The 288,358-nt window shown below is 38.9% G+C and overlaps 5 protein-coding genes across 8 annotated transcripts; 4 read left to right on the forward strand and 1 right to left on the reverse strand.

Annotated features, from left to right (window-relative positions):
• The first annotated feature begins 74,092 nt into the window (after window positions 1-74,092).
• lamc3 (laminin, gamma 3) lies at window positions 74,093-150,118 on the forward strand. The gene is made up of 28 exons (XM_084113854.1): window positions 74,093-74,901; window positions 81,269-81,573; window positions 90,742-90,872; window positions 91,592-91,758; window positions 95,383-95,571; window positions 96,612-96,729; window positions 99,155-99,253; window positions 105,876-106,012; window positions 107,124-107,240; window positions 113,970-114,168; window positions 115,049-115,152; window positions 121,082-121,315; window positions 132,288-132,476; window positions 132,696-132,947; window positions 133,498-133,651; window positions 133,831-133,973; window positions 134,705-134,883; window positions 135,257-135,443; window positions 136,782-137,023; window positions 137,133-137,209; window positions 137,459-137,593; window positions 137,708-137,960; window positions 138,744-138,887; window positions 139,125-139,227; window positions 140,094-140,296; window positions 141,763-141,906; window positions 148,350-148,449; window positions 149,132-150,118. Exons 1-28 carry the CDS (start codon window positions 74,532-74,534, stop codon window positions 149,380-149,382), a joined length of 4,926 nt encoding a protein of 1,641 aa, XP_083969980.1. The 5' UTR covers window positions 74,093-74,531; the 3' UTR covers window positions 149,383-150,118.
• Window positions 150,119-151,416: 1,298 nt separating this feature from the next.
• aif1l (allograft inflammatory factor 1-like) lies at window positions 151,417-170,665 on the forward strand. The gene is made up of 6 exons (XM_084113980.1): window positions 151,417-151,572; window positions 151,765-151,826; window positions 160,469-160,535; window positions 162,963-163,004; window positions 164,479-164,641; window positions 169,082-170,665. The coding sequence occupies exons 1-6, from the start codon at window positions 151,548-151,550 to the stop codon at window positions 169,167-169,169; spliced, it is 447 nt and encodes a 148-aa protein (XP_083970106.1). The 5' UTR covers window positions 151,417-151,547; the 3' UTR covers window positions 169,170-170,665.
• Window positions 170,666-173,815: 3,150 nt separating this feature from the next.
• Window positions 173,816-186,702, forward strand: gfm2 (GTP dependent ribosome recycling factor mitochondrial 2). 3 transcript variants are annotated; one of them, XM_084114065.1, is made up of 20 exons: window positions 173,816-174,161; window positions 174,442-174,523; window positions 174,625-174,670; window positions 175,008-175,105; window positions 177,899-178,024; window positions 178,498-178,586; window positions 178,740-178,828; window positions 178,982-179,042; window positions 179,122-179,307; window positions 179,942-180,022; window positions 180,132-180,280; window positions 180,376-180,516; window positions 180,899-180,998; window positions 181,330-181,519; window positions 181,614-181,690; window positions 183,403-183,541; window positions 184,586-184,768; window positions 185,437-185,552; window positions 185,634-185,816; window positions 186,008-186,702. In XM_084114065.1, the coding sequence occupies exons 1-20, from the start codon at window positions 174,126-174,128 to the stop codon at window positions 186,134-186,136; spliced, it is 2,301 nt and encodes a 766-aa protein (XP_083970191.1). In that variant the 5' UTR covers window positions 173,816-174,125; the 3' UTR covers window positions 186,137-186,702. The 3 variants fall into 3 exon arrangements, with proteins under 3 accessions (XP_083970191.1, XP_083970192.1, XP_083970193.1); XM_084114066.1 differs by having other exon boundaries at window positions 175,022-175,105; XM_084114067.1 differs by lacking the exons at window positions 173,816-174,161; window positions 174,442-174,523 and adding an exon at window positions 175,841-175,908 and having other exon boundaries at window positions 174,627-174,670; window positions 175,022-175,105.
• hexb (hexosaminidase B (beta polypeptide)) lies at window positions 186,385-202,081 on the reverse strand. 2 transcript variants are annotated; one of them, XM_084114068.1, is made up of 14 exons: window positions 201,760-202,081; window positions 201,432-201,580; window positions 200,828-200,893; window positions 200,378-200,424; window positions 200,139-200,249; window positions 197,465-197,566; window positions 196,805-196,937; window positions 196,526-196,706; window positions 196,326-196,412; window positions 196,038-196,110; window positions 188,267-188,444; window positions 187,332-187,422; window positions 187,033-187,137; window positions 186,385-186,688 (listed from the first exon to the last, which is right to left on the reverse strand). In XM_084114068.1, exons 1-14 carry the CDS (start codon window positions 201,999-202,001, stop codon window positions 186,625-186,627), a joined length of 1,629 nt encoding a protein of 542 aa, XP_083970194.1. In that variant the 5' UTR covers window positions 202,002-202,081; the 3' UTR covers window positions 186,385-186,624. The 2 variants fall into 2 exon arrangements, with proteins under 2 accessions (XP_083970194.1, XP_083970195.1); XM_084114069.1 differs by lacking the exon at window positions 188,267-188,444 and adding an exon at window positions 195,471-195,645 and having other exon boundaries at window positions 201,760-202,078.
• An 8,489-nt stretch (window positions 202,082-210,570) lies between these two features.
• Window positions 210,571-223,411, forward strand: enc1 (ectodermal-neural cortex 1). Its single transcript, XM_084113892.1, has 5 exons — window positions 210,571-211,278; window positions 211,453-211,551; window positions 212,710-213,009; window positions 213,705-215,229; window positions 219,805-223,411. Exons 1-4 carry the CDS (start codon window positions 211,261-211,263, stop codon window positions 215,184-215,186), a joined length of 1,899 nt encoding a protein of 632 aa, XP_083970018.1. The 5' UTR covers window positions 210,571-211,260; the 3' UTR covers window positions 215,187-215,229; window positions 219,805-223,411.
• The last annotated feature ends 64,947 nt before the right edge of the window (window positions 223,412-288,358 follow it).

Raw genomic sequence — 288,358 nt, forward strand, 5'->3', positions numbered from 1 at the left:
CAGGAACTCCAGAACTGTACCAATTGGGCAGTTGACTGGATCCAACCGACGGTCACTACACAAAGAGGTGAATACTCTCCAGTTCAGCATAAAGTTTCCTCGTGGAGGGAGCTCTGGACTGTAGAATGGTCTCAACAACCTCAGTTGAGAGACCTGACTCTATGAGCTGGGCCCCCTCAGAGGCCAAGCCCACAGGTTCCACAGTTCTGGGCGGGGGTGAAATATCGAGCCCTCCGCCTGGGACAGAAGGTCCCTCCTGACGGGTAGCTCCAGAGGAGGCCCGTCGAGGAGCGACACAAGATCGGGAAACCATACTCTGCCCGGCCAGCGCGGGGCTATAAGAAGCAGGCAAACCCGGTCCCTGCGAACTCTCTCCAGAACTCCCGGGAGCAGAGCAACTGGGGGAAAAGCGTACAGACGTAGCCTCGGCCACGTCTGCACCATAGCATCCAGTCCAAAGGAGCTGGATGCGTGAGGGAGAACCAAAGTGGACAGTGAGACGTCTCTCGAGACGCAAACAGACCCACTTATAATTTCCATATCAGCTCCACCACCTCGGGGGTGGAGCCACCATTCCCCGGGCCTCGGCCCCTGTCTCGACAGAGTGTCTGCTCCTATATTCTGGACCCCGGGGATGTAGGCTGCCTTGAGTGACAGCAACTTCCCCTGGGACCACAAGAGGATATGGCGTGTCAGCGCAAACCCCCTTGATATAGGCGACTACCGACGTGTTGTCCGTATGTACTACACATGGTGTCCCCTGAGACCTGTGATAAAGCTCCTCAGAGCCCGGAAGACAGCTAACATCTCTAGGCTATAGAATGCCAGGAACGATGATGGTCTTCCCACAGACCTTGAGATGAGCGACCCTCAGGATCGCTCCCCAACCCGTGAGGGAAGCATCCGTCGTTAGCAGTTTGCGACGACAAGGAGCTCCCAGCACTGGGCCCTGGGACAGGAACCAAGGTTTCTTCCACATAACCAAGGCACGTAGGCATCACCGCGTGACCTTGATTGTGCGAAATGGGTTGCCCCTCGGGGAAAAACCCTCTGGTCCTGAGCCACCACTGCAGGGGCCTCATGTGCAGCAGTCCAAAAGGTATCCCGTTGGAAGCTGCTGCCATGAGACCCAACAGTCTCTGGAACTGTTTGACAGTGAGTAGCTGGCCTAGCTTTACACTTCTCACAGCTGCCAGGATCGAAGCGTGGCGATGACAGGCGCGCCTGCATCGACACTGAATCCCAAACCACGCCTAAAAAAGTGGTCCTCTAAAATAGAGAAGCACACTTTTCTTGGCGTTCAGCCGTAACCCCAACTCTTTCATATGGGCGAGAACAACATCTCGATGTTGAACCGCCATCTAATGCGACTGAGCTAAAATCAACCAATCGTCGATGTAGTTCGTGATGCGAATACCCCGGAGGCGCAGAGGCGCCAGAGCTGCATCCACGCATTTGGTGAAAGTGCGGGGTGATAAAGCCAGGCCGAATGGAAGAACTCGATATTGGTATGCTTTGCCCCCGAAAGCAAACCTCAGGAACTTCCAATGACACGGACGGATGGAAATATGCGTCCTTGAGGTCTATCGTGACAAACCAGTCCTCGGACTAATCTGTGGCACGATTGTCTCAATGTTAACATTTTGAACTTGAGCTGCATGACAACTCGAAGACCTAAAATGGGACGCAATCCCCCGTCCTACTTTGGAACTATGAAGTACCGGCTGAAAACCCGGTTTCCCTGTTGGAGGGAGGTACATATTCTATGGCCCCTTTCTCTAACAGAGTGTTTACTTCCTGTTCCGTAACCAGAACCTGCTCGGGGCCCACCATTGTGGGCAGGACCCCCATAAACCGCGGTGGGCATTACTAGAATTGTATCTAATACCCTTTTTCCACGGTCTGCAGGACCCAACGAGAAACATTTGACAGTAGCTTCCACGCTGTCAAAGATTCTACTAGAGGTACCAGTCTCTCGAGACTGGTTTCTGGATTTTGTTGCTGTTGAGTAGTCGGTTCGTCGCCCTGTAACGGCGCACCGGCAGGGAACGACCAAACAGACTGCTCTAGCACCCTCCTCAGAGGGGGCGGGCATCCCGAGGCCACTACGTTTCCGGGTGGACCTTGAGATATGTGCTCGCCGGAGACCGCTGCGCCCTGTAACGCCGGAGGCGGCAGGGTTGGCAGAACGGTCCCCTGAGGGCACCGAAGAGAGACGGCACCGTATTTTTCTCCTGCTGTTGAGCAGTCGGTTCGTCGCCCTGTAACGGCGCACCGGCAGGGAACGACCAAACAGACTGCTCTAGCACCCTCCTCAGAGGGGGCGGGCATCCCGAGGCCACTACGTTTCCGGGTGGACCTTGAGATATGTGCTCGCCGGAGACCGCTGCGCCCTGTAACGCCGGAGGCGGCAGGGTTGGCAGAACGGTCCCCTGAGGGCACCGAAGAGAGACGGGCACCGTGAAAAGAGGTGTTAACCGCTCTGCTTCGGGGGGACTACCCTCATTTGTCCTGAGCCCTCAGACATCAGGACTTTTTCCCAGCAGCCTTCTTGGCGGTAATAACGGTCCGCAGATCCGTTTTACCCCTCGAAGACTGCTGGGTTTGAGAGCGCCCTCCGTGTCCCCGAGATTTTTGTGGGGGAGCACGGGAGGAAACGCTCTGTTTCTGAGTGGCGCGGTGCTCAGCGCTCTTTCTAGAGGAGTGAGGCTGCTCCCGCTCAGCAGCCTCATAGAAAGAACGGCGGGGGAGAAGTTTCTGGAGAGCAGCAGCTTGCTTAGCGGCTTCTTGTGATTTTGCTACCGCAACACTAACTGCATCACCAAACAGACCAACAGTGGAGACCGGAGCATCTAAGAGAACATGCTTTTCTTTATCCTTGATATCACTTAGATTGAGCCACAGATGCCTCTCAGTGGCCACCAGGGCTGCCATAGACCGCCCGATAGATTTAGCGGTCTCCTTGGTGGCCCTGAGAGACAAATCTGTGGCTCTGCGAAGTTCGGCCACAGTGTCAGGTCCAATTCCCCCGCCCTCCTCCAAATCCCCCAATAATTCAGCCTGATAGGCTTGTAAAATGGACATCGTATGCAGACACGCTGCAGCTTGACCAGCGGCTGCATACGATTTATGAACCAGGGAAGATGTTACTTTAACTGGCTTAGAGGGAAGTGTAGGAGCTTTCAGAGAAGATGCCGTTGCTGGAGAGAGATAGCCCGCAAGCGTCTCTTCCACCTTCGGCATCTCCCCATAACCATACTCTTTATATTTAGATATTGAGGAGTAGTGAGATGTTTGTGGTGTATAAACTCTGTGAGACACTGGTTTCGCCCACGATCTCGACACCTCGGTGTGGAGATCGGGGAAAAACGGCAGGCTCCTGCGCTGGGGCTGCGCACGAGATGGCAGGAAGCGTTCGTCGAGCTTACTTTTCGAACGAACGTCCTGCCTATCTTCTGGCCACTCAATAGACAGTCTGTCAACAGCTCTAGTAATGACATCGAGCAGTTCCTCAAACGCATGAGACTGAGGTGGCGAATCCTCAGACTCAGCTTCAATACTCACAACATCCAACTCCTCAGAGCTGGATAGTTGCAGTACTGGTGCCTCTATCGGGGGGGAAGAAACCGCCGCGCGTGCTTCCACACCCTGATGAGAGGCACTGGATCTGTCAGTAAGAGGCTGAGATAAGGCAGAGCCCGTCTCAACATCCACTGACAGATCCATTTGCGAACCCCAGGTCTGAGATCGCCGCCGAGCCTCAGCCGCGGCGGGACCCGAGCCCTGGGGAACGTGGTCGGGATTGAACCGAGCCAAGCGGGATCGGAGCGTCCGCAATGGAAGCGCACAGCAATGCACACAGTCACCACCCTCGAGTGCTGACTGGGCATGCTCCTCTCCCAAACAAACAACACAAAGAGTGTGTGTGTCACCTCCCGTTAAATAACGCGGGCAGGGATGGACACACACTCTAAACTGCTGCTCGCTCGCCATACTGAATATATATATATATGATATAGACAGACAACACCAAATATACAGACAGATTTCACACAGAGCGCAACTGAAGACTCAGAAAGCTTTCGTTTTCTGTTTCGGGCCGGCTTTTATAGCTTCCTGGTACGTGACGTCACCCGCCTCTGACGTTCCGCCACACCATTGGACTGATTTTACATGTGCTTCAAGACGTCATCACGCAAAGCGTTCCCATAGCGTCAAACTCGACGCAACGCGAGTTCCCTTGAAAGGGAACTCCAACGCGTTGGAGTTTTTTAGTGGGTTAATGTGACCAAGCCATAATAATAAAGGCTTTTTAACTTTTGCAATTGAGAGTGCCTTGGAGTTCCTTTTTCTTTCTTGATTTTTGGCATTTAGTTTCCCATCCAAAGAGCACCTCGATTTTAACCAAACTTTGGAGTCCAGGAAGCGCTCCTCTACCATTCCTTTTTTCATTGAATTAGATAATGTTAATTTCAACATTTACTAATACATTATTGAAATCAAAGTTGTATTTTGTTAGCATTAGTTAATGCACTGTGAAGTAACATGAACAAACAATGAACGACTGTATTTTTAACTAACATTAACAAAGATTAATAAATAATGTAACAAATGTATTGCTCAATGTTATTTTCTGTTTTTTAATACATTAATAATGTTAACAAATGAGACCTTCTTGTAAAGTGTTACCGTGTAATTTTAATATTTTTGTTATGTGCTTTTGTCAATTAATTAGACTTTTTTTTAAAAAATTATTTAGCTTTTTTTTTTATTTCAGTTTTAATTTTTAGTAATTCATATTATTTTTCAATTTTAATCAAATATTTATATTTTATTTCAGCTTTACTTCAGTTACCGAATTTTTTTTTTAATAGTTTTAATAGTTTTATCATTAGTTTTAGCATTCTCTCAGATAGAGAGACTAATTTGTTGATTGCTCTTTTCTTCTTCTGTTTTTATGCCATTTTATGACATGGGTTTCTGGAATACTTCATTCTGATTGATAAATTGCAGCTATTTATGTTATTTTATTTTTGGTAAGTTATTTTTAACGTAATGTGCAGTTGCTCTTTGCAAACCAAACACTTTGACCTGACAAATGTTCACATTTCAAAAAGATAAGAACATAGAAAGAGAAACAGTCTGAAAAGCAGACAGTGAACATGAGCATTATTCTGTGTGTGAGAAGAAGGCTCAGAGTGTGAATGCATTACTGTAAGAGAGCAGAAGAGATGCAAATGTCCACCTGAGAAGGGGTTAAAGACTGGCAGGAGAGACATGTGGACCAGTGTGTGAAGAACAGCTCCTTCAGACTGTCTTATCACAGAGAACGGGCTCTCTCTGATTGACTGACTAATCTCCACTTCTGACAGCAGAACACCAGTGTGTGCGTGTTTGTGTGTGCGGCAGAGAAATACATACAAAGGGCACAAAAGGGCAAACTGATGAATAAATGCACAATTGCCCAAGGCACCTTGCCTCAGGGAGCGAGAAAGAGCGAGAGAAAGTGAGAGTGAGAGAAGTGTATGGAAAGAAGTGAGGAGAATGAATTCTGACAGCTCCTGAAGAGGAAGACACAGAGCTAAAACATGGATTACAGAAGTCTGAGGAAAGATAAACACAAATGCAAGCAAACACACTGTGAGCAGATAAATAACGCAATGATTGTCCTGAGGTAAGACAAGGGGCCAGCGTAAGTTTTGCCTGTTGCGAAAGGCCAGGTTTTCTTTCCCCTGAAACTTCCATTAACCCAATTGTCATTATAAGAGGTTTTCCTACTATACCATACACATTTATGACCCCATTAGATGAAATATTTAACTAACATTTTTTTGGGGTAAAGGGCATGAGGCTTCAGTATTTTACATATTGCTAATGGATAAAGTGGGTTAAAGTTTCCATGCTCTTAAAAAAGTCTGGAGCAAGGATTTGAATCTTTCAATTAGTGATGAAGATTGTATCAGAATATGTAAAAATTGTATTGGACCACAAGCAGGCTATTTAGGCTCGGTCTGAAGGACTCTACACGAATGCTGGCGGTGTGAGAGGGAGGATGGAGACCTGATGCATGGCCTGTGGTTCTGCTCTAAAATACAGGAATTTTGGTTCATAAATTTATTCAAATGAAAGGTTCATTTGTTTATTCAAATGATATCAGAATGTTGCTTTCCATTCTGATCAAGTTTTTATGTGCTTGGAGACCCATCTTTTCTAAGATCTGATGCAGAGATGAGCGAATGGATTCAAATAAGTATTATGATTGGACGACAAATTATTATGAGAGGTTGGTGGTCACCAGGTTCGCCATCTTTCCAAAAATGGGTTACAGAATTGGAGTAAGTTGCAGCATATGAAAAAAATGTCATACCGACAACTTGTAAAATGGAGGTGTAACAGTTGGGCATTCATGCAGGCAAAGGAAACAGGCAGAGAAGATGATTTAAGTTAGGGTTTAATAATACAAAAGAGAAACTAGGAAACTCAGAACCAGAGCATAAACCGCAAACAACGACTGACAAAACACAAGTGAACCACAAGCACTATTGTAGTACTTGTTTGTGGCTGTTCTCGGGGCATTAATCCAAAGATAACTTTAGGAATATAGCAATAAAACCCTCGGGCACAGACAAGTTCTTCTTTAGCCTCTTTTCTCTCTGTATTAACTCTTTCTCTTCCTCTCTCCTCTCTGTACCCCCGTCATAATAAAAGTCCTCACAACAACATCCACTTTAACACAATATATACTGCTGAATTAACATTGAAATATTCAAATATAACATCAGCATTCATATTTTAATATTGTGTGCTACACTTTTAACTCTTACATTATACACAAGCAGACAAGCTTTACAAGATAACAAGGGGTGTGGAGAAACACCTGGGGAGACTAATCGGCATGTAAAACTACAACAAAATACAAAACATGGTGCAAGACAGGAAATAACATAAGAGTCCACTGTTTTGTCAATTCGACGGAACAAAATAAAATAAAATAAAAAACAGTTTTTAAAGATGGAAATCACATTAATTAGTTTTATTTTATCACAGTATCAGTGATTCATGCCGGGGACACAGTTAGCTGAAACATTTTAAGACTGAACTGAACACACTTACAGACTGTTTCCAACAACTGGAGCAGATTTTAAACACCGACTGTGAACACCGACTGAACGCAACTGTCTCTGACTCTGCGTGTTTGGGCCTTACAGCCATTAAGTGTGTCCCTGGCTTAAGTGAACACATTTAATTTCACTATTTAGCCATTTTTACTATGTGCATTTCTGAAATGAAAAATATATATATATATAAAAAAATATTATTTATCTTATAAAACATATTTTGCTAATATTGTTGTTTTAATTACTAATTATATATATATATATATATATATATATATATATATATATATATATATATATATATATATATATTTATTTTTTTTTATTTTATTTTTTTTTTATTTATTTTTTTTTTACTGTTTCCATCATTCTACAGGAAGTGAGTTTTTTGGTTTCACTTTATTTCGATGGTCCCTGTAAAAATTTCTGTTGATTATAAGTAACATCGCACCTACATGTCTACTAAAGGCCAATTTATACTTCTGCGTCGGGTGCACGCAGTAGGTACGGCGTAGCATATGTATAGGCGTGTACCATACGCCGTACCCTGACGCGCACCTCCTCAAAAATGTAACTACACGTCGTGACGACGTGGACCACAAGTTCCCTTTCAAGGGAACTCGCGTTGCGTCGAGAATGACGCTATGGGGAACGCTTTGCGTGATGACGTCTTGAAGCACATGTAAAATCAGTCCAATGGTGTGGCGGAACGTCAGAGGCGGGTGACGTCACGTACCAGGAAGCTATAAAAGCCGGCCTGAAACAGAAAACGAAAGCTTTCTGAGTCTTCAGTCGCGCTCTGTGTTGAAATCTGTCCTTGTTATTTGGTGTTGTCTGTCTATATATATATATATTCAGTATGGCGAGCAAGCAGCAGTTTAGAGTGTGTGTTCATCCTTGCCCGCGTTATATAACGGGAGGTGATACTCACACTCTTTGTGTTGTTTGTTTGGGAGAGGAGCATGCCCAGTCAGCACTCGAGGGTGGTGACTGTGTGCATTGCTGTGCGCTTCCATTGCGTACGCTCCGATCCCGCTTGGCTCGGTTCAATCCCGACCACGCTCCCCAGGGCTCGGGTCCCGCCGCTGCCGAGGCACGGCGTCGATCTCAGACCTGGGGTTCACAGATGGATTTATCAGTGGATGTTGAGACGGGCTCTGCCTTATCTCAGCATCCGTCTGATAGATCCAGTGCCTCTTATCAGGGTGTGGAAGCACGCGCTGCGGTTTCTTCCCCCCCGATAGAGGTACCAGTACTGCAACTATCCAGCTCTGAGGAGTTGGATGTTGTGAGTATTGAAGCTGAGTCTGAGGATTCGCCACCTCAGTCTCATGCGTTTGAGGAACTGCTCGATGTCATTACTAGAGCTGTTGACAGACTGTCTATTGAGTGGCCAGAAGATAGGCAGGACGTTCGTTCGAAAAGTAAGCTCGACGAACGCTTCCTGCCATCTCGTGCGCAGCCCCAGCGCAGGAGCCTGCCGTTTTTCCCCGATCTCCACACCGAGGTGTCGAGATCGTGGGCGAAACCAGTGTCTCACAGAGTTTTTACACCACAAACATCTCACTACTCCTCAATATCTAAATATAAAGAGTATGGTTATGGGGAGATGCCGAAGGTGGAAGAGACGCTTGCGGGCTATCTCTCTCCAGCAACGGCATCTTCTCTGAAAGCTCCTACACTTCCCTCTAAGCCAGTTAAAGTAACATCTTCCCTGGTTCATAAGTCGTATGCAGCCGCTGGTCAAGCTGCAGCGTGTCTGCATACGATGTCCATTTTACAAGCCTATCAGGCTGAATTATTGGGGGATTTGGAGGAGGGCGGGGGAATTGGTCCTGACACTGTGGCCGAACTTCGCAGAGCCACAGATTTGTCTCTCAGGGCCACCAAGGAGACCGCTAAATCTATCGGGCGGTCTATGGCAGCCCTGGTGGCCACTGAGAGGCATCTGTGGCTCAATCTAAGTGATATCAAGGATAAAGAAAAGCATGTTCTCTTAGATGCTCCGGTCTCCACTGTTGGTTTGTTTGGTGATGCAGTTAGTGTTGCGGTAGCAAAATCACAAGAAGCCGCTAAGCAAGCTGCTGCTCTCCAGAAACTTCTCCCCCGCCGTTCTTTCTATGAGGCTGCTGAGCGGGAGCAGCCTCACTCCTCTAAAAAGAGCGCTGAGCACCGTGCCACTCAGAAACAGAGCGTGTCCTCCCGTGCTCCCCCACAAAAATCTCGGGGACACGGAGGGCGCGCTCAAACCCAGCAGTCCTCGAGGGGTAAAGCGGATCTGCGGACCGTTATTACCGCCAAGAAGGCTGCTGGGAAGAAATCCTGACGTCCGAGGGCTCAGGACTAATGAGGGTAGTCCCCCCCGAAGCAGAGTGGTTAACACCTCTTTTTACGGTGCCCGTCTCTCTTCGGTACCCTCAGGGGACCGTTCTGCTAACCCTGCCGCCTCCGGTGTTACAGGGCGCAGCGGTCTCCGGCGAGCACATATCTCAAGGACCACCCGGAAACGTAGTGGCCTCGGGATGCCCGCCCCCTCCGAGGAGGGTGTTAGAGCAGTCTGTTCGATCGTTCCCTGCCGGTGCGCCGTTACAGGGCGACGAATTGACTGCTCAACAACAACAAAATCCAGAAACCAGTCTCGAGAGGCTGGTACCTCTAGTAGAATCTTTGACAGCGTGGAAGCTACTGTCAAATGTTTCTCGTTGGGTCCTGCAGACCGTGGAAAAAGGGTATCAGATACAATTCAAAAAACGCCCACCTCGGTTTATGGGGGTCCTGCCCACAGTGGTGGGCCCCGAGCAGGTTCTGGTCATGGAACAGGAAGTGAACACTCTGTTAGAGAAAGGGGCCATAGAATATGTACCTCCCTCCGACAGGGAAACCGGGTTTTACAGCCGGTACTTCATTGTTCCGAAAAAGGACGGGGGATTGCGTCCCATTTTAGATCTTCGAGTTCTGAACGATTCAGTCATGCAGCTCAAGTTCAAAATGTTAACATTGAGACAGATCGTGCCACAGATCAGGTCCGAGGACTGGTTTGTCACGATAGATCTCAAGGACGCATATTTCCATATTTCCATCCGTCCGTGTCATTGGAAGTTCCTGAGGTTTGCTTTCGGGGGCAAAGCATACCAATATCGTGTTCTTCCATTCGGCCTAGCTTTATCACCCCGCACTTTCACCAAATGCATGGATGCAGCTCTGGCGCCGCTGCGCCTCCAGGGTATTCGCATCATGAACTACATCGACGATTGGTTGATTTTAGCTCAGTCGCATCAGTTGGCGGTTCAACATCGAGATGTTGTTCTCGCCCACATGAAAGAGCTGGGGTTACGGCTGAACGCCAAGAAGAGTGTGCTTTCTCCACTCCAGAGGACCACTTTTTTAGGCGTGGTTTGGGACTCAGTGTCGATGCAGGCGCGCCTGTCACCGCCATGTATAGAGTCCATCCTTGCAGCTGTGAAAAGTGTAAAGCTAGGCCAGCTACTCACTGTCAAACAGTTCCAGAGGCTGTTGGGTCTCATGGCAGCAGCTTCCAACGTGATACCTTTTGGACTGCTGCACATGAGGCCCCTGCAGTGGTGGCTCAGGACCAGGGGGTTTTCCCCGAGGGGCAACCCATTTCGCACAATCAAGGTCACGCGGCGATGCTTACGTGCCCTGGTTATGTGGAAGAAACCTTGGTTCCTGTCCCAGGGCCCAGTGTTGGGAGCTCCTTGTCGTCGCAAACTGCTAACGACGGATGCTTCCCTCACGGGTTGGGGAGCGATCCTGGAGGGTCGCTCATCTCAAGGTCTGTGGGAAGACCATCATCATTCCTGGCATATCAATCGCCTAGAGATGTTAGCTGTCTTCCGGGCTCTGAGGAGCTTTATCACAGATCTCAGGGGACACCATGTGTTAGTACACACGGACAACACGTCGGTAGTCGCCTATATCAACCACCAAGGGGGTTTGCGCTCGCGCCCGTTATCCAACTTGGCACGCCATATCCTCTTGTGGTCCCAGGGGAAGTTACTGTCACTCAGGGCAGCTTACATCCCCGGGGTCCAGAATATTGGAGCAGACACTCTGTCGAGACAGGGGCCGAGGCCCGGGGAATGGAGGCTCCACCCCGAGGTGGTGGAGCTAATATGGAGGGAGTTTGGCCAAGCTCAAGTGGATCTGTTTGCGTCTCGAGAGACGTCTCACTGTCCACTTTGGTTCTCCCTCACGCATCCAGCTCCTCTGGGACTGGATGCTATGGTGCAGACGTGGCCGAGGCTACGTCTGTACGCTTTTCCCCCAGTTGCTCTGCTCCCGGGAGTTCCTGAGAGAGTTCGCAGGGACCGGGTTTGCCTGCTTCTTATAGCCCCGCGCTGGCCGGGCAGAGTATGGTTTCCCGATCTTGTGTCGCTCCTCGACGGGCCTCCTCTGGAGCTACCCGTCAGGAGGGACCTTCTGTCCCAGGCGGAGGGCTCGATATTTCACCCCCGCCCAGAACTGTGGAACCTGTGGGCTTGGCCTCTGAGGGGGCCCAGCTCATAGAGTCAGGTCTCTCAACTGAGGTTGTGGAGACCATTCTACAGTCCAGAGCTCCCTCCACGAGGAAACTTTATGCCCTGAAGTGGAGAGTCTTCACTTCTTGGTGTAGTGACCGTCGGTTGGATCCAGTCAACTGCCCAATTGGTACAGTTCTGGAGTTCCTGCAGGACCGGTTCACTGCAGGTCTGACCCCGTCCACTTTAAAGGTTTATGTGGCGGCCATAGGTGCTTACCACATTCCTTTGGGTGGAATGTCTGTGGGGAAGGACCCTCTGGTATCTCGTTTCCTTCGTGGCACCTGGAGGCTGAGGCCTGCAGTTCGCTCTAGGGTGCCACCATGGGACTTGTCCATTGCACTTCAAGGCCTGTCCCTGGCCCCCTTTGAGCCCATTGAGGAGGTTCCTGAGAAGTTTCTAACTTTGAAAGCTCTTTTTCTTCTGGCTATCTCTTCTCTCAAGAGAATTGGGGATCTTCAAGCATTGTCGGTTGCTCCGTCATGCTTAGAGTTTGCTCCGGGTATGGTGAAAGCTTTTCTACATCCCAGACCGGGTTATATCCCCAAGGTCCCCACTAATGTGGCCAGACCTATTGTTCTGCAGGCCTTTTGTCCTCCTCCTTTTCAGAATGCGGACCAGGAGGCTAATAATTTGCTTTGCCCAGTTCGGGCGTTAGACGCCTATGTCCACAGAGCTGCCCTGTGGCGTAAAAGTGATCAGTTATTTGTATGCTTTGGCTCCCCTAACAAGGGAGGTCCGGTGTCTAAGCAAAGAATGAGCAAGTGGGTGGTCGAGGCTATCTCACTTGCTTATGAGGCGGCTGGGCAGCCTTCTCCTTTGGCTGTCCGGTCGCACTCTACGAGGAGTATGGCGGCCTCTAAGGCCCTTATATCAGGAGTTTCGTTACAGGACGTCTGTGATGCGGCAGGCTGGTCCTCACCGCACACTTTCGTCAGGTTCTACTCTCTGGATCTAGACTCTGCTCCAGGGTCTCATGTTTGTCTTCCTAGTGCTGCTCACCAGATTTCACACGGGACAGACACTTGTAGCTATGGAGGCGTTGGTATAGACGTTCCCCATAGCGTCATTCTCGACGCAACGCGAGTTCCCTTGAAAGGGAACGCCTCGGTTACGACTGTAACCTCGGTTCCCTGAAGAGGGAACGAGCGTTGCGTCGCCCTGCCATATCTCCTTCATGCCTGTCAGCCCGACTTCAGACTATACGAAGCTTTCGTTTTCTGTTTCAGGCCGGCTTTTATAGCTTCCTGGTACGTGACGTCACCCGCCTCTGACGTTCCGCCACACCATTGGACTGATTTTACATGTGCTTCAAGACGTCATCACGCAAAGCGTTCCCCATAGCGTCATTCTCGACGCAACGCTCGTTCCCTCTTCAGGGAACCGAGGTTACAGTCGTAACCGAGGCGATTTGTGATTGGTCGGCTTGGTAGCATCGCGTTTCCTCCTACGCATTTCCGGCGTTATCTTCAGCACCGCCCACCATTTTTAAATTCAGAAGTTCAGTGAAAGTTCAGTGAAGAACATGGCAATGGACCAAGTGACCAAGTAATTGGTTGAAGAGGTGTGGAAATACAGCCATCTTTATGACTCGACTTCAGCAGAATACAAAGACTGCCACATGGCAGCGAATTTGTTTCCTCCAACTTTCCCCAAAAACAGCCGCGAGGTATCTAAACACAGTGGAACATTAAAACCCGCCCCCGCCAACTAGCGTTTCGGCAGTGTTACGTTCCACGTGTATTTTGTATTTTGTTCTTTCTCTCCTGTGTTTGTAAACTCTTTTGTTAGGTTGCAATCATTGGATCATTTGGCTGTCCATCATACCCTCATATTTGTAGGAAAAGAACAGTGTTATGGAAGGTACAGAAAGGAAGAAGTAATGATCTCTATGTAATGAACTCTTGCAATAATGGGGAAGCATGAAAATGGTATGTGTGATGAATGTGATGTTTTAGAGCATTTATTTTTTAAATGTAATAAATATGACGATCAACGAAGTAGTTTATTCAATAATATAAAGGATAGACCAGTCAATTTCACGGACCTCTTGGGAAAGGGATTGAGAGATTCTCAGATATATGGGGCTGTTAAACCTTTTTAAAGAATACAGGATTAGAGCATAGGATATAATGTATGGGGATTGTGATGCTTCTGCCCACCTTGAAGGTTGAGGAGCCCAGGGCTGACGTTGGAGGAGCTGAACACGCAGAGCCAGCAGAAGGTGGGTGAGGCATTACATCCACAAATAAAAGGAGAGAGCGGGGAAGGAATGTATATAAAATAAATGGAATATACAGATGCATCACCCATCTAGGCTTTACAGTAGGTGGCGGTAATACTCCTAAGAAGTAGTGAGGGATCAGCGTCAGACCTCACTCAACACCTGTGTCCCTAATCGAGCCGAACAGCCAGTTTACAACCTTAATGATTTGTTTGATGTGGTTGTGTTGTTGTGATGATTCAGGGGTGTGTAGTATTCTTGTATTACACGCTGATAGTCAAAGGAAAACACACGGCGTTGTAACAAACCACTCGGTAGGAAGTTCTATAACTTAATTTGTATGTTTCTGTTTGGTACAAAAACCTACATGTTGTTGATACAATTGTAAGTAGCTTCATTGTTGAAATGCAGCTGTCTGTAAGCCATTTGACTGATTGATCTGAGAGCCTTTGTAACATCGGTATAGGTTTTTTCTGTGTTAGTTAGTTGGAGAGTGATCGCCATTAATTGTATTTTTGTTTTAATCAGCGTACTTTACGCTGAAGAATTCTGTTTTGTTTCTGCATTTTTCTTTTGTTAGATAGTTTAGAGGTTGGGTTAATAGTTATGGGAATTTGGTTTTTGATTATTTTATTAATTTGGTGACACTCTTGTCTTGTTTCTTTTTCTATTTCTAATATATTTTTTTCTTTGCTGTAACCTTTTTCGTCCTCACAAATAAACATAACTTAATTGTTACCTCTGTGTTGCTCTTGGTTGTTTCTGCCACTTATACATAGCAACAATTACACCTCACATAAATGTTGCGTTATCATCCCATTTAAACATCTTTAAGCACGTAACAAGCGGTGTAACTGCAGACTCAGAGCAACACAGACATAACGCAGAAGTATAAATGCTCATGACGGCGTCGCCTACGTGCGTAGCCTACGGCGTACACTACGGCGAACACTAGACGCAGAAGTATAAATTGGCCTTAACTCTCATTAGAGTGTTAGTAGAGCATTAGTAGACTGGTAGGGTTAGGTTTAGATTAAGTTGACATGTAGTTGCAAAGAGACTTATAGTCAGTAGAATGTCTGTTGGGAAATCATCAAAATAAAGTGTTAGTGTTTTTTTTTTATTTGTTTTTTTTGTGAGGGGGCACAAATAAGCGTAGGCAACTGATGATTTCTGTAATGTTTTGTGGTGTGTTTGACTTTTAAAATATTCCATCATGACAGAGATGGTATGGGAGGCCTATTAGGGACTTTAAGCAACAGCCTCTGATGGAACGGCAATGGCGTTCTGGCATTCTATTTCGAATACGCGACTACTGGTGAATAGCTGATTTGCCATATGATACATGACTAGATAAGTAAATATTACTTTTTATGGTTATGTGGCATTTTAATAGTAGCCTATCTTTATCATTTAATGCCAAAAGCAACCCTTCTCTTGCTTTTTTAAAATTATTATTTTATTTTTTTTTGTACTTTGTCAAAGGATTAACTGATCCTCTTTTTTGTTGCTTAGTGATTCTTGTGTTCATTGGCTATGACAATGAACAGTTTAATTTCCGGTTGCTATTACCCTTCAGTCAGCAGCTGTTGCTTAAAGTCCCTATTATTAAAATTTCAAAACATCAAATGAATCAAATAAATCACATGAACACTAAAGCTGGGCTCAGACTATAATCGATCCTAATCGATTAGAAAATCTGGTTGCATCAAGCACATAAGAAGAATCTTTACAGATTGTCTTCTCTCAAATCTCAGATATGCACTCACTACAAGATTTGAAAATTGTGATGCATCACACACTAAGATATCTTTACAGTTATCAAGCACCTTATGTAATCTAATCCGGAAGCAAATATTTTATGTTCATCAGTAGAGCTGGAGGTGAGATTTTAACTGGCCATTTTAATATCTGTTAACAGTAGTATGTATGTATGCTATTGCTAGCTAACATTAGCCTCAATGGCTAAAATGTTTACTGTCGCTTAGCAACACCGTTAGCACAGTAGCTTATCCACCTTATTTTTCAATGAGGAAGCTATTTTCTTTGAATGTGTGAAACTTCCGATGCATTAGCCGCTAGAGGGAAATAATGAGAATTATAACAAAGTGGTGTAATTGGTAAAACTATTTGCACTACAAACCAGTCCAGGGGTCCTGCCATATGTTTATTCCACCCATGAACTAAGCCAGCTGATTTCACTAATTAGTTATATCTCCTGGCTGAAAAACTGTGCTAATTAGCAAATCCAGGTGATTGGAACAAAATACTTTTACTTTCTTAACCTGGACTTTACACCTCTGTAATTACGACAATACATTAAAATAATAGGGTATGAAATACCAGTTTGCAATATCAAGCAGCATAACAAGATTTGTTGTACAGCTAAAAATAACTGGAAGCGAATGACACCAGAAGCCAGACACATTAAATTCACAAATGGCCGCAACCACTCCAACGTGAAAAATAAAGTGGACAGCGCTAGCAGCTTTTTAGACTCACTTGGTACGTTCAAAACTGAGGCGATTTCTCCCCAGCTTTTCGCTTTGTCCATACCATGGTAGGTTTTCGAAGATAGGCTACATCATGTAGGCTGACAGTCGTGTTGTTGCCACACTTCCACAAGCGGTTCCTCCATCTTCGCTGTCCAATATAACCATACATTAGCTTGTTTCGAGGGCGCTGTTTCAAAACTTCTCTTTGTAGACTTGTCTCTAACTGGCTATTGTGAAAGAACTGATAGTTAACTGATAACTGATAATCATCCCAATTTAAAATCCTAAATATTAAACATATGTGTCTGCGAGCAGGATAGGAAGGTTTTGGATTGGATCTGTAAACGCCTCACTTTACCAGATAATCTGGGCCGAACATCGTAAAAATCTGTCATCATTTCACCCTCAATATGTTCCAAACCTGTATGAATTTTATTGTTCTGCTGAACACAAAATAAGATATTTTGAAGAATATGGGTAACCAAACAGTTGTGGGGCACCATTGACTTCCATAGTATGGAAATTTCAAACATTCTTCAAAATATCTTCTTTTGTGTTCAGCAGAACAAAGAAATGTATACAGGTTTGGAACAACTTGAGGGTGAGTAAAAGATGACAGAATTTTTCAATTTTGGGTAACTATCCCTTTAAATTAACAGCCTCATGTGAACTACAGTAACTCTCAGTACCTTTCTGAGCAAAGACTAAATTCAACTCTTTATTTACGTCCTGGTGTCCCATCTATGGTGTTATATTTCTCATCATCTCTCCATCATGTGACAGAACATTTTTCTGAAAGTGTGGTTTTCCCTAGAATATTTAGAAACATTGAACACAGACATATTCCTTTTTTTCATATTCATTTAAAAGACAGCAAAATGCACTCCATAGCAAGAATAATCCAGTAAACCACCTTACCACACCACTTTTTCCAAGTCACTTGTGCTCTCTCTAACTTGTCGCTTTATGCTGATGACATTGATTTTTTTACTACTTGAACATCCACAAATTAATTATCGGGTTAATACAATGCAGTGCTATTAATTATTCATTTAATTGCAATGCACTAATGCGTAGCAGCAAACTGTCCCTATTTCTATGGAATTTCAATTGTGGTTGGTTAAGGTACAGTCATTACAGCACAGTTAATTTACCGGGAAGAACACAGGAGTAGCACAGAGAGCCAGACAAAAGATGATTTTAGCAGCAGTGCATGTATTATTCACTTAGAAGGTTGTTGTTAATTGTATAACGGTGATATTAGCCAAGATTGAGGTATGATGTTATAGTAAAATGAGTAATCATTGAAGCAGACACTTACTTACCAAAGAAACTTATAATAACGTGCCTAATATCACATTAGAGGAAATTAACAAACCCAGAAGGCAAGAAGGTCAGTACTCCAGACTGGGGAGAAATAAGGAACTAGGGAACCATTGGCCAAATTACTTTTTTAGTTGATAAATTACAGTTTAGCTTGTTCAGAAGCAGTTTAGTTCCCATTTCTAGCTGTCAGTCATCTTAGAGTTTTACTTGTAAACTGAGAAATTATTTTTGTTTCAGTGAGGAAGTCAGTTGTAAACTCAGTAACGGCTCTGAACAGTTCACTGACTGAGTAAATCTAATTCAAGCCACTAATTGACATGCAAGTTTGAATCCTTTTGACTGATTCATTTATAAGAGTAATTTGTTAATGAAATGGACTTGCTCATTGTTGTGCACAGGAAACAGTGACATGCATTCTCACAGCATAATATCTGAATTGGGTGGATGCACACAATTTTTGGTGACATATGTGATTATTTAATCACAGTCTGGAGACCTGAATCTACTATATTTTCTGGAGTATAAGTCACATTTTTGTTATCATATGAAACATGTTGTACCTTATATTCCAAAGCGACTTACAAATTGTGGCTAATGTCAAGCAGGCAAAACACACATTTGGATTAACGCCGATTGAGAGAGGTAGGCTACGTGAGCTCAAGTTTACTTGTATAGCACCTTTCCCGTTGGCCCGTAGTTTCAGGTTTGATTGTAATAGATTTATTTAGACTAGGCATTTGTTATAAATGATAGTGTTGCTGGGTAACGATTAATCGCAATTAATTGCATCCAAAATCAAAGTTTGTGTTTACATAACATATGAGTGTGTACTGTGTATAATTATTTTGTATATATATATGTATATATGCATGTATATATTTAAGAAACTTTTGCATGTATGTGCATATATATATATATATATATATATATATATATATATATATATATATATATATATATATATATATATATATTTATATATAATTTATATTATATATAAATATTTTATATATAAATAAAAAAAAATCTTAAATATATGCATGCATGTGTATTTATATATACAAAATAATTATACACAGTACACACACATTATTTTGGATGCAATTAATTGCGATTATTTTTTGCCCAGCACTTAATGCTCTTTTTGCACCCTTGAAGGGCACTTTAGGAAGGGGCAACCGTTTGTAAGTGCACTCCAAACTAAATTGAACAACTGAATCCTTTCATGAACCTTCCGCAAATCTGTTAGTGAGGGGAACATGTAATGGTTACTTCAAAAAAGGAATTTTATTGTGTATGGTCATGTGACCCAGAGTGACGAGTTCAAGCACGCTTGTGGGAAAGTTTGACTTAATGTATAAACAGAATAATTCAGGTTGTTTTGTTGTGATATATTACACACATTTTTGTCATGCAATTCATTTAAAGTTTCATGGGTAAGAAATACATTTAATAGTAGATAGTTTTATAAAGTTGAGAGCACACACATATATAAAGCGTGTTTAAAACATAAACTATTTTAACCCCAATATTAAGAAATTCCTTTTGTAAGAACAGCTAATGAGGTGATGGATGCTGTCCTGCATTGTCATGGTAACATTCCAGGTGAAGATAATAGGGAAACTACAATTGCCCTGCTTCCTCAAAAGTCCCCACTTCAAGGGCTCTGCCCTTCAAATCCCAGTTGGAATTCGGTCTTATATAGTCAGGTACGACTTATTTTCCGGTAAATACGATATAAGAAACAGAATGACATTCACAAGTAAGTGTGAGCAGGTGAATCTTAAAGAGATGTCTTGAGACTCGTAATTTTTTGGTGGCAATCAGCCTGCTGATGTAATTTGTCTCATCTGGCTATGTATGTCTTTTGAGATGACCATGTGTAAATGTATAAATTTAGTCTTGACGTCCTCATGCAATTAGGTAAGTATTGGACTTACTCTCAGGGGTGGCGACAGACAAGATCACCAAAGCATAAAAATGCACATTGTCGTGGTGATTTGAATATTCAAAATAGTCAGACATTTCATTAGCATGTATTGTGAATATCCAACTGCACATACACGTGTGAGATGGGGTCCAGAGTGTCTCTTGAGGCATGTGAAAAATCAGTTTCAAAATTAAGGATGACAGCTATAAACCAAATTCCACTAGAGATGTGCATGTTTGTAATTTACAAAAATCAAATCAGTCAAAATCACTTTTTTTAGTCTAAATCTGTCATTCATTGCTTTGTTTTTTCCTGTCTATCATTCTCCCCCTTTCACAGCCGTTTTCCGGTCTTTTTGTTTTTCCCTCCCATTTTCTCTCTCTTTCATCTGTGGGGTACAAGGTTGATGCTATGGCTTCCTGCTGGGTCTTTTACTTCGTTTGAAAAATAGCCCTGTATGGAGAGAAGACAGATGAAGAGAAAAGGGAGAAATAGGGGGATGATGGTTCCCACCTCTCACTCCACAGAGACAGTCTGGTCAAGACAAACAATAATGACCTTTTGGATTTTGGAAAGGTCACACACACACACACACACACACACACACACACCCTGAATCTAATACAAAATTAAGCATAGCATCAGTTCTGGCAGGTCACGTTAGTCAAGCTCTCATCAGCTGATACACGTCTACCTATAGGAATATGATGCCCATCACTGTATACATATATAAGCTCCTTTGGTATTATCAGTAGCTATCGTGTTTCTCAGGAGCTAATTAAATGGCGAAATTCGGCAGGCAAACCGCATAATCTCACAAGGAAGCGTGCAATCAAGAATTTAACGGGAGGAATTAGTTCCCCACAAGGATTTCACCTCAGATTAATTCAGGTTTGTGAACTTGAACACGAGATTCGCCTCATTGATCATAAGCTGCCTGATTTGGAAGTGACCTCAGTCTGCATTGCTGCTCGCATTGCTGCATTTTTGACACAGGACTTGATGTGATTCACTCTCCATTCAACTCTGAAAGTCTTCATGAAGCTAAGCTAAGTTCCTTTTTAATGCTCATTGCTAAAAGCTATCAGGGTATTGGCAACATGCTTGTTGCTAATGCTATCCGTGTTGTAGCATACTGTACTAAGCGACATGCTGTGGTAATCACAGTGTTGTTTTAGCCTTATCTGGTTGCATAGAATAAAGAATTAGCATTTTTTCAATCCGATTATTGCAACATTCTGTGTTAAAGTTAGCACATGCTTGTGGTTAAAGCTTATCTAGATTTTTGGTAACATGTCGTGCAAATACAAATTAGGTATGTTCACCGCAGAGGTCTGTCATTCAACACTAACAACATCGTAGCTTGATGATCCCGTGAATGAGTGTAGAATCATGGGAGTCGTCATCTTCACCTCCACAACCAATGGAATTCAGTACGACGGGAGCAGAAATCGTTTTCATGAATGAGGAAGCACACTGTACTTCATTGCTTAGCGGTGCACTGCATATGACTCAGAGCTACAGGGTGTATGCTTCATTGATCTAGTCCTATGGTTCTATAACATGCTTCTTGTATCAGATTTTGTTGCCGCTAGTCGGAGCCATTGCTGTAGGGTGTATGCTTCCCCTGCCAAACAACACTAGTTTTAGCAATAGTTTTGTGATTATACAACATGCTTGCTGTATCGGATTTTGCTGCCACTAATCAGAGCTATTGCTCAAGGGTGTATGCTTCCCCTGCCAAACTACACTAGTTTTAGCAATAGTTCTGTGATATACAACATGCTTGTTGTATCAGATTTTGCTGCTGTTAGGGATGTAAGCTTCCCCCAATAGATCCCATACACCTGTTAAATTGGCTACTGCAACACGCTTGTTGCAATGTGTCCTTGCTTGCTCCAACTTGGGGTGATGCTTCCCACATAAGATTGGATATATAGTCCTCAACATATGCCACTAAGATCAGGATGTATTAACCATTCTATCAGCATCAGTTGTGTTGCGAGTAGTGTGTTAAAGCTGCAGTAGGGAGCTTTTAGAAAACGTTGACTTAGCCTGAAAATTCGAACAAGCACAGCTTACAGGTCACTCCCCCTCGCTCTCTGCTGCTCTACAGCCCTCCCTCCACAACTCCTCCCCCACAACGGAGCCTGCCGTGAACGCGCAGGCTAGTAAACATGCAGGGCCACTGATGACGGCGGATAAACAGTTATCGCACATTCACTGGTAGGGATGAAACATCAACAATATGCTTTACATTGACTATGGCCTGCCCATACTTTGACTACAAACTTGGTCCTCAAATCATTACGTATTTTGCAATACATGTAATGTAACTTAATAACGTTGCACTCTTTCTATAAGTTATAAATAGCTAGCAAGATAATATAATGGTAACGTTACAGTATCTAAGTAATTATTCTAGCGATGTGTAATGCTAAATAAGGTTTGCTAGTACATTATTTCAGCAACATGACAAGCCAGTGAATTAGCAGGTTTCTATTGTTGCTTTGCACAGTGCGTGACATTATCTGTATGCTATGTGGCTAGAGTTTTGACACTGAGTCAATGGGCTCCAACGGGCTTGTTTATCGTCATCGGTCTTTTTCCGTTTACCTGTCTTTGTTGCATGAGCTGGTGCCACTCGAGAAATTGGCAGTTTTGGTTGTTTGTCCGAGGCCATTAGCACAGCTGCGCGGCACACCGGCTATCTTGATTTTGAACGACGGTGCGTGCTGTGCCGTGCGAGAGAGGGGGGTGATCAGCACGTACACAAGCATGATTGACACTGCTAAGACACTCCTCCTGGCTCTGATTGGTTGTTTCTTACCGGGAGCGGTGTATTTCTGCAAATGGCAATAGGACCACTGGGAGGAGTCTGGGGAGCTTGATTTTTTCACAGATTATCTGTCTCATATTCTACTGTCAGGACATAATGACAGTTTTAACAAATATGTAAAAAATACATTTTTACAGAAGTTACCTACTGCAGCTTTAAAAAAAAAAAAAAAAAAAAAAAAAAAAAAATTAAAGCAAATGTTAACCCAACTGAGGTAAACCAAAGTATTTATAAAGAGGAAAAAAAGAAAGAAAAAAAAGTCACTGCATTTGCCTCTCAAACAATTCAAACAGAGGTCAAGGGACTACATGGACCTGTTATCTCACAGAACACAACTAACTCATACAGAAACAGAATCAAACAGAAACAAATTTATACATTGGTGGCCAGCACCAACACAAAAAGGGGGATATGTAGACACATGGCCATTACACAAAATAAACAATATGAAAACATCAAATATACACAAACAAACACTTAAGAATCAAATGACTTCACTTTATAAATGTACTTCCTCTAGATAAGTAAAAGAAAAGGAATCGAAATTGTCCCTGCAGTCCCCCGGGGCAGAAACCGAATTGGAAACGTATATACACTGCTCAAAAAAATGAAAGGAACACTTTGAAAACACATCAGATCTCAATGGGGAAAAATATCATGCTGGATATCTATACTAATATGGACTGGGTAATGTGTTATGAACGAAAGGATGCCACATCGTTTGATGGAAATGAAAATAATCAACCTACAGAGGATTGAATTCAAAGACACCCCGGAAATCTAAGTGAAAAAATGATGCAGCAGGCTTGTCAATTTTGCTGAAATTTCATTGCAGCAACTCAAAATGGTTCTCAGTAGTTTGTATGGCCCCCACGTGCTTGTATGCATGCCTGACAACGTCGGGACATGCTCCTACTGAGACGACGGATGGTGTCCTGGGGTATTTCCTCCCAGATCTGGACCAGCGCATCACTGAGCTCCTGGACAGTCTGAGGTGCAACCAGGTGATGTCAGATGGACCGAAACACAATGTCCCAGAGGTGTTCTATTGGATGTAGGTCAGGTGAGCGTGGTGGCCCTTCAATGGTATCATTCCTTCATCTTCCAGGAACTGCCTGCATGCTCTCGCCACATGAGGCCGGGCATTGTTGTGCACCAGGAGGAACCCAGGACCCACTGCACCAGCATAGGGTCTGACAATGGATCCAAGGATTTCATCCCGATACCTATTGGCAGTCAGGGTGCCATTGTCTAGCCTGCAGAGGTCTGTGCGTCCCTCCATGGATATGCCTCCCCAGACCCTCACTGACCCACCACCAAACCGGTCATGCTGAACGATGTTACAGGCAGCATAACATTCTCCACGGCTTCTCCAGACCCTTTCCTGTCTGTCACGTGCTCAGGGTGAACCTGCTCTCATTTGTGAAAACCACAGGGCACCAGTGGCGGACCTGCCAATTCTGGTGTTCAATAGGAAATGCCAATCGAGCTCCCTGGTGCTGGGCCCTCAGGCCACCCTCATGAAGTCTGTTTCTGATTGTTTGGTCAGAGACATTCACACCAGTGGCCTGCTGGAGGTCATTTTGTAGGGTTCTGGCAGTGCTCATCATGTTCCTCCTCGCACAAAGGAGCAGATACCGGTCCTGCTGATGGGTTAAGGACCTTCTACGGCCCTGTCCAGCTCTCCTAGAGTCTTCCTGGAATCTCCTCCATGCTCTTGAGACTGTGCTGGGAGACACAGCAAACCTTCTGGCAATGGCACGTATTGATGAGCCATCCTGAAGGAGCTGGACTGCCTGCGCAACCTCTGTAGGGTCCAGGTATCGCCTCATGCTACCAGTAGTGACACTGACCCTAGCCAAATGCAAAACTGGTGAAAAACAGCCTGAAAAGATGAGTAGGGAAAAAATGTCAGTGGCCTCCACCTGTAAAACCATTCCTGTTTTGGGGGTTGTCTCACTGTTGCCCATCTAGTGCACCTGCTGTTAATTTCATTAACACTAAAGCAGTTGAAACTGATTACCAACCCCCTCTGTTACTTAACTGACCAGATCAATATCCCAGGAGTTTAACTGACTTGATGCTATTCTCTGATTAAAAAGTGTTCCCTTTATTTTTTTGAGCAGTATATATATATGTCCGAAGTTTCCACCCGAACCCCTTTTGACGGTGCACCAGCTCACAGAACTCAGACGTAACAAACAAGCAAACAAAAAGAACGGTAAGAATAAACTCAGCAAACTAAACGTTAAAGAGTGTGCGCACTTAAAGTCCGCGTGAACCGGAAGTTGCAAACGACTTTTCTCCAGTGTTGTGACGTATTTCCCAGTGAAAAGGAATATTGAACAGAGGGCAGGGTTTTACTCTAGCGGTCCTCCTCTCCATCTCTCGCTCATAACAGACTAACGGTTTGAGGGGAGTGGTTAAGCGTTTCCCAACCCAAGTCCTCAAACCTACGTCATCAGGGAAGGTCCTCCAATGCAGAGGGGAGGGGCATTTTCAGATTTTGATTAAAGATTACGAAGCCAAAAAATTTTTTTGTGTGGATTGACTTGCATGGATGAATTGTTCACCACAAAACGATCAGTTTAGGCAAACAAAGTAAATATGGTCAATTTTGATTTCATGTGGACTTTAACTCCAAACGAAAGTTTAAATAAAGTTTATTAAACCAAAATAATGTTGTTGTGCATTCTTGTACTGTAAACAAACTGACCCGACCCAGGCTCACCAACATCTGCCACACACACTTTGCAGCCTATGAATTTAAAAACCTTGAGTTAGAAGTTTGTTATATTATATTATATTATATTATATTATATTATATTATATTTATAAAAATAAACAGAAATGTCCTTAAAATCCAGTTTGACTTGGCACACAAACATTAAGCATCCAAAACTAAAGATGCAGAAAGCATAAACGTTATACCTTTACACGTTGTATGTTTGTTTATTTGTTTAGCATTTTTAGTAGCCTATTTAACATTGTTTTCCCCTGTATGTCTGTGACCCTATCAGAACAGACCTGCTCCCTATTTTTGGGTCACGACCCATCAGTTGAGAATCACTTATAGACTTGTCTTAAATATATTTTTCACACACACATCCAACACACATGCAGACGTTCGTTAGTCTTTGAAAGAGACATGAACATCTTTCCTATTGAGAGAAGACACTGAGCTCTGAGTCAGCGAGCCTTTTTTTGAAACACTGTGAATTGAAAACCCATGCAGCTATGCTACCAGAAACCCATGCTAACAGAAATTAGTCAGAATGACAAAAGTGTGCATGTGTGTGAGCATCTATCTTAAGGATTCATTATGTATATGGGTACTTTAGGATAAGTTCATTAATTAGCTAAATTAATCATCTTTTAGATGATTTATGGCAAATGGAGCCAGAAGTCAGTGAAAATTTCAGGGGGGGGGGGGGGGGGGGGTGTTCTTATTTTTTTTTATTGGTCTTATTGGTTTTATTGATGTTATAGGGAAACCATGAGCCTCTACATGAAACATATTCAGCAGAATATTCACTGGGTTAAAGGAAGTGCATTTGACATTTTTGTATGTGATAAGCTGGTTTTGAACCTGTATCACAAATGATTAAATTAAAATCAATGATAAAAAGTTTTTCATTCAACGTCCTTAGTCGTCAACCTCTCTCTGAAAGTACAATAGTTTATTCCTCCATCAAGATATACTGGAATTTGTTCTTCACCAGGCATGACGTGTTCCCTTCCTAGAATTAATTTGAAAATGAATTTGCAAGTCACTCTCATGTGTATTGTCCTTTGAATAACTCTGTAGTATTAAGTATGCATTTTAAGATAATATGGTCAGAGACTGACTGAAATAGAAGACCTACAACTCCAAAGCAGCCCTTTCTTGTGCAGTCTGAAGATAAGCAGGAGGAAAAGTAAAAGCACTCCTGTTTTATTAGTGCCACTGCTCTTAATTTTGGGTCTAATGGCAAAGCAGCCATGACATTTATTTTCCACAGCATTCTCAATTTGACCTTTACAGATGCTTATCACTGACCGCAATCTGCTCTGCTCCCTCTGTCTTTTCAAGTCTTTTTCACTGTCTCTTTCTTTTTCTGTTTTTGTTTATCTTTCTCTTATTCTTTTTCTCTTTCTATCCATCTCTATTGCTCTATCTCTCTTGCTTTCTCTTACCTTTTCAGTTCAGTTTTGTTCAGTTTTATTGGTATGACAATAGTACATATTGTCTCTTTCTGGCACTTTTTGTCAATTCAATTTAATTCAGTTTTATTGGCATTGTTATTGCAGTATACTATTGATATTATTGAATTATTTATATGCAGTTTTTAATATGATACAATGCAATTTGTCTGTCCATCTATGTACAGTATGCATGTATCTGTCTGCAGTCTGTCTATTTATGCATGCATGTATCTGTCTGTCTGCAGTATCTGTATATACTGTATGTATGCATATATTTGTCTGTCTGCAGTATCTGTCTGTCTACTGTGTATATGTACAGTGTGTATTTAAGTATGTATGTATATGTCTGTTTGCAGTATCCATCCATCCATCCATGGCTATATTGCTTAAATGATGTACTCTCCTTGTCACTTTCCAGTTCAATTTTAGTAGTAAACTATCGTTTGCTAAATGCTGAGATAATCACAAATGCAATATATGTACTTTCTTTATGGTTAGATAACCTTGCCAGTTTAATTTGTTCTCATTTAATTGTAAATTGTTTTATCACAAAACGCATTTTGTTCTTTATCTATGCGTGAATGCATTTGAATGTGCGTCCATTTGTGAGCTGGGCATCATTTGAGTTTGCTCTCTTTTCTCCCAACCACAGTTCATTTACTCTATATGAAATGTGCTCAAACTATAATCAAAACAGATGAGAATGAAACCATCTTTGGGTTTAAATAGAGTTGCACAATGGAGTGGATTTGTGCTGTGGTGCAGGATGCTTTAAGGGCTGTATTGAATGTGGTCTATAGCTGCATTCTCTTTGTGTTTTCAGTCACTATTATATACACTCAAGGTTCATTAGGGTTCTATGGAATGTTTTCATGTAAGGGTCTAGAGATGCACAGCGTGATGGAGTGGTCTCATCTTTTCTATATCTGGTCCTCTCTACTACCCCCATCCCTCCATTATTGTATTTTTTCATCTTTATAGTCCACCTTCTGTGCATCCACCCACCTTTCCCTCTTCCACCACCTAATTGTCTTATGTCTTATTCTCATCATCTCTTCACACTTCAAATTCAAATTTGTCTGTGCCCTCTTTCTCAGTCTCATTTGCCAAAAACTTCCTTGGCCTTGTTTGAGCATCTCTTTCCATAATGTGACAGTCCAATGTACAATTAAAGCCCCCTGCAGTGCCGCACATCATGGACACACATACACTCTGTCTTTCTTTCATCTAGATTAGTTCTTTTTCTGTTCACCTTCTGTAATTCTTAAATTGGCAGGAAAAAATCCATAAATCACAAACTTGCTCTCACTGTCTGTGTGTGCTGGTGACTGGCTGAGCACCATGCTGAGGTGCTCATGGCTCATTTCCTCTTAATAATTTCACTTCATTTTTTAAACACACATTTAGGCTGGCCATTCATCTAAAAGCAAATCAGCTCCAAAAGATGGTATTGTCCTTAATAGGGCTCGCATTTCTTATACATAGGCAACCTGCATTGTGCATGTGTGCAAATGAAGCATATATCTGGGCCATTATATATTAATTATGCATTATAGAAAGGAAAGGAAGTTTTCAACTCCCATTTGAACAGAAAATCAATACCGTATGCACAACCAGATCAGCTTTCTTAAATTATAGGCTACAGCAGTTTGTTTATATGACTTTACCCACCCCAGTATCTTTGATAATAAAACAAACAAATGCATAACCAAAGAAATAATTGAATACATAAAAATACAAAAGATATATATAAAAATATGAATAAGTCATATCTTACTATTAGAAAAAATAAGGCTCCAGTATCCCCATGACCCCGTAGAGGATAAATCGGTTTGGATGATGGATAAATATAATACATTGTATACATTTGTCACACTCTCAGATGGATCATAAACAATCAACACAGTTTATTTGCAGGATGTAATATATACAGGATGATATATATATATACGGATCGTAGAAATGGTAGGCAGTTCAATCAGTTTGCGTGAATGGGACTTGTGCTGGTGATGGTGGAAGGGATCGAGCTGGTGAGGATAGTGGACAGTGCTGGTTGAAGATGAAGGAGGAAAATGAACAGCAGACTGGACAGAGACAGGAACAGATGAGGATCCAGATAACAGGACAGACAAAAACAGGATACTCCGATGAACAATACTAGACGAGCAGGTAGTTGAACACTCTGTGATTATCAACAGGTCTGTGAACCAGTCAAAGACAAGACCAGACAATGAGGGAACAGAAGGTGAGTGTATTTAACCAGTGGGGATGATGAAGTTCAGGTGCGGGTGATTAAAACTCGGGTGAGAGTGAACGAGTGTGTGGAGTCAGTGTGATGATTGGGTGATTGAGGGAGTGCCGGTGTGGCTGAGTCCGTGACAACTTTATTGATATACAAGTTACCTTCACTATTTGATTGACATCAACAAGAGCACCAGTCTGATTTATAAATTTCATCAATGGGATAATAACATCAGAATTTTTAGTAACCCCAAATTGTCCATGTCATAATGTCATTTCATGGAAAAAGCCATCTTAAAGTATGCAAAATTACATTCAAAGACAAGGAACAGAAAAACTTCTACATGGTTGTATATACAGTGTGTATATATATATATATATATATATATATATATATATATACATATACATATATACACACACACACACACACACACACACATGTTAGTCCAGCATGGAGCAATGAAAAAGAGAAACATCATATTGAAGGCTTTTATAATGACTATTCCCTGACTCCAGCAGACAGAGATGAAGGAAGGTGAAAAGACAAAGGATAGAGAAAGAGAGGAAATGTATGTACAGACCCATGGACTCTACCAGCAAACACAGAACGTTGGTACAATGTACCCAACCTTCTAACAATGTTTTAATAACATGGCCAAAAGGTTGCTATAACTACGTTGTGTGCTGAAGGTTGTTACAGCGTTGACACAATGTTGACATTAAACCACCGTTCAGGGCCATTGCTTAAGGTTGTGCCTAGGGTGTCTGGACAACCACTGGACTACATACTCGTCACTGCCCTGAAGTGCGAAAATCAGCATTTGAAAGTTCTACCGCCCCTTGGGCTCATTGTGTGTTGTCTCATTCTTCTTCGAGCAAGGATACGTGAGTATTGCGTTCAATTTACCTCAGCTAATAAGAAAGGTAATTATTCAAACACAACCAACTTCATTTTCTAATGTGACTAATGTAGCCTCACTTGCACTGATTCGTTTTTCATTTGATTTGTCTACTATTTAGTCTCATTTCTTTGCTCCTCTGGATTTGTTGATGTTTCCTGGACTGATTCCGTTTACCGACCTTTATTGCCCGGCTTTCGACTATGCTCCCGTCTGCCATGTACAGAACCCGGTTTTGTTCATTAAATGTTCTGATCTTTGCTTTTTATGTTTTATTTATACAGAATAGAAATTTGTATATTCGTTTATTTAGTTTTTTTCTTTTTTTTCACAAATGTATGACTTTTGGAAGTGCAATTTGATTACCATATGCCTATGCAGTTTTAATAAAGTTGAATTAACGTAACCTTCTGTAATTTTTACTCTTCAAAGTTTACACTTGCAGGTGTTGATTATAATTAGGCTAATTTACTGATAGCCCCATTAAATAATAAGGATAAACAATATTTAAAAAGTATAATTATCTAACATATGACTAATTAAAAATTAACCTCAAAACATAAAATGCTAAATGGGGGATATCTATCTAGCATAAAAAAAATTACAAAAAAAATGTCGTCTCTCAGTTACTGAATGTCGCACAACAACGTTGCTTACAGCCCTATCGCGTCTTACAATTCTACGTTGTTACAATGGTGCGAGCACGTAGACAGCGATGTTGCCATAGCAGAAATGCAACATGCCACAGACGTTGCCACACGTTGTCTCTTGTCTTCTCAAGACTTATCTCCTTCTCTGAGGACACTTTAGATAAAAGCGTCTGATAAATGAATAAATGTGCATGTAACCTGTATGTCCATAAGACCTTTACCTGTTAAAACACTTCGTAAAAAGAGAGATTTTGTGTAGCAAATGATGAATGAATATCTGGTCCCCTACCCTTGCACCTTTATATCCCCCAAATGTTTAGTAGGTTCTCTGAGTGAAGTGTGCTCATTCATCTTGGTTAAAAAAAAAAATGTAAAAAAAAAAAAAAAATGGTGGGCTGTTTTTACAGCAGGTATGGCTCTGAGGAGCTGCCTGGTGGCATAGTGCTATAAAGCCACTAAATTGCACCCCTGCATACTATTTGAGACAAAGACGATTAGATTTCTTTTTACCAGTACAGTTTCAAATGTAGACATAAATATATGGGAGAGAATTTAGAAATTTAGGAAATGCAGTCATTACATAGAAACAACGTAAAACTCAATACACTCATGTTTGCATTTGCGACCTGCATATTGCAACCTAATATTATGCTATAATGAAAAGCAAAAATGTCATTATTTATTTTTACAGCCACTTATCTCTTCAATAAAATGTATGGTGATTTGCTTTTTAGACAATAAAATGCAGAAATTCCTGTTGGAATGAAAAACATTCACACCTTGAAATATAATCCACTTATCCAGCTGTATTGCAAGTGTGACTCTTTACTCTTGGCAAGTTAAATATGAGACACATCATTGCATATGCCTGAATGATGCTGCCGTATGCATTGCAGTCTTAACAGAGTAGAAAGTGTGCCACAACAAAATTGAATTACTGTCCAATCACAGTTCTGTCAATGAAAAGCAATGTCATGAGTGGGTTGCATTTATTCCTCATGTTCCTTTGTAATGATTGCATTTCTGTGTGGTGAGAATTCTCCTTACTATAAAAGGTTTCCAGAAAGGAAAATCAATCACTCTATTCTTTTTACTCCATGCTGTGTCTGTCAAACAAATGATTATGTTGTTGCTTGAGATTACCTTGACTTAATGAGTGCACACAATCAAATTACATTCAACTCGACTGAAATCAATAGTTATATTGTCATTTATCACAAACACTGAAAGACCGTCAATTCGTTGATGAATGAATATGGAAGTAAAATAATGGCAAATGTTTTTGAAACAAAAAAGCCTGTTGAATTGCACTACTTGAAGAAAATATGCATTGCATTAGCCATGCTTGCATTTTAATGCATTATATTTTTAGGGCTTGCATTTTTATGGGCTGAAATTCAACATGGTTGAATATTTAAGCTGTGAATATTTCAATTCAAAACATTTCAAACCCATTTGCATGAATAGAAATTCAATAATCCAAAACATTTCAAAAACATTTTCATTAATAGAAATTCAATAATCCATATTCACCTTTCATATTTCACTTCCAAAATATTCAAACTGTTTAAAAATACAACCTATAATATTCAACAGGCAATTTTCGGTCCATTTTATTTCGCTTTACATATTTGCTTCCACAAATTCAGTGGTTCAAATTCGACAGTAAATTCAACATCAACATCCAGGAATTGCAGGAAAAGCAGATTACCGAGCTGTAGTCGACCTCACCAGCAGGTGGTGCAAGCGTGTGTTGTTGACGAAGACCAGAGCAAAAGTTAGAGCAAGCCATTCATTCATAAAAACTGATTTATACAAATGTAAGTGTATTTGTGATTATGATGAGGGCTGTTTTTATGTTTAATTCAGTGTCTTCACGGTCCCTGTGTAGCCTACATGCACTGTTGCGGCGATCTGCCGGGAGGTGTGTCTGCGTGCGGGTGCATGTGACAGCGGCCTTGCTTCAAGCCGAGCCATCCATGTCGAACTGGCAAGCACGCTAACAACAGAGAGCTTTCTACTTGCTTACCAGAGGTTCACTTCTGTCTGAGGCCATCCTCAGAAGATCTGGTCCGATCCAGGTACGAATTTTATTGGAGCAAAACTTGTCCTAGAAGAGATGTACACTTACCTGAGACAACAAAGCAAAGAGTCACTTGAAGAATATGCTGCCAAGAATGGGACTTACTGGACATGGAAAATCCTTCCAGCCAACTCACCTCACCGAAATGGCGCTGCCGAAGCTGCTGTCAAGATCACTAAAAGAGCTCTCCAAAGTCTTGGTAAAGGAGGAGGCCTTACCTTCGGCAAATTCCTGACGGTGCTCAAGCTAGCTGCCAACCTTGCCAATTAAAGGCCTATCGACGCCAGGGTCCAGAGCCGTGAAGAACGCATCCAATACATCAGTCCGAACACCCTGTTGCTTGGTCGAGCCACACAGAGTGGAGATTTCAAAGCATTCGACTACACTACTTACCCCTTCAAAAGGCTGCAAGAGATGCAAACTCAAGTTAACTACTTTTGGAAGTCCTGGAGCCAGCTTGCAGGTCTAAACCTGTTCATCCGTAGCAAGTGGCATACTGCCGAAAGAAACGTTGCCATTGGAGACATAGTTTGGCTCTGCGACCAAAATGCACTAAGGGGGCAGTTCAAGCTAGCAAGAGTCATCAGTGTGAATGCAGATTCCAAAGGAATCGTCCGGGATGTCCACGTGAAAGTATCTCCGAGCGGGTGTGTTCAGACGAAGACTCCAAAACCTTTTGCCAAAGAGTCCGGGTCTAAGGAGAATGATTTCCAGGGTACCATACTGCATCGGGACGTGTGGCGCCTCATCGTCCTCGTCCCAGCAGAGGATCAATTCGACGGGGACAAGCTCGCCTGAGAGGTGCGATCTTTCCGGTCGCACTGCGCAAAGATCGAGTGGGAGGTGTTGCGGCGATCTGCCGGGAGATGTGTCTGCGTGCGGGTGCATGTGACAGCGGCCTTGCTTCTACATGCGCGTAACAGCGAGCGTGCAGCTCTGCAGCGCGCCTCAGCAGGTGAGCGAAATTAGATTAATTAGCAGCACACGCCAGAAACCTTCAGACAATAGAAGCGGCGCGAGTTTGTTCAGGTTTGCAACACAGCTAAGAACAGCAGAAGAAAGAAGTCGCTAAAGAATCACGGAATTAAAACTCATGGGAAAAGGAAAAGATCAAAAAGGGCTACCGGTAATCTCACATCTCTTTACTGGACTCTGAAGATTGTTTAAATGTGATCGCTGGCTACGTAGTAGTCTGTATGGGCAAGTGAAATGTATGGTCTGTTGATAGAGATGCATTGTTAATTGCACTATTAATAGATTGAAGCTAAAACATTTCTGTACATTGGGTAAATGTTTAGCTTTGTACAAAGAGACTTAACCATTTCTGAACAGAAGTAATCTTATGCAAATCTATAGTATTTGGAATGCTTGATTTCATTTAGGTTGAAATTATGAATGCAATATGTCATATATAAATTCTGTGTAGAATGATCTAGGTTAAACAAAGAATAACAGGTTAATTTAAAAGTAAATGGGTCTAAAAGTAGAGCTGGCTTTCTGGTTATTCAATGCCTGATTTACACTGTTTACCTGGGTTGAGAAATATTGAAGTAATGGTTAATCTATGTGTAAAATATACTTACCCTTTGCCTGATGTACTTTGTTGTGCTTTATTGTATTTGATGGGAAATATTTATCTTTATTTAATTTGTTTTATTTGTTGTATGTTTAAAGGTTTTTCACCTTCCTTGTTTACTGGTCAAATAAATTGAAGAACGAGTGAAATCCTGAGTCTGATCAAGTTTTAAATACACTTGACATGCATCTTTCTCTACCGTGAACGAGATTATAATGTTATTCCCCTGGTGCTGTACAGATCAAATGTTACATTTGGGGTAGACATATATTTCTCTTGGTTGTTTAGTTGCCTTAACTTCATCGCCTTAACAGCGGCGATGTGCTGCAGTACTAGGGTTTCCCTCAATACTTCAGTACCTTGTATAGCCCACCCCAAAAAAATGTTTAAGCGACGGGTCCTTCTCCACGTCGCCCACGGCAAAGGGGGATCCGCTTAGCTGAAGCGCTCGCTCTGCAAACTCACTAAATGTTTCTTGAGGACCAACACAGGAAAGTTGAGTTCTGAGGGGTTAATTGAGACCAGAACGATAAAACGTGTATTGTCTGGGAAGTGGGTTTAAAAAGCCAAGTCCAAAAACGCATAGGTGTGGTCCTCAAGAGAATGAGGAGAAGAATTAAACGAACTCCTGCTAGATCCATAGCGGGTCATTCAATCTGTAACATGAGCAGGCAAAGGCGAGGATCTAAGGGGCCGTTTACACAATACTGTTTTCAATTAAAAACGGAAAACATTTTGCACATTTTGGCCGTTCATTTACATAACTACATAACAGCGTTTTGGGGGCCTTTCCAATGAATACAATGTCTCTTGCTTCTGATATTCTTTGTGAAGGCTTCTTGAGATTTTTTTTAATGACAAAATCTCTAATTTAAGACACAATGTAAGCTCTTCTCATATTGAACCTCCCATCCCCTTGGCTGCATCCTGCCTTCTGGAATCTTTTTGAACCTATCTGGCTATAGGTATAGGGATGGGAATTGATAAGAATTTAACGATTCCGATTCCATTATCGATATTGCTTATCGATCCGATTCCTTATCGATTCTCTTATCGATTCTTATTGGGTGAGGGAATAAGTACAAATTTGTTTGTATTAACTTGCTTTAATATCTGATCAGAAGACACAGCACAGAGTATACACAAATTATGTGTAGCAACCTCAGAACAAACCTTAAAGTAGGTGAGCTACTTCTCAAAGTAAAGTCCAGGGACCTATAGCCTAGGGCAGTGTTTCTCAACCAGTGTGCCACAGCACACTAGTGTGTGCCTTGAAAGATTATCAAGAAGAGTGCCTTAGGATTAGGAAATTGATAATTTTCACATTCATTGGTCCGGACAAAAAAAAACAAAAAACTGCCATTTATGTGCCATAAAAACTAAAAACACAGACTGAAAACAGTTAAGGAAGAGCTTGTGCCTTTTGGAATATTAACAGTGCTCATTTGGATTAGGCTATTGAGTTACTAAACCAATCTTTGTCAAATAATACACGTGTTTTCTTCACATTTTTAACGTTTTTGTTTCCATTTGTTTAATTTCAAGATCTGATGTGACTTATCCATTGTTGTTTTTACAGCTACAAAGCTGGGAGCACTAAATGATATTCAGGCACATTATACACTCTTTTAACATTAAATAAAGCACAAAAATAGTACCTGATATTATCATTGCCACACTTTGAGATTGTTGTTCCAGCCCGACGTCGCAGTAAAATAGGATCCGTTTCAAATAGAATTGTCGCGTGTCGCGGCTGGTTAAACTTTGATTAACATGGAAAATTATACTTTTTATCGCGTGTCGCGCCGTCGCGTCGCATGTAGTTAGGACGTGGTCAGAGCGCTTCTGCCTTGATGCCATGTTTGCTCATAGTGTTTGCTACATTCTGAACCAAAACAACGCAGCACGTGTGTGACGTCGTGTCACATTTGAACGAGCGGAACCGATAAGCGGAATCGTTAAGCAGGCATGCTAACGGTTCCAAGGAATCGATTCACTGGGCACCGGTTCTGAAGAAGAACCGGTTCTCGGTTCCCATCCCTATATAGGTATATTAAAACTAGCCTGACTACGTCAGACTTCCTACTTCCGCTCAATTTCATTTCGCTTCTGTATTCAGTCTGAGAAAGCGTAATAGCTTTCCGTTTTCCCCCGGCCTGAAAACAGCCGGCCAATCAACGAACAGAGGGCGGGCTGAGAGCCGTGACGTAGACGCTGAGTGTACTGTGGATGCGTAGATTTACTTCACATAATCTGCAAAAGTCGTTCACAGCCATGTTCACTCCGGTATTTCGCTCGATGGTTTTGTTTTCGCATCATACATGTGTTTACAGCGCAAGTTAGATGCGGCTGAGCATGCGCATAACACACGCCATAACCAAACGTTATGTGATTGGCTTACGGGTAACCAATGATTTTAAATCTCCGACAAGCGCCCCCCCGCGAGAAAGAAAACGCTTTTCAGTTATGATATGCCAGACTATGTCTACGAAGCAAAGCGAAGTAGCAGAGTTTGGTATTACCAGGCTATATTAAAACACCATCGCTACTCTTAAACCCACCTTTTGCTCTTATGACATCTTACACCTTAGATTTTTTTAATTAATTGTTGACTCTATTGAGCTGGGTTTGATGTCTTTTCTTAAGTGTCTTTCTACCGGCTCTGTTCCTGATAATCTCAAAGTGGCTACTGTTACTCCCTTGCTCAAGAAGCCTTCAATGGATCCTTCTGTGTTGAACAATTTTCGCCCAATCTCTGTTTTACCATTTATCTCTAAGGTTTTGGAAAAAAATTGTGTTTGAGCAACTTCAGTCCTTTCTAAATTGTAATTGTATCTCTGAGATTTTCCTGTCTGGTTTAAATCTGCTCATAGCACAGAATCGGCCCTTTTGCGAGTGCTAAATTAAAAAAATATAAATACTGACTCTGGTGACTCCATGGTCCTTGTTCTTTTAGATTTAACGGCAGCATTTGATATTGTTGACCACTCCACATTAATTTCTAGGTTAGAGTCATGTGTGGGGATAAAAGGTACTGTCCTCAAGTGGTTTCAGTCTTATTTACTGAACAGAACATTTTTGGTCAAGATAAGTACCCAAGTGGAAAAAAAAGTATGCTTTATTGTATTAGAAATATATTCCCTTTTACAATAGTACATTGGGAATATACTAACAAAAATGTTACTATCTTTAAATATATTAAAAGTATATTAGCATCATGCTTTTAACTATTTTCACAATACAACTTTTAACACACTTTTAAAATAATTGTACTTAAGTATATTTTCTAAAAAGTGTAGAAATATTTTTTTAAAAGTGTTTATTTTCACTTTATTAAAATATATTTTAGGTATATTTTTAATTGTGTGCTGGAAATGATCAATGTAACAATGCATTGAAAGCATACTTTCAAAATGCATTATAGTATACAATAGTATTTTGTACAAAGTATAGCTAAGTATTATTTGTCTATAAATGTGCATTTGTTATTAAAGACAAAGTGTGCAATTTGTAGTATACGCTTATGGTCGGCGCCGGTAGCCTCATGGGCAAGTCCGCCGACATGTAGCCGTTGTGCTTCGTGAGACCCGAGTTCGAGTACCGGCTTGTGAACCTTTCCCTCTCTCTCCCACCTCACTTATTGTCCTATCCTAACAAATGGCAAAAATAAAACTATATATAAATACACTTATGGTATATTGCTTGTATCTTTCGGAAACACTTGTAATGTACTTGTATTTTAATATCACTAATCAAGCATCTAATTAGTCCCTACACAGGCATATACTTAAAGTATACTAAGTTACTTGAAGTCGTTCGAATTTAGTACACTAAATACACTTAAAGTTATGCTTTACTACAATTTAATTACAACTAAAATACACTTAGTACAAAAAAGTTGTTTCAAAATAGCACACTTCAAGTTAACTAATCATTGAGACACTTGAAGTATACTGAATTACTCTGGCTGCAAGTATCCTTAGCATATTTTCTTTTCCCGCATATTTCTCCTCTTCTGTCGCTCACCTCTCCTGTGGCCTCCCACAAGGCTCGATCTTGGCCCCTTCCCTTTTCTCGATGTACATGCTACCCTTGGGTTCTATTTTAATAAGACATGGTGTTTCCTTCCATTTTTATGCTGACGACACCCACATATATTTAACTATCAAGAGAATTAACATCTGCATTAACTTCTCTTTTATTGTGCTTAGACGAGGTTAAATCTTGTCTTGTTTAAAACTTTTTATCTTTAAATTAAGATAAAACTGAGGTGATTAGTTTTCGGCCCCACTGATAATTTTAAGACCACAAGCATCGATTTGAGGAGCTTATCTGCCTTTAGATCTACGCATGTGCAGAGTTTGGGTGTCCTTTTAGATACAGGGCTCTCAAGTGTCACGCATTGAGCGTGATAGTCACTCATTTCGGTCTTTTGTCACGCACTCCCGCCACACATTGTATTTCTCACAAGGAAAAACTATTTATAATATATTTAATATGCCGCAGCGCCCAAAATTTATCTGGCCGTGCTGCTCCCACTATGGAACTCAAACACGGAAATTGAAAAAATACATTGTATTTGGTATTTGAGCAATTATTAATAACAACAGCAAAAACACTAATAACACTCCTTCTAGTCCCACACTCACGACTCAAAGAGGGGATTGAGCATTTCCTGTGGTTGGCCCATGGTTACAACCTGCCCTTAGAGATCAGAGTGGCACCTTCCCAGACAATTTTTAAGTCTCTTTTAAAAATGGATTTGTTTTCTCTGGCGTATTGATTGTTTGTTTTGAGTTTTTGTGTTTTTTTTACACATTTTTCTTAAATGTGTATATTATATTTGTGTGTATTACCTTAAGTGTGTATATTTAGGATTTGTATATAGATGTGTTGTACAGTAGATTGGTCAGTCTTGTGGCTGTTTTTAAATGTACTTGAAACTTTTGAAAATGTTTTTTACATTATGCAAATGCCCTGCTAGAACACAGAGATCCGTAAAAATTTCCCTCCACAAGCTTAAGTACGATTGGCTCACTGACCCCTAGGAGGAGAGGCCATCCTCAGAGGTTAAAAGCCTCAACACAAGTTGCTTCTCTCTCTTCCTGTTTCTGCTGGTTGCTGTGCATGTGTATGACCGGACACACATCAAGCCATGTGCAACTTCCTCGGCCATGACGGAGTCGAACTAACATGCAAGTTCATCATATCTTCTTCAACCAACACAGAATAAATCGATTGCAACTTCAACACCATCGACTCACAGAACCATCAAATCAGGAACTTTGACCAAAACTGCTTCAACTGCAACGGCAATGCAAGTATCGTACAATTAACTGACTAAACGGAGGTTTAGTAATGAGCTGTGAACCCTTCTACAAGGCTTTGTTAATGTTAAATGAATCTTTTCCATAGTTTCATTCCCTGTTTCATTTTTCGGTTTCATTGTCACTTACGATTTTACCCATGTATATGTGATTGTGTGTATTTCGTTTGTTTAGATTAGTTGTATTCATGATTTAGTTAATAAAAGTTGTGCATAATACAAATTTGGTTCTGAGTCTCTGCTTGCAGCAAAGTCAATTTAACGATTTAACGCTCTAAGCGCTGTACATGCTAAGAAATAATTATTTTTCTGTGGCCTTTTCTTAGAATTAATTAATAATCAAAAGTCTAGTGTTCGCTGGACAAACTGATTAATTGATTGTAATATGAATTTAGCTACATTAAGTTAATCAGATTAACTGATCCAAATATTCATAATCATAAGTTATGTTATGGCTTTTGGCACAACCCAAAAGCTGCTATGCTTGAGTTGTGTTGTTAGTTGGCATTGTTCTCTTAGCAACGCATAACACCAGAATGTGTGAGCAGGCAATAGCGTCTTATAACGCTGTTGCACTTCGGGCGAACCGAGTTCAAGTCCTGGCTCATGAACTTTTACTGATCCTGTCCTCCCTCTCTCTCCCACTTCGCTTCCTGTCTACTTACTGTCCTATAATTTTAAAATGCAAAAAAAATATATATATATCTTTAAACTAATGCTGTTTAAGCTTTATCCAAACACAGAGTAGAATCAGCATCTTTAAAGCCACTACATAAACAGTGATGATGTGCTTTGGGAGACCTGAGTTTGAGTCCCGGTCTGTGTCCTTTTCCTGATCCCGTCCCCCCTCTCTCTCCCACTTCGCTTCCATGCTACATACTGTCCTATCATGATAAAACGCAAAACTTAAATATTTAAACTAATGCTAGTTAAAGGGATACTCCACTTTTTTCGGAAATATGCTCATTTTACAACTCCCCCAGAGTTAAACAGTTGAGTTTTACCGTTTTAGAATCCATTCAGCCGAACTCCGGGTCTGACGGTACCACTTTTAGCATAGCTTAGCATAGATCATTGATTCTGACGAGCCCAGTAGCATTTCTTTCAAAAACCAAAGAGTTTCAATATTTTTCCTATTTAAAACTTGACTCTTCTGTAGTTAAACCGTGTACTAAGATCGACGGATTTTCTAAGCCTATATGGCTAGGAACTACTCTCATTCCTGCGTAATAATCAAGGAACTGTGCGGCTGTACCATGGGTGCAGCAGGTGTAGTGATATGACGAAGCACTTACCGTCAACAAACCAACGTGACAACCTGCTTGCACAGGGAGCGTGTGCCTTGTAGCATGGAGACATTTGTGAGAGACGATTTAGATGACATTTACTTTGGTGCTGATCCCGAACTGTATTTATTTGAACCGGAATACACTCAAAATGAGCTTTTGGAACGTGAAAGGCAAGAAAGTATGGCTGAACAGACTGGGGAAGAAGGGAGGAAGAGAGCATTCGAAATGGTGGTGCAAGTGTGGGTCTTGCCAACCTATGCCAACCGAAAGTGAGTGCCTGTGTTGTAACGAGTGGGACCAGGTCTTACCATCGATGACAAGGGTCGATCTACCTGATGAGGAAGTGACGTGTCGCAACATCCGAGGACTTCTTAGTGATGCTGCATCCTGCAGTGGTCGATTTTTTTTTTTTTTTTTTTGACAAAAAAAACTGGAAAAAACGTCCCGTGCCGAGCGGACCTGACGGCCAGCTATCGTTAGAGTAAGTGATTCCTGCAATCATTACAATGCATGAGTCAACTTTTTAGAATGCATCCTGTCAGCATGCATTTTCACGTTTATATTTATGATGTGCTATCTTCTCAGTCAATACAGGTTGGTGTCGTACCGCATTATTATGGAGTGGGCCCTGAAGTGAGAGACTTTGGGAAGAGGCAACCGAAAACCATTGCCATCGTGTGTGATTGGTGCCATTCGCCAAAAATATCCATCAGAATCAGGATTTTATGTAGGATTTCAAGAAGCAGAAGATGCAATAAATATATTATAGTACTGTTACAGTTCTGTAGGCCTACATTCCAAGTGCTCAGATTTTATGGCTTCTTACAGTCCAAAGACATTTTTGCAATCTGGTGGACTATAAAGATTATATTCTGTTCTATATTGTACAAGCTTTCAGTGTGAAACATTTGGGTTATGTTATCAGTGATTACATTAGTCTGACGATCAGACTTTCCCATATTATTAACTCAAAGATGTGAGTTGTCATAATTTAATTGGTCTAAATAAAGCTTTGCCTTCATGTACCTAGAAAAATGTGAAGCCTTGTTATTTTTTTTACATGATCTACCAACTTATAGAAATATAGTAGAGCAACATATATTTGGTTTTGTTTACAACATGATATCTAACATCTTTTACTTGTAAAATACATATGCCTAGCTGATATTTTCAAACAAAAGGGTAATCACAAATTGAGAATGCAATCATTTATTTAACTGTACGATAAAACAACAAATTAAACATTTACATACAGTGAGGAAAATAAGTATTTGAACACCCTGCTATTTTGCAAGTTCTACCAGAAAGACTCGGGATAATTATTCCAACAAATCGTACATTTATTGAAAGCTCAGCAAGCTGATAATCTACAAAGTCATTTGGCGTAGGCCCCGTCCATAGTGCATAATCCGAGAGTATCGGATCTGCAAATCCTGCCTAAAGATGATGGCAGGGGCGCAGCCGACCCCCCCGGGGGGTATGGACAGGACCATCCTGGTGGTGGTGGGGAGGATGGGGGTAATCGTCGCTTCAGTATCTGCGAACTCAAACATGTGTAAGTACCGAGCTTTTATACAGTGAGCATAAGAATATGATTGGATAGAAGGTTGACGTAGTAATTGAGTCTTCCCGGCAGAACTTATGCTAAAGCTTTCATTTCTACCAGAACGACTCGGGAGAATTATTCCAACAAATCGTACATTTATTGAAAGCTCAGCAAGCTGATAATCTACAAAGTCATTTGGCGTAGGCCCCGTCCATAGTGCATAATCCGAGAGTATCGGATCTGCAAATCCTGCCTAAAGATGAAGGCAGGGGCGCCTCCGACCCCCAAAAATAGGTGGAGTATAAATACACCGGGACGGGGCCCGCCAACCCCCAAAAGATGGTAACTGAGTATACCCACCAGTCTAGAGTCCTGGGGTTCCTGAAAAATAGAGAAGGAAGATACAAATGGTAGATTAGATGTGAAAAATACAGCGTGCCTAAAGTTTAATAGGAAAGAAGGACAATTAATTCTAATATAACTATGTTTTTATTTATTTATTTATTTATTTTTTTATTTATTTTTTTTTAAAATAAAATTGCCAGTTCACTCCTAGGAAAACACAGAGACAGGCCTCATAGGACCAGCAATGCCGCTTTTGGCTTGCATAGACAAGGCCACATGGACCACGCAGACAGCCGCCTTGGCAAAAATAATAAAACAGGCCTCATTGGACCACATATAGCAGCCGCCTGGGGCTGAGCATAACACAGACTCTGGCCTCATTGGACCACACAGCCTTTATAGACCACAGAGACAAGGCTTTAATGAGCCACACGGCCAAGATAGACCACAGAGACAAGGCTTCTATGAGCCACAACGGCCGCTAATGCCACAAAGAGACGAGGTAAGACTGGACAACACATAAGGTTTTTTTTTTTTTTTTTTTTTTTTTTTTTAAACAAAAGACAAGATACAACGGGCCTTTAAGACCACGCAAACCTATGCCCCGGGGGGCGACTGGCCACCATTGCATCTTTTAAGGACAAGACCAAGCCACTAGAGCCACATGAAGACAAACCACACAAGACTATGGCATCTAAGCCACATTAAACCTATGCCTCAAAGGGGCCACTGGCCGTTCAGGCATCTTTTAAAAGGACAAGGCAAACATATGCCACAAGGCGCCAAGCCCCACATGTACACAAGGCCCACGAGGCCACAAGGCCACTAATGCCACACGTAGACAGACATACTTGAGTACAAGGCCACTAGGCCACATTTAACCATGCCATGAAGGCCACAAGACCACGAGACAAGGCCACATTAGGCTACACGGTCACAGTAGACCACACAGAACATAAAGAGTTCCAAACCATAAACCCACACTTAGACGAGACGTACAGACAACGGCCACTAAGCCACACAGAACAAGGCCATAAGGGCCACAGCCTTGAAGGCCGAACATAGGACATGGCAACATGGTACCACGAAGCCATGAGACCGACACAGAGATGAGGCCCACCGGGCCACAAGGCTGCTAAGCCACACTGAACGAGGCCAACAAGACAGAGCCACTAGGCCACACAGAACCTGCCATATTTAACCCTCACGGTACGTTCACACGGGGCGTCAGCGTCAACGCTTCCCATTGACTTTGAATGGGTGACGTCAAGCGTTGCCGAAAAGAATTGTGGATCCGTCGGCGGCGCTTCACTGGCGTTGCTCGCGGCAGAAGTTGAGAATTTTTCAACTTCTGCCGCGAGCAACGCCAGTGAAGCGCCGCCGACGGAAGCGTCAGCCAATCAGATCGCTCTATGCAAATACAGTAGCCAGGCGGCAGCCAATCACGTTCATCCTGTTCAAGAGCAGCAAACTGAGGATAAATTTTAAAATGGAGGAGAAACTAATTATTGCGGTGGGCAATCACCCGGTCCTTTATGACCATTGAATGACAATGAAGCTTGTTGTTGAGTTCCTGTCTAATTTCATTGGCTGACGCTGCTATGACCATGGCGTCAGTGCCAAACTTCAGCCATGCCTTCTGTCAAGCGTTGACGCTGACGACCCGTGTGAACGTACCGTTAGAGGTCGGCAATCACGCCGGCGTGATCTGATCGCTTTTTTCCTTATCAGTGCAAAAAGTAATCAAAATTCTAATATTAATTTTTATTTTATATGCTTGTGTTATACATCAATCGATCCTGTTAAATGTGTATTATTTTTGTGTATACTCACAATAAAAACAAACTGTTGTGCTTTTTGCCAAATAAAGAAAAATAAACACGAGGCGAGTTCTGCCTTCTCTCTGCCAGTGTAGTCCATTCTGAAACGCGTCCGAAAATGAATCATAACTCAGCGAATACTTCTCACACAGGCACGTGAGATATGTCTCTATGAAGTTTGAAATCTCTTGTTTTTTATATAAATTACTTCATTTAAAAGAAATGTTTTCAACTCATGTAATCCGTTTGAAAGCAAGGAGAGGTACCGTTTTTCCTTCTGCCTCATTATCTCTAAATGAGCTGAGGCCGCCCCGCCCCCCGGCGCGATTCACATGTAAATAGTTAGGTGATCTAGTATGCATCGCATACGCCCCCCGATCAATGCCTCAGACGACGAACGGCAGCATTTTGAAGAGTGAATTCCGCCGAGGACACAATTTCGGAGTAAGTTTTACTTAAAAGTCTTTTGTCTTTTATTTTTCGTGTTCGCATTTATGAGGAAAAAACAATATTACGTGACAGTTCTCCATTATGGACGCGAGCGCTCTAAAAAAAGCACTAAAAGACTTTCAAACTTTCACAGAGACCTCAAAACAGAAAGTACAAATCCTTTCTTTAAAATGAATTTCGTTTTGTATCAATTGTATCTTAATTTTAATATTTTTTTCATTAACAAATTTCCTGGATTTAAAGTAAATATAGGCTAGCAATCACAACATAAGGTGCTTGAACTGGAGATCATCATGAACCAGACCGTAGCCTACTCGCCTCACACGTCTAAAAAATGTGAAATATATTTACAGAAAGCTGGTTCTAAACAAAACCATCCAAAACAAAAAACTATGTAGCCTAATAAATGTGCATTTCTCCGGTGCGTTCACTAGCCTACTGCGAAGATCGCGAGTCAATAGCCTATCGTCAACTTCATCTTTGCCAGAAGTTATATTTAAATCGCGTGTGTGAATGAATGATGATGTTTTAGCAAACTGTATTGCTATACTGAGATGAGTAAAAAATCGACTGAAATATGTTGAAATAAAATGTAGGCTATTTGTATAAGCAACGTATTAAACTGCAAATTAACATTTATATGCCCTAATATTTCATGAAAACAACGTTACAGTCAGGCGAAATATGAAAGACAACATCTTGTTGACTAGATTTGGGTACAGTTTTTACTGTAGAATATACTGCCACATCAAATAAGCTTTTGTTTAGCAATTCCTAAAGTCAAAAATAAAGTCATCAACTAAGATGTTAGCTGTTCCAATGTTGACTATATTCAAACTAATGAATACATAGATAAAATGTAGGCCTATAATCATTTTTTTTTTTACAAAGAAAGAGTACACTTGAAATATTGTTGAAATTGTAATTATTGTTGTAATTGTAACCATTTTAATAAAATAGCAAAACATATTTACAAGATAGATGTAAGCAAAATCTTAAATGGTCAATATAAGTCTTCTTCTAAATATATCTTTTGTCCTTGCATTGTGGCTCAGTCAGTGTCACACCTGAATGAATGGCTCATTATGCAGAGTGGGTGGGACATTGTATTCTAAGGTGTAAACCACTCCTCGTTCACGCCCCCCTCGCATATTGGCTTTCCAAGCAAAACCTGTTTTACATCAATTTAAATCAATGTATGGTTTTATGTGAACGATAAAGCAAGACTATTTTCACATAATTTTGAAGAAAAAACTCTAGGCGAGGACATCCATTAGTCTTATTGACACATATTTACTATGTGTTTTGTGGCCTTGTTTCAGAAATTTTAGTTTTTAGTTTTTTCAATAACCATGCATAAACATTCTCTCAAAAATGAAAACATGTACATACACGTGGCTCACATATTATGGTAGCCCTGTTTGTGCTTTATAGAGTGAATTTACACCTTTGCCATTAATATGTTTATAAGCAACTGAAAAAAGCACAAATGTCAGGGCATGTCAGAACATCTCAAGGGCCCCAAAAACAGCCCAGACCCCAGAGGGTTAATGGCCACAAGACCACGGGACAGCCACATTAGGCTACACGGTCACAGTAGACCACATAGAACATGAATATCGCATAAAATAGCCGTTTTTTTATTATTTATTTTTAATTTTTTAAATTTTTTATTAATCAATTGACGAACATGTAACGAAGGCACAACGGCTGCTACAGCCACATGGAGACGAGGCCACACTGAACAGAGCCGCTAGGCCACACATAATAGATGGCTAGGTAGCCAATGAGGAGTGCTGGCTAAAATAATAACGGGATGAAGGAACTAGGATTATACACCACCACCAGTAGTTGCATTAAGTAATTACCTTATGGTTACTGTAGAGCTTGCTGGGCTTGAAGAATGGTTTTAGAATCTGGTCTTATGTATGATTCGAAGGCCGAGGAAGACCATCTGCCCAAGATCTTGATAGCCGACGTGGAGATTCCTCGATCAGCTGCTGTAGTAGCTGCCCCAATTCTGAATGAGTGGCCGGTATAGAGAGAGGGGGATAGACTGCAGCTTTTGACGACAGAGTTTAATTGGGCTCGAAACCAGCCTTTTGAAAGAGGTGCACCGTTAGGTAAGATGAATAGAGGGGCATAATTAGAAGTTTTAGGGCGGATTTTAAGAAATTTAACCATAGATGTGAATGGACAAAAATTGTTGTTGATTTTGGGGAAAGATAAGGTGACGCCGGAGGCTTTAGCGTCATTTTTTGAATGTTTAAGAATTCGAGTGAAGCTATTAGATGAGAAACAAATATCAGAAGAGGAAATACCACGGGTAGGATCGAATTTATTAGTATCTGAGGAGAATTCACCTGGACGCATGAAGCCGTAAAAAGCAGCTAGAAACACTGCTTCTAACAGAATATTGATGTAAAAGGAAAAGACACCGTTCCGGATGGAACTGATGAATTTATGCAACAACGGCAGAGTAATGGGCAGACGTTTATCGATTTGTTTACTAGAGGATTTAGCAAAACCTTTAAGAAGTAAATGAATGGAAGTTTCAGAAAAAAGACTAGGAAAATTAGGATTATGGATTTTTGCATAGAATTGAATGCCAGCGAGGAGTCGACGGATGGAAGAGATTTTTTGGTTTCTATTTTCGAAATTAAAGACGAGAAAGGAACAAACGGTTGAAATTAAAATGGGAAATACTGGAATTTGGAAGGCGAAGCAGAACATAGAAAAAGCTGACCATGCGGACGTGTAAGCTTTGAAAGTTGAGGGAGCGACACCTTTAGAAATATAATTTCTAGCCGATGTAAACAGATCGTTTAATTTAATATTATAGCTGCTAGGGGAGGACAGGGTGCTGGATCCTGGTTGGCTAACGGGCAGAGCCGTCTGAAGGTCTGAAATCGAAACCGAGAGAGTGCGTCAGCAATAACATTGCAATGGCCAGGGATATGTTCAGCTTTAATGATAAAATTAGAAACAACGGATTGCCAGATTAACCGTCTCACGAAAGGCATGATTGTAAGGCATGATGATCTGCCTTTGTTAATGATGGCAACTGTGGCTTCGTTGTCGCAGAACATCAAGATGCGTTTACGAGACCATGCGTGTCCCCAGATCATGCTAGCGACGGCTATGGGGTAAATCTCGTAGAGCGCGGATGAAACTGAACCAGAAAGAGTTTTAGGAAAATCGTTTGGCCATTTTTCGGCAAACCATTCCCCTTGGAAGAAGCCCCCGAACCCGATAGAAGGGGCAGCGTCAGTGAATAATTGTAATTCGATCGACGATTCGAAAATGTCGTGGTAGAAAAAAGAGATACCGTTCCATTCACTTAACAAGTGCTTCCAAAAATTTAAATCAGACAGGCACCCTTCATCGAGAAGAATTTGGTCGCTTAGTTTTTCTACAGAATGGGCCAAGGTAAGCAATCGTGAAATGAAAGCTCTGCCTTGAGGAATGATGCTCATAGCGCTTAGAGACAGTTTGAAGAGAAGAAAAAGATTCGAGGAAAGATCTAATTCTTACGAGCTTTTCGGAGGGAAGAGAAGCTTGCATTAAAACTGTGTCGAGGGAAATCCCTAGGAATTCTAACGAAGTAGAGGGACCCATGGTTTTTTTCAGCGGAGAGGGGAATGCCGACGTCGCTGAAAATCTGTTTGAGTATGTCAAGAATTGAAGATTGTTGAGACGGAAAATCGATCAGCAGGAAATCATCAAGTAGGTGTAAAACGAATGGAAGCTTGCAGACGTTCAGCAGGATCCAGCACAATGCTTCAGAGAGGCTATTAAAGATGTGAGGGCTACTTCTACAACCGAATGTGAGCCGTACTGCAAAATAAAATTTTGAATTCCATTTGACGCCGAAAAGTGGCCAGTCGGAAGGGTGTCAGCTTTAGCCAACCAAGCTCCTTGACCGGCAATCTTGATTAAATGGATAGCGTTGTCTGCTGAGGCATAATGTAAGGAAAATGGTGTTAGAGGTATACATTCGTTAACGCTCGCTGTGGAGGCAGAATGAGGAGATGACATGTCGAAAATTAAACGTTTTTTGCCGGAGTATTTCCGAGTTGCAACGCCGATGGAATTGATCCGGAAGGTCGAGAAAGGAGGGGAAGCGAAAGGGCCTATAACGTATCCTTTATTGACCTCTTTTTCTAGCAGGTTAGATACCACTTCTGGTTCAGTAATAGCTGACTGTAAGTTCTTGGCTATGAAAGAAGTGGTGAGATGGGAGAGGATACCCACCCGAAACCCCTGTGACAAACCTGTGATTAAGTAATCGACAAAAGTCGGGTCAGGGTGAGAAGAAAGGTAGTTAGAGAGATTAGAAATATTAATGGGGGTTGAAGGGTGCTTTCTCAGAATTTTCTCCCTCTCCCTCTGATTGGAGGTTTGTACCGGCGAGGGCAGACCGATTTCGGGTGAGGATCCTTGCAAAAGCTGCAGATGTGTTCATATTTACATTGAGAAAAAGCACAAACAGATTCATTGAAATTAACACAGGGAAAAACACTTCTAACAGGCGCGTAGCATTTCCTGCTCTTTTGTGGAAACCTTACATTTTCAGAACCCTGGACAGCACCCGGCGCTTGACTAGCGAATGCTTTCGGGCAGAATGAAGCCGAATGTCCATGAGCGCTACAAATGGGACATGTCAGCATTTTTTGACCCCCGAAGTGGCGAACAAGCAATTCCGTGTCAGTGACGGACCAGTCTAGTCTGGAGTTGTAGAGCGAGATGAAAGAAGCAGATTTGGCTGAAAAAGACTTGTGGTATTCGTAAAATAAGGTTCCCCCGTACCTTTGGTTAAAGTCAGCCATTAAAGCTAGATACAGATCTAACTCTTCCCTCCGATCAGGAAAAACCTGGCACAAAATATCTCTGTAAAGGCTGAATGCGATGACGAATTCGCCGAATGAAAGATTCCGGTTTAATCTGGGATCGGATGTTTTGAGGAGGACTGCCACGTCACCACAGTCTACCATTTTTCTGTCAACGGCAGGCGAGGGAAGCAGGAGTGAAGCCAAGTTAATATCCTTACCTTGGACAATGTTCGCTCTAATAAGAGGAGACACTGTAGCTGCAGCTGGAGAGACGAACCGCCTACCAAAAGACTGAGCTGGTACGGCTGAAGAAAGGTTGAAGGAGGAAGTTTCGGGTGTGGCAGAGGCGTCCTGAAATGTTGACTCTATCGGCTGAAGAAAAGTTGGCAGGGCTGAAGTAGATGGCACATTCGATGTATCGCTTAATCCGATGGCTGAGGGAGGAAGCTGGGACATTGCAGAGACGTTAATAGCTGGAACCGAGCTATTGGAATTATTGAGTGAGTGTTCAAACTTTGACATCTTTGACTCCAAGACGGTTTTAGAGAGGCTTTGGACGGCTTGGAGAATTTGAGAGTTAACTGCAGCGGGCTCGGATGGATCCAGCGAAGTAGAAGCTTGAGAATGCTGCGTAGATCTTTTTGCTGGGTGTGGTGACGAGGATTTTGCGGTTCTCTTCCTGCTGGCTTGTTTCGTCTGGCCAGGTGCAGGAGTGGTTGCTGGGCTGTGAGGAGCAGGTTCTGGTGGATTGCCCAGAGTATTGAAGGCCAAGTGCAGTAATTCCTCTCTGGATAAACCTCGGCTGATGGGAATACCGGCGGCCTCCACAGCAATAATTATGTCCTCCGAAGGCCAGCTCGCCCATGGCTACGACGTGTTGGAAGAGGAGAAGGCGGAATGAATTCATCGTCGGATTCTGAGTAATCGCAGACAACAGGTGCGTCAGTAGACATGGTGGTTTTAGCAGGTGAGCAAGACGTAATCGTCGCTTCAGTATCTGCGAACTCAAACATGTGTAAGTACCGAGCTTTTATACAGTGAGCATAAGAATATGATTGGATAGAAGGTTGACGTAGTAATTGAGTCTTCCCAGCAGAACTTATGCTAAAGCTTTCATTTCTCCCACTTAGAAATCATGGAGGGGTCTGAAATTGTCATCGTAGGTGCATGTCCACTGTGAGAGACATAATCTATAAAAAAAAATCCAGGAATCACAATGTCTGATTTTTTAACTATTTATTTGTATGATACAGCTGCAAATAAGTATTTGAACACCTGAGAAAATCAATGTTAATATTTGGTACAGTAGCCTTTGTTTGCAATTACAGAGGTCAAACATTTCCTGTAGTTTTTCACCAGGTTTGCACACACTGCAGGAAGGATTTTGGCCCACTCCTCCACACAGATCTTCTCTAGATCAGTCAGGTTTCTGGGCTGTCGTTGAGAAACACGGAGTTTGAGCTCCCTCCAAAGATTCTCTATTGGGTTTAGGTCTGGAGACTGGCTAGGCCACGCCAGAACCTTGATATGCTTCTTACAGAGCCACTCCTTGGTTATCCTGGCTGTGTGCTTCGGGTCATTGTCATGTTGGAAGACCCAGCCTCGACCCATCTTCAATGCTCTAACTGAGGGAAGGAGGTTGTTCCCCAAAATCTCGCAATACATGGCCCCGGTCATCCTCTCCTTAATACAGTGCAGTCTGGGCTGATTTCTCACCTTTCTTAGGATCATTGAGACCCCATGAGGTGAGATCTTGCATGGAGCCCCAGTCCGAGGGAGATTGACAGTCATGTTTAGCTTCTTCCATTTTCTAATGATTGCTCCAACAGTGGACCTTTTTTCACCAAGCTACTTGGCAATTTCCCCATAGCCCTTTCCAGCCTTGTGGAGGTGTACAATTTTGTCTCTAGTGTCTTTGGACAGATCTTTGGTCTTGGCCATGTTAGTAGTTGGATTCTTACTGATTGTATGGGGTGGACAGGTGTCTTTATGCAGCTAACGACCTCAAACAGGTGCATCTAATTTAGGATAATAAATGGAGTGGAGGTGGACATTTTAAAAGCAGACTTTGAGGGTCAGAATTCTAGTTGATAGACAGGTGTTCAAATACTTATTTGCAGCTGTATCATACAAATAAAATGGTTCATATATTGTGATTTCTGGATTTTTTTTTTTAGATTATGTCTCTCACAGTGGACATGCACCTACGATGACAATTTCAGACCCCTCCATGATTTCCAAGTGGGAGAACTTGCAAAATAGCAGGGTGTTCAAATACTTATTTTCCTCACTGTATATGATGTGAAGTCCCAGTGTATTCTGAACATACAAGGTCTATGGGGAGTTGGTGTGTTTGTGTTCATTCTGAGTTACAGATGACAATCACAGCTTCTCTGATGGACCTTTGAACCTTGATGTGTACGCTCTTAGGACATCTTCCTTGCTGGGTTTTGGCTGTAAGGCGATGTTAGCTGCCAGACGAGGTCTTCTGACATGGGATGACGAATCTTTGAATTTGACAGTGGGATCCAATCGTCTTTCAATCACTCCTTCCATGAGACCATTTGTGAATGTTTGTGTTGTCTTCGTATAGATGGGTCTGGCAATCCACTGCTTAGATTGTCTTTGAAAGACAACATTGTGTCTTGGGAGGCCTGAAATTATACACACAGGAAGGTATTGTGAGTTAGTCTGTAATGGTTATGATATTTATGACATATTTAGAGGCCTTTTATATCAGCCCATTTTTTGTTTTACTAAAAATTAATTTGTTCAGTCAAACGGTATGTCTAAGCCAGAGATTTTGTATCGATCATGTGCTGACATCTCTATGATTGACATCTCAAACATGTCTGGTAAAAAACTGTATAGTAATAGGAGAGCATTTCATTTTGTAATATTTTTAGGTCTTACCAGCTGCTGTTCTTGCCTGTTCACGCTGTGTAGTGTGGTTTTCATTGTGGTCCATAATGGCCAACATTGTGCGTGCCTGCATCGATGAATAATGAAAGTGTAGATGCTTTGGACAGTATTTCAACAGGGCATTATGAAAGACCTCGAGTTGTCCTGGCAAAACAGGGAAACAAATTTGCCAAATTAAACAATAACCAGTATGAAATGATGTGTTCATGATCTGTACAGGACTGACATTGTGTCTGGACTGGGGTCAATCCAATATTTGTGTTTTTTTAAAGTAATTCAAATGACCATAACACTTATACATTTTATATCACTTTCACAGACACTTCACACTAAAAGTAAATTTAGTTGGCCATTACACTACCTGCACATTAAACTTTTTCATAAACATACCTGTGTGTTTGAATAGCGTCATGTGCTCCAGGTCTTTCAGTAGATGTGTATCTACTACTATTTCAAACAGGGCTTTGTAGGCAGGGGAGTCCACAGACAACCATTTCTTTGTCATTTGCTGGTCTCTTGTCAGCTCTTTATGGTAGCATTTGTACTCCATGCCATTTTCCTCCCAGCGATGAACCCCTGTGATATGGTGCAATATTGATATCCACCGTCTGCGCAATTCCTGACAATAACATAAGAGCCCAGACAGAAAATTCCTTTAGTAATAGCATTCATTCAAAGTATCTGGAGAATGTTTTATTTATTTGCATGCCATCAAGTTATTGTGCAAATTTTGTGATAACCAGCAATGTCACTATGCATTACACCGCTTTATAGCATGCATATGAGCAATCAATTATAGTTTCATTTTGTGAGGAGTTGTGTGTGTATGACTGTGTACCATTGCATCTCCCTTGGATGAGCAACAGCTCCACCACATGTGGTTGCTCACACTCCTCACCCAAGGAGCAAGTTCTTTGCAACACCTCCGATTGGAAGCAGAAACCAGCTTCTTCTTTATACCTGAATTACAAGGGTACATTATTATACTGCAAGTCAACTTCAGATAATGTTCACACAAAAGGCTACTTTCCTAAAAGTTAGGATTAGGAATCGGTAATCAGGTAAAGTAGAAATGAGAATAGACCCTTCAGACTGTGATGATACGCTTTAACAAACATAAATATCGTAAATCCTGCAAAGTTTTTAATTACATTTTTATCAAATAAAAACAATTTTGTTAAAACTGCTGTGAGGGTGTTTCTAATACAGCGGCTATGGGAGTGAAGGCTAAAAATTACATCATTCTCTCTTCTGACTGCCATTATCAATTACTCTGTTTTTTCCCTGTTTTTGAAAGTTATGAAAACACTACTATGGAGTATTTATTTTGCTATTTGAGCAAATGGGAACACAAAATATACATTTAATGTATTCTCTCATTCACCGATATAGATGACAACTTCCACTTCTGAGAAACCTGGAAATGTGAAAAGGATCCATCGAATCCTTCAATCTACTGAAATATGCGTCTGACCTTGATTATCCCATCAATGCTTGCATTTTTTTTTTTAAATGGGCATTGATATGGGCAACTGGTCGGTTTTGAAAGTAAATTGAAATAGACAACACAGTAATAATTTTTTACCTTATTCGAATATGCCATTATGGCCATCGTAGTAACATAGGCTATATTATAGGTTCATTTGTTGTTACTGAAAACCTGTGTAGACTAGCTTCTCTAACGAAAGGATAAGAAAATTGATATAGAATCAGACCGATAAAGCAGGATTGACAATGGCATCAATATTGTTAAAATCCAATCAATTCACAAAATCCAATCAATTCACATAATAAGTATCAACAGGTTGTGCTCTACTGCCCAATAGACTAACCTTTTGCCACATGCCATGGATCAAACTGATGTATGATGTTAGGATACTCTTCTCATCAATTTTCTGATGGATGGATGTCTATCCGTTGTAACCACTTTGATGTCAATGCCTTCATCCAAGAGCCTCTCCAGTCCTTTCCAAGCCCATTGGTTCCATTGCTACGGAACTTGTGGCCTGGGACACCTAGAGGAAACAAGTGTCGTGAGGCCTGGAGTAAAATATGAGGAGGACTCAAATGCAGTGAGGAGAAGAGAAAAGTTTATTAGAAAACTTTGTGAACAACATAATAAATTCCGTGACACAGTGAGTAATCATGAAGCCTCCCCAATTTGCGGCTCCAGAGAGAACAGGCCGCAATCCTTCGGACGTGAAGAGAAGCAGAGACCAACGTGACAGAGAGAACCCAGGAATGTCCAGCAATAGACGAGGACAGGAACCAGCAGGTGAACAGTCCTGCACCGATCCTCACGTCTAGGAATCCTGAACACAGATCACTGGTAAGTAGCACAGTTAACACCAACAGACCAGAAGCACACACGCGACAAAACAATCCACTGACAAACACTGGTAGACACAGCTGGGGATATAAAGGGTAGAGGAAACGAGCGACAGGTGGGGAAGATCAGCTCGTGATTGTGCTAATTGCCACCCTCACGAGCTGCAAAAATGACAGGACCAAAACAAACAACAGAGAGGGACCGGTGACACACCCTGACCCGTGACAACACGTTTACAGATTATGACATTTTAGACATCATTTTTTAGTAAATTTATTTCTAGTGTTGTGTCCATTTGTTTACCTGAACCAGATCAAAAACAACTATCTGATTGGAGGAGTCATCCATGAAGGAATAGGTTGTATATTTGCATGAATGGCCTGGGCTGTCACTCCTCCCATCTCCGCAAAGCTGCACTCCCTGACCATCCTGAGTTTGGCAGATTAGTTGCGCTTTTATGATGTTTTCCTGCTTCTTGTATGCTGCTTCAATCACCGGAATGAGGTAGCTTGCCTGTATGTTGTAGTATGTTGTTTTTTGGGGCAGCTGCAAGTTCAAGAGCCCAGCCCACTCAGCAATGTCTGTAAACGTTGCACCAGTGAAGAGAGTGGCAGCTGCTGCTAGTAGATTGTTTTCCGGCTTTCCACGTGTGTTTGGACATGATTCCCACTGTCCAGTATGTCCGTTGTTGCATTTCCAGCTCACGTTGATTCTGCAACCAATTGTTGATATGGTCTGGTCTGTCTGGGAGATCAGAGCTCCACAAGTGGAGCATTTCTGGAAGAGCTCCATGAGTTTTGACTCATTCACAATCCACTTTCTCTCCTTCCATCCTCTGGAATGTTCAGAGCTGCTTGAAGTGCTTCCTGTGGAAGAGGTCGAGGGGCTTGTGAATGGATCAAAACTGGCATCAGCAGGATCGGCAGCAGGCTCTGAACACATGCTGATGTCCAAGGCTGATGCTGAACTGATATCCATTACAGATGGGGTGTGTTTTTCCTGTTATTGACAATTCAACATCGAAATGTTTAGTTTCTCTTCCAGTATTTGTCTACTCGCATAGAAATGATTTGAATAAACAATTATCTGACTGTTCTATGATTGCATTTCATATGCTATAGATAAGTGTCAAAAGAATGGTGAAAAAATGAATAATATTTTCATTATGGATTATATATAGCAGACATATAACATGGACACTCACATCATAGATTAAACTTTTCCTTGGACTGGACACAGCCATGACACTGGACGAAGATGCGGTGTCCTATAAAATACAGAGATTTTAAATATTTTTAGGAGTTTATTCATAACACAGTACAAAAAACTAAAACATGGGGAAAAGTTTAATTTTCCTACCAGTTGTGTCCATGTGGGTGCCAGGGCAGCAAATGGCTTTGTGCACTTCACTGTCTGTGCTGGACTTGTCGGCTGCAACAGTAACAGAATTTTGAACTCCGCTGCATGTTCTTTTGAAGGTCTGGATTTCTGAGGGGTTGACTGTGGTACACCAGCAAAAAGGCTGAACAAATGCTCATGTTCAGGTAGATCCTGCTGTACATCAAGCTCATCCTGATTGATAAGTAAAAGAAAAAAAGGTTATTCCACGGAGTCAATGGCAATATCTTTGAGATGCAAGCTAAAAAAATCCAACACACCTCTCTTTCAACAGCATAGGTCAGGGGTTCCCAAACTTTTCCATGCCAAGGCCCCCCAAATACCACTAGGTTCTGGCCAAGGCCCCCCTTACGGCACATGTAGAAATAAATAAATAAAACATCTAGGTGAACATCAGATTATGTGATGGTGTTTGATACCAGCCAATCAGAAAGATTATAGAGATGCACCGATTACAATTTTCAAGGCAGATTCCGATTTTTCATTTAGTTTGACCTGTCGATACAGATTTTAGCCGATTCTGATTTCATTTTCTATATATATATATATATATATATATAGAAAATAAATGTTATATATATATATAAAAAGTTTGGAAACATTACTATTTTTAATGTTTTTGAAAGAAGTCTCTTATGCTCATCAAACCTGCAGTTAAAAAAACAAAAAAACAAAAAACAGTAATATTATGAAATATTATTACAATTTAAAATAATGGTTCTCTTTTTTAATATACTTTAAAATGTAATTTATTTTTGTGATGCAAAGCTGAATTTTCATCAGCAAGTACTCCAGTCTTTGGTGTCTTATGATCCTTCAGAAATCATTCTAATATGCTGATTTATGATCAATGTTGGAAACAGTTGTGCTGCTTAATATTTTTTTTTATAACCTGAAATACTTTTTTCAGGATTATTTGATGAATAAAAAGTTAAAAAGAACTGTATTTATTTAGAATAGAAATCTTTTGTAACAATATACACTACCGTTCAAAAGTTTGGGAACAATAACTATTTTTTTTTAAAATAAATTAGTACTTTAATTCAACAAGGATGTGTTAAATTGATAAAAGGTGATGGTAATGATTTATATTGTTAGAAATGTTTTTATTTTGAATAAATGCTGTTTTTATGAATAAATGCTGTTAAAGTTTTACTCATCAATGAATCCTGAAAAAAGTATTCCAAAAAAATATATTAAACAGCACAACTGTTTCCATCATTGATAATAACTGAGTATCAAATCATCATATTAGAATGATTTCTGAAGGATCATAAGACACCAAAGACTGGAGTACTTGCTGATGAAAATTCAGCTTTGCATCACAAAAATAAATTACATTTTAAAATATATTAAAAAAGAGAACCATTATTTTAAATTGTAATAATATTTCATAATATTACTGTTTTTTTGTTTTTTTTTTAACTGCAGGCTTGATGAGCATAAGAGACTTCTTTCAAAAACATTAAAAATAGTAATGTTTCCAAACTTTTGACTGGTACTGTGTATATATATATATATATATATATATATATATATATATATATATATATATATATATATATATATATATATATAAATAACACCAAAAACAAGTTTAAATTGGTAAATTTTCTTTACCAATATTTTTGTCTTCATTTTCTTTTCTGACATAGCCTACTCCAGTGCTTGTTAAAACACACTATACATGCATATTATGTGCATTTTAGGTACTTTTTGTGTGAAATCATATTTATTTTGTCCATCAAAGTGTGCTTTCACTTTAATTGAGAGTAAGCAGCGCAGCAAAAATAGACTCGGCGCCGAAACCCTCCGCTTCACTGCTGCTCACGCGACGCTCCTGCTTGACGCTCACGCGCTGCTCCTGCTCGCGGTGTGAATGCACTCACTGAACATGCACGCCGGAAAAAATTCGTGCTGCTCACGCGCCGCTCGTGGTCTGAAACGACCGTAATTCACAAGGTTTCCTACATGTGCGTTCTGTGTGCATGTGTGATGCTGATGTCCCGCGATGTTATTAATGCGGCGCCAGAGTGCATTTGACAGTGCATATGTCAGACTGAAAATCACGTGAAAATCGGCCAATTCTGGTCACTAGCCGATCAATCAGTTCATCTCTAAAAGATTAGCATTAAAAGTATAATGTTCAGATAGGCTATGCAACAAATTATTATAATGTTATTTCATAACAATACTCATATTAACAAATATTTATTTTTTTAACGTTTTTTAACTTTTTATTCCGCTTTTTTTTCCAACTTGCTGCGGCCCCCCTGGCGCCCCCTGGCGGCCCCCACTTTGAAAACCCCTGGCATAGGTAATATGATATTACATACAATTCAATTTTTTTAAAAGGCTGCTTGCAAGGCTGAATCTGAAACCAGGGTCAGAGCACAGATTCAAGGGGTCTTCCCCCCTTCTATGTAGCATATACTGTAACATAACGGTGTAATAAACGTATTGGCTTGAAATGAATGGGGCTATCCAATGTGTCAAGTCTTTGCACGTAATAGACAGGAGGGGCAATATTATTAGTCTAGAAATGGAAAGTGGCAGAGTTAAAAAGGGTAGAGGACTGTTAAATTACAAGATTATAACCGCTTCCTGAACTAGTCAGGCCAAGCGAGATTTCGGACGTCATCAATGAGATGATTTTTCGACACACGCTCCAAAGCTTCAGCAGATAACGTGACATCACTAGTATTTTGTACCATAGAAAATGTAGATAAACAATACCGAAAATTCCACAAGTTTCCTTTAATTAAACTATACGCTACCTCACCAGAACTCTACAACAAAACTTACTAACGTTATATACTGTACAAGACGAATGGTCGAGAAAACCTAGCACTCATTGATTGCATTTCACAGGAAGATAACAACGGCAGTGCTTTTACAAAAAGTAAAATTGTTATACTTACAGCCATGGGTGATGATGATACACTTGGACCTGTCTGTACATTGAAGATTGTTAGGATGGCTGTATCCTTTAGACGCTGTACCGTACTGTCCGTGTTTTCTTTATAGTCATCTGGTCCAAAATGCTTTGAGCAAACACGGCATTTCTTGATCGATTCTACCGGTGTTTTGAGATCAATGTTCAGAGCAGTCAACCATTGATTTTTTAGTTTCTTTTTATTCGTTGGTATCCGGTGTAACATGACGGTAGAATATACCCTTGACTTACTATCACAGCCCTTTACTACGCACAGAACCATGGCTAATCGCACAGGAAAATCCACTCACTTTACCTCGGTAATTTGCCGCCTAAAAAACTACACAAACTTAGTCCCGGTCATGTTGGAAGTTACCGAGCTGGGGACTATTTTCAGGTGCTGCGTCATATCACTACGCCTGCTGCACCCATGGTACGGCCGCACAGTTCCTTGATTATTACGCCGGAATGAGAGTAGTTTCTAGCCATATAGGCTTAGAAAATCGCAACTTTTCATTTTCCGTCAATCTTAGTACACGGTTTAACTACAGAAGAGTCAAGTTTTAAATAGGAAAAATATTGAAACTCTTTGGTCATTTTGAAAGAAATGCTACTGGGCTCGTCAGAATCAATGATCTATGCTAAGCTATGCTAAAAGTGGTACCGTCAGACCCGGAGTTCGGCTGAATGGATTCTAAAACGGTAAAACTCAATTGTTTAACTCTGGGGGAGTTGTAAAATGAGCATATTTCCGAAAAAAGTGGAGTATCCCTTTAAGTTTTATCCACACACCGAGTAGAATCAGCATCTTTAAAGCCACTACATAAACATCTCTCATCATATGGGTGGGGGAACGGATTCCAACAGCTGGATTGTTTACCGTCAGATTCTGTTCCCCGCATGTTTCTTACACAGTGAGGTTATAATATTTATCAGATTGATATTAAAGGTCCCGTATTATGCCCCTTTTCACAAGATGTAAAATAAGTCTCTGATGTCCCCAAAGTGTGTATGTGAAGTTTCAGCTCAAAATACCCAACAGATCATTTTTTACAGCATGTTTAAATTGTCATTTTTTGGGGCACAGAAAAACGCGCTGTTTTAGTGTGTGCCCTTTAAATGCAAATAAGCTGCTGCTGGACGACCCAGGGGGCGGAGCTTCATGAGCTCGTGCTCAGTCTGTCAGGACAATTTCATCTCATGGAATGATGATAATATCAGAAACTCTCAGTAACGGTGTTCATTTCGAGTCGGACAATAATGCCTACAGAGTCAGAGTGCTGTATAGAGATGAAACAGGTATAGTTTAGTAGTTTAATTACGGTTATTATAACGTATTTGTCATCTGCTTGTATGTATCCATTATTTATTAATAGCCTACAAGTCTGCTGTCTGAATGATGATCAAACATATACTGATGAGTTTAATAAAGTTTATTGTACATCACACAAAAAATGAAGCGTCAGTTTTACTTCAGAAAATCACCGTAAGAGCTGAGTAAACACAGTAAGTTAAGAAGTGTGCAAGTACATAAACGAATTTCGGTAGAGTTGAGGGAGCATTCCTGTGGGCGGAGGTTAGTCAAAAAACGGTTCTAGTGACGTCATTAAAGAAGGAAGTAGAGGGATGTAGTCCAAACGGGCCGTTCGATGTAGGCGACTTCTGTTAAATAAAATATCTCGCTTGGCATTGAACTTTGAGCTTTATAATTTTACAGATATTATTTATGCTCTGACAGCAACATTACACACTAACTAAAGTTTGAAACATGGGATCACGAAGAACGGGACCTTTAAATAATTGCCCCTGATAGCCAAGTGGTCAGTGTACTGATATTTAGTACTGTAGGACTTTGAGCAACCCGAGATCAAGTCCCAGCTTGTGGATTTTTTTTATCCCATACTGTCCTATTTAAAAGGCAAAAACTCCCAAAAAATATTCTTTAAACTGATGCCAGTTAAGCTCCATCCACACACAAAATAGAATCAGCCTTTTTTTAAGACACTACATCAACACCTCTCATAATGGGAGTGGGGAAACGAATTACGACAGCTGGGTTGTTTGTCGTCGGATTCTGTTCCCCCTATTTCTTACACAAAGAGGCTCTAATATGTATCAAACTGATGCTGCTTAAGATCCATCCATGCACAGAATAGAATAAACTTCCATTAAGCCACTACGTCAACACCTTTCATAATGGGAGTAGGGGAATAGATTTCGTCAGCTGGATTGTTTGCCATCAGATTCTGTTCCCCCCATGTCCCCCCAGCTCCATCCACACCAAAATAGAATGAGACTTTCTTTTTTTTTTAAGCCACTACATCAACACGTCTCATAATGGGAGTAGGTTGCCGTCGGAGTTGCCGTCGGGAGTAGGTATTCCGACAGCTGGATTGTTTGCCATCGGATTCTGTTCCCTGTACGTTTCTTAAAAAATGAGGTTCTATTATTTGTCAAACTGATGGTGGCTTGTTGTTGCCAATGGCATCTTGGTCAGTGCACCATCATACAGTTCTATTGTGCTTTGGGAGACCTGAGTTCAAGTCCCAGTCTGTGACTTAATCCCATCCCCACTTTGCTTCCCGTCTACATACTGTCCTATAATGAAAAATAAAAAATATTTAAACTAATGATGGTTAAGCTTTATCCACACACAGATTAGAATCAGCATATTTAAAGCAACTACTTAAACACCTCATCGTATGGGTCTAAAATTCACAAAACTGATGATGGGTAGGTGGTGCCAATTGCCTAGCGGGTAGTGCACTCTCATATAGTACTGTTGTGCTTCAAGAGACCTGAGTTCAAGTACCGTTCTGATCCCACGGCCCGCCCCCACTTTGCTTCCTGTCTACATACTCTCTTATATTGGTAAAAGTATCCACACACAGAGTAGAATCAGCATCTTTTAAGCCACTACATCAACATCTCTCATCTTGGGGGTGGGGGAACGGATTCTGACAGCTGTTTGTTTGCCATCGGATTCTGTTCCTCCCATGTTTCTTACACAATTAGGTTCTAATATTTATAAAACTGATGCTGGTTAAGGGCTGGTATGACAGTGGGCAGGGCACTGTCATACAGTTCTGCTGTGTTTTGGGAGTCCCAATTTGTGCCCCTATCCCATCCCCCCTCTCTCTCCACTTAGCTTCCTGTCTACATACTGCCCTGTAATGATAAAATGCAAAAACAAATATTTTAACTAATGCTTGTTAAGCTTTATCCACACACAGAGTAGAATCAGCATCTTTTCTAACAAGCAGTCCTTTTTCCTTTTCCTCCTCTTCTTCACTTCATCAAGCCTGTTGTGAGCCATCAGTAAGTTCAAAGAAATAATTTGGCCATAAGAACCATCTTCAGTCATCTATTAAATCTTGGCTTATGCCCTTTTCAGAAAATATTCTCAGAACCACACAAATCTTAGCATCCTAGCATCCACAGCTAAGATAATCAGGATACAAGACTCACTTCACTAGCTAGCTACACATGAAACACATAGCTGTATGCTTTATACCTAGCTAAACTACTAAACCTTTAGCTCTGAACCCTTTATGGTCGTGCATTAGCATATTGCCCTTCCTCTCATCACGAATGTGCCAAATGTTCCACCCAGGGCGGCTTACAACCCACAGAACCAAAGTCAAACACAACTGGACAATGAGAGAAAAGGACTAATGACACACGACCCCAGCCAGGGGTAAAGCCACACAGAGTTGACCAAGGTTATCATCTCCTTAATCCCTGTCTCATGGATCTGAAACAGATCAGAACGGTAAAGGTAAGCAACCTCACAGAGTCCCACTAGGAGCGGACGTGTGCTTAAAGCCTCACAGACCAGCTAGAGACTGAGGCTCAAACCAGAATCAAAAGACATCAAAAAGCTCAGACAGCTGCTGAACAATGAGAGCAGCTGGACAGAGCAAGCACAGGACCAGCGTAGAACTGTCACCATGGCAACAGTCCAGGTACCAGCCAAGCAATGGAAGACAGCACCCTCAACCTGCAAGCACCACAGGATGACCAACAGCAGTCGACAACAACATCCTCCTTCACATCCTTCTCACAGGTGTCAGTCGGAGGTTGCACAAGTACAGCCGGTCACACCTGTCTCAGTTTTACAGCAGCTGCTGGCACTGCGAAGGACAAGCTTCTGACTCCTTGCCCAATACAGCTCAAGCAAGCTCAAGTCGGCACCTGAGTTATGACTGAGAGGCTAACAACCACCTGCTGCCCTCCTGCCACCAGCACTAGGTCAGTCTAAAACCCTCTTCATTATTCACAGATCCCTAACCACTTCATGCAACCACAAGCATACACCTGCCCCAAACTCACTGACTTCAGGATGACAGGTGAAACTATGAAGGCAACTGCTGCCTCGAGACCTGCTGCACAAGCCCAGAGACCTGAACTTGGCTACTGTCTACATCATCCGCCATGGAACAAACACCACTCCAGGAGACACAAACAAACAGAGCCCACCATGGCCTTCTAGCTTTGTATGTCAGAGGTGTGTCTGATCTTTCTGCACCTTCAACGTCGCTCGCTGTTGTCCATATGGGACAACAACGATCGAAAGGGGGGATCATGTAACAACTGAGACAAATCAAACACAAGTATTTGTTATATTTAACAAATAATCTTTAAAATCCCTCACCAACCACAAAAAAGGGGGCCATGACAACCCTCAAACTAATAAGACTAAGACTTTCCTGCATTAATTTATAGACAAACTTATCTATAAATGAACGTGCATACCAGGTTATTGTGTGTATGATTATTATTGCTTGGTGAAATATTGGTGATCGATTGCTCCTGTCTGCCTTACTGCTGGTTTGCGTCTGTAAGCTCTGTATAGCTTTCTGTTTTGAATCTCTATTTACTATCATTCCTTGTTGTTTATATTGCTAAATATAACTTACTCGTCAACAATAGTCCCAATTTGTGCCCCTATCCCATCCCCCCTCTCTCTCCACTTAGCTTCCTGTCTAGAATAGAATAGAATAGAATAGAATAGAATCGGGCATTTATATAGCGCTTTCATGTGTACTACTGTACACCCAAAGCGCTTTACAATCATGTCAGGGGATCTCTCCTCAACCACCACCAGTGTGCAGCATCCACTTGGATGATGCGACGGCAGCCACAGTACAACGGCGCCAGTGCGCTCACCACACACCGGATATAGGTGGAGAGAGGAGAGAGAGTGATAGAGCCAATTCAATGTAAGGGGATTATTAGGAGGCCATGATTGGTAAGGGCCAATGGTGTGTGGCCATGACACCGGGGTTACACCCCTACTCTTTACGAGAAATGCCATGGGATTTTTAATGACCACAGAGAGTCAGGACCTCGGTTTAACGTCTCATCCGAAGGACGGTGCTCTTTGACAGTATAGTGTCCCCGTCACTATACTGGGGCATTAGGACCCACATAGACCACAGGGTGAGCACCCCCTGCTGGCCTCACTAACACCTCTTCCACATACTGCCCTGTAATGATAAAATGCAAAAACAAATATTTTAACTAATGCTTGTTAAGCTTTATCCACACACAGAGTAGAATCAGCATCTTTTCTAACAAGCAGTCCTTTTTCCTTTTCCTCCTCTTCTTCACTTCATCAAGCCTGTTGTGAGCCATCAGTAAGTTCAAAGAAATAATTTGGCCATAAGAACCATCTTCAGTCATCTATTAAATCTTGGCTTATGCCCTTTTCAGAAAATATTCTCAGAACCACACAAATCTTAGCATCCTAGCATCCACAGCTAAGATAATCAGGATACAAGACTCACTTCACTAGCTAGCTACACATGAAACACATAGCTGTATGCTTTATACCTAGCTAAACTACTAAACCTTTAGCTCTGAACCCTTTATGGTCGTGCATTAGCATATTGCCCTTCCTCTCATCACGAATGTGCCAAATGTTCCACCCAGGGCGGCTTACAACCCACAGAACCAAAGTCAAACACAACTGGACAATGAGAGAAAAGGACTAATGACACACGACCCCAGCCAGGGGTAAAGCCACACAGAGTTGACCAAGGTTATCATCTCCTTAATCCCTGTCTCATGGATCTGAAACAGATCAGAACGGTAAAGGTAAGCAACCTCACAGAGTCCCACTAGGAGCGGACGTGTGCTTAAAGCCTCACAGACCAGCTAGAGACTGAGGCTCAAACCAGAATCAAAAGACATCAAAAAGCTCAGACAGCTGCTGAACAATGAGAGCAGCTGGACAGAGCAAGCACAGGACCAGCGTAGAACTGTCACCATGGCAACAGTCCAGGTACCAGCCAAGCAATGGAAGACAGCACCCTCAACCTGCAAGCACCACAGGATGACCAACAGCAGTCGACAACAACATCCTCCTTCACATCCTTCTCACAGGTGTCAGTCGGAGGTTGCACAAGTACAGCCGGTCACACCTGTCTCAGTTTTACAGCAGCTGCTGGCACTGCGAAGGACAAGCTTCTGACTCCTTGCCCAATACAGCTCAAGCAAGCTCAAGTCGGCACCTGAGTTATGACTGAGAGGCTAACAACCACCTGCTGCCCTCCTGCCACCAGCACTAGGTCAGTCTAAAACCCTCTTCATTATTCACAGATCCCTAACCACTTCATGCAACCACAAGCATACACCTGCCCCAAACTCACTGACTTCAGGATGACAGGTGAAACTATGAAGGCAACTGCTGCCTCGAGACCTGCTGCACAAGCCCAGAGACCTGAACTTGGCTACTGTCTACATCATCCGCCATGGAACAAACACCACTCCAGGAGACACAAACAAACAGAGCCCACCATGGCCTTCTAGCTTTGTATGTCAGAGGTGTGTCTGATCTTTCTGCACCTTCAACGTCGCTCGCTGTTGTCCATATGGGACAACAACGATCGAAAGGGGGGATCATGTAACAACTGAGACAAATCAAACACAAGTATTTGTTATATTTAACAAATAATCTTTAAAATCCCTCACCAACCACAAAAAAGGGGGCCATGACAACCCTCAAACTAATAAGACTAAGACTTTCCTGCATTAATTTATAGACAAACTTATCTATAAATGAACGTGCATACCAGGTTATTGTGTGTATGATTATTATTGCTTGGTGAAATATTGGTGATCGATTGCTCCTGTCTGCCTTACTGCTGGTTTGCGTCTGTAAGCTCTGTATAGCTTTCTGTTTTGAATCTCTATTTACTATCATTCCTTGTTGTTTATATTGCTAAATATAACTTACTCGTCAACATATATTAGATATTGTCTAATATTGCCTATCACATTAATCTGACTTCGCTAGCTTGTATCTAAATCATTATCGCTAACACAACATTGCTATCCTGTTAACCTGCCATCTGGGCTTGCCATCTTTTTTTCTCTCGTGCCTTCTACGGGTCTATCAAACAACTGCGGTGAGTAGGATCAGTCAACTAACACGGTAAGTCATGTCTTCTCCTGTTATTGTCACTTGCACTTCGTGTCACATGTATAGTAGCATTCTCTGTCAGCACCGAGGGCTTCACATGTGATAAATGCAGGGAGATGGTCAGGCTGACGGAGAAGATTTCAGAACTAGAGACACACATCCAAACTTTAATCAAGGATAGTAAGTATGCAAGGGCTTTAGATACTGCTTTGGATGCGACTAGCTTAGTGAACTCTGTACATTGTTCAGTTCCGGCTGTAAAGCCCGTGCAGTAGGGCAATTGGGTGATCGTGAGACGCTATAGTCACGGAACAAAACACCGCTCTTCCATTCCAATTACAACATCAAACAGGTTCTCCCCACTCAGTGAAGCACCCACTGTGAATCCTGTTGAATGTGCCCTAGTTATTGGCGTTTCTATTACACGGAACGTGAAAATAGAGACACCAGCCACCATGGTCACATGTTTGCCAGGAACCAGAGCGCTTGACGTCAAAGCAAATTTAAAACTGCTGGCTAATGCTAATCGTAAATTCTCTAGGATTATTATTCACGTCGGCACTAAAAATGTCACTAAAAATTAACGTTAAAGAGGTGTGTGAACTCGCAAGTAAGATGTCAGACACTGTAATTTGCTCTGGCCCCCTTCCTGTTCAGTGATGAGATACTTAGTAGACTGTCCTCACTCAATGGCTGGCTGACTAAGTGGTGTCCGCAAAATAATATAGGGTTCATAGACAATTGGAAAAGTTTTTGGGAAGGACCTGACCTGTTGAAAAGAGAGGGTATTCATCCCTCCTGGGATGGTGCTGCTCTTCTCTCTGATAATAGGGCGCATAGTCTTATAGTCTTATATTGGCTATTGCCACAAATATACCTGTGCGACTTGTGACTGGTTTTGTGATCCAGGGTCACGAATTTTTAAGTCCAGACAAGTAATTTGGTGAGGTCAATTTGTAAAGAAAGACTACACGCCTGCGCACATATATATTCAAACGCGCATACCTATAGACTAGAAACGTAGTACGCATGTGCATGCCGTCAGCGTTTTTACGGATTGAAGTTTGCGCAGAGATGATAACGCTTTTCAAAAATGTTCAACACTTGCACCTTGGAACCTATTTCAAGGTTTGCGTTCTCGAGCCACCAGGCACTGTTGTTGTGCAGATGTCTGTTGTCGGAGCACATTAAGGGTTTTCTATTAGAACTGTGTCGTGTAAGCCTAAGTTAATAACTAATGATCTTTGCAACGGAAGTGAATCAATCAAAACTAACTTTAGCTGGACAATAACTTTTTTCTAGAGCTGCTGTAAAGCCAAAACAATCTCTATTACTTTAATTTCCTATTATCACTGTAAAGCTGCTTTGAAACAATCTATATTGTTAAAAGTGTTATACAAATGAAGGTGTCTTGACTTGACTTGACTGTCTGGTATGGTGTCTCTTGTATTGTATTTTGTTCTATGCATGCCTCATGATAGAATTATTAGATAATGTACCCTATTTCTACTCAGTCGAACAATCACTCGAGACATGTACAATCATGCATCCCATTTTCCTAAGTGGTCACACATTTTTATAGTGTTTTTGCCTTTGTATCAATCCTGTAATGAATGTGTTATTATTATTCAATTAATTAAGATCGCATATATATATAATTCTGGGTATCTACGAATGTGTTTGGATGACCTGCATGATCGTGTTTTACGATACAACATATTAGTATTGAAATGAAGAGGTTCGAAGTTTGGCTAATTTAGATGTGTGCGAAACGCAGCAGGCAGTCGGTTAGAACTGTGTGAGTTGACTCTTAGTTGAAGAGATACACCAAGCAGGGTCTAAGTTCTCACTTTGTTTACTGAAGAGCTGTTTGAGTATACATGTGTGGTTCTGTAACAAATTATACAAGAGAAATAAACATTCATATTGTAACAGACACTGCCTGTTATATGTTTTATAGTATTAAATTGTTAGTGTTATGTTCATCCCGGCCACTAGGGTACACCTAGTAACACACCTCTAATTTGAATAAAAGAGGAAGTAGAAGAGTAAGAAGTAAGTTCAGTTTGAATTACCACATGGTAGCTTCTGTTCTTTGTGATCCTGGCTTGAGAAATCTTGGTTTCTGCTCAACCATGAGTTTGTTACTTTATATTCCATCTTTTGTCCATGCTTTTGTGAAGAGTTTGTGAAGTGTATTGTTTGGGAAAGAATACTTATTTGATTGTTTTGTGTGCTAGATTTGTTTGGTTTCTAAAAGGTTAATGAGTTGTTATGTTTTGTAGAGGATTTTATGGTACACATAAAACTACACTGCCTGGTTGAGTGTTGAGCTTTGGAGCTTGCTTGGGTGCAGTACTGCAACTGCCCAAGGACTTGATTCAAAGGATTCCAGACCTATACCAACATGGACATCTACTACATTTCATCATTTCATCTATCCTACCATCAACAGATAAGACTGCTCATTTTAGTGACTGCTCTCTTTACAAAACAAAATCATTCATCTGTATCTTTATTGGACATTTCATACTCATACGCTCACACCATTATTTTGGACATTGATTATTTTTTTGTGATTATTTTATATGATGGGAGTTTTGTTTATGGTGAATTATATGGTGTAAATGATTCAATATATGCTGGGAAAAGATTTTTGTTGCCATTTGTTTATTCATGCATTCACAATCCAACCTTGAACATAATATCCATAAGGGTATGTTGCAAAATTGATTCCCCCTCATTTTCCTGTAGCAGGCCTGGTTTAAATTAGCTGGGAGAGTTATAGATTGGCACCCAAACAGGAATGATTTGCAAAACGATTGTTCAAGGTCTATGGTTTTGTGTTTGTTTATTACTTGTTGTATGTTGTGTTTCAGTCATGTCGGTGGCATCACACTGTGCAGAGGATGAGTACGAACCCAATCCTAGTTTCATTGCCGGTCCTTTTGTTACCAGAAGAGATCCAAAACCTGAGCAAGAACTCATCCATAATTTCAGTGAATTAAATCTCAACTCTGATGAAGATAATGATTCCAACATTCCTCTTGATGTTCCTCTTCCTCTACCACCTCCTCCTGATGAAGCAGTTCCTGAAATTCACCCTTCAACACAGTTTATGGATTCATTGACCAACCGCATAACCGCTCTGGAAGGTAAAGTTCAAGCCTGCACCTAAAACGTGAGTCAATGTTGTTCACACTCTGAGCTTATGGACCAATGTTGGTTGATAGAAGAAAAGTTGTACTACAAGATTGAAAGGGAGTGCGAGAGAGTTAAAAATGTTATTGAGCTGAGTATAAGTGACTTAAGCCATATGCTCATGTCATGTCTGTCCCTGTTTCCCTTCCTTTGATCACCCCTGCCTTGCCAAAAAAACTCCAATAGATCACAGACTTAGCAACTACATCGCCATAGTCCCAACATACCTGATACTACAACGAATGCCCCATATCACCCTCCGGTAAGGGTTGAATTCCCACAAGTTGGTTCAGACGAAGACAATGATCCTATTTTGTTTGTTGAACGTTGTGAAGAATATTTCGCTCTCAGATCGCTCACTGACTCAGAAATACTGGCATCTCTCACTTCAGTGTTAAAGGGGACAGCTAAAGACTGGTGGTTGGTGGAGAGAAGACATATTTTCACTTGGGACCAGTTCAAACAATATTTCCTGCAAGCTTTCTTGACTGACGATTATGAAGCTGAAGCTGCCAAATGTCTGCTGGAGAGAAAACAAGGTCCAAAAGAATCCATTCGTGACTTTGCATACCATTATTGCGCCTTGTGTTTAAGACGGAAGAAGGAGATGTCTGAGAATGAGATTGTACAATCTATTTTGAGAAACTGCAACCCTCGACTTGGAATTTTGTTAAGGGGCTCTGTAATAGAGGTGAGTGAATTTGAGAGAGATTTGGAAGAATCCAAGAAGTACTGGAGGCCAATGCAGAGATACTGAAGCGGAGAAACCATACTGACTGAGACACCCATCCCAAGTCCAATCCCTCACACAGACATATTCTACAGTCTGATCCTAATGCCAATCTCTTCAATTTGAAGATTCTCACCCTACCAATGTTGATCTGTGGGAGATATTTTCAAGCCATGATTGATACAGGTAGTTCACTGACTCTAATACAGGAATCCTGTTGGAGACAGTTGAGACACAAAGAACAGCTGAGTTCCAGTCGTGGTCAGACCTACAAGAAAGCTAATGGCCAAGTGCTATCTGCTTTGGGTGTGTGGAACTGCGAATGTGAAGTGCAAGGAAGAAGGTATGATTTGACATTGAATGTTATGAAAGATGAGGATCTCACAGTACCTATCATCCTGGGTATGGACTTTCTGATGTTTACAGGAATCAGTTTGGATTTTCATAAAGCGCAGTATACCTTGCCTGCCTCAAACACCTGCCAAGAAGAACCATTCTCATTCCTGCATTTCAATTCTCGCAGTGCATTGCTGTCTTTCTACCTTGCTTTACCCGTACCAGAAGAGTCACCTGAAACGCAAGCATTTATCCATCAACTGGTCACCAATGCAGACACATCTCCAGAATGCCAGTTGCAACTCAAGCATCAGATGAGAGAATGGTCCACCGTTTGCACCAATGAAATAGGAGGCACAGATGTAGTCAAACACTGCATCATTACAACCAGTGAAGTACCCATCCGTAAGAAACCATACCGAGTATCACCTGAGAAACAACAATACATCGAACAAGAAATCAAGGTAATGCTATGCAAAAAGATAATCAGACCCTCACTTTCTCCATGGGCTGCACCTGTGGTACTGGTACCGAAGAAGGGAGGTGGTCAACGATTTTGTGTCGATTTTAGAGGTTTGAATTCAAAGACTCAAAACTCTGCTAAGACTCATAGATGTTTGCTACTGGCCTATTCTGTGCTCAGACGTGTGGAAACATTGCAAGGAGTGTCAGGTATGTCAGCAACACAAACTATCCATTTCAAAACTAGCTGGCCATATGCAGTCTACGCTAGTAGTGGAACCCGGACATATGCTGGGAGTTGACCTCATGGGACCATTTCCCAAAAGTCCAAAACAGAATGAACATCTTTTAGTAATTGTGGACTACTGCTAAAAATGGGTGGAGTTGTTTCCTTTGCGTGTTGCAAAAGGTCCACAGATTGCACACAACCTGATGGAAGAAATCTTCACCAGATGGGGTACCCCGATGTATCTGGTCTCTGACAGAGGAACCAGATACAAGCTTGCTGAATAATGGAAGGGTCCTGCTAAAGTGATCAAATGTCTTGGTCCTGTGAATTACTCTGTATCTTTTGTAGAGGATTCTGATTGCAACGTTCAAGGTATGTTACAAAATTGATTCCCCCTCATTTTCCTGTAGCAGGCCTGGTTTAAATTGGCTGGGACAGTTATAATATATATACATATATTCCACAAACATAAATATTTAAATGATTAAACAGTGTTCAGTCTGTGTACAAGAATGTCATTAATAAAGGATTATGGACACTCAACTGGGCATGATATGCATGTGATTAGCAGCTGAAATAGTGTGTGCATCCAATAATAACAGTGTCCAATACATAAACATCTCACATCAAAATAGAACACAGAAAAACTCGGTGGTATACTAAACAGAAAGAGCAATACAGTCAGAATAATGCTAATCGGCTACTGTTTAAATAGGAAAATAAACTGCGCATTTCTCAGTAACAACAGGAAATATATAGACAATATTCACTTACTTTCCTCGTACGCACACAGCAACTCAATATAGACTTCAACTGAATAGAAATCGAGCATCGATGGATGTATAGATGAGGATGAGAGGCCATCCTCAGAGGTTAAAAGCCTCACACAAGTTCCTTCTCTCTCTTCCTGTTTCTGCTGGTTGCTGTGCATGTGCGGGTCGGCAGGCCCAACACATACAGTAAAGCCATGTGCAACTTCCTCGAACATGACGGAGTTAAACTATAACTGTGTAAGTTCATCATATCTTCTTCATTCAACACAGAAGAAATCAATTGCAACTTCAATGCCATAGATGGACTCATAGACCATCAAATCAGGAACCTTATGAAACTGCTTCAACTGCAACGGCAATGCAAGTATCGTACAATTAAGGTTTAGTAATGAGCTGTGAACCCTTCTACAAGGCTTTGAAAGTAATAAGCTGATGGTTCTTTTCATAGTTAAATTAATCTTTTCCATAGCTTCATTCCCTGTTTCCGTTTCCAGCTTCATTCTATCACTTACCATTTTACCCATGTATGTGTGTTTAGATTAGTTTTGTTCGTGATTTAATTAATAGAACTTGTGCACATTTGGTTCTTTGCTTGCAGCAAAGTCAATTTAAGTCTAATTTTTTTTCGTGACGTAACCCTACAACTCAAACTAGTGCACAACCTCAACGTCATCGTTCTCAGCCACTCCCTCTGTTCGCTGATTGGGCCGCCAAAAAATTGGCCAGAGAAAACCCAAGAATATACCGCAAACCCAGACGGAGTACTGAAGAAAAATTAAAATTGAGCGGAAGTACGTAGGAGGGCAGAGCCAGGCTAATGAAAAATACCCTTTTCTAAGAATTAATGAATAATCAAAAGTGTTCGCTGGACAAACTCAATTTATTAATTTATTAATTTATTGTACAAGTTATAACAAGTTATGATTAATTATTAATATTTAGTCTTTGAGCAAATTTGTTACAGGCTATATTCATATACACAGGACCCAACAAGCTTAACAAGAGAAACAATACACACCTGGGTAGACTAATCGAGCAGAAAAACTACAAAGAAACATGGCACACAAAACAGGAAATATAACAAAATTCCTAAAACACGCACAGGGACTAGATGAGTATAACTAATTTTGTTAATTTGTTAAATGATAATTTCAATAACTGAATAATGGCAGACATAAATGATACATTCTATGAATTATTATTCTATATATTATATACATGCCTGAATTGTAAATGAAGGGATTCAGTTTAAAAGGTTTTAATCTTCCCCAAAAATACTATATTTTTTAAATAAAAAAAATAAAAAAAAAATACATATATTCTATATACTATAAGTTTGTATGTACTCAAATCAAGGTTTTTTTTTCTTTTTTTTTTCTGTGTGTTGTAGTTATGGACATCAACCAGCAGGGGCTATTGGGGTCATGCTAACCAGCTAAACTTTGATCCCTCAGTTATTTAATGAAATACATATGCTAACAGCAGTTCCTATCTCTTCTTACAAAATAGGGTGTCTCTCTTCCAAACTTTCTCTCTCCTCTTTATACTTTTTTTATCCATTCTCTCATGTAGCCCCTCCCTCTATTTATCTAATTATTGGTCAACCCCAGTCAACTCCCCTCCAACCTTTCTCTTCCTTCTACTCTGTCTGTCTGCGAATCTCTACGAGAGAGAAGGAGAGTCTGTGTCCTCGGCTTCTTAGAGTGGAAACACATGCTGATAGAAAGAAAAATGCACTGAGGAAAAAGACTGAGGATGGAAGAATATTCCAGTATCTTTACACCTTTCCTGCTTATCTGAATGTATGTGTTCGTGCAACTTGTATATTATATGAAACTTTATTGCTGCATGCAAACTCAGAGAATTGTTTCTGCATCACACAAAATGTGTGTATCTGCATGTGTGTTTGCTATATCACATACTTCATTATGCTTGCCTTTGAACACTGAACTGTTGAACTTCCCTTGAAGTTTTTCCCTGTAGCATGTGGCTCTGATTTGGATTATTTGCTAGACTTGTTTTCGAGCTCTCTGCTCTTTTGAAGTCGTTTCTGTTATAGGCCGTTGTGCAGAAGGATGGATTCCTCTGCACTTCACTCTCTTTTACTTCTGCTTTTCACCACCTTCTCCCGTGTTCTTGCTGGAATGGACTCTTGTTATGATGAGGAGGGCGTCCCGAGCCGCTGTTTGCCTAACTTCGAAAATGCGGCCTTCAATCGTTCCGTTATCGTTTCAAATGTGTGTGGTATCCCACCAGAGGACTATTGCATGCAGACAGGGTCCACACGCTCATGTCACCACTGTGATGCCTTGGACTTGGAACTGAATCGCAATGCCACTTACCTGACTGACTTCCACACGGATGAAGAGCCCACCTGGTGGCAGAGCCAATCCATGTTCTATGGAGTTCAGTATCCTAATTCAGTCAACATCACACTGCATCTAGGTAAGTCACCATTATTGTGCATTAATATCGATGAAAGTGGGAAACAATGTGCAAAAACACAAAATGTGTACTGAAATTTGTAGAAACAGGGTTAACTAAAACTGATCAAAATTGTTTTCGGTAATTGAAATAAATCTCAAATAAAATAAAATAGGAATATTAGATGGAAAATGTAAACTTAAAAAATGTCCTTGTTTTTTAATATATTAAACACTCAACCCAGTATTCTGTGCTCTGTAAACTGTATGCTAACTAAACAGCAACCAAGAGCAGTCTCAATCTGCTAATGTGAATTTGATGTAAACACCTGAGAAATCTAATGTCATTTTGGTGGCCTATCAGATTGGATGACTCTGATATCTCAGCTGGTTTAGTTCTATTACATTATTGCCCTGCAGACTTTACGCTACAGTGTTTTCAATCATAAGCATTCCCATATGTCTGTAAGAATGTAACTATTTTGAAACTATTTTGTTATTTGTATTCTGTGAAATTTTGCTCTTTTCTTTCTTCTTTAACCCTCAGAGACCCAATGTAGCAGAATTTAAGCACTTGAACAAAGCATTTGTAAAAATAACAAACGTTCACTAAATATGGGTAAAGACTACACATAACAGTAGCTGGCACTCAGCTGACACACCAACAGCTTTGATTATTAGCATATTAACTGCCACAGCTTGCTAAAAGAACTCAAAATGATGGCAGCCAACAACTGTTAGTTTTATTATTATTATTATTCCCAAATGGGAGTCAATGGCAGCCCCATGAACCAGTAGGAGTAGGAAAATTATGAAAATTGTCTCACTTGATGGTAATGAATAGTAATCTGACTATTCGGGGTCTCTAGGGCAAACTTAATAGCGCTGAAACCAGTTAAAAATTGTACTTTTCAAATGGTTATAGCATATGGTTAACTGTTATGATTTTTCTAGAAAAATAAAACTTAGAAGACCTGATTCCTCTCCTCATGCTCCACATTCAACATCTTACATCAAGACTCCATCCATTAAAGTAGAGGTCATTTTGAAAAGTATAGAATTCCATTTTTTCACTACACTGCTCCTTCAGATGATATTTGGACCGAGCCACACAGAAATAACTGAACAATTTTTTTTATTCATCTTTGTTCAAAAGTTATGATGTTGCAAACTTAACGATGTTTATGCAGAATTGGTTCAGAGGCTGTATCTCGGCAAATCTTTGATCCATCGAAACGAAACTGAAACCATGATCTGAGGGTCCATGACAAATTTGGGAGCAGCGCCACCTACAGGTCATGAGATCTGAAAAAAATGCTATTTTTGCACATAAATCAAAAGCTGTGGATTCCTTGTGTCATTCTGATTCTGTGGATACTGATTTTGCCAGGATCAGATGAACCATCAGTCTGCCATTTTAAAACTCGTCATGAAATTGCAATAGCTATCGGCACAAAATTAGGTAGGGATCATCGATAGCATGTCTTGAAGGTACCTGATAAATTTGATAAACTCAGCGGTGATTTAAAAATTTTAATATTTTATTTATAATATGCTATGATATGAATGCTTACTACAGTACTTAAATTAGGTTTTTATTAGAGCCCGACCGATTTGGATTTTTGGATATCGATATATTGGCGGATATTCTTTACGTGTTTGTTATAGTACAGTACCAGTCAAAAAGTTGGACACACTTTCCCATCCGCCCTATATAAAGTGTTATAATTATATAAATTATTGGAATATTGTGAGATGTTGTAACGTTGCGTTATAGGCAGAATAAGCTAATACCATGTCTACACCGGACGCGACCGCTGTCACTCGCGTCGCAACATTTTTTCTTTGTGTCAGTACGTCATAAATAGAACAAGGCATCAGTTTACTGTCTGAGATTTGTTGCTCACGTCGCACCGCATCCAGTGTAGACAACATTGCTGATTATAATGGGTTCTTCTGTCTTTGCACCTTTTTCTTGTCATTCCAAAGAGCTGTCAATACCAAAACAGTTGATTCATAATTTCATAACACAAACAGACATCTTTCTTTCTGATTCTTTTCTTAATCAAATTCACTGCTGGCTGACTTGCACCTTGTGGTTATTAACAGCTTTAAATTTCTGCACATCAAAAGTGTAAATATGATTTGAAGATATTCTTGGAAGCACAGTTTGTGAAAGAGAAAAAATGGGAGATGAAATGGCATTAAAATGGTTTCAATAGACTAACCAGGCACAAAACAGAAAGTGTATGTTCTTGTGTTTGCTCTGATTCAAAGATCCCTTGCAGTTGGATGTCTGTGAAAGGCCTTCTCACATTTCCAAACCAAACAGAATACATCCTAGGGAGGCCTACACACACACACACACACACACACACACACACACACACACACACACACACACAGACAGACAGCAGAGCGAGTGATGGGGGTGGTACAGAAAACACTACAAAGAATAAGACAAACACAGAAAGCAGCAGAGGTCCAGTGGCAGGTCAGGTCTTTCCTATACACACATGTAAACATACACAAACACACACATGCAGACTTCTAAGGAATGTTTCCACATCTGGTTTCCATTGTGGTTTTCATTCAAAGATGTTCAAAGGACCAATATGTGATATAGACTTTGCTGTAAAATACTGAACCCAACATTAAAGATCATTGAATGCAAATCATACTGTTTTAACAAACCTTGTTTAGACCAAGTGCAAACACAGAAATATCACATATGTAGACACATGTAACAGTTCATAACTAAACAGTTTTCAGTTGGTCTGTAAACTCTATGCTTTAAGTTCAAGTCATTAATTTTGTTGTACATTCATTTTATAGTGTTTACAAACTTGTTTTATTCCCAAATCTTAATAAAAGAAAAAAAAAAAATGTTCCAGTTTACCCAACGCTATCTCACGACCAATTAGTACGAATTCGTACGAATGATAAAAAGATGGCTAAGTCGTACGAATTCGTACGACCTCACTCGTACGAATTTGTACGATTTGTCTAAACCCACGTGATGGGTAGGTTTAGGGGCGGGGTCAGGGGTAGGTTATTCGTATGAATTCATACGAATTGGGCAATTCGTAAAATATGTACGATTTTGCAAAAATCGTACGAATTCGTACGAGTGAGGTCGTATGAATTCGTACGAATTAGCCACCTCGTAGAATTTGTACGTTTTCCCGTGAGATCGGGTTGGTTTACCATACACAGACATGATTACATGCAGCTCTTTATAGTTTATAAATATTGAGTCTGGTCAGGTTCAGTTGAGTTCAGACACAAACTCACCCACACAGATAAGTTTAGTCTACTCATTCTTTCCAGGATAACAGCTGTGTCTTTCTGTAAAGGTACAGTATGAACATACTGTATGAACACATTAAACCTGTGGGAGACAAACACATGATATATAGCTTACTGTATATTCAAATTCAGGTCCCGCAGAGTGATTAATTGTTTTGACAGTTCCAGTCATCAAGATCAGAGCTGGAGACCAAATCCAGCCAATATTTTCTTCTTACATGCTGAGGTGAAATTAAAGGCTCACTGAAGTGCCTTGAAACTTGCAGTGTTATCCAGTGTGTTGACGCAATATCCACTGAAACAGTGTAATAGATTCCCCTTTTAGATTTAATATGAAACTGTTACTAAAGCAAAACAGTGAACATAATCATGCTGAGAATGTGTAGTTTGAAAAGTGTGTAATTTATATTGCTGCATGGCACTGGTGTTATCTCTTACTCGTCAGGGCTGTTTCTAACACTGAGTCTGTCTAACCGTTTCTCCTCCTAATCTCCTCAATATTACTTTAAAATATAGCATTCTGTATCGACTTCAAATGGATCCAATACATTTTGTGGTCTGCTCCGACTTGTCCGACTTGTGCATATGATCCGCTCTGTGCTATCGTCTCTAGACCGGAGCAGTCTGTGCGCGCTGCGGCGGTTCTCGTGACATTAAATTGGAACCAGACTTCACTCTCCCCAATGGAAAGCATACACTGTCTGAATCGTTCCCTACCCCCTATATAGTGCATTATGGGCCATTAAAGTAATCCATGTGACTCCAGTGGTTTAACCACAAATCGCCCTATATAAAGTGTTATAATTATATAAATTATTTGGAATATTGCTTGATGTTGTAACGTTGTGTTATAGGCAGAATGAGCATTTTTTCCTTTGTGTCAGTACGTCATAAATAGAACAAGGCATCAGTTTACTGTCTGAGATTTGTCGCTCGCGTCGCACCGCATCCAGTGTAGACAACATCACTGATTATAATGGGTTCTTCTGTCTTTGCACCTTTTTCTTGTCATTCCAAAGAGCTGTCAATACCAAAACAGTTGATTCATAATTTCATAACACAAACAGACATCTGTCTTTCTGATTCTTTTCTTAATCAAACTCGCTGCTGGCTGACTTGTACCTTGTGGTTATTAACAGCTTTCAATTTCTGCACATCAAAAGTGAATCCTTGTGTTAAAGTAATCCATGTGACTCCAGTGGTTTAACCTCAAATTTAGTGGTGCTAAATGAAGTGACGCGAGTGTTTTGTTTGAGCAAAAAAACACAATTTACCACTTACAAAATATTTATCTGCAATGTGAGAGCACCACAATGCATGTGTGTTGTGTTGATGCCAGAGCAGACCAGACTCCAGAGATGGTCTTATTATTTGGGAGATACGAGGGTCCGTGGCTCTACCATTGGAACAAGCGTAACGGCTTACTTGGATCACGTGTGCCTTGATAACCAATCACATTATGCCTTGACATCATTCAATTTTGTTCAGAGTTGTGCGACGGAACTGTAACAAAACTGGCGATGGAAATGTAAGACAGAAGTATTAATACAGTGTTCAAATGGTATGTCCAAAGATTTTCCTGTGCAACAGCCCAGCAAACACAGAACTTTGGCACGATTAACGTTTGAGAATTTGAACTTGAAAAACTGATGTCTTTACGGGGTTAAAACAACATTCCTTCTTATGTTCATTCATGTGTATTTGATGCTATAAATTAACTAAGGAAGAGATGATCGGTTCACGAGCAGCTTTAACTGAGACTCTACAGCGATCTGTCAGACACATTAAAGAGCCACAAAACGGTATTTATTGTTTAAATTTCTTTTAAAAATGACCAAATTTGAAAGTTGATTTGCCGGATTGCCGGATGTAGTAAATCATCCACTTTTGTAAGTACTGTGAATTCAAAAATGCTTGTCACATACTGTTTTTCGCCTACTATAGGCTATAGTGGGAAAGTTTGCTATTTTGGATGGATGCACTGAGTGAATCCTTGAATCATTCAATCAACTGATTTGTTAAAAAATACTGATTCACACACCTGTGCTCAAAGATGCACAATTGTTGAGACTGCTTTGACTTTATCTGGACATATTTTCACTGGCGGGGCAAAAAAAAAAAAAGAGAGAAAATAACTGGTAATATTGTGCCTGAAACATAAGTTACTCAAGATTAAATTCATGTTTATTGAATTGTTGTGAACAATATCACACTGCAATCAAGCTGTTCATCTGTATCAGTACGGTCATGTGATTATTGCTTATTTTGACCTCATACAGGCATTTTAACATCTAACATCTGTGGGAATTATTAGTGGATGACGACTCAGTGATCTTTTGGCAGCAACACTGGTAATAATTAAATTAGTTTTACAGAGATGGTAGCAATTTAGCAAACCTCAAAACACGGCAGAACAACAATAATCTGACTAAATTTAAAAAGGTTTAAATTAAATAGCTGTGTGTTATCAGTCAGTTATCTCTTCCAGTGCACTGGCTGCAGGAAGAGTCCCTATGGAGCAACCCAGGGTTAAAGAACTCTCCAGTTAAATTGGACAATAAGATTTGAGTAGTAATTAAACTGACAAAGTACCACCAAGTATGCCATTTTCTCAAGGCACAAACTCCACGTATTCTCTACAGACACAAGAAAACTGCCTTCCACTCTAAATTGGATAAAGTGTCCTCGTCCTTTTTTCCTTTTTCATCCTTGATTTTCTTTTGGCTTGATCTAACACCTGCACATTCTTGATGTGGCTCGATATAGATATAGGACGTACAAGTGGTAAACTGCAAATATCACCTAAAGACCTATTCTACCTTATTATTTTCAAATTAATTTTGTTGCATTGAATAACATTTGAATATGGATAAAACCAGTTAATTTAGATGTTATAATTTTTTTTCAATGTAGATACAAATCTTACATTAACTCAGTTTACAGGTCAGTTTAATTCTGTCCTGGGCTTTATTAACTAAATACTACATTAGTATTTAGCCTACATTAACTCAGGAAGGTACTGAATTTTGTGGGATCTGTCCAGATTAACATGACATTAATATTGTTGTTGTTTTTCCAAGGCAAGGCCTTTGAAATCACATATGTACGTTTGAAGTTCTACACCAGCCGACCAGAGAGCTTTGCCATCTACAAGCGTACGGAGGAGAATGGACCATGGCAGCCATATCAATATTACAGTGCTTCTTGTCGCAAGACGTACAGGAGGGACAGTAAGGGCTTCATACGTCCAGGCGAGAAGGAAAGGATGGCACTCTGCACGGATGAGTTTAGTGACATCTCTCCACTTACCGGCGGAAATGTGGCCTTCTCCACATTGGAAGGACGACCCAGTGCCTACAACTTCGACCAGAGTGTTGTGTTACAGGTACGTCATGTTATTTTACAATGAGATTTTGTCTGTCATGTAATGCAGTAGTATGATTTTTATATTCAGCCCATCTGGATACATATTTTAGAATGCCAAATATAAACATGAATCATTTCTAATGTTATCCCAAGGGATTTACAGTGTATGCGTAAATATTTACCTTCATGGCTTGTTGACAATAACTTGCTGTTTTAGTCAGCAGCTCATCTCCTCGGCCTATAGATATGTAGATGGTTGTGCTTTGTTGTTCCAGAGGAAAGCTTTGAGGGAAATATACCTCACTGTCAAGCTTCTCTAACTCTCAGACTTTCAGAGCAGAATCTCACGGCTAAACATGAGTGTGCTCAGCATGCCGTGCTACAAAATACAGCCTGCAAGTTTTTCCAAAGATTTCTAGGGAGCTTCTTCCACACAGAGATGCAGTCACAGCCATCAGATGAAGTTCAGAAAATCAAAGGTGACAGGCAGCTGCCAGAGCTCACCTAACTGTTTAATACAGTAGGTGAATATATATATACAGTATGGGTGTTTCTGACTGCAACTATGGACATTTTGGTCCTGTAGACCTTCAGAAAATACACTTGATTCACACTCTCACTAGTTTATGTGCCTACTAACAACTTCCAATTGTGTATATACATACATGACAGAAAAATTATTTTATTTGTATCAGTCATGAACATTTCCACTGCAGTGTCACTTCCAAAACACATGGGGGGAAAAATCATATTATGAAGAAATCATATTTCTCCAAAACACATTGTCAATTATAAACACATTGTCAATTATTGGCCCCCTTTTATTAAATACTTTTTGCAACCTCCTTTTTCCAAGATACTGTAACAGCTCTGAGTCTTCTCCTATAATGCCTGATGAGTTTGGAGAACACCTGACAAGAGATCAGAGACCATTCCTCCATACAGAATCTCTCCAGATCCTTCAGATTCCCAGATCCATGTTGGCACTTCTTCTCTTCAGTTCAGCACACTCATTTTCTATAGGGTTCAGGTCTGGGGACTGGGATGACAATTGCAGATGCTTGGTTTTGTGCTCAGTGACCAATTTTTGTTTTGATTTTGATGTTTGTTTTTGGGTCACTGTCCTGTTGGAAGATCCAAACATGGCCCGTTATAAGATTTCTAGCAGAGGCTGTCAGGTTTTGATTTTGTATCTCTTGGTATTTGATCGAATCCATGATGTCATGTATCTGAACAAGATGTCCACGACCTCTGGCAGAAAATTAGGCACACAGCATTACAGATACAGCAGAGTATTTTAGCATTTTACACATGGGGTACTTTTTTATCCCTGTATGAACCAAACCCATATTAAAGCGACAATATGTACGATTTTTGTAATAAAAATCCAAAATCACTTGCACAGTGTGATATATTTCCTGCAGTTGTGTACTTACAATATTACAAAAGTTCCCAAAGATTTTTAATTTCAGAGAAATTCCAATTTTAAATAATGGCTCGTCCATGTACACCTGTCGCCTGTCAATGACGTAATATCCACGTTATCCCTGGTTTCCGCTCATACTGCCATAGAAACCATGGCGATAGACGTGGACAACTGCGTTACGTCTAGTGGCACGCTCACGCTGTTGTTGTTTCGTTCAAACATTATGGACCATGGCAAGCAGACTTTGGGACAAAAGGAGAACTAAAACACGGATCAATATCAGCGTGGCATTTTCGAGATGCCGAGAGCTCCACGTCCACGACTAACTTCAACTTGACAGAGATGCCACTCTTGCATGTACTTTATTAGACAGGTGAGCAAAATGTACATAAAACTAATTATATAGCTCAACATGATGAAATGTTAGAATATGATCAGTATGTTATTCTAATGTTGATCTAGCTTACTGCTAGTCTCATACAGCCAACAAACTAACACATAGAATAACATTATAACTTTCAACTCACTCAAATGCAGTTTAGTATGATAGTGTAGACCAGGGATGGGCAACTTCGGTCCTGGAGGGCCACTGTCCTACAGAGTTTAGCTCCAACCATGAAAAAATCACCTGCCTGTAATTGTCTAGTAATCCTGAGGACCTTGATTAGCTTGTTCAGGTGTGTTTGATTAGGGTTGAAGCTAAACTCTGTAGGACAGTGGCCCTCCAGGACCGAAGTTGTCCATCCCTGGTGTAGACCAAGTGAAACAGCGCTGTGTTACCTCACAAGTTTCATTCATCTAATAATCTGACCCGTGTGAGTAATTCAGCACTTGCATGTAGTTTGGTAGAATGAAATGTCCTTATTCCTTTATATCCGCGGGACTCGCGTGTGGTACTGATATCTGTCTTTCATTAGGAATCGTGCCCTGCTTCATTCCACAGTCATGTTAAAAACATCAATGTATTCACTCATCCATAAACATTATTAGATCCACCAGCATGACAACAAGATCCATGATTCCGATTATGCGTCATCAATCTACGCCTTTGTTATTGTAAGAGGTTAGTGACCCCTAGTGGCGAAAAAAAAAAACATATTGTAGCTTTAAGTGTTTTCTGCCAAAAAGCTCTTTTTTTTGGTTTGTTTCATCTGTCCATAGAACGTTTGCAAAGTAACTGACACTACTGGAACTCCAAACGGGACGGGTTCTATGGTCAGATGAAAAAAAAAAAAGCTTTTTTGGCAGCAAACACTTAAGATGGGTTTGGTGCATACAGGGATAAAAAAGAACCCCATGTGTAAAATGAAATACTCTGCTGTATCTTTAATGCTGTGGGCCTAATTTTCTGCCAGAGGTCCTGGACATCTTGTTCAGATACATGGCATCATGGATTTGATCAAATACCAAGAGATAAAAATTCCAAACCTGATAACCTCTGCTAGAAATCTTATAACGGGCCATGTTTGGATCTTCCAACAGGACAGTGACCCAAAAACAAACATCAAAATCAAAACAAAAATGGGTCACTGAGCACAAAACCAAGCATCTGCAATGGCCATCCCAGTCCCCAGACCTGAAACCTACAGAAAATGAGTGTGCTGAACTGAAAAGAAGAAGCGCAAACATGTATCTGGGAATCTGAAGGATCTGGAGAGATTCTGTATGGAGGAATGGTCTCTGATCTCTTGTCAGGTGTTCTCCAAACTCATCAGGCATTATAGGAGAAGACTCAAAATTCAAAAGAAATACTATTCATACCCTGCTAAAAATGTTTAACAAAATCAATTAAAAATTAGAGAGCTATGATACAATTTTTGTCAGATGATTTTTGTCATTTCCTGCTGTGTTCTCATTTTTCCAAAATATCTAAATTAGCTTTCTTACTGGCCCACACTCAGCATAGCCATAATATTGGAAGTCTAACCAGACTGACCAAAACCCCTGAAACGGTTGTTCTCTGTCCACTTCCAAACAAACATGCAGTTCTACTGAGATATGAACACAACATGGAAAGACATCTAAACGCACCAAAAACAGGACGTAGGCCTAATGTCACAAGATGCCACCTTTTAAAAGGACAGAATGCTCAATCATACCTGTTTTTTCTTGTCATAGTCGTTGTATATTACAGGTGCTGTTTTGATTCCATTGCACATTTTCTTAACTCTTTGTGAGTTTTCAGCTGGAAAAAAATATCATCATATGTACGCACATACAACGAGTGCATTAAGCCCAGCCCAGCACACAACACTGTTTTGGATGTTTAAGTTCTGTTGCAAAATATACATCATAAAAGCCTTATTATAAAATATTGTAAGATTAATTACATAAAAAAAGAGGCACACCCTGACACATGGTTGACCCATTCTGTCTCCTCTGCAAAACCATATTTCATAAGCTTTGATGCCAACAGACAGCATCCTGCTTTTAATATAGCATTTAATCCTAGTGTTTCTCCTACTGTGATTTGTGTTGATAGAATTTAACTTTTCCACTCTTAAATCTCTCAGAAGAAAAAAATGACAGAAAAGGAAGGAAGTTTGAACTTCAAATCAGATGACAGAGCAAGAGGCCCCCTGGGTTGTATTTCAATCTGAGAATAATTTGAGAGAAGAAAAAAGCTCAAAGAGGGGAAAACAGCACTCGGATCAACTGCAGTATGCTCTATGCAGTCATGTCTGCTATACTAAACCTTTTTTTATGAAGGTTGTATAAAATCTTTAAAGTTCGGTGTTCTGTGATCTTTTTAATTTGTTTTTAATTTGGTTTTTAATTTGGGACAATTTGATGACTAGCACTTATTTTTAAGTAATGGTTTGTTTTGTTTGTTTATTTATTTATTTTTATAAACTACTATTCAGAATTTTATATCTTTAAGATTTTTTTTTAAGATATAAATTAATAATTGTATTTAAAATGATGCGTTAAATTGATCACTCAATTCAACGTCACTAAAGACTTTTACATTGTTACACAAATTTTAAATAAATGCTTTCTACTTTTTTCAAAGAATACTAAAAAAAATGTATCATAGTTTCCAAAAGAATATTAAGCAGCACAACTGTTTTCAACATTGATAATAAAAATATTTTTTTCTTGAGCACCAAATCAGCATATTAGAATGATTTCTGAAGGATCTTTTGACACTGAAGTCTGCAGTAATGATGCTGAAAATTCAGTTTTGCAATCACAGGTATAAATGACATTTTAAAAATATTAAAATAGACAACACTTTAAAAAAAATAATACATTTACCACATTAAATTTAATACATTTGTATACCAAATAAATGCAGCATTGGTGACCAACAACGTTTCTACAACGTAAATTACAATGACCCATACCGAAAAACACGAATTTTGAAGCAGTTATGTTTATTTTTGAAAACGTATGTTTCTAGATAATACAGATTAGGATGTTGTCACATGTATGTTCAGTTTCTGTCTTGTCTGTATTAGTTCTCATAGTCACTGTGGTTTCTAATTAGTTAAGTCTTGTCAGCTGTTCCTGTTTAGTTACATCATTTGCCTTGTGTACTTAATACTCCCTGTTATGTTCAGTCCCTCGTCGGTTATTTTTTGTGTGTGTGTATCACACGCTGTTACTGTCTATCACTTGTCTGTGGATTAAACCTCGTCTTTGTTGATCTGCCTTCGTCTTTCTTCATCGTGTGATAGGTGTGGGTGTGTGCAGTTCACGTTGTTGAACAAAAAGTCTAAGTATTGCCAAGTTATGTTTACCACAGGCTTTAGTTTACTTATAAAATTGAAAAACCCTATAAAACCCCATGGTGAAATCTCAAAGGAACCAGTGACAAATTAGACTTCCGGGTTCTGATGTCATCCCTGCACTGCACCGCTTTCTGCACTTATTCAGACATTGTTTAGGGAGAGGAGTCTGATGTTAAACCATTAATGTATGCAGGCTTTTCCTTTTTCATAATTATTAAACAATTTGGCTGGTTACAAGGTGAAAACACACCTTGTAACCAGATACTTGATGGTTTGCTGCAAAGTAATGGATTACTTCAAAGGGGGATATTTGTTTTTTTTTAGTCTGAAAGGCATCATTATATATTTTTTCCCACACCAACAAAATCCATGCTGAAGATGAAAGTTGTCTTGCGAATTCAAATTTAATTTGTTCAGTCATCCATTAAATTGGCATGCATGCTCTCTCTCTCTCTCTCTCTCTCTCTCTCTCTCTCTCTCTCTCTCTCTCTCTCTCTCTCTCTCTCTCTCTCTCTCTCTCTCTCTCTCTCTCTCTCTCTCTGGTTGAGGCTGAGAGCTGGGTTTTAAAATGGAACACCAGCTTTGAATGAGAATGAGAGATAGAGCACATAAAACGAGTAGCACAGTGAACTTAAGCAATCAAATAAAAAAATGTTATTCAGTTTGAAATAAGGGACAAGCCTCTTCCTGATGCATTCTAATCATGAAGACCCTCCTGGCTACGACCCATATAAGAGGGGAGGAGACTTTAGATGGCAGGAGGATGGAGAGAGCACGTAGAAAGTGTGACTCTAAACTCTTCAAAGAAGAAAAATAAATTAACACAGACAAGAGATTGAGAACAGAGACACTATTTCTCAATTTTCACTTAAATGCTTTGTCCTTTAGTCAGCAGTTTTTCTGAACTCATCAGCCAAACTGGTCGAAGCAAATGGAGACTAATTAAGTGCTTGCTGCCGTTTGTGCAAAGAACCACCAATAAACTATCTAATAATTAACCTCTCAAATAATACTTCCATCCTGCCATGTAAGTAATATTTCAAAGAGCAGCTCACTCGAGACAATTAGCCATAGTTCAACTGGGATGCTAGCCATAGTTCAGCCATAGTTCAGAACGAACTATTTTTTTTTTCCATTACAATCTGCATTACTTTAAATGTCACTGCCATTGATAACTGGATAATTTGTGTTAGAATAGTAACCCTTTGAACTCTTTTAATGGAAATTTGAATGCTTGTTCAATAGGAAGTTATTTTTTAATCTGTCTCTCAGTTTTTCAAATTAACTTTATTTGTAGGCATATCCTGGTGCCATATTTACAGTTATGGATTAGCAACCCTTTTGATAGCCTAGTTGCCTCATGGCATTTCATGTGCTTTTAATACTAACCCAGGGGACTTTCTTTCTTGCCACAGGGTTTGAGCCTGTAAGCTGAGATGTGAAGTGGCAAAATGATTAATCATGGCAAATATGCAGTGAGATGACAAAACAGTTACAATCCTGACTGAGGCACATAAACCGGGCATAAAGAAAGCTAAGCATCTCTTTGCTTTTCTGTTGGCTCATACAAGCCCACCTTTGATACCTGATCACTATCCTCAATTAATTAGTCATCAGCTTATTTAAATAAGCCAGTCTAGTTGTCAGTCACATTATCCTTCGGAAATCATTCTAATATGCTGATTTGCTGCTCAAGAAACATTTCTGATTATTATCAATGTTGAAATCATTTGTGCTGCTTAATGTGAAACAGGGTTCTTGCGGATCCTTAAAAAGTCTTAAATTTGATTTTTTAAATTTAAGGCCATAAAAAGTCTTAAGTATTATTTTTACTTATGAAAGGTCTTAAATTTTGTAGCACTTATTAATCTTAATTTTAATTTCATTATTAAAATCAAATGAGAATAGGACTGAACAATACGTCTACAGCATTTATTAATGTCAGTTAATGTTAATAGACATTTATTAGTACATATTTAAAAACAAAACATTTATTTGTTAACATTAATGCACTGTGAACTAACATGAACAAGCAATGAACAGCTGGATTTTTATTAACTAACATTAACAAAGATTAATAAATACTGTAAAAAAAAATATTGCTCATGGTTAGTTCATGTTAGTTAATACAATGTTAACAAATGAAACCTTATTGTAAAGTGCTACAGTCGATTTTTGAATTATTTATTACTTCAGTTTTAATACTTTTAATATGGTTTTAAGTATTGAATGAGTTTATACAATATATTTGGAAACACTTTACAGTGTCCTTGTTACGTGTTACATGTAGTATGCCCTACATACAACTGACCCTAAACCAAAACCAAACCATAATCCTAACCCTATAGTAAGTACGTTTAGTTAATTATTATTACTTAGTACTTAAATGTATAATTACACTGCAACAGAGACGCCTTAAAATAAAGTCTAACCGTATATTTTATATTACATTTTATTATATTATATTTTTTATAATTTTTTTATGCATTATATATTTAAATATCTTGTACATCTTGGAGTTTGTTGTAGTGTGTGATAGAATTGCCACCACTGTAAGGGATAAATGCAGTGGTGCCAGTAATTTGCTAAAAGAAGACATCTTAGAAGGCAGCATAATTAAGTTGTCTACCTTTTGGCACAGCTTTCACGTCGGCAGCGCATCCACAATGACTTAAAATACTGCCTACAGAGGTAACTCATTAGATTGTAGAACACAGCTTGTATCTCTCTCTCTCTCTATAGCTTCCTCTCACTCTGTAGTATTGGAGCTGTTATTGTTTATGATTCATTGCACATTGTTTTGCCCCCAAAATAAGACCTTTTCTACATGATGCACAAGAACTGCAAAAACAAAAACAAGAGAGGCACAGGAGAGAGAGAGTTGAAAAAGTAAAGTAGGCATTAAAAAACTGTGGAGAGCTAAGGATGGGTGAGAGAAAAGAGAGACACTCTGAGGAGAAGATAGAGAATATTGTACACAGAGAAGTGGAAGCAGAAGAACAGAGCGACATGTATAGTAAAAACAGAAGCAGAGTCAGATGAGCGTCGTTAGAAAGACAAAGAGACATGTAGGGGTTATTTGTTTCTTTCTTTTGTTTACTCAACTGCTCTAAAAAGGAATAAACTTTACCATCCCTCCGAGAGGCAGGGACGTGCTGGCCAGCTCCGCTCCTTTTTTATCTTGTTCCCCCAGAATGAAAGATGTGTGCTCTCACCTACACGCGCCAGGCTGTCACACTGGGCTCAAAACCCATTAACACGGACAGAACAGGGGTCAACAAGCCAGTCACTGATAAGGATGACCAAACTCTATTGCTTTCACACTAACACACACATGATCAAACCAAAACACACACTTGACCAGACACACAGCTGCACACATACACAATAAAAATGAGGAAGGCTCTATTTCTTTCTACCATCTCATTCTTTATGCTTTGGTCTGTATCACATACACATGAATACACAGAGGTGCTAGCTTTGTTTTCCTTGAAGTTCACTTCAACACAAGAATTATGAAAAATGTTATGGTATGTAATTGTACTCTATTTTCCATGACCTCAGAACAACCTCTCACCTTAACTACATCTGTTTTTGAACTTACTTCTAAACTGTTAATAAAGTGCATTCTGAAATTTAACACCTTTACTGAATTAAAGCTGTTCTAAAGATTCTGAGCTCAATCATAATTATTTTGTTTTACACAACCCATAGTTTTAAGCAATAAGTTGTCAACCTAATATGAAGTAAATATTCTTCAAATAATATTTTAATTTATTTTAATACATTGATACATTTGGTGCTCAAGAAACATTTCTGATTAGTAATGTTGAAAAAAGTTGTGCTTTTGCTGCTTCATTTTTGTGGAAACCATTACGTATTTTTCAGGATTCTTTAAACTAAGTATAGAGAGTTCAAAAGAACACCATTTATTTGAAATGGAAATGGAAAATTCTCTACTGTCACTTTTGTTCAGTTTAATGCATTTTCTCTCTCATTTTACTTTCCTCTCTCTTCCTCTCTGTAGGACTGGGTGACGGCTACAGATATTCTCATCTCTCTGGACAGATTAAACACTTTTGGAGACGAGTTCTTCAAAGATGCCAAAGTGCTTCGCTCATATTTTTATGCCATATCTGATTTCTCCGTGGGGGGCAGGTGAATAAACACACAACTATGTAATGTTGCATGTGTTTTAGCTGCCACCGATGTTTCATTGGCAGATGTTTACTGACCAAGAGAAATTAGAGAAAGGGAGCAAATGATGGAAAATGTCAAGTGAGTGATGTCATACCAAGAGGAGCTGTGCTTCATTAAGAGAGAGAGAGAGTTTTGCCAGCCATTTGATCTGTGTTCTACATCTTAAGTGTATTAGTAGTATAAACAGGATGTGGAAGAGACAGTGTTTGTGTATTTGTGTGTTTGTTCGCCATCTGTATATAGTTTGTGCATGTCTGCTTTTGTTTTTTCATTATCAGCTCATATTGTATATCAAAGTGGTGTTTCTTCATAATAAAGTGCACAAATGTTAATGCTATTATCAGTGCAAGTTGGTGAAAATACACAACACTTGCTAAGCTCTGTAATGTAATTTCTGCCAAACAAATGGCAAACGTTGTGGTCAGAATGTGTTTCTACGTAGTATTTTTGACATATTGATCAACTCTGCCAATTCATATTCTCTGTTAAGGTCCCTGTAGCATATCAAATTTTGCTTTGTGTTTTGATGTAATTTGGTTTTAAATTCAACCATCTGGCTCATTTGTAAATCTTGTCTCAGAATGCCACATCCTGAGCTTGATTTTTTTTTATGAGTGTCCACAGAAAACAATGAGCCTTGAAAGAATGCTAATAATGCGCTCTCAACTCTCTTGCAGATGCAAGTGTAACGGCCATGCCAGTGACTGCATAACCAATGAGGATGGAGGTTTGGAGTGTGCTTGTGAGCACAACACTGCAGGGGTCGACTGCCAGCACTGTGCTCTCTTCTACCAGGACCGGCCATGGGCACGGGCCACCGCTGATTCAGCCAACCAGTGTGTGAGTGAGTACGGCCTGATTATTTGTCTATTTGGAGTAGATCCATCACAAACCTGAAAATCCTACACTCAGATGTGATGTATAATGTATAATATATATATATATATATATATATATATATATATATATATATATATATATATATATATATATCCCCATGATCTGCTATATGGCCTAAAACCACATATATATATACACATACAGACTCTTATTTTGATATTCCGTTCAGTTTTGGTTACTGATTATCTCCTCGTTTGTTTCTATGGTTACGTATGATTATCAACTGTCAGTCATTTGGTTCATCTTGTATTTAAACTCCCTGTTTTGTTCAGTCCCTTTTAAATGAATGGATCTTGTAATGTGTATTTTTCCTGTGTTTATGATTAAAGTAAAAAAAAAAAAAATAATTATATATTCCTATTTTCGTGTGTGTACTGCTACACAACTATATATATTGTATCAAAACATTTATTCTACACATGGTTTCTTTTTATGATCTTATAAAAAGCTTGAAGTTAATCCTGCAAGTTTCATCACCTGGTTAATTAATTTAGTGACACTGTAATCCATTGAGATTTTAATCAAGAAAAAGTGCTTTTGGCCCCAAGTAAATTATACATTACATTTTCCATTTTAACAATGTTTTTCATTTGACTAATTAATAATAAATGGTTTTCATCAGTTTTCTCAGTTTCAAACTAACATGTAAATTTAAATCAATCAAGAAACTGAAGTTTTAGCTGAGGGCCCATCTGTGCGTTGTCTTTAAAGTAGCCTATCTGAGAAATTTAGCATCTATTTAAGTCTCCACATCAGCATCATATTTTTTAAATGTTTTAAAGTTCATTAAACATGAAATTCAGTTAGAGCTAACAGAGTTTTACCTTCTCAAATCAATGTTCAAATGAAGTTGTTTAAAAAGTTAATTTGTTGCGTTTTGAACATTGGTTGTGATTGAATTTTTTTCACTTTACTGTGTGTGTTTTTATTGCTGTTTGGGCCCGAAAAACAAGATTTGAACTTTTTTTTACACATATTTTACAAATATATTTTCAGATGACCAATTGAGTGGGCAGTATGCGTTTTGTTTTTAACTGAAGCAACATTGTATTAAACATAATATAGTAATCACACAGTAATACTGAATGAAATGATATAAAATCATGTGAAAACAACTATAAAATATATACCAAAAAAAAAAAAAAACAGCTTCAATCATTGCAAACGCAATTGAGTTTGGTCCTGTTTGACCAGCAGACAGAGAAGAACCTAGTTTGAAGAAAACAAAAAATCCACATACAAAGCTCATTCCTTGCTTGCATACCTCTGTTGAATGTGCGGCACCTTCGAGTCCTCAGATGGCATTGCATGAGAAACCGTTATACTGTGTTAAAAATAGCCACATGGGCTCAGAAGTACTTTGGAAAACCCTTGTCACTTAACATAGTCTGCTACACAGGAAAAAAAGGACAGTTGAGCAGCTGTCTTGTGTATTGCGAGATTGGGCAAAAATTCCACCTGCAAAACTGCAACTATTACTATCCTCAATTCCCAAACAGTTAAAAAGTCTAATTAAAAGCAAAGGTGATGTGACACAGTGGTAAACATGCCTCTGTCCCAACTTTTTTGGAGTGTGTTGCAGCCATCAAAATACAAATTTGTTTATATTTACAAAATACAATTAAGTTGGTCAGTGAAATAAATTTAAATAAATTGAATAAATTTAAAAAGAGTTAACAAATCACAGATTCTTGATTTTATTGCATTTTACAAAATGTCCTTTTCTGGAAATGGGGTTGTAGATGCTCACATCAGTCAGTAATTCAATCAAACAACGCATCGGTTAGCCTTTTAGCACAGTAACTAGGAAAGTTTCACTTGTGTAATGTGTTGTATGTTTGTGCTGTCATGCGTCTCTGGTAAATACTTTAGGGAAATGCTGTAATTGGCAATTCTGACAAGCCCATAAGCCGAAAAAAGCCATGTTAATTATTTTCCTTCTGTATTCCACTAAGCTCCACGTTCCTTTAATTAACTTTCAGTGGTCAACAGATGGGTTTCTGTTGGTAATTGTTGTCCCTTCCCATAAAAGTGAATTTAATGAATAAACAAGTTTTTGGTTTCAAAAGCAGCCCTATCTGTTGGTGAGGAGGTGGAATCAACTGCAGATGCATTCATGCATGGTTGTTTTACAAAGTTCTTCATCACATACTGTGCCAAGTTTATCATTTGCATGGCAGACTCGCAGAGCTGCCACCATATGCCTCTCTCGTAATGCTTCAAACAGATAAGTTAATTGACTAAGGACGACTTTTTTACCCTCTAGTTTGAAAGTGGAGAGAAACCATGAGATAAAAGATGAAAATCTAGCTTGCAGGAAAAAAAAAAAAATGCTTGTTTGTTCTCAGCCATTTTTGACGGATTGTTACTATTCTTATTGTTACTATTCTATACTATGCTATTCTTTGCATGGCTGCATCCATCAAAAAAAATTTTAGTAATTAGGACAACCTAGAAATATTTATTCATCACATCCACACATCTCTTTAACAAGCATATTTACTAAAATATTTATAAGTACATGTTGCAACTACATGAAACCCACCACTTTTTAACTAACCAGAAAATATATTTTTTTCTTAGGTTTGTTCCCAGTTCTTTTGTTTTGGCTGGGTGTTGCTGTCATTGAACACAATCTTTTTACAGTAATACATTTTATTTAAAGGTGAAGATGTTTTCAAACAGGTTTCCTGAACACTTCATGTTCAACAAACACGTGGTCCTGCTCACGTTCACGTTGTTGGTTAAATCAATAAGTACGTTGCACAGTTATAATGGAGCTCCAGCAGGATTTTGGGTAGTTGATCTACAGTCTAGTCTTCATTCTTCTATATATGTATGACACAATGTGTAATCGAGTATTTTAAGTATTAAATACACATTGCATGTCATCTTTCTTTTGAATCATGCGCTTAATGCAGAGGCCAATTGTAGTCCAATAAACAAGTTTACACAATGGACGAAGCCGAGCTACAATCACTTTAGATCTGTTAGTCCCAAAAACAGCTGCATTTACATTAATAAAAACTTTTTTTTTTAAACCAAACTACTGTTTTATTTAAATTAAAATCAACATTTCATGAATTTCATTCACAAGTCATGTATTGTACGCGCACATAATGTTGCTGTGTTTGGCCGGGTTTTCAAAAAAACAGTGTTTCCGTGCCTGAGCCATGGACGTAGAAAGTATTTTAATGTCAAAAAATTAAATTGTACATTTCCTTTAAAGCATTTTTCCCTATCTGTTGTATGTCTCTTCTAGTATAATGGTGTGTAATCCTTTCTTCAGTGGCAGCTCAAGAAACTGTATCCCATTAGAGAGTGATAATGTGATGTTATTGCAGTCAATAGACTGACGGAACTGTAATAAAACGAGTCATGTCCCACAAGACAGAAGGGGCCTGTGGCAAGGGAGCTTATTAGGGTGTGTGTGTTCTAAGGCCTAATGAAACTGAACAAGCTGGTTTAAATGAATGTCCATTGCTATTTCTAAGCAGTTTGGTCTTTTTGTATCTTTTGTTTTGTTTCATCCATATCTTTTCCTCCACTTGTTTCTGTTACTTCTCAGAGTGTAACTGCAGTGGTCTTGCTGATGAATGCGTGTTTGATGCTGAGCAGTACCGCAGCACAGGAAGTGGGGGGCGCTGTGTTGGCTGCAGGGAAAACACAGCTGGCCCTCACTGTGAGCGATGCAGAGAGAACTTCTTTAGATCATTACCGCAACAGCCCTGCCAAGACTGCAACTGTAATGCAATGGGTGAGTTACACGCACACACACTCAGCAAAGCAAGTGTGCATTAGTCACACTCATGCACACTTTCACTAGTATCTGTTAACCCATAATCGGACTTAAATGCTCTCTATCTCATACACTACAAATGTACATACAGTATACCTACAAATGTACATATATACATACAAATATACTAGCCTACAGCTCTGAAGTAACTACAGTGGGAAAATAAGTCACACAAACACACATACACAGAAATTAAAACAGATTTTCTACAATAGTAGCACTAGCAATAGTTATGTTTCCATCCAAAGTTGTGCAAAATTATTCTGATGGCATGCTTTGGCTCAGGCATTTCAGAATGATCTAACCAACATTTGAGGTGCTCTGAATTGAAACTGGTCTGCTTGTTAGTCCAGTTATCCAGTCACATCCGCAGTTGAGGCAAAGTCACGTGAGTTTTTTTGTTGCGCATGGAGGGATTTATTCGGTAAATGTGTTTCCATCATAGTTTAACTTCTTATCGGATAAAAAATGTATCCGCCTCAATTGAGCGCATACGTTGTTTATACACATTTTTAGAATTTATGTGCATCTTATTTCAATCCAGCTTTTTTTATGCGATATCCCAAAATGCACATAAAAAAGGTGGATCTTGGAAAAAGCTAATGTGCAAGACGGGTGATAAATATGGGGTAAAATGTTTCATTTTTTTTAAACAACTTCATATATGATTTTAATATTAATGTACATTTAGATATTGCAATATTAATTATTTTAAATTCCCAGAATGCAAGGAGGAAAAAATTTGCACTTTTAAAATGATTTGTCACTGTTTAATTACATGTTAATCGTGTTCGTCTTGTATCTGAAATATCTGATTTTGCTTCAGGTGGCAAAATGTGTGTATAAAATATGTTAAAATTTGCATTTATTAACCTTTATTGGAAGAATTATTTGACGAGGAAATGATTATTTAATGCAACTGAAACTATCCATGTACTCATTAAAAAACCCAAAGGCCAATGTCTGGAAAAACCTGTCTTCTCTCTGTCTCTCTCCAGGCTCTGTGAGTTTGCAGTGTGATGCAGAGGGAGTGTGTGTGTGTCGGCCAGGTGTGTCTGGTGTAAAGTGTGACATTTGCAAGTCCGGCTTCCATTCTCTCGGCCCTGATGGATGCAGGTAAAGATAGCTAGAGTATCTCTACCAAGAATTCATCAAATGAGGAAAAACATTTGATTCTTGGATGCAGAATTCTGCAAACATGTCTAACTAGTAAATTGGAAACCCTCAAATAAGTAATGCAGTGCAGAATTCGGCCAATATAAATTAATTATAAAGGTACTACAAACAAACTAGAAGCTCCATTTACAGTACATCACATTAATCTTTGGAACAGAACAATACAGCAAAACTAATTTGATTTAATTCAAATTACACCACAAATGAAACATAATTATATCACCTTTACAGAAACCTTTTTAAGGATAAAACACTGCACCTTTGCTGACTATTTGTGTTTCAAAAATGGAGAACAACCTTGACAAGATGTATAACCAGAAGACGCAGGAAAACATGGCCTCCACAAGAGGAAAGACTGTGTCTGAATAATAATCTTAAAAAATTGTTCTATGATAACATATTAACAGATAGATAGATAGATAGATAGATAGATAGATAGATAGATAGATAGATTGATTGATTGATTGATTGATTGATAATGCCACAGTACTTGTTTATAAAAGTATGAGGAATATTGATTTCACTTGTATCTGCACTTGTATCTAACACTGAACTTATGTTTATTATTGCTGATTCTTGTTGTCTTTAGTCTTTAGTTTTCTCACTTTATTTTATCTTTCATATTTGACCTCAATCTCAATTGTTTTAATTATTGTGCACTACCAATCAAAATCAAAGTCTCTTATGCTCACCAAGGCTGCTTTTATTTGATAAAAAATATAGTTAAATAATATTATAATATTAATATTAATGCAATTGAGAAATATTATTACAATTTAAAATAACTTTTCTATTTTAATATATTTCTCAATGTAATTTATTCCTGTGATGGCAAAGCTGGATTTTGAGCTGCCATTTCTTCAGTATTAAGTGTCACATGATCCTTCAGAAATAATTCTAATATGCTGATTTGATGATTAAATACCATTTCTTATTGTCAATGTTTAAAACAGTGCTGCTTAATATATTTGTGGAAACCGCAATACCTTTTTTTTAGAATACTTTTATGAATAGAAAGTTTAAAAGAACATAATTTATTTGAAATAGAAATCTTTTGTAACGTTTTAAATGTCTTTAACTGTCATTTTCTTATCAGTGTAATGCATCCTTGCTGAATAAAAGTATTAATTTATTTTAGAAAAAAATCTTACTTTTGAACGGTAGTGTGTATTTAAATTTTGTAATTTTTATAATATTTTTTATAAGAAAGAAAGAAAGAAAGAAAGAAAGATTATATCCACCTGAGGAGATTTGCACATTGCATATGTACACTCAATGATGCAAATAATGGCGTATTACAAAAGAAAACACAGGAGAAAGGCAGACGTCAAACAAAAATTGTATACCCCACTGCACTTTCATGTGGCCCATTTGGGTCAGTGTTTTTGGATAAAAATTAGATGGTTCATTGGAGCAAAACGTGAAAGAAATGAGAGAAAGAGAGGAGAGAGGTTACTTGTGAGGTAGGAGAATTATGGGTAATTGCAAGCCAGGTAAAACTGATTTTAGGCCAAATAGCAGATCATGTGTATATACAGTGCAATGCATAAGTGAATACACCCATGCTAAAGTTGACTAAAAAGAGGAATAAAAAAATCATATTTTGGAAATTGAACTTAATGCCTTAATTTAAAAAATTAGGAAAAATCCAACCTTTAAGGACACCAATTTTCTTTGTGAATGAATAATGTATCGTAAATAAATAAATGTTCTTCCTTAAAATACATGGTGCATAAGTGAGTACACCCCTATGTTAAATTCCCATAGATTCCCATGCATCCTGATAAAGTTCCCTTGGCCTTTGGAATTAAAATAGCCCCACATCATCACATAGCCTTCACCATACCTAGAGATTGGCATGGGGTACTTTCCATAAGATCATCTGTGATGAATGCTATGTGATGATGTGGGGCTATTTTAATTCCAAAGGCCAAGGGAACTTTATCAGGATGCATAGTATCCTAAAAAAAAAATAAAAAAAATACTTAAAAATAAAAATCTGCCTGCCTCTATGGGAATTTAACATAGGGGTGTACTCACTTATGCACCATGTATTTTAAGGAAGAACATTTATTTATTTACGATACATTATTCATTCACAAAGAAAATTGGTGTCCTTAAAGGTTGGATTTTTCCTAATTTTTTTAATTAAGGCATTAAGTTCAATTTCCAAAATATGATTTTTTATTCCTCTTTTTAGTCAACTTTAGCATGGGTGTATTCACTTATGCATTGCACTGTATATATATATATATATATATATATATATAAAGTTTACACCCGACAGAGAAACTCTGACCTGAGGCCGTCAGTGGTGGCTCATTCATCTGTTTATATCTTTGTTTGTGCATGTGTGTTCAAACAGGTTGTGCAAGTGTGATGACAGGGGCAGTGAAGGAGTGTGTTCAGCTGAAGATGGGCACTGCTATTGCAAGACTAATGTTGAGGGCCAGTCCTGCAACAGGTGACCTTCTATTCCTCACCCTGGCACACCATCTCTCTCTCTGTCTTAATGTTACGAACCCGTTTTGTTAAAATGCTCGTTTGGAAAGGGTTCAGCAACATAAAAGGAGACGCAAGACAGAAAGCAGTTTAAAACATTTATTAAGACTAATAAATGACTGCACAAACTCACGTCTCTCAATTTTTCTCTTGTCACATGTAAACACACATTTACTCTACACTAAAGTCAACACAGACATAACGAACACTAACAGAATGAAACAAAATAGTAGCACAAAAGACAAAGAACACAGCTTGCGTTGATCAGCGGCTAGGCATCATGACGCGCACGGAGTCACCGTCGCGTGTCTCACCCTCCTTCACACTCCACTTATATGCTCAGCACGAGCCATCAGAGCAACGGGCCACAGGTGCGCAAGGGCGGAGCCTACACTCAAAAAGAAACCCCAATTAGAAAACAAAACAAACACACGAATACACACACAGGCAACACCCATAAGGCTGAGGCCGTAACACTTCTCCCCCTAAAGGAAGAATCAGATTTTTTCTTTTCTTTCCTTCCTTAGAAGAGAAAAGAAAACTGATTCTGCATGAAATCACGCAGAAAGCTTAAACTAATCCGCGAGACAACGCGTCTGCGACCACGTTGTCAGATCCTCTTTTATGATGAATCTCTAAATTATATGGTTGAACCATTAAAGCCCAACGCATCAATCGTTGATTATGGTTGTACATTTTGCTCAGAAAAACCAGCGGATTATGATCCGTGTAAACAACGACAGGAGAAGAACTAGACCCCACATAAACGTTAAAATGTTGTAATGCCAACAACATAGCCAAAGTTTCTTTTTCAATCGTTGAATAGTTCAACTGATGACGGTTAAACTTAGCTGAAAAGTACGATACTGGGTGGCCTATTTCGTCAGCACCCTCCTGCAGCAGGACAGCTCCCACTCCAACCGCACTAGCGTCTACTTCAAGCTGGAATGGACGAGTCACATCTGGAGCAGACAGTACAGGTGCACTGCAAAGGAGAGATTTTGCAGAGAGAAATGCCTGCTGGCACTCATTAGTCCAGTTAAAACAAACTTTAGGACTACACAACTTCGTTAAAGAGGCAACAACACTCGAGAAATTTTTACAAAAGCACCGGTAGTACCCAACCATTCCCAGGAATCTACGTAGTTCTCTCCTCGTAGTAGGTACTGGGTAGCTGAGGACAGCAGCCACTTTTCCGTCCACTGGCCGTACCTGACCGTTTCCCACCTGCTTCCCTAAATAGGTGACAGAAGCCTTCACAAATTCACATTTCTTTAGGTTTAACGTTAAGGAAGCAGAGTCTAATCGGCGAAACACGTCATGTAGAGTCAACGTGTGTTCAGCCCACGTAGACGAATAAATTACCACATCGTCCAAGTAGATATTGCAGTTAGGAACCTCGCCTAACACGATAGACATTAAACGTTGAAACGTTGCTGGTGCGTTTCGCAAACCGAAGGCCATACGCGTGTACTGCAGAAAAGCATCAGGGGTGACGAACGCAGAGATCTTAGAAGCGCGCTCGGTTAAAGGCACCTGCCAATAACCTTTCAAAAGGTCTAACTTAGTGATGTATTTCGCACCCCCAAGACTGTCAATGCAATCGTCCATTCGCGGTAACGGAAAAGCATCAGCCACAGTGACGGAATTTACCTTTCTAAAGTCAGTACAAAAACGTAAAGACCCATCAGCCTTTGGTACGAGAACGCACGGCGAGCTCCATGGACTATTACTCGGGACAGCGAAACCATTCTGCAATAAATACTTAACCTCACTTTTCATCGCTTCTCTCTTACTTATTGGGCAACGATAAGCATGTTGCTTGATTGGTGATGCACTACCGACCTCGATGTCATGCTGGATGATATTAGTACCGGGAGGAACGTCGTTGAACAAACTCGGGAAACTGTCTATCAGCTTCATTACGTCTTCTCGCTGTTCAGGCGAAAGATAAGACAGTTGAGAGGGAAGCGAAGATAAAACTTCAGAGTTCTCAAAACATCCTCCTTTTGAAGCGTCCATAGATACATTCAACCCATCATCCTCGGTGTCGGTAGGCAAAGCATAAGTTAGCAGTGAAACATGCTCAGTGGTTAACTCAGTCACCGGTTCACAGACCAAATTCTCAGTGTTCGCTTTTAATTCAACACGACATAAATATGGTTTCAACATATTCACGTGACATAAACGGGTTTTTCGCCTCCGTTCTGGAGTGTGTAAGATGTAGTCAGTTTCACTCAACTTACTTTTTATCACGTAAGGACCGGAGAAACGCGCAGAGAGAGAGGATCCAGGAATGGGAAACAGCACTAGAACTTTCTCTCCTGGAAGAAAATTACGCACAACTGCTTTCCTATCGAAATTTCTCTTCATTTTCTTTTGTGACAGAGAAAGTGCTTCCTTCGCCACAGTACACGCATTGTGCAAACGTTCACGAGTACGTGATACGAAATCAAGGACGTTGGGCTTCGCAGACGAATCATTACAGAGAAATTCCTCCTTTAACATTTTCAAAGGACCACGGACATTATGTCCGAACACAAGCTCTGACGGGCTAAACCCAAGCGAGTCCTGTCGCGCCTCACGCACCGCAAACAAAACCAATGGGACTCCATCATCCCACTCATTCCCAGTCTCTATACAATACTTCCGCAGCGCAGATTTTAATGTTTGGTGCCACCTCTCCAAAGCTCCTTGCGACTCAGGGTGATATGCACTTGATACGACGTGAGACACCCCAAGAGCCTTTAATGATGCACGAAAAACGCGCGACACGAAATTTGAGCCCTGATCCGTTTGGACAGTTTTCGGTAGCCCAAAAGTTGTAAAGAACTTCGTTAAAGCCTTAGTTACAGTTTTAGCCGTTATATTCCGTAACGGAATGGCCTCTGGGAAACGTGTAGCTACGCACATGATTGTCAACAAATATTGACAACCAGACTTAGCCCGAGGGAGTGGACCCACACAATCAACTAGAACGCGCTCAAATGGTTCGCCGACTGCAGGAATAGGACATAGAGGAGCAGGCGGTACCATCTGATTAGGTTTTCCACTGACCTGACAAATATGACATGTTTTACAGTACCTCACGACATCAGATTTTAACCCTGGCCAAAAAAAATGCTGGAGCACCCGGTTATAGGTCTTAGTTATCCCTAGGTGTCCAGACCAAGGATGGTCATGAGCCAAACTCAAAACATGCGGTCGATATTTTAAAGGTACCACAATTTGATGCACCGCATTCCAATCTTCCCGCTGCTCAGGATTTAACGATCTACTCCATTTACGCATGAGCACATTATCGTTCCAGTAAAACTGATGGTTACGCAGCGACATTTTGTCATTTTCAGCACTCGCACGACATTTGTCTAATGATAGATCATTTCGCTGAGCTTCAAACAGAGTCTCACGCGAGACAGACAAGTCAGCGGTAAGATCAAAGCAAACAGATGACCTTGAAGTCGTCTTAGACGAGTCTGGAGAGTCAGGAAGAACATCAGTTTTCAAAATATTTGAAAAGACAGAATCGCCAAGAGCATCACTTTCCTGAATGTCACGATTCGCTTGTGCTCGCGTCACCACCGCACTAAACACACTTGGCAAATTCTTACCAAGTGCATCAGCCTGCGAATCATTACACGGGACATCAACCACTTGCACTACCGGCATTACCTTACCTCCAGCTATGTCATTCCCCATGATGAAGTCAACACCTTTCACAGGTAAAGAGGGACGAACTGCAACCTCAAAACAACCAGATGCTAAATCAGAAGAAACATAGACACGATGAAGTGGAACAGGCACAAAACCCATTTCAATACCCTGCACAATCGCGCTTGTATTACACGCCGAGTCAGCACAAAAATCCAGAATATCTGATAGTATAAAGGACTGAGACCCTCCGGTGTCACGGAGAATTCTTACAGGTTTTCGGCTTTCGACCTTCTCATTTAACGACACAAATCCATCGAACACGAAAGGTTGAAAACAGCTATCAGGGGTCGCAGGAGAAATAGAGCTGAATGACGGAGACAAAGTTTTCACCAAAACAGAACCTCGAGGCTGAAAAGATGAAGACTCTTGTCGCTCTTGTTTCCGTTTTAGAGTACGACACTCAGCCATCATGTGTCCCATTTTGTGACAATAACCGCACTCTCTATTGGACTTCGGACTGGTAGGAACCCATTTATTTTTTGAATCAGAAAGATTTTCATTTTCTTTTAGTGAGGGACCCCCAGAATCAGACGAACGCTTAAAGAACACCGTTTTGTGCATTAATGCGTACTCGTCAGCTAACACAGCAGCCTGTTGTACCGTGCTGACTTTTTGTTCGTTTAAATACAACGCAGTACGTTCCGGAACACAGTTTTTAAACTCTTCGATCAGCAACAACTCTCGCAATGAATTAAAATCAGTTACCTTGCACGCTTTGATCCACCGATCAAATAAAATGCCCTTTTCGCGAACGAATTCGACATAAGTTTGAGACGTACCTTTTTTCGTGGTACGAAATCGTTGTCGATAGTGCTCAGGAACTAATTCATATGCCCGTAAAATTGCATTTTTCACGGCATCATACTGCACGCTGTCCTCTAACGAGAGAGATGCACACACCTCTTGTGCCTTACCTGATAGTTTACATTGTAACATTAGTGCCCAAACCTCGGTTGGCCATCTTAATGCACCCGCAACTCTTTCAAACGCCTGAAAATACGCTTCAACTTCCTTCTCACGGAAGGGTGGAACGATAGCGATATTTTTAGCCACATCAAAATGTGTCGAAAACGGCGCTACTATAGACTCAGATGCAGTACCAGCCGAGACAGAATTAATACTCGAATTTGATGGACCAGCCGGTGTCTCAGAATTACCCTTCACAGATGTTTTAGAAGTAGATTTTTTAGGGACTTCTGGAACAGCCTGCAACTCCAACTCTCGCAGTCGCACTTTTGTATCTGCATCAATTCGATACATTTCGATCTGACGCTTCAAATCATCTTGTCTCGCCTGAGCTCTATCTTGAGTCTCTAATTGTAACCGTGCTAAACGTATCTTTAAACGTGAATCTAAATGCAAACCTGGTGATGCCTCGGTGGAAAGTGAAAGAGGTTCAAATTTAGGCAATGAAAAGGACGGACCTACCTCCGCGCCAGCCACAGTCACTGGAGTCACTGGAATACCACTCAATACACGTAAGGGCGAACTTCCTGCAGCTGGTGCCGTCGACTCCGCTGCTGGAACAATCTCAGAAGGAAATACCCCCTTAGTAATCAAACTAGCCACTAAACAAGCTTTTAACTCTTCTTTACGTAGTGTTCTAGAGATAGAAATCTCATAATGTTGAGCAATAAGAAACAAATCATTTTTCCGACATGTCTCTAATATTTCAACACTAGGCTGATCTATAAATTGCTTTAACTCAAACGTTGCCATCTTTAAAGAAAAGAAAACGCAAAACAATCAGAATGATCCAACACTCTCTGGACCTACCTACCTAACCATCAATCTAACTATACCCTACCTAATCTTCAGAGGGTACCGATTAAGAGATCGCTCTCTCCCCCGGAATACCTCCAAAAACAACAAACTAAAATAACAAAGAAAAACAATAAACAGTAAACCGTCGTCAGGACTGGCGCTAAGCACAGCCCCGCTGGTTTACTCTTTCTAACCAGAGAATATGGATCACCTGAATCAAATTAGATCAATCAAATTGCTACTACTCGGACACAAATCCTGGACAAAATACGGACGACAAAATGCGGACGAGCCCCCATTTATGTTACGAACCCGTTTTGTTAAAATGCTCGTTTGGAAAGGGTTCAGCAACATAAAAGGAGACGCAAGACAGAAAGCAGTTTAAAACATTTATTAAGACTAATAAATGACTGCACAAACTCACGTCTCTCAATTTTTCTCTTGTCACATGTAAACACACATTTACTCTACACTAAAGTCAACACAGACATAACGAACACTAACAGAATGAAACAAAATAGTAGCACAAAAGACAAAGAACACAGCTTGCGTTGATCAGCGGCTAGGCATCATGACGCGCACGGAGTCACCGTCGCGTGTCTCACCCTCCTTCACACTCCACTTATATGCTCAGCACGAGCCATCAGAGCAACGGGCCACAGGTGCGCAAGGGCGGAGCCTACACTCAAAAAGAAACCCCAATTAGAAAACAAAACAAACACACGAATACACACACAGGCAACACCCATAAGGCTGAGGCCGTAACACTTAAAATTACATGTCTTTTCTCTTTATTTCTCATCTGCAACCTTTTGCATGCATTTCACCATTGGCATGTGCGCAATTAGAGCAAGAGACATTAATATTATTATATTTAGCACAGAGCAGATCAGTGACACAAATCAATTTGTGGCCTCCTAGTATGTCCACATCATACACAAATCAGTGGAGAAATGCTCATATCCTTTCCTCTCTGCGCATAACTCAATAAATAAGCACCACATTTTCCAAATGTTTACATAAATTATTTTGATAAATTTGAGGAAAACTGAACACTCTCTACCAGTACTTTATATCTGCTTTATGTGTATGTGTGTGTATTATAGGTGTAAACCAGGTTCCTTCAATCTCCAGCTGGATAACCCAGATGGCTGTAAGAAATGTTTTTGCTTTGGACACTCCCTTGCCTGTTCATCCTCCAATCGGTACATGGCTATGAATATTACTTCAGACTTCCTAGAAGGTAATTTATCAATTACACTTTTTTACATGATTTTCATAATGAATATCAGTGTTCACAATTCTCGCTTCCCACTGCAATCACACACATTTCACTTTTCAAGAAATCAAGTAAATATAAAATAAAATAAAAAGATATCTACAAATACTTTTATGTGATTTTTATGTAACTAACATGTTTTAAGCATAGGCGTAATTTGCGGGTGGGACATGTCATGCGGATTAGAACCCAGAACCTCTGACACGCTTGGCAAAAGTTCTGCCACTGGACCATTTAAATACACGTTTGAAATATCGGATCTGTGAATTTATTCATGTGAAAATTAACATATATTAGAACAACATATATTAGACCTCATTAAACGACAAATTAAACCCAATGTACTATTTAAATTGATTGCTGGACATCGTAATGTTATTGTACATGCATCTGATTTATGATTTCTAAATGCAAATGCTAACAATTAGCAACAATGCAATGCACTTCTCCTTTACTGAGATGATCCATCCACCTCACAGGTGTGGCATATCAAGATGCTGATTAGACAGTATGATTATTGCACAGGTGTGCCTTAGGCTGGCCACAATAAAAGGCCACTCTAAAATGTGCAGTTTTACTGCCCTCATGAAAAATGGGGGCAAAAACAAAAGTGTTGTGTTTATGATTTTGCTCAGTGTATTTAATATCCCATTTCAACAAAGGTTTGGAATTTTCAACATTTTAAATCAAAGATAAAACTGTGATGTCAGATTGATTACAGCCATTTCAGATTTCACACATATTTCATATCATTCAAATTGAGTTATCAAATTTGTGACATTAATCATGCGACTGCACAGTCGATCAGATGGTCTTGCTTCCATTGAAACACAAGACACTCTTTGGATCATCTAAAAACACTTTGGAGAACATGACCATCAGGCTTTACATCAGCTCAAGTGCTGCTGCCATTAAAGCAGATGAGAGACAAACCAACTTACACATTCTGAAATGTATAGAAATGTTTACAATTTGTTATGCTGATCGTTCAATTTGTAAAGAACATTTTTATATTACATAAAATAATCATTTTCATCAGGAATCTCAGACTTTGTTGTGTGTGCTCTGTGTTCAGATCCAGATGGCTGGAAGGGTGTGTTCTCCGAAGGGCACGAACAATCCCTCATCTGGAAGGAGGGGGAAGTCTATCTATTGCCCTACAGAGAGGAGAATGGCTTCTACAAAGCACCTGGTAGGACAGCATCTAGGCTATACACTTCCCCTTAGAACAAGTGTTGGTTGGAATTGGCCTGCCTTGAAACTACTCTAGGCTAAGTAAAGTCCCCCTGTTGTGAAAATCAAGTTTTTAATGTTGTTTATATGTCTGTGTGGTGTTTTTAATATGCTTTAAGAAAAAACATGTGCAAATTCATAAGTCAACACCATTGTTGAGTATTTTCTCTTTAAAACTGCAGTGATCTATAGACAATCTTAAAAATGCAGTTTGAAATTGCTGGCGTTTCTTACGTCACAAACTACCTTGTAGGTACTACCTGAGGTGGCAAACGGGAACATGGTCTGTGTAACATTAGCAACACATTATTAGCTGTTTGATAACATAGTCAAGCAAAAGGCTAATCATATTTATTACCGTTATGTGTCCAACGTTGTAAAGAGCGATACCATTGTTCAGCGTTTTCCTCAGGCCGAGTGGATCTCTGAGCTGGCGTGAGTGGAGGCGGGGCTAATAAGCATATTCATGGGTCCACATACACTAAATGAAGCAAGGGTGTAGAGTTACATTCAAGCTATTTTAAGGCATGATGACTCTGTCATGGTGGTTTAGTTGTTATATAGTTATGCTACCAATTAGAGACATTTTAGGACAGTTAATATCCTAATATCCTATCCAATATCTACAAGTTAGACCAACACAATTGATTTATATTATTTACATTGTTTAAGTCTGTTCTCTTCAGAGCAACTGTACAAAGAAGAAATGTAGCTTAGTTTGACTTTGTGTGGTAGTGTCATATAACATAAGCTTTCTTTATTTTGCAAAAGCAAACAAATGATAAACAGGGGGCTAGAATTAGCATGCTTGGCCATAAATAGTATTTCATAGAGCATCCTCTGAAAATAAACCAGCTGTACAGGCCAGTCCAGAGGCTAGATTTAGTCCAGTTCCCCTGAGTGTAGTAGACAGGCTGAGGGGTTTTACTCTTGTCTACACAGCAATTTACCGCCACGGGAGACACTTAGCCAGACCAACTTGGCCGCTCACTCTGGGAAAAATCCTGTTAACATCACGTTTTCGTGTCTCACACATTTTCTCATGGGCTGCATGTAGACAAATATACACCAACACAATGTTTTGGGACTGATTACCCTTAAAATACATGAATGTGTCTTTTTTTGTGATGCATTGTGATTAATAGTAAGGTTTCTTATGTATCCATAATGCCCTAATGTGCATGTTTAGTCTCATCCATCTTTGTTTTCCTACCATTGACTGGCTGCGGAGATGCAGCAGTGCCCTTTTTGCTGCTCTTTGGAGCACTTGGTGCCGTTTCTCTTATCGCTGCAGCGCAGGGCTTTTTTATGCCGTTCTGGCCGCTCGGCTAAAATGCGCAGAGATCTATTGCTCCCTCGATGCTTTTAACAATCTCATTTGCTTTCCTTCCCTCCCTGTTTCCCCGTTTGCTTGCGTCTCCTCATCCACGTGCATTTAGAGTACAGTCACCCTGACAACTCCAACAGCACTCAAGGACTTTTTTAGATTATCCTTTTTATAAACTTCGTTCTCTGATTTGCGCTGTGCGCTTTATTTTGATCTTTAATGCTTTCCACACATCACCAGTCTCAGCAGAGAGGAAATTGTTATGTGAAGGAGGAATGTTTCCCTGATTAAGTCTGTACTGAGTATTGGAAGGAGTTTTATAGATGATATGAGTGTGTGTGTGTTTGTGTGCGAATAATTCTTCACTTGAACAGCTCATCTAGCTGGGCACAGCTTTGGGCTTTTGACACCACTGAAGCTGCCATGTCAACAGAGGGGTGACAAGATACCATAGCCAAGCAGCCAAGCCAAGAGTTTAGCTGGCTGACTGAGCCAGACTGTGTGTGTGTGTTTGTTGTGTGATCTCCCCAGAGGTACATCTGCTCCATGGTGAGAGGACAGAGTGGAACATTTATCATAGCTTTGAGGAGAAAACAACATGTCACATACACACACACACACACACACACAAACACACACACACACACAAACACACATGCACACCTCCCAAAAGCTGGTTGCAAGCTGTCTCGGAGTCACAAACACAGATGGAGAGAAACGGAGGTCGCCGAGAGAGTAGAGTTTGAGATGGATGGGGGTTGGTGGGAGATCTAAACGTCCCCGTCCTCAGAGAGTCGTGTCCAGGTACCACATTGTGTCCATGAGCAACTTGGCCAGTGCACCCTGACAGCCAACCATATGCCTGGAATAAATCTCTCCGGCAATCATGGCTCCTGTCGAGACGTATCAGATGTGATCAACTGAGACAAGTGGCACAAATTATGCTCAATCCTTTAATCACTGAGATTGATGTTTAAAGCTGGGGTTTAATCGTAATGTCTCTACCAACTTCTCCTCTCGTATGTAAAATTGTGCTGATTGTAAAATGCAGAAATGTCAATAGAACTGCAGCAGTAAGGCCAATTACATTCATGATGAGACACCACTATTAAAATGCCTGATATATGCCGCATTGATGATGCTACAGGGTTTTTTACTGTGTTTGCAATGAGAAGCTCAGAGGTAAATACTGAATAAATACCTGATATATAAGCCTGTCCACCCTCACTGACTGATCTGCCTCGCTTCTGTTTAACAGAACTGGATCTTTGTCGTTTTTTTGTTGCTTTAAATTCACCTAAAAATGAAAATTCTGTCATTGTTTACTCGTTGTTTCAAACCTGTATGACTTTCTTTCTTCAATCTGTGGAACAAAAAAAGAAGATATTTTGAAGAATGCTGGTAACCAAACAGTTTTGGTGAATTCCATTTTATGCCCCCCCCCCCCCCGCCAACTGTCCATTTAATAGAGCTTTCGGAAAGACAAATCAAGACTTAGTATTTGCAGATGTTAATACAGAAACCTATTTATCAGTTTATTTCTCCTCTCAGTCACAGACCTAGCATTAGACCCTACTAAAATATAAATAAACTATGACATAAATGTACGTCAACACATTCAATAATACTGTGTGTTTCAATACACTTTAGTGGCCTTTAAAGAGATAGGCCACCCAAAACTGAAAATTACCCTTGTGATATTTTTTTCCCCTTTGGAACATAAAATAGGTTATTTTGAGAAATGTCTGGTTTGTTTTGGTGTTTATTTTGTTATGGTTTATTGCAGATGTTTACACATTGAATGTTAAATTTAAAATGTTTAATTTCCGTTACTTTAAAAATTATTTCTTTAGATTCTGCCCATTAAAGTACAAACTCAAAACTCCAGAAAGATGTAGAAAATGTATTTCAGCAGGCCTCACCTTATAAAAACGACGAGATGCTCAATCCATCCCCTCAGAGGGAATGTTTGAGTGAAGCTGAGGAAATTTAATTGAGGCTCAGTGGGTTTAATTGAGTCAGGGAAAAGTTAAAGCCTGGATTGATTAAGTTTGATGGCGGCTCGCTAAATGTCACCAGGCTTTTCCGTCGTGGTGACGATTTATTTTTTTTGTCTGAGAGAGGGTTAACACCTCCATTTGATCAAATCTGATCTTGAAGAGATGGGAGTTAAACAGGCAGTGCTGGAAGCTACAAGGGATACTGTATTCTTTTGCACCGCTTGACTATATTTTCTCATTTACAGCTTCAATTTTTCCACCAGATACAGATTGTCAAGTGTCTCTGGAGAGTCTGTGTCGGGTGTTGGAAGAAAAACACCCACTGTAGATATTTTATTGTATTTTATTTTTTCACCTCAGCATCACTATGGGTACTGGAATTTGTGAATAAGCTCTCATAGGGAAGGTTTCAGCATGCTGTCAGACCTGAAAACAACAGGAATCCAACAGTTACAGAACATTTTAGCCTCCTTTTGTTGAAGTTGACTCATACTTGTCTCTGCATGTGGAACGGCAGGTGGGCAGAGAAGAAAACACACTCCCGCTAAGTATCTAACAAGCTTTCAGGTTGTCGGGGCTTAGAATGTTTTACAGCTCTTTGTTTCAGGTGAAGCATGTGGCGCTGTGCATGTATTTCAGGGCTCAGTTCGATGGTGAAGAGATGATGGGAACAAGAAACTTATAGGGGTGCCAGCCAGGTAATGGTCCAATGAGAGATTTTAACCCACAGAGTGGCTAATGCTTTAGATAACAGGAAGAACTATAATTTTCCTATGATTTGTTTGTGAACTTGCCACAGTATACCAAGAATTTGAGCCACCACATATTCCATTACAGCTGCAGAACTAGATAAATGGTTTGAATGCCTGCATTTGAAACGCTGTAACCTCTAATATTTGCTACAACTTTACACATATTAAATCACATATTTTTGATATGAGTAAAGGGCCATTCAAATGAATGCATTTTTGAGTTTAAAAACATGATGGGAAGTGGAATAAAAAAATAAATAAAAAAAACTCGAGTTTGAACTTGTCATCTGCGAGATACTGCAAAAGATACAAGAGGCAAGCGCAGTGGTCAAGCACGTCTGTCTAGCTCATGTTTACATCGAAAAACCATGGAGAAGTAGTCCTGTGGAATGCAAAAATGAGTTCTGTGTAAACTGCCCTTAAGTTAGAAGTATTGAGAGACAAAGAAAAGGAAGGGTTGACATCATTGAACCACTATAGTAGCACAAAAACTATCCTTAAGCAGAGCATCTAATCATCGCCAGCAGGTGTAGGCATTTCTTTCAAATCCCCAATACAATAAAACAATTTTACTGTAACCACTGGCTATTCTATGTCTGGACACATTTTGTACAGTCTGTCTTTCCCTTAGCTCACCCTCTCCATCCTATTCTATCACATTTTTCACAGGTATTACTTTCACTTTATGTCCTCAGTGTAACTCATCTCTGGAAAATGTTCTGAAGCTAGCATTACCTTCTGTGAGGAGTTAAATCTATCTAACCCCCTACAGATACAGTGGCCCCAAGAACGAATTATGGTCCTGCGAGGCCCCGGGGCACTAGCTGCTTGAGGCGTCCCATCAAAAACAAATAATTACACACACACCTTGTAAGGAATAGGCTTACAAGAAAAGTGCAAGCTTTGTTTAAAAGGGTATACAGTATGATAACCTACAAACTACAAGAATTTAGTTGCCCATTTTCACATAAGAATTAAATAGGATAAAACAAGATGTTATGGTATGTTTTATGGACAGATTTCCATTCTGCGGTTGAGACATTTTGCCTCAATCATATTTGTAACTTTATATATCAGAATTTCTTTTCATAATTGCAGTTTTACTACTTTTACCCCCAAACTCTTAATATATTTCAAGGCTTCTTGTCTACGTATAATAGAACAGGATGGCCTAACTCTTGTAATACTCAAACAAATGAAGCAATGTTTTAAGTCATACAAATTAATTAGCAATGCACTGAAAAAATGATTTGCATACAGTATCTGTAGATAAACATACTACAAGAACACCAACCTTGTGCTTTAGAAGTTAGAAATGAGATTCAATAACACATACTGCTGCATTCTCCACCGATATTGCAAATACTGCTGCAACAAAAGCAGTGTAATAGAGCTAATGGCAAGCTTCACTGCGGCTTCGATTTAACCCTTAAATGCATGAATGTTTCGCCAATCATTATTACATATTTGGGTCTTTAGCGATTCTACAGAATTGGTTCAAAGTCAGAGTTGGAAACGTCTTGAAAAAAAGGTGTCTTTTTCCACAAATTTTGTATGTGTGTAAATTGTATAATATCCAAGGTACACATTTCTAGTAATTGTGCAGTTAATTATCCTATTGTGGCATTTCATTGCCATTGGCTCGTTTTATATACTCGAAGATGACAGGCTTTCTAAGCGAAACCCCATTCGTCGTCATCCGACGTAACTCGGAGTGACAACGAAAGGGAATGATTGTTATATTGTTTATAATGAATTGATTGAAGAATACTAAGAAGGTTGATGTCTAACTTTAAAAAATGAATAAGGAGGAGGGTAGTGAATGACGTCCCAGGTCACTATAGACCCGAGGTATGCATTTAAGGGTTCAAATGTGCCAGCTACTTAACATCCAGTCTGGCTTTTTTTACAATACAGATTTATTCAATGGAGATGACTTTGGAGATGACTATGAGTTTCAAAAGTTTAGGGATTAATGCCTAACAGTAGCAGAAATTTCATAATTTCTCTCTCTGTATATATATATATATATATATATATATATATATATATATATATATATATATATATATATATATATATATATATATATATATATATATATATATATATATATAGCTATATATATATATAGCTCAGCATGTGGTTCTTTGAAGTCTTATTAAAGATCTTTAATGAGGCAGGAGGATATGAGTGGAAATTAAGATCGTCCTCTTACACTCTTGCATATAGAGATGTGCAGACACCATGAGATCAGTGAGATCCAACCTTCTTATTTTCTCTAAACCAGAAAAACAATCAACTTCCTTATGTGAACAGAACATTTTGCCCTCCTATTATATTTTTAGAGTTGTCATCTGTCACGGTGTTTATCTTTGGTAATCGGGTTGTTTCAGCTCAGTAGCTGGTGTAATGTGCTGGTAATCTGTAGGTTGTGAGTTTGTGTTCCAGAAAATTCTGTGCTGCCCTTGAGCAAACCACTTAACACAATCCACAGCCCATTTTGCTACCAGATAGATCTTACACTCATGTTTGCTTAATCACACCATGGTCATATACAAATTGGAATATGCATTGGAATTTTTAAATGTTTTATCTTTATGTTGCAGATAAATATCTGGGGAACATGTTGTTAAGTTATGGACGGACCCTTAGCGTGACATTTACGGCTGAGCTGGAGGAACTCTTGCCCAGAAGTGTGACCGTGTTGCTGGAGGGCTCTGGAATATTGGTTTCTACTGATTTGTACTCTAAACAGGATCCTTATTCCCCACTGGAGAAGACACCCATCAACACCTTCACTCTCAGGTGTGTGTGTGTGTGTGTGTGTGTGTGTTGTGTGTGTTATTCCCCACTATTCACTTACATGTGGCCAGATTATTAGTATTCAAACTGAAATGTTTTCAAGTTTTAGCTGTAATTTTAGGCACAAAATGAAGAAACTATGTATTTATCATTGATTTGTCACAGGACTGCACTACATGTTTAGATATATAATATATAGAAATATATATGTGGTTGTTCTCATGGAAGTGTAAGACGCACCTTCACTGCTAAAAGCTAGATATTACAGCGTTTTCCACCGTTTCCATTTACTGTAGCACTGACAACTTGTGAATTGATCACCAAAAAAAGCACCTTAATACCAGGTGGAAACAGGGCTATGCTATAGGGATTGCTTAAAATAGGTGTTCTTTTGTGTTTTCCGAGGAAGGTATTTTAGTTTCCATGGCAGACTGTAACATTTTTTCCATTGAGACCACATGGCTTATTATCAAGTATTTTTTTATAATTCTAATTGTGTGAATAACATGAATAAACATTACAAAACAAATTGTGGTTTCAGTCTCGAAATCTGTTGTGTGTTTCAGCATATGACACTTTTACTTGGAAGGCTTACTTGAAGGTTTTTTGTTCATGGCAGCTTTTTCATTTGCATTTAATGTTTTGACAGGTACTGTCCTACCAGAGTGACAAGAAAATGGATAAAAAATGTCCCACGATTCATTCATTCATACAGAGACATTCCTAATTGCATTGACTTAAATTGACTAGACCTAGTGTGCCTTAATGAAGAGCCTTGGTTTTACGTAAAATAAAGTCTAAGGGACAATGTTTTCTCTAGAAAAACACTAGTTATCGTAGCAGACACAGTCACGTTTCTAACTATTATGTTTCTGCTTTCCAGGTTAACAGAGAAGGACGTAATTCCATCTATAGCCCCATTTGAATTTCTCAGAATGCTTTACAATCTAACTGCTCTACACATCAGCAATGCAGGGGGCCAGAACTGTAAGTCATTGTTTATATGTGTGCACATTTATGCAAATATGTAAGGAAAAGACTGGCACTGAAATGCAATCAATTGCAGGCTAAGAGAAATTTATTTAAAACAGTGAAAGCAACAAGCATTTTAAACTTGGTAGAATGGACTGTACTGTATTCAGTGATTGATTAGAAGTCTAGAGGAGCCTTTAACTGCCAAGTAGAAAGCATCACATAGTGGAATACACAGTATAGCTGAGTGAATTATAGGTGTGAATGTTCTTCATTGTGGCATGAATTCATCCTTTTATTTTTCAAAATGTAAATTACCATATGTTGTTTTGAGCAGATCAAAAGATTGACATAGAAATAATAATGTAATGATGGGTTTGCTTTTCATTCTGGAAAATTTACAAAGGATTTAACATTTACATTGCTAACAAGGATTGCACTTAACATTGCTCCTGTGTAATGATTGTGATTGTGATAAGGACTTATTAAATGTAATTCTAAATGAATTAATGAAATAATTTATATATAATATAAAATAATTATAAATATCAATATAGTGCCTACATTTTTAACTTCTATAGATTTAATAAATAAATATCACATAAAAAAGTAAAATAGACAATAAAACTCTTATTTTAACCCTCTGGGGACCACAAACGCGCCCGCGCGTTTTGCTCGTTTTTTTTTTTTTAGCAATGAAAATAAACACTAAATGCTCTGTTAATTTTGATCTTTCATTTTCGTGTAATACATCAATCGATCCTGTTCAGTTTCTATTTTTTTTTCTGTATACTCACAATAAAAATAAAGTGTTTTGCTTTTTGACAAATAAAGAAAAATTAACATGATGCGATTTCTGCCTTCTTTCTGTCAGTAAACTCCCATTTGAAACGCGTTCGAAAATGATCTATAACTCCGCGAAAATTCAGTCAAACAGGCAAACAGACCCACGGGCATAAAGCTTGAGATCGCATCTTTTAAATGAAGTCATTTATATAAAAAACAAATATTCTCAGCTTCTGTAATCTGTATAAAAAGAGAGCGACTCCTGTCGAGCTCATTAGGAGCTCATTCACAGTAATGTGACCACTCCCCGGAGAGCGCGTGCTATTCAAACGCAAATTCTGAGAACTATTTCAGAGCTGTGAAACGCCCACATCAGCTGTAAACAAAGCGCGTCGCGACTCCTCGTGAGTGAGACATTATAGCCTACCTTATGGAGAAAATATTCCTCAGAACAGTGCTGATGAGGAGCAATATCTCCTGAAATGAGGAGCAGATTCCGCTGAGGAGTGAGGTAGGCTGTTTTCTTTTCTCACGTGTGGAATAACGTTATGGAATAATGTTAGTGTAGGCCTATGTAAACCGCAAAAAGATGAATCGCATTTCTATAATATGAGTCATATTATGAGCCTTTCTGTGAGATGAATGAAGGGAACATATTTGTAAAGACTGTTTAGCCTAAATATGAATCGCGCGTCTGTGTGTGAAAGAATAAACTGCTTTGCTATAGCCTACTGAGATGAGTAAAAATCGACTGGAATATGTTGAAATAAAATGTATTTGTATAAGCAACGTATTAAACTGCAAAAAAAATACTATTTTTGTCAAAAATAAATTCATAGACTAAGATGTTAGATGTTCCAATGTTGGCTATATTCAAACTAATGAATACATATGATAAAATGTAGGCCTTTTTTTACAAAGAAAGAGTACACTTGAACTATTGTTGAAATTGTAATTATTGTTGTAATTGTAACATTTTGAATAAAATAGCAAAACATATTTACAAGAGAGATGTAAGCGAAATCTTAAATGATCAATATAAGTCTTCTTTTAAATACATCTTTTGTCCTTGCATTGTGGCTCAGTCAGTTCCACACCTGAGTGAATGGCTCATTATACAGAGTGGGTGGGACATTCATAATCTAAGGTGTAAACTACTCCTCCCCCTCGCTGGCTTTCCAAGCAAAACCTGTTTTACACCATTTAAATCAATGTATTTTTTTTTGTGAACGATAAAGCAAGACTATTTTTACATCATTTTGAAGCTAGAACTCAAAGGGACAACATCAATTAGTCAAAAGTCTTGTGGACACATATTTAATATGTGTTTTGTGGTCTTAATTCAGCAACTTTCATTTTAATTTTTTTCAATAACCACGCATAAACATTATTCTCTTAAAAATACAAACATCTACATACACGTTGCTCGCATATTATGGTAGCCCTGTTTGTGCTATATAGAGTGAATTTACACCTTTGCCATTAACATGTTTATAAATAACTGAAAAAAGCACAAATGTCAAGGCATGTCAGAACATCTCAAGGACCCCAAAAACAGCTTGGTCCCCAGAGGGTTAAATAAATAAGTTAAACATTTTGAAGTCCAATTTTTAGACTGGAGCAGAACAGAAAGCAGCAGACATCTTCACTCAAAAAAAAAAAAAAAAAAAAAAAAAAAAAAATACATTAAGAATGAATACTGCAATATTTGAGTCTGAGACAAACAGTTTGATATACGGAGGAACACTGTGAATATATTTTCTCACACTCTCTGTGTCTCTCTCTCGTCTGTTTTCTTCATCAAAAGAAGTAAATTACAGCCTACCAAAGAGCATAATTATTCCTCTACCACATCCTTCACTGGCAGGTCCTCTTACTGATTCTTGGAAACTAGTGTGCTGAAATATGTGCATGTGTTTGAACTGCTCTCCCTTTCTTCTACAATGTACACATGATAATCAGTTTGTCTATTTGAACACACAAATACAACTGCCGGTATCTCTCAAAAGCACACATAAACATTGTTCTTTCTGGCCATGTCCTGATATGAAAGTTGAGATGATAGGACTCTGAGAACCTGGGAAGGAGAGAGTTGAGGTGAGAGAATCTTGAACTGTGTACAGCCTCCCTCTATCACTATTTATTAGGCGGTATGGATCCCTGAGAGAAACAAAGACCCACTCACCTTCACCATATTCCACCTCTCCCCACTCAGCCCTTATTGATTAATTCATTCCTTGTTCATTTATTTATACAGTGATCAAAGATTCTATCTGCTTGCACCCAGTGGTCCTGATGTCTGTCTGTGTGTAAGCAAAGGTGAGAGAGAGGCAGAGGGGAGCTTTAGTAGGCAAGCTATGCAAGCTACATCGTGAGGGCAATTACAAGTGGACAGGACACTGTGATTTCACATTCAGTGTAGCTCCATTGTGCAATGCTCTTTCCAAATCCATCAGATCGGCTAAAACCTTCTTTACCTTCAGAGAAAAAAAACACAACTCTTCCATGAGCACTTTACTTATTGGGCCCTATCTTGCACCCAGCGCAATTGACTATACACCGACACATGTATCATTCCTATTTTGCAAATTTATTTTTAAATTAGGGAATGAACTTGCGCTCCTGGGGGCGGTTCAGTGAAAAGAGAAGGCGTGTTCCGGCGCAAACGTTTCCTGGTGCTATTTTGCAGTTCCAGAAAACAATTCCGCCACAGACCAGGAAAAACCTAGTCTAAAGTCAGTGACGCGTTATTCAGATGCTATTTTAAGGGCGCATGCTTGGCCATAATGTAGCGTGTGCACAACGCGCTAACACTTTGCTTCTCTCATCTACACAAACATACATAATTACAAGGAAAAATATTCCACATGAGGGAAATCATTAACATGGCAGAAAAAATTGGCATAAATCTAGCTTACACATTTAGCCAAATTATTATACGCCTGTTTAACCGAAGCTAATTTGGGTTGGTTTCTCCCATCCCCATACAATGTCACTTCTCTGTCTTTTACGGCCCTGACGAGAATGTCGGTCTCCTCGGCTGTGAACCGCTCCTGGCGTGTGCCTGGCAAATCCGACGTTATAATAGCAACCCGCCATGGAACAAGCGCACCTGCTTTTATAGGGAATGTGAGATGACACTCTCATTTATTTCACGTTACGCCCAAACCACACCTATGAGTAATGTAGCAACTTCAGACCAACCCATTTTAGATCCAAGATCCGCCCACAAAGGTACTTGCGTTTCGCGTTTGATACTTGCATTTCAGATCGTTAAAATAGGGCCCATAAAGTCTTTCTGTCACACAGTGCCTCAATACATTTTACTGTTATGGCACTTCTTTGTGCCCAAAGGATTAGAAGCATGATTATTTAATTTAATTTAATTTAATTTAATTTAATTTAATTTAATTTAATTTAATTTAATTTAATTTAATTTAATTTAATTTAATTTAATTTAATTTAATTTAATTTAATTTAATTTAATTTAATTTAATTTAATTTAATTTATTTACACTAATGTTTAACCATTTGGGGTAAGATTTGTTATATTTTTGAAAGACTTTAAAATTACAGCAAAGCATATAATGTTATTGTCAGGGTTATGTTTGTTTTTAGTTTGGTTTCCCTGTTCTGTTCATGTCTGAGTATGTTATCTTTTAATCAGTTAATTAGTTCAGGTGTGTCTTGTTAATCAGTCTTGTTAGCTCCCCTTGTTTTCCATGTATAGAAGCCCTCAGTTTCTGTCTGTTCTTTGTCAAGCTTTTGTTAACCTTACGGGTATGTGGTATGTTTCTCCTTGTTGATTCTCCTGTTTGTTTGGATTGTTCTATTAAATTTCTTCTGAAGATAACTCCTTCCTCATCAGCTTTAATACAGCCACAGCTTGTGACAGCTATATTGATAATTTAATATTAATAATGAAATATTTATATTAATAATAAAAATATTGTTTATAAATATATATATATATATATATATATATATATATATATATATATATATATATATATATATATATATATATATATATATATATTACAATGAAATTTATTCTTGTGATGGAAAAGTTGAATTTTCAGCATCATTACTCCAGTCTTCCTTCAACAGAGGTGGACAAAGTACACAACTTCCTTACTTGAGTGAAAGTACAGATACTGCTGGTCAAATATTACTCTTGTTACAAGTATAAGTTGTAAGGACCCATTTTTACTTACTAAAAGTACAGAAGTACTCGTTTTTAAAAGTACTTAAGTATCAAAAGTAAAAAGTAAATGTCAATGCATTGTTTTGTTATTGTTGCATTGTTGTATGTAATAGTTATAGTACCTTATGCCTCTGAATCTATGCCAGCCTACCTACCCTCATTTCAATATCAAATTTGTTTCTAGAACACAGTTTCAGTAGTGGGATTGAATGTGAGATTGAATAAGTGCACTCATTGAAGTCAGAACCCCACGTCAGATTGACAAAATACAACGTCTGTCCGACATTGACGTCAATCTGACATCGGGTTCCGACGTGGGGTTCTGACTTCAATCCAACGTGGGGTTCTGACTCAATCCGACTTTCATTTCCAACCAAAATGCAACCCCTTGCAAGTTTGGAACCAAAATCATCCCCTGACTGACATTACTACTTTCTACTCAAGGACCTTGACAGAAATGTAGTGGAGTAAAAAGTGCAATATTTGTCTTTCAAATGTAGTGAAGTTAAAGTAAAAAGTTTCCAGAAAAAAAATATACTCAAGTAAAGTACTGATAGTCAAAAAGTGTACTTAAGTAAATGTACTTTGTTACTGTCTTCAGTGTCACATGATCCTTCAGAAATCATTCTGATATGATCTGATTTGGTGTTGATTTGAAAAAAAAAACATTTTTATTATTAACAATGTTGAAAACAGTTGTGCTGTTTAATATTTTAGCAAAAACCATGTTACATTGCTTCAGGAATCTTTGATGAATAGAAAGTTCAAAAGAACAACAATTATTTCAATTAAAAAAAAAAAATTAGTCTCTTTTGATCATTTTAATGAGTCCTTGCTGAATAAATGACTCAATTTCTTTACAAAAATATTTCTGACCCCAAATTTTTGTGTATTTATTTATTAGTAGGTTGTACAAATATTGTAGGTAATGTATTTTTTTCTTGTTTTCAGACACCTCTCAACTCTCCAGGGTAACCCTTGAATCTGCAGACCAGACAACCTACCAGCCTGATGTGGTTCCACATGCTCCATGGGTGGAGGTGTGTACTTGTCCCACAGGATTCACAGGGCTGTTCTGTGAACTCTGTGCTCCTGGATTCACCAGGGAGACTCCTAATGGTGGACCCTTCTCCCCATGTATACCTTGCAACTGCAATCAACATGGGACCTGCCATCCTGAGACAGGTGGGTAGTGTGTTTGTTTATTAGCATGCAGTCTGTACACAGCTTCCATGCATGATGTCTTTAAATTATACATCATATACTGTTTCCCCACCATAACAATGTTCCTTGAAGCCAAGTCGGTTGTGGCAGCCAGCTTGGTATCACCTCTGAGCAGATATTTCCTATGTAGATCCCAGTAGCTCATTACCACTTAAAATAGTCTAGAAAATCTGAAAATATTTTGTTGCAGAATGCTGAACACATTTACAATTTATTATTGATTCAATTTATACAAAAGTATGGGTAACACTATAGTTTAGGGTCCAATTATCACTATTAACTAGTCGGTTATTAGCTAGGACATTAGCAGTTTATTAGTTCATTACATATTAATGACTTATTCTGCATGACCATATTCTACATCCCTTAATCCTTCCTTATTCCTACTCAATACCTAAATTTAACTACCACCTAACTAACTATTAAAAAGCAGTAATTAGGAGTTTATTGAGGGAAAAGTTTGTTAGTTATAGTGAGAATTGGACCCTAATCTAAAGTGTTAGCGAAGTATGTTTTGGATGAATATTTTGGTGGGGCTCTGTCCCACCTGCCCTTAAGGTGATGATACACAGGGCAACTTTTTGAGGAATGTTGCTGGGCAATGTTGCCATCAACGGGCAACCAGATGAGACACAGGGCCCACGACCAATCTAAATTATCCAGATAGAAATTTACTGAACATTTTCAATGGGAAAGTGCCCAAGCAACAATCGCTCGGCAAGATTGCCCAGCAACATTGCTCAAAAAGTTGCCCTGTGTATCATCACCTTTACAGATGAGCTGCGGCTGGTAGATACACTAACATTCAGAAGTTTGAAACACTAAGACATTTTTTGAAAGGAACTGGCACTTACAGTATTCATCCAGGATAATAATTTCTAATCATTTATCATGCAAGTGTCAGATGTGGCTTTTTCTTTTAGCTCTTCCTAAAGGCCAGCAGCATCTTCTTTTGACTGTGGCAGATAAAGCTGGTGTTAGTGTGTGCTCTTCAATGAAGCTTCAAGCACCAGGGGGCTTTTTCTCAAACTACAAACTCTCATGTACACTTCTGTCACTGTGCTGGTTAGATCGTGTTTGCTTTGTTCTTGTATACGGAATAGCCTTCATCTCTCATAAAAACAATATAATGACGTGAGAAAAATGTGTTTGTGTTGGGCCATTTATTAACCGAAATTTCATTTGAAAATGTACAGTGACTTACAAGAAATGCATGTGTATTTACTACTTTAACAAGTAAAAAGGACAGTTCTAAAAAGTTCTGCTGTTTCCACAGTTCATTAAGCAGCACAACCATTTTCAAATGTGCTAATAATAAGAAAAGACTCTTGAATACCAAATCAGCACATTAGAAGGATTTCTATAACACAAGCATCAACAAAAAAAACAGGTAATCCATCTATCAAAAATATGATTTGCTCTTTTATCTTAAAGATATAACTTCTATTCCTACAGCCACCATATAGACCGCTGCAGTTTCTCCAAATTTATTTAAGTCATGGTCTGCTTATACTGTGTCTGACTTCCAAACACATTTTTATACCTCCAGCACAATAACTCAAATGTTCCTCTCACAATCCTCTTCTTGTTCCTGTCATTTTCTGTATTGCTTCCCCTTGTTCCTCTCTCACTTTTTCATTCCTCCTCTTGTTCTTTCCGTGACCCTATTAGCAGAATGGCAGGCTGTCTTTCTGTACAGGGTAGATAGTTCACGCTCGCTACTCTTTCCTCTATTAGACCTGCGAGCCAACCACCGACTAATTAATTGTAATGTCGATTGCACAACAAACAGTGTTTATTTGTGCCTGTCTCCTTTCAGCGACGACTCCTGGCATGGATTTGAACGTTTGTCCTCCCATCTTTCTCTCTCTCTCTCTCTCTCTCTCTCTCTCTCTCTCTCTCTCTCTCTCTCTCTCTCTCTCTCTGTCTCTCTTTCACACTGATGAGTAATTTCACTCTCTTAATATGCGGCAAATTAAACCTCCATCGTTCTTATTATGAGCGTAATGTGTGATTAGTTTGGTACAAGTCTTTAACATTACAAATTAATGTCAGACATGACTTTATCTACCACTCGAGGTAGGCAAAAGGTTGAAGCAGAGTGAGAGTGTGCGAGAAAAAGGGAGGGAATGGAAGGAAGAAGGAACTAGGGGATTCAAAGCAATAGGAGATCAAGGGGGGCAAAAGATCGAACGAAAGTATGCACAGGAAATCTCCAACTCCCAGGAGAAAAGGAGGAGCCCACTCCTTTTATTTATTTATGAACCTGTTTAACTTCAAAGCAGATTTTGCCCAAGTCACAGCGGGTGCTGTTCATTGTCATTTAGCTGCTTAAATATTTTCCAGGTTCGTAAATAGAACTAGGCCTGCAAGGTCCCTGCTGAAAACACCACGCTTATCATTAGCATATGCATACGTCACTCCTTTTTTTTTGTGCATCAAAAACTCAGTGTGTTTCAATCTCATTTCCTATTCGTAAGCCTAATTATGTTTTGTTAGTCCTTTGATGCGCATTGATTTGATCTCATTCCCGCTTAAGGAATGGTTAGTTCGCTGACAGGCCACGCCCCTTTGATTTATTATTTCCAAGTGAGAGGGTGTTTCTCACGGTAATTGTAATTGGCTGTTAATTGGTTATTAGTCTTGTCACTTAGCACAGGTGTTGTTTGTTTGGTCAGAGATAAGAGAGGAGGGAAGCTCGCCTCTTCGGGCTGAAACCAGTGGTGCTTCGTAATTGTGATATATTTAAAGTCTACCCGTTTGTGTCATTTCTATTTTCCTGCGAGCAATACAACAGATTGGAAAATGTTAATATTTGTGGCGGAAAAATGGAACTGTGGCACAGTGTTGTGCTGGAGGGCTAATGAAGTCAAGCATATGTCCTTCGGATGCACATATTTTGCGTGCGTGTGTGTTTTCTAGTCTCTTTCTTGAGTGCTTTTCCTGACCGTGTTAATTTAAGGGATCCCATCCATAAAATTAGGTGGAGAGAGCTTGTATTTGTCTTGGAAGAATGAGGGAAAGAACAGAGAGAGCAGCAGAAAAAGAGTGGCTTTCTGAGAATGGGGTTTTCATATAAATGTATTCTGTATACATTAACTGGAACGGTCACAGAGAGTGTGATAGCATTCATATCTCACCCTGGTCCATTGTGTCTTTTTAATTCTCTCTTGCTCTCACTTTCTTTCTCTCCGCATCCTTTGCGAAGTAGATGTGCGTTTGTTTTAGATCAGTAGCAAAAACAATGAATTACTTTATACTGCATAAACCACCACATACAAATAACATCCATCTATTTTTCCTAGCAAAGGATGTTTGTCTGAAAATGTACTTAATTAAAACCAGCAAACAAAGAAGAAAAAAACGCACCCACGCTTGTACAAAGAGAGTTGAATGGTCACCTCAGACTTAAATATATTCTTAGATCCACGTGTTATATGATGTCCAGTGTTCAAATGGGTTTTAAAATGTGTTTTATAAGGGTGAGTCATACATTTAAAAGGCTGGGTTTTTTTTTTTTTTTTTTTTGTATGTTCTATTCTGATTTTTTCTCTCTCTGTTCCTACTGTCATTGTTCCTATAGTGAAGCAGGCCTTATAAAAGGAGGTGAAAAAAATATAATGAAAGGACAAGGGAAAATAACTGGAAGATATTCTGTAGTGAAAAGACAACTGCGTGTGAGAAAAGACAACTGCGTGTGTAATAGAAAATTTGCAGTCTATTTTTCAGAATAGTGAGCACACCTCTTCAAGTGAAAGATTGAAGAAAGAAAGTTCAGAAGAACAGCATTTGCTTGAAATAGAATCTTTTGTAACCTTATAAATGTCTCTAATGACACTTTTCGGTCAATTTAATGTTTCCTTGCTGAATAAAAGAATTAATTAAAAAGAATTTAAAACAAAAAAATGTACTGACCCCAAATTTTTGAACGGTAGTCTATATGCTGAAAGATTGCTCAAGACAAAAGAGTAAATGGTAAAAAAAAAAAAAAAAAAAAAAAAAAACCATGAAGACATACAAACTCTTAAATAAAGGATAACTGTCGCCAAAATGCAACCTAGGGTCTTTTTGTTAATCTACCCGAGGCAAACTTTCGTTTAAAAGTATAATTACCGTATAGTTTGACCGTATTTTCGTATTCGGTCAAATTGCCTTTTGAATGGGAGTGCTTGGGGCACTTCTATGATAGCATCAAAAATCTATTTTTAAAACACTAGAAGGCTCGACACAACATGAAACTTTGCTCAAAGTATCACCAGGGGCTTTTTTACAGTCAAAAATAGTCGATGTGAATGAACTGACTGAATTTTAGTATTGCTTCTTATATGAGCATCCTTTTTCAAATACAAGGTCAATACTGATTTTCACTAACGACAAAACAACAAATGATCTGTTTTATTCCATCTTTACTCTCCTCCCTGTTACGTTGCGAGTTGTTCAAAATCTTTCTTTTTAGTAAACTCTGTGTACACAAACAATATTCTCAATGCTCGAGTTCATGTGTAGAGCCCCTGCCTGGTGATACTTCGAGCAAAGTTTCATGTTGTGTCGAGCCTTCTTAGTGTTTTAAAAATAGAAAAAAAAAATTTTTTTGATGCTATCATAGAAGTGCCCCAAGCACTCCCACTCAAAAAGCAATTTGACCGAAAAAGAAAATACGGTCAAACTATATGGTAATTATACTTTTAAACGAAAGTTTGCCTCGGGTAGATAAACAAAAAGACCCTAGGTTGCAATTTTATCCTTTAAATAAATATTTTTAAGCAACAAAAAAAAGTATTTGGCTAACCATCTGGAGCCTCCTAAATGAAAATGCTACAGTCTTATTAGCTCTATAAAGTATTGTAGACCAAACTGTACTGAATATTCTAAAGAGCTCGACCGCGTTATGACTAATGTAGTCCGACGTCTAGAGCGCCCTTTTCCCAAAGGACAGCTGCAGGGATGGATCCTTTTCATGCCTCTGTTTTTGGAAAGAGAGGGACGCCTTATTTTTACTCTCATTCTTTCACCCCTCTCAAAGAGCCAGGAAGGGCCCATGTGGAGGTTCTGACATTTAGCCACCCTGAAGAAGTGAATAATTCAGAAAGAAGAAAGGTACAAATGTCAGGTGCTGGGAATAAACTTGCCTGAAGAAATGCAAGATTTCAAATAAAGACATTGATATGATAATCCCAGCATACCTCTGGCCATGGATATCATCCTGTTTTGCATAGCACAGATGAGTCTGTACACATTTAGGATTCTGATTTGAATATAAAATTAACCTGGCCACTTTTGTGACCATTAATTGGACATAATGTAACATCAACTTGATTAATCATGATTGATAAGCCAATAAATATGGACTCTCTGTGAGAGAATGTTAAACTGATATCACTGTCAGTCGTGACGCAGTTTAAGGGAATAAGGAGACTTTTGGTTCAAAATGAAAATGAATGCAATTTCCAAGCCAGCAGCTTTTGATCTGTGCACAGGGAAGTGGTTGTTTCTCTCTCTCTCTCTCTGTGTGTGGTGTGTGTGTGTGTGTGTGTGTGTGTGTGTGTGTGTGTGTGTGTGTGTGTGTGTGTGTGTGTGTGTGTGTGTGTGTGTGTGTGTGTGTGTGTGTGTGAACCCTACATTATGGGGACAAAATGTCTGCCAGTCAATAGCTGCCACATCTGTCTCATATTACCATAAGGGCAACTTTAACATCCGCCGAGGCCGACAGACAGATGGTAGCAAGCATTTCTTTTACACTCAAACAGAATTAAATGTAACCTCTCTCACCTTCCCATTCTCCCTCCTGTCTCTCTCTTTATACGACCAGGTGTAACTGGCTCTCTGTGCTGAAAAATGTCATGTGATTAATCATTGCAGCTGTATTGCACACATTCTCATCACAGTTGCAATGCTGACAGGAATGTCATGTCATATGGGGTTAGAATTGTTGCATTATTCCAAATATATTTTTCAGCATCGCAAGATTTTTAATTGCAGCATCCAACCCCAGTACACGCTGATGCTGAGGCTCGTACTGTTACATCGCGGGTGGTCATTTTGGCATATATTTGGTATTCTACATGACATTTATTTATGTCCTATAGATATTTGTCACCGCGATTGTGCTTTAAAAGGCAAAATCATATGTTCTGTAATTTCTTACATCGTGTCTACCCCGTGCGAGGCTATCTACACTGGGCAAAGCGAATGTGCAAATCATTTGTCCTCGTGTAATCGCATGTATATGCAGACAGTTCATATCTGCAGCTAAGAAAACAGACGTCACATAGGGAAAAATGTGTTAACATTTCAAACATGCTAGTTTTACATTATTTGAAACTGCTACAGCAGCAGTGAAAAGATAATGGGGCACTATTTGCTTTTGACGCGCTGTGTCGCGTAGAGAGGGTGTTACTGATCATGATGCTCGGGATCTGTGATGATCATAATTCCCTGAGTTTATCCTGATGGAAATATAAAGAGGCCTTAAACTCCAGCAAGCGCCAAAAGATTATTACTGCTCCTTTCAAGGGTGCAAGAATCCACTTATTTGGAGTCCACTATTTGTGGATTTGTCTGCACGTCGACGCTAGAACTGTTTCAAAATCCACAGATGCGTGTGGGGATTTACAAATGCTCAAGAAGCTATTCACAAATATGCGCAGCGATTTACAGATGCACAGAAAGCGGTACACAAAAAAATGCCAGGCAGAGTTGTAAAGAAATTTGTAAATATATTTGTAAATACATTTTTATTTCTTTGTGAATTTTATACATTTTGTGAAACTCTTTACATTTATATGTGAATCTTAATCTATTTATTTGTGAATTTGATAAATTTTTGTGAATCTGTTTACATTTATTTGTGAATCTTAATCTATTTATTTGGAATAATGCAACAATTCTAACCCCATAATGTCATCTTGAAGCGTTCAGTTATGATTTGAATGAATGAATCTGGTCTAAAATTTTCCATCAACCTGTTTCCTTTGGATTGCAACATGACTGGGGTGACAATACAACTGAAATGTGAATTTTGTCACACACACACACAAAAAAAATCTTTAATGTTGTCTCAGTTAATAAGTTTGAATCTAGTGTTTGAAAAGCTTACATTTAGTTCACTCAAAAAGAAAGATCATTTCTCATCCTCACATTCTTTCCTCCATAAAACCATAAAAAACACACGTTTTCCATGCAATTAAAATAAATGAAGACTGAAACTTTCAAATAGGAAAAAAAAAAGGATGCTAAATCACCATAAAAGTATCATAAATGTGGTCCATGTTGTGTACTGTAATTCAAGTCTTCTGACTTCATAAAAAGACCACATTTTTCTTGTTTTGGTGTTTTTTGTTTGTTTTTTGCTTTGTATTGTGTTGCTGTGTAAGAGAGTGGTATTGATTTTTGTGATAGTTCAAGTTTGTCTTGGTGAAGTGATATATGGAGCGGTGGTTCTTTTAGTAAGACCGAGTTAATTTTGTTTCCTCCAGGTCAGACCGACACAGACACATATGCCTATGCACACACACTGTGTTCCCAGACCTCCCAAAGACTGAAAATAAAATGCCTCCTAAATCTAATTCAGCAGAACAAATAAACAGAGGAAAAGGAACACGGCCGAACCCAGCTGCTTATAAAATCAGACAAAAAACAAAAACCCAGACACCCCTTCCGTCTTTCTTTAAAGACTCCAGACTTCCTTATGAACTAAGGTGCTTTTCATTGAAGTTATCACACACTGGTTCCCGTTATTGATCTCTCGGTCCATCTGTCTGTTCTTCTCTGCCTATTGCTCTTTTCTCTTTTTTTCCTCTGTCTCTGATTTGGATCTATTAATGGCAGTCAAAATCTCTTATATCACAATGATGGCACACTGGCTTATAAGGCAGTATGTGTTCCAAGATTTTCGTGTGTGTGTATATATTATGTATATATAGACTTAAATGTGTGTGTGTGTGTGTGTGTATATGTGTGTGTGTGTGTGTGTGTGTGTGTGTATACTGTATGTACAATTCATATACTTTATTCACAAATATAGCACTTTCTCTAACACCTTCTATAACACCTCTTTTTTTTTCTTTTTTTTTTTTTACAACAAAATAGCTGTTACCAAGTTACTTTGTTTTCCCATTTATTGACTGACAGCTCTCCTGTCCCCATGCTGAGAGAAATTGTTAGTAAAGGTGTGGAGGAGACAAATATGAAACCACTGGAGTCTTTCATTTTGGAGAAAAATCTGAGCATAGTGTGTGATGTTGTTGAGGTCTCTTCTAAAACTTTAAAGGAGACAAATGTGAGAGTGTTAGAGTTTTTGTCTCAGGAGACAAGTGTGAGAAGCAGGAGTCTCGAGCTGAAGTCTCCATTTTATGTTAAAGTAACCTCATTCCTGTCTAGGAGAAATATTTGAGATGTTAAAGAGATCTCATTTTTTTCTTCTGAGTAGTCTCAATCTCATTCATCCACACAAACACAACATGCATTGCCATTGAAGATAAATTTAAACTAGTAACCCTTGACAGCATGCATGAGTTCAAGTCCCAGCTAAAGGTACTTTCCTGCCCCTGTTCCCTTCTCGCCTTTCCCAATTTTCCCTGCATACTATCCTGTCCATTAAAAGTGAAAAACCTCAAAGCTAATCGAAAGAAAGAAAGAAAGAAAGAAAGAAAGAAAGAAAGAAAGAAAGAAAGAAAGAAAGAAAGAAAGAAAGAAAGAAAGAAAGAAAGAAAGAAAGAAAGAAAGAAAGAAAGAAAGAAAGAAAGAAAGAAAGAAAGAAAGAAAGAAAGAAAGAAAGAAAGAAAGAAAGAAAGAGCAACCTCTTAGCAATAAAACATTTTATAATGGAGTCTTGAAAGAGATTACAGCATAGAGATGTTTCTCATAGCCCTTTCTCATTTTGGACTCTTTTTCTCCCAGAACTTTCTCAGGTTTCATTTGCATACTTTTATTTCGCAACATCCAAGGCACTGTTGATATTAAAATGAGATATGAGAATCACAACTATGTCTCATGAGCTTAGAAAAAGCAACTTCTGGACAATAAAATATTCCTATAATGGAGTCTTGAAAGAGATTGCAGCAAGGCAATAACGAGATGTTCTATATGTTTCAGATCATTTCTCAGGTCTCATGTGTGTCTACTTTTATTTCTCCTAAGGAATTTTAGGAGAAACATCTGAAACACTGTTGATACTAGTAAATAGAGATATATAGATATATGAGATACAGGAGAAGTCTCCTGAGCTTAGAAAAAGAAACTGAGCAATACATTTTTCTTCTGGGTTATTTCTGTCTCGTTCTCTCGTTGCTCTAAGGCACCCAACTATCTCTCTCGGTGAAACCTTATTAAATCTATTAGTGTTAACCTGGCAACATCTCTGTGGCATTTAGTGATTTTGAGGGACAGCAGGAGTCTGAAGTCTTTGTCCTTGAATGATAATGATGTGATTACCCGATTGATAGGCATATAGGTGTAAATTAGCCATCAGATTAACACAGAGAGCCAGTATCTTCACACGACCTCGCTGACCGACAGACCGAGTTGTTTTTCACCATCAATTTACAGTGCACAGAATAGTGTGCTTTTATTCAAACCATCTGCATGTCTAAATAGATTAGTTTCTAGATTAGCAAGTTTATGAAGGTGTCTTATGCATAGACCTTCGGATCTAACTTTTATCATTGAACTTTTATCAATAACTTTTTATCATTGATTTCTTTCTGTTTTTGTCATGCTGGTGATTTGTCTCTGAACTCTCTCAATAGAGAACTCCAGTGTGTTAGTAAGGCTGTAGTTTTAGAGGTTTTCCCTGGAATGCATGTTACGAGTGTTAGAGTCTGTTATTTATGATGTTATTTTCTTTGATCTTTCTGGGTTTCTGTCCTTCCTGAAGTTGCTTTACTATTCGTCTCATGTGCTCTACATATTTCATACACACAAAGGTCAAGAGTAAGCTTCTTTTAACATGAATATACGTGTGTAGTATTTATAAAAGTCAAATAATCTGATAGATAGAAGAACGTATCTGGAGATTTTGTTTGAACTTTGTTTTTCTTATTGGTAAAAAGAATAAATAATCATAAATGATTTGAATTGAGTTCTTACTACTGAATCATAAATAATCATAAGCTTTTGATGGCAGATACGTTTGGACAGTCTTCAGTAGCTTCAGTAATGTGGTTTTAGAGCAAATACACTCAAGCTGCAGTTACAGACTGGTCACATCTCTCTCTCTCTCTCTCTCTCTCTCTCTCTCTCTCTCTCTCTCTCTCTCTCTCTCTCTCTCTCACTCTCTCTCTCACTCTCTCACACACACTTTATATGTAATGGTATATTGCCATCTGCTGCCTTAGATGGGTAGTGCACTGTTTTTTCTTAACAGTGGAGGGGTGTGTATAAATAAAATAAAAAATGTAATATAATTTTTATATATTTATCATATTTTTATTTTTTATGATAAAATTATATATATATATATATATATACTATTATTTTCTAAGGTGTAGTCTTTATTTTTTACAATATTTTATATTTATTAATTTTTATTACTTATATCATGTGTACTCTTCTTTATTTAGTATGCGTGTTTAGTAAATCTCCACTTGTGTGTCTCTGTGAAAACTGTTAGGGCATGTGGGCAGAATCCAAATGGAGCCCAGTGTTTTGCCCAATGGCATATTGTGGCTTGTTTTCGTGCTGACACTGACAGCGTTGAACTGCTTGTCTGAGCTGATAAATTCATACGTGATGCTCACACCCTGGTGTTTCTGCGTTGAGCCAGAAAGCCATTCGAGTTTGTTTGCTTTTGTAGAAACTCATATTGTATTCATGCAGTTTCAGTGTGTTCGTGTGCAAGGCTCAGTGAATCTGATGATTGAACATTATGCGCTTCTCATCAAAAGAGGACCATATTTTTGTTGTATAAGCTCTCTTTGTGTGTATTTTATTGCAGGTGTGTGTGACTGCACAGACTTCACCACTGGTCGTTATTGTGAGCGTTGTGAAGATGGTTACTATGGCAATGCACTGACCGACATCTCAGGCGACTGCTTACCTTGTCCTTGTCCAGATCGCACCACCTGCGCCCAGGTACCAGAGACGGGGGACGTGGTTTGTACCAACTGTCCGACAGGCCAAAGGGGTCAGTTGCAGTCAGTTTATGTGCTATTTGCATAATTCTCCACAAATATTCAGTTCAGCATTAATAATTAAATACATTAGTAGTTGAAGTACATCATGCACTCACTGTAAATAAACGTACATTTAGTCATTTAGCAGATGCTTCTATCCAAAGCGCAAACAAAAAGAGCAACAATGAATAGTATGTAAATACTGCTAATGGATTCGAATGGATTCCCAGGTGTACGGTGTGAATTGTGTGATGATGGTTTCTATGGAAACCCTCTGGGCTGGGGTGGCACAATGCAACCGTGTGTGATGTGCGAGTGTAATGGGAACGTGGATCCCAACGCTGTGGGCGTGTGCGATCACATGACTGGACGCTGTCTGAAATGCCTTGGACATACGACTGGGGACCATTGTGAAAAATGCAGATCCGGTTACTATGGCAACGCTTTGGCCAAGGAACCCAATCCAGAGCGAAAGTGCAAACGTGAGTGTCATTTAAAACATGAATGTGGCACACAATGAAGACATTTGATTGTTGATTTCGGGTGTGTATAGTCACTACAGGAAGTATTAATGTGTATCAAGAGCTTTTGCCTACTTTGTCCCTATAAGGACAGTGTAATCTGAAATGACCTATAATGTGAAAACCAGCCAATGGCTTAATACATATACTGCATAGTGCCTTATTGCAAATGTAAAAAAGTAAACTCAAAGGAGTAGGAGACAGAAAGTGCCATTAGCTCAGTATAAAAAGTATAGAACTCTGTGTAACATCAGTTGTGTTTTGAGACTTCAAAACTGATATTAAATTGTTTTTGAGCATGTTCAGCAACATCAAGCATTTTATCCTTCAAAAACTTTGTTGCATGCCTCATTAGAATGAAGACATTAAAAAAACATTTTGTGCATGATCTAGACATTTATCATTATGTGGGTGAGAAGATTTTTCTGAAATTTGTGTAACTCGTAAAAAAATTGGTGGCATAACTTTTTGTGTATCTTGCATCATAAGGTTGTAAATGTATGTTTCTCAGCTTGTGCCTGTAACGTGGCTGGGACATCAGGTTCCCCGAATGACTGCCACCCGGACACAGGAAACTGTGTTTGCCTGAGTCATGTGACCGGAAGAGACTGTGGACAGTGCGAATCTGGCTACTTCAACCTGCAGCCAGGCTTGGGCTGTGAGATGTAAGGTTTGGGATATGTCTGTCTGGCTGCACGTCTACCTGTCTGCATGTCTATTTATCTGTCAGCATGTCTATCTGTCTGTCTATCTATCTGTCTGCATGTATGTCTGTCTGTCTGCCTGTTTATCAGCCTATAGACTGAATTGCATAAATGCTGCACTCTCTTTTTCTTTTCTATAGGTGTAACTGCAATCCCATTGGCTCCTCCTCTTCAGTATGTCATCCTGTCACAGGACATTGCATGTGTCGAACAGGTGTATTGGGGGTATCATGTGACACTTGTCGAATGGGATTCTTCGGTTTCTCCTCTAGAGGCTGCAGAGGTATTAAGTGTCACTGAACACACAATTGTCAAAACAGATTTTCCCTTTATTTAAAATGTAATTGTCAAAAATCCTTTATTTAAAATGTAATCATTTATTTTACTTTTGTATATTTTTTAATTGTTAACATGATAAAATATGTAATGATAAACTCTGTAATAATCAATGTATTGTAGTCAACTGTCAATGTTACCTCACTAACCAACTGTAACAATGATGTCCACTGAAGGCAAGTTTGTAGAGAACCCAAGTGCAGTTTATTCACAAAACGTGATCAAACATAAAACATGGACATGGACATGGACATGGACATGGACATGGACATGGACATGGACATGGACATACCACAGTGGTTACAGGGAAATAATACTTGACAAAGTCACAAGGCATACATGAGGGCTTAAATACACACAAGACTAATGACAAGACAAGGGACACCTGTGAACAATGAACCAATGACAACATGACAACACATAACACATGGCAGGATCACATGACTAGAACAGGGGATAACATGACAGACATGGAACAAAACCAAACCGTATTTTACTGTGAATCCAGCTCAGTAAAATTACAACTATAACACTTTGTTTTGATTAATTCTAGAAGTATTTAAACCAAAAAAATGTTAAATGATTTTTGAAAAATGTATACAAATTAATGTATATCTAATATTCCATACATATATTTAATAATATCATAATAACATAATATCAATCTCCCACCTATAGCATGTAATTGTGACCCCATGGGCTCAACCTCAATGCAGTGCCATGACAACGGTACGTGTTCTTGTCGCCATGGGTTTGTCGGTTATAAGTGTGACAAGTGTGAACTGAACTACTACCAGAACCGCCTGACCCACCAATGTGAGGAGTGCCCTGTGTGCTACAGTCTCATCAGAGACCAGGTGGGTGAGAGAGATGATGAAGCATGAGAAATGATCTGTTTATGTAATGGTTGCCTAGCAGATTACTTGTTATCTCACCCACTCATTAAGTTCCTTTATTCAGAGACTGTAGGCTCCCATGGCCTACATCTTTCTGGTTGTTCATAATGAGCATGAATGGGTGGTAATGCAAGGATGATTTTAGCTCTGCCCTTTAAATGACTGTGGAAAGCTCAGTGGGTATGATAATCAAACCTACATCTACTGCTGTAATTGAGTGCTTTGGAGTTTAATTTTTTTTTATATTGCTACTTTTACACATTGTCTCTAAATGTTCATTTCACAAGTTTTGGTAATGGTTTTTATTTGTTTTTTTACATTGTTATGTGTACAGGCCAGTAAACTGAAAGCCAGACTGCAGGAGTTGGAGACGCTGCTCAGTGGTTATGACTGCAACAGTCGGCAGTATCGTGGGCGCCAGCAGTACAGGCACCAACATAATGGCCTGGACAATCATATACAGAAGGACCAGGTTGAAGACTATCTGCCCAATGCCCTGGAGGACCTCCTTGCTATTCAAGGTGAAAAAACCTTTAGACAAAAGTTCTTAAAGGGATAGTTCACCTTAAAGGGATAGTAAACAAAAATGAAAATTCTGTCATCATTTACTCACCCTCAAGTTGTTCCCAACCTGAATAACTTTTTTCTTCTGCTGCTGAACACAAAAGAAGATATTTAGTAGAATATGGGTAACCAACTATGATAAAATATCAGAATATGATCTGTATGTTATTCTAATGTTGATCTAGTTTACTGCTAGTCTCATACAGACAAACTAACACATACATTTCAACACATTCAAATGCAGTTTAGTGTGCTAGTGTAATGTTAGACCAAGTGAAACAGCGCTGCGTTTCCTCACAAGTTTAATTTGTCTAATAAACTGACCTGTGAGTAGTAATTCTGCGTGTAGTTCGGTAGAATGAAATGTCCATATTCCTTTTATATCCGCGGGACTCGCGTCGCGTGTGGAGCTGATAGCTGTCTCTTAGCAATCCCGAACTGCTTCATATCACAGTCATGATAAAAACATCGATGTATTCAGTCATCCATAAACATTATTAGATCGGTCGGCTTGACATTGACAACAAGATCCATAATTCTTAGCAAATGTTGCATCATCAATCTACGCCTTTGTTATTGTAAATAGGTTAGCGACCCCTAGTGGCGAAAAATGCCATACTGTACGATTAATCTAATATTATACTATAACATGCAGTACTGTTTAAAAGGGGTCAGTATGATTTTTAGAAAATAAATTAAAACTTTTATTCCGAAAAGATTAAACTGATCAAAGGTGATAGTAAAACTTCTACATTGAAAAGATTAAACTGATCAAAGGTGATAGTAAAACTTCTACATTGATACAAAAAAAATACATTTCAAATAAAGGCTGTTATTTTGAACTTTCTGTTTATCAAAGAATCCTAAAAGCATATTAAGCAGCACAAGCACAACTCTTTAAACATCGATAATAATAATAAATGGTTCTTGTGGACCAAATCAGAAAAATATAATTTTAAATAGATTTTAAATTGTAACAGCATTTCACAGTTTTAATGTTTTTACTGTATTTCTGATCAAATAGCATAAGAGACTTCTTTGAAAATCTTACCGACCCCAGACTTTTGAACAGTGTAATGTAAATCTAAAACAAATTTGTCCACTATGGTTTGGACAGCCGCAATTGATCATAGTTTATTAATGACAAATGTGGAACGTATCAACAAAGTGAGATTTTATTGTTGGTTGCACATGCAAATGTGTGCCTTGTTTCAGCTTTTTTGCTTCTGCCAGTGACAGTTGTTTTGTTGGAAACTCACTGCCGATGCAACACTGATGTTTCTTCTTTGATGCAGAGGCTCGTGAGGCCTTCATTAAGCAGTTCTCACAGCTGGAAACATCTGCCCAGACCTTACAGCTGCAGCTGCGTAGCATTGCAACAACGCTAAACTGCAATTTGACAGACAGTGGAAAAGAATCAGAGAAAGGAAAGACTTTAAAGGGTGAAAATGAGTGTCAAGAGCTTGTTGACACTTTATCCACTGCTCTGAATATGCAGGACCAGCTTCAGAAGATGACTCTTGACCTTAACAGCATGGTGAGTCTGCACAGATCAATTAAATGAGTGTCTAATCCGTCTGACCAGAGAACATCTTAATGGAGGCTTTTTATGTCTCTGTGATTCTCTTCAAACATCTCATTCTCAGGTCATCCCTTCTGTAATCCCTAAAGAACCAAACAAATGGAATGCCATAGTGAACGAATCTGAGGTGCTAGTGAAAAGGTTTGCAGAAATATTGACTACAAATCTGTCTTAATGTAGATTCAAGTTTTAAATGTGACTTCTGCAAACATGGTTTATACACTGTAAAAAAAAAAATCAACTTAAATTACATTAAACTGACTTTAAAAAATGAGTTGAATCTTGTATAACATAAAAAGGTTATTTTCATTAGTTAAAGCAATGTAAGAACATGTTGTCATACCTCATTGATCATATAAGTTTTTACAGTGTAATGTTTTCTTTTAACAGTCACACAGACATGGCAGCTTATATAGAGCAGACAGCAGGATATGCCTTTAAAATGGCTAACAGAACCTATTCACAGCTGATAATTCTACTAGAAGACAACTCCACAGAGTCTCATGTACAAGATCTCACAGAGAAGTGAGTTACATTATGTTTGTGTCTGTATGCATCAAATGCATTTTGCGGTTCTTTGGGTATTGGCCCTTAATAACTCATTTTAAATGTCACTCTCTATCTATTTTTGTCTGAAAGGCTAGAGGAGATGCAGCAGTTGAAGGAGAATCTGACCCTTGGGGTTAATGAGACTTTAGTGACACACCTGTCACTTCAGAGGCACAACTCTGAGATAGCCGCCATTTTAGAGAACATCACTGCTTCATTATCAGATCTACGCACAACAGAAGGCAATTTCACACTCACAGTGGAGGAGTTCAATATAACATCTTTCTCACAGATGTTTAATCAAACAAATGTCACAGCAACCCAGGATCCAGAACTTACAGAGGTTTGTCCATGTAGTCTCGATGGAGATTTTGGAACTGCTATTGATGCTTTAATACACCGAGGCCCGGTTTCACAGACTTTCATTAGGCTTTAGTTTGATGGCTTTAATAAACATGGCTTAGAAAAAAAAACATTACTGGTGTGCATCTTGAGACAAAACCATGGCACTGACATATTTTAAGTTATGTCAGTGCAAATTGCTTTCAGTTAAAACAGCTCAAACATGCGTTTTAGTCTGGGACTAGGCTTAAAGGGTTAGTTCACCCAAAAATGAAAATTCTGTCATCATTTATCCTATAACTATCCCTTTAAATAATTAAAATCTCAAACATCTAGAGTTGGTTTATGGAAAACATAAATTAGTGAACAACAGGACACCACTAGTGCTTTGTTATCATCATTTGAGTCTTAGGAAGCATTCATAAACATTATTTTATGGTCTAACCGTGTGTTTTGTTAGGAAAATAAGTGCTCTTTGCATAATCTAAGACATATTTATTTGGACTGTCTCCTTGTATCTTTTTAATGCTAATAGGCAGTGGTTTTATTCAGAAAGTTCCTTAAAGGATGTTTTTAAAATGGTTTCATAAGGAAAATGTATTGGATTTAAAAAATATATCATATCTAAGATGTCTGTCGATTGTTTGTATATTTTGTTGTAAAACATTTCGATTTTGCCATGAAACTAACTAATGATGCTGATATGACTAAAAATAATTTTTAAAAAAGTAACCTCTTGCAATAATAAAAAAAGTTTTTGAATTCAAATTCATCTGGATTTCAGAGCGAGGACCTGATGAACAGGACAACCGAGTTGGAAGCTTCTGTTCAGTCCAAAGAGCATATGATAAATATGACTAGAGAGGAAATTCAGCCCCACGTGGAGAGTGCTGAAAAACACCTGAAAACTGTTCAAGAGCTCAAAGAGGTAAAGCTTCACTGCACTATCAAAGAAGAAGAAAAAAATGTCCTAGTAATTAGAGGTCTAGCAGTTCTTTCATCCTGTGAATTTCAGCACCTCCTGCCAGTCAGTCTGGTGGGAAATGTTAAAGCATGAGAGAAAAAACAACAGGGATGTGTTCTCAGCTCAAAGCAAATTCAAATGTGACAATTTCCTGCCAAAAGACAGTGTAATGAGATGCATCTTTTGTCTTTTTATCTGAAGTTGACGGCTGTGGCTGAGGGATTTAAGGTGTCAGCCGTCTCCTCTGTGGTGACAGGGAAAGAGGTTGAGGCGGAGTTCCTGTCTCTACAGAAGGTTCTGGAAGGTAACCATTTCTGCTTTATACTTCTTTTATATTTCCGCTGTTGATTCATGGACTGCTTTTTTCAAATTATGACACTAGACAGAACATATTTGAGCAATAAATGTGGTCAATAATATATAAGTGAATATGTTTGTTATATTGTATAATAAACCATTTTACCAATTGAGTTAATTGAGATTAAAATTAAGCATTTATAATGAACAAATTAAAGAAATTTAGAAGTATAAAGACTAATATGGTAGATTTGAGGACTGAGAAATACAGCAGTAGAACGTCGTACAGTAACACTATAGTTGAAAAGTTTCTTTTTTTGAAAGACATTAACTTGAAAGCATGAAATTGACAGGAGAGTGACAGGAAAAGTTTTTTTTTAATGTTATAAATAATTTCTATTTTCGAATAAATGCTGTTCTTTTTAACTTTCTATTCATCAAAGAATCCTAAAAAAAATGATCTATCATGGTTGGTGCAAAAATATTAAAGCTGCAAACTGTTTTCAACATTGATAATAATAAGAAATCTTTCTTGAGCACCAAATCAGCATATTAGAATGATTTCTGAAGGATCATGTGACACTGAAGACGGGAGTAATGATGCTGAAAATTCAGCTTTGCCATCACAGGAATAAATGACATTTTTAAATGTATTAAAATAGAAAATAGTTATTTTAAATTGTAATAATATTTCACAATATTACTGTTTTACAGTATTTTTGATCAAATGAATGCAGCCTTGGTAAACAAGGAGACTTGAGACTTCTTTTTTACATTAAAACATCTTAGCAAACTATATAATGTATAATGGAAGAAAGAACATGTGAAAATGTTAAAATGTACTTTACATTATAATAATGTTCTCTGCTGTAGACATGGAACAAGACTGGCCTCAGCTGCCTACACTCAGCAAAGGGTATCTGAAGAGAGAGAAGTTGCGGAAGGAGAAGACCCTGCTGGATGTGGGGAAAAAAGTCAAGCAGACGGAGAAAGCGATCAAACCTGCAGTGGAGAACGCTACGGCTGCGAGCAGCACAGCTAAACAAGCAGAGGAGTCTGCAGATGCAGTGGCTAAAGTAGGCTATGCTGAAGCACGTAAACGGGTCATATGATCATGGTAGCATTATTTTGTGTATTTGGTTTAATGCAATGCGTTTACGCAGTTTTAGGTTAAAAAAAAAGTAATTATTTTACACATACTGTACATTATTGTTGCTCCTCTATGCCCCACCTTTCTGAAACGCGGCGATTTTTACAAAGCTCATCGTGTGCTCTGATTGGCCAGCGATCCAGTGCATTGTGATTGGCCCAAAAACCTCTTGCGTGTGACGGAAATGTCACGCCCCTTACCATATGGAACATAAGCTCCCAAAGCAATAATGACAAGTGATAATATCGGTACAACCTTATCAATTCGAGCCGATTCTGAACCGGAAAATACAGATGACCAAGCTGATCGATCAACTTTGCCATCTTCAGCTGATCGTATCAGATTTGTATGTTTGTATTTCATTGGGGACATAATTACTGATTATAATGACTTATACTCCATTTTTTCGCGTCGCGCTAGAGGTGTGAGAACACTATGTAAACATAAAACTATGTCTGCATTTGTGATCGTAGAAATGACAAGCAAGCGCTACTCTATACTGCTCAAAACTCACGTTTGAATAGTCAGTAGCAAATTCTTAAAATATGAAAACATACTTACTTGTTTGTGAGTCAGAAGCACCAGAATGTTCTGCAGAGATGGAATTGCCCCACTTTCTAGAATCAGCCTTTGTGCACAGCCGGCCTTGTAACGAACTCTCCCAGGTTCTGGAAACAGTCCTCCGAAAAATGCGCAGCACACAGTCGAAAATGTTAGTTGTACTGTTCTGGAACAGTGTTGTAAATAAAGCTTAAGCACTATTTTCTAATTGTGAAAGGCCAAACAAAGTAGTTTGGCTTTCGCAACGAAAAACACACCGTCTCCACGACATGGCGGCGCCGTCGGCAACAATAATACAGCGAGAATATAAGTTACACCTTCTTTCTTTGCGTATACATTTGGGTGGTGTTATGAAACTCTGCCTCCACAGACTGACATAGATTTGTGTGGCATGTTTGAATGAAGCGTTTTAGGAAGGCGTAGCTGAGCCTTAACTTTTATTAAGAATATCTCTTTAGGTTTGAGACTTTGAGCTTTGTAACTCTGCAGATCTTATACATGCACAAACAGCTACAAAACACACAAGAAAAAGAAAAACAAGAAATCGCATCATATGACCCCTTTAAACTGTCAGTCATGTTTAGCTAAAGTTTCTGTCCAAATGACAATTCAATCAAAATATTAGTTGGTAACATTTTTATGCTACATGTATAGTTCATTCTGTTAATCACATTGTGGTTATAGAAGTTGTGTATAATAGCACTCTGAAAGGCAATTTAATCAAATCAAGTCCCTAAACCCCAAGATGTGTATACACTGCATTGCCTCGAGGAGCCTAGACTGAAACAAGAACTAATGGGAACTAAATGACTTGCTTTTTATTCATGACAGGATGCCAAAGCGTCTCTCACACAGGGGAAACGGGCAAAACATGCATCTGGACAGTTGCGTTCAGCTGTGGACATCAGTTTGGAGCAGTTGACTGAGCTGGAAAGCCAAGCTGTGCAGAAACAGGAAAGCATGGAGGCAGAGGAGGTAAACAATTTGGCATTAACTTGATAGTGGAATTGCCGGTGTTTGTCCAGTTGGCTAGAACCTCAATGTCATTATCAAGGCCGCATTAATGCACGGGCTTACCTGGGCTGAAGCCCAGGGGCCTCCCAAGTTCAGGGGCCTCCCATGTTCAGGTTCATGATGAGCTGAAAAGGTCATATTGTTTTAACTTGTCAGATTTTGTCGCTGTATGTCGCTAGTCGCTTGTGGACGTTGCTGTCGCTATAATGTTATTGTTATGGTGCGTTCACACCAAACGCGAATAGAGCGTCTGGCGCGAGTGATTTCAATGTTAAGTCAATGTAAAGACGCGTTTACGCGCGTCTAGAGGTCCCGCGGCGCGAATGAGGCGGACGGTGCGTGTCCACTACAGCGGCAAAAGTCCGCTCAGTGCCGCTGGCAACGCTGTAACGTCTCCGTCTCCGCTTTGGGGTGTGTCTGTTGCGAGTGTGTTTAATCTAAGTTTTTTTCAACGTATAATCAGCAGCGATGCACGCGATTACATTTAGAAATAGACAAGCTTTGTTTCCAAATGCACCAAGCAATGATCCTTTCAATTTTATAAACTTTTACAAACCCAGCCAATATAATCACAATGAACACATCCAAAATAAAATCTTTAACGTATATAACAACTGCAAAGCGTCTAATTTGTAAACAAAATGAGGTTTTATTTAACAAAGTTCGGGAGGAGCAGGTTCAGATAATTAACCAAATCATGCACAGCTGTTGATTAATCAGTAATCAACTCAATGACAGAGTATAAATTCACAGCAGACCTATCTCTGTTCATTGAAAGTTTGTCAGCATTTGGCTGCGCCCTATCTTCCCAACATGTCCGAATCAAGCTCTCCCATCCGATGAAGGAATTTTCCGTCCTTTTGGAATATTTGCCAGAGTCCTCGGGTGTTATATTGCGGGCGTCAAGCCAAATAAACGGGTCCTTGCCACCAAGGGCGAAATACCAGCGATCTTCTTCCGCATTTATTTTTATTTATTTTTTCTAAACCAGATCATTCAAGTAACGTTTTTTCCTGCCATGGAGAATGGTCAAAGGGCCTGCAAGCACCACGCTCGTGTTTCGGGCAATGCCGCCCTCTTCATGCGAAAGAACGGGCTTCTCCAGCAGCTCTAGGCCGAAGCCGCAGGCCCTCAAAGAGCAGCACTGCAGATTCAGTACGGGTCGGCCTGCCTACGCTTTCAACCCCGTTGGCTGATCTCCGCGAGCGCTCCGCTCCATGGTTAAATTTCGCATTGCATTCAGTTGTTCAGTTATAACGAGGGGAACACGTTTTAAATGGTGTCGATCCAAATTATTTTCTGTCATTAACGCGCTGCTTTCTTGTGGCTAAAACTCACAAGTAGGCCTACAGTAGCTCGCGGCCTCGTGCATTACGTGCTGAACGCATGCGCTCAGAATCTTTAACCTATTTTTAACCTAACCCTACAGCTTCGGAATAGATATTTGACAACACTGTCGTTAACTCGTTGGCTCGTCCCATCTTCTCCCGCTGGTCACGTGCATTTGTTTTCAAAGAACCCGGCGAACGCACAGAGCCATGTCCACTGAGGTATGTATAATACACAGAAGGCTAGCATATAAATGTTTAGATAGTATATGTGTGCAGTGCCGTAAAGCAGTTTGTTACATCGCGAGACCTGATATCATGCGATACTTCCTGATGCTGCGGCCGGCGGCCCGGCGGCCCAAAGTTGCAAGGGTGGTTTTTTGTCTCACAGGCGCTCGAGGGGTGCGAGAAGACCATCATTCAACCCGAAAACAGTCATATAACCATTCCAATGACTCCGAAGCTGTTCGGTTAAGATAAAGTTACTTAGATCACCTTTAATCAACAGAAATGCATAATCCTGCAAGGATTTCATCTCTAACCTCCTCTTCATCGTGTCTTAGATTAACGCACAAAAAGATGACCATCGGCTCTCCAAGCCCCACTCTCCTCCTCCCTTTGCTCATCCACACACTGCAGGAGCTCATTTCCTGGTTTCATGTTACTCTGGCTATTTTTCCTCTGCCACAGCAGTGATGTTTCCTCTGCTCCCACAGGTTCTCTGTAACTCTGGCTATTTGCTACATTGCCGCAGCAGTGATGTTTTCTTCTGCTACCACAGGTTTTATCTTACTCCGGCTTTTTCTCCATTGCCGCAACAGTGATGTCTCCTCTGCTCCCGCAGGAGCTCTGTTCCCTTAGCTAATCTTGTTTACTGCCACTGCAGTGTCTCTCCCTTTCCCATAGGATTTCCGTTTCTCTCGCTATTTTTCTCCCCTGCCACAGCAGTGATGTCTCCTCTGCTCCTGCAGGAACTGTTTCTCCGGCTAATTCTCCTCTGCTCCTGCAGGTTTTCTGTTACTCCGGCTATTTTCTCCACTGCCACAGCAGTGATGTCTCCTCTGCTCCCGCAGGTTTTCTGTTACTCCGGCTATTTTCTCCACTGCCACCGCACTGATGTCTCCTCTGCTCCCGCAGGAACTCTATTTCCCTAACTAATTTTCTATGCTGCTGTAACAAGGCTGTCTCCTGCTCTCGCCAGAGCTCTGTTTCTCTGGCTAATTCTCTACTGCCACAGCAGTAAGGTTTTCCTTCGCTCTCATGGGTTTTCTGTTACTGGCTATTTTCTCTCGTTTCTCTCGCTATTTTTCTCCCCTGCCACAGCAGTGATGTCTCCTCTGCTCCTGCAGGAACTGTTTCTCCGGCTAATTCTCCTCTGCTCCTGCAGGTTTCCTGTTACTTCGGCTAATTCTCCACTGCCACAGCAGTGATGTTTCCTCTGCCCCCACAGGTTTTCTGTTACTCCGGCTATTTTCTCGACTGCCACAGCAGTGATGTCTCCTCTGCCCCCACAGGTTTTCTGTTACTCCGGCTATTTTCTCCACTGCCACCGCACTGATGTCTCCTCTGCTCCCGCAGGAACTCTATTTCCCTAACTAATTTTCTATGCTGCTGTAACAAGGCTGTCTCCTGCTCTCGCAAGAGCTCTGTTTCTCTGGCTAATTCTCTACTGCCATAGCAGTAAGGTTTTCCTTCGCTCTCATGGGTTTTCTGTTACTGGCTATTTTCTCCCCTGCCGCAGCAGCAATGTCTCCTCTGCTCCTGCAGGAACTGTTTCTCCGGCTAATTCTCTACTGCCACAGCAATGAGGTTCCTTTGCTCCCTCAGGATTTCTGTTACTCTAACTACTTTCTCCCCTGCAGCAGTAGTGATGTCTCCTATGCTCCCGCAAGCTCTGTTTCTCTGGCTAATTCTCTACTGCCACAGCAGTGAGGTTTCCTTTGCTCCCACAGGATTTGTTACTCCAGTTCATTTTCTCTACTGCTAGCAGGGATGTGTCTGCTCCAGCAGGAGAACTGGTCTCCCAGCGGACACTGCATGCATCCATTTTTCTCTCTTCCCTGTCCAGCGATTATTGGTCTCCCAGCGGACACTGCATGCATCTGTTTTCTCTTCTCTGCAAGCATCCGTCTCACAGCGGAGGCAGTCCTTCCGTCCAACCTCATAGACTGCCCAAATAATTCCAAACGCGAATTCTTCTCGCCGCTCGGCCACCTAAACCATGCTATACACATAATTCCGCAAGGCCGCCCTTTCATCACGCACCTCCTCGCCCTAAGTTTATGGATAACTTACTCTAATCAGTGGAATGGCTTTTTCTACTTTTTTCTACGATTACATCTCTCTCCCCCTCGATTAAGCCGTTGACAGCTCCTTCCAATCGTCGTCACGGCTTTCCCAGGGGGGAAAGTGGTCAACTAACAGAATCCTGGTCCATCGCGACAAACTAAACTATGCACTGCATCAACAAAGGTCGTTCTTACTCACCCGCGTTAATTGCCACTCCTCAGATGCCTCATCTGGAACTCCGCTTGATCAGTTTGTAGTAACTGCCAAACACGTTCCAGGAGCACAAAATCAAATCGCTGACTCTCCCATTACTCTTTGCAGAAATTCAGGACGTTGGTGCCAGAAGCATAAAAAGCTTAATAGAGCTATCTAACCAGCATTCAGTTTTAAATAAATTAGTCTACGGTAAGCCTGCCCCCCCGCCATAAATAAATCTCAAACATTCCTGCTCATTAAAGGATTCAAGAACTTATCCCGCTCATCCGGATACCAGTCAATCTATTGCAATTGACATACTCACCAAATGTATTCCGACACTCTGTCTCGCATACCATTCCACCAACTCCGTCTGCACACTGGAAGCACGTCTGTCCTAGCTGTCTTCGGTTTTCTCCACCGCTCCGAATTGACTATCACATCTAACGTCGACTCAAATACCCATCCTCCAATCTCAGATTTACAGATCGTAGATATCGAAACCATATTTTCTTCATTAAACAAGTAGTAAACTGATCGAGCAAAAAGGTCACTTCGTTTATATTTCCAATCCGCCAACCACCATCCAACTGTACCACTCTCGTTGATTTACTGCAGTATAAGCGTTCAATGTTCAAATCCCTACTCGGCCCACATCAGAAGCGTTCAAAACCTACATCAGATCCAGCCGCTTCCACATCAAAACGCTCACCAAGCCATAATTAAATCATTCATTTCCATCACCTGCTGCGCTCCATCCATTGTCACTCAGTACCAGTACCAAGATCCAACCCACTTCCAGTATCATTTGGTTCGCTGCGTTCAAGCTCGATACAACAAACATCTACAATACAGCGTCTTTTTTACAAACAATGGCAGGCTCCCCCGTTCGCACACGTAACGGCTCCTCGTTCAAGGGCTGGGCTCTGTCCCCCTTCCGAAGCGCTGATCGAGCCCTCCCGTTCGAATCGCAGTGAGAGTCTGCCCATCTTAGTCGTCGTGGGACGGCCGCGCTCACGTCGCTGTGTGGGCTCCCCATTCGTCGGGCCGCGAGGGTTCTGTTCCCGTGTCCCAGCCCCCTTCGAAGCGCTGGTCGAGCCCCCCGACAGAGTCCAGCGGACGCCCTCCCTTCCGCTGGCGAGGCCTACCCATCCGATGCCGTGAGCATCCAAGTTCCCGTCGGACGCTGCGAGGGCCCTCCCAGTTGAATGGCTAAACTCTTTTTCAAATCACGCTCGTAAAAATCTTGCGTCATCGAGTTGACAGTTCAACTGCCGAATGGGCTTATCCGTCCGATGCCGTGAGCATCCAAGTTCCCGTCGGATGTCGCGAGAGCCCTACCGGTCGAACAGTCAAGCTCGTTTTTAGTAAAATACCTTCTCATGCCCTGCACTTTTTGGGGGGATTAATTGCACATCATTTTACGATTGCTGTCCTGCGCTCACCTGGCTTTTATGGGGGAGTACTTTGGGTTCGGGCCTAACTCCGAGCTCGGAGCCCTCCCCCCGGACAGCACGCCAAATACGCATAAACTTATTGTATTAATTATATGTAGATGTGAACTCGTGAAATGAGGTTTTATTTAACAAAGTTCGGGAGGAGCAGGTTCAGATAATTAACCAAATCATGCACAGCTGTTGATTAATCAGTAATCAACTCAATGACAGAGTATAAATTCACAGCAGACCTATCTCTGTTCATTGAAAGTTTGTCAGCATCCCTCCTCCACCCCATCTCCTCACTTCCAGTTCCATCTACACTTCCATTTCCATCTACACTTACCAACTGGGGGGAGTACTTTGGGTTCGGGCCTAACTCCGAGCTCGGAGCCCTCCCCCCGGACAGCACGCCAAATACGCATAAACTTATTGTATTAATTATATGTAGATGTGAACTCGTGAAATGATTTACGCACTAAATCCAGCATAAACTCACTGAGACTGTCGACAGTTTCTTTTCCATGCATCATTTTATTATATCCATGTTTGTGATTAGTTACATATAAAACAGTGAAATCGCCCTCGAACTCTTCTGTCTCCTGCACTCGAGACGGTGACGGGAGCTGAGCTCCACTGAAAGGCTTCTTTCCTATTGGTTGTCGCTCGCGAAAATCGCTTCTCATTTTATAAAGTTGAAATTTAGTTGCTGTGTGTGGTTGTTAAATAAAGTGTCTTGTGTTTATGTGCTCAGTGATATGTTAATAACAATATTAAAATTGAAAACAATATTAAAAAACTCACTGTTGTAGGTCTCGAAAGAAATTAATGCATTCTGTGATGTAGATTTCCTAGATATTACACTTTTTTAAAATGAGACTCTATAAATCGAGGGGATGGGGGGCCTACAAAACCTCTCAGCCCCAGGGCCTAACATTAGGTTAAGGCGGCTCTGGTCATTATTATTAGAACGCAGACTTCTGCTGGACATTCAGTACTGCCGGTCTGTTTAGGGGGTTTGAGACACTGCAGTACATGTACCAGAGAAAAAACTTTTTTAATTTTTAAACACGATGCTGATCAGCAATGTCCTGATTAGGTGACCGAGGAGGTTGTTTTTGCATTGCCATGATGTTGATGTGCCATTTCTCCTCAGGAGATGCATTCTTCAAGGAATGTGATAGACAACATGGAGACAGCCAAGAAACGGCTAGAGTCCTTTACAAACACTCTAACTCTGCTCCTTAAACAACTGGGTAAATTCACAATCCTATTTTATTACATTTTTTATCCTCGCAACCCTACATAGGACAAGCTGTTTGGAGGATGAACGGATTTATTTTATTTATTTATTTATTTATTTATTTATTTATTTATTTATTTATTTTATTTTTTTATATTATATTATATTATATTATATTTTTATTTGTTTTGTTTTATTTTATTTTATCCCTGCAACCATACATAGGACAAGCTGTTTGGAGGATGAACGGATTTATTTATTGTTATTTTATTTATTTATTTATTTATTTATTTTATTATATTTTTATTTTTATTTGTCTTTGTCTTGTTTTGTTTTATTTTATCCCTGCAACCCTACATAGGGAAAGCTGTTTGGAGGATGAATTTTGTGTTGTTTTTTTTTTTTTTTGCTTTTTGTGTTGTGTGTTTTGTTTTTTGATTTGTTCTGCTTTGTTTTATTTTATTTTCAGTGTGCTTTTTATTTATATATTTTGTTTTTGCTTTGTTTTATTTGATTTTTAGTGTGATTTTTTTTTTTTTTTTTTTTTTTTTTTTTTTTTTTTTTTTTCTTTGCTTTGCTTTGTTTTATATTCATTTTTTGTTTATTTGTTTTTTTCTCAAAAAGATGGGAAAAAAATATTCTTCCAATAAATGAATAATCTCAAAATCATACTCTTCTCCCATTAATGTTGGCAGAAGCTAATGTGGTGCTGGAGAACTATGACCGTATCCTGAACGAGACAGCATCCCGTCTCCATGTTCTCCAGGCTGCTGTGGAGAGTCCGTCTCTCACCGGAAAGATCCAGATGCTTCGCAACGCTGCACATGATCAAGAGAAACAGCTGCAAAATCTTGAACGGAACCTGCAGGACATACGAGAAGAAAGAGACAGTCTGACAGACATCGCCCAGAACTTGCCCAAAACGTGCCCACAAAAAGGGCACTGAGCTGGTGGGAGGAAGAAGTCTATCAGTTGTCTAGTAATCAAGGAAAGCTATAGAAAGTGAACAAACCTCTGAAATCCCCCTCTGTATTCTTCTTTCAGCGTGTCTGTTATAAAAGCAATACTGAACATATAAATGACACATTAAAATGTAAATTGTTTATAAACATGCATTTATTGTGAAGACAGAGTGGCTTTTATTTACTTATTTACTCTAGTGGTAAGAAGTCAAAAATGCAGGCGAATGCATTTATACACTAGCACTTTGAATTGAAATCACCAGTAGTTAAACATGTCAGCGTGATCATTATTGTGATTCTATATGGAATAACATTGAAATTAGGCTTGAATATTGATGTTTTGCAGACTTTATTATATTATGAAGTTTGCATGCAATGTACTGTAGTAAAATGCAACTTTCCCATACATTTACCTAAAACTAATGGGCATTCCTGTAATGATAAAGTCCTTTTTTGGCCACTTGGGGGTGCCATCTACACAAATTAATCTGGTTGTTTTAATTTACACTGAGCTGCATCTCAGTGCATCTGCATCTGAGAAAACTGAGAATTTGGTTTTAAAGTCAGTAAATCAAGATCAAATAAACATATTGTGTCATGCTGCTTTCAAAAGTGTGGTCATACATTAAACATCAGTGTGTTTACTTGTGAGCCTGTTGACATGCAACATTACTTATTTAATGTCTAACATGGCATATTAAATATTTATTGTTGTGCGTATTATCCATCTGTTCATAATTACTTCTTACAAAAGGAATTGGCTATGAATAGCTATAACTTTCCATTATTTGGAATATATTATCAACATGGATATCTGTGTGGCTATTGTTTGCTTCTTTTCAGTGTTGATGTATCTTGGCTTATTGCATTAGTATGCTTCCTGTGAAGACTGAGCTTTTCATCTGTTATCTGACCCATTCACTGAGCTAATACCATTTAACTGTTCTTAACCCCATTAGACCAAAGACCACAGACACTTAGCTTATCTTCCATTTTAATACAAAGGGAACCATTTATGTCAAAAACAGAAAACCAAACTGATTAGTTCACAATTTAAGTCTATAACACACATTCATATTGCATCACAAACTTTAAACCTGCATTCATAACAACTGTCATATATGTACAGATACTTATCAGTGATCAGTTACAGAGCTGCATTTTTAACGTTGATACACGGACTCCATAAAGACACTGTTTTAACAACAAAATACAGTACGATACTTAAAGCTGTAAAAGGGATAGTTCACCCAAAAATGAAAATGTTGTCCTTAGGCTACTTACTGACCCTAAAGTTGTTCCAAACCATTATGAGTTTCTTTTTCTGTTGAACACAAAACTTATTTAAAGAATGTTGGGTAACCAGACAGTTTACAGCACCCATTGACTTCCATAAAGAAGAAAAAACAGTATGGAAGTCAATGGGTGCCGTAAACTGCCTGGTTACCAACATTCTTTAAAATATATTATTTTGAGGTTTGAAACATGATGAGTGAGTAGATGATGACAAAACTTATTTTTTTGGGGTGAACTATCCCTTTAAGTATAGCTGTCGAACCAAATGTTGTAGGTATCAAAGGCACATTATTGGAAGCAACAGTATTAAAATCTATGTCTCTGATTAAACCCACCCTAGTCAAGTACATTTATTTATCAAATGCACAACAATAAATCATGTAACAGTAATTGCACTAAATGAAATGTTTCTGACTGCAGGTCAGAGCAAAGACAAAATCACAGATATAAGCTGAGAGTTAAAAAGTAAACGCCAAGATGAGAAAGATAGGAGACAAGACAAAAAAAATACTATAACTATGTATTTTAATAAGAGCGTAAAATTAAAAAAGTGTAATATTTGCAGCAGCGCAAATGCAATACAATACGATATGTGCAAAATTTACTATATAAAAAAATTCTATATTTAGAATTACGGCGCTTCCCTTCGGCCTGCATTACCTCTCTTCACCACACGATGGCGTTTGTGGCTGCATTCCTGGCGCTGGCGGGCAGTGAATGAGCGCATCATAGGGAGACCTGCGCGCCTGCGACTCTAACCAGCGTGAGATTCCTCTCTCTCCTCACAACCGACACGAGTGTTCATCTGTCGCCAGTCTCTCCTCCTTCATTACCTCTTCTCGACCGTACCAGCATGCCTTCCAACCAGGATTTACAAGGTATACAGTTGTCGCTAATCTGTCTTTAGTAAAGTGATGCTTTATTTACGCGCAAAGCATGTTTTTGTTCTGTGCGCGTGTGTGTGCGTCGTTAGCGGCCGACTGTCCTTATCTCATGCCTGCAAGTGCACCAGAAAACCTGGATAAAACATTCAGACGGGTGTATAACGGTCGCTATGTCTCATTTTTCAGGCGGGAAAACCTTCGGGTTGCTCAAAGCACAGCAGAGGGAGAAGCTGGAAGAAATCAATAAGGTAAATAAGCTAACGTTGATAGGTTATTTTTGTCTCAATCTGGAAGCGAGTTTATTTCATTGGCATTGAACCGCCTCCATTCAAGCTTGTGTTCCCAAACGCTTTGTCTGTAAACATCAGTGAGATTTTTAATTTGACTTCCCTTCTTCACCGTGGTCACTGTTAAATGTTATTTTGGACAGCAGCGGAATTGTTAAGCTCGGTTTTACAGCAACATGACCTAATTTAGTTAGACAGCTCGGCCACATTAAGCCGCAGATCATTTCACAATCTAGAGCAAGGCTGTGTCTCAACCTAGTGAGCTGCCTACTAAGTCAGGATTTTCTCCATATTTCTGCTGCATGCACGAGACTGAAAATGATCAGAATTGCTGTCTCGGTAGGCAGCTAGGCTAACGTTAATTAGGATTTGAGAGACATCTCTGCTCAGCTCAGCCCGCCCGTGAGTCATCCACAACTGCGTTAAAGGGTTAGTTCACCCAAAATTGAAAATTATCCCATTATTAATTCACCCTCACGCCATTCTAGGTGTATATGACTTTCTTCTTTCAGCCAAACACAATCGGAGTTAAAATAAAAAAATATCCTGGTTCTTCCAAGCTTAATGGGAGTAAATGATAGTTGTTTTTTGAAGCCCAAAAAAGTGCATCCATCCATCATAAAAGTACTCCATTTGGCTTCAGTGGGTTAATAAAGGCCTTCTGAAGCGATGTGATGTGTGTTTTATTAGAAAAATGTCCATATTTAGGCTAGAACTTTATAAACTAGAATCTCTAGCTTGTGGACGCAAGACTAGTTCCGGTGGAAGAGTGACCTCAAACCCGACGCATGTATTGCCTAATGCGGAAACGCAGAGGATAGAGCAAAACAAAACCCCAGTCCCTGATTAGAAGTCTAAAACAAGAATGTTTGAAGAGAAATGTTGAAGGAGCTTGAGTTTATTGGCCAGCCATATTTGTTTGAAGCACTAGAGGCATCTACTCTCACCTAAGCTTATGCTACATTACTCCTACATCCTATGTCGGAACTTGACTCTCTCATGAACGCGAGGACGGATGTTACCGGAAGCTTGTGATTACAGTTTAAAAGTTATAATTATGGGAATTTTTCTTACAAAATTGCGCCACTTCGCTTTAGAAGGCCTTTATTAACTCTCTGGAGCTGTATGGATTACTTTTATGATGGATGGGTCATATACATATAAATCAAATACACATAGGATGGCTTGACGGTGAGAAAATTATGGGATAATTTTCCTTTTTGGGTGAACTAAACCATTAAATGCTCAAGGTTTCCCCTAGTTTGGCTGTCATCCATTGTTCGGACAAACTGGGTTTTGGATAACCCAGTCCAAAACTCAAGCTATTGGTTGAGCCAGTGCTGGCCGGGTCCAGCAGGATGTTCAAACAATCAGTACAGTAAGTTTATCGTTTTTTGTGGGAATCAACATACAAATATGTACTCTAAGCATATTAAACTGAAAATATTTTAAAGTCACCATGAAATCCTAATTGACAATTCTTTTATTTTTAATGGAATATTTAATTATCTATTAGAAATGATTTATCCATGAACATCATTATTTAAAAATTAAAAAAAAAAAAAAAAAATTGTATGTGTATATATATATATATATATATATATATATATATATATATATATATATATATATATATATAATTTTTTTGTATAATTTTTTTATTAAAAATAGTGATAGGGTGTGAAGACCTGTCAATCACATCACAACGGAGCAATAGCAAACCCCAGTGATCAAGTCCTGCCCTACATTTTGGCATTTCACTTGGGTATATATGTCACAATGGGGATGAAAAGACTTCTGCAACTTCCATTTCATGTCAACTTTAACATAGTAAAAAAAAAAAATTACATGTACATTTAAGTATAAGAGGTGAACTGGTCTTGGGCGTTTCAAACAATCCCAGACCTTTACGAAAATCCCAAGAGGCTTATTTTCTTGACCCGTGTTATTTTAAAACTAATATTTAAAATCAGCCCTCTTTGAAGTGATAAGAGGCAGCGTGTCCCCCCGCAGCCGGCTGTCTCTGTGCTCTCAGACGGGAAACAGGTGTCTGTGATCCAGCATGAATAGACCCATTATGTAGGAGAGAGATGGAGGAGTGGGCAGCAGTGGCATTTGAGCTGCAGTCTTAGCGGCTGTTCTCTCTCTCTCTCTCTCTCTCTCTCTCTCTCTCTCTCTCTCTCTCTCTCTCTCTCTCTCTCTCTCTCTCTCTCTCTCTCTCTCTCTCTCTCTGCGGCTGGAGGGACTGACAGCTTGGTTTGGTCACATGGACATTTAGAAATGATGAGAAAATTATGTCATGGTCTGGCCTACATCTGGAGCACTTAAATGCACATAGTATAGAGGGGAATCTCTGGAAACGGGTCAAGAGCATGTTACATTTCACATAAAATGGTCAATTCTATTCAAAATGCATTTGAAGCCAATGAAATGGAAATTCACAATCTAGCCTATTTTCTAAATGCATTTTTGATCTTACTGTAACTGTTAATGATTCATCCATACATGTTTATTTTTTATTTTTTTATTTAAAAAAACAAACAATTTTTGGCTGTTTTTGTGCTTTATCAAAATGTCATTACTCGATCTTCTGGTGAAACAACATACTTCTCTGTGATGTATGCCAGACTTTTCCAATCATTTGGTCTGCATTAACCCCTCCCTTTTCTTACAATCACCCTCCAGCTCACTTTCAGATCTGCCTCCATCCTTTCAACAATCTTTTCTCCTGTATTGTCAAAATACTTTCACTACTTCTGTTACTTTGTGACTTTAAACACATTTCCCATTCAATTATCCTAAATATTATTCGTAATACCAATAATGGTTTATTCTCATTATTTTAGTACAGTAATGAAAATCATCCTGTCAAGACTCTTTTTTTTAAATTAATTAATAAATTATGGTACAGCATATTATGTGCTTAATATTAAATAAAATGTTTGTTTTTATTTATACAACAATGAAAATGATCTCTTTGCTTGCCTTATGGTAATAATAAATTGAGGAAAATGTGTTTAATTGTTATGAAAATAATACCGTTAAAATAAGATTCGATTTCTCTCTGTGAAATATAGGCTAATTTCTGTTGATATGTTCTTGACAGAAAGAATACTTATTTATGTATGGTATAACCACAAAACATTGGAAAATGCCTCAGTCAAAGGTGTTTAGGGCTGTCACGATAACCGTAATATTTTAATATCGTCCGCGATACTGACTAGACAACCACAGAGGACGGCAAGCAACCGCAATGTTCTCGTTTTTTTCTCTTTTTTTCCATCAGGGTATGCCCTTGTTTTACACTTCATGCATGTGTATTAAATGTTAAATAAGTTAATAATAAGAGTGAAGTTTTTTTTTTTTTTTTCTCCTGACAATTTTTTATTTAAGAGTTTGTTTACCATTGTGATTTATACAGAGTCTCCATAGATTTGCACTAAACAAGCCTAAACGGACAGAGAGATGGATGGCGTGCGATTACCCGTCTGTCCTTCTTCAGGTCAAGGTCCCATGAATGGGGATAATGGCATCAGCACTGGTCAATGCTTGAATCTATGAAGTAAAGCATCTGCTTCAGTGCAACGCATTGCTTGCTGATTGAGCCTTGTAAATTGGCACTCAGTTAATTTCAACACCTAGTTTCATTTATGAATGATATTCATTTTTGAACGTATCACTTGAATGAACGGTTTTAATAACCCGTTCAAAGTAAGTCCCTTACAGTCACCTTGTGGCGTAACCTGCACTGACTGACAGCCTGTCTAGAGCGCACTGAGACAAGCAGTGCTGATACTGGTAAAATATCACCAGTCTTAGAAAGCCTCTCGTCCAGTCACATTCAAGGATCGTAGCTAATTGTTATACCAATATCCCAACGAGTCTATTGTCAGGTTTATGTTCTGACAGGCTGTCAGACACGCGATAAAAGCTATCTTTTCCATGTGAATCAAAGTTGTTGTCCTAACTACACAGGGCGACAGTGGCGACACGCGATGATTCTATTTTAGAAATGGTTTCTATTTTTCTGCAACATCGCAGCTGGAACAACACGAAGTATGATAATGATAATCTCAGGTACTGTTTATGTGCTTTATTTAATGTTAAAAGCATTTAATGTGAGTTTGAATATCATTCTGTGTGTCTTTTTCAGCCGTACTGAAAGCAACAATAGACCATTCACCTCAGATCTTCAAAATAAATAAAAGAAAAAAAGAAAGTTCAAACTGTCAACTCTGTATTTTATGACAAATATTGTATCAGTAACTCGGTATGTATTTTAATAATGTTAAAATGGTGTAGTATTCATGAATTTGATCATTATCCATTTCGTTGCGAGTGCTGGGAGCTTGCCGAGAGAGCTCGCCCACATGTTCTTTTGATAAGCTGTGATTTTTGATTGACTTTATCGCTTCTCATATTCGCGTCTCACCTAGTGTGGACAGACAAATTGTTTGTTGCTGGAATCTTATCTTATCGCGTCTGGATAGGACACCGTGTTATGTGGACCCTTATTTTGACATTCTGTTCTTTCTTTTAGTTCCTGTTTTCCGCTCTGTTTAGTTTCAGTTCCATTAGTTACTGATGATGTTCTCATTTGTTTCTATAGTTCCTTGTTTCACCTGTGTCTAGTTTAGTTTCCTTTGTTGCACCCCTGCCCTATAGTTTTAGCCCTGTTTCTCAGTTGTTCTTGTCAGTTCTCGTTATGCATCGTGTGGTTTGCGTTATTCTCTTGCCTGTTCATTGAGTGTTTGGATTATTACTAAAGCTTGTTTTTTTGTTGTTTTTTTGTAATCACCTTCATCTTTGTGCTTGCTGACCACAACGTAACCCTTATTTATATGGGGGGAAAATGGCTATAATATAAAATATTGCAATATTGAGCCACACAAAATTACCGCAAGGGAAATTCCTTCACCAAAACAGTCCTTGATGCTTACTAATCTGAGGTCTCAATTACTGTAATACTGCAGACCAGTGAAAAGTAAACAGTGTGCATATCAAATGAAACAAACTCACAGTTTCGAGTTTTGGTGTGAAGGAATATTGATGTTTAGTCGTGACTGAGGTAGAAGGCGGCACTTAAGCTCTTCATCTCTCAGTGTGACTCAGAGGGCTGATTCTCACAGCATAGTTTTCATCGTGCTGATGAGTCATAATTAAATGTTCTAGGTTGCTTGATGCTCCTTGGGAACATATAGATCCACACACATGCTGTTTGCTTTTAAAGCCTTCACTTCTCCCACCACCCATAATCAAAATCCACTCAAACACGCACCCACACACACTGTGTGATCGCCCTTATACTCATACACACACTCTTTAATGCTTCACTGATAATGAAGTCCCATATCACGCATGTGGATCTTTGATTTATGGGCCTCAGTCAGAATCTTGTCATGTCATAGATCATTAACAGAGATGGCAGAATAAACCGACCAGTGTTGTGTTAGTCTTTTAGTTCTGCTTTGTCCAGTTTTCCAATAACAGGAACTTTGAAAGGACTTTGAAAGTCCTTTTTGTTTTGTTATTGCTGCTTACACTAGCTTACTGCCTGCGTTTATTAAGCATATTTATCCTCTGACACTAATTCTCTTACAATTTTAGCCAAATTATTACCTATTACATAATTGCCATGGACCAGTGGTAGTTCGAAGTGGTAGTCATACAGGTTCATTGGCAGAAAGGTATGAGAACCTTTAAGTCACTCATTAGGTAGTCTCAGCCTCAGACGACCGCTGACTAAACGTCTGATGCAAATGGCACACTTAACTGGAAACACTTCAGGATTTCCGAAGTTGTCATCTGATTGGTTAAATTCTACAGGATGTCCGGGAGGTGTTGCCGTCGTGACACCAAACCCCCTCATGGAAAAAAAACTCAAACTGTATCAGAAACCAGAATCAAATAAATGCTGCATTTTCAAAAGTATGTGAAGTTTGCAGCTCCATTGTTGCAGTAAGCTAGAACTGAATAATTTGACTGAATAATTTATTAGATGCACGGCGATCTTTTATCGTAGGGACATTGACTTTATAAAATAAAAAAGAGTGGCAGACATTTAGGCCAAAGTGGAGAAGATAAAAATCTTTGTCATTTTCTTTGTTATATAAAAAAACAAAGATACACATTGCATATACACAACATAATATACAAATGAAATAAACAGTGCTTTATTTTTTCAGCCACATTAGGTGTATTTAACTAGCATTCAAGAAAGGTATTAAATGAACAAATATAAAAAGAACTACATGGACTTCACTGTATAAATTATACATTGATTCTTATTAAAGCTACTATTAAAGTTCTCAGTCAAGAGCAGTGAGTTTGGATACTGTTTTGGATAGCCACACTCTTCAAAATATCATCTTTTGCATTCAGCACAAGAAATAAATTAATACAGGTTTGGAACAACTTTAGAGTGAGTAAATAATGGCAGAATTTAAATTTTTGGGTGAACTATCCCTTTAAGGACAAGCATATTTACTATGAGGCTACGGCACGCATCGAATATTCACACTTAAGTCACGCACCTGATTTTCTCTCAAATGTTTGCTTTCACTTTAGACATAACCAACTGTATTTATGTAAACCTTGTGTGTATTTGACAGTATTAACGCAATAAACTCGAAAGATAACTAAGTCCAGTAACCAGGCGCTGTTTGACAGGCTTTTTAGTGCATGTGTGCTTTCGGGTTTATGCGCTCAGAAAAGCACATGGAAATAATTAACTTTTGTGAATTGCAGTGTCCCGTGAGTGTAACTCTAACTCTGCGTTAACATGATATGTACGTCGCATTGTACAGTATGTTGAGACGGACTGTAGCACGATACTACGATATTTCTTCAAAAGCAGATCGTGGAGACATTTTAATCGTCCACGATCAAAAATCGTGATATCGCACACCACTACATCCATGCAATAAATGCACGTTCTTAAAGCGAGACACTACAGGTGAATAGGGTAAAATTTTTAAATAACAGATATCACCATGAAACTTCCTCAGTTGATTACTTACACAAGTATATAAAAAAAATGTATTACAAGGTTTTGAAATATGTATGTTTAATTATGCAAATTTGGCATTATCTCATTAAATATGTGTGATTTTGCATATATTTTCAGTAGATAGATCTGAACATATGATAAAGCCAGGTGCAAAATTATTTTTTTATTTTGTTTACACACAAGATGAAAAAAAGTAATTCAGAGGGATTTCAGGATATATGCTTTCATTACCTAGGAAATCAAAATATATTGTCCATAGCCTTAAAAAAATAAATTTTCGCCATATTTATTTGAATAAAATGTCAAATAAATCAGGCCAGGAATGATTCATTAACAAATCCCTGTGAAAATATCTTCAAAATACTGCTAAGTGTATAACTGGAAAGTTTGGTGTACATAGGTGCTACATAGGCTGAGATGTTTGTACTGGAGAATGACAAAAAACTCATTTTGAGAAAACGGCATTTAAAGATTTAATAGCTCTAAATGAGATTTCTTCATTAGCTTTAAATCCCCCCTTTGGACATTCACGATTGGTTACTGATAGAAAGGAAATGCCCATATTTGGGTTACATAGCGTTGTGCAGGAGACTCTGAGTTTTACAACGATACCGGTCATGACAGACTTCAGTAAACAGACGGGAACTCAGCATGTCGTGTTGGAATGCTAACAACTTGGTAAATTCGGGAGAAACTTACCGCCACAAGTAAACAAAATGTAATAAAATAAACATCTTAATGTATATTTTTAACGTTTTCTTTATAGCAGCTTGAAAGAACATATATTGAAGGAGTAAACTAGCCCAAAATCTCAAAACTGACAACTGCATGAAAAATCTATATTTTTGCCTGCCGCGTCTCGCCTTAAATAAGCAAGGTTTTCTCGCGAATTTCAACTGCTCATGGCATGACCCATTTTAGTGCTAGCCAAACGATACTTTAAAGTCAGTCAGAGTAGAAAGGTATATTAATATTTACAAGCAACTTAAAACTCACCGTAATCCGGACCTTGATAGCACGCTAATATTTCTGCCAGTTTTTGACTCGTGATTGTCAGCCTCTGCTTTTCCGCTACACACTAGCTTGAGTGTATAACACCCCCTCGCCGTTACTTTCAGCTGAGAAAAGAAAACATAGCCTTCTGCAATGTTCTGGTGTTATTTTTTGGATTGGTTGGGTATTCTTCAGCCCTTTATCAAACTTTTTAACACACAGCCCACCTTAGATTGTTTATAATCAATGCACAAATCATAAAAAAACAGAATAACACAATCTGTGCCTAAATTCTGATTGGGTGGGCAAGGCAGACATTTGGGTGGGCACATACTCATATGGGTCTTTATACATGTCAATATACAGCTGTCTTTGTTTTAGGTAGGGAATCATTATATTTGGGTGTCCATCAAAAAGTTTTAAAGGCACTGTTCTAGAGAATAAAACTACATGGTGGAGAATCGGCACTCTGCTTACACTCTGGTCTTCTGCCACGAGGAAGAACAGCCATAATCATTCGATAACCATTCGATAATCATTCATCCACCCTGTCTTTTCCAGTTAGAGATCATGCTCACTTTTTCACTCTCTTTATTTGCAGGAGTTTATGGAAGATCAGAAGTACCGGGATGAGGAGGATTTACCAGAGAAGTTGGATTCTTTTAAAAGTAAGAGTTGCAAACTAAAGGATAGTTGAAATATTTTAAAAACACATTTTCTCCAATGTTTATATGCGCACGTTTAATTGTTTGTGGTGTGAATGCTAAGAGAGCTTGAGTGGGTGTTTAATCATGTGTGATTGACTTGCTTTCTTCATATGGTCTAGCAGGAATGTGCTGGTCTTGGCCCCTTGTTGTTTTAGCGCTAAGGGTTTTGGACATGTGCTTCTTGTGGGAGAGAAAATAACGGTTTGTGTGTGTGTGTGTGTGTGTGTGTGTGTGTGTGTGTGTGTGTGTGTGTGTGTGTGTGGGAAAGGACAACTGGAATGTAAACGAACAGTCCTCTGAGTCTTTTGGTCAAAGCTTAAATGTGGTTTTGCTTTTCTCTGTGCAAAACCCTCATGGTAACTTCAGCCACCTGAATCCTGAAGTCATCTTCCTGCTCTTTCTAATGTTAACCCTTCTCAAAAGATGACCCATTAAGGTTTGAAGTAAATATTTACTTTACTATTTACTTGTTTCCAGGTAGTGTTTCCAGGTAGTGTTGTTCCAAGTAAGAAATGTTTTTCTTTGTAATAATTAATAATAACTTGCTCTGTTTTATTTTTTTAAAGGGATGGGATGCTTGTAAAAAAAAAATTGTTTGTATATACACATTAGGACTCTAAAGCGAGTTTTGAACGAAAACTCACGAAGTGGTGTTGAACGGATTCTGACTAACTTAAACATCTCTGATTGGCCATTGTGTTCACACGGTCAACAGATATGTCTGTGATTGGCTACAATGATTAACGCTTCAAAAATACATTGTAAATCGAAACCTTTGACGTGCTTCACAGATTGCTTCCACAGATACACAGGTAGTGTTTGAAAGCAGCCAGCTATCAGCGGATACCATATATACTCTGTACTCTCAACCGATACTTTTTCTTCCATATAATTTCTTCTGTTTTGACATTTAGATTACCTTTGCCATCATCTAATGTTCACTTGAAGTTTATCTTTAAATACACTTATACTTAAATGAATATTCATTTTTATACAGTACATTATAATGTTGTGATGCTTAAATTCAGTTGATAAATGAATAAATTATTGATTTTTGTTTTTAGTGATTTAATTTATTTAGACAAAATATTGTACAGTTTTAATATAATCTATTCTATCAGTTATCTGCCATAACATCTGCTTATCAGAATTGGTCAGAATTTTTGTATAGGTGTAGCCTATCTGACATCATGAATCCTCTTACTTTTCAACCCCTCCCCTCTAACCACTTTAACCCTCTCCATTTTGGTACATTTCTCAGTCAGAAATGCATCAGATTATGGAATAAAATGGGTTGTTTTTTTCATGTTGACTTGGGACTCTTAAATTATTTACTACCAGCCGTCCACAGTGTGTACATTTGGGTTTGTGGGTCATTATCAAGAGGGAGTGATCAGGTTAAAGGGGTCAAGTGGCTCTGAATGTTACAATGATTTCTTGTTAAACCGAGGGAGAAAACCACTGAAAGGACAGAAGTCAAAGGCACAAGGGACAGGAGTAGAGCTCAACCCTTGAGATTGCTCTTGACACTGTGGAAATAAAGTCTCTCTCTCTCTCTCTCTCTCTCTCTCTCTCTCTCTCTCTCTCTCTCACACTCACACTCACACTCACACTCACACTCACACTCACACTCACACTCACACTCACACTCACACACACACACACACACACAGTCTGAGCACTTGCCGCAGTGTTTGACCCACTAATGTCAGTATGTGTGTATGCCGCTGCCCTAGCTATATCCAGAAATGAAATGAGTGTTTGGAGAAATAGAAGAGGTTACAGTTGAGAATAAGGGGGGTTGCTATCCAAAAAATAAAGCCATTTGGAGAGATAGTGATTTCAGGCAGGGAAAATTATGAGTTACATTTAGGCAGCGTCAGTGCATTTCGATGGATGACCTCTCTTGCCAGCTCTGTTTCACACGCACTCATTCAGCTCGGGGCTGAACAGGCTGTGTTTGTGTTCACAGGGGGCCATTGTAACCCTCTCCTTCCCATCAGCCTCCTCTCACGGTGACTCCGTTACACTTTCAATGTGTCCACTCCAACAGAAGCCACATTGTGAGATTGAAACAACACAGAATAAGAGAGGAGGAGGAGAGAGAGAGGAAATACTCTGGAACTAGAATAATCTAGCAAAATCAAATAGGACAAGGATTCAGATCTGGTACTAGCTGTCCTCATTTACAGATTTAGCTGGCCATCCTTTTGTGAAATATAGGCCTAATTTCAGCTAAAAATCGCTGAGAAATGCAGGGCTTTCCAAAATCCCTCTTGTTTCCCTCTGATTACCCCTGGTTTCTGTTTGTGTGTGTTTTTATGCTTTGTACATTTGCATTGTTATTGCTGAACTATTAAAATATCGTTTACTTTTTCCAATCCACAGATAAATATGCAGAGTTTGACCTGAACGATCAGGGGGATATCGGTAAGTGTGTGTGCAATGCATGTGTAGTTAAGTCTGAGTTTTAGTGAGGAAGGACTCTTTTGTCATGCCCACTGTGTAGGTGATACCATGCTTGATAGATGGGAAACATGAGAACACACCTGTAACCAACTTAATGGTCACTGTCATGTGCTGTAGAAAAAGGAGGAGTGACTCAAGAGATATGTTGCTGCGTGCTGTAATTTTGCATTGTACATGTTTCAGTTTCATTGTCAAAACAGCATGGAATAAAGATTGAGTGTAAACAATCAATGTAAACAATCAAAACATCTAATACTGTGTGTGTAATAATAATAATAATAATAATAATAATAATAATAATCTAATAATAATAATAATAATCTAATAATAACTCTGTGACTGATGTAACCACAATGTGCAGTAGGTGTAGCCTATAATAGTATGTATATACTATTATATAGTGTATTAAAAATTTTGTTATTTATCCCCACCTACTGTACATTGTGGTTACATCAGTCACAGTTGTATTAGATGTTTTAATTGTTTACATTGATGAAAAATGCATATATTTTTTTATATATATAAGTAATAACATAGCTCAAGCTCACTTTTCACAATGCAATCAAATCTTCAAAAAATAAATAAATTCTGTCCTATTTTCCACTTTTTCACTCAGAAATGCATTTCTATGCAAATGACAGGCTTGCCCATATCAGATGTTGGAGGAAAGTGGCATAGGCCATCATTCCTGATTGTGAATCCAAACAGCTGAAAGTTTGTGCCACAGAAATGAGGGTACTTAAGTGGCTGATTCATGGTATACTTGCACAAATGTGTGGTTTGTGATTAGCAAGTATGTTTATATGAGAGAGAGGGGCATACTGTACAATGTGAGACACAAAAATTGAATACACGATGAGGATAAAATAAGTCTTTGAAATCTTTCCATTAATGCAAATGATGTGGGCAGATAAACAGTGACAGTTCTTTGTTTGGTGTTGTAGTATCAGCCCTGTGACTGTTTCACACACCCAGCCCATTGCTAAATTTAAATGCATTTCTGTGAGTGTTAGGGTTGTGCAAAACTACATAACTAGTCTGTTTTAAGTAAACTCTTTAAATAGGCCGATTTTTTTATATCATGTTCACCATGCCAATCAGTTTCTTAGAGGACAATTTTTTTATTTATTTTTTTTATTTTATTTTTTTTATTTTTTATTTTTTTTTTAACCATTTTTATCTTGATACCACACTTAAAAAATCCACCTGCATGTGTATAGGCCGTGCAGTCCTTCAAAAGGGTTGATGGCAGATATTCAACAAATATTTGGGCTAAATAATGACCTCATTAATTGACTAGTTCATTGATGGACAACTAGTCAGCCATGCCATCTTTATTAGAGATCTATCTGTCAAGCTGTGAGTCTGTGTGTAGTAGTTCTCTGTTGGTATGATGAAGGTGTTTGTGTGATGGCTGTATGCGTTCCCTTGGCAGACATGATGGGCATGAAACGAATGATGGAGAAGTTGGGTGTGCCAAAGACTCATCTGGAGATGAAGAAAATGATCTCGGAGGTGACGGGGGGCGTCAGTGACACCATCAACTACAGGGACTTTGTGAAAATGATGCTTGGCAAGCGATCAGCTGTTCTCAAACTGTAAGTGTGTGTGTTTAAACATGTTTTTGTGATTTCTTTGTGCATGTCCATTTTGTTTTTAATATTGGCAAATTCCATTATGCAGAATTGTTGGACTTTCCTGCTTTAACTGAGTCCAGCTATTTTTAGATATGTTGACGTGTGTGTTTAATCTTGTCAGCACATCCAGTGCAGGATCAGCATATCTGTGCTATTATCTCTCAGTGTGAGAGGGATCTGCTGTGAGAGGTGATATCGTCGTCATCATCATGAGACACTAGAGGTTGAATCAATACCAGAAATTTGGCTTTGGTACGGTACAGCCTCAATATCAATACTAAATCGATACCTAAGGCAATAACTAAATGGCCTTGAGTGACTGATCAAATTAAACTGTGGCTGTCAATTATTAATATTGGAATTATCAAATGAAATGGATAAATCATACATTGTTTTGGTGGTCTTGTTGACAAATGTAAATGTCGTTGTAAAAAATTAGAGATGCTCAGATACCAATTTCTTCATCATGATCAGCCGATCTCGATCCTTCTAGTTTTTTACAAGTTTTATGTATGCCCTCTGTTGACTGTCACTGTTAACCACTTACACTCTGAAGGCATTTTTAATTATTTAACGTGTAAGTGGCATAGGCTTTCTTAAACGTAATGGCTTATACCTTTACTAGAAAAAGGTATCATCAAGTACACTGTCTCATTTGATAGAAACCCTTTCAAATTTTGAAGAAAATATATTTTGATCATGTTTAGTGGTTCTTCGTGTTACAAAACTGTGGAGAGACCCCCCAGAAAAAGTGATGCAATTTATTGTTCTGTATTGTTGTTATTCACACTTGACAAGATGATTATTAGAAAGTATGACTGGTCATTAATTAAGTTGTTCACACAACAATTGCATCTGGGCCTAATTTTGTGTTGATATCTTAAAGCAGGGCTATTCAATTAGTTTCATTCGAGGGCCGCATTATCAAATCGAAAAGTTGAGGTGGGCCGGTGGGTTGGTTTGGGGGTTTATCTTATTTATTGAAACATAACAGTTTCAATAAATAAGTTAAAGTAACTCTAAAAAAGTATGGTATTTACTTGGAAATGTGGTACCCAACAGTATGCAAATATATATAACCATAATAAATAAAAAACTTACAATTTACAATAATTTACAGCTGTGTACAACTATTTTCCTTGGAACAAATAAATTATTTATACAAACTTATAGCTGTTGGTGAGAAATAATAATTATTTTATTTATAATTGTTATGCTTAAATGAAAATATTCTGACAGTGAGACTTGTTAACCACAGGCTACTCACTCCCAATGTTTAAAAAATGCCTAAACACAAGTTAAAAACTATACGCACCTTTACAAAGAAACTGACATAATTTCATAACAAGCATTAATTATATATTCCTCTACCCACTTAATAAAACTAATGCAATATAAATCACTATATTTACTATTATATATATAATATTATAGTATATATATATATATATATATTTACTATATTTATGTAGCCTATTACTACATAGTATTCAATATAAATATTGCACATTTCTGCCCAACCATGGTAAATTACTACAGTAAATTCATGGTAGGCCTAAATGTTTGTAAGGGTGATTAGGGGATTTAAAGTCTTCTAATTTCGTTCATGCCACAATGTTTCTCCTGCTTTCCTCATCAGTCTTATTGGGAATGTTGAGGCTGTTTCCTCCGATTTAATACTAATTAAATCATCGAGTGATTTGTGGTTTGTAACAGAGAGGTTTCTGTCGAACTGAAACACTTTCCACTGGTTGTCGCAACACTGTTTAATAGTGTCCGGGACCGGGAGTAAACCATGGAGTAAACGCAACTCCGTGCTGGGCCGTGTTGAAACAACTAGTGAAACAACTGAAAACATCGCTATTTGTTGTTATACTGTACTGAACGAGAAACCGCTTCAGATGATTCAGTGACGGAGCGGTCCGAATGAATCCGAATAGTTTTAGACCGTTATGCAAGCGCGTTTAGAATCGAACCAAAATAATGATTCATTCACGAATGATTGGTATCGCTGGTTAAGTCACATAAATTCGGGACACATATAATAACTGCTGAAATATTCGCACGTAAAACGTTTCTCAGGTCAATTGGAGCGAGTATCAATCAAACTGAATTAGCCGCACCGCCAGGAAAAGAGGAGGAGGGAGGTTGGTGCCGTCGGGCCGCATGGAGATGATTGGCGGGCCGCATTTGGCCCGCGGGCCGCCAATTGAATAGCCCTGTCTTAAAGCAATCAAAAGTTACATGGTATTTGGAACCATGGTAGCCTTTTTATCAAAAATCCCAAAACCTTTCCAAACAATTGAAACACAACTGAACATAAGGTACATGTGTAAATGCCACTAAGCATAAAAATATTTATAATTGCATATAAATATGGTCTTGGTCTTCCAGCGCTGTTTCAGCTGTGCGCTCCTATTCCATGGCATATGGCAAATCAAGACCTGTCAATCTGAGCGATCAAACCAATCCAAATGCACTCCAGCTATAATACAGTGTCTGGTTGGTCTCGACACATCGTCCCGACTCCCTACCCACCAAACCTGAGATCCAGTTTCCATTGGTTGAACTTTTTAAATGATGTTGGAAAACACTGTCATGATCACAACAAGATCAGATCCTGGAAGTCCTTTAGCTTTAGCCAGGCAGCATGTCATGTCTCATTGTGAGGATTTTCTTAAGATCTATGCATCATGTTATGTTGTGTGTCGAGATGACCTGCTCTAAATAAAGTTGTGCGATTTACTATGGTTTACTAATGTTTCGCAAAGTTACAAAGCAGAGCGTGGCCCAAAAGCCTCATCTGTATACTGTTTACATGCACGTCAATGGAAACTTTTTTGGGGTTACGTCATCAAATTGCGATCGGCTCATGAGTTCGGCCAAATTTAGTGCCTACCAGTCGAGTCAGAATGTGATTATTGGCCGATACAGTGGAGGCGATGAACAAAACCTTCAGCTTATTGTTTTCCGTTTCTTTTTTGTGAAGGACATGGTTGTAGTTTAAAGTTTTAAACTGCGACAAATACTAGTTTGTGCCAAGTTTCAGGATTCATTGAAACCTTCTTAAGCCGTTTTCACAAGGCTTTTTAGTGGACATACAGACTGGAGCTTCGAAGTCTCACACACAAAAGTGCTCAGATTTGAGAATCACAGTACAGAACATGCTGGTGGAACAGCCATTGGAGGTGTCATGGTGTATGTTGAATCACAAGTAAATACCCATAGCAGAGTTGAAAGAAATGGATATGATTGTGGTAGACATGGTGGAGAATGCGGGAAACATTTATCAGATGGTACAGTTAGGATAACACAAAGGAATCCTGTATGAAACGTTTTATAGTGCACCAGGCGGAAGTTGGTATATGTGACATTTTGAAAATGAATTGCATACCTCTCTTCGGTAAACTGCACAATTTGTGTTATTGTTTCTGTCCATAATCGGATGAATTATGTGCTGAAGTTGTGTTCAAATCCTATAATTCTACACATTGTGAATGGGTGATTTGTGACTAGCTGTTAGTTGACTTAGGGCTTGTTAAGGGCTTATGAGAGATTTCCAAGGTTTACCTGAAACAGAAAGTCACATGGTCTGAATAGATCGGTCAGCAGTTCTTCACCGTCACGGTCATCTTCTGTTCTCACTAATCTCATATCTCCAAAACACCAGGGTTTTGTCTGATCCAGCCTTTGTGGCTCCTCAAGCTGGTCCAATTTCTTTTCTCTTGCAGTGCACTTATGATATCTAGCTTTCTTTACAAATCTACTTGTTTGCTCAGTGGGAAGCTGCGATTGCTTGTAGCCAGTGCTGGACACAGAGTGGACATCACAACGCGTTTTAACTCCCTGTGCGTGTGTTCTTAAATACCTGTAGTTAGACATAGAAGCCTTGTGTGCCTAACGTGTATGTGCGTATTATACATGGTGACCTCTGTGATAGCATGTTTTATTATTATATTATATCTAAATTACAGTTGATTTAATAGTGTTCAGTTATTTTATTCAGTTCAGTTATTTAATTGATAATTCAAACAAAGCTTTAAAGCTAATTTTGGTTTTAAGGAGCACCTTTTTTGGTTTTCTGACAAACCAGAAGTTAATGGACTCACTTACATTCCCTTGTAGTGTTCAGGTTGGGAGATTAAACTTGCACATAAAAATACTTGCAAATCTAATGGCTTACATAGTTTATCATAAATGTTTCTAATATTTTGACATTTGATTTTCCACTTTTAAACTTTTAAAGGTTCTGATTACTCCAAGTGCCAAGAGGAGTTCATTTATTTAAATTTATTATGCAAAGTTTGCATATAATATATATCTACATCCTTGTTCTGGAATATTTTAGATCTTATGGTTGATCTTATCTTTCCTGAAGAAATTTCCTCTTCTCTCCTACAGGGTTATGATGTTTGAAGACAAAGCTAACGAAAGCAGCGATAAACCCGGCGGACCCCCACCCAAACGTGACATCACCAGCCTACCATAGAGCAGTGAAGATGGATTTGATTGGCGTCCCTGCATTCGCAAATCCCGCCCATTTACCATTAGGGTGCTAGGTTTCTATAGCCTTACCTAGAATCTTTTTGCCAAGATCCAGGGAAATCTTAGTTCTTAGATGGACAAAATGAAGGGAAAAGTGAAAGATGTCTATATATTTGCTGTGAAGTCAAAGCGCAAAGTAGCTTTTTATAAGTAAACAAATGTATATATTTATATGAAAAAGTTTTTTTTCTTTTTTTTTTAAATAGTGTTTACAAGCACAAATCCTGTGATTGAAGTACTAGTGAAGTGTAGTGTGTAACACTGCGTGTAGTGTACTAAGTATAGTGTGTATGGGATGACAATTTTAGCTTGCAAGACAGATTTGAATTAAGATTGAGAATTAAGATTTTTCGTGTTCTCCTAAATGTGTGCTTGTTTTTTTTTTTTCATTTCAATATGTTCATGTTTGCCAGTTTAGTCGTATCTGCATTTTGGTAACTCTGCTCACCTTGTCCTATAGTGTGACAGTAGATGTGCGTGAGGCTCTTAAGATTCAGTTAGTCCATGAAACTGCTTTCCAAGACACAGGGAGTGAGTCTTCAAACTCTGTTTCTTATCATCCTGTTTGTGCATCCATTGACTGTAATCTGTAACATCATTGTACCGTATAAGCAATACACACATATTGTGCTGACACGCTTTGAATCACACTTTTAGGCAAGTTTTTATAAATTTTCCTGCTCAAATTGGGAATGATGTAGGAAGGAGGTGCCACTGATTACAGCTTTTTTTAGATCTGTAGGAGGGTTGGTTTGAAACCACTCTTTCCAAGTGCCTCGCTCAGTTTAATGTAGCAGAGGTTTTGAGTGAAGCATCTTTGAAATGGATTTTGTTTGTGTGTGTGTGTGTGTGTGTGTGTGCTTGGAATTTATTCTGTTGAGTCGTTTTTGAGACATTCCAAGAATGTCGTTGTGTGATGTAGTCCTTGGAAATGTGGTCATGTTTTTAACCCAAGCAAAAATGTTGTGCAGCTCTGATGCAAATATTCCAGTAGTGCTTTTGTCCTCTATTTTATTTTCCACTGGCCTCATCAAGTTTTGTTTGTATAAGATGTGCTATGTAAGGTAAGCAAAATGATCTCAAGAGGTTGTTTTTTTTGTTTGTTTTTTTTTTAATTAAGATGAAGACAAGTCAGAAGTAGCAGTTGTAGCTTTCACTTCCATTTCAGATCTTATCTGCAAACAAAGCAAATTTTGTTTGTCTGTCACATCGTATTTTTTTCTGTGCCTCTGTTCAAGTTTTTCATTTTTCTCTTTAAAGCAGTGAAGTATAAATTGATGACTGCACTGTATTGCTATTTATTAGAAATGCATTTTTAATGAGTTAAGTTTTCTGTCAGCATATTAATTAGCAGAGGCATTTGTAAACTAGAACTAGGCTTTTTTTTTTTTTTTTTTTGCAAACACCAAAGGAAGTAAATACCCTACTGTTACACCTGAACTTATAGTGGATCTCTTTTATTTCACAATCTCTCTGTCTGTGTGCGTGTGTGTGTGTGTTTTGTGTTTGCGCACAAAAATTGTCCCCCAAAGTTGTGCAAAATGTGACAATCTCCCTTTTGTAAACATTCAGGGATGTCTTGATTTAGGTTTTTTTTTTTTTTAGGAAGTTTGCTCATCTTTCATAATACTAAAATTGCAAGTTTTCTTTTAGGGTTAGAGTTTTAGGTGTACTGTTACAATTATGATGGTAAAGTGCGTTTTTGTAAGATTTTTGCAGAGTAATATTGTGAAATATTATAACAATTTGAAATAACTATTCTCTGTTTGAAAAATGTATATGCCTGTGATGGCAAAGCTGAATTTTCAGCATCATTACTCCAGTCTTCAGTGTCACATGATCATTCAGAAATCATTCTAATGTTGATTTAATGCTCAATAAGTTAATTAATATCGATGTTGAAAACATTTGTGCAGCTTAATGTGTTTCTGAAAACCGTTACTAATTCAAAAGTTCTTGATTCAACATTTATTTGAAATAGAAATCTTTTGTAACATTATAAATGCCATAACTGTCACTTTTGATCAATTTAAAGCATCCTTGCAGAATAAAACGGTTCCTATGCAGTTTAGAAAATTATGGAATTTGATTTGAGTGATTTTCAGTTCTGGAGAAGTATGGAAAAAAAGAAAAGCGTATGGATAAATGTGTTTCCAGACTATTCGGTTTTCTAGTATTTCTAAAAAAATAAAAAATTATCATACAAGCAGAGTTTTCATGTCACAGGTTTAGTGATTGTCGAACACAACTGAATGAATTCAAGGCACACCATTTCATTATGCATTATTGTCTTATAAGTGTGTCTCTTTTGAACGAGTGTGTGTGCGCGCCACTCAAACCAACAACAGATAAAGGAGCAAACAATCATCTCAATCAGACTTTACTGTTTGTTGATCATGCAACATCAAACAATGACTGCAGTATCAAACCGATTTGTCAGTGTATCAGTAATAATTTAGTCCAGAACAAATGCTACAGTAGTCATAACACAAAATGTTTTTTGCATATACTAGAGCTTTCGTACAGCATTTTGTAGCAAAGAGGTCCAAACCTGCCCCTGCCCCTGGCTCACCCCTGACTTCGATGTGAACAGACGGAAGCCACGATAAACCACATATATTTACACACACACGTCATGCACATAAATAACTTTTGCACTTCAGCTGTAGCCTGTGAAACTAGCATGTCTGATCTCAACCATGTTCAAAAATATGCTGTAATTCTGGGTATGATAATGGTCACTCACAGGATGATATTAGTTCTAGAGTTTGTTTGTTCCACCATACTTTGTGGTGTGTGTGTGTGTAGGTTAGGTCTTTTTTGTGTTATAAGCATGGCGATAAAAAAAAAAAACTTTATAATTACGGAACGTCAAGAAAGGAACTGAAACAGATTTTCGTAATTTTGCTCTAGAAAAAACAACAAACTACTTCACTTATGTTTTTGTTAACATTTTGAAAAACAGAAGTTAATTTGGGGGCTTTTCCAAAATGGTGATAATGAAGAGGACCTTTTCATTAGAGTACAGCCAGTGGTCCAGCTCACTTCCTCATTAGACTTCTGTTTTGTAGATCTAGACAGAAGTGGCCTTGTTCTTACCCACAATCCAGTTCTTTATACAGCTTATCTGTAGCCTACATGTGAAACAATGTTTAAAAATGAAGTCATTTTTACCTCCTCCACACAGTTAAACAGCAGGTCCATATCCTTCTCTGTCTGTATTGAACTTTGTCTTTTTCCACATTCTGCCTGAGACACCATGTATTAAAACAAAAAAAGGAAATTTGCCACACATTTCTTGTAATCTGGCAAAATAACAACAGCACGTACAGACTGAAGTTCCGCAGTACCAGTCATTTTATATGAAATTAAATCATTAGTTCTGTAGTGTATGTGGCTGTACTGTCAGTTGAACAGGCTTGAAGTGTCATAATGGACTGTGTTGCTCCCTACTGGGATGAAGTGGTAAAGCACAGCAATCGGTGGGGCACTCAGACAGATTACATGGTTTCAGGTTTTGATGTATTTTTAAGATCTAAAATGCTTCTGTGACTGCAATACAATAGTCTTTGTTTATTATTATTATTACACGTTGTTGAGATTAGGTCACTGAATGTAGACGGAACAGGGTAAAGTGAATCCAATCCTATTGTTCCATTAATCTGGACTTTCTCCTGAAGATCGTATATAGGCCTACTAATTGTTGCAATTAGATATTAGTCTTATTTCTCGTAAAGACAAAGAATAGGCTACAATCATACCTAATATTTTCTGTAATTTCAAAACTGTTACTGTGGGCAAATTACAAACGGCATTTTTGCACCCTTGAAGAGCACTTCGGGAAGGGGGCGCCATTTGTAGGGGTGTTCCAAACTAAAGTGAACAACTAGATCCCTGCACGAAGGGCCCTTCCACTAGGCCGTTAGCGAAGGGAACATGCGATGGTCACTTCAAGGAAGTAATTTGATCATTTATGGTCATGTGACCCAGTAAATACTCGTGATTCATTTTAAAGCTAGATGGCGGAAGAGTTCGAGTTAACTTACAAACAGAGCAATTCAAGTTGTTTTGTTCGTTATATATTTCACACATTTTCGTCATGTTACGTTTAAAAAGTTTAATAGGTAAGAAATGTGTGTAATGCAGGCAGGGTCCAAGATGAGACGGCAAGTTTTAAAGTCGAGAGCAGAGAAATACACTCACACACACATATAACGCATATTTTAAAAAACGTATTTGTATAAAATGCATATTTATTTGCAACAGTTATGTTAACAGCAATAATTAGACATTTCTGTCGTAAGAACAGCTATTCAGCTGATGGACACCGTGCTGCCTTGGGAACATCCCAGGTGAAGATAATGAGGAAATTACGTTGTCTTTCGTTGCTCCCTTCGCCAAGTGCGTTCCAAACGGCTACATAATGACACGTAAGTGCCCTCTTCAAAGCTCCCCAAAGTCCCCACTTCAAAGCCCTTCGAAGGGAGTAGGGCATAGGGATGCTCACTTCCGTTTGGAATTTGCCCACAACTCCAACGTTACTCAGCGGGTTAACCCCGGAACATCTTTCCGTTCATTCATGTTTCTAACGGACTTATTTACAGATGCACCAACACGTGTGCGACCAATAACTGTCACCGACTGGAATTAATCTGAATAGAGAATTTGAAAACTACCAGTTAACAGCATTACATGCTGTCAGTGGGAAACAAGATATACGATTTTTTTTTATTTTTTTTTAGTTTATCATGTCCTCAGTGAGGCCCGACCCATCCGTCCAAGCGCTACGATGAATTAAATGTCAAATCCGATCTCAACGTGACTTTGATAAAGCACAGCAGTCATGTATCATACTGTACAACCGAAGCTTTAACTCTTCAATCAAACATTCCTCCCCACAATGCATTTAAGTGTAACGTTACCCATCCTCCGAGGGGTAAGTTTGTGCTGTTGATTGTCTTGAATGCATTAACTTAGATGTTAAGGCATTTGTCATTGACAGTAATTTACCATGATAACAATACTTTTTTCTAAAATACCATGGTTACCACAGTAAAACCTTGGTTATTTGGTATTAGCCACCTCTGTTTTAAAATAAATTGTTTTAAAGACATGATACATTTGTATAATCGTTAACTGTAACTGTGGTTACCATGGTACATTTTTATAAGGGTTTGACCTAACATGACCTAACAGAACTCATTCATTCCCTTCAGAGCACCAGGCACCTGATGAACAGATCCTCACAGACATGCAGATGGAGAGTGGCAATGAATAGAAATTATAGCTTTTTTCAAGGTAAAGGACATAAATGGGTAATTAGAGTTCTGCAAATTTTGTAATTTAAGTAATTTTTAAGCAAATTTTAAACTAGTGTGTCAACTTTTTTTTTTCTGCAGATGAGGTGAAATCACTCAGAGCAATGCTCAGCCCTGACATCTCAAAGTAAGATATGATGAACAAAGTGCTACTGTTTAATTGTTCTTGAACGGTATTTCTAGTAGGACACATGTAATATCACACACACACACACACACAAAACATGGGTGATGACTTATTACCATGGTTAAAACAGTCTAAACACATTGGAGACTGTCTGACTCACTAATAATAGCTTATATGGTGTAAATCTACATTTTTGCTAAAATACCACAGACACTACAATTATTGTCAATGTAGTAAAACTATGGTAACTTTCTTTAAGCATGAGAATGTTTTTAATATTTCCTCTTGAGCATAATGGTCTATTCACACCAAATGGTTATATTATGTTGCTGATCAGAATTCGTAACATAGGCATCATGGCACATATAGACGCAGGCAAGACCACCACGACAGAGAGAATGCTGTACTACTCTGGCTACACACGGGCTCTCGGAGGTAAGGTGACATTTAGAAAGAAAAAAGCTGAAGAATATGTTCAATGCTGTTATCATTAATGTAAATAATGCTTAATTATTTACATGTCTAAATATTAGATGAAAAACTTAAAACACTTCTATGGAAATCGGAAATGTTGCCATGGCAGCTAACTGAAATAAAATAAGTTGAAGTACTAATATTACTAAATCAAAATGAATGAAAGTCAAGTCACATTTATTTATAAAGCGCTTTTTACAATACAGATCGTTTCAAAGCAGCTTTACAGAGATAACAGGAAAATAATGCAAAAAAGTTTGTTTCCAGAAGAAAATAGCGTCACAGTCCAGCTTAAAGGGGACCTATTATGCAAAATTCACTTTCGTATGGTGTTTGGACATAAATGTGTGTTGGCAGTGTGTGTACACAACCACCCTACAGTGATAAAAATCCACTCACTCCTTTTTTTTAAATCCCCATAAATCATAAGCAGTCTCTCCAAACGACCTGTTTTCAGAATGTGGCTTTAGTGACATCACTAAAGCCACAGTCCCCGCCCACGAGTGTTGACTGCCACTGCCATTATAACTTAGACCCGCCCTGATCGAGTTCACTGCGAGTTAACTTGTACACATCAGCCATTGCTGTAGCAATGCACTCACGAGAAGCGTCAAAGCATCTCCCAAGCGTTGAAGGTGTTGTAGCTGGATGTATTCATTCACATAGCTCTCTCTATTTACTCTTGAAATCTGCCAGCCACTGAAGACGAGGTGGATTCATTTTCTTTTCAAAGAAAATGCTCCCTCAACTCTACAGAAATTTATGTAAGTTACTTATGCACTTCTTATACTGTTTACGCAGCTCTAACAGTGATTTTCTGAAGAAAAACTGATGCTTCATCTTTTGTGTGACATACAGTAAACTCATCAGTATATTTTGTGTCATCATTCAGACAATTCAGATCGTCAGACGGAGTCCTACAGCAGGCTTGCATTAATAGTGTATACAAGCAATGCCAAATAGGTTAATCGTAATTAAACTAAACTATACCTGTTCCAACTCCATACAGCATATATTTTGTACTCTGTAGGCATTTTTATGGTCGAAATGAACACCATTACTGTGACTGTCTGTTTTATTATTATCATCTTCCCTGTTCTGGCTCTGATCGCGGCTGCTTAGGCTCCGCCCCATGTGCCGTGAACCAGCAGCTCATTAGCATTAAAGGAGAAGCACTAAAACAGTGCCTTTTTCACAGACCTAAAAAATGATGATTTAAACGTGCTGTAAATAAAATTCTGTTGGGTATTTTGAGCTAAAACTTCACATACACACTCTGGGGACATCAGAGACTTATTTTACATCTTGTGAAAAGGGGCATAATAGGTCCCCTTTAAGTAAGTTCAGTGATGTTTTATTTTTGTTTTAAAAAAGTTATTAATTTAGTTCATATATATATATATATATATATATATATATATATATATATATGAGCCGCTCTGGAGTAAACCGTGATGTCATCGTCCAGCTCAGTTCAGTTCTTGTATAATAGTGTCAATGCAGGCAGATCAATATTATTGTTGAAAATTAAATTTAATGTTAAATTTAATGTCCCCAACTAAGCAAGCCAAGCCAATGGCAACAAAGATGGAAAAAGGCGACAGTGGCAAGGAACCAAAACTTTATCAGGTGACAGAATGGAGAAAAAAAAACCGTGGTAGAACCCAGGCTCAGTCGGGGCCAGTTCTCCTCTGGCCAATGAATGAACAGTGTATTATTATGATTCAGGCAGCATTACAGGTCAGAAGTCAGATTGGTTTGGAACAATCAGAATATTATCCAGTTCCATCTGGTTTAAGATCAAAGTCATCACACCGGGATGGAGACGGGTTTGTTGAGGATCAGTGCCGATGGCTGTCGTGTCGATGAAGCCTTCGATGAGAGTCTAGTTTACACAATTTCTGCTGACACTTCAGGGTTGCGTTGTGGTCGTGTCTAGGCGCAGGTCCTCCATCTGGTCTGGATACGGCCTGGATTACAGCTGATTACAGTGACAAACATTAGCGTAGATGCCATTCTTCTTATGATGTAACGAGTACATCAGGTGTTATAGGAAGTGTCCCCGGTTCCGGCTGACCTAATTTATGCAGCCTAATAATCATTTAACTGATTTGAATAATAGGAATGTATCATTTTCTATGTTTATGCCAGGTCAAAGAGATGTGTTTTTAATCTAGATTTAAACTGACAGAGTGTGTCTGCTTCCCGGACAATGTTAGGAAGACGGTTCCAGAGTTTTGGTGCTAAATAGGAGAAGGATCTACCGCCAGCAGTCGATTTTGATATTCTAAGTATTATCAACTGGTCTGAGTTTTGAGATCGCAATAAACGTGAAGGACTATAATGCGTTAAGAGCTCGCTCAAGTACTGCAGAGCTAAACCATTTAGTGCTTTGTAAGTAATCAGCAATATTTTTAAATGTATATGATGTTTAATAGGGAGCCAATGCAGTGTTGACAGAACCGGGCTGATATGGTCATACTCCCTGGTTCTAGTAAGAACTCTAGCTGCTGCTTTTTGGACCAGCTGTAGTTTGTTTATTATGCGTGCAGGGCAACCACTCATAAGAGCATTACAATAATCTAGCCTTGAGGTCAAAGCTAAATAGAAATATTAAAAAACTAATAAAAAAGACAAAAGCACTAAAATGAAAACTGCTGTCTGTATTGATATGATAGTATCATGATCCTTAAATAAATGTTTTTATTTTCTGTGATGTAAGTGTAAGTGTCATTGTAAATATGTTGTGTTTAGATGTTGATGATGGAGACACTGTAACTGATTACATGGCCCAGGAGAGGGAGAGAGGAATCACCATCCAGTCAGCTGCTGTTACCTTTGACTGGAAAGATCATAGGATTAACCTTATAGACACGCCAGGTACACTTGGGCCATCACATGTGTCCACACACTCGTTCACACCTACAGAATAGTTTTCTATACAGGGCAAGTGACACACACACCCCTCCAAATTGAAGTAAGATCTGTAGGCATTATGTTATGGATGCATATATCTCTTAACTAATTTGTCACACTCATTTGATACTTATAAATCAACATTCAAATTTTGGAAAACATTTTCTAAGGTTTTTTTTTTTAAGTCTCTTATGTTCACCAAGGCTGCATTTATTTGATAAAAAATACAGTACAAAAAGTAATATTGTGAAATATTATCCCAATTTAAAATAATTGTTTTGTTTTTTATTATATTTTAAATGTCATTTATTCCTGTGATGGCAAAGTTTAATTTTCAGTAGACATTACTCCAGTCTTCAGTATCTTCAGAAAGTTCAGAAGAACAGCCTTTATTTAAAAAAAAAAGAAAAAAAGATGGATTATCTTTCTTTTCTCAGGTCATGTTGATTTTACTCTGGAGGTTGAGAGAGCTTTACGAGTGTTGGATGGAGCGGTCGCTGTGTTTGATGCTTCTGCCGGAGTGGAGGTTTGGCTGAAATGATTTATTAATATAATGAATCATTGTATAAATTGATAACTGAATTCATTTAAAAAAAAAATTAAGGCAATGTGTTTTCTGTTGAAAAATATAATTTATTTTTTAAAGTGGTTTTCTTTGTGGTTTTGACATGAATTTCAGGCTCAAACCATGACTGTGTGGCGGCAGGCAGAAAAACATAAAATTCCTTGTGTGTGCTTCCTGAACAAGATGGACAAGCCTGCAGCTAGGTTAAAAACAAACATTTTACTGCTCATTTCTCAGAATCTCACACTTAAATTTAAAGCATCTATTACCACGTTGGCTAAAAAATAGCATGTGTTATTGATCTGAATGATTGACTGCAGTTCACTAAGGTTTAATCTCATTCTCATTTCTCCTAGCTTGAGGTACTCAATAGACAGCATAAAGACTAAACTAAAGGCCAACCCTGTTCTCCTTCAGGTAACCTTTTTTTAAACCTGGTAATCAACTACATTTACAAATGAAAAGATTCAGTCTTGATATTTGGTATCATTTGCAGATTCCCATTGGCTCAGGAAAGAGCTTTACTGGATTGGTGGATTTGATCACTAGGCAGAAAATGACTTGGCAGGGGAGCTCACTGACATATGATGGTCGTGCTTTTGAGATCAGCGCCCTCCAGCCCTCAGATGACCCAGATGTGCTCCAGGCTGTCAGTGAGGCCAGGGAAACTTTGATAGAACAGGTGAAACACAAAAAAAATGTGTCTGAAACCAACATAAGAAATTTATACATTTAGTGTTATTTTAGAAAGTACTAGAAAGTACAGTTCTGTCATCATTTACTCTTTTATGTACGACTTGCTTTCTGCTGCAGAACACAAAAGATATTCTGAATACTGATTGTGTGCAAACAACAGTGGGCCCCACTGACTTTCATTGTATGGAATAAACAACAATACTAAGACATTTGTCAAAGTATCCTGCAGTTATGCAGGATATGCAACTTATGCAACTGCTCATTTCTTGGACTGGGCAAATGTCTATTGTCCATTTATGTATGAACTGATTGTTTGTTCTTTACTGTCATTGTGAAGCGTCCTTGAGCTTGGGAAAGGTGCTATATAAATTAAACATAATAATAATAATATTATTATTATTATTATTATTATTATTATCATCCTCTTTTTTTCACAGAAGAAAAAAGTTAAACCGGTTTGCAACGAATTAGAAATAAGTATTTACATTTTTGTCTGATATACCCCTTTAAATGTATTGTGCTTTTTGATATTTTGTTATCTATGCAATTAATTTCAGATTTTCCACATTGCTGTAAGTATATAGATTGATATAGGTGCTCTGTTTGAACTGTGTGGACAGGTAGCGGATCTAGATGATGAGTTTGCTGAGCTGCTGCTGGGAGAGTACAGTGAAAATTTTGATGAAGTGCCTGCAGGGAAGGTAAAAATATACAGTTTGTCTGTACATGCTCCATGTTTTTCTCTTTTTATTGGGCAATGGAGTTATTGTGGAGTGTCCTGGATATTCACCATTGAAATTGAATATCCAGTTTCAGGAGGCAGTGAGAAGAGTGACATTAGCTCGTAAGGGGGTGCCAGTATTGTGTGGAAGCTCTTTGAAAAATAAAGGGGTTCAACCTCTGCTGGATGCCATCACTGCTTACCTCCCTGCCCCCAATGAGAGGAACCATGAGCTGGTGTGAGTACACCATCCTTCAGCCCCCTCGTCAACTCATTCTGCTCAAGGACAAGAAATCATGTTATGATTATGTATATGTGTTCCTGTCTTTCCAGGCGCTGGTATAAGGATGATCTGTGTGCGTTGGCATTCAAAGTGGTCCATGACAAACAGAGGGGTCCACTTGTGTTTGTTAGAATCTATTCAGGAAGCATGAAGGCTCAGTCAGCAGTGTACAACATCAATAGGAATGGGACGTAGGTTCAGTAAACATTTTATATTTTCAGGAGATGATTTTTGATGTCAGACTTATGTGCAATTTTCGATAAATGAGACTCATTGAGTACAATGCCAAATTGCTATCATTCTTAAAAAAAGAAAAGAAAAATGGACTGATCAGTGTTTTACTTTTGCAGCATTTCACGTTTGTTATTGTGTTTTGTGCTTGAAAAATGCACTTTCGCAAAAAAAAAAAGATAAAAGACAATTACTGGTGTTAATAAACTTTCCAGATTCCTGGATTTCCTCACTTCTTAACGATTAATTTCTTGACCATTATGATATTTTACAATATTTTCCAGATAAAGTTTATTTAAGCTCTACTCTCAAGAACAATCTTTTGTGTGTTTGTCGCTCCAGGGAGAGAATGAGTCGTCTTCTCGTGCCTTTTGCTGATCAGCACATAGAAATCCCTTCTTTGCCTGCGGGAAACATTGCACTCACAGTGGGACTCAAACAGGTAAACTCAACTTTCATGGGACAAAGAACACTTACATGTTTACTCAAATTGTTTGAACCGCTTAAAGAGGACAAGAATAATATAACACCCTTGAAATAAGGTGAAATAAGTAATATCAGTTTTACCCTGTTAAAGTGACTTATATTCTAGTGGTCGTGTGATTAAAACAAAATAGCAGCCACCATTATGTGTACAACACTTGTGTAGAATAATGTGTTTTGTTTTTTTTTTTTTCTGCCAGCTTATAGGAATGGAGTCTTCATCTCATGCATTATAAACCTTAAGAAAATATATATATTTTTTTTTTATCTTTTTGTGTGTTTTGAGTCAGACCGTGACAGGCGACACCATCGTCTCCTCCAAAGCCTCTGCGGCAGCTGCGGTTCGACGGGCTCAGAAGGAAGCAGAGAGCAAGGGGAGCTCGCACAGGGAGAGCAGCAGTCTGGTACTTGCAGGGGTGGAGGTCCCTGAGCCTGTGTTCTTCTGCTCCATTGAACCTCCTACTATGGCCAAACAAGCAGGTAAAAACATTGTGAATAGGTCTTCAGAAATTAATTTTCCTATAGGGCTGCAGCAAGTGCCAGGGTTGAGATCTCAGTGTGATTTGTGAAACAGATCTGGAGCATGCACTCAACTGCCTACAGAGGGAAGACCCAAGTCTGAAAGTCAGAACAGACCCCGATTCTGGACAGGTAAAGTCATTTGTTTATACTTGTAGTTCGGTCCTCTTGGTTCATAATACATTTAGGCTACGTTCAGACTGTCAGTCCAAATCTGATTTTTGTGCATATCCGATTGGAATCTGATCAGATTTAGCTTGTGTGAACGGCTAAAAATCACAAAATATCGAGCTTCATTCATATGTGGTTTGAAATCCTATTCAAACCGCATTTCTGGAAATCCGTTTCAGTCTGACTGCCCTGATCGGATTTCGCCTGGTTTATGTGACTTTCTCTCGCCACATAAAACGTAATCGTCGGACGTTTGTTACAGGAAACATGCTGAAAGTCACTTCAGAAACAATGGGCATTTCCAAATACCCACACTTGCGGTCTTGGCCACTTGAGAGCATGTGCACAAAGCTGCCAAAGCTCAGTGTCCTGAACGCACACTATCTTGAATACCGCATCGGAACGGAATTTGAGGCTAAGTGTATCCCATCATGCATTAGGATGTCATTTTTAAGACCGAACCTAAAGACCGAACCTAAATTTGTGACGGAACTTAACGAACATATAAAACAATGCTGTGTACTGGGTGCTCATTGTATGTGCACATGTATATGACGGTCAATATGATTTTGGCCAGCTGAGAACTCATGAAAAGTTTATAAAATGTATAAAGGTGTCAAAACAGCTGCAGCAGTTCCTCCGTTGCACACAAACGAAGATCTGCTGCAAGGAGACTGCATTTCTGACAACTGTACTGAACTGTAAAGGGCAACGTAGCTCCTATGACAAGAAAAAACTGACATCACGCCCTGTTTTTGGTTCATTTAGATGTCTTTGGTCCGTGTAGCGTTCATATTTCAGTCGAACCGCACTAGAGTTCGTTTAGAAGCTTTCACACTTAAACAAATGAACTGTGCTAACAGAACCTGCTGTGTGAACACCCTGAGAGACTACTCTGCTCTGATTGGTCAGATGTTTACAGCGCGTGTCGAAACTAAACACTTATTACCATATCTGTATTTCAGGTTCGGACGCTACTTCAGCACTTTTATACACAGTGATATGAACAGTAATGATGGTGTTGGTTTTACTGTCCCTGTCCGAAGTGCAAGCAAAGTGGATTTGTTTTCGCCCTCAAACACTAGTTGTAGCTGAGCCCTGGAAAAGTAGACTCTATTCGTGGGCAGCCAGTGAAGACCATAGGCTAGCATTATGCTTAATTTTCACAAACCTACATAGGTTTGTGTAGGAAGTGAGTAATTATAAGTAATTACTGACAGCTTATTTCAGGCAGTTCAGAAGTTTTTCTTTCTTTCCGTTTATTGTGCACTTTGGTCTTTGAAACTTACAATCAAAAACGTCTATTTTACCCCCGACATGAAAGGTAATATCTGAAAAAGCATAACAGGGACACTTTACATATTTACTGTTGTTATCTTAAGTTTAGTGATTTGCACGAAGCCCTAAACTAAGTATTACATTTTGACAAATAACTCAAACCTTAAAGGGATATTTTACCCAAACATGAAAATCATGTCATCATTTACTCACCCTCAGGTTGTTCCAAACCTGTATAAATTTCTCTCTTCTGCTGAAATATTTATTTATCTCAAAATAAGATATTTAGAAGAATATGGGTAACCAAACCGTTGATGGACCCCATTGACTTCCATAGTATTTTTTTATCCTGCTCTTCAACTTATTTATTCACTTATTTAACCACATACACACAGACGGTACTGTGTGGCATGGGAGAACTGCACATTGAGATCATCCATGACCGTATAAAGAGAGAGTACAACATCGAAACACATCTAGGACCCTTGCAGGTGGCCTACAGAGAGACCATCGTCCAATCAGCAACTGCCACAGGTAAGGCCATGCAAACTGTCACCTCCTCATCATTACTTGCAAGTCTACCTCTGTTATCGCTTTGCTTGTGATGAATCATTAAAACTATTTCCCAGTGACAGTGCATCTGTTTTGTTTGTCTGCTTCACTGTTTTATGATTCAGTAAAAATATTGGTTGCAATAGACTTTGTCCATGGTAAAGACTAGGCATAAAACAATAAAATGAAAAACAACAGCATATATGACCAGTCACGTGCCCTGTTTCAGTGTACACTATGTTCAAATGTTTTGGGTCAGTAAGTCTCTTATGTTCACTAAGGCTGCATTTATTTAATCAAAAATACAATAAAAACAGTAGTATTGTGAGACATTATTACAATTTAAAGTAACTGTTTTCTATTTAAACATATTTTAAAATGTAATTTATTCCTGTGATGGCAGAGCTGAGTTTTCAGCAGCCATTACTCCACATGATCCTTCGGAAATCATTCTAATTTGCTGCTTGAGAAACATTTCTTAATATTATCAACAGTTGTAGTGCTTAATATTGTGTGGAAACTGTGATCATTTTACTTTTTTATTCTAAACAAAACAATCTTACTGACCCCAAACAATTGATATCAGCAGTGCTTATTTATTAGTCCTTTATTTTTGGGGTAACACATTCTATTAACTAGAAGTAACTTTGCAACTACATGTCAACTTACCTTTAGAGTATTAGTAAACTGTCTGCTTTATATCTGCCAACACTTTATTTTGATGCTCCCCCAACAGACATTCTACTGACTATAACAGGTCCACTGTCCTGCAGAGTTTAGCTCCAACCCTAATCAAACACACCTGAAGTAGCTACTCAAGGTCTTCAGGATTACTAGAAAGTTATAGGAAGGTGAAGGTGGAGCTAAACTCTGCTGGGAAGTGGACCTTGAGGGCCAGAGTTGAGTAGCCCTGGACTATAAGTACCTTTGCAAGTACATATCAACTTGTTCTACTAACCCTAACCTAACAGTCTGCAAATATTAAAGTAAGAATAAATTCCAGTATGATTTGTATGATCATTTCAGACTCGTTAGATCGTACTCTGGGAGACAAGAGGCATGTTGTTACTGTGGAGCTTGCTGTCCATGCTCTGATGCAGGAGTCTAGCTCTTCTTGTGACATGACTTTTGAGGAGGAAGTAAAAGCTCAACTCCCTGCTGATGTCAGAGAGGCTGTTGAAAATGGAGTCCAGAGCGCCTACCTCCAAGGTAACCGAAATAGTTACTTTAAAACCTTTGTCATTCATTACGTTCATACTAACATTCAAAAGTTTGGGGTCCGATTAATATATTGTTCAAATAAATCAATACTTTTTTCAACAAGGACAGGAAAGACATTTATAATGTTACAAAACATTTTAATTGCAGATAAATTATGTTCTTTTAAACTTTCTAATTATCATTAAATCTTAAAAGTTATGGTTTACACAACTGTTTTCAACATTGATATTAATAAGAAATGTCTCTTGAGCACCAAATCAGCATATTCAAAGGATTTCTGAAGGATCATGTGACACCGAAGACTGGAGTAATGACGCTGAAAATTCAGCTTTGGTATCACAGGAATAAATCACATTTTAAAATATATTAAAATAGAAAATAGTTATTTTAAAATCGTTCACAATATTATTGTTTTTACTGTATTTTTGATCAAATAAATGCAGCCTTGGTGAGCATTAGTGACTTCTTTAAAAAACATCTTCAAGTCAATCTTCCAATCCTACAGACCCCAAACTCTTTTAAACGGTGGTATACAACTGATACTTTGGCTGTTCAGCTATAGTTTTGCGGCACACTTGGGCCTGTCTATAGATCTAATGTCCCTGTCAGCCATATGCTATATTGGTAACCCATCTCCCTTTTCTTCCTCTGTGCAGGTCCTGTGCTGGGTTTTCCTCTACAGGGAGTACAGACAGTTATCCAGCATGTAGGTTTGGAACCAGGCACTTCTGCAGCCATGGTGTCAGCCTGTGTGTCCCGCTGCATGCTAAAGGTACTCAAACACTATCCTGTCTCGATCATTTTCAAATAACGTCACATCTGACTTTGTCCTTCTCTGTTTGTATGCATGCAGGCTCTGAAGCTGGCTGGAGGGCAGGTTTTGGAGCCGGTGATGGCTCTGGAAGTGACGGTAGGGGAGGAACATCTGAGTCCTGTGCTTGCAGATCTCGCCCAGCGACGTGGTACTGTATGCGACATCCAAACTCGACAGGAAAACAAGGTTTTGATGGCTACAGTTCCTTTGGCTGAGATAATGGTAAGTGTGCAGTGCTGTCTGTCATTAAAAATATTACCATGACATGTGTCAGTAATGGCACAATTTAACTGACATTATATATCAATATGTATAGTAAGGCCATTCAAATTTAACTCACCGGATGATTACCATATACTCCATAAATACATTATGAATAAAAATTTTATATACATTTTCTTTTTTGCCTCAAGGGCTACTCAACCGCTCTGCGCACTTTGACCTCTGGGAACGCCACCTTTTCTATGGAGCTGTCCAGCTATGAGCCCATGAACACTCAGGACCAGAACACACTGCTGAACAAGATGGCTGGACTGGCTTGAACCAGTAACTGTCACCAGCTGAACTGACCATATATACAGATACAAATTTTGATTGTTCTGTGATTGGCTGCTTCCATATGGTCCAGAAGATAAATCTTAGAGACTATATATGTATGTATGTATGTGTTTATAAAATGTAACAATTTTACAACAACAATGCAGCCATGTTTTATTTAAATATGTATTTCATTTATAAAACACTTATACCTAGCTTTGGAAAGTAATTAAAAAGACCTCATTTCAAAGACTTCAAAATTCCATAAAATTTATTCACAAGAGTATTCATTACCATTTAATAAAATTTAAGCCTACAGAGATAATCTAGATGTACAGAAGTATCCTTTTAAAAATTATAATCAAGTTCTGGATAACTGGCTCAGTGCATACAACAGCAAATCATAGTATTGGAATGGCTAACATGGTTTGACGTTTTAAAGTGTTGTCCTGCGATTCCCTTTAATTGTCTACTGTGAACTAAATCCTGAAGTTCACAGGCCCTTGTACTCATGACGGCAGTGGCCAACGAATAGAGGTTCTGCAGGAATGCCTCTCCTGATTGGGGAAAAAGAGGGGGGGGGAATCACTTTCACCAGTGAAATATACAAAAATATGCCTGTGCATATCTTTAGAATTTACTTTGTATTGTTGTATGTTAGTGGAAATGGCTAGTAAATAAGAAATGAACTGAACCTGAAAACTGCCTTACAAGAAATTAATGTTATAATCAAAAATAAATAAAGCAATCAAGAATCTAAAAAACAAATAAACACAGGACTCCTAAGCATCATGATTATTACACATATTAATAATGCAAGAATAAAAAAGATAATGGAACTATATGTTGTATTAGTTGGGATTGCATGATTAAATTTGCCACTCGTCATAGTTTAACTCACTTGACCATGCGGCAGCGATGCTGGGTCAGACGATTATAGGCCTTATTGACGTCTGTCACGCTTTTATCACTCCATAACCTCTCAGCGACAGCACTGGCTCTTGGCCTGCAATGGCACAACAACAACAAAAAACACATATTTACATAATTCCTAATATGCAAATAAATACTAGGTTTGGTTTCAGTTTTGGTACAAACTGCATTAATTAATCGCTTCTTTGTATATGGTTAGTCTTTGTGTTGTAACTTGTTGGTACAGTTGAGTTATATATTTTTTCTTAGTTAAGGTTGCAGTCATACCAGAGTCGAGGAGTGAGGTTGGTGGCATCTACATACTCTCCCCAGAGACAAGCTTCTCCTCCAATCACCAGCTTCTTCTGTGCATCCGTGCCTGTTGTCAAAATGCCATTAAAAAAATCATAATTAAGAGTATATAGATTCAGTTTAATTGTAAGACTGTGATTAGTGCAAGACAATTCAAACAGCTAGAAGATGTCACAAGACTTCCCTTCATGGGTGGGCAACATAAATTCAATTAACTGAGTGTTTTACAACACTGAAAGGATAAAATATGGTCTGACTAAGAAGCAATGAGTTGGTCCTGTTTGAGACTGAAACTTTAAGCAGTAAGACTCTTTCTGTGTCTATTGTATCCATATGTCAAACACCCCAAACAAACACCAGAATACCTGGAGACAAAGAAAACCATTTTAACTGGGTTGTGACCGAATAGACAAATAACTGGCAGTCTGTACAAAATGCTATAGTCACGTGATAAGCATGTTTGAATATCTACTAAAGGAAAACGGGTCACTGACAATGCCATTACTATGACAAAGCTTTGGACTGAAAGAACTGATCCTCATTGATTTAAGGATATGTGGTGTAAATGATTGTCTACTATTACATGCCATCTTTGCTATTCACTGTTGTTTATGATTGTGTGGCTGACCTTCAAAACCTAAAACCAACCTCAGATACGTATACGTTAACAAGAAAATTCACCAGATTGACCCAATAACAGACTCTCAACTCTTTTTTTAAAAAAAGAGGTAAACTCCAATATAGCTAGCATAATCATGTATTGTGTGAACAGTCATTGTTTGTTTGTTTTTGTTTTGTTTACCCCAAACCATGAGATGTTGTTTGATTTAACAAATTAGAAACAGAGCAGGTCGAACAGAAACAGAGGCCCAAATAAATCCACATAATCTTTCTCTGCGAATGACACACACCAGTGAAATTTTGGGGGTCGGGTTTGTAAATGTTCTCCCAGTCCTGGCCGTAGTTGATGCGGTTGAGGTACCAGGGTGTGGAGAGAAGAGCACTGAAACCAGCCGCCGTTACCTGCGCCATCTCATCTTGGTACTGCGGCCGTTCTTTCCACACATGGATCTTTGTGTCGGCTTTCAGCTACATGTGTACACATACACACGCATGTACAGTATAACACACAAACGGACACACCTCAACGTAGACAAATTCTTCTGGACTCCATTTAAGGTCTTTACAAGGCTTTTCATGCTTCATATCAGATTTACAGAGATACCAAAGTGATCAAGCTGAGACAGCACGGTAATAAAGAACTAGTCACAAACATAGCTGCTTTAAAGTGACAAAATATAGTTACACAATATTTGGCATTAAATCAATTACCAATTGTGACAAAAATAATTACGGTTTATCAAAATTGGCACTACATGTCGTCCAGAGAAATACGCCCATTGAGTTTCATACTGTCAGATGCTCATCTTTGACTCTGAATCAACATGCATGCTTTCTCATCAGATCATTAGTTAATGGCATTTGAGCCTGACAACAGTTAAAGGGATATTTCACCCAAATGAAAATCCTGTCATCATTTACTCATCCTCAAGTTGTTCCAAACCTGTATCAATTCCTCTCTTCTGCTGAACACAAAAGAAGATATTTTGAAGAAAATGGGTAACCAAACAGTTCATGGGCCCCACTGACTTCAATAGAATTTTCAACTGTTTGGTTACCCATTTTCTTCTAAATATCTTCTTTTGTGTTCAGCAGAAAAGAGAAATTCATACCGGTTTGGAACAACTCAAGGGTGAGTTAATAATGACAGAATGTTTATTTATATCCCTTTAAAACTGTTGTTTCATAGAGTAGCATCTAATAAGATGTAGGCATGTTTTTTGCAGTGATATTGGTGTATTGATTTTAACAAGGCTGGAGCAAGGTGGAGGAGGAACTATTCAAAAGTAAGGTGAGGTTTTGATCAAATAAAGGCGGCCTTTGTGAGCATAAAAGACTTCTTTCAAATACTTTTTTTTTTTTTTTTAAATCTAACCGACCCCAAACTTTTGAATGGTAGTGTATAATTGCTAGTGACACTTGCTGAAACGCATTCTTTCCAAAGCGTACGGGAAAACATGTTTACAATGTCTTCAACAACCAAACTCAAGATGTGGCAAGAGTTGATCGGGTGCTCAAACACACTAACATACTTAAAACTAAACACGACAACGTACTAGGTGACAAACAAAAACGAGCTATAGAGAGACTGACAGAATCACAAATTAACACTACAATAACTGCGCAGAAATGACAGGAAGTTCTATATATTCAAAACATGGTCAATGACAAGAGCGCATGTCCTCCATTAAAATGCTGGTGTTTCTCAATAGAGTGGTGCAGGTATGACGTCACTTTGTAGGCCAACCGGCAGTTAGCATCACACTGGTTGCCCTGACAAAAACCCAATAGGATTTTCCCATAGGCTTTTGGATTATCGGAAAAAACAAGCTCTGTGATCAGCAAAAGTTTATGATAATTGCTTGTTTTGTCCATCAAGATAATTTTCACAGATGAACACAAGTATTATGAATTTTGAAGACTAAATGCAGTCGCCTGAAGTAAAAAGCTAAAGGGTAGGCTATAAACAAACTACACCACGGTCGCACGATTTCAACATCACCATCACTAAGATTCTGACAACTCCAAAAACTTATCTAAAAAGCTCGAGTTTATAAAAGCACAATTATAAGCATAATAAGGCTGTAAAAGTGGACTGAGTTTACCTGTTAAGCGTGATGACTTTTAATCTCCTCGATAGCCTCAGTAGTCCTATTTAGCCACTTGTGAGCAACCTCCTTTTTCAAGACACGTAACAGCTTTAAAAAAAAATCACGAGTGGGGTAACAATGACGTATTTTATGTCATAGAATAAATCGTGAAAGTGTCTTGAGCTTGTGTTCACCACAGACCTTATTTCAGCCATTTAGCCAAAATCCCATTTAACCCTCTGGGGTCTGAGGTGTTTTCTGGGCCCTGGAGGTGTTCTGACATGCTCTGACATTTGTGCTTATTTCTGTTACTTGTGACATTTTCATGGCTAAAGTCTTATTAAACTGTATTCAGCACAAACTCTGCTACAATAATATGTCAGCAGCATGTATGTAAAAGTTTGTAGTTTTGAGATAATGACGTTTATGCGTGGTTTGTGAAAAAACAAAACAAAAAGTGTCACTATATTGTCAAATAAGGTCATGAAACACATACTGATTATTTCTTCACAAGACTTTTGAAAATTGTATCACGTAGCCTAGAATATTTGCTCCAAAACTATGTGAAAATCACCCTGACTGCTCATTCAGGTAAGACAATATATCGATTTTAAATTTGTAAGACATGTTTTGTGTAAGAAAGCTTTATGCGAGGAGGCGTGAACACATCAATGAATTAATGTCTTTCACACCTGAGAAAGACAAAGACCCTCCCATAATGGCCCTATCAGGTCCTATCATTTTGAGCAACCTTGCACAAAGAATGAGGAGATTTAAAAAAGAATGTTTTTTTGATTGTTTGGATTTATTTACAACATAACATAATCCAAAGATACACAACAAAGGACAAAAAAAGCACATTATTTAACACACTGATCTAAAGACAGAGACTTGAACAGTCACACACCTTTGTGCCATTCATGAAACATAGTACATACCTGTCATTTCCAAGGTGTTTGATTTTTCATTTACCATGTACAGAGACTCATGTGAATGTTGTAGTCAGCAGGACTCATCAGTAGGGCATCTGGTCCCTGTATAAAAAAAATAAAAATAAACACCTGTGAACATGCTGATATCAAGAGAAACTATAGGGCTGCATGATTTTGGGAATACATTTTAGATTTTTCTGGTTAAAATTGTGATTTAAAATGTACAAAATACACACACACACCAGGTTTGTTATGCAATATACGTGGTATATAGTATGGCATATACGTAGGCATATACGTGCAGTGCTGCATAAAATAATATTAATAGCCTATATCAGGTGGCCTATAAATCATTAAAAAGTAACATCAGTAACACTATAGTGTTACTGATGTTCCTTTTTAACGATTTATAGGCCGCCTGTTATAGGCTATTGTTAATATTATTTTATGCCTGGTACACTAGAGAAAAATATATTGATTATCATATGTTACTTCAAATGTTTCCATTCGTTATGACGTTATGAAATGAGATTGGAGTAAAAACATGAAGCCTAATGCACAGCGCGACTGACTCAAACTCACAGTGCGTGCGGAGAACATTTACTGAAGCGATCGAGCCGCTCCAAACTATGAAACATTATTGTTACCATCTACATTTGAGCAGATATCCACAACCAAAGTATTTAACAGTAAACACGGGTCTAAACATGATAATAATCACCATATTAGAGTAAACACTCATACTAGCCTACTTTTATCATGCTGTGTTTTATTATTGAAAAACATCCTCGTGTCGCACATGTATATTTAGCATTGAAAGGTTGCCTCTAGTTCACATTTCAACATGTTTCTGTCTATATATAGATAGCCTACATATATGTACGACATAGGCTTCATGTTTTTACTCCAATCTCATTTTTTCAAAACATACATTTTAGTCTGGCACCAGTTTAACTAACTTTAGCTACAATGTAAAGTTTATACAATAATAACATGCTTACTATTAGGAGTGGAAATGTCTTACCTTAAAAATCTTCTCATCTTCAAATCGCGTTCTTCTAATTCTTCCGAGGTAAATCCAAGGTAAACAGCACAGCACAAACACAGTCTCAACGAAAAGCAGAGAAGTGCGTTACTCCGATTCTTTGTTTTGAGGTAATGAGGGCGTTTACAGGCCTGCGTGGACTATTTGCATGTCAATCGCTCGTGTGCGTGTGGCCGTGGTCACATTAGAGTTAATTAGCTCGGACTGGAGAGACTGTACATGTTGTTGGTTTCATACGGATTACTTAACCCTCTGAGGTCTGAGCTGTTTTCTGGGCCCTGGAGGTGTTCTGACATGCTCTGACATTTCTGGTTATTTCTGTTACTTGTGACATTTTCATGGCTAAAGTCTAATTACACTGTATTCAGCACAAAATCTGCTACAATAATATATCAGCAGCATGTATGTAAAAGTTTGTAGTTTTGAGATAATGACATTTATGCGTGGTTTTTGAAAATACAAAAAAAAATTCTCACTGAAATAAGGCCATGAAACCCATACTGATTATTTCTTCACAAGACTTTTGAAAATTGTATGACGTAGCCTAGAATATTTGCTGCAAAACTATGTGAAAATCACCCTGACTGCTCATTCAGATAAGACAATATATTGATTTAAAAATTTTACGACGTGTTTTGTGTGAAAAAGCCTTATGCGAGAGCTCATTAATATGTAAGCTTTTCTCACCTGAGAAAGACAAAGAACCTCCCCTAACGGCCCTATTAGGAGCTATCAGGCCCCTATCATTCTGAGCAACCTTGCACAATACTGTAAATGAGGAGATTTAAAAAATAATGGCTTTTAAATTGTTTGGATTTATTTACAACACAACATAATCCAAAGATACACAACAAATGCCAAAAAAGCACTTCAAAGACAGAGACCTTTGTGCCATTCCTAAAAACATTGTACATACCTTTCATTTCCAAGATTTTCACTTTACCATGTTCACGTACTGAGACTCATGTGAATGTTGAAGTCCTCAGTGGCATCTGGGACCTGAAAAAAAAAAAAGTGAACATACTGATATCAAGAGAAAGGCCTGCACGATTTTGGAAATAAATATTAGATTTTTCTGGTTAAAATTGCTTTTTAAAATTCCTTTTTAAAATTCACAGAATACACACACACACACACACGTTTCCAACGATATATAATATAATGAACACCAGGTTTGTTGTGCCTTGTAGGCATAAGGTATATGCGCAGTGCGGATAAAATAATAATAACAATAAATAACCTATAGCAGCCTATAAATCTTCCAAAAGAAGCTAGAGAAAAATATATTGATTATCATGTTACTTCAAATGTTTCCATCCGTTATGATGATATGAAATGAGATAATAATAAAAACATGAAGCCGTTTGGTGCGTTTTGCTTTCATCCAAAATATGATACATTCAAACGCGATCGCTTGCAAAATATGATACATTCAAACGCGATCGCTTGCAAAATATGATACATTCAAACGCGATCACTCTCAAATATAAAACATTATGGTTACCATAAACATATCTATGTTTGAGCAGATATCCACAAACACAGTAAACACGGGTCTAAATATTATAATATTCCCCATATATCTAGCAACAGTTCAGCTGCAACGTGACATTTATGCAACAATAACAAACTAGGCTATGTAAGAATTTCTTACCTTATCTTTCTTGTCTTCAAATCGCGTTCTTCTTCTTCTGAGGTAGCCTAAATCCAATGTAAGCTCAGGCACGTCTTTCAAACTCGACGAAAAGTGAAGTGAAGTGTTTTGTTGTTGAGGTAACGAGCGCGTTCGCGTTCCATGTGGAGATTTGCATGTGAATATCTTTTGCGCGAGTAGGCGTGGCCAAATTAACTGTAATGAGCAAGCGTTTGAGAAGCTGGACATCTTGTTGGTTTTATACAAATTACTTAAACAGAGAATATTTGTTTTCGTTTTGAATCCGATCATTTAAAAGTACACACTTAAATGTTTATAAAGGTATATGGCTCATAAATGTGTGACAAGTATTCGCTGAGTTTTGTTTCAGTTTATAGACGTGCTCAAGAAAAAAAAGTTCACCGCGACGGAGAGGCAGAAAGCACACCCTGTTTATTTTCTTTATTTTACAAAAGCACAATGTTTTGATTTGATTGTAAGTGGACACATACAAAAGGAGAAATATCACAGATTCTTTTTTTATATTTCTTTTTTCTGTATGACCATAAATGATGGAGTAATTTAAGTTTATAGTGCTACAATGTGGAGAAAATCCGGCAAAACGCGTCGGCGCGTTTGTCGACCTCAGAGGGTTAAACAGAGAATATTTGTTTTTTATATGATTTACATCATTTAAAAAAAATGGAGACTTAAAGCTTTGTAAAGACATGTTTCATGTCACACTAGTGACAAGCATTCGCTGAGTTACAGATCATTTTCTGTCGCGTTTCAGAATGAACTTCACATTGAGAGAGATGGGAGAAAGCGCATCATGTTTATTTTCTTTATTTTACGAAAAACAACATTTTGTTTTTATTATTAGTGTACACAAATAACAGAAGACATTTAAAGTCCAACTAAAATTAAAATTGACCCTATTTACTTTGTTAGCGCATATTACTAGTCTTGTGGTGAAAAATTAATCCGTGCAAGTTAATACACAGAAAAAAATTGTTTGCCGTCGTAATCTTTAATCAAAGTCTGAAAAGTTACTTCCGGTCTGGAATGGCGTTCCTTCTCTGATGATGTAGGTTTGACGGCTTGGGTTGGGAAACGCTTAACCACTCCCCTCAAACCGTTAGTCTGTTATGAGCAGAGATGGAGAGGAGGACCGCTAGAGTAAAACCCTGCCCTCTGTTCAATATTCCTTTTCACTGGGAAATACGTCACAACACTGGAGAAAAGTCGTTTGCAACTTCCGGTTCACGCGGACTTTAACAGTTTTGAATGATGTATAACACTTGCCTGTATGACAAAAATTGAGTTATTTGAGTCTCTTTTGCACTGATAAGAAAAAAAGCTAGACTATCGCCGACCCCAGGGGGTTAAAAAAAAAAAACATTGACTTAGGGACGATGGAACTGGAAGTGCTAAAATGTGTTTCCGTGTTTTTGTCTACAAAATGACGTCATACCTGCACCACTCTATAGACCATCTCTATCCAGACAACATCCTCAACCCCCAAGCCTTTAGGTGATTTAACACCAGGCCAGCTTACATGGCTATTTTCAGTGCAAAAACCAGCTTAAAAATTAAAACCTTGCCTAAAAAGTATAGTGCTTGAAAACCTATACAAGGTTGTTGTTTTTTTCTATCTTTTTTAACCATATTTGATTAAAACTCTAAAACTTAATCTGGACCATCTTTCTTAACTTTAAATTGCAAACGATCACTAGATTAATAAACTAATGGTGCTAAAACAAACTATATGAGACTTTGGCTAAAGAAACTGACCAGGGAAACTGAGTGGCTCAACTTTGTAGTAGCGTTGCCAGTCCTGTCCATAGCTAATGTAGTCCAGGTACCAAGGGGCAGCAAGAATGGTTGTAAATCCTGCCCCAGTCACATTCTGTAGCTCCTCCTCCATCTTGTTCCCCATCCACACTTCCACAACAGTGTCATCCTTCAGCTGGAACAAATTATTTTTTTCTCTCTTTTTGGCAGTTAAATTTTTACGAGCAAACAAATACATTTACTTGCAAACACAGTTAAAACTGCTAATTTAGTGGCATGTTAGCAGTGGCTTGTGAAAAAGCAAGCATGCAAGTCAAGCTATTTGTGATTAAGAAGGTTAAAGTAGATTAGGCTTTGATTTAAAGTCATTTGAAGTTGCAAAGCATTGTGGACCTACTAGAATTTGTAATTTAATAATAACAGCTTAGTCTAACTAAGCTCCCAATAACTAAGTTCCCAATAAGACTGTAAAGTCTGAATATGATTTTATGGATCAAATTTTATGGACCTACATTACTTTCTAACAGCACAAGCACATCCACACAGATAAGAAGAGACGAGCCTTACCTTCACCCCATTATCGAACACTTCTTGCCACACCATGTAACCTTTCTTGGTAGCAGCCACAATATCAAGTAACCTGATTGTCATTGATGAATAATGTAAGAATAACTTTGCCAGATTGTGTTCTGATTTATACTTTAACACAATTGCTAAGGGAGACAATAAATATTAAACTATAACTACAATTACATACTAATGGGGGAAAATAATAGGACAACTATCATAACCATCTTGTTATTTATATTACAAGCCAAAAATAAATGGACTTCCTGACTTTACTGAAGCTCTGACCTTTGAATGTAAAAGGACTCCAGTTTGCTGTAGTCTGTGCCAAAGCCCTGCTGCTCCATAAACTTCCGAACATCAGGATTGGACTTCCTACAGGAACAATGAGTAGAATGTAAGTATTGTGTGATATACAGTATGATTATTGGCAATGGGTTCATATTCTGGAAAATGATTTGGGTAAGAAGCTTCTCTCTTCTTCGCACCAACAACTGAAGTCAACCTCGTCTCCCCCCAGGTGAATGTAGGCATCAGGGAAGACAGTGCTGATCTCTTTGAAAAACTGGGCCATGAACTCATAAGAGGAGTTTAAGATGGGGTTCACTGGCCCAAATGTTCCAGAAAGAGTAGAACCACTGTAACAGGGTGTTAGCAGATCCTTTATGCCTATGGGAAGGAGCAACAGAGAGAAAACAGTTGTTATATTAATCGGTAACTGAAACATGACTGTATAAAGCCCTCATTTATCTTGTCCACCAACTAACCATTTCCCCATGACTGTGTGTGTCCTGGCGTGTCAAACTCCGGGATGACCCGGATCCCCCTCATACGGGCAAATTCAATGACCATCTTCACGTCAGATGGAGTGTACACATGTGTGTATGGGTGATAGGCTCCCTGTCAATCACAAAACAAATAGGGAAAACGTGATCAATACACAAAAATAAACACTTCCCCAGTCAATTTTTAGAGTGACAGTTGGATTCTACGCCCAAAGCATGTGAACTGAAGCTAATGCTTTTGATTTAAGGTGAAATTTCTACTCTAAAGGAAACGGACACGTCCTACGGCAGTATCATCATTTTGTTGTACATTTTTATTCCTTACCTTTCGCTTTCAATGCAGCAAAATACAAAAAAAGTATATACGTTTAAAAACTATTTAAAAATTCTTTATTTTAAAAGATGCCTTCTCTTTTTTAAGTCTTTAAATAAACCTGGAATGTTACCTGGAATTATAGTTTGATACATTAACCTATTTACATGATGTTAACCACCAACATAAGTGATAATAGGAGTTGGAGCCAAAATTTTAGGATTCTAGCGTGGTAATCCACTAACAACCTGTATAAATGAAATCTACAATATATTTTGTGCCCTGGTAATGTCCAAAACAGGTAATGTGTGTGTGCATCACATACTCACCTTCTGACTTAACTCAGGGAATGTACGGCTTATATAAGGGAATGACGGATCGTCCACAATGTGCCAGTGGAATACGTTAAACTTGTTCATCGCCATAGCTTCCTGTGAAAATGAGATGTCTCTTTACTGAACACTGTGGAATAAGAAGCATTTCAAAACCTGGGAAGGTCACTGCACAAATGTCTATTGATAGGAACATTTAATTCTAGATCAAATTACAAAGCTACAGACAAACAAATTCTCATCATTGTGCGCTGGTCACAATTATTTCTAGACAAACCTTGTGATGAGCATCATCTTGTCTTGTGATTATATGTGTGAATGTAAAGAACCTGTCTTTCCAGTCTTACAAGTAAAATAACATCCTTGAGCTATTTAGCTGACACATGTCTTCTAATGAGGAAACTGTACATGGGTACATTTGGGTTAGTTCACCCAAAAATGAAAATTCTGTCAGTAATTACTCACCCTCATGTTGTTCCAAACATGTAAGACCTTCGTTCATCTTCGGATCACAAATTAAGATATTTTTGATGAAATCTGACAGCTTTCTCACTCCTCCATAGGCTTTCAGAGGGACCCAAACTCGTTAAAATAGTCCAAGTGACTACAGTGGCTCTACATTATGTTTATCATGCGACAACGATACTTTTTGTGCGGAAGAACAACAAAAATAACGACTTTATCCAACTATTAGTGTTCTTCAATGTGGGCCTCTGACGAGAGTTCACGGGAGCGCCAGGACGCATGCGCGAGAACTGAGATTACGGCGTTCTTCTTCTACTCCTACTTGTTACTGGCTGCTCACTCCTATTACCGCCATCTACTGTACAAGATGACGTCCCGACATCATGTTCATCGAGACGTAAATCACAATAAGTGTCGAATTCAATAGCTTACATACAGCTTATAAACCGTCTTCATCTGCTTATAAACAGACCGTTTTGCGCTTCCGGCAATGTCGGGGCGTCATCTTGTACAGTAGATGGCGGTAATAGGAGTGAGCAGCCAGTAACAAGTAGGAGTAGAAGAAGAACGCTCCCGTGAACTCTCGTCAGAGGCCCACATTGAAGAACACTAATAGTTGGATAAAGTCGTTATTTTTGTTGTTTTTCCACACAAAAAGTATTGTCGTCGCATGATAAACTTAATGTAGAGCCACTGTAGTCACTTGGACTATTTTAACGATGTTTTTAATAACTATTCTGGGCTGGCGAGTTTGGGTCCCTCTGAAAGCCTATGGAGGAGTGAGAAAGCTGTCAGATTTCATCAAAAATATCTTAAAGGTAGGGTAGGTAGGATTTTTATAAAAAACTTTTTTTCAAATTTGTTTAAACTGTCTTTATATACCAATACATAATTAAAATGTAAGTGCTCTGAAAAAGAGAGTTTAAAAATCGAGAGACTGTAGACCTTTTAATCTGCAATAAACACAGCTCATTATTTCCATCCGGGACAAAACAATTGATTGGTTTGGGCGACTGTCACTCACTCTCGCAACCAAGGCTACCACCACTGTTGCTAGATCTGTCCATATGCGCGCGCACCCGTTTGATTTGAGGGGAGTGCAAGAGAGACGCGGAACCTACGAAGAGTAAAATTATGGCAGAGAAAAAGAGCATTCAAAATTCAAAGCACCTGCATATGCAGTCAGCGAAGGCAAACAAGGCAAAAACTACTTCCTCGGACCCTGGTTGCCCGCACTCTTGAACGACCTCCTCTGCTTCGCCCTCGACCCCGGACCTGTCCTTGAACCGACGATGCGGTACTTGTCACCGGAGTGTAACGTTAGTCCTCATCAGAGTCAACAATGTTTTCATCATGTAAACTCTTACATGCAAAACACCGTATATGTTATGACTCTTACACGAAATTCACCTTCATCACAGTTTAACTGATGGTAATGGAAAAATGTGTATCAATGCAACCTGTTTTTAGCTTTGCCTTATAAATATAGCTCATTACCTATAGCCTAAATATAGCTCGTTACCTATAGCCTAAATATAGCTCGTTACCGAATCAAACAAAATATATTTTAAACTTTACCAGTATCGATATGCTAGCTTGATAGTGAGTACTAAAAGCCATCTTATTTGTTTATATTTATAGTGATAAAGTTAGGTATTTTATTACATGTGATTCTGACATGATGTCACTGCATGCACTGCGCTCCTTCCTCTGCACTCGTCTCAGGTAAATAAATGCGTCTTCCTGAGCCTGAGCATTTGGCGTCGCGCGTTCATGTGTTTTGGGGGCGTGGCTTTGGAAGGAGCCCAGAAGGGAGGGGGTGGAGTGAATGGAAATAATTAGCTGTGTTTACAACAGTCGTGAGAGGACTACAGACACTCGATTTTTATACTCTCTTTTTCAGAGTACTTATATTTTAATTATGTATTGGTATATAAAGACAGTTTAAACAAATTTGGAATGTTTTTTTTTTTTTAGAAAAATCCTACCTACCCTACCTTTAATTTGTGATCCGAAGATGAACGAAAGACTTACATGGTTGGAACAACATGAGGGGTAATAATTTTGGGTGAACTAACCCTTTAATGAAAAAATGTCACCAATAAATCACAGCCAATTTTGCAGGTAAAAAAGAAAATGCCCCTCTAGACCCAATGTATGTTTTTATGTCAAGTCTGTCATTATAAAGAAAATCATTTCAGCTCACCAAATTGGCCAAAATGACTTTGAGTGGCAGGAAGTGGCGAGACGAGTCCAGGAGGATCCCTCGATGGGCAAACCGTGGGAAATCTGAGATGACTGTCTTATTGATGTTGTTCTGTTGAGAAAACAAAAAGATGCTTTGATTTGAGAAGAGCTTAGACGGATCATAGTTGACATTAATTCATACATAAAGTCTTAATCAAGTACAACAATGCAGCAAATAAGGGTTTGCTTTGAACTTACAACTCCATAGTCATCCTCATAGACCAACTGGCTGAATGTTTCCAGTCCTTACAACAATAAGCATATGAGGAAGTTACACATTGAGGAAACCACACATGATGATAAAACATCTTAAATGAACAGGATATAAAGACTACAGTCTCTTCTTCTCATAATTTATCATGTTGGGATCACATAGAAATGTAATTGAACTGCTATCTTATGGGGTTGTTAAACGTGATAAGCTGTGCCTGTGACAAAAACAATTTTCAGCATTCATTACTCCAGTCTTCAGTGTCCTGGACATGATCCTGAAATCATTCGAACATGCTGATTTGGTGCTCAATAAACATTTCTTTGTATTATCAATGTTGAAAACAGTTTTGCTGCTATAAAGTTTTTGTGGAATATTCTGTCTGATTCACTGATAAATAGAAAGCTAAAAGAACACCATTATGTAGTTTCGCTTACCTCGCAAAGCTCCCCATACATTAGCAGCTTTCAATACAGCAGAGGGCGCATCAACTGACAGCTCATCTACACAAAGAGAGCAAAACTTTACAGTTACAAAGACAACCAAAACATTCACTGACTCACACCCAGTTGATCACAACACAATAAGTGATTGTTGACTTTGATAATGCAGTTTTGGTTACACTTTATTTTAACATGTCTTTGTTACACTGTAAATATACATTTAAAGTACTAAGTAATATTAAGTAACTACTTTACTATATATGTTCTTGTTATAGGATTAGGGTTTGGTTTATGGTTAGTTGCACGTTACGTGCAGTTACTGTGCATAATTTACAGTTATTACTAAAGTAACTACATGTAACAATCACACCTTAAAATAAAGTGTTTCTTTTTGGTAACATATTAAAAAGAAAAACGTAACAAAATACTTTGCATTGGTCAAATGTTACTACATCTAAAAAGATCCCGTCGCGTTAATACATTAACCAGATTACAACTCCGACAAATTATTGGATTTTCCCCTCTTCTATTGGATTAACGTTAGAGAGCATTGAGGTTGCGGTGCTGTGGATTAGAGGCGGAAGGGAGAAGAGCTCACATGACTCGTCGGTTTTCAGACTCGGGTAACCGTCGCACTCCGGATCAGCTGCTGTGATCCATACCGTAAGCTCCACAAGATCGGAATCAGACGCTTTCTTTCGGCCCTTCTCGTGCTTCTTCAGTTCGCCAAACATGTATTCAAAATATCTGAAAGGCAAATGGTCAGTTCATGAACCCAAATCGATTGCTTACTGTATGTTTGACGTGGTGGGGCGCGCAGAGTGCTATAAATACTCGCGTGGTACTGTACTTCCTGTTAAAACTCAACATTAGCGTCTTTCATAACACAATGTCAGCATAAATATAAATGAGATATGTTACAGTACCTGCGAAATGCATTCTCCAGTAGACCGCAGCCCGGTCCGGCGGAGGACTCTTTCGCGTGGACGATCTGAAATCTGGCGGGGCTGAGTTTGAAAGCGACGGCGGACGGCTGGAATTTCTGCGGTAGCGGCCAGAGAGAGATTTCATCCAGCGCTTTCTGTTTTCCAACAAAGTCGCCGAAGAGCCAACCGTGGCAGACGGATACCGCTAAGAACAGCGGCGCAAATTTGAGCAGAAAGTACATGGCTGTGCTGTCAGCTGACTTCTGCTTCCAGTCTGAGGAGCTCAACTGACGGGTTTGTGTGTGGATGTTGTAGTAGGGGCGGCGTTTACCTCAACTAACTCAAATCATGGGACCTAATTCGCCACACCTCCCTCGGTCTTTAAAGAACTACTACACATAACCAAACCTCACTTTTATATCTGTATTTGTACAGAGCAAAACGAGGGTGAGTCATACTTATTTGTAGGCTACAGCAAAACTGTAAAGTGAAACATGCTTCAGCTTGTAGTAGATGAGCTCACGTCAGCAGGGAAGATACCCCTTTGTCAGCAAAGGCACTCTTTATTTATTTACTTTATTGTTTCATACAATGCGTGTCCGATATGAATAAAACACTTTGAAATTGTCAAAATTTTCAAATTATAATTGAAAGGATTAGGCTATATGGAATTTGAATTTAATAAAAACTAAAAATGTCTTTTTTTTACAGTAGCTACTTAATTTTAAATGTCTGAAACCTCAAATAGCCTAAACATTATGTGGTTAATCACATTGGTGTGCCCCAACCATAGACTGTAAAAAAATATGGACGTAGTGTCCGTGACGTCACCCGTAGGTTTCTGAAGAGCATTTTTGAAGCCTAAAGTGGGCGGAGCCGGTGTGATGAACAATCGGTCCGGTGTGGTGAAGTATCCGGTAACTCTATAGTGATGGGTCCGGGCTTAGGACCCAAGCAATCCGATTGGTTCAAAGCACGTTTTATGGGTAATCGCTTTAGTGCCTGGTTATAAATCATACAAAATCACTTTATTATAGAAGACGTTTGTACTACGTTATAACGAGTCATCAATGTATTTAATGTATTTTACATTATACGTTTCATATACTAGTATTTAACCGAAGCTATAGATTGTGAAATTAAACATTTCTCGTTGTTAGTGTGTTTTTTAGTTAGCTTAGATAGTAGCATAGCATACAGCTAACGTTATCCGATGATCGTGCTATGAGCTTTACCTGATATTACCAGGCGGGAAGGAAGTCGACCGGAAGTTGAAGCCGGCCGCGTGCCACCATCTTGTAGCAGAACTTCACCTGCAGTTAGTATCCCATTGACTCCCATTCATTTTGGCGTCACTTTGACAGCGAATAACTTTACATCTGAGGCGTTTGAAGACTCCATTTGTCCATTATTTATTTCTAAAGAAACACGACAATGTATAAAATGCTCCATTACCTTGTAGCTTATGTTATGGCCCCGTAGAAGCAGTTTTTGTAAAAGTAGGCTAACGATTGCGTCATAACCACGCGACTCTCTGTCGCACAGTAGAGAGATTACCGTATGGACGGGAGGAGAAGCTTGCGGGCAATCGGGGGGACGTGGAGGCAAAATGACAATATAATTAATCAGAATACCTAGCAAAAGTTGCTCCTGCTCCAAGCTCATGTACAGCTCCTACTCACACTCTCCGTCTCTGCAAGATTCAGAAGGGAATGATTCAGATTTCTCTTGGCACAGCTACTAGAAGACAGACGGGTTTGTTACGTGGTCCGTGTAACGCTTTGCTCGGTTTGAGTCTGCGCGTCAGGAAAGAAAGTGCTAAGAAATCGCTAACAATGGGCTTCACTTGCAGGCGGGAAGGAAGTCGACCGGAAGTTGAAGCCGGCCGCGTGCCACCATCTTGTAGCAGAACTTCACCTGCAGTTAGCATCCCATTGACTCCCATTCATTTTGGCGTCACTTTGACAGAGAATAACTTTACATCTGAGGCGTTTGAAGACTCCATTTGTCCATTATTTATTTCTAAAGAAACACGACAATGTATAAAATGCTCCATTACCTTGTAGCTTATATTATGGCCCCGTAGAAGCAGTTTTTGTAAAAGTAGGCTAACGATTGCGTCATAACCACGCGACTCTCTGTCGCACAGTAGAGAGATTACCGTATGGACGGGAGGAGAAGCTTGCGGGCAATCAGGGGGACGTGGAGGCAAAATGACAATATAATTAATCGGAATACCTAGCAAAAGTTGCTCCAAGCTCATGGACAGCTCCTGCTCACACTCTCCGTCTCTGCAAGTTTCGGAAGGGAATGATTCAGATTTCTCTTGGCACAGCTACTAGAAGACAGACGGGTTGCTCACGTGGTCCGTGTAACGCTTTGCTCGGTTTGAGTCTGCGCGTCAGGAAAGGAAGTGCTAAGAAATCGCTAAAAATGGGCTTCACTTGTCTCAATTGAGATCCAATGGGGTCGCTGTGTCCATTTCTTTTACTGTCTATGTTCACTTGTCTCAATTGAGATCCAATGAGATGGCTCTGTCCACTTCTTATACTGTCTATGGATATTACTGCACTGATACTGCCTTACCGTATCGCGAGAACAGATTTAGATCAGGCATACTAATTGGGTCCTAAGCCCGGACTCATTTCTTTCTTTTTTTTCTTTTTTTTTTTCTTTTTTTTTTTTTTGCATTTTCAAAATTACAGAGTTTGATATCAAGTTCTTGATACAAATCTTATACACATTTTCACATTTGGTAAATATAACTTGAAACAACAATAATTTGAAAAAAAAGAAACAAACAAAAGATAAAGGCGCATCACACACATATATTAAATTAATTTAGCAACGATACAGATCTTTGGGCTTTTTGATTTTTTTAAAAACTTTACAGATTCAAAATACATTTTAAAGGCTGCTTTAAAATGAGCAAAGTTGGGTTTTGAGTTACTCCATTTAGTTTGATGAATATGAAATTTTCCTAATAGTAGAAACAAATCGATAACATAAATTTTTCTTTTAGAAAAGTTCATTTCCCGGACTCATTTCTTCAGCCGGTGTGGTGAAGTATCTGGGGCACGTTCAAGATCAAAACGGTGCGCAACGTTTTGCTACGGTTTCCGGGTTGAACGTCATGTTTCCTGGAAACGGCGTGCACCGGTGTGCAACGGGGTTTGAGATACGTTTTCTCTTGTTTGGTGGGTGTGTCAGAACTGCAGTCCAATCAGCAGCAACATGTATATAAAGCACGCGGTGTTAAAGTTAAAGGGTTAGTTCACCCAAAAATGAAAATTCTGTCAGTAATTACTCACCCTCATGTTGTTCCAACCGCGTAAGACCTTCGTTCATCTTCGGAACACAAATTAAGATATTTTTGATGAAATCTGAGAGCTGATCACTTCTCCATAGGCTGCTAGGTGGCCGAAACTTGCTGGCCCAGAAAAGTTATTAAAGAGATCGTTAATATAGTCCAAGTGACTACAGTGGCTCAATCTTAAGTATATCAAGCGACGAGAATTCTTTTTGTGCGCAAAAACAAACAAAAATAACGACTTTATTCCACTATTCGTTTCCTTCTCTCTGGGCCTCTAGTTGGTTCACGTAGTGTTTTTGCGCAGCGCGTCTGTTACACGTCACCACGTAGGCTCACTATTGGCCGACGCTGGTCATGTGTGTGATGCGTGATGACGTGTAACACAGACGCGCTGCGCAAAAACACTACGAGGCCCAGAGAGAAGGAAATGTAAGATAAGCTACGTCAAAATAAGCTACTCTATTGTCACCTGCTGTCTACAATCAGTAATCACAAATACTCTAGTATCACCAGCTGTCTACAATCAGTATCAACAAATACTTGTAGAATTGAAAATAATCCAAGATATTTTAAATGAACAAAGATATTTGCTTGACTGTTTTTCTACCCCCTCTTTCTACCACAATGACCATTTGGAGTTTCTAAGGCACAGAGGGGCTGATAGTGATCTAGGCCTGCAGGCCAAATGTTTGTACTTTGGGGGTCGATGAATTGTCACACCTTTAGTACAGTGGTGGAAGTGTAATTATCTGATTGGTCAGTTTGAATGTCTCACAGTTGGGTTTTAGTCACATGGTCAGGAAAAGGATAAAAGATGGTTGAAACTGTTGCTCTGGCTTTTTGATGCTCTGGCTCTCTTCTTCTCTGGGTCCCTTTCTTGGGGGCTGTCTTCTTATTCTTGGGGCTCTCCTTTTGCCTCCTCTCTCTCTCTCTCTCTCTCTCTCTCTCTCTCTCTCTCTCTCTCTCTGGTAACATTTTACATGCTGGGTAAGATTAATGGTATAAGTTATCATCATCTCATACATCTATTTTGTAACTATTTTAAGTGTAACCATAACCATATTTTGTCATTAAACATTTTCAATTACAACTAATGTGCTAACTAGTTTTGATTTGGTATTGATTTTGAAGTGCTATATATTGCAATACAATATCGTCACTCTCTATAGCAATGCTCTCCCACAAATATTAAGCTATTGTAACTGCGCTTATTTCCGTCGTTGGTATAAGTGGCAGTGGGTGGAATAGACAAGAAATGTGCAGTTTTCTACCATCTTGCTAATAACGTTTCTTTAGTCATTCGGCATTTCTTGCAGCTTGAACCACTGCAGGAATCCACCCTTACATACTCTAGTATCACCAGCTGTCTACAATCAGTAATCAACATATCCCAATCAGCACGAAGGCAAACCATATATAATCACAGTCAAACTCACCTAAGGATATTCTACAGTCTTCAGAACAGGTTTTGCCTAACAGCCGTCATGTCGGAGATTGAACTCTTCCTACTTCTACTCTCAGGACTCTGCATCAATTCCAGCCACCCCAAAGAGCGCCATTACACCACCAGGTGGTCGCCAGCCAATCCGCGCCGCTATCCATACTCCAGAACGACAAAGACAGCGCTCACCTCCACCAATGAGACGCACACCTTCTTCCTCATCCTCATCATCCTCCTACTCACTGGCCCAGCCAACCATTCCTCCAATCGGGAAATGGACAGTGTTAGGTCTAAGGCAAGCTTTGACCAACGCGGACGTCCATTACCCTAGATGGATGAATAAAGCCGAATTATACCAATTATACACTAACCTACAGTCAACGTGCGCCCCCTTTTAACCCTCATCTCCCTCTAAGGTCTCCAATAAAGCGACAAACAAAACCAACAAAGGTAAAACACCACGTACCTCCCAAATCCAGTATTCCTCCACAGCAAGACTGGACCACTGTCGATCATCAGGTAGGGGCAGTGCGCCTTCAGCGAGCCTGGCACAGGCCCCAGATTCCGCCGCCGCTAGACCGCTGCCCTCTCCGCCTTCTCCTCAGCATCACTCATTACCGGTCACTAACAGTGACCGTCTTCCCTCTAGCGTGAGGTTGCCTCTGCTAACGGGGCAGGCGCAACTTGTTGTTACCATCCCAAATTCTCTCCATCGTTCGTGGCCCGCGGCTCCTGACGTGAGGTTGCCTCCGCTAGAATCGCGGGCCCGGACAACTCTCCCTTGTCCTTCTCCTCCGGCTACCACTAACCCTTTTTCCCAGCTGTGGCCTACAGCAGACCCTAGTGTGAGGATGCCTCCGCTAGCGGCGCAGGCCCAGTCGCCTTATTTTCCACCTCAGCTTTCTCTCTCCTTCCCGGTCGCTTTCCAATCTCCAGGGGCCGTCGCAAACGCAAGACCACCTCTGTTTCCCATGTCGGCCCCGGATTGTCTCCCCCAAAACGCGCTTCCTCAAGCAAAATCACCATTTTCTCTGTTTACAGCAACTCAGATGCCCATACCTCCAAACGCCATCGCTTTGGAACCGCCCCGTCGCCAGTAACATCCGAGCGCAGATTCTATTTTCCAAGCCTTTTCCCCCAGAACTCTCCAATCATATTTAACAGCTTGGAGATGTTTTAAAACCTTTCATTTAATTTTTAACCTACCCTTCCCGGTTTTCTCTCTGCTCACAATTACATTGTTTGTCTCCTACCTCAACACAGCAAAAAACCTCCAAGTTGGTTCCATTAAAGGCTATTTAAGTGGAATCCAATTTTTCCACAAATTAATTTTCGGCTCACCCTCTCCTGCTTTAACAAACTCACAGACATCACTGCTAAATAAAGGCATCCAAAAGACCCATCCTACCCGCCCAGACACCAACCCCTAACGCTGGACCTACTCACCAAATGCATCTGTACCCTCCGTCTAGGCTACCATTCTATTAACACAGCTTGCACACTGGACGCAATGTTCATTTTGGCTTTTTTCGGGTTTCACTATTACCTCTAATTTTAACCTAAAAATTCATCCCACCATTTCAGATTTATCCTTAGTAGATGACGAAACTATCTCCTACTTTATCAAACAGAGCAAGACAGACCAGTCCAAAAAAGGCCATTTCATTTATATTTTCAACCTTCATTCACCCATCCAACCTTACCAAACCCTATACAATCCTAACCTTCATTTCAGAAATTCAACAAGTAAAGACACTTCAGACCCACTTTTTATAAACGAACTCCCGTCGGACGCCGCAAAAAGCCCTCCCAATCTAATATAATAAATAAACGTCCACCTAATTGTCAGCGGAAGCTTACCCGTCCGATCGCAGCAAGTATTGAACTCCCGTCGGACACCGCACGTACATCAGCCCTATTATTTCTATTTTGGGGGGGTACAGTTCCTGGCTGCTGTCCGAATAAGCTAATTTTGCATTTTTGGGGGAATACTCTGCGTTCGGCCCAATTACCAAGATCAGAGCCCTCTCCCCGGACAGCACGCCAAATACGTTTAACAATTTAATCTATCCGACTTATTTGTGTGAACTCGTGAATTAAATATGTTAAATAACACAAATAGGCCTACATGTAGCCTATTTAATCTCACTTTATTAACCAATGTCTTTGCTCCTGAATTTTCAATGATCCAATTCAGCCATACAAATAAGCAAAAATGACTTTAGATAAACCATATTTGTGTTTCTTTTTTCTTCCTGTTGCTTAAGTAAGTGTAACTAGGGGTGTGCATTGGCACTGCCCTCACAATTCGATTCGATTACAATTCACTAGGTAACGATTCGATACAATTCGATTCTACGATGCATTGCGATGCATCAAAATTCTACTGCACACAACAAGGCAAATTTTTCATCAGTCATGAGGCAATACAAGCAGTCAGATATTGAACAACAGATTTTATTGGCTGCTATGTGTGTATTTTCACTCTCCTGTATCTTTGACATAAATGTCATTAAAATAAAATTGAATGGTACAGGGTATTGGATATGGCATTTTCAAACCTGAAAAAGAAAAGATAAATCACTGCTTTCAGTGCTTTGAATGAGAAATGTTTCTCTTCTCTCTGCTTGAGAACCATTTGAAATTAAATTTCAACTTTATTGTCCAACTCAAGGCCAGAAAATAAACAGTGTAAGGGTGTAACGGTTCACAAAATTCACGGTTCGGTTCAATACGATACACTTGTGTCACGGTTCGGTACGTTTTCGATACAGCAAAAAGAAAGAAATGCCAGAGAAATTTCCTTGATTTTTTTATTTTTTATTATTATTTTTAATTAAAACTAACATCATAAAGTATGACATTTTTTTTCTTTGAGCAATGATGGAGCTATAATTGACTCTTCTTAGGAGCATATAAAACAAAACAACTCCTTGAAAAAAATTAAATGTAATATTTTGTGCTTATAAACAAATGTTAATTTTAGTTCAGATTAACATTTGAGGGCAGCAATGTTATTCATAATGTCGAAATAAATCCGACATAACGTTACTTGAAAGCATTATAGCCTACTATGCCTGCCAAACTTCCAAAGTTGCAGTTAGTGTACAGTAAATCCATGGTGAATATTGCAGATCTGTGGACACCGGATAGTTCATTCATGTCACAATGTTTCTTCCTGGTTTCCACGTCAGCGCTGTTTGATCCGTTAATAACGGAGAAATGTGAATGTTTCTCACTAGATCTCGCAGCGATGTTATTACTTTAGTGGCGAGTTCAAATGCTTTCTTTACTGGATCTCTTAGCGCTGTGTAGTATAAGATCGGCCCGCGCTGCTTTGGTCCAAACTGATAAACAGTCCGTCACGAGTAGCTCAGTTTCGTTCCGCTTACATTGCGTTTGCCATTTGATGTTGTGGTCGCACCAGCGTATGAGCGCGCTTACATTTGAAATAACCGTTCGGTTTGAAAATGCGTGCCTTGTACCGAACGGTTTAAAACGAATACGCGTACCGTTACACCCCTAAAACAGTGACATAATCGATTATGGCACTTTGCCGCATCGATGCTGAATCGTGCATGCCCCGCATTGCGATGCATCGCCGAATCGATTATTGTAGACACCACTAAGTGTAACTTTCTTCCCTTGCATCCTATTCTCATGCAATCCAGAATGGCAGAACAGCTGAAAGGTTTGTTTGAGCTGCACCCTCTACTGTACAGGCGTGAATTTGCATTTCCTTAAACCTGAGGCTTATTCATTTCACTTGTGGTGTGAAAGGGCCTTTACATGTGCCATAAATAGGACTTTTTTTGTTATTAAAAAACAAACAAGCAAGCCCAGCCCAGGGGTTCTTTTTTCCAAAGTTCTTTTTTAAGGAGTAACGCAATATTGTAACACATTACTTTTAACTTTCCCCAACACTGCTGATGACGAGTAGGTGGCATCTGCTAGGTGGCACTTTATCAGTTTACTTATTTCCAATCATTCCTTTTGCCATGCATTGCAATAATCCAGTGAGATTTTTGTATACACAAGAAGTAAATTCGGGGAAGAAACATACTAGGTCCACAGGGGCTTTAGTCTACCACACTACTGCAAGACCAATCTTGGAAATGTTCATTCAAAATGTAGAAATTGAAATCCACCTATACATATGGCAAGAGCATGTACAGGTATGATGCAGACAACGCAAGTGCGCCTTTTGTTCAGCAGGGGGCGACATTGTTCCGTAAATTAAATTCACTAATAGCTCTGAAGCAGACGGTCTATGCTCTTGAGTCTGAAGCAACGTGTGCATGGTAGTGCATCTCTAACTATCGAGGAACAAAGTTTTGGCTGAACTCCTTGTGCAGTTTAGACTAGATGATTGAACAATAACGCCGTTCACTTGAATACACAGCATTTCCACTTAAGTTGCTATTAATTTGGTTACCTTATGCAGCACTTCTTAAATTGACGCTTTATGACTTTTTATTACGAAATATATTGCATTAATTCGTGCAATGATTTTGAATACTTTCATACACACAACCCCTGGTGATATGCAGCCTCATAAAATTCCTTAATTATTCTATTAATGAGCCCCACCAACAATCTCCTTATCTCTGCCAGTTTAGCAGTCTATCTCCTCCCACATTCTCCTAAAGAGCAGTAGTGCTCCGCCTCTCTTTCTTCCTCCTCTCTAAAAGCTCACACCCCGTCAGCTGTTCACTATTGAGAGAGACCTGCACGCGAGAGCTGCTGTATGACGATACGAGCAAATGTATTTATGCACCGCAGTCACAAACATAGAGGACCTAGTTTTCTATGTAACTCAGCAACAATATACCAAACTATACTTGTAGGCTAATTTCTTACGTTAAAAGCATCTGGATTAAATTACTCTTCATTTGTTTATTTTGTGGTTTATCCACGCGACATCGGACGCTGTTACCAGAGCGCGCAGCGCCGCCAGTATTGTGACTGTCCCTGTCGCGTTGTGGCATGTTCGAGGGCCAAGGCAGACGGAACTGAAGTCTTCATTGCTCCTGAACAGGTAATCATTTTTTTAAATTAAATTTCAACAAAAGTCAGTATTTTCATAAATGTAAATGCACGTGCATTCTTTAGTCACCATAGGTTGGCTGAACATTTCTTCCATGATACTATAAGGTACTATATGTTCTGATGAGGGTTTGTTTATATTAACATGTGAAAATCAAAAAAAAAAAAAAAAAAAAAGTAATTTAGTAATAGTAATAATACTTTAGGTTGTAATATATAATAAAAAATAAAACAAATAGTGATGTGTCTGAGTGATGTCATCTGTCATCATTCAAAATTAGATTTCTGTAACATCTGTTGGCACAGACATAAATGGTGCTTTAAATGCAGTTTTTCATAGAGTCTACTTGTTATAACACTTTATTTTATTTTAAGTTATTTACTGGTTGTTTATGCTTTATGTATACAGTCATTCACATTGCTATTTTTCAGCGCTGTTGCAAAATAATTAATGGCCAATGTCAGCACAGGGTTTCTGGCTCTTGTACTTCACAGCTGTGGCCAATTTAAATGGATTATTGGACTGTATCAGGTGTGATACATCACCATTGCTTTTGTGTCCTTAATGTATTTAGCTCAGTTCGAACATTAGCAGAAACACAATTAAATTCTCTCCGGAGGGATGTTGACAGCCGGCAGGGACCAGGGGGCGTGTATCGGTTACATGGAAATTCAGACTGATTGGATTTGAATGTGCACCATTAAGGCGACCAGATGGCAGTCGGTGACATTGACACACTTAGTGTTGACTCTGTGCCTGGTGCACAACTCTTTGTTCGCTTTTCCACAGTAAATTTCAGGCAGCGGTGTTTACTTCTGAAAGGTTTTTTTTTTTTTTTCCTTCAGTTTCCCCTCCTTATCCGTCCGCCTTTGAACACCTGGTAATGATTAGACTCCCTTGCATTTGTTCACATTCCAGTCGGCTAGACATCAGAGAGGCTTCCAGTTGTTTTTTATGTTGTGTTTGCAGAATTACATCATCTTTCTCTTCCTTCTTATTGAGGTTTGACATGCTCTTTGTGTAGTATTGATCATATCACTGTTCAAAACAATGACATTCAACTTCTGAAACGGTTTAAATACCGCTTTTTAAAGCCCAGCAATATGCCAGTTTTGTCAATGAAACGATTTCTCTCTTTTTTTGTTTCAGGATTCAATGAAAATGTCTGTCTGTGTCCACGAGAACCGCAAGTCTCGTGCCAGCACGGGCTCTATGAACATCTACCTGTTCCACAAGTCCTCGTACGCAGACAGCGTGCTAATGCACCTGAATGCTCTTCGTCAGCAGAGACTCTTCACGGATGTTCTGCTCCACGCTGGAAACCGCTCTTTCCCATGCCACAGGGCTGTGCTGGCCGCCTGCAGCCGCTACTTTGAAGCAATGTTTAGCGGAGGGCTGAGAGAAAGTCAGGACAGTGAAGTGGACTTCAGGGACTCCATTCATCCAGAGGTATTGTTGTAGTGTTTAAATTTGTATTGTATTCTAGTCCAAGTGTGTTGAAGTGATAGTTCACCCAAAAATGAAAATACTGTCATAATTTACTCAACCCTTATGTGGTTCCAAACCTGTATGGTTTTCTTCTGTGGAACACAAAATAAGATAATTTGAAAAAATGTTGATGAATGAAGGTGATCTTTTCTTTTCTTTTCTTTTCTTTTCTTTTCTTTTCTTTTCTTTTCTTTTCTTTCTTTTCTTTTCTTTTCTTTTCTTTTCTTTCTTTCTTTCTTTCTTTCTTTCTTTCTTTCTTTCTTTCTTTCTTTCTTTGCCTTTACTCGCTTTACTTTTTTCTTTCTGTCAGTGGGGTCTGATGTTTTTTGGACCCTGGTGACTTTCATTGTAGGACAAAACCATTAAAACACTGTTCAAAACATTATCTATTGTGTTTTATAAAGGTTTGAAATGCATGACGGTGAGTAAATGACAAATATTTGGGGGGGTTTCTTTAAAATGTGTGCTTTTCAAAGGTACAACATATGATTGATTGGAGCGTTCTGAAACTTGGAGAACCTCTGGGTTTGAACATCAGACTTGCTTTTGCAAAACAATAGCTTCGTGGGCTTCAAGTAATTCATATTGCAGTTAGACTGCAAAAATTAGAGGTTATCACTTTTGGTTAACTTTTGTTTTTACTCCACATTGTCAAGGTATTGGAGCTCCTACTGGACTACGCCTACTCGTCAAGAGTAATAATAAACGAGGAGAACGCAGAGTCTCTTCTTGAGGCCGGTGACATGCTGGAGTTTCAGGACATTCGTGATGCCTGTGCAGAGTTCCTGGAGAAGAACCTCCATCCATCCAATTGCCTGGGCATGCTGCTGCTTTCGGATGCTCACCAGTGCACCCAGCTGTTCCAGCTGTCCTGGAGCATGTGTCTCAGTAACTTCCCGGCTATCTGCAAGACTGAAGAGTTTCTCCAGCTGCCCAAGGACATGCTGGTCCAACTGCTGGCACACGAAGAGCTCGAAACAGAGGACGAGCGTCTGGTCTACGAGTCAGCTCTCAACTGGGTGAACTACGACCTTGAGAGGAGGCACTGTCATCTTCCAGAGCTGCTCCGTACTGTGCGTCTGGCTCTCCTGCCTGCCATCTTCCTTATGGAGAACGTCTCTACGGAGGAGCTCATCATCGCACAGGCTAAAAGCAAAGAGCTGGTAGACGAGGCCATCCGCTGCAAACTGCGCATCTTGCAAAATGACGGCGTCGTCAATAGTCCTTGCGCCCGGCCTCGCAAGACCAGTCATGCCCTTTTCTTGCTGGGCGGCCCCACATTTATGTGCGACAAGCTCTACCTGGTGGACCAGAAGGCCAAAGAGATCATTCCAAAGGCGGACATCCCCAGCCCACGAAAGGAGTTCAGCGCCTGTGCCATTGGCTGCAAAGTGTACGTGACAGGTGGCCGGGGCTCTGAGAACGGTGTGTCTAAGGACGTTTGGGTGTACGATACGTTACAGGAGGAATGGTCTAAAGCGGCTCCGATGCTGATAGCACGTTTCGGTCATGGTTCCGCTGAGTTACGCCACTGCCTGTATGTTGTCGGAGGTCACACAGCTGCCACTGGCTGTCTGCCTGCATCACCATCTGTGTCCTTGAAGCAGGTAGAGCAGTTTGACCCAGTTGCTAACAAGTGGAGCATGGTGGCACCACTGCGAGAAGGAGTTAGTAATGCAGCTGTGGTCAGCGTAAAGCTTAAGTTGTTCGCCTTCGGAGGGACGAGTGTGGCCCACGACAAGCTGCCTAAAGTTCAGTGCTACGATCCCTCAGAAAATCGCTGGACAGTCCCGGCGACCTGCCCGCAGCCATGGCGCTACACTGCAGCTGCTGTTCTCGGCAACCAGATCTTTGTAATGGGGGGTGACACCGAATTCTCTGCTTGCTCTGCCTACAAATTCAGCAGTGAGACTTATCAGTGGACTAAAGTTGGAGATGTTACAGCGAAACGAATGAGCTGCCAGGCGGTGGCCTCTGGAAACAAACTTTATGTGGTGGGTGGCTACTTTGGTACACAGCGCTGTAAAACCCTGGACTGCTATGACCCTACGCTCGATGCCTGGAACAGCATCACTACCGTACCTTATTCCTTGATCCCCACTGCCTTCGTCAGCACCTGGAAACACCTCCCAGCCTGAAGCACGCCTGTACTTCCTTCTGTGACCCTGCTGTTCCTATGAGGTAGGTTGTGCAATCTAAAAACAAAATTACCAGAATTGTTATATATGTGTGTATATGTATGTGTGTATATAATTATATGTATTATTAATTAATATTTTAAAACAAATAATTTAATAACTGTTAAATGCAATATTTATCAAATGTAAAAATCCATTCAGAACATCGTTTTATACTGTACAACATAAAGTTGTGATGCATAAATTAAGTTAAATAATTTATTATTTTATAGTAGACTAAAATAACTTAATTTATAAAAAATAGTATAGAATTTTAATGTGCTATTTATGTCTGCATTGTCACTGTAGTTTGTAAGGACTGAAATACATTTAAGATAAGTTTTCCTTGAAACTCTAGGGAATTTCAGAGGAAGTGTTAATGTCCTTAATTAACAATGGGCTGGATGCATCTCATTAAACATGTTAAAATAATATTTGCTAATTTTCCCAAAATTAATTTTCAACTGAATTATTAAGCATACTGACACACAGGAAAAAGTCCTATGTACAAGGTTACATGGCTCTTCATATGTACACTACATTTGGATATAGTGGATTATAGATATAATTTATCCCCCATGAGCTGCAATGTGCATACTTTGACAAAGAACCTTATTAAAATCAGTGGCAAATTGAGTATTGACAGAGCAATTAGACTTTGTTAGGAGTCAGAGAGGAAAGGAATGGCAAGGCAGCATGCTATGAATATCAACCAGGTCAGCTCTGCTCATATGTGCAATCAGATATATTTATTTATATCTATCAGCTCCCCGGTGCTTTCTGAATTTTTTTTCTAATTTCTTGTCTGATGGTCCTTATACAGTTGTCCTTTTTTTCTGTGAAGTGATTCTTCTGTTATATATAGGTGTGCTAATCTCAGCGTTTTACTTTAATCTAGAACTTTCAAAGCTGGTGCATTAATGGACGTTTTATAATAGGTTGCTACAGATGTCACGTCTCCTGAGAGTCCATAAAATTTCTAGCTGTTAAGCATTGGGCCTTGCTCAGTCTCCAGGAAAACAGGCTTTGGTCACAGCAGGACTGCATCAGAAAAGGGCATCAGGCTTTCCAGTATCTACCTCTCAGCAGTGATATGCCCACTGATGCAGTGTTTGTGTGCTCTGTCTGGTCTGGCTGATACGGAGGCTCTGCTGTATCTGATCAGTCTTCAGTCTGGGAGAGAGAGAGGAAAAAAAAAAAAGAGATCCTTGCTTGAGAGAATTCAGAGCCTTCATCTTTGAGCTGGAGATTCAAGCTTCACGCACCTACCATAGAAAGATGCTAGACTACACCTGAATTTTAATGTGTGCGTGGGCACATGCAAATCTTCACATGTAAAATTTAGATCCAAAGTAAAACTGTGTGTTTGTGTGCCTCTGTTGTGAGGAGGCAGCTTGCGGTAGGGCTGAATGAGTTATGAGCGTGCAGTGAGGGGCGTTGCACCGAGGGTAATTGAAGCAGAATAGAAGACTTTTATTGTTCCTGAGGGGAAAATTTGTCTAAGGGTGGAGGAAGTAGGGAAGAGAGGTAGGGTGAATGGAGGAGGAGGGAGGGCTTTGAGTAAAGGCAGAGAAAGAAATGGTGAGGTGTTGTGTATTTGAATGAGCATTGGGTTGACAACATGGAGCATGCTTGCATTAAGTCTGAGCAACAGTTCAGTAACTATGCAGTTCGTTTTCAATGGACTGTTATATTGTTGAGCTTGAGTCTTTATCTTTGTCTGAGCATACATGCCACAATGCATAATCAAATATATGAATGATTAAATGTATATATATTGTTCATCACCGCTCTCTTTCTGATTAAAGGTGGTGTCACATTTACCATTGTTTGGTGAATTTATGCAGGAAATCCATTTATTTCAATTAAGAATCCACACAATCAGCAATTTTGCATAATGGTAAAAGATTTCCCCACGCAGATTTCGCTGGGTTGACCAAAAGAAATGTATGCTATTAATATACGCAATTATGCTAATGTGACCACACCTTAATGTGTGTACATGCTGGAAGAAGCAGAGCTACAATCACATTATCTTGGTACGTTAGCCTAATTCAATGACACCAAAAAATTTAAGTCGGACTGAGGTGTGTATGTGACTAAAAAAAATGAATTGCTGTAATCCGATGGATATGCATGTAAGCATACTTGTATCTACTGTGTCGGTTTAATCAGGTTTAATTTAAATTGATTTAGTCAATGTACACTGATAAAAGTGTGTGGCAAAACAAAAATGAATTCAATAGATTCGTAACTGTAGTGGAAGATCAGAGATCAGCTTAATCCCACGCTGTTGTTGATTCAAATGATTTTTATTCGGAAATCTTTTTGGCTTGACTCATGCATGTTTTACTCTGAAGTTAAGCAATCTATAAAAGTGAGTGAGATGAGGTAATTCAGATGAGTCATAGCTGTTGTTTTTTCATAAATGGTTTCGGTTCTGTTAATCGTCATGTTTTACATTGTGCTGTAATCCTTGTAATTCACATTGTGATGTGAGTTGGGGGGCAAAACTGAAATCATGCTAGATGCATTTATATGTTGAGTAGCCTATTTCATTGGACAGAAAAGAGAACGTATAGACAACATTTTTGTTCTTATTTTATGAGAACATTTTCAAAAAGAGCCAAAGACATTGTGGAAAAAAGAAGAGACAAAACAAGAAAAATTAAGCACAGTTTTCTTTACTCTCTGAATGAACGCACCGAACAATAGAAAGCTTTATCTCTGCCTGGTAGAATGAAATTAATATTTTATACAGTCATTTCTTCTCTGCCATGGAAGGTGCAGTGAGAACAGAATAACCCCTAAATACTGACAGTCAACCAAACAGGACAGTAGACTAAACAAGCTCTACACCAACTTAACTTCCTCCCCAATGAAAAACAACACCCATTCCAGTCCTGACCCTTTGGTGCTGGTCATTTAGCTTTGCTTTTAAAGTCTCTGTGACTTTGTGTGCCTGTGAAATGCTGCCCACCTCGGCAGGGCAGTTAATTTCAAAGTGGTGGTCCTTCCTTTGTTCACTGAGCCATTCCAATGCATTTAAAAGACCATGAAGTGTTCTAAGCAAGCTTCCTCCCTACTAACAATGAGGAGCCTCACTGCTGGCCAGAGGAGTGGGAGGAGAGAGAAGACAGAGATGAGGGGAGAGGGGGAGGACTGGATAAGGGAGGGTAAACAAAGATTTTCAGTCTTGCTCTTTTCGTTCTCTCCGACTGGCTATGTTTTCTCACACTCAAAACTCCTGCTATCTCTCTCCCATGGGAATGCATCTGGTTACTGAGATCCTCCCTTTTCCTACGTACATTGACACACTGCTCTCTTTATCGCTTGTTTTCCCTCTCTCTCTTTTGAAAGAAGTCTCACCAAGGCTGCATACATTTGATAAAATTCTGTAAAAGGTAATATTTTAAATACTATTACAATTTAAAATAACTTTTCTGTTTGAATGTTTTATGATGTAATTTTATTCCTGTGATGGCAAAGTTGCATTTTCAGCATCATTACTCCAGTCTTCAGTGTCACGTGATCCTTCAGAAATCATTCTAATAGGCTGATTTGGTGCTCAACAAACATTTCTAATTATTATCAATGTTGAAACCGGCTGTGCTGCTTAATATTTTTTGTGGAGACAGCAAAGAAAGATTGAAAGGACAGGTACAGGCTAGAGGCAGAAAATATCATTAGCCCAGTATAAAAACAACAGACATCAATGGAAAACATCCACCATGGTAAAAAGCGACGCTTGTATGTTCATGCGCGTGTGCACAAGTGTGATCTGAACATACTCGTGTGTGTGTGTGTTTATGCCAGGCTTGAGTTTGTTTGGTGTGGGAGTGGAGGGAGGTCATTAGTCTAAGCTGTGTTCATTCACCGTCAGCTCCATGCTGCTTAGATGAAGTGCCATGGTTCATTGAACATTTTGTCTTCAAAAACAGCTCTGTAGAATCTACACCCAGCCGGCCCCGGGATCGATGGAGGGATGGATTTGGTTTTGCCCCCTTCCAGTCTCTTTGGGCTTCTGTTTGAGTGTGTTTTAATTGGCAAGCGTTTCTTCTGTAACTGCAGGGCTCTGTTGCCCTTTACTGTCGTTTTTATGAACTATGCACAACTTAAAAGAAGAAAGTGGGATTTGGGAAGGAAAAGAGAGGGAGAATGCATGCTAACAACTTGATTTGGATGCTCTGGGGGACTTTTGCTTTCAAATGATCACCTTCACTCCATTTTTCTCTTATTTCGAGCTAGAGGCCCTGAGAGAGAAAGAGAAACAGTCAATGATCTGACTGAATGCAGACAGTTTTTAAAAGAGTACAGGGCTTTGTGTGTGTAATTTCTTTTGGCTTGTATCTGCTGCTGAACAGGTGTGAGGGTCTGACCTGTCCTCTCCTTTTGTTTTTTCCTTGAGGGGGGAAAAAGAAACGATCAGAAACAAATGGTCAGGGTCAACGTCTAAATTATGTTTATGAGATGTTATTCTTTTCTGAAATGTGTGTGTGAATGTGTGTTGTAAATGTGAAATTATGGGAGTTATTTTCATTTACATTTCTAATGTTTTTGTTGTTTTTTCTTTCCACAGAGTTCCTTGTGTCCACTTGTCGTTATTGTCTACTGGATTCCAACTGTGAAGAAACGCTATAACCCTCCTGTGCAATTTTACAAAAAGACTTTCTCCCATAAGAGCTAAGTATTGTGCACAAAGTCCAGTCACAAAGCTTTTTTCTGCTGCAAGTTCGCCAAAATCTTGTTGTGATGTCGTATCCAACAATTTGTGAAGTATCAGAACGTGGGCTTCACAGTGAAAACCAAAAGAACTGCGATGCATCCTGAAAGCCCAGTCTGCTTCCATCATAACCAGCATAATCATCACTCCCCCCCCCCCCCCCCCCCCTTTTTTTTTTTTTACAATGCTAATGCCATGTAAGCTAAAATAGACCTGTATGCCTGTCTTAATTTCTATACTGCATGAAGGATGAGTGGAAGCTTTTGATTGGGAAGATCAACAGGAGTCTCAACGCATGATTGGAGATGTTAAGATACTCCAGGAAAAGTACTTCACATCCTGATATGTATATACCTTTTCTTATCCCTTGGTGATGTTAAAAAATAGACCTTGCTTAAAAGGAGAGAGACTGAGGCGGGCTCGTAATGGACTGATAAACGTAATATTTTGCTGGTTTAAAGAATAAAAAGGACAGAAGGAAACATGAAAGCCTTTTTTACGTATTTGTCCTTCACACGTCTGTACAAGGAGGACAGACTGTTGCTGAACTGTTCCTGTTGAACAAATCTTAGCAGCTTGGTGTGAAAATAGACATGGGCACAGTGTGTCCCAAGGTACACGCGCCAGCTGTGTGTATGTGACTGAGTGCGGAAGAGGCATGTCCCAGCATGTTAGTCTGAACGAGAGTCCATCTGACCCCACTCAACACCCGATCATACTCCCACCCCCTACAAAATAAACACCCGAAAAACAGCGTGAGCATGCCCTCTGAGAAACTGACGACAAACACTATCCTTCCAGCTTCTGACCACTGACCGACTCGGAATTCCAAGATTCTCCTGTACAAAACTCGAATTGTGCGAGACACTTCTGCTTCACTGTTTTTGCCTGTACTATTCGAAGCACATACAGTCACGGTAAACGTGAACGACAGAAGGAGAGAGAGAAGATGTGAGAGCCATTTCATCACCCTGTGAGGGAATGCAGTCTCTATGGCAACAACTAAACTGTAAAAAAAGAAAAAGAAAAAAAAGGACAATAACGAGAAAAGTGCAAGAAACTGGCTGTCTGGCTTAAAAATATTTCAGTGTCTATTAATAGTCTTAATTTATGAGGGTTTTTTTTAAAGCTTTTTGTTTTCCATTGTGTATTAGTAATTATTTTAATTTTTTTATTGTTAATTATTATTTTTTTGGCTTATATACATGTTTGGATGTATAAAAGTTAACAGGTTTTTGTCCCACGCATGGCCCAAAACGCTCTGTGTTCCTGCTGCTTTTTTGCACATATACGTAAGGTAATTTTGACTGAGCAGGTGGAATTTGTAGTGGTCAGCGAACGCTTGAGCCTCTTGCTCATCTGATCAAAAACAGGGAGGCTTGGGGGTCAGAGGTCTTTGACAGGATAAGAATGGGCCGAATGATGTCACAGCCTCAGATTACCCTGGGTGCAAGTGGGCAGGTCAGCAGATGGGGGAGGGGGAAAGTGGTTTTGAGAGATTAGGGGACGGCAAAGAAAATTCTTCAAACTGGGTAGGCAGTTCACCCAAAAATTAAAATTGTCATGTACTCGCCCTCAGATTCAGAATTGTCATTTTTGGGTGAACTATCCAGATTCTTTAAATGATTTAACTGAAGTTAAACATAATTTGTTCTTAAACCACAGATCAATCCACCTGGTTGTAATGGTGCACTGACCTGCGTCAACTTCTGTTTTATACAGAATAATTGGACCTTAAACCACCATTTAAAAAGCATTAAGTTTCATCTACTAGAACATCAGCATAGTTTATCAAGTGCTTTCGACCAGTGCCTAGTGACCCCATGCCAAACTCGTTCCAGTATGCAGCCTCTGTTCTCCTGCCTCTCTCAGGACTGGAGCTCAGGCTGACCCAGGGTTTCTGTGGCCTGCAAGGTTCATGTAAAAGCTATCTGGGGAATGTGAAGTATGCAGCTGCTCTCAGAACAGCTGGAACTGTTACCAGAACGTCGTAACTTTGACTGATCCTTATAGTTCAGCTGTGCTGTGGACATTATGATTGGATTAGGAATATGTCACAGACACCTTGCTGGATCACTCTTAAAAGTAAATGTAAAGAAGAACTGTTTTGGGTTCCCCTAAGAACTTTTCAAAGAATATTTTTTTCTTACACCATGTCTACACTGGACGTGAGTGGCGCAACTCGACAAAAGCAAATAGAGCCCATAGTAAAAAGAGATACTGTCTACACTGGATGTGACGTGACACAGACAGTAAACCAATGCCTCGTTCTATTTCTGAATATACTCCATGCATGTACGAATGGATTCAGAACTTTGGCTTTGGCGCAGTCAGTGTAGACTGACTCAAGCTGTTGTGACGCAGTGCCCCATGTAGACAAAGTGTTAGAGAGAAGAACATTTTAATAATCTTATAACCAAAGAACCTTTTGTGCATTGAAACGGTTCAATTGGTGTTAAAATGGTCACGAAATCCTAGTTGTCAATAAAGAATTTTATTTTTAAGAGTGGTTGTTAGTTGCTATAGTCTGTGGCATAAAAAAGTTATTATTTTGAATCAGCCGAATTTAATGATGATGACCACAAAGGTGTAATGATAAAGCTAGATCCCAAATGTCTCAAAATGAGTAAAGGCAATGTCTACAGAAGGGCACAGACCATAGTGCTTTCATGTCAATGCCAAACACACTGCCTGTAGAGATGATCTGTTTCAGTCTTCACTGTGGAGCTACACAGTGACTTTTGGGTTGAATAACAACAATGGCAGTTTGCTATGCTATAGCTGTTATACATGCTTCAAACAAATTACATAGCTTTATATTAATAGAATATAAAATTGAATGTTGTTCAATTGCACAGCTTCAAAATTGAATTGAAATCCCTGAGAGAGAGAAAATGGTAGCAATGGGGTTGATGTTTCTCCCATAAACTGGCCTTTAGGGTCTTTACACCCCCCCGCCTCCCCCTTCCAAAATACCTTTTCACAGAACACTGCACACTCTGACCTCCAGCCAATCAGAAAACCCAGTTCTGCCCCCCTCACATAGCACAGTTGCCACAGCAATGGTCAACAATCATTGCTCCCCTCTCCATTTGAACTGGTAATAGTTGACTGTTTTGTTTTTTCTCCTTTCTCTCCCTCTTACCTCTTTGCCCTCCCTTATTCCCCTTGTCCTCCTGCTCAAGTGAAAGATTGATTCGGAAGTGACTCATAAGCCCTGTGTGCATTGAGAACTCTTAAACGCTGTATGCCTTCACAAACAGACGCATTGCTAAAACATTGTCAATGTTGGCCTGTACTCTTGTTTTTGTGGGTGTCATTTTTCTTTTCATTTCTATATGTCGTGTTATATAATTGTATTGTTATTTTATCTCAACCACTGCGGTTAACATTATTTTGTACAAGTGATTTTTTCACAATGTGAAATTCATGGCTAAATAAAGATAAGAGTTTTTCCTCTTGATGGATATAAAAGTGTATTGCATTATTCAGGTTTTCATAACTGGCAAAAAAAAAAAAAAACTTTAGTATATGCTTTCTGAAGTAAGTTTTCCATTCTTTTATGCAGAGAAATAAAGCTTTTAATTCCAGCATGGCTTATTTGGAGCTTATTAAAAACATTTCTCACATATCTGGCCAGCTATATATGGCAAGCAGCACTTGTCTGTACGAAGTGTTAAATGGGTGTGTGTTTTTTAAGGGCCCCTATAAATGTACAGAAAAGGCTGAGATCATGGTGTGTGTGTGTGTGTGTCTACAAGACAGGAAGTAACAGCCATACGTGACCCATAAGATACTTTCCCTTTTATTCCAGGGTTGCTATGGCAACCCTGACCCTTATCTGCAATTCTGGCAGCTGATGTGAAGCATGAAAATTTAAAAAGACCTCCACCACAGGCCTCCTTTTCCTGTCCTCTTGCAATTTCTTGTGGAAGTTTGTTTATTTATCATCCTTTTACCTTGTTCCTTTTATTCCGTAATGAATATCAAATAACCATAGTCTATTTTTAACCATAATGATAATATTCTGCATCCTGTCTAGCGTAAGGTCTACCATGAGTAAACAGACACACAGTGACACGCGTTACAAACCTTCTCGTCCTGAGGACAAGAGTGTTTACATTCCTGTGCTAAAGTGACTCCCTTTCAACAGGTTAAAGACAGACCAGTTTTACACGCTCCTGACACATACCTAAGCACACTATGGCAAGATGATAAGGATGTGCTTAATCACACCCTTAGAAAGACATAAAATTCACACTTCTCACAGGCTCATATAACCCAAGTGATTACAATATATCTCTATGATAATAACATGTCGACTTGAGATATGGATTGTGTAATGTCATAGCAATTTCCTCCAATCAATATAGTTTAAAACCCAATTACATATCTGCATACATATATACACACAATCAACACAGTCATGTGATATGATGTCCCTCAAGTTCCTGTTGCCAGGCAACATGTCAGTCAGTTCCAGTGAGCTGGCACATGCTTTGTGTTTTCTGCCATAGTAAGAGCCTCCTTGAGATGTCACTGTCTCTTGGCCAGTAATAGGCCGCTCTATGTAAAATCAGATCCAATCATCAATCAGGTGCAGAGCACTGTTATTCAGCCAATGGCTATAATAAAAATAGCAAAATAATGGCAAAACAAGCATCTCTTTCTCTCATGGCATTCTCTAATTACACCCTTTATCATTTTACGATTAATAATCAGAAAAATCAGTACAAGTATGCGTAATTGGCGTGCTGTCCAAGGACAGGGCTCCGAGCTCGAACCCAGAGAGTATTCCCCCCGTATCTCTAGTTAGGATAGTACCAGGAGAGTGTGAGGAGAAGGGGTAATGGAGTCATGCTGAAAACTATCGAGGAACATATGGTGAGTCGGCTGCGTATATACAGTATAGGCCTCCTCTTGTGCTGATTGGATAGATCATTTGAACGTGTTCCTCCCGAACTTTGTTAATAAAACATCCTTCCTTGTGGTTTCGGTAGTTTTATGAGCTGAACACTATACAACCCCTGAACCTAAGCTGCATACTTTCTAAACAAAACAAATCATATAATATATTTACAAATTCTGTCATAACTTCAATATATTTTTATAATCGTTTGTAACTCATTTTCATTTCCATAACCTTTCTAACCTCCATATTTTTATAGAACCCGAAAAGCATCTCCATAATGGACCTTCCCAGACAATTTGAGCAAATTGGAACACAAAAAAATATATAGGCCTATTTAATGTATTCACTTCATATAAGTTTACCCAACAATGATGACTTCCAGAAATGTGAAAAGGGTCAATTGCATTAACTTGTTGCTTTTCTGCAGCTCTAACGTTTCTTCACCAAAACGATGCTTTTATCAGCTGTCTATAGTCACAATGAAATCAAAATGGACATGAATTTGGAATATGAAAAATTGCAGCATTTAATTTAAATGATTAATCTCTGTTCATCCTTATTCTTTTTTAATCAAAATAAATTCCTCTCCCTCTTGCACTTTTCTCTGAAGACGTCTTGGCGTTAGGTCTGGACAACCTCTTAACTCATTATGCTATTTAAATGTTATAATAGAGTTTTGACAGGTTCTGAAATACCTCTCCCAAACCCGACTGACTCGTATATAGGAAGATTATACTTTAAATCATCCACATCAAAAAATAATAGAAATATATAATATTTCTTAATGATGTTGTCTCCACTCCTCATGTCGTTTCAAGATAGAACAGGTTAGTTGACAATATTTTGTGGATGAAGACTCTTACAAACAAGTATCTATTGGTAAAGACATGCATTTTAAACTTATTCTCCTGTTAAAACCTGTATTGTGTCAAAATTTAAATTGAGTAGCCTATATGTGAATTGGACTTTCTGCGATTCACAACCAGAAACTCTCTTTCATCTTTTTTAGGCATTGTGGTCATTCAAGAAAACTCTGGTAAGATATTTGCCAGCTCATTGTAAATTTAATAAATAAAGACTTTGAGATTTTCTTTTTTAAGGTTGGGTTTTTCACTTTTGAGAGGCAATATGAAAATGTTTATTTTCTTTGTAATTTAATTATTTTGCTTAATAAACATACAATTATAAATGTTTTCCCCCATTTTTCTCACTTTCAAGGAGATATTAAGATTTATATTAAATCTTTATCCACTTCCTGTTACAAAAAAAGCTGCTAAAACTCTGCTCACACTTTGGTGTTTTGTGTATTTTTTTGTGAGGACTATTATGTAAGCATTATAAGCTAATTTTTATTTTCTCTTTATCATTCGGTCGTTCATTCATTCATTCATTCATTCATTTATTTATTTACTTATTATCCTTTTCTGAATTCAAATGTTATGTAATGTTTGGACATCCCTAAACCTGTGTTCTGTAGCCCACTGTACATTTTTGTTGTTCGAAAAGCCATTTCACTCGGATATGTCACAATATGAAAGAAAAGACAATCGCAAACTGCTTTAATAATAAGACCTTTATTTTATTGTATTTTTCTATTTATATGGTGTCACGACAGGTAGCCCCGCCCATATATATCATATAATAAAGGCTAGATGTCTCGTGGGCGCTGCTGGCCAATGGAAGTCGACGTCTGCACACTGCGGCCATCTTACCACAGGGTGCTCGCTCACTCGTAACATGGTGCATGTACTTTTAAATAACCATAACTTGCTCAATTTTCTACCGATTTTCAAACGGTTTGGTTTGTTATAAACGTCAGAGATGTAGTTATGACACTGCATACATATGAATAATTATAACATACATGTTCAAGCATTCGGAATTATAGCCACGTTAATAACGTTTGTAAGAAACCAAACCGTTTGTAAATCCGTCAAGATTTCAGCGAGATAAGAGGATTTGTGTGCGTGCTGATCACTCAGCTTAATTCACAGCTTCCCTGTGGCAAGATGGCCGCCGGTGATGCCGGAAATGACTCCGCCTTAAGACATTTAGCCTTTATATGGATATCTATGGCCCCGCCCACACCGAAGTGGACAGAAATACCGCTTTACGTAATTAAACATCAAACATGGACGGGGATTGATTGATTGTCTGTGGATTCTGGAAGTTTATGATATTCTAAATAATATTTTCGGATATTTTAAGAGTAATCTCTCAAGTTACACAAAGACAATCAAAACATGTCCACTGAAGAATCGATCGAAGAACATAGATAAACTTCTAGTCTGGCAAAACATGATGCCAGAAAGAAATGCTTTATCATATTTTTCACAACTCACAGTTTTACTCTGAGATTTTCCCATGGTGATGATTACACTGTGTCTGTGTTCTTTCGGCGCGCCTAAGAAATCTATTGGACGTCTCCGATGGATCCGATTTTTCCCTAAAATCGGACAGGATCTTAGCCTGACGTCGTCATACTCAGATTCTAGTCAGAATGTGAGTCTGATACTGCTCCATTGGGCTGTGATTATCGGGCGTGTTTCAACCGAACCAGGAAAGAAAATGCCTCTGCACTCAATTGGATAGACCTACAACCAATCAGAGCAATAGAGTAAGTGACATATGTTTTTCATTCATGTTTCCGATTGACAAATGCCATGATCGCGGTTGATATCTTCTATAACAGACGCGATGGCAGAATCTACACATGATGTTTTATAAACAAAGTTCGGGAGGAGCACGTTCAAATAATCAATCCAATCAACTTGTCATCAAACAATTACCGTCTACCCTATCAGCATGAGAGGAAGGCATATATTTATTCACTCTGTCAACTCACCGAACATTCCTTGACAGTTTTCAGCATCCCTCCACTCACTTTCGGCTTGTTCTTCCACAGCCTGGAATACGGGGGGAGTACTTTGGGTTCGGGGCCGAATACCAAGCCCGGAGCCTTTCCTCGGACAGCACGCCAGCTATGCATTTATTCTATATGACTTATTTAATTTGTAAGTGTGAACTTGTGAAATCTCAATTCTCCAGCGGCAGTCATCTTTGTTGTAAACGAATTCAACCCAAGCGCTCTTTGGTGACGTGGATGATTACGTTACTGTTGATCATCTGTCCATCATCGTATAAAGCCCGGCCCCTGGAATTTGATTGGTCCGAACAACTTTTTTTCGGGCATAATAGCTCCTCAACGGATCAAGTCCAGACCGACAATAAGCCCAAAGAAGAAGAAGAAGTCCCGAACGAACTTCCCGACCTAAAAATTTCCAGTTATCTTTTTTATTTTTTTTGGAGTATCCAGTTAAGCAATGAGGTTTCTTTACAAAGATTAAGTGAGAAATTATGTTAACTTAATTATTCAGTAAAACGATATATTATTGCTACTTGTTCATCATTGTGTCAGTGTTTTATTCGCTGACTTTAGCTAGCTTCTTTGCACGAAGAACAACATAGTGACGAAACGCGCTCTGTAGTAGTTTCTCCGTTTAGGGCTACTGTAGAAACATGTTGGCGCAAAATTTCAATGTAAGGGGACCCGCAGTGTACAGATAGAAATGGCTCAATCTAAGGTAATAAAAACATAATGGTTCATTATGTAAGGTCTTTATACAGCACTGAAAACAGTTATTTATATGATATTGCATTTCTGTCAACATATCCTCCTAAATATTACACAATGCACCTTTAAGTATGAGGCGAACCACTGTAAAGCAAGGCCCTCGACTCCAACACCACACTCAAGTCGTCCCCATGGTGAGAGAAATTGTTAATTAAGGTGCAGAGGTGTTGTGTGCGCTGTGTGAACATGATGGTTATTGTAGTTCTAGACTAAATGTGAACATGCATTTACTCAACTCACTTGCACAAATTCAGTGTTCCTCATCATTGATAAAAACAGTGAAATGGAAACTCAGAATATATTACATAAACATACAATTAAATATGGTAAATTACACAAATGTACTTTATTTATTTTATTTCACTTTATTAGCCAATGTCTTTGCTGCTGACCTTCGATGATCCAATTCAGCCACACTAATAAGTGTGTTTTTATTGCTGAGGAATGCTGATCTTTCTTCTCCTGCACCTTCCTCATTATTTCACTTTTGGTGTGAAAAGGCCTTTACATTTGACAAAAGTAGAACATTTGTGTTTTTGTTATTAAAAAACAAACAGGAAAAAGTGATGCAAAAGTAATGTAACATTACTTTCCATAAAAATGACTTTTTAGGGAGTAACACAATATTGTAACACTACTTTTAAAAGTAACTTTCTGAAAATAAATACATCATAGCCTACATGATTCAAAAACAAGAAGGTGAGTTTGTGACTCATTATTGGGTTAACTAATCCTTAATCCAGGTTCAGTACCAAAATCAAAAGTTCATCATGTTTTTGGTTTCAGTCAGGGTTAAAAGCAAAATATATTCCCAAATGACCAACATAAACTCTGAGACCACACACAAAAATAAACACACACATAATGGCCATAAATTGACCTCCAAGAAGGTTAGCTGCCCTCAGTAGTGCCTGTTTGTGATCAGGCCCACCTGTAGCACATTAAATAAGAAGAGGAAGAGAGGGAAAAGAAAGTGACTGTGTAAACAGAGCGCTGGATGGAGACAGAAGGAAGCAGAGGAGGGGTGTGTCTCAAGGGGCTTGTGATTGAGACCACACACAAAAGACTGGAATTGTCCAAGCCTGTTCCCTCTCTCCTCTTCTTCTCCTCCAAATCCTGGCTGCACTCTTTGGATCAGTATTACGAGGCCTGGCAGAGTTAACATCTCAACAGCTTTACCCCCCTCTCTTTTGCATATCTCCATCATTCGGTATATATTACCTACCAGCCGCTGTCATAATTATCCTGCGACTCTAGCAAAAAAAATGTTTACTGTTGGGATGAATTTGAGTGATGTAGCTAGCACATACAATTTGGATGCAATTTAATTCAATTACATTTTAATTCTATAATTCCATTGTATAATAACCTTGCTTCTGGAATTCAACTCTTTGTAAGTGCACATTTTTCTTTTTACACCGTTATTGCCATCTCATTTTAACCTCTATCATGAACTAGAAACAGCTCATTACATATCAAAACACACTGTCACCCTCTCCATTAACTCCAGCACCTGCATGATAAAGGTCGGCTGTGATTCTTTGATTGCGATAAACACCGGTAAAACGTTGTTTAAATGTCATTATTTCGTACTTGGGTACAGTTTTCTATTCATCAGCTTTGAAAACACAGCCAGGCCCAAAACCACAGCGACACACACAGATTTGATGCTGTTTTTCAGTGCCAAAGAAGCTGTTAATCTCTCAATTCTTTTTTTTTTTTTTTTTTTGTGGGGTGGGGGAGTAACTGCAGTCTCTCGAAATCCGTCTTCTCTCATTAATCCCAGAGCTGTTGAAAATGCTGGAGAAACTCTAAGACAGACGGGCTGTCATAACAAGAAAACCTCATTTAAAACAACAGACTAGAGGAGTGTGCTTCACTGATCAGTCTGAATCAGTGATGGACACCCTGCAGCAGCATGGACTAGTGAATCTCCACTCAGGCTCAAACTGAAATAAAGAAAAGAGAAATATATCAGGTTTATTGACCTTTAATTAAAGGACAAAATGCTCATGCTTCAGCTGCTGCGAGACCAGGCGAGACTCTTATCAGTCTCTGCCATTCTCGTTAAAGACGCTCGTCTTTAACGAACTGGAAAAGTAATTACTGAGGGAGGGATGTTGTCAATACCAGCCTGCCCTGACCCGGACATATATTGACTGTTTGCTCTGTTGCTTTGATTAATTTAACATTAAATACTTGCCTAATGCTTAGTTAAGAAAGGGCTGTGCACTTGATGTACATGTACATGGCCTAATCTGGTAAAACTGTTAATTTATGACTTCAGTGCGCCAGAGTCACTGATTTTTATCTACTTTTTACATTTTTAATCAATACCTTTAATTTTCACTCTGATCCGTTTTTGCAGTATATAATTTATGAAGAGATATAGCAAAAATGAGAAAACAAAATGATGAAAGTACAGTAAAACAAAAAAATAGGATTCTTTAAAAAAGTTCAAAAGAACAGCATTTATGTGAAATAGAAATCTTTTGCAACATTACAAATGTCTTTACTGTTACTTTTGATACATTTAATATATCCTGGCTAAATAAATGTATTATTGTATGTGTTTGTATAAATTATTAGGGGCCAAGCACTGAAACCTCTTGAAATCGTTGGAGTTCTTCTTCTTCTTCTTCTTCTGCTGTTTCTTCTTCTTCTTCTTACGTATGGAAGTCTATGGCAGCCCATATAACCGCTTGCGGGAAAGTTATGAAATTTGGCACACTGATAGAGGACAGTCTGAACTGTCACCATAGCAAATTTGGAATCTCTAACAACTCAATCCCTTTAGCGCCACCAACTGACCTAAGTTTCACTCATGTTTAAGCTAATAACTTTTGAACCGTAAAGGCTAGAAACAAAAATCTTGTTTCCTCTGATTCCTTGGCTCAAGCCGATTGCACCCTATGACGTCATTTTCTGTCATGGAGATCTTTCTTCCATTTTGAATTCTCAGAAAAAACTACTTTTTCGAACTCTTCCTAGGCCAGTGGTTCTCAATTCCAGTCCTCATGACCCACTGCTCTGCACATGTCTCTCTTATCTGACACACTCTATGAGTCCTAATGAGCTGATGATCTGGTTCAGGTGTGTTAAATAAGGGAGACATACAAAATGTGCAGAGCAGTGGGTCACGAGGACTGGAATTGAGTGACTGTCCTTGGCCGTTGCTCCGATTTTCACGAAATGGAATTCAAGTTGATTCGTCAAACTGTTCTCGAATACCACGCAAAATAATTTTATAGTGCTTGCAAAAACAGACGTAAGGCTGTATCTCCACAACGCTTTATCGTATTCAGACCAAACTTGGTACATCACAAGCATGACCTGAGGCTACATGCTGCGTTCCGTATTTTTGGTTATAACTTCTGAACGGTTTGTCCAAAAATCATAAAGGTTGTCTTGTTAGATTCAGGGCGTCATGCCGAGTCGACTGATATCCAATTTTTCCATATCGGCCATTTTGGGCGTCGGCCATTTTGAATTTTGTACTAAAATTCTGTATTTTATGAACGCATGAACATATCGTTACAAAACTTGGAATGGGTCATCGGCATGATGCTCTGAAAGAGTGTGAGAAGTTTCGGACCAGCGCCACCTAGTGGTGAAAATTTATTTACATGTTTATAACTTTGGATTTGGTTGACTTATTTTCACGGGAGGCATCTCCTTACATTCTTGGACTCGGTATGTGTCCTGATAATCCATTAAATCATACTTTTAGTTATGATTTTTCAGCCATTTTGGCTAAAATCATCTTTAAATGTCTTTAATTTCTCATTGTTGCAGTTGGTCTGACACTCCCAGCCATGTTGGCATGTCTTATTGTCTTTGCGCTTGGCCCCGATAATTGCTGCTTGCAGCTATATTTATTTATTTTATTTTTTTCTTATTTTTATTTTTTATTATTATTATCTTTTTAAATCTATTTCTATTTTTTTTTCTGTAGTACAAGGGGGAATTTTAGAACGCAATGGCAAATTCATTTACCATATCTCACGCTTGGATAATATGAAAACACTTTAAATGTCTTTAAGAAAACACTAATTAGCCATTTTAATTTTACATTATATTTGACAAAGAAAATAATCCTCTTTGCATATAGGCATACTGGATGAGGTTCACTAAAAGTTACAAATTCCATGTCATTATGTGGCTAGAACAAGATGCAAATATGAAACATTTGCAATACGCAACCATTAAGTGTGTGTGTGTGTGTGTGTGTATGATGTGTAGGATGAACAGAGAAAGAGACCAAATCAACAGTTTCTTTAAAAACCCCTCAATAAAAAAAAACCCCCACTAATAAGAGACTGTGTCGTTAATCATAAGGGGTCGAATCGGTCAATGACGTATGAAGTTAGGATAGCCAGCATTAACGAGGCAGCATAAAAGCACACAAATACCCAAAGGCAGCCTCTGAGGCACCAGTTTGTGTTGTTAATAAGGTAAAACACCAGAGGCATTGGATTCTTCACTGGGATTGCGGTCTGCCGTTTGGGGTCCGCCTTCCCTTTCATCAGTTAAATGAGCTGCTCCCTAATTAGACAGCACGCGAGCAGATGGAGTGTGTGTGAGCGTGTGTTTGGGTGAGAGGAGGAACCTGGAGAGTTTGTAATTAGTAAAGTATCGTAGGAATTCCAATAGCTGTTTGGAATTGTAAAATTTTTGGTAAAATTTTCTTTCTGTGACACTTCACCTTGTAGCCTTTCTATACAGCACACTTTCTCCTCCACAGTGCTCAAGAAACAGTACTGGGGATCTTTTTTATTATGTTTTGTCCTCTCAATTGTTGTGTATGTGAGTATGTATGTATGTGTGTGTGAGTGAGTGCATGAGTCCTGTATCTCCCACGGTGGCTTATTAACTGTAGGCTGCCGAGATAGTCTGCCAAGACTCTCCAGTGAATGTTTCTTTGGATGTCTCCCTTTTCCCTTCTCACTTTCAGTTTGTTTCTCTATTTCCCCCATCTCTTTTAAGGTATCAATGTCTCTTTCTTCTTTATTCTCCCTTCATTTTTCCTGCCTGGTCTCGCTGTGTGTGTCTAAATAAAATCCAGAATATTTTTTTTTTTTTTGTACAGCGAGCAAGCCTACCTTGCAAGTTGTAAAATAGGAATTTAGAGGTGTGAGCAAGGAACACAAACATACATTCTGAGTGAAAAACTATGTTCTGAACAAATTTTATTGATCTTTTTTTTAGGAACCACACAAACATACTGTACAATCGGCAAAAGTCATATGGCAAACATATAACATGATTGGCATGCTCTCAAACAGCCATGTCTGCATTATTATTTTTTGTGTACGTGCATGTGTAAACACACCTGCTGGACACATTTACACAACTATGGACTGAGTTAAAGGGATTGTTCACCCAAAAAACTCTATCATCATTTACTCACCCCCATGTTGTTCCAAATGTGTATGACATTATTTTTTTTTCTGTGGAACACAAAAGATATTTCTAAGTACACTGTAAAAAGTGATCTGATCTGACTTTAAAAAAAAGTGAGGAAGCCCGTTGCCTTAAAATTATTAATTAAATATACTTCACGTGTAATTGAAAAAATTAAGTTATGTGGAATTGTCAGGTTGCATGCATGAAGTTTATTTACTTAATAATTTGAGGCAACAGGGTTCCTCACTTTTTAAAGTTAAAGGATTAGTTCACCCCAAAATGAAAATTTCCTAATAATTTACTCACCCCAATGCCATCCAAGATATCCATGTCTTTCTTTTCTCAGTGGGAGAGAAATTATGTTTTTTGGCGTGACCTTTCAACGTGATGACGTAGTTCCTGTCCGTTTGTTGATCAGCTCAATCCAAACTATTGAAGGTAAAAAGTCTATAAATTATTTATTTTTATTTTTTTAAATGACCTATCGTTTCGCTAGATAACGACCTCTTCTTCAGCTGTGATTGCGTACAGCCCATTTAAACACTTCAAAGACTTTTGAAACTGCATTGATTTGGACTTAAAAACGATAGTAACCAATGAAGTCCATTGTCCAAGTCCAAAAATCCAGAAATGTTTTCCTCAAAAAACATAATTTCTCTCCCACTGAGGAAAGAAAGACATGGATATCTTGGATGGCACTGGGGTGAGTAAATTATTAGGACATTTTCATTTTGGGGTGAACTAATCCTTTAAGTCAACTAATCAATTGTTACAGTGTACTTATGGGGTCCATTACAACATTGACTTTCTGTTAATGGACAAAAACAGTTGAAAAACATTCTTCAGAACACATGTGACCATGGACCACAAAACCAGTCTTATGTGTAATTTTTTTAAAATTGAGATTTATACATCATCTGAACGATGAATACATAATCTTTCCATTGATGTATGGTTTGTTATGATATGACAATATTTGGTCGAGATACAACTATTTGAAAATCTGGAATCTGAGGGTGCAAAAAATCGAAATATTGAGAAAATCACCTTCAAAGTTGTCCATTTCTATTGGCGATAGTGCTGCATCCATTCACAAAAATAAATGTTTTATATATTTAAGGTGGGAAATTTACAAAATATCTTCCATGGAACATGATCTTTACTTAATATCCTAATGATTTTTGACATAAAAGAAAAATCTATAATTTTGACCCATACAATGTTTTGTTGCCTATTGCCACAAATATACCCGTGCAACATAAGACTGGTTTTGTGATCCAGGGTCACATATTTTGTGTTCCTCAGCAGGAAATTCATATTTTGAATTGGCTTTTTTCTGTTTTAATTTTGAGTAATTTTGTTATGTGCTTTTGACTTTTTATATATAGTTTTGATTTTATTTTTATTGCCGTTTTAATTTTATTTCAGCTTTAGTTTTATTTATTTACTTCATCTTATACTTATTTCAGTTAACTGCCAAAGCCATTTAGAGTTTTTCATATTCATGTTTTATTTTATTTCAGGTTTATTTCAATTAACAAAAAAGTTTTTAATAGCCTACTTTTAGTTTTAGTTTACGATAACAACATGATGGTAAATGATGACAGAATTTTTATTTTGGGGTAAGATTAAAGTGTATTTTCATCTAATATTGCTTATCATTAATGTCTGGTCTGATTTTACCTTTAAAGTCCACACTAATATGCAGAATGTGTGTGTGTGTGTGTGTGTGTGTGTGTGTGTGTGTGTGTGTGTGTGTGTGTGTGTGTGTGTGTGTGTGTGTGTGTGTGTGTGTGTGTGTGTGTGTGTGTGTGTGTGTGTGTGTGTGTGTGTGTCTGGGTGGAGCCTGTGGACTCACTGACAGCCCTTTCCATTTAAGGACCTGAAGATCTCAAAGTTTACTAACACAACTTGACAAATAGGTGAACAGCTGCAGAAGAACGACACGTCTCTGTATAGACGCTGGATGGACATCACTGACTTATTTGCTTAGTAAAACACCAGGATTATTTTACAAGGGTTAACGATGATTTGTGTTTACACAAACAAATGTCTGCTGGATGAGTCACATCATTGAGTGAGATGAAAAACAAAGTCTACTGACAGTACACGCGATCCAATCTGACACTATGTCTGGACTGTCTGGTCTGTCAGGACGCCATGTAAACAGGCCACACTCTTGGAAAACATTAAAACACTCAAGTGCCACAAACTAGCAACCAAGCGAATGCATTTTCTCAGTGAATGGATGAATTGATTGAAAGGATCGATGTAGCATGGTTGAGTTGTTGAAGTGATTGTGTTTATGTTAGATTGTAATTGGCAGAAAACAATTACTCCACAGATGGTTTTATCCAAATCTTAGGCTAATCCCTTTGTGTTCTGATATTAGCTTAGCAAGCGGCCTAATCTAGGTCAACGTTTCTGACGCATGTGTGAAATGTGTTTGGACACAAGATGTGGGGAAGGAAGGATGAGAATAGGAAAAAGATTTTGTGCGTGTGTGTTTGTGCTTTCTCTTCCTTTACTACTCTGTACTATTTTATGTAGTATTTGCAAGTTTAATCAATGAAAAATAGTTATTATTTGAAAAAAGTTTAATGTTGCACCACCACTCATACACTCGTACATACATAATTGTAGCAATGTTATGACTGAAAAGATGAAAACACAAGGGAAGCTTTAAAACTGACATTTGATTATAGTGTAGGCTACAAATGAAGAACTGAAATCTGAGAAGTGTTTGGGGTCAGTAAGATTTTAATATTTTTGAAGTGTCTTCTGCTCACCAAGGCTGCATTTGATCAAAATAAAGTAAAACATTAATATTGTGAAATAATATTATAAATACAATTTAAAATAACTTTTTTCAATTGCATTAAAAAAATGCAATTTTTTGCAATTTTTTTTACTGTGATGCAAAACTGATTTTTCAGCATCATTACACATGATCCTTCAGAAATCATTCTAATATACTGATTTGCTGCTCAAGAATTATTTTTTTTGTAATATCAATGTTGATGAACTAAACAGTTGATGAATAGAAAGTTCAAAGGAACAGCATTTATTTGAAATAATATTTTGTTTTAATGTAAAAGTCTTTACTGTCACTTTTCAATTAAATGCATAAAGTATACATTTATTTTTTATTTTTTTTAATCTGACCCCCAAAATTTTTTAACGAGTATATATTTTAATGTAGGCTACATAGATTTATGTAAATGAGTTTATATGGATAAAAAGAGACCATACTCTTCATATTCGTAAAAGCATCAATTTAATTGTATAATTCAATCGGATTAAATGAGAATATGGTTTAATCTTATGAGCATTAAATATTCAAGATTAAATCTTGCATATTGAATCATACTTAATCATATGAAGAAGTGGCTAGGGAGTATTTCCTCAAACTCTACTCCAAAGCACACTTCAACTTCCTTTGCTAAAAGCTTCTCATTTTGAGACTAATTCCTTTTAAATTACAAGTGAACTCACTTTGTCAGTTTGCAGTGTTTATGAGTTTCTCTTTTTTCAAGAAGTGATATAATAAATGAGGAGGTTCTCAGATGTAATATAATTGATTATGTTTGTTTACTTTCCAGACTGATGTGAATCTGTCACAGAAATGACTCAGGTCTGAAATGGATGTGATGATTCTACATTATTGTGTAGTTTGAGTGATGAGAGTGTCGCTGTGAGTGTCCTCCCACACCTCACTTCCTCCCATTCACTCTCTCATACACATCAACACTGTGCGCTTCAATATTACGATATTGAGTAAACTTTAACTGTGCGTAATCAGCTGCACTCTGTTTTATGAGTTGTATCTGTTAACTGGTCTTAATAAATGCTTTCACTCTAAAAAGTTTTACTATGATTTAGCCTACTCATTTTTTTTAGTGAAACATTTTTACACTTAAAAATATTGATTAAATTTTAAAGCAGTGAAATCAATTACAATACACTGTATGAACTGAGTAAATGTAAGTAAAAAAATTAAGTAGATCTGAGTAACTGCATCTGGTACATTACCAAATAAAATTGAGTAGAAATAATTGGGGAAAAACATAAAAAACAATATTTATGAGTAATATTAACTGTTTTTATTTATGAGTAATATTAACTTTTTTATTTTCTCTAAACCTTTGTAAAATAGTATTCCATACAACCCAGCGATGCTGAGAAGAGAGAACTGTTCTGGACTGGAAACTGGAGAGAATTCAAACAGCCCGCGCTCACTCAACCGTTGAGTGTAGTCATGTCAGAGGGTGGGGGCGGGGTGCATTGTTTTAATTTAGTAAACTTGCTCAATTTCTTAAGAGTGTGTTAAATATATTAATAATATTGATTATGATGATGAATTCAGTATTTCATAATGAATATAATGAATTTAGTATTTGTGGTTCTTGATATAGATCAGTTTAATTCTCCATTCTCAAATATTTTGATAGAAATTTCACAAATATATTAAGTGTATTCTAAATAAATAATTGGTTAATTAAATATAACTGTAAGTTTTAGATAAAATTAACTTGGATTTTTAGTCAATTATTTTAGTATGTTTAACTCAAACAATCAAGTAAATTATATTCAGAGATTTTTATTAAGTTAATAAATGTAAATATTACTGTGATATTTACTAAGCCACAGAATAATTTTTTCTAGTAATCTAAAAAATTATGAACAAAGAGTACTGTGTTTTTATATGAGCCTTATCATAAACAGCATGGTATCGGTGTACTGATGGAAACAGTGTCAATGACCGATAGCCGTGCATGCGTTTCAATATTATGTTTTACTTTTTATTACACTTCCATTATAAAAATTAATGAATCAAAAAGGTCAAAATAGAATCTCTCTCTTTCTCTTGCTCACTTTACTTTCATAACTGTGTCCCCGAAGGAAGCAATAACCAAAGGCCAATGTCGTGAACATCTATTATTCCAGTGCTGATATTTTTATATGGTAATTTGTGCTTCATCCAGTCTCTGGAACACTAATTTTATGGCTTTTGACATTTATAATCAAAGTGATCTGAGTGGAAAAACAGACATTGAACTGAGTTAATTGAGAGAGAGAGAGAGAGAGAGAGAGAGAGAGAGAGAGAGAGAGAGAGAGAGAGAGAGAGAGAGAGAGAGAGAGAGAGAGAGCAGAAGAAAGAGCAAGACAGAAAGTGATGCCTTGTGTCACAGAGCCAATTAAATCCCTTTACTCTTTCAAATGGTCCAATTGAGCTGGATCAGTGGACCTAAATGGAGCTTTTGTCTCCAGTCCTTCCTCGAGCTGGAGTTCACATACCTGCTGTTAAGACGTCTTTATATTATCGTAATTGTATATATCCACACTAATGTATGTGTATAAAACAAATACACTCTTAAGAAAAATGGTTCTTAACAGTGTAGGGTTCTTTGGCATACAATAGCAGACAGCAGAATAATAGCAGAATCCTTTTTGGTGCTAGAACACGTTTTATAATATTCCATAAAGAACCATGCTTTGAAAGTGCTATAAAGAACCTCCACATCATGAAATCCTGAAAAAAGTGTTCTTTTATCTGGTAAATGTCACATGGTCTATACAAAACCTAAGTGTTGGCCTATTAGCCCAATTTCACAATGTAAGCATGGCCGCTGCTGTCAGCTTATTCAGTGTGCACATGTCTGTTTACATTTTGCCATTCAGACTGAAGAAGAACCTGATGATTTAAAGTGTCATGTAAACACAGGCTTGTTGCATTGTCTGGTTTCTATAATCTGCTGTTTTTTTTGTTTTGTTTTTATTTAGGCTATCATCTCTCAAATTTAAGCACCTTGTGAACAAGCTTCCTTTTTGTCTCTAATATGTTTTGTATTACTTTTTTGGAAAAGCCAAGTTCAATAAATAAAATACAACAATTAAACATATCTTAAATATCATCATTCATTTTCCAGTCATCCCCCCCCCCTCTCTTTTAGTCTCTTTATCTTTTTTAGTCTCATATTTTAATGGCTGTTAAATGTTTTTGTTTTGTTTGTGTGTTTGAAATGCTCTTTGCTTCATTTATAGAGAATGAGGGCTAACAATCGCAAACACTGACTCACACACTGTCTTGCCTTATTCATATTGAAGCTGCTTTTGACCCCTCCATGCACACATTTTATCCTTTCCTAGCCCATTACCAGACATGAGGCCCATTTTTCCCAGATAAGGTTCTTCCTCGGAGGAATTCCTCCTGATCAGGTCTAGTCTGATGTCATTGGGGGAGCTGCTTTATCTGTTAGCCCGAAGCTTCTCCCCTGCCACACAGATTACTCATATCCCTCAGACAGTCAATCAGACTCATCGTCACTTTGTTTATCCTCCTCCTTTTTTATCCCAGTCTTTTTTTTCACCCATTATTTTGTTGTTGTGTACCTTTGTCATACATTTTCTCTCTCTCCATCTACATCCTACTGGGAGTTCAGGTTGAGTCTCTCTGGCCTAATATCAGGAAGGTTATCCAGAGGGCAGCTCTTCATCTCCACATTTCCTGTAGCCACAGGAGGATCATGTGTGTCAGCTCCCATGACTCTTGTAATTTTAGTGTGTATCAGTCCTTGTTCTACTACAACAGTCCATTTGTTTAACTTGTAGTACTCTCAGTACAGAGGTCAAAAGTCAGAGGTTACAGCAAGGGCCTTTATAACCTCCACTGCTATCCTGTGTCATTCAATGGCTTTCCATGTGACCATATGGATTTTGGATTGCTAATTGTATTTCATTATGCCATGTTTTGTTTGGGTTTTTGTATTCCAGCAAATCTAATTTGTAAATGACCAAAACAGATTAACAGTTTGATTCTTTGTTTTTCAAGTGAGACGTGTTGAAATGTTGCATGGTAGAAGTACATTTACAAAGCAGGGTTACTTATTATTTATTAACCTTGTTTATACTCCCACATTCCTTGTGCTATTAAAAGACAACGAATCAACCAAACTAAGGATTTTAAGGGTTTGAATGTTGTCCAGATCTCTTCCTCTCATACCTTATTTTTTTCTGTCTGTCTGTCTGTCTCTATCTTTTTTTCCCCTTTCTGTAAATAAAAAAAACCTGATGTTTGCCAGGTCTGTCTGGCTGAGAGGCTGATAGATGAGTGTTATGATGTTGTGATGAAGGAAATAGAAATTGTGGAAGAAGATGTATTGCATATCTGGTTAAAGTGCTTAAAGTAATTGTTTGCTATTATGGCTGGGTAAATTTGTATGTTTGTTTGAATGTGAACACACTGGCTGTGCATTCATTCAAAACGTGACAGCATTTTTCATAAATAAACATCTTGTCACTTGTTTCTAAGCATCTTTTTTTAATGAACCCATAGCCAGTGTGTTCATGTTCACACAAAGATGCAAATTTACCCACCCATTCGTTCGCAGTTCGCACCCCCCTTTTCCTCTTTAAATCACTAACATGTGTTTTGGAAAAGGGCCCCAGGCCAGACATTTTAAAGGCACCCAGACAAACCAGCTTCAGAGAGTCATCGACCACAGACTGGAAACCTTTAGCCCAGCATCCTTCTGATGTGACAACAGCTGATTCCATAAACCTTCACATACAGAAGACCTCCAGACCAGACTATGTTTGAACTCTGTGAATCACGATGCTGTACATTTACTGGGTCAGACTGAAACTCTGCAGGAGCTTCATGTGCTCAACATCATCTTAATCCAGGAACATTGAGCTTGCAGTGAGCAATCACCACACATTACCGGACTGGGTATAAGTCAACTCTGGGAAACTGGTCATTTGTGAGTTAGTGGACAAACCATACAGCAAGTTCACCACAAACAGAACCAGCGAGTCTATTGTCCAAACTGCTCACAGACCACAAGATCCCATTTACACTTGATGTTGAGAGCTATCATTATAAGTATGAAGTTTTAAATGGAAAGCAAGCACTTAAATAAAGGTGTAAATGGGGTCCAAAACACTAATGCCCGGTTTGAGTTGTTTTAACTGAAAGCATCTTGAACTGACATAACTTAAAATATATCAGTGCCATTGTTTGACTCAAGATGCACACCAGTAATGTTTTTTCTAAAGCTGGGTAAAGACTGACTGTACAATTTATAATAGTCCTTCAGGACTGTTATTGTGAAGACTGTACGGCTGAATTTACATGCAGGATAGAAATAGTGGCTAGCAAATAAAAACATCTATAGCATTAATTTTTGTTGTGGGTTTTCTTGAAAAGAAAACTGGAAAAAAATGAAGATGTGTGTGTGGTTTGTTGTTGTCTCACTAATTTCGTCATCAAGTTCCCTTTCAAGGGAACTCGCGTTGCGTCGAGATTGACGCTATGGGAACGCTTTGCGTGATGATGTCTTGAAGCACATGTAAAATCAGTCCAATGGCATGGCGGAACGTCATATGCGGGTGACGTCACGTACCAGGAAACTATAAAGCCTGCTTGAAAACAGAGAGCGGCAGCTTCTGTGTCTTCAGTAGCGCTCTTTGTGAAATCTGTCTTTGTCTATTTGGTGTTGTTTTGTCACGCAAATATATATATATAATGGCCAGCAAGCAGTTCAGAATGTGTGTGCATCCCTGTCCGCGTTATATTACGGATGGGGACACGCACGTTCTGTGTATTGTTTGTTTGGGAGAGGAGCATGCCCAGTCAGCACTCGAGGGTGCTGGCTGTGTGCATTGCGAGGCGCTGTCCATGCGCACGCTCTGATCCCGGCTGAGTTTCTTCCGGGAAGCTCGCGTTCCCCAGGGCTCAGGTCCCGCTGCTGCCGAGGCACAGCGGCGATCTCAGTCCTGGGGTTCGCAAATGGATCTATCAGCGGGGTTTGAGACGGGCTCTGCCCTATCTCAGCCTTTGTCTGATAGATCCAGTGTTTCTCATCAGGGTTCGGAAGCACGCGATGCAGTTTCTTCCGCCCCGATGATGGAACAAACACTGCAATTATCCAGTTCTGAGGAACTGGATGTTGTTAGTGTTCACGCTGAGTCTGAGGGTGCCCCACCTCAGACCCACCATCAGGCGATGCCTACGTGCCTTGGTTATGTGGAAGAAACCTTGGTTCCTGTCCCAAGGCCCAGTGTTGGGAGCTAGGAGGTTTGCGCTCACGCCCATTATGCAATCTGACACGCCATATCCTCTTGTGGTCCCAGGGGAAGCTGTTGTCACTCAGGGCAGTTTACATCCCTGGGGTCCAGAATATAGGAGCAGACACTCTGTCGAGACAGGGGCTGAGGCCCAGGGAATGGAGGCTCCACCCCGAGGTGGTGGAGCAGATATGGAGGGAGTTTGGCCAAGCACAAGTGGATCTGTTTGCGTCTCGAGAGACGTCTCACTGTCCACTTTGGTTCTCCCTCACGCATCCAGCTCCTCTGGGACTGGATGCTATGGTACAGACGTGGCCGAGGCTACGTCTGTACGCCTTTCCCCCAGTTGCTCTGCTCCCGGGAGTTCTGGAAAGAGTTCGCAGGGACTGGGTCCATCTACTTCTTATAGCCCCGCGCTGGCCGGGCAGAGTATGGTTTCCCGATCTTGTGTCTCTCCTCGACGGGCCTCCTTTGGAGCTACCCGTCAGGAGGGACCTTCTGTCCCAAGCGGAGGGCTCGATATTACACCCCCGACCAGAACTGTGGAACCTGTGGGCTTGGCCTCTGAGGGGGCCCAGCTCATAGAGTCAGGTCTCTCAACTGAGGTTGTTGAGACCATTCTACAGTCCAGAGCTCCCTCCACGAGGAAACTTTATGCCCTGAAGTGGAGAGTTTTCACTTCTTGGTGTAGTGACCGTCGGTTGGACCCAGTTAACTGCCCAGTTGGTACAGTGCTGGAGTTCCTGCAAGAACGGTTCACTGCAGGTCTGACCCCGTCCACTTTAAAGGTTTATGTGGCGGCCATAGGTGCTTACCACATTCCTTTGGGTGGAATGTCTGTGGGGAAAGACCCCTTGGTATCTCGTTTCCTTCGTGGCACTTTGAGGCTGAGGCCTGCAGTTCGCTCTAGGGTGCCTCCATGGGATTTGTCCATTGCTCTGCAAGGCCTTTCCCTGGCCCCTTTTGAGCCTATTGAGGAGGTTCCGGAGAAGTTCCTGACACTGAAAGCTCTGTTCCTTCTAGCTATTTCTTCTCTTAAAAGAATAGGGGATCTTCAAGCACTGTCGGTTGCTCCGTCATGCTTAGAGTTTGCACCTGGTATGGTCAAAGCTTTCCTGCATCCAAGACCGGGTTACATCCCTAAGGTCCCCACTAATGTGGCCAGGCCTATTATTCTGCAGGCCTTCTGTCCTCCTCCTTTTCAAAATGCGGACCAGGAAAGAAACAATTTGCTTTGCCCAGTTCGGGCATTAGACGCTTATGTCCACAGAGCTGCCCTGTGGCGTAGAACTGACCAATTGTTTGTGTGTTTTGGGTCCCCTAACAAGGGATCCCCAGTGTCTAAGCAAAGAATGAGCAAGTGGGTGGTTGAGGCTATTTCGCTTGCTTATGAAGCGGCCGGGCAGCCTTCTCCTATGGCTGTCCGGTCGCACTCTACAAGGAGTATGGCGGCCTCCAAGGCCCTTATTTCAGGAGTTTCTCTCCAGGACGTGTGTGATGCGGCAGGCTGGTCCTCACCGCACACCTTTGTCAGGTTTTACTCCTTGGACCTGGACTCTACACCAGGGTCTCAGGTCCTGTCATCCTAGTGCTGCTCTTTATGATTTCACACAGGACAGAGACTTGTAGCTATGGTGGCGTTGGTATAGACGTTCCCATAGCGTCAATCTCGACGCAACGCGAGTTCCCTTGAAAGGGAACGCCTCGGTTACGACTGTAACCTCGGTTCCCTGAAGAGGGAACGAGCATTGCGTCACCTTGCCATATCTCCTTCATGCCTGTCAGCTGCTACTTCAGACTTTACGAAGCTGCCGCTCTCTGTTTTGAAGCAGGCTTTATAGTTTCCTGGTACGTGACGTCACCCGCATCTGACGTTCCGCCACGCCATTGGACTGATTTTACATGTGCTTCAAGACATCATCACGCAAAGCGTTCCCATAGCGTCAATCTCGACGCAACGCTTGTTCCCTCTTCAGGGAACCGAGGTTACAGTCGTAACCGAGGCGTTCTGCGCTCTTATTGGTTTTTGATTTGACTGTTGTCGAATCTGCGAAATGCAAGTCTGAGGGGATGGAGAAGGGGAGGGTGAGGCAAATCCATAGCCGGAGACTTGTGCCTTCGTTGTTAAAAAAAATAAAAATTAGCCAGTCACCATCGAGTATTTCGCTTTCAGCGATTCAGAGTATTGAGAAAGGAAACATGGCAGAGGAGGCTAGACTCCCTTGGTATATCAACCAATCATTGAAGAGACGTAAATTACGTGATATTGAACTGCCACCGCTGATGTACCAACTATGGAGAGTAGAGATATTGAATATTTGATCGCAAACAAATTTATCAAACTAACATTCGATTAAAATTATTATAATTACAAATTAAAAGTGAAGCAAGACCCCACGCCCTATTAGGCTAAGCTAATAGGCTACAGCAATCAGCGGCCAAAACGGCCAAATGTTCTCTGTTAATGGACATTTAAAGTACAGAAGGGTGGATTTTTGCTTCATGTGATAGGCTAGGTGAGTGTAATTATATTTATATTGTCTTGCTGTATATGTGTCGTTTTGGGAGGGGGTCCGACCGCTAAAATTTAGTGTGCCTCTTCTATTTTAAAACCCACCAGCCGCCACTGGTCGTAGGAGATGCCACACTGCAGGACTGTGCCTCAACTTCTGACACTGTCACAATTTTATCGGAGGTAAAATTTGAACGCAATGGTCATTAATCAGCTATCGGTGAACATGTCAAACTAGCGATAAAATACTTTGATTTTGACCTATAGTATCAGATTAATCTTTTAGGATTCAGAAAATTTGTCTCGGACGGCCAAATCATGGCCAAAATCATACAGTGTGAACCTGGCTTACGGCACGTTATAAAAGCTTCCTAAATGTCCTAATTTAAATAAGGCCCATTCCTGGCTTAAAGGGATGGTTCGGAGTAATTTCAACCTAGGGTGCTTTGCACCATGACCTCGTGCCAAATACCCCCCCAGAAGCTTTTTTTCCTTGGTCGAACATTAGATATATCAGCCTTATATCATGGCTTAGTGCAGGCGCTAATGTATCCAAGGTTGTATCTCGTAAATTACCCCACTAATAATGTCCGGAATGGTACCAAACTTCTACAGTAGTACAAATACGTTCTGTACTCATATAATGAGGCATTGGAAAGTTTGTAAGTACATCAGGAGTTTATTTAAATAACACTTGCCTGATGGTTTATGCTACCGCTAACTTACGTGATTTGAGAAAAACCCGTAAAAGTCCTGGCAGAAAGCGATGCATGCATAAGGATGTAGTGTAACGACGCCCAGTTCCAGGAATGCACTAATATTTTGTTGGTATACCTGTTTGCAACAATTAGGACTTTTTTAATAAGTTTTTGAGTTAGAAAATTTTGAGTTGAGCTCTTGGTGGACTGGCCACCTGAACTTTAATAAACTGTGAAGTATTAGTAGACTGTTGGAGATTGGGGTCGGTTGAGGTTGCTTAAGTTGATGGGGGGGTTTTTTAGGGTTGCTTAGGGGTCTGAAGTGATCGGTTTGGCTCTAGAGGGGGCAGTTAGTGATTCGGAGGGATTGCTGGGCAGAGAGGGAGTGGGGGCGGTGATTTTCATTGTTGAATTCAGTGGGGTGCGTGCCTGAAGGCCTCTCTGTTGGAAGTTATCCTTTTAGGCAGAGGTAGATATGAATGGCAAAGCGTCCTCTGCCATTATGCTGCTAATAGGAAAGGTCAGAGGTCACATTTAACCCCCATTTCTTTTATCCTATGGAGCCGCTAGCTGATCCACACTGTCATCTGCACGTTAGCATCCAACTGAGAGACTTGTTTTCTCATACTGACACACACACATGAAACAAACAGATACACATTGTTTGGTAACAGTACTTAAAGCTTTTCCCTAATGTTCAGTCTATTGTTCAGATTATTGAAGATAAACACAAACCAGTACCACCAGCAACAATCAGTTCAACTACAATCACTTCCAGCTGTACCTGTTGAATAAACTGAATATTGCAACACATATTGCAACGGTAACTGCTGTAGTACGTCCTATTTTGACCTGATAAACGAGAAACTAATAACTATGTTTGGTTACACTTTATTTTAAGGTGTAATTGTTGCGGTGTAATTATATATTTAAGTACTGAGTAATATTAAGCAACTACATGTACTTACTATAGGGTTAGGGTAGGATTAGGATTTGGTTGAGGGTTAGTTGCATGTAATTATGCATAATTTGTTATTACTATGGTAAATACATGTAACATATGTAACAAGGACACTGTAAAATAAAGTGTTTCCATATGTTTCTTTGAACAAACTGAAAATATGATGATGCTACTTATTAGTGCATTTTATTATTTTAATTTAATAAACTGTAAAATTAGAATATTCATTTATTATCTAAATTTGATTAAAAATGGTTCTTTCATTCCTTTGATTCAATTGTTTTTATAGATTATAATGGTAACACTTTACAATAAGGTTCATTAGTTAACATTAGTTAATGTATTAACTAATATGAACTAACAATGAACAATACATTTGTTACAGTATTTATTCATCTTTGTTAATGTTAGTTAATAAAAAAAGCTGTTCATTGTTTGTTGTTAGTTCACAGTGCATTAACTAATGTTAACAAATACAACCTTTGATTTTAATAATGTATTAGTAAATGTTGAAATCATTATTAACTTAGATTAATAAATGCTGTAGAAGTGTTGTTCATTCTTAGTTCATGTTAACTAATAAACCTTATTGTAAAGTTATACCATTATGACTTCATGCATTGTGCTGTTTGTGCACATTTTATGTTTTGTGTTACTTGTGCTTTATTGGTACATGGCCTTACTCAATTGCTATCTGCTACACTGTCTTTAACTTGTCTGAGTCTGTTCTCCTGATTTGTGTCAGATGGAAATGTCCTATTTAGTAGAGCAAGAGAGCGAAAATTTGAATATGTAAACTGGGTCACTCATGTACGAGACTCTGACTGACCTGTCTAATAACTTAATTCACTTCTTGAGAGAAGAGAACACAGTCAGCGGAATTGTGAAGCGACTTTTTTTGAGGTGGCACTAGTGGCAGTTTCTGGCTCATTTGGTGCCCTAGGCGAGATGATGACAAAACGTTGAGTATTTATGTAAGTGCAAGATGTGTTAGTCTATACTGGTGCTGTTTTTAATTAGTGTGCATTGGGGACCTGGGTTCAAATCAATCACAGTATATACATTCAGAGTACAATTTTTTAAAGAAAAAAAAATACTTTTATTCAGCAAGGATGCATTAGGTTGATCTTTAAATTGATTTAAATAAACTTGATTGGACATTTACATGTGAATAGTGATTTCTGTCACAAAGCGATTTAGATAAACAATTTTATCTTACAATAATTGTTCAACTTGATTTTCTCTCTTTTTTTGAAAGTGCAAAGTGTCAAAATTCTCAGGGGGTTGATGTTTTATAACACATTTACAGTACATAGTGTACTTGTACGCAGTAAGATATTAGTTATATTTTAATTAATGTCTTGTGTGTATTTCACAATGAAGACACCATGTCAACGACACAATGTGACACAATAAAAGGCATTCCTTCCATTTCAACGTAAAATGTGGGCAGTCAAATTACCTGTCACTGGAACCTTGTCAAGTTGCATCAAGTGTGGTTAGTCTATTAGAACATTTATAAGACATAGGCTGTGTGGCAGGGAAGTTCCCATAGTATGAACAAGGATGTATAAACAAGATTGTGTGTATGCACATAGACTTATGTATGCACACTCATATGGAAATTTGATGGGATATATTTGGTGGAAAGCCTTCCGTGTTATGTAGTCAAACCACACGAGTATCTCAACACACATTTCTTTAAATTAGACACCTACAGTTATCCATAGTAAGTAAGGATAGTAATGAGCACTTTTTTTTACCACCAGACTTCGCTCTCTCACCCATTTAAATCTTTGCTTTTGAAAATTTAACCATGATGATGCCAAAGAAAAAGCAGTACATAGCAGCTTCTGAGTTTTGTTAAAGCAACTTTAGCATCTCCTGGTTTTAGTTTGAATGAGCCACATCAAGTGCAGCAGAATTTCGCCGCCTGGCACAACATCACGCAAATTAAGTTTAGATTTGCATATAAATTCAAAATAATAGAATACGTACTTTATCCATTTTGTGTGGGATTGTGTAATTTGTCTGTGTGTGCCAGTGATATGCACATGTGGAGGAGTATTATTTGAGCTATAAATTAAAGGGGAAGAGTGTTTGTGTATATATATGAGTGTATGAGAGATGAATGAACATTGAGGTCAGTGTGTCGTGGGATATACGGTACCTATATACAGTAGTGGGTGGTCTCTACAGTCTCTTTAACTCAGCACGTTTCTCTTAAGCACTCTAAGCCTGTTCAACAGTCACGCTAATTAACCAGAATAATTCTAATCTCTCTTACAGTTAGGCTTTTTACGTGTTTACCTTCTTACTCTTCATCTTGGCGTCACTAGAAATCGGGGTCAGTGGAATACAACCAGGGTCCACTAAGCTTAGTGCTCAGCGCTATGTTATGTGTCAAAAACACTCGCCCCATATGACATGGTCCAGTCTGAGCCGGGCTCGATGCTAACGTCCTGATCCGGGATTGGGTTCCCGCTAAGCTGGGGGTCTTGTTTTGACAGATGATAAGATTACATTTCTCATGGTCTTTCAAAAACACATTTGTCCAGCCGCAATGAGAGCCGTGTTAGCCAAGCAGAAGTGAGAGGGAAAATAAACAGAGCAATAACAATGAGTGATAGGTTGGAGGGGAAAAAACAAGAATAGAGAAAGAGAGGCTGGGGTGAAAAGGAAAAACACTTACTTAGAAAATGCTCATTGTTTGTTGAGTAAGCACTGCAGCTAACTGCTTAATTATAGTAATCCTCTGATAACTTTGCAAAGTAACATCTCACAACCTTCAGCCTAGATTCAGTCACATTGGAAAACACTGCATTGTACTTTAAACATTATGTTCGTCCACAAATATCAGACACACATCTTAAAAAATGTGGGGAAAAATGAAAAAGCATCCAGGTGAGAAGTCCACGAGACGACTTTGAAACAGTGCATTTCTTATGGACCCATTCACAACCAAAAATACTATACTTTTTTTTTTTTTTTTCTGTACAACAAAACTTTTTATCCTGTTTTTTTTTTTTTCTTCTTCATCCTGTTATTAAAGAGGTCCTATTATGCCCTTTTACGAAGTCTGGATTTTGTTTTTGGGGTGTACTAGAATATGTTTTTGTGCTTGATTGTTCAAAAAACATTATTTTTTACATTATTACAGCACCTCTCTCCCCAGTCTGGCTCAAACACGCCTATTTCGATGAAGCCCCTCCTTCTGAAATACGAAATGTGCTGTGATTGGTTAGCTTGGCCCAGTGTGTTGTGATCGGCAGCGCTTAGCAGGTTGTTGGAAATTTCAGAAGCGAAGACCCGGAGACTTGGTTTTATCTTCAGCAGGATTCTTTACTGAGAACATGTGCTGTTGGTAGGCGCAGTCCATCAAGTCTAACTATGGAAGCTATTCACAGTAGTTTTATACACATTTTAGGGGGAACTCCTTACAAGTGAAGCACTTAGGTAACAGCCTTAAAAAAAATGCATGAAAATGAAGGGTATAGGGTATAGGAACCCAACCCAGTTTCTAGGGTGTCACCTGTCCTAATCCAATCAGCATAATTATTCAAAGAATGGGAAAGGGGCTCCAATAGCCATTAAAGACAAAAGGTGAGAGTCTCAGTAATCTGACTGGCTCATTTGACTTACAATAAAGACGCGTGGGCGTGCACCTGAGACTCGTTTCAATAGCGCGCGCTCTCTGTAGGCACAGATGAGTTGCCATATGAGAACGACTGACATCTCTATCTTTTCAGATTACATAAACAGAGAATATTTGTTTTCGTTTTGAATTAGATAATTTAATAGCAGAGACTTAAATGTTTATAAAGATATTGCTTATGCCTGTGTGACTAGTATTCGCTGAGTTTTGTTTAAGTTTAGAGACGTGCTCCAGAAAAAAAGTTCACGGAGACGCAGAGGCAGAAAGCACAGCCTGTTTATTTTCTTTATTTTACAAAAGCACAATGTTTTGTTTCGATTGTAAGTGGACACATAAAAAAATAGACATTTAACAGTTTATTTTTTCATATTTCTTAAGTCTGTTTGACCATAAATGACAGAGTATTGTAAGTCTATTTTGTTGCAAAATAGCATTTAGCTTTGTTGCAATGTTTTCCGCAACACTGCCCCCCTGAAATAACTATATAAATGCTATGCTATCTAGATGCTAATATACAACGCATTCTCATCCTAGGGCGTCATATACTTGGGCACCCTTTAGCGTCAATATGAGACGCCGGTTATGGGTAGGTTTAGGTCTGGGGTAGGTTTAGGGTTAGACCGCTAGGAGGCGCCTCCTAGACTCATATTTATCTGCGTCTCATATTGACGCCTAAGGGTGCCCTGTGCGTCGGATATTGAAGAAATTTCAAAAGCGTCAGTATATGACGCCTTGGGATGAGAACGGGCTGTAATATACGCTATCCTGATCATTTTCAATACTCACAATTCCAACTCCTGACTCGCTACAGTGGTTTTGACAAAACAAGATGTTTTTATTCCAAGGGCTAGTGAGCTGGTACCTGCTTATGTCACGCAGTACCACAACATCCAATAGGAAAATTCAACTGCAGTAGCCACCGTTCAAACTGAAGAGGGCAGCACTCAGATGTTTTTACACCATATATTGTAGAATTAAAACACTTTATACCCAAATGTCAAAAAATTTACTCGAATCAATGAACAGCACTAATAAAGCCCCAGTCTTACAAATCATTAACTAAAAAAAATTGTTTTAGGGTTTAAATGGTAAATGGTAAATGGACTGTATTTATATAGCGCTTTCACAGACCTATGGCCACCAAAGCACTTTACATAGCCTCACATTCACCCATTCACACACCGACGGCGGTGTCAGCCATGCAAGGCGCCATCCAGCTCGTCGGGAGCAGCTGGGGTTAGGTGTCTTGCTCATGGACACCTCGACACTTGGTCAGGTGGAACCGGGGATTGAACCACCAACCTTTCGGTTTGTAGACAACCTACATGAACCACTGAGCCACTGCCGCCCCACAGGGTTTAGTTACCCTTTAAATGTCCGCGCCAGCGAGCGTTTTGGGCCGTTTAGTGAAACTGACGCATATTTATCTAATGGCAGATGAAGGAAAACTGTAAATCTTCATTATGAGTCCTAATCATAAATACAATGCATGTTCACAATAACAGTTTAAATAAATAAAAGAATAATTTAAACTATGTTTTAATTCTGATATAAACATTTAGATTAAATATACCATTCTCATTAATAGAGTTAATTACATGAAATCATTACTGAGAAGTTACAACATTTTTTTATATTCAATAAATATAAATATTTGTTGTGGATGCGATGCTTTTGGACACTTTTCCTGTGGCATGTTGTTTTAATGTTTGAACTACAAAGAGAATTGCTTATCATGATAACAGCAGATTGTCTGAGAAAATATTTCCATGCAAATAATGCACAACAAGGCCTATCTGTTTCCATTAAAAATATAAATCAATTAAAAATACTATTTGGCCAGTGGAAAAGATTGAGAAAAACTTTATCTGAAATGTATTTTACACTATTTGATTTATTTATTCAAAAACAAGGCAACGATAGGCTACTAAATGATTTTTATCAATGTAATGTGACTGCACATCCGTATCTCATATTTTCCTAATGTCTTGTACCGTTAAATGTAGTATCACATGGATGAATATGCATATGCAAATGATATGCAGATGAGGATATGCATAGTAAAACTAGGCGTTGTAAGCTCCATACATTATATTTTTATTTTTATCTCCATATATCCATTAATTCGGGGAGGAGATGCATGGGCACACAATATTTCGCTGACTGGGATTTATAAAGGAAATTTTGCGCAGGTTCTGGTTCTGGTTCTATTTTTTGGTGTACGCCATTTTTGGCTTTCGAGCGCATGTACACTTTTAGTAAGGATCCTACGCACCGGATATTAATGATGGCGTCAATTTCAAACCACTCTGAGCCCGATTCAGACCCTGACAATGTTAGCGAACAAGAGGATTGTGCAGAACAGATTTCATGCACGGACTTTGCAAGCACGGATTTCACAGGATGTATCAGAGTGGTATGCTTTTTGTAATTTTCTTATACATTATAGATACGATGTTATCCACCAATTAATCGTGATATTTGTCGGAAAACTAAGATAATACAAACAATAATCGATCACTAAACCAATTTACCTAAGGAGTGGTGAGCCGTCTTACAAAAGCGAGAGCTTACAAAAGCAACATATAACAAGCTGTTTTTCATAAAATGTGCTGCACACAGATAAACTTTTAAGTTCATCAGCCTTAGGAAGGTCAAACAAATGAGTTTTGGAAACGTGGAAAAACAGTGTCTCTTTGACATGGCGACAACACTGTCTTCTCTAATGTAGCTCAACCAGGCCTTGTCCCCTTTTTTGCATATTCCTCAGGCTGGGATTATTTAAATGAGGAACATTATGACTTCATAAGATCCGTAAAAATCGCATTGTAGTCCAAACGAGCCATTTGTTGTAGTTCTTGAACTGCTAAATAAAATATCTCCTTTTGGAGTGGACTTTGAGCTTTGTATCCTTGCAGATCTATTTTATGCTCAAACAGCAACATTGCACATGACTAAAGTTGAAAAAGTGGAAATCATAATAGGACCCCTTTAAAAAAAATCTCACCAATTAATAAGATATATTATGTAAATGTCCTATCTATTTAATATGGATTTAGATCAATTTGCAAACCTTTGGAAAGATATTTATTTGCTTGTCCTTCATCTTTTTGTAAACTTTTATAGTATTTGGCTTTCTACGTTTCTAAGTTTATGAGAGATGAGATGAATGACTAGCAGCATTGAGCCTTCTCAGGTTCAGACCAGCTATTATCCATTTCAAATATTTGTTTTGTTTTATTCTTGGTGTGGACCTTTAGTATTAGTATAAACTGTGTCTGCCTTAAGTAATAAAAATAAGGTAATTTAAAAAGGTAATTGAGTTATATAGAAACAATGTGATACATAAAGTTGCAATTCTGAAATCTAAAGTTACAATTAGGAGATATATAGTTGCATTTATGAGAAATAGCTATGGTTTAAAGATAGCGTAATTTTTTTTTTTTTTTTTGAGGCAGAAACTACTTCAGCAATATTTTCCAGATAAGCAAACACTCTAAATATGACATTTTCCAGATGACAACACTGAATCATCAGGGAAGAAACTCATGAGAACATTTACCATTTCGTAAGATCCTATTTTGTTATGAATTGATTAATTAAGTGAGAAGACGTATGCAGAGAGCTAGAAGCTGGCCAGACTGATGTTCAACAATAGCCTGTACACGTCTGCTTATTGTAAGAATAACCCACTGCTCTGAGTTGGTTTTGAACATTCACTGTATGTCTGAACAAAAAGAAAAAAAAAAACCCGAAAAGGCAAGGTCGCATTCCTCAGAGGCGTGTGTTGACTCTTCTGGACAGCTGGAAACTACAGTCTCTCCCATTTAAAAACACAGGCCAAATGGCTGCCAAAAGGAAAGGTTTGAAAATGGCAAATAATGATAGGAGCAGGAACTGAAAGCGAGAGAGAGAGAGAGAGAGGAGAGAATTAAGTGAAGGGAGTCTTAAGCCTTTTGTGAGGGAGTAGTCAGTGTGAAATACTAAAGGCAGCATTAGTAAGCCTTGGTTGCCTCTCTGGCTTAAGTTTGAGCATTAGCTTCTCTGTTTATTGTTTTGCTGGGCTTAAGCCCCTTTTGCCATGGTAGATATAACAATGTTTCCCAAACATTTCATTACAATTTATATCAAGGCATTTCCATTTGTGACCTGGATCATGTTGCACGGGTATATTTGTGGCAATAGCCAACAAAACCAAAATTTAGATTTTACTTTTATGCCAAAAATCATTAGGATATTAAGTAAAGATCCTGTTCCATGAAGATATTTTGTAAATTTCCCACCTTAAATATATAAAACATTTATTTTTGTGAATGGATGCAGCACTATCGCCAATAGAAATGGTCAACTTTAAAGGCGATTTTCTCAATATTTCGATTTTTCTGTACCCTCAGATTCCAGATTTTCAAATAGTTGTATCTCGGCCAAATATTGTCCTATCCTAACAAACCATACATCAATGGAAAGATTGTGTATTCAGCTTTCAGATGATGTATAAATCTCAATTTTAAAAAAAATTACACATAAGACTGGTTTTGTGGTCCAGGGTCACATTTATCACATACTGTTAAAACATAAAATAAAAACATAAAAATGTCTCAACATCACAACAAGATTGTTTATTAAAATGGTTTATTTCTTGTTTTAAGCATACATTTAACAAAATGTTGTGAGGTCTATGCTTAAAATAAAAATAAAAAACAGTTTGCCAATGAGGTAATACATGTATAAATAAATATATATTATAAATATTCTCTGAAAAAGTATCTTAAGCAATTTCATCTTGTTTTAAAGATGGTTAGATATTTTAAAATGAAGCACAGTTTAAGTACTCATTATTTTATTTTATTTTTTTATTTAATATTGGGGTAACACTTTACAATAATGTCTCATTTGTTAACATTAGTTAGTGCATTAACTAACATGAACTGACAATGAGCAATATATTTTACAGTATTTATTAACCTTTGTTAATGTTAGTTAATAAAATGTTCATGTTCATGTTAGTTCATAGTGCAGTAACTAACGTTAACATACAATTTTTGATTTTAATAATGTATTAGTAAATGTTGAGATTAACATGAACTAAGATTAATAAATGTCATAGAAGTATTGTTCATTGTTATTGATGTTAACTAATGTAGTTAACTAATGTTAACAAATTAAAACCTTATTGTAATGTTACCAGTTTTGCATATGTATTACATTTGAAATCGTCAGTTTCTTTGGTCGTTGTGTATATGGGGTTGTGTTCATATGCGCATGTGATGAGTCTGTGTATTTGTGAAAATCATTTAGCAGTGTAATGTGTCTCATCTATCAGACGCACAACAGTACACAAGCAGCGATCAGCTTCCTTTGTCAACGTCACTTTAGCGAGCCGGCATATCTCTTGAAATGATAGCAAAGTAGTCACAGCCTCTTGTGTTAATTTTCTCATTTACATCAACAAGAATTGGCCTATCTTTGACAAAAACATAAATAGAAAGCTTTCTTCAAGTATTAGTGGTTCTGTCTGTCTATTTGTGTACATGTAATTCTGCACGTCCTCTGTTTAAAAACGAAATAATCATGTCTTCAAGGGATTGTGTCTGGAAGTTGTCTTTTATCTTTGTGTAACCCCCCTCCTGAAACTTGTGAAAACAACATCAAATCCTGTTCCAGAGATGAGGCTTTCTCAGGGTCAGTGAGGATTCCAGCAGAGTGTAACAGCCACTCAGATGTAAACTGACCTCACATCAGTCTGACGTTGAGAGAGACTGTAACTGGATCAGTGCTGCATTTAAACATGTGGTTTGTGAAGCCAAAACACTCACATTGGGGTTTAATGCTGATTTGGTGCTCAAGAAACATTTCTTATTATTTACTTATTATGGAAACAGTGTGCTGTTTAATATTTTTATGGAATCCATGATGCATTTTTTTCAGGATTCTTTGATGAATAGTAAGTTCGAAAGAATAGCATTTATTTGAAATAGAAAACTTTTGTAACATTATAAATGTCGGTAACACTTTACAATAAGGTTTCATTAGTCAGCATTAGTTAACTACATTAGTTAACATGAACTAATAATGAACTGCACTTCTACAGAATTTATTAATCTTTGTTAAAGATAATTTGAATATTTACTTTTACATTATTAAAATCAAATGTTGTATTTTGTTAACATTAGTTAATGCACTGTGAAGTATAAGCAAACAAAGGACAGCTGGATTTTTATTAACTAATTTGAACAAAGATGAATAAATTGTTAGTTTTAGTTTAGTTGTTAAGTTAGCTGTTCAATGTTAGTTCATGTTCATACAATAAAGTAACTAATATTAACATTATTGTAAAACATTTTTTTTTATTGACACCAAACTTTAGGATTTTACTTTTTTACATTACATACACATAATGCGGTATAAATATGTACACCACAAATACAAAGGCACTGCTAGTAGATCTTCATCTTCATCATCCCCCTGTCTCTATGCAACAGAAATGAGGAGGTGATATTGCTAAACTTATGCAATAACACCTCCAGCCAAAGCAGAATAGAGAATGATATCAGAGCTTATGCAATACGCTGGACAGACACTGTGGTAAAAACTGAACACCTGAAATGCAGCTGAGTTTTGGCAAAAGAACAGAGAGTTTGTACGTGTGTCAGGTGAATGATTGGCCCTGAGGCTTTGTCTGTTTGTAAGTGCTTGCAAACTTAGAGAGTGTAACATATTTCAGATCAGCTCAGCTTTGTCATCACATCACATAGGAGAGAAATTATTTATTGAACAACCTGGAGAAAAAGACATAAATCTTTTGGCATGTGCCGAGGCTGTTATTTTATAGCAACAGTGAGGAAATATATGAGAAGATTCATTAGTTAAATGTGTGTGTGTGTGTGTGTGTGTGTGTGTGTGTGTGTGTGTGTGTGTGTGTGTGTGTGTGTGTGTGTGTGTGTGTGTGTGTGTGTGCGTGTATAAGAGAAAAGGACAAAATATTTAGACACTGAAGTGGAGAGCTAGAACACATCTGCCTTGATGTAATGTGACAAGCGTCCTGTGTGGAAATGAGTCAGAGTACGAGTCTGTCTGTAGAGAGAGTCAGTCCATATACGTAAGAGTTCCTTCATGTGTATGTCTTCATCATGGCTGCATTAAAAGACATTTGGTATGTGTGTGACAGTTTTACCTCATCGGATTAACATCTCCACCCTGACTCTGCCACATACATCTCCTCCTCTCTCATCTTTCGACGCTCCTCTCTTTCTGTCTCTCCATAGAGAGCCTCGGTTAGTCCCAGTGGAAAAATACATTTTGTTCTGCATTTTACAGAATTATGAGATATTCATCTCTGCAGCTGCACATGTGTTTCAGTGTGTGTTAGGTGTAACTCTATCTGACCCTGGGAGTATAGCGCAGCCTACTCATTTTTACTTGTTCTGATTATATTGTCGTCATCATTCAGTGAATATGAGAGAAAAGACAGAGGGAGTGAAATGTTATTATGGAATATTCATTATTCATGAGTTCACATTTATAACCTTGAGTCAAATGAAGTTAGACTGATTTGGCTTGCTGTCCGTGATGGAGTCCATGACTTAATTAAGTTAATATTTAATAATAAATGAACAGAAATAAATCGGAGACACCTACAAATACAAAGGTATCTTCTTCTGTCTGTCTGTCTGTTCTGCTCAGTATATTATTAAATGATACAGCACTATCCATGTATACACTGCATTTATTACAGCTCTCAGGAATACTTAATTGTGATTGGTCAAATATTAGTACTTTATACAGAATACATTTAAAGTACATTTACATTTAAAGATAAAATATGTAAAGCATACACACACCAGCCTATAGGTACACCCGCTCAACTGCTCGGTAACGCAAATATCTAACCAGCCAATCACATGGCAGCAGCTCAATGCATTTAGGCATTCAGACATGGCCAAGACGATCTGCTGAAGTTCAAACTGAGCATCAGAATGGGGAAGAAAGGTGATTTAAGTGACTTAGAACGTGGCATGATTGTTGGTGTATTTTCAGTATTTCAGAAACTGCTGATGTACAGGGATTTTCACGCACGACAATCTCTATGGTTTACAGAGAATTGTCAGAAAAAGAGAAAATATCCAGTAAGCAGTTCTGTGGGCAAAAATGCCTTGTTGATGCCAGAAGAGAATGATTAGACTGGTTTGAGCTGACAGAAAGTCAACAGTAACTCAAATAACAACTCATATGGATTCATTTTGCATTATGTATATGGAGCATTAAGTATTATGCATTTCTAAACTTGCCCAGATCTTCAAATGAACTTTAGATCACAGGCCAATATTTCATCAGTGATCTATAGAAGTAAATAAAGAATTCACAGATTAGATTAGTTTCGCTCCTCTGCTTCTCCTCTCATTCAACTCGTGTCTGATACTCATTCTTTTATTTTCATCTGCACTATTCATTTGCTCTTCTTGGCAATGTCTCCTTACCAAGGCCGAATGGATGAATAGCTAAATAATCCTCAAATCAACTTTCATTATCATTACAGATCAAGTCACGGATTTCTCTCACCCTTTATAGCAGCCGTCTATAGCGCTTCCCACTCTGATGTGGTTTCCATGGAGTCGCTGCAGATAATATTTGAAGAATATGAAAATGTGTAAAAATATGAATATGGAAATACATGAGCCATACAAATTGAAGGGGTGATGTTAAATTTAACCTCTTACATCCTATTTTATTTATTATGTGTTTGACAAACTTAACCTTGTAGCTACATCATCGAGGTGATACTGATACGAGGTTCAGATACTGTTTGAGAGTGCATGTCAACCATACATGAAAATCTGCCATACATACGCACACACACACACACACACACACACACACACACACACACACACACACACACACACACGCACACACACACACACACACACACACACACACACACACACACACACACACACATACACACACACACACACACCCCACACCTACCTTAGTTATGTAAGGGACATACAGTTGGGTCCAAAAGTCTGAGAGCACACTGAAAATGTAAAAATTTTATGGACTGGCAAAAATATATATGTACGATTCTGGAACTATTTCTAGATCAGTAATTATCAAATATTTGTGACCTTGAGCACATGAACTGTCAGACTGATGCACAATCAGTGCATTATCAGTTTTCAGATGATATTAGACATTTTTCATATGTATTGACTGATATTGGATATTTAATTGTGCATGTTAATTTCTATTTTTACATTTAGATTATCTTTGCTATCATCTAACACGCGTTTAAAATTATTTATCTTTAATACATTCATTTAATAACCTCTAAGTAATCTTTAGCCAATTTCAAAATTAATATCTGGGGGGGGGGGGGGGGGGGGGGGGGTTTATAATGTAGGCTACGTTATAATGTTGTGATGCTTAAGTTCATTTGTAGAATTTCATGTATTTAAAATGATTTATTTTACCATATAAAAAAAATATATATATATATAAATATATAATATATATTCTCTTTTTACAGTGTTAGACAACATATAGAATTTTAATATCAACCGTAAAATAAGGCTTATTAGTATTGGTATTTTGCATACACTTTTGAAGTGCTGCTGTCATTTGAGAAAATACCAAATACTAAGTCAGATACTACCAATAGGTCCTCTGTCAAAATAAAAATGGTCTCTACAAATAAATGTCTTGCTATGTCTGACTCTTTATTCTTTACAGACTGCATTTACTGGACTGAAATTTGTATTTATCTTAGTATTTGTGATTAATTAATTCTACCATTATCCAAACACACCTCACGGTCAAAACACGTGTCAAGTCACATTTATTTATATAGTGCTTTATAAAATACAGATTGTTTCAAAGCAGCTTCACTGTAATAAACAACAAAAATAACAGTGTTAATGTTGCAAAATTCATCAATTATGAAACCACTTCAGTTTCAGCTTTAAAGCAGCCCGACTGAAGACATTATTTAGCTCAAGTCAGTTCAGTGTTGATTCAGTCCAGTTTAATAACAAAGTCAATGTTGCAAAGTTCAGTTCATCAAAAAAATATGTATAGTTCTCAGAAGGAATGTATAAACATTTTTAAAATTTGAGAAAATGCTGACATTTGAGCCATTTCTGTGAAATTCGTGCTAAGATTTCACTGTATTTCTATGTGAGGATGTGTATAAAATTATTACCAGTCTCAGAACAGGACGAAAGCCAAGGTGTGAGATCAAGAAGTTATCTGGATCCTGTACCTTTTGAGCAGAGACTGTCAAACAATAAATCACTCAAAAGCATTATTTCTATCTGAAGGTGTGTTAATATTTTCTTTTGGGAAGTGAATTATTTATTATCGTGAAGTTTACCATGGGAGATTGCTTTCAGCACATTTCTTTTCAAATGTACAGTCTATAGTCAGCAACCGTGTGCGAAATCATCTCCCCAGATAGAGAGGCACACATAATATTGTCAATTTATATTACCCCCTGCATAGTGGTTTGTGCCGAAGAGAGTTTGGGAGAGCAAGCGAGAGAGAGAGAATTAAGGAGAGAGAAGATAAAAAAGGGACATCTTCCTCTTCTCTTTTTTTATGGGATGTGCAGTTGTTTGGCTGAAAATTGTGCAGTGGGGATGGCCATAGCTACATAAATCATAGCTCCATAACTTCAGTAATGAAGAAACTGCCGGGAAGGGTAGAGAAAAAATCAATTTAATGTCAAGGACGCAGTGGCAGAGGGTGTGTAGGTGTGTGTGTGTGTGTGTGTGTGTGTTTGTATGTGTGTCTGTGTGTGTAAAGGGAGTCTGTTTGATTTATGGGCCCAATCTTGAGCAGTCCTTGGCAGTGTGATGCATAAAACTCTTATCTGCAGTGTGTGTGTGTGTGTGTGTGTGCTCATTTGTGTGCGTCTTTGTCAACTCATCCTTAGAATATTTAGTGTGTTTGTTGCCTATAAAATACAACTTCCATGAGAGATTCATTACAGTCACTGAATCTTCCCTGGCTATAGGTGTAAACAACAATAATATACAAAACAAAACTGCACAGCTCAAACTTTTTGATTATCCTAACACAAACCACATTAAACACCCACAATGTATGACAGAAATTGGCTGTATGGAAAAAGGAAAAGATGAACAATAGACAGAGAAAGAGCACATTAAGCAGAGATGGGGTTATGATTATGAACAAAAGATGCATGTAGGCATACATCACAGGTGTTTCTCCTTTAAGGACCTTTAATTACTAGTTATTTAGTTAAATCTGCCCTGTGTCTTTTTAGAAACAATGCCCCTGACCAATAACAAGTAGCTATTTCAACACATTTCTGAAAAAAAAAAAAAAAACTGTTTATGTTTTTAAAATGTTTGTGTGTTATATCACTATATGTAATATTATTGGCCCTATTTGTTATATTATTTTTTTTCTGAGAAGTATAGCAAGGAAAAAGATGGAAAGAGAGAAAACAGACATCTAGAACACTACAGGTAAGCTAACTGTGACATTATTTTTGTAAATTCTTACTGATCCCAAACGTTTGAATGGTATAGAGTAATTATGTATATGTAACGGAGGCCATCTAGTAGTCACTGTGCCTCCTTGTTAGAGTGCCTGCCTGACTCCCGTGCTGGAGACCTGGGTTCGAGGCCTGCTCTGAGCGAGGCTAGTAGGACCTGGGTGAGGGGTCACATTGGTGCCATGACCTGGATGGGAGTGAGGTTTAGGGGGTGAGTGTGACGGAGGCGTTGTGTGAGTAAAACCTCACTTCCCTGATCTCAAGAGGTGCTCTAGCGACTGATGCTAGAGGCTGAAGTCTTTAGCAGAGTGCCTGACTCCCACATCAGAGACCCGGGTTCGAGGCCCACACAGAGCGGGACGAGTAGGACCTGGGTGAGGGGTTACATATAATATTTTGCCAGTGCTCTAAGCATACAACTGAGGTGGTAACCTTAACAACTGCATTATTAATCTTTTTTTTTTAATTTATTACAGATTGTTTACACATCACAAAGAAATTTAAACAAAAGTTTAAAATATCTTTATGATGGTTGATGGTTATCAAACTGTCTCTGGTGCCAGAGATTCCTTTAAACCAGGGGTGTCAAACTCAGTTCCTGGAGGGCCACAGCCATGCAGAGTTTAGCTTCAACCCTAATTATACACACCTGATCAGCTAATCAAGTCCTTCAGGCTTATTTGAAAACTGCAGGTGTGTGTGTGTGTGTGTGTTGAAGCAGGGTTGGAACAAAACTCTGTAGGGCTGTGGCCCTCCAGGAACTGAGTTTGACACCTGTGCTTTAAAGGAGAACTCTGGTCAATTTTAACATTGAGCTAATTTTTTTGTCACATCTACTGCAGTCAGATTCACCGCGTTCACTCTGAAGGAATCACTCACAATGGCTGTGCACTTGTAATGACACATCAAGGATGTTAAGAGGCTAAAAGCAGGTTTAAAACTTGCCCCATTGAAGTCAACAGGGTGCAAATTTTAAAAAGAGGATAACACGGTGTAGGCAACACCGATTTTTGTCGTTGTTCTCTGTACTGACAGCACTCCAAATTTACAAAAAAATGAGCTCAATGTTAAAATTGACCGGAGTTCTCCTTTAAACAGTCTGCATGATTGTATAATGTGTGATAGATGCCAATTCAATAGTTTGCGGCCAACCAGAGAAATGATGAGTGCTTTCTTGTGACAACTTTTGTTATGTTAAGATCACAAGAAAAATATGTTGTGATCACAAAAAAAAAAAAAAAAAATGCATGGTCTCTTAAGACTTCTGTACAAAATGACAATCCAGAAGGCAATCTAGACAGAAATCAAACAGAATGAGGAAAGATTTCAGGAAGGAAGGAAATGTGTGTTTTAGGAAAGATATAGAACTAATGAAGAGATGTTTAGTTCTGAAAAGACTGAGTGACATCCATCCATGATGCTGGGTAGCTTGGTGTAATTCAATTCCTCTTGACCTGGTTGTGTCGGTTGAAATCGGGCTGTTGTGTGACTCATAGTCTTAAATACACAGACACAGACACACAACCCGCTTTAGAGTCAGACTAACAGTTCCTAACCTCCACCATGGTAATTCAATATTAATCAGTAACATACAAATTTTATAATCATTACACTACCAAGAAAAAGATCAAAAGGTGTATAATCAGCTCATAAACAAGGCATGATTGCAACATTTTCATATAGCGACAAGACATTCTGCCAGGCGTGAAGCTATTTCTGCCCTTTCTCTGAAATTATGCCAATGCTAATTAATAGATTCATTTCACAAGGGTTCACATGAGTTAACCTGCATGTGACTGTATGTCATCAAGCTGCTATGTGCGGTATGCAGGCTTTACCATTCTGTTGAATTCTCAGTAAAAAGCTCTGTCATCTGGTATGTGGACCTTTTCTCCAGATTGTCTCTTTACACACTGGTCTGACAACCGTGGTAAAGAACAGCCCGAGGCTTTCAACAAAACAATTACATTTTTATGTTTTTATGGGCATAATGTTAATGACTCACCTGTTCAAGTAAGTGTGTGTGAGTTTCAGGGGAAGTAAGTGAGATAAAGGTATATACTTGCTTTTGTGGAGGTAAAAAGATGTATTCATAGGAAAGCGTGAAAAAATGAATGAATTTTAATGACTCTTCTGTGGTTCACACCAACACACCCTCAGTGTGATTCAGAGGATCTGGAAAAACCGCTTGACCGCTAACAATAAGTGAAATCATCTGAGTGCAAGTTCCTGTCAAAAGATCCATTGCAGATTTTCATTAAAGCAGAAGAACAGGCTTGAAAAACAGTTCCTTGGCTCTCAAATGACACAGAGAGATAAGAAGTGAGAGAGCAAAGATACATAGAGAAAGAAGATGTGTTCTCAATGCCAGGTTTCCTCTCTATTATGGTTAAGTTAGCAGTACAAATATAAAATGCAGAGAAAGCTGGGATGGCCTGTCCAAAAACGAATTCACTGACGCACAATACAATACCGTTTACAAATAGTTCATTGTCCCATGAACAGCAGGAAGATGGTTAACCTCATCTAATAAAATAAACATCAGGGTCTCTGAGAGTTAGTTACAGAGAACAACATCTGCAGTACACATGCACAGTTTGACTAATTATTAATGAAAACAATACATGATCGTACAATAATCATTATACTGTAAGAGCTTCATTTTGCTTGGCCACTGTGTGATGAAAAAATGTAGCAATATATATAACAACTTGAAAGGGAAAGTTCACCCAAAACTAAAAATGTTGTAATCTTTTACCAAAACCTCTATGATTTTCTTTCTTCTGAAAAACACAAAAGAAGATATTTTGAAAGGTCTAAACATTGGACCCCAAAAATTACTTTATTGTATGGACAAAAAAAACGCTTTTCAAAAGACATTTTCAAAATATCTTCTTTTGTTTTCCAGATTTTGTTACCTTAAGACTATAAAAAAAAAACAGGAAAAAAAAAAACATTTACAGAAAACCACTGTTATGTCGAGTTGAAAAGTATTTAGTTGTCATGATAAAATATCCTTATTAGAATCCATTAGAATATGACAGAATCTTAAAGGGATGCATATGGTCAGCAATAATAATCAGGTAGGTGGCGGCATTTAAATGATGCTAAATTGGAATTGAGAGTTCTAATTATGCGCAAGGATAATATTTCCCCCACCATTACATCACTAGCAACATGAACCGTGCACTAGAGTTACTTTTTGTCCACAGTTTTTAATTTAGTCTTAGTCCTGTGTCAAATGTACTTTTAGTTTTTATCATATTTAGTCTATTGTTTAGTCAAGTTTTATTCGACTAAATGTCTGAGTATTTTAGTTGGTAACACTTTAGAATACTGTTCCTTCATTAATGAATAATTACACAGGAACAAACGAGTAACGTATTATTAACATTCTAGTAACTACTATTAACTAACAAGAAACTCTGATTAACAAATTAGTAAGTAATCGCGCTTAGATGAATGTAGTAGTTCATTATTAGCTAATCAATAACTACTTTTTTTTCATACCTCCCAGAGAACTATCTACAGGTTCATAATTAACATGAATAATGCATAATTTATAATAAAAGGTAATGGTAACCCACTAGTAATGACTCAAGTATTACTACATCATTTTAAAGTAACTACTAATTATTTGGATCAGTATTCTAAAGTGAAAAACATGATAACAACCTAATATTGACTGAAGTCATTGTAAGCTTTTGAGATTTTTGTAAGATTTTGAATATCAATTCCTTCCAATGGATTTGGTAACACTTTAGTCATTACTAGTGTGTTCCCATGATCTTCACTTTAGAATACTGATCCAAATAATTAGTAGTTCCTTTATAAAGATGTAGTAACACTTGATTCATTACTATCCAAAACCTTACAAAAGCCTTAAAAGCTTACAATGACTTCAGTCAATATTAGGTTGTTATCATGTTTTTCACTTTACGGATCCAAATAATTAGTAGTTCCTTTAAAATGATGTAGTAATACTTGAGTCATTACTAGTGGGTTACCATTACCTTTTATTATAAATTATGCATTATTCATGTTAATTATGAACCTGTAGATAGTAGTTCTCTGGGAGGTATGAAAAAAATAGTAGTTATTGATTAGCTAATAATGAACTACTACATTCATCTGAGCGCGATTACTTACTAATTCGTTAATCAGAGTTTCTTGTTAGTTAATAGTAGTCACTAGAGTGTTACTAATGCATTACTCATTTGTTCCTGTGTAGTTATTCATTAATGAAGGAACATTCTAAAGTGTTACCTTTTAGTCTTGTTTTAGTCACTGAAAATTTAGTCACATTTTCGTCATGCTGCAATGGTTAAACTGATAATCCAGAATATTTTGCTCAAAATTATAATCACAACGATTGTTGTCATTTGAGAAATGTATTTTACATTTCATCAGAGTTATTGCACTTTCACCTATAAACACAAATAAAGAGAATGTCAACCCATATGCATGGTTCATTTTACCTCATCTAGTTTCTTGATTTATATGATTCATAGCTATTATTTGTCTACATTATGAAAACTGGTAAAACAAGAAACTTCTCTCAAAAATTAAAACAGAGAAATTCCTAATCCAATAATTCCAAATGACATTATTGTTTTTCTATTAAAACAACAGCCAGAAGACTTAGGGCCCAGCTCATGGTCTAAAGCGCACACGGTGCAAGTTCTTAGGACGTGTTAGGTGCACTTAGTGCACCTAACCACTTTTGCTAGTTTAATGACGGGAAAAATGGTCGGCTCGCCAGGCGCATGGTCTAAAAGGGTTGTCCCTATTCTCATAATGAATAATGGGTGTGTTTTGGGATTTACATGCATTAAACCAATCAGAGTCTCATCTCCCATTCCCTTTAAATGCCAGTTGCGCGCATGCCATGGCAGATTCGCTATTTACATTATTTGATAGTGGAAAGACCGAACACGTCTCCAGAGCGCAAATGGAACTGCTCGTGCGCGAGGTAAAAGTGCGCAATAGACCATCTACGGGACAAGCCGGATTCCACAATGCGCCAGAACACACCTCGTTTTCAGACCAGCACGCCCATGGGCGCACAAATGGGCGCAAATACGTTTGCTATTTAAACAACGTGGCGCAGGACGTGAAAATGATAACTGCGTCGGACTGAAACTAGCAAAAAACACTTGGCGCTGCATTGCGCCGGGTGTAAGATAGGGCCCTTAATGTCACACAGAGGTTGCGTAAGTGCAGTTCTTTATCAGTCAGTCACGTTCGACGTTACGTCAGAATAGAACTGACCAATTGGGATACCAATCACCTTCGAGTGGTAGCAGAACAAGCCAATGGACATTGGCGAGTGAGATTTGCATCGTGAAACACTCCCCGTGTCACGTATATAAGAAAGCATGCAGCACTCACTCATTAAGCTTTCGCTTCGGAGCTGAGCATTTCTGACGAAGATTCTGCTCTACATTCATCTTTCATTTGGTAAAGAGAACCAGGAAGAAGTTCAGCAAGACACTGCGTCATATGACGGCACGGGGATGTGCATCCTCGTTTCCTTTCCTTTAAAAAACAACACATTTCAGCTCTAGATCGCCTGTTATTTAACAAACGAACGAAATGAATGCTCTGCTGCTAGTTAACTGGAGATATTTAATTTATTTGTAGGTACACCTGTGCCGCGAGATGTTTCAAAAAGTGGTGGGGACAATATCAACCCTGGCAAAAAGTGTTGGGGACATGTCCCACCTGTCCCACCCATCCCACCCGCAAAATACCCGTATGTATAGACACAGTGTAACTCTGCCATCTACACTTATGCCCACTATAACCTCCTTTACCTTTTTCCCTTAGTTGATAGGAGGAACCCAGTTTTGTCTTCTGCTGCTCTTCTGTACAGCATTAACAGTTGATTATGTCAGTTACTGTCACCTTCCTTACAGTGTGAATGAGTCTGGCTATTCTCAAGCTGTTTTTGCACAGAGCCATTGCTCTCTGAATGCTCATTGTTTTTCACACATTCTCTGTAGAAACTGTTGTGCATGAACATTCCAAGAGATCAGCGGTCATTGAGATATACAAACTACTCCGTCTGGCACCAACAATCATTCCACTGCCCAAGTCACTTGGATCACATTTTTTAGCCATTCTAATGTCCGGTTTGAACAGCAATAACTAAACAATGCTTCTTCTATATGGTTTTATGAACTGAGCTTCTGCCACATGATATTATTATTAGACATCTCATCACATCTCAAATACCCAACTTTATTCATGAATTTGTCAGTGGCTCCTCAAAGTGTTTGGACACTTTAGCTACAGTTAAAAATGATTGTAACACACTCAATTTTATTGTCAATATGAAGAACAACACCAGTGGTCATACCACACCTGTGGGAACTGAATTCTTAATAAATCCATGAAAAAACCCAGATCATTGCAATTTGATATTTTGGTCTCAGTGTGAAGGAGTTGATAAAGATGCTTTATTTAGTTTTCAGATCTTGTCATGAATGTTTTTCTTGCCAGAAATTCAGAAAAAAATTGTTTGGAAATGCCTTAATAGGTTGATGAGCATATGACTGCATTACACAAATATTTTACACTGAATGTAACCAGCAAGCACACAATACATCGATGCACATATCCCAACATCCACAGCATCCACATGCTCCATTTGGTGTTTTATTTTACAGCACATCTCGCTAAAATCACGGCTGAGTGCCTGCATTTGTTAGCGCCATTGACACAAATGACTTGACAGTGTAATGACAGGGAAAACCGTTAGCCTGAGGTCAGTGGACTTCAGATGGACCGGCTCATCCCATGCTAATGCAGCATTAGTCTGGCAGTTAGAGAAATGGCCCAGCACCGATCTGATCAGTGGTTTGATCTCCAGTGGTGCACATGTCAGCTGATACTATCCAGCTTAGCCCACCTCTGTTGTGATGTGTTTAACCTCTTGATGCACTGCATTACAGCTGACCCTAAGCTCTGACCCTCAGCTCTGTCAGGATATTGAGATGGGGATCGTTTTCCACAGAGGAGAAGAGGCGTGTAGAGTCATGAATTCATATATTGACTTTTGAGGTTTGCGTTTGTTCAGTCCTTCTCAATAAGACAGACTATTTGCTTGAATAGTTTTTGTCAAGGAAGTATCATGGTTATGTTATGCTAATGAATTGCTATGGGTGAGTACATTACATGTACAACATTACAGTTAGTTTATGAGGCTATAGCAACTCACTTTTTTTTTACGTCCTTATGAAAAAGAAGTGTGCTTAATTATAGGAATCTGGAATCTGCTCTTCTAGTGTACTGCAAATCTTAAAAGTATATTTTTAAAAAACGTCTTGCAGATAATATAATTCAAATAAAAAAAGTCACTTAAGTTGACTTATACACTTTCATGACTGTTTCTTAACACACTAAAGTAGACAAAAGAGCTCTTTGTAATGTAAAATTAATTAAAGCACTTTTTAAATCATTTGTTTTTAATAATCTTTTTCTGAAGTCAGCAAAATTGGGAAACTTTCTGGTAAACTGTGTATTAAATGCAAATTAATCTATTTTACCTACACTATTAATGTTTTAAACAAATGCTCAAGGTCTCTTGTATCTCCAACTATGGTTTTTGAAGGAATATGGGTGTTTTTTTTTTAAATATACAGAGATTCAAAAATAAGAAGAACCCATTTTTATTCTACAGCCGTCTTCAGGTAAATTGGGACAGTGCAATTGGTAAAGTGGGACACACATTTTCATCTAGTTTGTGCTTGGATAATACAATTTTACAACAGGATATTGTACAAATCCTTTTTTTAATAGAAATTTGTAACTTTATTCAAACATACACACATGCGGATTGTGTTAATGATGATGTTGATATTTAATGCACAGCTCTGGGTTCCTTTTTAAAAACGTTTTGGAATCAGTAATAACCTGTTTTCTTTTTGTTTTTAGAAAACCATTTAAATCCATTAGATTTTGCATATTAAAAAGCTATTTTTTGCACATATTTGCAAAAGAAGCTTTAACATGTTTGCTAGTTCCTTCTCAGACGACTCTGACAAAGATGGTTTTCTGCCAGAGGCATGACTACATCCACTCATAACACCTTTCACTCTTTTTTCAAAGGTGGAATTTAGAGCACACCATGCCCTGGCCAAATAAAAAGAAATCTATAGGTTCCTGGCCTGCCTCCACTCTTACTATGTACTAATTGTTTGCCCCTTTCATTCTTTATTCAATCAACTGATACCTCTCTTCTGTTTGGTTGACATGTTTTCTCATTTTTCCTTTCTGCATAGCTTTGTGACATTTTCTGTAAAACAAAACAACTTTTTAAACAATGTATTATTTTTATTTTATATGATGTCCCACTTTAGCTGAATTCTACTGTCCCATTTCATCTAACACGTTAAGGTAAATTGGGACAGTAACAAAACTTGATGTTTTTTTTAAAATTAGAACAAAGAAACTTGCGCATCATTGCATAAAATGTAATTATCACATAAACAGATGTAATAAAAATGTATATTGTATATTGAAATACTGTTTGAGTGTTTGTATTATAATTTAAACCTTAACAATTGTATTAGACTTAAACTAAGGGCACTTAACGTGCTTTCTCAGACATTCCAGCACTTGAGTAGTAGCCACACCTGCATGGTTTATTTTTGACCAATCAAATGCTGATATTTAAATTAAGTACTGTTGTGACAACATTTCAATACCACCCACCATTATTGCAAAACTTTTTTTAAAGAGCACTAAACCAAAAAGCTTATTTGTCCCTTTTTAGCTGAAAAGTCACTTTTGCTGACTTCACCCGTTATCTGCTCTTCTACTAGAAAACACACTTAAGTACACAAAAGAGCTCTTGGTAATATCAAATAAAAAATGTTACTTTAAAGCACATTTTAAATCATTATGTTTCAAAAATCATTATGTTTCAGACAATATTTTAGTTTGCTTTAAATATTTAGCCCTTTTTAACTTATGCTGACTAACATAGTAAAGCACATGTAAAGTACTTGATTATAATTTAACTGCATTGTGCTATTCGATATTACATTTAGAGTTAATAGATTTTAAATGTATAAATTGCAACTTCATTGTTACAAGTGTGTGATATCCAAATATATTTAAATACATGACATGCATGCTTCAGTAGAAATAACAATTAAGTATATTTTAGTTACCATAAATGCTTGTCAGTATATTCGGCAGTACACTTTAACCATATTTCAAAGACAACAGAAGTAATTATAAGTCCTAAGTGGGTAAAAAAAAAGAAAAACTCTTAAGCTCAACTATTTCCATTTAATATAAATGTAAATTATAATACATTTTCATTTAATTGCAGTTAACATGCAATTAAGTGTCTGGAATCAGGTTACACTTAAGTATATTCTTTTTAAAGTTAATTATTTCCGTAATAATTTTTTTTGGTAACACTTTACAATAAGGTTAATTAGTTAACATTAGTTAACTACCTTAGTTAACATGAACTAAGAATGAACAATACTTCTACAGCATTTATTAATCTTAGTTAATATTAATTTCAACATTTACTAATTAAAATCAACGGCTGTATTTGTTAACATAGTTAATGCACTGTGAACTATAACATGAACAAACAATGAACAGCTGTATTTTTATTAACTAACGTTAACAAAGATTAATCAATCCAGTAACAAACATATTGCTCAGTGTTTATTTTAGTTAATATATTAACGAATGTTAACTAATGTACCTTATTGTAAAGTGTTACTGTTTTTTTTAATGTATGCTAAAGCATACTTCTTTTTCACAAGGGTTATGATTTATTTATTTTTTCAGTGGGTTTTGGCAGCATAATAGTGTAGTTACAAAATCTAGCAGCTGGAGCTAAAGTTTTGATGCTAACCAGCTAATGCCTGCCTCTCTAGTATGAACCATCAGCTCTGGCACACTTACCTTCAGCTGGGGAGTGAGAATGTACCATATAAATTAAAAACTTGATGAAACGGCCATGGTTTCTGTTTAAGCTATTGAGAATTGTAGAAACTGTGTAAGAAAAATAGAGAGAAAGTAGTCAATTTTGTTAATAGGATTGTATCCGTCAATGTATTTTGAGTGCTGTACATTTAATTACCCACGCAACCCTGCTCATGCGCCTGTCGTCATTTTCTGCAGGATGAGACAAAGCTTTGAAGATCAAAGTGTGTGTGTGTCTGTCTCTGTGTGTGTGTGTCACAGCAGGAGGTTTATTACTAAGGAGGATGTTTCACGTCTCATTTGGAATCAGTCACTTACAACACCAAACGGAGCGTTTGTGTCCGTTTTGAGTCTCATTTTCCCAGTACAGAACTTAGCCTTGGCCTTGGATTAGACCACAGTTATGAGAATGCAGGAAATCTTTGTATTTTTTTCATGCTACACGAGTTTAACTTAAATTCACTTAAATATTTGTACTGTCCCAGCTGTCTTTTTCTCTTTCATTTGTTCTCTCTTTTGCTGCATTTCTTCCTATCCTCTTCTGTTTGTTCTCTCTTCAGTTGTAAATTGTTAATGCTCTGACTTATTAGTAACCTTTTATTAGTGACTTTTTCCCTTCCTTTTTTCCTTTTTAATTTTAGTTTCAGTACTTTAGTGCTGTGATTATAATACATACAATATGGCTAAAGCAAAAAATATCAATTTATTTAACAAATCAAATTAAAATAAGGTGCCAGAAATAGTAATGAAATATAAAATTAAAATAAAGGATATTTGTAGTTAACTGCTGAATGTGTTTTAGTGATTTAGTTTCTGAGAGTGTGCAGCTCAAACATGAATTTTGCTTATGTGCATTTTCTCTCTGCCTTTCTTTTCTCATTCTCCCTCAGCTCTCTCATTACCACTTTATCAAAACTTTTAATCTCAGACAAGTAGTTCTCTCAGCAGCTTTTGGTTATCCAGCCACCTGTCAGATCCTCCCGCCCTGCAGCCCTGCCATCACGTACATACACTCTCAGAAAATAAAATACATAATTGTACCTTTAGGGGTACAATGGCTTGTCACTGGGGCTGTACCCTCAAGGGTACAATATTGTACCTTAACCTTTAAAAGAAATGGTATATATGTACCTTTTAATGCTTTTTGACCCTCAAAAAGGTACATATATGTACCTTGAGGTCCAATAATAAGCCCTATGGGGTACGTTAGTGTAGACTGTACCTTGGGGGACAGAAATGGACTCCTACTGTACCCCTATTTCTGACAGTGTACACATAATTACTCACATATATATTCTTTAATCCACACACACAAACACACTCTTAATTTCACTGTGCCATGCAAGTAATTGATTCATGCACACACACAAATGCAGACATAACAGTTTCCCTTTCTAGAACGATCTCTCGTATTGCATAGCTATACGCTATGGGAAAACTCCTTTTCTCGAGAATATTGAGCCTTTATTTTAAAAGGCTGCATAGCGAGCACGGAGCAGAGCTGACTAGCGCGCTCATTGGCTGTGCTGCAGGAACTGCACGAACCTATGGTGAAGCAGCCGAACCAATCATGGTGCTTCGTGCCTCGCGATGAATGGGCGTGGCTTCTTGCTATATAAGCGGGCCATTTCGCCATAGGAATCAGATTTAATCTCCTTCAGCGAACTCTTCACTTCGCTGTTTCTCCTGCTAAGAAGCCTTCGCTGTTGACGAGCCCCAGCAGGGGAATGAGCGACCTGTAGCAAGCAGCTCAGCGGACAGCAGCCTCCCGATCTACAAGCTAGAACTCAACGCCGCCTCTTCTGATTTGCCGTTCACCTATATCCTATTAAGAAGCATATATCCTATTAAAGCGTTTTACAGTGTGTTCGCAGCTGCGACATGCTGTTAAAAGAGCAAATTTCAAAACACTGGCGTTGTTTCAAATGCCGCGCCCGTATTGTGCGTCATACAGAGCAAAATGCACTCGGCAAAGGCGGCTGCTCTCACTGTGAGAGTATACCGATCTCCATGCTGCGCTTGCGGCTAGCTCTCTTCTCAGAAGGCGACCCCACCCTCCTCGAACCGCGGAGGAAGAAACGACTGGGCCAGAGGATGCCTGAGCGGATTGAGACGAGCGGAAGACCCCTTCACCTGTTCTGTTCACTCAGACGGACCAACGCCCCTCTCGGCGAGCGGCAGGCCTCGTCTCTTTCGATGGATCAGAAGAGGAGGAAGATGACAGCCTGTCTTTGGCTGCATCCGATTGTGAGGTCCCTCATCTCAGTCCAGTGAAGTAGGCACGAGGCCGAGTTTGGACTGAGAGCTTCTCCGCGTCCTCAATAAAGCCCGTTGAAGACCTCAGGCTTGATTGGTCTTCGCCTCAGGAGCCTGCTAAGAGCCGGCTCGACGAATGGTTCCTGCCGGGGCGCCACCAGGCCCCTCGTCAAAGACCAGCGCCGTTCTTTCCTGAGGTACACGACGAGCTGACTAAATCATGGTGCGCCCCCTACTCGGCCCGCCTGAAAACATCCATCTCTGCAACGCTCTCCACCGTTGACGGCGCTGAGGAGAAGGGATACGAGAAGCTGAAAATTAAAATAAATCGCCAGGACGGTCTCAGAACAACCTGCATATCATGGCCAAACAACTCCTCTTATGGCACACGCCAACCTGCGCTCGCTGAGAGCGGCGCATGTGCCAGGCATTCTGAACCAGGATGCAGATATGCTATCCAGAGATAACGTTCCCCCAGGGGAATGGTCTCTTCACCCCCTGACGGTTCAGCTGATCTGGAGTGTTTTTCGGCGAGGCAGAGGTCGACCTCTTCGCCTCAGAAGGCAACTCTCAATGCCAAATCTTCTTTTCCAAAGACATGGCCCAGCTGCCCTCTTTATGCATTCCCTCCGGTCTCGATGCTTCCTCAGCTCATCAAACAGATCAGGGAATGCTGTCCTCCTAATAGCCCCTCTCTGGAAGACCCAGGTCTGGTTCCCTGAGTTGGCACAGCTGCTGGAAACGGCTCCTTACTGCTGAGGAGGGACCTCCTCATGCAGGCGAACGGGATGATCTGGCATCCCCGTCCCGACTTATGGGACCTCCACGTATGGCCCTTCAAAGGGTACCCGGGAGCCTCCCGGAAAAGGTCTTAAACACCATCACTGAGGCTAGAGCACCGTCAACTAGACGCCTCTATGCCCTGAAATGGTCAGTGTTCACCGACTGGTGCGCAGCCCGGGACCTTGACCCTTATTCAAGTGAAGTACCACTGGTACTTTCTTTTCTCCAAGAGCTGCTGGACGCGGGCCGAACCCCCTCCACGCTCAAAGTATATGTGGTGGCCATAGCAGCCTTCCACGCTCCTGTGGCCGGCCAGTCACTGGGAAGGAATGACCTCGTTGTGCGTTTCCTCAAAGGGGCCAGGAGGCTGAACCTGCCTCGACCCCCTTTGATACCGGCCTGGACCTTTCCACGGTCCTCAGGGCCCTGAAGGGACCACCTTTCGAGTCACTTCAGTTAGCTGATCTAAAGCCTCTTTCACTGAAGACCGCACTTCTGGTAGCCCTAGCATCGGTCAAGCGAGTGGTCGATTTGCAGGCGCTCTCTGTGAGCGCTTCCTGCCTTGAGTTTGGGCCCAACGACTCCAAAGTCGTCCTCAGGCCCAGGCATGGCTATGTTCCCAAAGTGCTCTCGACTCCGTTCAGAGCTCAGGTAATTTCTCTATCAGCTCTTCCCCCTTCGTAAGAAGATAGATATGTGTCTCTACTCTGCCCTGTTAGTGCCCTTAGAGTCTATTTAGAGTGTTCTGCCCCGTTCAGGCAGTCAGAACAGCTCTTCATATGCTTCGGTGGCCGCACCAAAGGGCTTCCGGTAACCAAGCAGAGACTATAACGATGGATAGTAGACACTATCGCTTTAGCCTACACTTCAATGGGCCTTCCTTGCCCCATTGGCGTTAGAGCTCATTCCACGAGAGGCATGGCCTCATCTTGGGCCTGGTCCAGTGGTATACCAATTGAAGACATCTGTGCGGCGGCCGGCTGGTCCTCGCCATCCACATTTGTAAGATTTTATAACTTAGAGGTTCCTGCTCTGCAAGCTCAAGTTCTTTCTGTATAAAGGCCTTGGCCTCGGGGGAGCCCAAGCCTTTTATTACCCCTCTGCGGGGCCCTACATGGTCCGGCCCCCATTGGATTTGACCTTAGCTCTATTAATAACATCGGGCTTCAAGCCCTAGGTGATAGTTAAGGGCGAAGTGTTAAGCTGATAGCACGGCGTTTTAAAATGGGTTCCCATAGCGTATAGATACACAATACGAGAGACCGTTCTTGAAAGGGAACGTACTCAGTTACTTGTGTAACCTCGATTCCCTAAGTAAGTAAGGTAAGAGAATGAGTTTTGCGTACCCTGCCGTGTTATTACGCTTGGTACAGGTGCTGTCGCTTCAGTTGATTTAAACCTGATTCCTATGGCGAAATGGCCCGCTTATATAGCCAGAAGCCACGCCCATTCTGGTGGGCTTCGGGGCACGAAGCACCAAGCACCATGATTGGTTCGTGCGCGTCAGCCGCTTCGCCATAGGTTCGTGCAGTTCCCGCAACACAGCCAATGAGTGCACTAGTCAGCTCTGCTCTGTGCTCACTGTGCAGCTGCACTGCGTTTTAAAATAAAGGCTTCAATATTCTCGAGAAAAAGAGTTTTCCCATAGCGTATAGCTATGCAATACTCGTTCCCTTACTCTCAGGGAACCGAGGTTACGTTAGTAACAGAGTACTTTTTGGAATAGAAAAAGTTTGGTGTTTTCATGATTAACAGTCCAGGACAAAACTATGCTAGAAATTATTCTTCTGTTTTGGTATTAGGGCAACAGGAACGGACGCCTTGCATGGTATATCATTACCATAATATGATATTATCAGTATAGGCTAATATTAGTTTTTTTGTTCTGTAATTAAATAACATTGTTAAATGTAAGCTTTAGCAAATCTTGAAATGAATAGCTATTTTTCATGCTGAACATTATACTTTTTTGATACCTAAATATTTTTTTGTTAAATTTTTAATTTTATCGACCACTTAGCGTTTTTTGTTATATGTTTAATTTTATCGACCACTTAGCAGGTATAAAGAAAATAATTAGATGTTTATTGATGTATCTTTTTTAACTTTGTAGCAACTTAGTAGTTCGTTCTGTGTGTAAATGTAGGATGGGTTAGTCTAATGGTGAGACTTTCTTTTAGCATGCATAAGGGTCCAAGCTCAAATCCTGATAACTGCAACTCCGTGCTTTTGTGTCTCAAATTTTGCTATAATATTCTTTGGATACAGACATAGTTTTGATCTACTGAATTAGTCTGGATTTACTGCTTATCCCTGTGTAAATTATTGTCAGGAACAAAGAGTTACTGTTCACAACTTTATACAACATGCACCCCGGCCTCCCCTATATTTTATTAAACCGAGTAAAACTGCAACTTAATTTGACAGCCTTGACATTTTTATAATGGTCACTGTATGTGTGTTGAGAAACAGCACTGGCAAAATCACAGTTTGGGATTTAATGATGTAATATGCATTTGCACTGTCTTCAGTGGCTTGAAAGAGCGAGACTTCATATAATTGAGTTTTGAAGAGAGGGATTTATTCCTTTAACAGCTGAGTAACCCCATCCTCTCTCTCTCTCTCTCTCTCTCTCTCTCTCTCTCTCTATTGCTCTCTCTCTCTCTCTCTCTCTCTCTCTCTCTCTCTCTCTCTCTCTCTATCAACACAATGGACCTCTTGTTGTGTAGTATCAAGGGGCTTGGGAGTGATATTACCCAACTTTGCCCCACAGGAAACAGAGCAAACACCCCAGACCTCTCTCGTCTTTTCTTCTCCTTCATTCCTGTGCTCTCCGTGTACCCCCACAGGACAAAAAGGCATCCTGTCAGCCCACGGATATTAGATAAAGTGGAAATCAACTATATTGGCACATCAAATAAAGCAGTTATACGAAGATTAAAGCAAAAATTGCTGTATCATATTACACACTGGCAGCACATCAGTCATTAAAATGAAACATTTGCTAGCTAAACAATGCTACAACGTGTATTACAGATATACAATACGTTTTTGAAAATAGAAAAGAAAAGCTGTCTTAATATTAGCCATGCAACTCTCATGCCTTTTTTATGGACATGCATAAGAGGAGATGTGACATTAAAATGCGGACTGTCAAAGCTGAGAGCATCAGTCATTTTCACACATACAGCTGTAACATGTTTAATCCAGCAGCAGGTGTACTTCATCATTATAAGCCCTGAATAAACACCGCTGGCGACAGCTCGCTGGTAGGAAACAGGGAATTTTTGAGGATGTACTGGTTTTAGGTAATTACTTTGGAAATGCAAACAAAAATCAGGCAGCTATTAATAAAAAAAATTGATTCAGTCTTTGTTTATGGGTGTGTAAACGCACTGGGTAGATTATTTTTACTGTATGACCTACCCAGGAAGTAGGTCAACAGGAAGAATTCATTTGTACATCCACCTGCTTTAAATGAACAAACACACCGTAGATGACATGTTTATAAGTGTGTATTTGTGCACACATGAGAGTAATTGCACACACTGTTGATATTTAAATTAGATGTCTGGCATGACAGAGTTTCTCTTCTCACACCCACACTCATTCAAATGTGTTGTGAGCAGCAATGTATGATGGTCATTACTCATCTCAGTTGTTTGTGGCTTTTCTTTGTTTTTCTCTGTTTTTATAGCGAACCTACAATCTTCTCATTCTATTTTTTTCTTTATCTCTTTATCTTCCCATAGGTGTCAGAAATAATGGCCTTGGTTGTAGCCGTGGCACAGCAGGTAGTGCAAGTTCATGATTTATAAGAGCTGAAGTGCTCACAGGGACACAGAATCTGGCCTGCATCATTTCTCTGTCCCATTCCTTCTATCTGTCCGTCCACATTCCAGACTGTCCCTCCGTTAAAGGACAAGTCTAATAAAAATGGCTTTAGGCTCCAGTTATTTTTGAACTTTCTTTGAATAGGATATACATATAGGGCCTGATACTCTTAAGAAGGAATTTTTTTAATAATTGGTCAGTTAAAGCAGATGCTTAACCTTTAGAAAATGATTGATCGTCAACCATAAGAGGTCAATCTAAATATTATATGTGCTGATTTTATTTTCTATTCATTTTAAATGAGGTTTGCAGGGGAAATATATATATATATAATAGCAAAATGTCAGCATGAACAACTGGCTAAATATTATGTTTTTGGTCATTTAAATGATTAATTGTATAACAAAATATTAATAATTAAAACATTTTTACTACTATTAATTGAATATCTGTTTATATCTGATTATTTCAAAATTATGATATTGCTGTTTATTAATTGAATTGTCTGAATTGAATTGTTGGATAGAGTGGGACAGGCCAATCCCCATTTAAATGTTTAAAATGAGCTACTTTTCATGGTAGGTTAGTTGTTTCCTGACCATACCTAATAGTTTTCACAAAAAAATAAAAACCTGTGGTTTGTGCCTCCGATGTGTAAAGTAATAAAACACCAAAGTGTACTGCATTCGTGGAAAGTGCCAATGACACTGTCCCCTGATTTTTCTGTTTTTCTCCTAGGTTCCATATGCATTTTTATCAAATCAACTGAGATAATCGTTAGCTTATGCCATGTGATTTTAGTTTGATTTGCATGCTAGGCGGGAGAGAGGGAAATGTTTTAACTTTCTCTTTGCCCCAACACACCCACAAACTCACACTGAACCTCAATTTGCATTCCTCACTAACAGGTGTGACATCCAGCTGCTTCAAGAGAAAAATGAAAATAGATCAGTGTTTTCTCGGTCAAGGAAATAAATGCGCTCTGCCTTTTAAGACAATAACGTGCTGTACGGTTGGATGGAGAAAAACTACACCCTGGAATGGAATGGGGAACGCAGGGTGGCACATAAAGAATGTGTGTGTCTCTGTGTGTGTGAGAGAGAGCTCTGTGGGGCCTCTTTGTAACCAAAATTGTTCTTTTGCAATATTTGTATGTGTACAGGTCATGTGCTTGTGTTGGTGAATTGTGCTGCAGAGAGGAATGGACCGGATGTTTGTTATTGTGTTTGTGTATGTGTTTTCTACACTATTTCTGGAGAAACGGAGGTATGTGCAGTTATCTGCATTGACATGCATGTCTGAATTCATTTGTTAAAGTCATTGTGTGTTTTCTAAGGCAGGTGGGTCTTTCAAATTATTTAGAGCAGGAAATATGTACACTAGCATTCAAAAAATCTCATTCAAAGAAGTCTCATGTTCAGCAATGCTGCATTTATGTGATCAAAATTCAGTCAAAACAATAATATTGTGAAAATATATGACATTATATTTAAACTGTTTTCTATTGAAATATATTTTAGAAATATACATATTTTTTCTATTATGGCAAAGCTGAATTTTCAGCATCATTACTCCAGTCTTCAGTGTAACGTGATCCTAATATGCTGATTTGGTGCTCAAGAAACATTTCTATTATCATCAATGTTGAAAAAGAGCCATACTTAAAGGGTTAGTTCACCCCAAAATGAAAATTCTGTCAGTAATTACTCACCCTCATGTTGTTCCAACCCCGTAAGACTTTCGTTCATCTTCAGAACACAAATTAAGATATTTTTGATGAAATCTGAAAGCTGTCTCACTCCTTCATAGGCTTCTATGTAATTTCATTCTGCCGGCCCAGAAAAGTTAGTAAAGTTAGCTGACGTGAGTTCAGTTGGTAAGGCACTTTTACATTTTCTCGTTGGTTTATCACGATTCGGACATCCAGGAAATGCACACTTTAGAACCATTTTAAACACTACACTCACTATCGAGACCCATCTGTGTCATCTTCTCAGTTCTCGCGCATGCGTCGTGGTGCTCTCGTGAACTCACATCAGAGGCCCACATGGAAGAAAATGAATAGTTGAATAAAGTCGTTATTTTTTTTATTTATTTTTGCGCACAAAAAGTATTCTCGTTGCTTGATAAACTTAAGGTTGAGCCACTGTAGTCACTTGGACTATTTTATTGATGTCTTTACTAACTTTTCTGGGCTGGCAGAATGAAATGAAGGAGTGAGCCAGCTCTCAGATTTCATCAAAAATATCAATATCAAATATCATCAAATATTAATTTGTGTTCTGAAGATGAACGAAAGTCTTACAGGGTTGGAACAACATGAGGGTGAGTAATTACTGACATAATTTTTGGGTGAACTAACCCTTAACATTAATAATGCTTAATATATTTGTGGAAACCATGATACCTTTTTCCATGCATGATTCTTTGATGAATAGAAATAAATTGTAGGCCTAAGCATTTATTTGAGATAGAAGTTAGTTTATTCTTGCTGTATTCACCTAAACCTTCGAATTAGTGTACTCTCACAAAAACATAAAGAAATGGACCACCAACAAATGATTTAAGTAATGTGTGCGTGCGTGTGTGCGCATGCAGATTTCAGATTTCTTTCTTGATGAAGCCATATTATCATAATCTGATGTCAATTCAGGGTGGTGGGATACAACAGTCGGTTCAGATTTATGTTAGAATGAAGTATTGACAACCTTGTGTCAACTCGTTTGTAACCTCCAAAAATAAGCACCAAAAGACCTTTTTTGCTGCAGTGTTCAAATAGTATCTGTCATACAAAGGAAAACCACAGGAACTTCACATTCGGTCAAAGAGTATATAATGCGTGAAATTGGGTCTCACAGACTAAGATCTGTCATGTGACTCTTAGTTGAACCTACAAACTGTCAGTTACCAGTTCAAATCTTTAACGATCAGGCTAAACCACCATATAAAGCTGAATTTCATGCTGATTGTGCAGGTAAGTGTTATGCAAATGCTAATGTCTTTGCTTAATATTTGGAAAATGTGCAAGACGTGTCATGTGAAGGGTAATTCTGAGAACTGTTCAGTGCTTGCTGGGCTTTCCATGGCTGAAAAAAATGGCATTGTAATGACTTGGAGCAGTTTTTCTACCACACACTTCAGTGTTACTGAAGCTCATTTGAAAACTTGTATAAAAATGTTTTATAATAATGTCAGAAGAATGCTTGGACATTATTCAAACAATATGTATAAGTGTGTGTATAATTAAAAAAATTATGTTCTCGCTAACAATATCTCTTTGACTAGAAGGGGTCAGCCACCTTTGCATCAGTATTTTTGTCTTGTTTACATTTAGTGGTAACTATATAGAACATTTAATTTGATTAAACAATCCTGCTATTAATTTATTAACTGCCTTTTATTTATATTTCCAGTATATACTTTTTTCCAGCCTTTCTGTCTATTGAACTTGTTTTCACAGTTAAAAGAGCTCCAAGATGGCTGAATTTCAGAGAAGGCATGTTGCTGGGAATGAATGTCTTTGTGCCGGGCTCCTGCTGAGCACTGTTCCTGTTCCAGTGTATGGATGAGTGTTTGGTCTGGGTGAATATCCTCTTCTTTTCTTAAACGCTTATCCTGGATTTCACACCAGACTAGTCTAATCTATAGTTACAGAAATAGGGAATTTATACTTCCTGCTGTGACTTACTCTCCTGCTCACAGACACACAAGACAGACATATGCTGCAATTAAAATTGCGAAACCACGCAATATTAACATATTAAAAGAGTCCACAATTAATGCATACTTCCTTTTTAAGAGACTGCAATGGACAGAAGGATAGAAACTGTCTCAAGACATGTTCAGAATGCCATACTACCCATTATGCACATTTTCTGTATGCATGATCAACTCCATTTGGCAAAATGTGCAGTATACAACCAGACCGCATTGCAGTCTATAATGACTTGACCATCTATTTCGATTGCGACAAATTAACTGGAAGTAATATCAATTGCGATTTTACATATTAACTTAGTTTCTCATTATCGGACCACCAAAAGTTAATCTGCTGTATTTTACACAAAATTGGATTTTGAAAAAATGATGGTATTAGTTTCCAAAACCACAATTGGATTCTTATGCTTACTATGTAAACATGCATATAGTAAGGTCTTATGCAAATTAAGTAATTGCATTCTGCAGTTAATGCAGATCTTTTAAACAAATATCATGTTACAGTATGTACTGTGTCATATGCAGTTTGTTAGTATTTGTCAGTCTCTGCTGAGGCTGCTCAGAGAGAGATGTTGAGCTGCACACAAGGCTCTAGTGTTGTAGGCCAGAGCCAGGGTCTCGCCCAGCTGTCTGCCCAAGAAGGGTGAGTTTAGGATGGGCCTCTTGTTCCTGCTCCTCCCCTCCAGAGCAGCTGTCAGGATCTTGGAGAAATGACCTATTCAGAGCAAGGACATAAGAGCAGTGTTTAAGAGCCCTGGTGAAGACTGATGGGCTACATTCACATACATGCACACACATACATTCATGCATACGTGAAGTGGGCACACATGAGATCATGTGGTAAACACAAATGCTGCTGACACCTGCATGAACACAAAGGGTTTCTTACAGAGTATCACAAAATGCTCAGTGAATATTAAATACTTCACAAATAAGGATGCACACATCCATATTGCTTCTTTACTCTTCTTTTGAGTAACTTCCACCTATTTTTAATGCTTGATGATCGATCTCAACAAATGCATTTTCCCTTCTAGTTGTAAGTGCCAACAGCTTTGTGATTTCAAGCGCTTGTCAAAGGTGAGCTTGCAGGCGTAGATCCATTTCCTGTGACCCTGTGAATGTCTCCATGCTGTCTAAATATTTATGAGCCTTTGGATGACTCATGCAATGGAAAATGTGACGGAAAATACGTACACTGTGACCATTCCCCACCTTTGACCAAGACATTGAGTTCAAGCAATCTATCATGCACTAATGAAAGATTCAAATCAAAATGAAAGATACACTTTATTCAGAGAAGAAATGTTAATTTTGCATAATGGCTTCATTTGTGTGAATGAAAATTTGCTGCAGTCCACGAACAACACTTCTGACCTCGACTTCTAAATAAATTGGATGTGCAACAGGGTTGAGTCGGTTAACAAGCAAGCTGAGGGAAGGTAACAAGCCATGAACGTTAGTTAAAGCATTTAAGTGAAGGTGTCAGAAGCTGCTGAGAGATAGCGCAGTAAAACTGCACTGATAAGGAGATTAATTTACAATTCTTAAATGAACATCTGCAGAGGTTCGTTCTTCATGGCCTGCGCTGAATAAATCACGTCTAAGTGCACCCACACACCTCCACATGCGACAAAACGCACGCTGCCTTGCTGTAATCTGATGATGGATTTTTATGACAACAATTATACTGTCCCACAGAAGCGCTTCTGTCCGCTGAGGATGGTGTGTTCATTTGCATCCATTGAATGAGCTGTTGCCCCGGTCTAATGTGTTTGTACCTTGAGGCCCTCTGCAATGACTGTCATAGTAGTGAATTTTGGTTGATTAATGTTTCTCCATCAGCTGCTTTGAAGGTTTTAGTATTCTGTTGAGTAGAGGTTAAGCCATTCTGTGGAAATAAGCTTTTGGCAAAGGTTTTAGTAGTGGCATGTTTTGCTAAAGTTATCTGACCGACCACTTACTGCTTTTGAACACTTATGCTAAGTGGTTGCTTTTAAGCCTGGGTGAATCTGTTAGCATGATAGCATGCTAATACAGAGGCAGGATACAAATTGAGAGCTGATTAGTCAGCAGTGAGGACACTGTGATCCTTGACTATATGAGGTCATTGGTTTGTCAATGTAATTAAGGAACCAGCTCAACCAGGTCCTCATCAGCTCAGTCAGAGTTAGTCTGAACAGATTTTCTTGTCCCCCTTGAGTTAAGGTGCTGATAAACCATCTAAACCAGTGCTTCAACCTTTGTGACTCAAACCCATCTAACAAAAGTATGTTATAAGAACATTTTCCTAATGTTCCCATGAAGTTATGAACACATTATATGGAACCTTTAATGTTTTTTCCTTGGATGTGTGTACGTTAGAAAAAAAAACATTAAGGTAATGTTTTCTCCATTTCATCATTTTGCAAGTATTATTGAAAACATTACTTCTGAATGTTCTCTGTCTGAACAATCTGAGAAAAAACAAAACAAAACTAGTAATGGTAACTTAAATAACTTTGAACGAACGTTCTATTAATGTTACTGGAAGAATGTTTGTTCATAACCTTGCCAGAACATTAGCTAAAGTTCTGAGAATGTTCCCTGTTAAGGGAAGTCCCTATCGTCCAACACATTAGTCAAATGACGCCCATATACACTCAAAGGAAAATGTTCTTTGTTGGCAAAAAAAATCATTCTTACCGGCACCTATGATTTCATAAATAACCCTGAACATCAATGGAAACTTTCCATTGCACAAAAGGTTCTTTAGAATGGAAAACGGTTCTTCAGGTTAGTGCTCTTCACTAAGAAATTTTTTTTAAACTTTTACTAAAAGGTTATTTGAGGAAACCAAAAAATGACATTGTTGTCAAACCCCCCTTTTGGAACCTTTATTTTTTAAGAGTGTAGGGCAGGCTAAAATATTTTCAGTATTTCTGCTGTATTTATGACAAAGTTGCTTGTTTTCAAACCTTTATTTATTAGCCTAAACTGGATTTATTATTTATATATTTAATTAGCCCACAATACATGTGATTGTGATTACAGAAGTTTCAAGAACAGCATGTTCTTTAATTAAAAAAATATAGGCATTTAGAGAATTGAGATACATTCCGTTCTTGATTTTATTCTTTTCTTTTTTATCATTTTATTTGAATATATTAATTTTATTTAAATACTTAAAAGTCATCTTTATTCCACCTTGGAAGTTTGCTGATACCCCTTGGCTGAGACCAGCTATCAGTTAGTGATTGTAGTAGATGACCAGTTTTGACCAAGTTAAACTTGCATGCTACCTTGCTACGACATATTTGTTTCTTAGATTTTTTGTTTTCTTTTCCCCACTTGGCGTGTGATCACACACACAAGTCAATAGGGTGCCATTGGACCATTCACCTTCTGGGAACTTCTTACCTTGGGTGGTTTGATTGTGTTTTCATGTGCACTCTGGCAACGTTATGATTGAAGAATGCACCTGATGTTACAGGCAGTGACATGACGAGATCTACATCTAGACTGTTGATGTTATGCAGGCTGCATTTCTCAAATGTGTGTGTGATTGTGCACAACTAAAGCAGTCTGACATTCACTGGTGTATGAGCACTTGTCTAGGCTGTGACTACAAGTGAAAAAGAGTGTCATTGTCAAAATGCATGTGTTTGTTTGTATTTGTGTCTTGCACTCTATTGCATATCCACCACATTTCCACTCGTATCTCTCATCTCTATGCATGGCAAATCATGAGTGCACACACCCGGCTTTGAAAAGCTGACAGTGGTGTTTGTTGATGTCAAGCACCAGCGTGTTTCAGGGATTACATCCTCACTTTCTTCTTGCTTTGGTATCCAAAATAAGAACAAAGGGAAGCAGGAATCCTCAGAAGGATCTGGGGTTTTCCTCTCTCATTTTCAACCCTTGTGATGAGGGTTGCTGAAAATCTGTAAGACAAAGGAGAAAAGAAGAGAAGAGCAACCAAGAGCTCTGCTGTTTTGAAGATCTTCCTTTTAGGTTTTGTCGGATTATTTTTTTAATTATGTAATTCCTCAGATTGATATCCTAAGTAGATCCTAAAACTGAGTATATAAATCATTTTAGAATTATGGGCATTTTCCTAAAAGCATTGTAACTTAAGTGTTGAGTAATCACAGAATGCTTTGAAGTTGTATGTTACCTTTTGTTTACTATTTTTTGTATATATATATATATATATATATATATATATATATATATATATATATATATATATATATATATATATATATATATATGTATATGTATGTGTGTATATATATATATGTTTATATGTGTATATATATATATATATATATATATATATATATGTGTATATATGTATATGTATATATGAATATATGTATATATGTATATATGAATATATGTATATATATGTATATGTATATATACTGTATGTACTATGTGTATGAATATAATGTATCTTTTCTCCTTAGAAATAATGGTGGAAATGTTGAATTGATTTAATTGTAGTGAAGACTTCAAATTCAGATGATATGATCATGCAGTGAGGAACATATCTGAACAATTGAGGAAAGAATCCTCGAAAGGAAAGTATTTGCTGTATTTATGTTGTCATTTCATCTTCCTGGAAAATGTGTGCTTGAAGAGAAGCTTCTGAAGAAATCCCCCATCAGTGCATGAGTAAGAGAGCACTGTATCCTACAGATTAAACATGTTCAGCCTCACAGAGACTGGAATCCCCCCACACACACCCTTGGAGTCTCTGGAAATGGAAAGAAACAGTCACAGATTGCACTTTTATTATGACTTTTTTCAGCCTCTACATTTGTTAACAATTCAGAATAATTAAATAATTCTTATTGAAACCCTTAATTATGTTTTTTGGAGTGAAGTTTGAGGGAAAATGTTAAGTGCTGGATTCCCAGCAACTCTGCGTGCGTCTAGATGATGCCCCTCAGTTCGTTCATGATGCTGACCAAATGGTTGGATTTATGGATATTAAAAAATAATAATTTTTGAGGTCCATGAGATAATGATCTTAAACTCTTATTCCGCGTATGCTGTCTGCGGCAAGTTTAATAATGGATAATTATATTGTTCCAATATCTTATGAGCTTTGGGTCATCAAGACCCTTATTCATTTTAATAAAATTTTAATATTCTTTTTCTTTCTCAGTTGCTCTGTCTCTCTCTGTTTCCTCTGTTCTAACAAATGATACAAAAGTGTGTGCTGTTTTGCAGAAATTAGACTATGAAAGCAGGACAATACACCACTGGGGAATCTCTATTTCTCTTTTCTGTTACTCTCACTATCCCTCCCTCTTTCTTTCTCTCTCTCTCACCAAGTAGCAAAGTATACTGTAATTACCCATAATGCCCGACTTATCAAAAGCACATTAGGGATGACTTCAAAGAGCTTTCAAGTAAACACATGCATTAAGCTGAACTAACTGCTCTACTGATGAAACCTCTCCTGACTTCTTTACACTGTACGCGAGACAAAAGAACCTGCTATA

This window comes from Abramis brama (genome assembly GCF_963993115.1).
Source record: "Abramis brama genome assembly, chromosome: 5".
NCBI classification, from domain to species: Eukaryota; Metazoa; Chordata; class Actinopteri; order Cypriniformes; family Leuciscidae; genus Abramis; species Abramis brama.

Coding starts and splice junctions, on each gene's coding strand:
- lamc3 (XM_084113854.1), top strand. CDS start 74,532: ATGGATTCCTCTGCACTTCACTCTCTTTTACTTCTGCTTTTCACCACC. Junction 133,652..133,830: donor CCAGGCTTGGGCTGTGAGAT/GTAAGGTTTGGG, acceptor TCTTTTCTATAG/GTGTAACTGCAATCCCATTG. Junction 148,450..149,131: donor TCTGCTCCTTAAACAACTGG/GTAAATTCACAA, acceptor TAATGTTGGCAG/AAGCTAATGTGGTGCTGGAG.
- aif1l (XM_084113980.1), top strand. CDS start 151,548: ATGCCTTCCAACCAGGATTTACAAG. Junction 151,827..160,468: donor AGCTGGAAGAAATCAATAAG/GTAAATAAGCTA, acceptor CTTTATTTGCAG/GAGTTTATGGAAGATCAGAA. Junction 164,642..169,081: donor CGATCAGCTGTTCTCAAACT/GTAAGTGTGTGT, acceptor TCTCTCCTACAG/GGTTATGATGTTTGAAGACA.
- gfm2 (XM_084114065.1), top strand. CDS start 174,126: ATGCATTTAAGTGTAACGTTACCCATCCTCCGAGGG. Junction 174,524..174,624: donor AAATTATAGCTTTTTTCAAG/GTAAAGGACATA, acceptor TTTTTTCTGCAG/ATGAGGTGAAATCACTCAGA. Junction 185,817..186,007: donor TTCCTTTGGCTGAGATAATG/GTAAGTGTGCAG, acceptor TTTTGCCTCAAG/GGCTACTCAACCGCTCTGCG.
- hexb (XM_084114068.1), bottom strand. CDS start 202,001: ATGTACTTTCTGCTCAAATTTGCGCCGCTGTTCTTAGCGGTATCCGTC. Junction 200,250..200,377: donor ATGAGGATGACTATGGAGTT/GTAAGTTCAAAG, acceptor TTTTCTCAACAG/AACAACATCAATAAGACAGT. Junction 196,707..196,804: donor CACACAGTCATGGGGAAATG/GTTAGTTGGTGG, acceptor TCCTTCCCATAG/GCATAAAGGATCTGCTAACA.
- enc1 (XM_084113892.1), top strand. Junction 211,552..212,709: donor TCTTCATTGCTCCTGAACAG/GTAATCATTTTT, acceptor TTTTTGTTTCAG/GATTCAATGAAAATGTCTGT. Junction 213,010..213,704: donor GGGACTCCATTCATCCAGAG/GTATTGTTGTAG, acceptor CACATTGTCAAG/GTATTGGAGCTCCTACTGGA.